Below are 288358 nucleotides of genomic sequence, written 5' to 3'. Positions count from 1 at the left end.
CATCAATGGCGGCTGCACCACCCAGCATGCAGCGCGGTACAGATTGTGCCCTATCTGAATCAGTGGAACACAGCGCGCAGGCGCAGTCTGACTCATTATCGGGCAGTGTGTCCTGAGCATGCGCGGTCAGTGGAGGCTGCGGGAGGAGCGCGTTCGGTGCAGGTGAGAGGATCGGAGCAAGAGGATCAATAAACCCCGGGGCCCGGGTCCGGGCTCAGGCCCAGGCTCAGGCTTCACAAACCCCGAGTGCGGCCCCAGACCCGAATATAAAACAGTGAACATTATCCCCCCTCACTACCCGCCGGTTTCCGGTTTCTCCCGTTTCGCTCCGGACCAACTCTCAACAAAAGGCCGCGGCCCCGCGCATGCGCGGTGTAAACTGGGAATTCTCAGGGAGCGTCTGTAAATGAAGGAGAAATGGTGATCGGTCAGGGAGCGTCTGTAAATGAAGGAGAAATGGTGATCGGTCAGGGAGTATCTGTAAATGAAGGAGAAATGGTGGTGGTCGGTCAGGGAACGTCTGTAAATGGAGGAGAAATGGTAATCGGTCAGGGAACGTCTGTAAATGGAGGCGAAATGGTAATCGGTCAGGGATTGTCTGTAAATGAAAGAGAAATGGAGATCGGTCAGGGAGCTTCTGAAAATGAAGGAGAAATGGTGATCGGTCAGGGAGAGTGTAAATGCAGGAGAAATTGTGACCGGTCAGGGAATGTCTGTGAATGAAGGAGAAATGGTAATCGGTCAGGGAATGTCTGTAAATGGAGGAGAAATAGTAATCGGTCAGGGAACGTCTGTAAATGAAGGAGAAATGATGATCGGTCAGTGATCGTCCGTAAATGAAGGAGCAATGGTGATCTCTATATCTTCATTCATCTCGGGAGCTCTAGCTTCGGATGCCGTTCCTTTCCTCCTCATTGGAATCTGTCTACTCTGTACCCAATCCAACTCCTCCTTGGAGGCTTCCCACTGTTCAATTACTGTTCTGCTCGCCAATTTTTGATTCCAATCCACGCGGACAAGATCCCTTTTTAACTCACTGAAATTAGCCCTCCTCCAGTTAAGAATTTTCACATTTGACTGTCCCTTGTCCTTTTCCATAACTATTCTCAACCTAATGAGATTATGATCACTGCTGCCCCACTGAAACATTTTCCACACCGAGCCCAATGCTGTACTCACATTCACTCTCTCACCCTTTCACTCATGGTTTAGGGCCACTGAAAGATGATGCGATGAGTTTGGATTTCAGCACAGGGAGGAGGGAGAGTGTGTGGGACGGGGATTTACAGCTTTGAGGCACAAGAGAGGAAAGAATGTTCCGTAGAAACTAGAATTGTCTGTTCTCAATTTCTATCCTGTACTTACAGTGATGACTTTTATAAACTTCTTTTACAGGGTATTTGAAGGGGAGGATTTTCAGAGGGAAACTCAAACCAAGCAGCACGTCAAGATCTGACAGAGTCACGCGATTCGTCAGGACCTGAATATCATCGGCCTTTGAATGTGGAAGGAGAAATGTTTGTCTGTTCTGTCTGAGAGAAGATTTCAAACATCAGTGTGAGTGGAAAAGCACCGAGACACACACACCCGAGTGAGAGTGTTCCAGTGCACTGACTGTGGAAAGAGCTTCAACCAGTTACACAGCCTGAAAAAACATCACACAATTCACAGCGGGGAGAAATCATACACGTGTTCTGTGTGTGGACGAGGCTTCAACTGATCGTCCAACCTGGAGAGAGACAAGGACACCCGGACCACGGAGAAACCGTGGAAATGTGGGGACTGTGGGAAGGGATTCAATTACCCGTCAGAGCTGGAAACTCATCGACGCAGTCACACTGGGGAGAGGCCGTTCTCCTGCTCCGTGTGTAAGAAGAGATTCACTCGATCATCGCACCTGCTGAGACACCAGCGAGTTCACACTGGGGAGAGGCCGTTCTCCTGCTCTGTGTGTGGGAAGACATTCACTCATTCATCCACCCTGCTGATACACCAGCGAGTTCACTCCGATGAGAGACCTTTTAAATGCTCTGACTGTGGGAAGAGTTTTAAAAGCAGAAATGAACTTCTGAGACATCAACGCAGTGGCACTGGGGAGAGGCCGTTCATCTGCTCCGTGTGTAAGAAGAGATTTACTCGGTCATCCCACCTGCTGGCACACCAGCGAGTTCACACTGGGGAGAGGCAGTTCTCCTGCTACGTGTGTAAGAAGAGATTCGCCCAGTCATCGCACCTGCTGGCACACCAGCGAATTCACGCTGAGGAGAGGCCGTTCTCCTGCTCCGTGTGTAAGAAGAGATTCACTCAGTCATCCAACCTGCTGACACACCAGCGAGTTCACACTGGGGAGAGGCCGTTCTCCTGCTCTGCGTGTGGGAAGAGATTCACTCAGTCATCCAACCTGCTGATACACCAGCGAGTTCACTCCGATGAGAGACCTTTTAAATGCTCTGACTGTGGGAAGAGCTTTAAAAGCAGAAACCAACTGCTGAGACATCAACGCAGTGACACTGGGGAGAGGCCGTTCATCTGCTCTGTGAGCGGGAAGAGATTCACACTGTCATCACAACTTTTGTCACACCAGCGAGTTCACACTGGGGAAAGGCCGTTCACCTGCTCCGTGTGTAAGAAGAGATTCACTCAGTCATCCACCCTGCTGAGACACCAGCGAGTTCACACTGATGAGAGACCTTTTAAATGTTCTGACTGTGAGAGAAGCTTTAAAAGCAAAATTAATCTGCTGAGACATCAAAGTGATCACACTGGGGAGAGGCCGTTCATCTGCTCCGTGTGTAAGAAGAGATTTACTTGGGCATCCCACCTGCTGGCACACCAGCGAATTCACACTGGAGAGAGGCCATTCTCCTGCTCTGTGTGTGGGAAGGGATTCACCCAGTCCTTCACACTGCTGATACACCAGCGAGTTCACACTGGGGAGAGGCCGTTCTCCTGCTCCGTGTGTGGGAAGAGATTTACTCAGTCATCCACTCTGCTGACACACCAGCGAGTTCACTCTGATAAGAGACCTTTTAAATGTTCTGACTGTGAGAAGAGATTTAAAAGCAAAATTAATCTGCTGACACACCAACGCACTCACACTGGAGAGAGGCCGTTCTCCTGCTCTGTGTGTAAGAAGAGATTTACTCAGTCATCCCACCTGCTGATACACCAGCGAATTCACAATGGGGAGAGGCCATTCTCCTGCTCCATGTGTAAGAAGAGATTTACTCGGTCATCCAACCTGCTGATGCACCAGCGAGTTCACACTGGGGAGAGGCCGTTCTCCTGCTCCGTGTGTGGGAAGAAATTCACTCAATCTTCCACCCTGCTAATACACCAGCGAGTTCACTCCGATGAGAGACCTTTTAAATGTTCTGACTGTGAGAAGAGATTTAAAAGCAAAATTAATCTGCTGACTCACCAACACACTCACACTGGGGAGAGGCCGTTCACCTGCTCAGTGTGAGGGAAGGGATTCACTATTTCATCCAAACTGCTGACACACCAACTTGTTCACTCTGATGAGAGACCATTTAAATGTTCTGACTGCGTGAAGAGCTCTAAATACAGATATAAATTGTGAAGACATCGACGCACTCACACTGGGGAGAGACTGTTCACCTGCTCAGTGTGTGGGAAGGGATTCACTCAGTCATCACATGTGCTGAGACACCAGCGAGTTCACATATTACTGCAGGGGTTGGATTCTGCAGTTAATCACATCCAGGACTGAACTATGGTGTTTCGAGTCAGGAAGAATAACGTGTAAGGATTATCCCATTAACAGATATAATTCAGTCCAATTATAATCAATAGTGGAAGTAGAATGAAATGTACTATGAATCTATGTATGTATAAATGTAAACTGTACTGTGTATTAATATAGTATGAACCATGTCACGTGTATTCAATAAGAAAGTGCTGGTGGGCCGAGAAGGATGCATGATGGTTATTATAGTCAAGTTTGCAGTTAAAACTAAAAGGATGCTGACAACAGTAAAGTGGGAAGTAACAGACCTTGGGGAAATCACAGGCACTAAGGGAGGAATGTGCTGGAATAGCACAATGTCTAAAAGACATGTAGATAACTGGGACTGGAGGTTAATTAAATCAAGGAGTCACGCAGGCTTCGGTCTCTCTATCTCGAGCCTCCGCAAGCTAGTGAATAGAAGTCTGTTTATAGAAACGGTTCTGTGAAGGCTGGCAATGTAAACTCTAAGATAAGGTTCTGTTCAGTCTGTAACAACAAGGCACGGATGGTACCAGGAGTTATGCTTGGAATGTAACTTCCGAAGCTTGAGAGACATGAATAATGGTAAGGCTGAGAGATGTGGATGTGATAGTGAACTGCTCATAAACTGAAAAAGGGGATTCGAATAGACCTCAAAAGCTGAGGAAGGCGCGCAAGATTCTGGCAAGGAAGAAGAGAACTCTTCAGTCAACAGATCACAGCGAGAGAGAGAGAGAGAGAGACCGCGCCATAGTCACTTGGAGAGATACTTCCGAGGTTTCAAGGAACACTCACCATTTTTCTATGTTAAGAATCACCTTTTTGTACTAATTGTGATGTGCTTATTCAATCTCTTTTGCCTTTAACTATAATACCAGTACCAGTGGTGATCTTGTTGTTGTCAGGAACCAGTCCTTAGATTGGATCAGATTATAATCCTGAAAATAGTGGTTTAAATCCTACAATTGGCGACCATGAAGGGACTATTCCTGACAACAACCAAAACCTGGTATTAATGGATATAAGGTAACCACAGGAAAGATACAGCACAGAAGGAGGCCATTCGGCCCATCATTTCCGTGCCGTCTCGAAGAACAACCAGGTGCTCATTCTAATCCGACCTTCCAGTACCCGGTCTGTAGCAGCTCCAGGAACTTTTTTAAAGAGTTGAGGGTCCCTGCCTCTACCACCAATTCGAGTAGCGAGTTCCATACACCCACCACCCTCTGGGTAAAAAAGATTTTCCTCGTGTCCCCTCTAATCCTTCCGCCAATCAACTTAAATCTCTGTCCTTTGGTTCTTGAACTCTCCGATCGGGGAACAGGGACTTCCTGTCTACTCGATCTCAGCCCCTCATAATTTTGTACACCTCAATCAAGTCTCCCCTCAGCCTCCTCTGCTCCAAGGAAAACAACTCCAGGCTATCCAATCTCTCCTCGTAGCTGCAATTTTCAAGCCCTGGCAACATTCTTGTAAATCTTCTCTGCACTCTCTCCAGAGCAATTACGTCCTTCCTGTAATGTGGTGACCAGAACTGCGCACAATACTCCAGCTGTGGCCTTACCAGCGTTTTATACAGTTCCATCATTACATCCCTGCTTTTGTATTCCATACCTCAGCTAATAACGGAGAGCATTCCATATGCCTTCTTCACAACCTTATCTACCTGTACTGCCACCTTCAGGGACCAGTGCACATGCACTCCAGGGTCTATCACTTCCTCCACCCCTCTCAATATATTCCTGTTTACTGCGTATTCCCTTTTACTGTTTGCCCTCCCGAAGTGCATTGCCTCACACTTCTCCGGGTTGAACTTCATTTGCCATTTTTCCGCTCATTCCACTAACCCATTGATATCTTCTTGGAGTCTGCAGCTATCCTCTTCACTATCAACTACACAGCCAATTTCTGCAATTTGCCAATCATGCACTCCTACATTCAAGTCCAAATCATTAATATATACCACAAACAGCAAGGGACCCAACACTGAGCCCTATGGCACACCACTGGAAGTGGATTTACATTCACAAAGTTATCCATCGACTTTTACCCTTTGTTTCATGTTACTGAGCCAATTTTGGATCCAATGCACCACATTTCCCTGTATCCCATGGGCTTTTACCTTTCTGACCAGTCTGCCATGTGGGACCTTGTCAAATGCCTTACTACAATCCATGTAGACAACATCCACTGCACTATCCTCATCAATCCTCCTTGTCACTTTATCAAAGAATTTAATCAGAATTGTAAGGCATGACCTTCCTTGAACAAATCCATGCTGACTATCGCTGATAAAACCATGCCTTTCCAAGTGACAGTTTATCCTATCTCTCAGTATTGATTCTAATAGTTTGCCCACCACCGAGGTAAGACTGACCGGCCTATAATTGTTCGACCTTTCCCTCGTACCCTTTTTAAACAATGGTCTTACGTTTGCAGTCTTCCAATTCTCCGGTACCTCCCCTGTATCTAATGAGGATTTGAAAATGAACATCCGCTATTTCCTCCCTGGCTTCCTTCAATAGTCTAGGAAACAATCCATCCGGCCATGATGACATATCAACTTTCATGGATTGCAGTCCCTCTAGTACTTCCCCTCTCGTTATGTTTACCTTGTCTAATATTTCACACCTCTCCTCTTCAACCACTACCTCTGGATCATCCCTTTCCTTTGTGAATACGGAGACTAAATATTCATTTAAAACCCTACCCACATCCTCTGCTTCTACACACAAGTTACCCTTATCATCTGTGATAGGTCCCACCTTTTCCTTAGGTAGCCTCTTGTTCTTAATGTACTGATAAAACATCTTTGGGTTTTCTTTAATCTTACCAGCTAATATTTTTCATGCCCTCCCTTTGCTTTCCTTATTTCCTTTTTTACATCATCCCTGTACTTTCTATACTCCCCTAGGCTTTCTGCAGTATTTAGTTTTCTGTGACAGTCATAAGCTTTCTTTTTCTGCTTTATCTTGCCCCGAATACTTCAAGACAACCAGGGGGCTCTAAATTTGGCAGTGTCACCCTTTTTCTTTGAGGGGACGTGTCTGCATTGTACCCGTAAAATTCCACTTTTTAGAGCCTCCCACTGGCTTGCAACTGATTTCTCCTCAAGCAGTTGTGTCCAGCCCACTTCTGCCAAATCACCTCTTAGTGCTGTAAAATTTGCCTTACCCCAATTTAAAACGTTTACTCCTGATTTAACTCTGTCCTTTTCCATAATAATGCTAAAACTAACTGAATTGTGGTCACTATCCCCAATACAGTCACCCACTGTCACTTCACCCACTTGCCCATCTTCATTTCCAAGGACTAAATCTAGAATTGCATCCCCTTTTGTTGGGCTTGTCACGTACTGGCTAATAAGTTCTCCTGGACACCGATCAAGAATTTTGCGCCCTCTGTGCCCCTCACACTGTTTGTATCCCAGTTGATGTTAGGGTAGTTGAAGTCCCCGACTATTATTGCCCTCTTATTTTTGCACTCAGAAATTTGCCGACATATTTGTTCTTCTATCTCTCTTTCACTATTCGGGGGTCTATAGTACACTCCTAGTAGTGTGACAGCCCCTTTTTTATTTCTTAGCTCAACCCATATGGCCTCGATTGATGATCCATTTAGCATATCATCCCTCCTCACAACTGTAATTGATTCTTTAACCAATAATGCTACCACCATCCATTTTATCACCCACTCTATCCTGCCTGAAAACTCTATATCCAGGGATACAGAGCTGCCAATTATCCCCCTCTTTAACCCAGGTTTCCATTATAGCAATGATATCATGCTGCCATGTGTCTATCTATGCCCTCAGCACATAGAACCATAGAAACATAGAAAAAATACAGCACAGAAGGGGGTCATTCGGCCCATTGTGTCCGCGCCGGCTCGAAGAACAACGAGGTGCCCATTCTAATCCCACCTTCCAGCACCCAGTCCGTAGCCCTGCAGCTTACAGCACTTTAGGTGCAGGTCCAGTTACTTTTTAAATGAGTTGAGGGTCCCTGCCTCCACCACCAATTCAAGCAGCGAATTCCATACACCCACCATCCTCTGGGTAAAAAAGGTTTTCCTCATGTTCCCTCTAATCCTTCCGCCAATCAGCTTAAATCGATGTCCTCCAGTTCTTGATCTCTCCGCTAGGGGAAACAGGTATTTCCTGTCTACTCTATCTCGGCCTCTCATAATTTTGTACACTATTTATATCACCCCATCTGCTTTGTCTGTAATACTCCTTGCATTGACGTATATACCCATTAACCCCATCAAATTCCTGTGCTGAACACTATTTAATCTTTGCTTCTTTTGCCTTTCTGAGTCGCTAACTACGTCACTAACTGCTTTTCTACTTCCCGTTTCCTGGTCTGAATTTGTTCTATCTGTACCTGCCCTCTGGTTCCCATCTCTCTGCGATACTAGTTTAAACCCTCCCCAACAGAACTAGCAAATGCCCCCGCGAGGATATTGGTCCCGGTTCTGCTTGCGTGCAACCCGTCTCAGAAGGTGGGATGAAATAGTGAATCCCTTCCCACAGGGAGCAGGTGAACAGTCTCTCCCCAGCGTGAGTGCGTTGGTGTTTCAGCAGATCATTTGTGCTTTTAAAGCCCTCTCACAGTCAAAACATTTAAAGGTCTCTCCCCAGTGTGAACTCGCTGGTGTGACAAAAGGTGGGATGACCGAGTAAATCTCTTCTGACACATGGAGTAGGTGAACGGCCTCTCCCCAGTGTGAGTGCGTTGGTGTCTCAGCAGTTCGTTTCTGCTTTTAAACCTCTTCTCACAGTCAGAACATTTAAAAGGTCTCTCATCAGAGTGAACTCGCTGGTGTGACAGAAGGTGGGATGATCGAGTGAATCTTTTCTTACACACGGAGCAGGTGAACGGCCTCTCCCCAGTGTGAGTGGGTTAGTGTGTCAGCAGATTCCTTTTACGTTTAAACCTCTTCCCAAAGTCGGAACATTTAAGAGGTCTCATCAGAGTGAACTCGCTGGTGTGTCAGCAGGTGGGATGACCGAGTGAATCCCTTAATACACACGGAGCAGATGAACGGCCTCTCCCCTGTGTGAGTGCGTTGATGTTCCAACAATTCGTTTGTGCTTTTAAATCTCTTCTCAGAGTCAGAATATTTAAAAGGTCTCTGACCAGAGTGAACTCTCTGGTGCGTCAGAAGGTGGGATGAACAAGTGAATCCCTTCCAATACACGGAGCAGGTAAATGGCCTCTCCCCAGTGTGAGTGCGTTGGTGTGTCAGCAGTTTGTTTGTGCTTTTAAAGCTGTTTCCACAGTCAGAGCATTTGAAAGGTCTCTCATCAGAGTAAACTCGCTGGTTTGTCAACAGGGTGGATGACTGAGTGAATCTCTTCCCACACACGGCGTAGATGAACGGCCTCTCCCCGGTGTGGGTGCGTTGGTGTTCTAGCAAATTACATTTGCTTTTAAACCTCTTCTCACAGTCAGAACATTTGAAAGGTCCATTATCAGAATGAACTCGCTGGTGTCTCAGCAGGTTGGATGACCAAATGAATAACTTCTCACACACAGAGCAGGAGAATGGTCTCTCCCCAGTGAGAGTGCGCTGGTGTATCAGGAAGTCGTATGACTGAGTGAATCCCTTCCCACACACGGAGCAGGTGAACGGCCTCCCCCCGGTGTGAATGCGTCGATGAATTTCCAGCTCTGAAGGGTAATTGAATCCCTTCCCACAGTCCCCACATTTCCACGGTTTCTCCATGGTCCGGGTGTCCTGAGTCTAACCTGGAGAGACACATCAGTTGAAGCCTCGTCCACACACAGAACACGTGTACGGTTTCTCCCCGCTGTGAATGGTGTGATGTTTTTTCAGGCTGTGTAACTGGTTAAAGCTCTTTCCACAGTCAGTGCACTGCAACACTCTCACTCGGGTGTGTGTGTCTCGGCGCTTTTCCACTCACACTGATGTTTGAAATCTTCTCCCAGAGACAGAACAGACGAACATTTCTCCTTCCACATTCAAAGGCCGATGATATTCAAGTCCTGATGAATCAAATGACTCTGTCAGATCTTGACGTGATCTTTGGTTTGAATTTCCCTCTGCAAATCCTCCCCTTCTAATACCCTGTAAAAGGAGTTTATAAAAGTTATCACTGTAAATACAGGATAGAAATTCAGAACAGACAATTCTAGATGCTATGGAACATTCTTTCCTCTCTTGTTCCCCAAAGCTGTAAATCCCCGCCCCACACACTCTCCCTCCTCCCTGTGCTGAAATCCAAACACATCGCATCATCTTTCAGTGGTCCTAAACCATGAGTGAATGAGAGAGTGAATGTGAGAAAATGATTGTGAGAGATTGAATGTGAGTGAATGAAAGTGAGAGAGTGTGAAACTGAGAGAGTGTGAAACTGAGAAAGTGAATGTGAGAGATTGTGAATGTGAGAGATTGTGAATGTGAGAGATTGTGAATGTGAGAGATTGTGAATGTGAGAGAGTGTGAATGTGAGAGATTGTGAATGTGAGATAGTGTGAATGTGAGAGTGCATGAGAGAGTGAATGTGAGGGAATAATTGTGAGAGAGAGTAAATGTGAGAGTGCGTGAGAGAGTGAATGTGAGAGAATGAATGTGAGAGAGTGAATGTGAGAGAATGATTGTGAGAGATTGAAAGTGAGAGTGAAAGTGAGAGAGTGAATGTGAGAGAGTGAATGTGAGAGAGTGAATGTGAGAGATTGAAAGTGAGAGATTGAAAGTGAGAGAGTGAATGTGAGAGAGTGAATGTGAGAGAGTGAATGTGAGAGAGTGAATGTGAGAGAGTGAATGTGAGAGAGTGAATGTGAGAGAGTGAATGTGAGAGAATGATTGTGAGAGATTGAAAGTGAGAGTGAATGAGAGAGTGAATGTGAGAGATTGAAAGAGAGAGTGAATGTGAGAGAGTGAATGTGAGAGAGTGAATGTGAGAGAGTGAATGTGAGAGAGGGAATGTGAGTGAGTGAATGTGAGAGAATGATTGTGAGAGAGTGATTGTGAGAGAGTGAATGTGAGAGTGAATGTGAGAGAGAGTGAATGTGAGAGAGAGTGAATGTGAGAGAGAGTGAATGTGAGAGAGAGTGAATGTGAGAGAGAGTGAATGTGAGAGAGTGAATGTGAGAGAATGATTGTGAGAGAGAATGTGAGAGAGTGAATGTGAGAGAGTGAATGTGAGAGGGTGAATGTGAGAGGGTGAATGTGAGAGAGTGAATGTGAGAGGGTGAATGTGAGAGAGTGAATGTGAGAGGGCGAATGTGAGAGAGTGAATGTGAGAGGGTGAATGTGAGAGGGTGAATGTGAGAGAGCGAATGTGAGAGAGTGAATGTGAGAGAGTGAATGTGAGAGGGTCAATGTGAGAGAGCGAATGTGAGAGAGCGAATGTGAGAGGGCGAATGTGAGAGAGTGAATGTGAGAGAGCGAATGTGAGAGAGTGAATGTGAGAGAGTGAATGTGAGAGAGTGAATGTGAGAGAGTGAATGTGAGAGGGTGAATGTGAGAGGGTGAATGTGAGAGAGTGAATGTGAGAAGATAAATGTGAGAGAGTGAATGTGAGAGGGTGAATGTGAGAGAGTGAATGTGAGAGGGTGAATGTGAGAGGGCGAATGTGAGAGAGTGAATGTGAGAGAGTGAATGTGAGAGGGTGAATGTGAGAGGGTGAATGAGAGAGAATGAATGTGAGAGAGGGAATGTGAGAGAGTGAATGTGAGAGGGTGAATGAGAGAGAATGAATGTGAGAGAGCGAATGTGAGAGGGTGAATGTGAGAGGGTGAATGTGAGAGAGTGAATGTGAGAGGGTGAATGTGAGAGAGTGAATGTGAGAGGGTGAATGTGAGAGGGTGAATGTGAGAGGGTGAATGTGAGAGAGTGAATGTGAGAGAGTGAATGTGAGAGGGTGAATGTGAGAGGGTGAATGTGAGAGGGTGAATGTGAGAGAGTGAATGTGAGAGAGTGAATGTGAGAGGGTGAATGTGAGAGAGTGAATGTGAGAGAGTGAATGTGAGAGAGCGAATGTGAGAAAGTGAATGTGAGAGGGTGAATGTGAGAGAGAGTGAATGTGAGAGAGAGTGAATGTGAGAGAGAGTGAATGTGAGAGGGTGAATGTGAGAGAGCGAATGTGAGAGAGTGAATGTGAGAGAGTGAATGTGAGAGGGTCAATGTGAGAGAGCGAATGTGAGAGAGCGAATGTGAGAGGGTCAATGTGAGAGAGCGAATGTGAGAGAGTGAATGTGAGAGAGTGAATGTGAGAGGGTGAATGTGAGAGGGCGAATGTGAGAGGGCGAATGTGAGAGGGCGAATGTGAGAGGGTGAATGTGAGAGAGTGAATGTGAGAGGGTGAATGTGAGAGGGTGAATGTGAGAGAGCGAATGTGAGAGAGCGAATGTGAGAGGGTGAATGTGAGAGAGTGAATGTGAGAGGGTGAATGTGAGAGGGTGAATGTGAGAGAGCGAATGTGAGAGAGCGAATGTGAGAGGGTGAATGTGAGAGAGTGAATGTGAGAGAGCGAATGTGAGAGGGTGAATGTGAGAGGGTGAATGTGAGAGAGCGAATGTGAGAGAGTGAATGTGAGAGGGTGAATGTGAGAGAGTGAATGTGAGAGGGTGAATGTGAGAGAGCGAATGTGAGAGAGCGAATGTGAGAGAGTGAATGTGAGAGGGTGAATGTGAGAGAGTGAATGTGAGAGGGTGAATGTGAGAGAGCGAATGTGAGAGGGTCAATGTGAGAGAGCGAATGTGAGAGAGCGAATGTGAGAGGGTCAATGTGAGAGAGCGAATGTGAGAGAGCGAATGTGAGAGGGTCAATGTGAGAGAGCGAATGTGAGAGAGTGAATGTGAGAGGGTGAATGTGAGAGGGTGAATGTGAGAGAGAGTGAATGTGAGAGAGAGTGAATGTGAGAGAGAGTGAATGTGAGAGAGAGTGAATGTGAGAGAGAGTGAATGTGAGAGAGTGAATGTGAGAGAATGAATGTGAGAGGGTGAATGTGAGAGTGAATGTGAGAGAGTGAATGTGAGAGAGTGAATGTGAGAGAATGATTGTGAGAGAGAATGTGAGAGAGTGAATGTGAGAGGGTGAATGTGAGAGAGTGAATGTGAGAGAGAGTGAATGTGAGAGAGTGAATGTGAGAGAATGATTGTGAGAGAGAATGTGAGAGAGTGAATGTGAGAGGGTGAATGTGAGAGAGTGAATGTGAGAGGGCGAATGTGAGAGAGTGAATGTGAGAGGGTGAATGTGAGAGGGTGAATGTGAGAGAGCGAATGTGAGAGAGTGAATGTGAGAGAGTGAATGTGAGAGGGTCAATGTGAGAGAGCGAATGTGAGAGAGCGAATGTGAGAGGGTCAATGTGAGAGAGCGAATGTGAGAGGGCGAATGTGAGAGAGTGAATGTGAGAGAGTGAATGTGAGAGAGTGAATGTGAGAGGGTGAATGTGAGAGGGTGAATGTGAGAGAGTGAATGTGAGAAGATAAATGTGAGAGAGTGAATGTGAGAGGGTGAATGTGAGAGAGTGAATGTGAGAGGGCGAATGTGAGAGGGCGAATGTGAGAGAGTGAATGTGAGAGGGTGAATGTGAGAGGGCGAATGTGAGAGAGTGAATGTGAGAGAGTGAATGTGAGAGGGCGAATGTGAGAGAGTGAATGTGAGAGGGTGAATGTGAGAGAGCGAATGTGAGAGGGTGAATGTGAGAGGGTGAATGTGAGAGGGTGAATGTGAGAGAGCGAATGTGAGAGGGTGAATGTGAGAGGGTGAATGTGAGAGAGTGAATGTGAGAGAGTGAATGTGAGAGGGTGAATGTGAGAGGGTGAATGTGAGAGGGTGAATGTGAGAGAGTGAATGTGAGAGAGTGAATGTGAGAGGGTGAATGTGAGAGAGTGAATGTGAGAGAGTGAATGTGAGAGAGCGAATGTGAGAGGGTGAATGTGAGAGAGAGTGAATGTGAGAGAGAGTGAATGTGAGAGAGAGTGAATGTGAGAGGGTGAATGTGAGAGAGCGAATGTGAGAGAGTGAATGTGAGAGAGTGAATGTGAGAGGGTCAATGTGAGAGAGCGAATGTGAGAGAGCGAATGTGAGAGGGTCAATGTGAGAGAGCGAATGTGAGAGAGTGAATGTGAGAGAGTGAATGTGAGAGGGTGAATGTGAGAGGGCGAATGTGAGAGGGCGAATGTGAGAGGGTGAATGTGAGAGAGTGAATGTGAGAGGGTGAATGTGAGAGAGCGAATGTGAGAGGGTGAATGTGAGAGAGTGAATGTGAGAGAGCGAATGTGAGAGGGTGAATGTGAGAGGGTGAATGTGAGAGAGCGAATGTGAGAGAGTGAATGTGAGAGGGTGAATGTGAGAGAGTGAATGTGAGAGGGTGAATGTGAGAGAGCGAATGTGAGAGAGCGAATGTGAGAGGGTGAATGTGAGAGGGTGAATGTGAGAGAGTGAATGTGAGAGGGTGAATGTGAGAGAGCGAATGTGAGAGAGCGAATGTGAGAGGGTGAATGTGAGAGAGTGAATGTGAGAGAGTGAATGTGAGTACAGCAGTGGGCTCGGTGTGGAGAATGAAGTGGGGCAGGTGGAGCATGTTTCAGTGGGGCAGCAGTGATCATAATCTAATTAGGTCTAGAATAGTTATGGAAAAGGACAAGGAACAAACAAATGTGAAAATGGGCTAATTCCAGTGAGTTAAAAAGGGATCTTGTCCAGGTGGATTGGAATCAAAAATTGGCAACAAAACAGTAATTGAACAATGGGAGGCCTTGAAGGAGGAGTTGGTTCAGGTACAGAGTAGACAGATCCCTACGGGGGAGAAAGGAAGGGCATCCAAAGCTGGAGCTCCTTGGATGGCTCAAGAGATAGAGATTAAAATGAAACAGAAAAAGGAGGCTTGTGATGAATGTCAGGTTCATAATACAGTAGTGAACCAGGGTGAACAAAGAAAGTACACAGGAGATCTAAAAAAGGGAATAAGAGGTGCAAAGAGAGAGTATGAGAATAGATTGGTGGTTAACATAAAAGGGAATCCAAAAGTCTTTTATAAACATACAAATAGTAAAAGGGGAGTCAGAGGAAGGGTGGGGTCGATTAGGGACAAAAAAGGAGATCTTCTTGTGGAGGCAGAGGGCATGGCTGAGGCTCTAAATGAGTACTTTACATCCGTCTTCACCAGAGAAGAGGATTCTGCCATTGTAGCAGTAAAGGAGGAGGTAGTCGTGATATTGGAGATGATTAAAAATAGATAAAGAGGAGGTACTTAAAAGATTGGCAGTGCTCAAAGTAAAAACGTCTTTCGATCCAGATGGGATGCCTCCTGGATTACTGAGGGAAGTAAGGGTGTAGATAGAGGAGGCTCTGACCACAATCTTCCAATCCTCCTTGGATATGGGAGTGGTGTCTGAGGACTGGAGGATTGCAAGTGTTACACCCCTGTTCAAAAATGTGGGAGAGGGATAAACCCAGCAATTACAGGCCAGTCAGCCTAACGTCGGTGGTGGGAAACTTCCAGAGACCAGAATCCGGGACAAAATTAATTCTCACTTGGAAAAACGTGGGTTAATAAATGAGAGTCAATATAGATTTGTTAAAAGTAAAATCATGTCTGACGAATTTGACTGAGTTCTTCAATGAAATAACGGAGAGGGTTGATGAGGGTAGTGACTCAATGTTGTGTACACGGACATTTAAAAGGCGTTTGGTAAAGTACCACCGAATGGACCTGTTGGTAAAATTGAAGCCGATGGCAGCATGGATACAAAATTTGCAGAATGTAGAGATCAGTGGTGAACCATTGTTTCACAGACTGGAAGGTAGTGTACAGTGATGATCCGCAGGGGTTGGCATTAGGACCATGACTCTTTTTGAGATATATTAATGACTTAGACGTGTAACCAGTGGGGTGCCACAAGGATGTATCCAAGTTTGCTGACGATACAAAGCTAGGTGGGAAAATAAGCTGTGAGGAGAACACAAAGAGTCAGCAAAGGCATATAGACAGGTTAAGTGAGTGGGCAAGAAGGTTGTAGATAGAGTATTATGTGGGGAAATGTGAGGTTATTCACTTTGGTAGGAAAAACAGAATACTTTTTAAATGGTGAGAAAGTATGAAATGTTGGCGTTGAGAGAGATTTGGTTGTCCTCGTACAAGAAACACTGAAAGTTAAATTGCAGGTCCAGCGAGCAATCAGGAAGGCAAATGGAATGTTGGAATTTATTGCAAGGGGGTTGGAGTAGCTCCCTGACCGATCACCATTTGCCCTTTATTTACAGACGATCCCTGACTGATCACCATTTGTGCTTCATTTACAGACTCTCCCTGACCCATCACTGAAAAATAAGAAGGGAGAGATCACTTTGATAGGATTGTACTACAGACCCCCAAATAGTCAACGGGAAATTGAGGAGCAAATATGTAAGGAGATTACAGACAGCTGCAAGAAAAATAGGGTGGTAATAGTAGGGGACTTTAACTTTCCCAACATTGACTGGGACAGCCATAGCATTAGGGGCTTGGATGGAGAGAAATTTGTTGAGTGTATTCAGGAGGAATTTCTCATTCAGTATGTGGATGGCCCGACTAGAGAGGGGGCAAAACTTGACCTCCTCTTGGGAAATAAGGAAGGGCAGGTGACAGAAGTGTTAGTGAGGGATCACTTTGGGACCAGTGATCATAATTCCATTAGTTTTAAGATAGCTATGGAGAAGGATAGGTCTGGCCCAAAAGTTAAAATTCTAAATTGGGGAAAGGCCAATTTTGATGGTATTAGACAGGAACTTTCAGAAGTTGATTGGGAGAGTCTGTTGGCAGGCAAAGGGACGTCTGGTAAGTGGGAGGCTTTCAAAAGTGTGTTAACCAGGGTTCAGGGTAAGCACATTCCTTATAAAGTGAAGGGCAAGGCTGGTAGAAGTAGGGAACCTTGGATGACTCGGGAGATTGAGGCACTAGTCAAAAAGAAGAAGGAGGCATATGACATGCATCGGCAGCTGGGATCAAGTGGATCCCTTGAAGATTATAGAGATTGCCGGAGTAGAGTTAAAAGAGAAATCAGGAGGGCAAAAAGGGGACATGAGATTGCTTTGGCAGATCAGGCAAAGGTGAATCCAAAGAGCTTCTACAAATACATAAAGGGCAAAAGAGTAACTAGGGAGAGAGTAGGGCCTCTTAAGGATCAACAAGGTCATCTATGTGCGGAACCACAAGAAATGGGTGAGATCCTAAATGAATATTTCACATCGGTATTTACGGTTGAGAAAGGCATGGATGTTAGGGAGCTTTGGGAAATAAATAGTGATGTCTTGAGGAGTGTACATATTACAGAGAGGGAGGTGCTAGAAGTCTTAACGCGCATCAAGGTAGATAAATCTCCGTGACCTGATGAAATTTATCCCAGGACGTTATGGGAGGTTAGGGAGGAAATTGCGGGTCCCCTAGCAGAGATATTTGAATCATCGACAGCTACAAGTGAGGTGCCTGAAGATTGGAGGTTAGCAAATGTTGTGCCTTTGTTTAAGAAGGGCGGCAGGGAAAAGCCTGGGAACTACAGACCAGTGAGCCTGACATCTGTAGTGGGTAAGTTGTTAGAGGGTATTCTGAGAGACAGGATCTACAGGCATTTGGAGAGGCAGGAACTGATTAGGAACAGTCAGCATGGTTTTGTGAGAGGAAAATCACGTCTCATGAATTTGATTGAGTTTTTTGAAGGGGTAACCAAGAAGATAGATGAGGGCTGTGCAGTAGTACCCAATTGGATACAAAATTGGATTGACGACAGAAGACAGAGGGTGGTTGGAGAGGGTTGTTTTTCAAACTGGAGGCCTGTCACCAGCAGTGTGCCTCAGGGATCGGTGCTGGGTCCGCTGTTATTTGTCATTTATATTAATGATTTGGATGAGAATTTAGGAGGCATGGTTAGTAAGTTTGCAGATGACACCAAGATTGGTGGCATTGTGGACAGTGAAGAAGGATTGCAACGGGATCTTGATAAATTGGGCCAGTGGGCCGATGAATGGCAGATGGAGTTTAATTTAGATAAATGTGAGGTGATGCATTTTGGTAGATCGAATCGGGCCAGGACCTACTCCGTTAATGGTAGGGCGTTGGGGAGAGTTATCGAACAAAGAGATCTAGGAGTACAGGTTCATAGCTCCTTGAAAGTCGAGTCACAGGTGGATAGGGTGGTGAAGAAGGCATTCAGCATGCTTGGTTTCATTGGTCAGAACATTGAATACAGGAGATGGGATGTCTTGTTGAAGTTGTACAAGACATTAGTAAGGCCACACTTGGAATACTGTGTATAGTTCTGGTCACCCTATTATAGAAAGGATATTATTAAACTAGAAAGAGTGCAGAAAAGATTTACTAGGATGCTACCGGGACTTGATGGTTTGACTTTTCGGGAGAGGTTGGATAGACTGAGACTTTTTTCCCTGGAGAGTAGGAGGTTTCGGGGTGATCTTATAGAAGTCTATAAAATAATGAGGGGCATAGATAAGATAGATAGTCAAAATCTTTTCCCAAAGGTAGGGGAGTCTATAACGAGGGGGCATAGATTTAAGGTGAGAGGGGAGAGATACAAAAGGGTCCAGAGGGGCAATTTTTTTCACTCAAAGGGTGGTGAGTGTCTGGAACGAGCTGCCAGAGGCAATAGTAGAGGCGGGTACAATTTTGTCTTTTAAAAAGCATTTGGACAGTTACATGGGTAAGATGGGTATAGAGGGATATGGGCCAAGTGCAGGCAATTGGGACTAGCTTAGTGGTATAAACTGGGCGACATGGACATGTTGGGCCGAAGGGCCTGTTTCCATGTTGTAAACTTCTATGATTCTATGATTCTATGACCATTTATCCTTCATTTACAGATGCTCCCAGACGGATCACAATTTTTCCTTCATTCAAATATGCTCCCGGACTGATCACATTTCTCATTCATTTACACACACTCCATGACTGATCACCAGTTCTCCTTCATTTACACACACTCCCTGACCGATCACCATTTCTCCTTCATCTGCAGACGCTCCCTGACCGATCACCATTTCCCCTTCATTTACAGACGCTCCCTGACCGATCACCATTTCCCCTTCATTAACAGACGCTCCCTGATTGATCACCATTTCTCCTTCATTTACACACGCTCCCTGACCGATCACCATTTCTCCTTCATTTACACACGCTCCCTGACCGATCACCATTTCTCCTTCATTTACACACGCTCCCTGACCGATCACCATTTCCCCTTCATTTACAGACGCTCCCTGACAGATCACCATTTCTCCTTCATTTACACACACTCCCTGACCGATCACCATTTCTCCTTCATCTGCAGACGCTCCCTGACCGATCACCATTTCTCCTTCATTTACACACACTCCCTGACCGATCACCATTTCTCCTTCATTTACACACACTCCCTGACCGATCACCATTTCTCCTTCATCTGCAGACGCTCCCTGACCGATCACCATTTCCCCTTCATTTACAGACGCTCCCTGACCGATCACCACTTCTCCTTCATTTACACACGCTCCCTGACCGATCACCATTTCTCCTTCATTTACACACACTCCCTGACCGATCACCATTTCTCCTTCATTTACACACACTCCCTGACTGATCACCATTTCCCCTTCATTTACAGACACTCCCTGACCGATCACCATTTCTCCTTCATTTACACACACTCCCTGACCGATCACCATTTCTCCTTCATTTACACACACTCCCTGACTGATCACCATTTCCCCTTCATTTACAGACACTCCCTGACCGTTCACCATTTCTCCTTCATTTATAGACGCTCCCTGACCGATCACCATTTCTCCTTCATTTACAGACGCTCCCTGACCGATCACCATTTCTCCTTCATTTACAGACGCTCCCTGACCGATCACCATTTCTCCTTCATTTACAGACGCTCCCTGACCGATCACCATTTCTCCTTCATTTACAGACGCTCCCTGATTCGATGAGTCACGAGGTTTGACGCTGACTCTGCGCATGCTCGGAGGCCGCGGGCCGTGTGTTGAGTTTCGGGTCTGATCTAAACCGGAGCCCCCGGAGTGTAGAGAGAGAGAGGAGAATGTTCACTGTTTGATATTCGGGCCCGGGGCCGCACTCGGGGTTTGTGAAGCCCCCGCCCCCTCCCCCGGGGTTTATTAACCCGCTCCCCCCGCCCATCTCTCACCTGTTGCGGACACGATCTCGGCCTCACTCCCCGCCCGCCGCGCATGCTCAGCTCACACTGCCCGGGTGATTGACGGGAGCTCCGGACCAATAGGAAGAGCGGAGAGGGACTGGAGGACCGAGCGGGCGGTTGGTCCTCCAACCAATGGGAGTGTGTGAGGGGCGGGACTTGCGGCACCGAGTGGGCGGGGCTGAGCCCGGATCTCCCTCATTGGCTGAAACTCTGCCTCATTTTGAAAGCTGATTGGTGTGAAACTCTTGGGGAAAACTGGCCCTTTGTGTTGTGGAGAAAAACCGATGGAACCGAGTGGGTGGAGCAAAGATTTCAACATTGGGAATGAAATGGATTAATTCAGGACAGACAGCAGGGATTATTGGAGGGAATAACACAGTGTGGGGATAAAATGCAATGGAGGTTGTGAAGATGGATTGTTAAAAAGTGTTTGAGAAGATGCCGGACAGGAGGCTTGTTGATCAGATTAAAGCTCACGGTATTAAAGGGAGTGGGTCAGTGTGGATGGGAAGTTGGAGAAAGGGCCGAGTGGTGGTTAATGGATGTTTTTCAGACTGTGGGGATGTAAACAGTGGTGTCCCCCAGGGGCAGTGTTGGGACCATTGCTCTTCTCAATACAGAGAAATGACCTGGGCTTGGGTACAAGGGCATAAGATCAACATTTCCTGACAACACCAAGATAGGGAGCATTAAGAACTGTGAAGAGGAATGTTAGCAACTTCAATGTGACATAGGAACATTAGGAACAGGAGTAGGCCATTCAGCCCCTCGAGCCTGTTCCACCATTCAGTGAGATGGGTGTCAGTGAGTCTCGGGTTGGTTTATGTCAGATAGGAGGAGATTGGTATCAGTGACTGTGGAGTTAGTTGATATCAGACAGGAGGAAATTGGTGTCAGTGCCTGTGGTGTTTTTTTCAATCAGACTGGAGGTGATTGGTGTCAATGACTGGGTTCAGGAACTGGAATTAGCCATTCAGCCCCTGAAGCCGACTCCGCCGTTCAATCGGATCAGGACTAATCTGTGTCACAATTCCATTTCCTCGCCTTTGCTCCATATCCCTTGCAGCCCTCACACAACACAAATCTATTGAGCTCAATATTGAAAATTTCAATCGAGCCCCAGCATCCACAGCCTTTCGGGGAAGTGAGTTTGTAATTTCCACTACTGTTTGTGAATTCGGAAATGTAAGACAGTTCGGGGAGTCAGGAATCATTCACCGCTAGATCCACACTGACAGGTAAAATCTCAGACGGTTCCTTAGTAAGGATTCCTCGACATATATTTGTCAGGATACTGAAACCCAGCTTTCTAACAATCCACTCCTGGAGGCCCCACTCCCTGAGCCTACAACCTTCATCAGGGTCAGTGGTGGAGTTCCGCAGTGGAAGTGATCCCAGAGTAACTGTCGGGATCGCCCCCGCCCTGTGGATGGTCAGGGTTGTGTATTTTTAGTGATCCTGGTGTCTAACATGCACACATCAATAAAACCATGAATTCTGGAAACACACTGCAGGTCCTTCTTTATCTGGAGATCAAATGACTGTTGTATAATTGTACCAGCAGTTAACAGGCTCCTGTGAACTCCTCCCTCTGCTACTTTAATTCTGACTTTAACCCATTTATTTTTAACAGGTTTATTTTAAATGAGTTAACGCCTGCCTTAAATGGTAGACTCAGGACTGTCACTCAAACACTCAATCTTCATCGAATAATTACCAGTCATTTTTAGACTGGACGCCGCACGGTGACTTTGCTGTCAGTGAAGAGAGATGAGAAAGACCAAAGTGCCGTTTGCCCCTCTCAGTGTGGCCCTGAAGGACGGTGTCCAGGCTGAGGTTCTGTTCCCACCGGACGATCCTCCCCCCAGATTGTCCTTTCTGAGCTCCAGTCAGGTGATGCTAAACACTCAGGTGGGAAAGACCAAAATCTACAACAAGGGTTTAAAACAAAGCTGATTTATTTTACAGATATCCAGAATATTAAACTCCAGCCCAGTTATAGGGGTTATTGACATCAGCAGAAACAAACCCCGACTGTCAGAATGAACATGGTTCAGTCCTGGATGGGATTAACAGCAGAATCCAACCCCTGCAGTCAAATGTGAACTCGCTGGTGTCTCAGCACGTGTGATGACTGAGTGAATCCCTTCCCACACACGGAGCAGGTGAACAGTCTCTCAACCAATGGGCGTGAGTTGATGTGTCAGCAGTTCATTTCTGCTTTCAAAGCTCTTCTCACAGTCAGTGAATTAAAAGGTCACTCAATAGTGTGAACAAGTTGATGTCTCAGAAGGTGGGATGAATTAGTGAATCCCTTCCCACACACGGAGCAGGAGAACAGTCTCTCCCCAGTGTGAGTGTGTTGGTGTTTCAGCAGATCATTTGTGCTTTTAAAGCCCTTCACACAGTCACAACATTTAAAGGTCTCTCCCCAGGGTGAGTACGTTGTTGTGTCAGCAGATTGCTTTTGCTTTTAAACCTCTTCCCACAGTCAGAACATTTAAAAGGTCTCTCTTCAGTGTGAACTCGCTGGTGTGACAGAAGGTGGGATGACCGAGTGAATCTCTTCTTACACACAGAGCAGGTGAACGGCCTCTCCCCAGTGTGAGTGCGTTGGTGTGTCAGCAGATTAATTTTGCTGTTAAAACTCTTCTCACAGTCAGAACATTTAAAATGTCTCTCCCCAGTGTGAACTCGCTGGTGTGTCAGCAGTTCCTTTCTGCTTTTAAATCTCTTCTCAGAGTCAGAGCATTTAAAAGGTCTCTCAACAGAGTGAACTCGCTGGTGTCTCAGCAGGTGGGATGACCGACTGAATCCCTTCCCACACAGAGAGCAGGTAAACGGCTTCTCCCCAGTGTGTGTGCGTTGGTGTATCAGCAGATTACTTTTGGTTTTAAACCTCTTCTCACAGTCAGAACATTTAAAAGGTCTCTCATCAAAGTGAACTCGCTGGTGTATCAGGAGGCCGTCTGACTGAGTGAATCCCTTCCCACACACAGAGCAGGTGAACGGCCTCTCCCCAGTGTGATTGCGTTGATGAATTTCCAGCTTTGACGGGTAATTGAATCCCTTCCCACAGTCCCCACATTTCCACGGTTTCTCCGTGGTCCGGGTGTCCTTGTGTCTCTCCAGGTTGGATGATCAGTCGAGTCCTCGTCCACACACTGAGCACGTGTACAGTGTCTCCCCGCTGTGAATGGTGCGGTGTTTTTTCAGGCTGTGTAACTGGTTAAATCTCTTTCCACAGTCAGTGCACTGGAACACTCTCACTCGGGTGTTTGAAATCTTCTCCCACACACAGAATAAACAAACATTTCTTCTTCTATATTCAAAGGCCGATGATATTCAAGTCCTGATGATTCGAGTGACTCTGTCAGATCTTAACATGATCTTTGGTTTGAGTTTCCTGTCTGCAAATCCTCCCCTTCTCATACCCTGCAAAAAGAGTTTACAAAAGTCATCACTGTAAATACACGATCAAAATTCAGAACAAACAATTCTAGTTTCTAAGGAACATTCTTTCCTCTCTTGTTCCCCAAAGCTGTAAATCCCCACCCCACACACTCTCCCTCCTCCCTGTGCTGAAATCCAAACCCATCCCATCATCTTTCAGTGGCCCTAAACCATGAGTGAACGTGAGAGAGTGAACGTGAGAGAGTGAACGTGAGAGAGTGAACGTGAGAGAGTGAACGTGAGAGAGTGAACATGAGAGAGTGAATGTGAGTACAGCAGTGGGCTCGGTGTGGAGAATGAAGTGGGGCAGGTGGAGCATGTTTCAGTGGGGCAGCAGTGATCATAATCTCATCAGGTTTAGAATAGTTATGGAAAAGGACAGGGAACAAACAAATGTGAAAATACTTAACTGGAGGAGGGCTAATTTGAGTGAGTTAAAAAGGAATCTTGTCCAGGGTTTTAAAGGAAGTAGGTGAGCACATTGCAGATGCCCTAACTATAATCTTTCAAAGTTCTCTCGATTCAGGAACTGTCCCTCTAGATTGGAAAATTGTACATGTCACTCCGCTTTTTAAGAAAGGAGAGAGAGGGAAACCGGGGAATTATAGACCAGTTAGCCTAACATCTGTTGTGGGGAAAATGCTGCAGTCCATAATTAAGGATAGGGTGACTGAACACCTCGAGAATTTTCAGTTAATCAGAGAGTGCCAGCAAGGATATGTGAAAGGTCGGTCGGCCTGACAAACCTGATTGAATTTTTTGAAGAGGTGACTAAAGTAGTGGACAGGGGAATGTCGATGGATGTTATTTATTTGGACTTCCAGAAGGCATTTGATAAGGTCCCACATAAGAGACTGTTAGCTAAGATAGAAGCCCATGGAATCGAGGGAAAAGTACGGACTTGGTGAGGAAGTTGGATGAGCGAAAGGCGACAGAGAGTAGGGATAATGGGAAGTACTCACATTGGCAGGATGTGACTAATGGAGTCCCGCAGGGATCTGTCTTAGAGCCTCAATAATTCACAATATTTATTAACAACTTAGATGAAGGCATAGAAAGTCTCATATCGAAGTTTGCCGATGACACAAAGATTGGTGGCATTGTAAGCAGTGTAGATGAAAACATAAAATTACAAAGCGATATTGATAGATTAGGTGAATGGGCAAAACTGTGGCAAATGGAATTCAATGTAGACAAATGTGAGGTCATCCACTTTGGATCAAAAAAGGATAGAACAGGGTACTTTCTAAATGGTAAAAAGTAAAAAACAGTGGATGTCCAAAGGGACTTCGGGGTTCAGGTACATCGATCATTGAAGTGACATGAACAGGTGCAGAAAATAATCAAGAAGGCTAATGGAATGCTGGCCTTTATATCTAGAGGACTGGAGTACAAGGGGGCAGACGTTATGCTGCAGCGACACAAAACCCTGGTTAGACCGCACCTGGAGTGCTGTGAGCAGTTCTGGGCACCGCACCTTCGGAAGGACATATTGGCCTTGGAGGGAGTGCAGCGTAGGTTTACTAGAATGATACCCGGACATCAAGGGTTAAGTTACGAGGAGAGATTACACAAATTGGGGTTGTGTTCTCTGGAGTTTCGAAGGTTAAGGGGTGATCCGATCGACGTTTGTAAGATATTAAGGGGAACAGATAGGGTGGATAGACAGAAATTATTTCTGCTCGTTGGGGATTTTAGGAGTCGGGGGCAGAGTCTAAAAATTAGAGCCAGACCTTTCAGGAGTGAGATTAGAAAACATTTCGACACACAAAGGGTTGTAGAAGTTTGGAACTCTCTTCCGCAAACGGCAATTGATACTAGCTCAATTGCTAAATTTAAATCTGAGATAGATAGCTTTTTGGCAACCAAAGGTATTGAGGGATATGGGCCAAAGGCAGGTATATGGAGTTAGATCACAGATCAGCCATGATCTTATCAAATCGCGGAGCAGGCATGAGGGGCTGAACGGCCTACTCCTGTTCCTATGTTCCGATGTTCCTCGGTGGATTGGAATCAAAAATCCAGGCTGAACAGTAATTGAACAATGGGAGGCCTTGAAGGAGGAGTTGGTTCAGGTACAGAGCAGACAGATCCCTACGGGGGAGAAAGGAAATGCATCCAAAGCTAGAGCTCCCTGGATGACTAAAGAGATAGAGATTAAAATGAAACAGAAAAAGGAAGCTTATGATGAATGTAAGGTTCATAATACAGTCGTGAACCAGGCTGAACAAATAAAGTACAGAGGAGATCTAAAAAAGGGAATAAGAGGTGCAAAGAGAGAGTATGAGAATAGATTGGCAGTTAACATAAAAGGGAATCTAAAAGTCTTTTATAAACATACAAACAGTAAAAGGGGAGTCAAAGGAAGGGTGGGGTCGATTAGGGACAAAAAAGGAGATCTTCTTGTGGAGGCAGAGGGCATGGCTGAGGCACTAAATGAGTACTTTACATCCGTCTTCACCAGAGAAGAGGATTCTGCCATTGTAGCAGGAAAGGAGGAGGTCGTAGTGATATTGGAGACGATAAAAATAGATAAAGAGGAGGTACTTAAAAGATTGGCTCAAAGTAAAAAAAGTCTTTCGGTCCAGATGGGATGCCTCCTAGATTACTGAGGGAAGTAAGGGTGTAGATAGCGGAGGCTCTGACCACAATCTTCCAATCCTCCTTGGTACGGGAGTGGTGTCTGAGGACTGGAGGATTGCAAGTGTTACACCCCTGTTCAAAAATGTGGGAGAGGAATAAACCCGGCAATTACAGGCCAGTCAGCCTAACGTCGGTGGTGGGAAACTTCTGGAGACCAGAATCCGGAACAAAATTAATTCTCACTTGGAAGAACGGGAGTTAATAAATGACAGCCAATATAGATTTGTTGAAAGTAAAATCATGTCTGACTAATTTGATTGAGTTCTTCAATGAAATAACGGAGAGGGTTGATGAGGGTAGTGCACTCGATGTTGTGTAAACGGACATTTAAAAGGCGTTTGGTAAATTATCACTGAATGGACCTGTTGGTAAAATTGAAGCCCATTGCAGCATGGGTACAAAATTGGCTGAGAGACAGAATACAGAGAGCAGTGGTGAACCACTGTTTTACAGACTGGAAGGAAGTATACAGTGATGTTCCACAGGGGTTGGTATTAGGACCATGAGTCTTTTTGAGATATATTAATGACCGAGAAATGTAACCAGTGGGCTGCCGCAAGGATCAGTGCTTGGGCCTCAGCTATTTACAATATATATCAATGACTTCGATGATGGAACTGAGTGTAATGTATCCAAGTTTGCTGATGATATCAAGCCAGGTGGGAAAGTAAACTGTAAGGAGGACACAAAGAGTCTGCAAAGGGATATCGACAGGTTAAGTGAATGGGCAAGTAGGTGGCAGATCGAATATTAAGTGGGGAAATGTGAGGTTATTCACTTTGGAAGGAAGAATCGAAAAGCGGAATACTTATTAAATGGAGAGAACATATTAAATGTTAGTGTTCAGAGAAATTTGGGTGCCCTCGTACAAAAAACACTGAAAGTTAACTTGCTTGTACAGCAAGCAACCAGGAAGGCAAATGGAATGTTGGAACTTATTGCAAAGGTGTTGGAGGAGCTCCCTGCCCGATCACCATTTCTCCTTCATTTACAGATGCTCCCTGACCAATCACCGTTTCACCTTCATTTACAGACGCTCCCTGACCGATCACCATTTCTCCTTCATTTACAGACGCTCCCTGACTCATCACAATTTCTCCTTCATTTACAGACGCTCCCTGACCATCATTATTTCTCCTTCATTTACAGACGCTCCCTGACCGACCACTGTTTCTCCTTCATTTACAGACGCTCCCTGACCGACCACTGTTTCTCCTTCATTTACAGACGCTCCCTGACCGACCACTGTTTCTCCTTCATTTACAGACGCTCCCTGACCGATCACCATTTCTCCTTCATTTACAGACGCTCCCTGATTCGATGAGTCACGAGGTTTGACGCTGACTCTGCGCATGCTCGGAGGCCGCGGGCCGTTTGTTGAGTTTACGGTCTGATCTAAACCGGAGCCCCCGGAGTGTAGAGAGAGAGAGGAGAATGTTCACTGTTTGATATTCGGGCCCGGGGCCGCACTCGGGGTTTGTGAAGCCCCCGCCCCCTCCCCCGGGGTTTATTAACCCGCTCCCCCCGCCCATCTCTCACCTGTTGCGGACACGATCTCGGCCTCACTCCCCGCCCGCCGCGCATGCTCAGCTCACACTGCCCGGGTGATTGACGGGAGCTCCGGACCAATAGGAAGAGCGGAGAGGGACTGGAGGACCGAGCGGGCGGTTGGTCCTCCAACCAATGGGAGTGTGTGAGGGGCGGGACTTGCGGCACCGAGTGGGCGGGGCTGAGCCCGGGTCTCCCTCATTGGCTGAAAGTCTGCCTCATTTTGAAAGCTGATTGGTGTGAAACTCTTGGGGAAAACTGGCCCTTTGTGTTGTGGAGAAAAACCGATGGAACCGAGTGGGTGGAGCAAAGATTTCAACATTGGGAATGAAATGGATTAATTCAGGACAGACAGCAGGGATTATTGGAGGGAATAACACAGTGTGGGGATAAAATGCAATGGAGGTTGTGAAGATGGATTGTTAAAAAGTGTTTGAGAAGATGCCGGACAGGAGGCTTGTTGATCAGATTCAAGCTCCAGATCCCTTTCAACCCTCACACAACACAAACCCATCAATCTCAATATTGAACATTTCAATCGAGCCCCAGCATCCACAGCCTTTCGGGGAAGTGAGTTTATGATTTCCACCACCATTTGTGTGAAAAATTACTATCTTATTTTGCTCATAAATGACCTAACTCTAATGTTAAGATCATCAAGAAGTTGTCAGATGGAGTATCATGTGGGGAAATGTGGAAATTATTCACTTTGGTGGGAAGAATAGAAAAGCAGAATATTTTTTTAAAAGGTGAGAGACTAAGAAATGCTGTTGTTCAGAGGGTTTTGGGTGTCCTTGTACACGGATCACATGAAATTAATATGCAGGTACAGCAAACAATTCGGAAAGCAAATGGTATGTTGGCCTTTATTGCAAGGGGGTTGGAGTATAAGAGTCAGGAAGTCTTGCTGCAATTATATGGGGCTTTGGTGAGACCACACCTGGAGTACTGTGTACAGTTTTGGTCTCCTTACCGGAGGAAGGATATACTTGCCTTCGAGGGGGTGCCACAAAGGTTCACTGGATTGATTCCTGGGATGAGATGGTTGTTGTGTGAGGAGAGATTGAACAGAATGGCCCTATAATCTCTGGAGTTTCGAAGAATGAGAGGTGATCTAATTGACACGTCTAAAATTCTTAGAGGGCTTGACAGGGTAGATGCTGAGAGGCTGTTTCCCCTGGCTGGAGAGTCTAGAACTTGGAGGCATAGTCTCAGGATAAGGGATCTGCCATTTAGGACAGAGATAAGGAAAAATTTCTTCACTCAGAAGGTGGTGAATTTTTGGAATTCTCTACCGCAGAGGGCTGTGGACGCTCAGACGTTGAATATATACAAGAATGAGATTGAGAGATTTTTGGACACAGAAGGACTCAAGGAATCAGGCAGGAAAGTGGAGTTAAGGTAGAAGATCAGCCATGTACTTACTGAATGGCAGAGCAGGCTCGAGGGGCCCACTCATGCTCCTATTTCTTATGCCCTCTTGTTCTGGATTCCCCCTCCAGATTAAATCATTTCTCTGTATCTACCTTATTGAATCCCTTTATTATTTTAATCATCTCGATGAGATCACATCTCAATGTTTTAAACTCATTGGAATAAAAACCAAGTTTATGCAACCCGTCCTCATAATTTAATCCTTTTAACCCCGGCATCATTCTGGTGAATCTGCACTGTATCTTTCCCAAGGCCGATTTATCTCTCCTTAGGTTCGGTGCCCTGTTCTCCAGATGGGGTCTGACCAAGGTTCTTTACAACTGAAGCATCACTTCTGTATTCCAACCCCACTCAAGATAAAGATCAACATTAAATTAGACTTGTTGATTATTGTCAAGATTTGAAAGGTATTTGCAAAGGATTCGAGGGGATCTTAGAGTTGGGATTTTTCTTTATTCTGTCCACTCAAGGAGTTTGATAACAGACTTACTCCTTTGAATTTAGTGCTGGATTATTGGGCCGTGATGTGTTTACTTGTTTGTATTTTGTTAAATACATTTGCAGAGTGTATTTTAATTTAAGCCGAGATTCCCAGACCTGATGCTCTATTCACACATCGAAGGTGAGAGAGATGCTGTGGGACACACGATAAGTCCAGTAGCTGAAAGTGATTCACAGACTGGGTTTTGTGTTTAGTGATCCCGGGTACATTACTGATACCTTCCCTGGATCCCAAGGCTGGGAGAGGCACTCGGGAAGGACCGGGGAGCTGGGACTTGGCCATGAGAGTAATTGAAGATATGAGAACTGAAATAATCTAGAGTGAGAAAGGAGAAAAGGCATAATAATCGGTAATTAGGACATCAATTAGTCTCTTATCTTGAATTCATCAAGTAATTGACCCATTCTGTTTTAAACAAAGTTGATTTATTTGACATAGATCCAGAATATTGAATTTCAGCCCAGTTATAGCGGTTATTAACATCATCAGAAACAAATCCCAACTGCCAGAATGAAGTTCTGCTGCTGAAACCCTCATCCGTGCCTTTGTTTCCCTCTAGACTCGACTATTCCAATGCTCTCCAGGCCCGGCCTTCCACTTTACATCCTGCGTAAACTTGAACCCACAATCTCCAGATCAATAATCAGTCGCATTATTCATTGTGTCACTGGCCCAGGCTGTGGAGAACACGGAGCAGCTCACACTCCCACAGCGCTGTGGTATGAGCAGGTACTGAGTGAGCCTCAGTCATGAGCACTGGAATCCACGAGTCCGGGTGTGTCAAAGGTGCACGGTGAACAATCACCAAAGTGAAACATTTTTGCCGCTTCCCTTCGATTCCTCAGCTGGTCGAGCGACAAGACTGTCGTGGAAAATAAGATACAGTCATCCTGACGTCATTTGTTCAATTCCTGCTCGAAGGAGTGCGTGTGCTTTTGCAATAAGCAGCAATTAGTTCAAGGTCGCTCTCTTAACTTTACAGGCACCTTACAGATTAACATGTTGCCATGAAGGCACAGGACGCCTATTTTCTTTTCTCAAACTTTAAAACTTTCTGTATCTGCCCAAACAAGGCTGTTTTGCCTCTGCTCACCAGCAGGGAGTGCTTTTGAGCAGCAATACTTCAAAACACTCAGCTCTCGCTTTCAGGCAAAAGAAGTCTTCGATCAGCACCGGACTCCACGAGTCTGAACATGTCAACAGGCGCACGGTGAACAATCACCAAAGACAATCTTTTATATCACTTCCCTTCGATAGCTCAGCTGGTAGAGCGGAGGACTGTAGTGAATTAAACAATTGAAGTAATCCTTAGGTCGCTGGTTCAATTCCGGCTCGAAGGAGTGAGTGTGCTTTTGGAATAAGCAGCAATTACCTCAAGGTCGCTCTCTGAACTTTAACGGCAGTTTACAGATTAACATGTTGCCACTGAGTCACAGGACACCACTTCTCCTTTCTCAAACCTGAAAGCTTTCTGTCTCTGCCCGAGCACGGCTGTTTCACTCGAGCATTTCCCTCTGCTCACCAGCAGGGAGTGCCTTTGAGCAGCAACACTTCAAATCGCCCTCAATTTCAGGCAAAAAGATCTTCGATCAGTCAGTCAGTCAGGGCTCACGCTGCTCCCTCAAGCTCCAGCGGCTGTTGCTTTCCGGTGACCTCGTCTTCCTTCCGCAGGCTCAGGCTCTTCTCAGCATCATTCATGATTACTGTGGCTTCCCGTTCTGCTGTTCCTCACTTGCTGATGCTCGATACCGCCGATTGGAGCAAAGTATTTCATATATTCAGGGAGCGGCAACCCAAGGCAAGATTTCTCTGCTGGTTGTGGAGCAGCTTTTAGGCGAGTGCGAGGCGGGAACTGTGAAGGACGATTTACAAACAGCAAACGAGGAATTAGATCAACTGGCAGAGCGGTCACTTGGCCCGTGAGAAGTAGTGGGATCGTTGATTATATTCTCCACTCACCGATTGTCTTGGTGCAATTATACAGAAACAAGAGTGTTGTCAGCGAATCCATAGCCCATGAACTTCCTAAACTTCACTGTGTGTTTGGGTACTGAGAGGTCAAGGGGCAGCAAATCTTTTGATGGGCTGCAGTCAGCAAAAGCTCTTGATTTTCCGATGCAGAAAAAATGGAAAGATGAGGTGAGAGATGGAAAATAAGCTTCGTAATCCCTGATGCCTTCTCTGAAGATTGAATTCAGGACCTGCAGATTATGACACTGATGCACTGCTTGCTGGTACTGAAAAGGCACTTACCAGGTATGGAGCCAGGCAGTACCACCAAGTCGGACAGCTTGCAAGGTATTGACAGCCATAAAATAATGCACAGTTTGCAAAAAAAAAATCCATTCCAAGTGAGGAGTTGAACTTACAGTCTTCTGATCTATAATCAGACGTGTTATGCATTGCACCACCAGCCCCAGTTATAGTGAGGAAGTAGCAGTGGGAGGCAGTGAGCATGGCTGAGGTACTAAATAAATACTTTGCATCTGTCTTCACCAAGGAAGAAGATGCTGCCAGAATGTCAGTAAAGGAAGATGTAGTTGAGATACTGGATTGGCTAAAAATTCATAAAGAGGAGGTACTTGAAAGGTTGGCTGTACTTAAAGTAGAAACGTCACCTGGTCCGGATGAGATGCATCCTCGGTTGCTGAGGGAAGTAACGGTGGAAATTGCAGAGGTACTGGCAAAAAACCTCCAAACATCCTTAGATATGGGGGTGATGCCAGAGGACTGGAGAATTGCAAATGTAACACCATTGTTCAAGAAAGGGTGAAAGATAAAACCCAGCATCTACAGACCAGTCAGTTTAACCTCGGTAGTGGGGAAAGTTCCAGCAACGATAATCCGGGATAGAATTAGCAGTCACTTGGACAAGGATGAGGGAAAGCCAGCACGGATTTGTTAAAGGCAAATCGTGTTTAACTAACTTGATACAGTTTTTTGATAAGGTAACAAAGAGGGTCGATGAAGGCAATGCAGTTGATGTGGTGTGTATGGACTTCCAAAAGGCGTTAGATAAAGTGCTGCATAATGGGCTTGTCATCAAGATTGAAGCCCATGGAATAAAGGGGGCAGTAGCAGCATTGATACAAAATTCGCTAAATAACAGGAAACAGAGGGTAGTGGTGAACGGTTGTTTTTTGGACTGGAGGGAGGTGTACAGTGGTGTTCCCCAGGGGTCGGTGCTGGGACCACTGCTTTTCTTGATATACATTAATGACTTGGATTTGGGTATACAGGGCACAATTTCCAAATTCTTGCCACCAAAATGCTCCACTCCACTGTCATCTGCATTAAACACCCATTTTGCAAGTTTATTAATGTATTTTGTATTTGGTCGCAATCTTCATTAATATTATCTAAACTCCACCCCACCCGCCAATCTGGTGTGATCTGTAAATTTTGAAATTGTACTTCCGATTCCCGAGTCCAAATCATTTATGTGAATTGTGAACAGTGGTCCCAGAACCAATTCTTGTGGAACATCACTTTTCACCTTATACAGTGTGAGTCGCTACAATTAACCCCTGCTATCTGTTTTAGAGCAGTTGTCAAGAGAAACTTCTTTACATAGGGAGTTGTCAGTCTGTGGAATTCACTTCCACGGTTAGTGTTTGGGGCACACAGTTCTGTAATGACAAGTGGTCCTCATGTTTTTATCCAAGACAGGCCTCAGCCCCGTCATTTACTCTAAATGTTGGTGCAATAGTTCAAGCTAAGAGGCGCCAGGTATCGGGAGCAGCAGTAGCAGAAAACAACATCTTAATGTATGGAAGTAACAATAGAGTTCATCTTCATCTATTTCCAGTTTAATAACTTTTGCTGAATGTGGTCCAGGCCAAGTGTCATGATATCGGATCAGGTTCACCAAAGGAAATGAGTTTGACACCCCTGAGATAGACAATGTGAACCGGATTACCCTCATCCACTGACCCAGCAACTTCTTCAAAAAACTCAAGCAAGTTTGTGAGACACGACCTTCTTTCCCAGAAGCCGTGTTGAGTATCTCTAATGGCCCCTTCTCTTTCCCCGTGATGATAAACAGCATCTCTTAGGATCCCTTCAAGCATCTTCCCTCTGATCGAGGTCACACTGATGGGCCTGTCATACCCCGGCTCTGATTTGTCCCCTTTAATGAAAATGGGAACGACGTGAGCTACCTTCCAATCTCAGGGGACAATCCCTGACTCTATTGAGCTGTTGAAGATACAGGCAAGGGGCTCACAGAGCACCCGTCCCATCTCTTTAAACACCCAGGGGTGGATATCATCTGGACCTGGAGCACAAAGTATTTTGAGAGTTCACATTTTATCCAAAGTGACATCCCTTTCTATTTTAATATTTATGATGTTATTGTTGACAGCACATCCCACAGTTGGAATCTGAGCCTCATCCACAGGAGTGTAGGCTGATGAGAAATAGTCATTTAACAGCTCTGCCATAGCCCGGGAATCTGTCCTGAACTGTCTTTGAGTGGACCTAAACCATCTTTAATGGTCTTCTGACTCCTGACGTAGCTGGAAAGACATTTGCTATTATTCCCACAATTGTGCACCATCTTCTTTTCCAAAGATCTCTGAGATTCTCTAATTGGCTGCTTTTGTCTCCCTCGATTGTGGGTGATATTTGTCCCAATTTTCCTGTAAACTGAATTCATCCTGATCTGATCTGGGTTAAATGTAAGACTGTTCGGGGAGTCAGGAATCATTCACCCCGAGACCCACACTGACAGGTAAAATCCCAGACGGTTCCTTAGTAAGGATTCCTCTGGTTCCTCAGCATATATTTGTCAGCTATCTTACAGTCCACTCCTGGAGGCCCCACTCCCTGAGCCTGCAACCTTCAGCAGGGTCAGTGGTGGAGTTCCGCAGTGGGAGTGATCCCAGAGTAACTGTCGGGATCGCCCCCACCCTGTGGATGGTCCGGGTCGTGTATTTTTAGTGATCCTGGTGTCTAACACGCACACATCAATAAAACCATGAATTCTGGAAACACACTGCAGGTCCTTCTTTATCTGGAGATCGAATGACTGTTGAATAATTGTACCAGCAGTTAACAGGCTCCTGTGAACTCCTCCCTCTGCTATTTTAATGCAGACTTTAACTCATTTATTTTTAACGGGTTTATTTTAAATGAGTTAACGCCTGCCTTAAATGGTAGACTCAGGACTGTCACTCAAACAGGTGAAATCTTCATAGAATAATTACCACTGTCATTTTTAGACTGGATGCCTCACGGCCACTTTGCTCTCAGTGAAGAGAGATGAGAAAGACCAAAGTGCCGTTTGCCCCTCTCAGTGTGGCCCTGAAGGACTGTGTCCAGGCTGAAGTTCTGTTCCCACCGGACGATCCTCCCCCCAGATTGTCCTTTCTGAGCTCCAGTCAGGTGATGCTAAACACTCAGGTGGGAAAGACTAAAATCTACAACAAGGTGTTTAAAACAAATCTGATTTATTTAACAGATATCCAGATTATTAAACTCCAGCCCAGTTATAGGGGTTATTGACATCAGCAGAAACAAACCCCAACTGTCAGAATGAACATGGTTCAGTCCTGGATGGGATTAACAGCAGAATCCGACCCCTGCAGTCATATGTGAACTCGCTGGTGTCTCAGCACGTGTGATGACTGAGTGAATCCCTTCCCACACACGGAGCAGGTGAACAGTCTCTCCCCCATGAGCATGTGTTGATGTGTCAGCAGTTCATTTCTGCTTTTAAAGCTCTTCTCACAGTCAGTGAATTAACAGGTCACTCAATAGTGTGAACAAGTTGATGTTTCAGAAGGTGGGATGAATTAGTGAATCCCTTCCCACACACGGAGCAGGTGAACAGTCTCTCCCCAGTGTGAGTGCGTCGATGTCTCAGCAGTTCGTTTCTGATTTTAAATCTCTTCCCAAAGTCAGAACATTTAAAGGTCTCTCACCAGAGTGAACTCGCTGGTGTCTCAGCAGGGTGGATGACCGGGTAAATCTCTTCTCACAGAAGGAACAGGTGAACGGCCTCTCCCCAGTGTGAGTGCGCTGGTGTGTCAGCAGATCAATTTTGCTTTTAAATCTCTTCTCACAGTCAGAACATTTAAAAGGTCTCTCATCGGAGTGAACTCGCTGGTGTGACAGAAGGTTGGATGACCGAGTGAATCTCTTCTGACACACGGAGCAGGTGAACGGCCTCTCCCCAGTGTGGGTGCGTTGGTGCATCAACAGGGTGGATGACCGAGTGAATCCCTTCCCACATGCAGTGCAGGTGAACGGCCACTCCCCAGTGTGACTGCGTTGGTGTGACAGCAGATCAATTTTGCTGTTGAATCTCTTCTCACAGTCAGAACATTTAAAAGGTCTCTCCCCAGTGTGAACTCGCTGGTGTGACAGAAGGTTGGATGACCGAGTAAATCTCTTCTCACACAAGGAGCAGGTGAACGGCCTCTCCCCAGTGTGAGTGCGTTGGTGTCTCAATAGTTCAATTCTGATTTTAAATCTCTTCCCACAGTCAGAACATTTAAAAGGTCTCTCATCAGAGTGAACTTGCTGGTGTTGCAGAAGGTGGGATGACCGAGTGAATCTCTTCTTACACACGGAGCAGTTGAAAGGCCTCTCCCCAGTGTGAACTCGCTGGTGTGTCAGCAGGGTGGATGACCGAGTGAATCCCTTCCCACACACGGAGCAGGTGAACGGCCTCTCCCCAGTGTGAGTGCATTGGTGTGTCAGCAGATTCCTTTTGCTTTTAAACCTCTTCTCACAGTCAGAACATTTAAAAGGTCTCTCATCAGAGTGAACTCGCTGGTGTGACAGAAGGTGGGATGACTGAGTGAATCTCTTCTTACACACGGAGCAGGTGAACGGGCTCTCCCTAGTGTGAACTCGCTGGTGTGTTAGCAGGGTGGATGAACCAGTGAATCCCTTCACACACACGGAGCAGGAGAACGGCCTCTCCTCAGTGTGAACTCGCTGGTGTGACAGAAGCTGAGATGACCGAGTGAATCCCTTCCCACACACGGTGCAGGTGAACGGCCTCTCCCCGGTGTGAATGCGTTGGTGTGTCAGCAGGTTACTTTTGCTTTTAAACCTCTTTTCACAATTCGAACACTTAAAAGGTCGATTATCAGAGTGAAATCGCTGGTGCATCAGGAGGCTGTATGACTGAGTGAATCCCTTCCCACATACGGAGCAGGTGAACGGCCTCTCCCCGGTGTGATTGCGTCGATGAGTTTCCAGCAGTGACGGGTAATTGAATTCCTTCCCACAGTCCCCACATTTCCACGGTTTCTCCGTGGTCCGGGTGTCCTTGTGTCTCTCCAGGTTGGACGATCAGTTGAAGCCTCGTCCACACACAGAACACGTGTACGGTTTCTCCCCGCTGTGAATGGTGTGATGTTTTTTCAGGCTATGTAACTGGTTAAAGCTCTTTCCACAGTCAGTGCACTGGAACACTCTCACTCGGGTGTGTGTGTCTTGGTGCTTTTCCACTCACACTGATGTTTGAAATCTTCTCCCAGAGACAGAACAGAGAAACATTTCTCCTTCCACATTCAAAGGCCGATGATCTTCAAGTCCTGATGAATCAAATGACTCTGTCAGATCTTGACGTGATCTTTGGTTTGAGTTTCCTGTCTGCAAATCCTCCTCTTCTAATAACCTGTGAAAGGAGTTTATAAAAGTTATCACTGTAAATACAGGATAAAAATTCAGATCAGATAACTTGACGTTCTATGGAACATTCTTTCCTTTCTTATTCCTCAAAGCTGTAAATCCCCGTCCCACACACTCTCCCTCCTCCCTGTGCTGAAATCCAAACACATCGCATCATCTTTGAGTGGCCGTAAACCATGAGTGAAAGGGTGAATGTGAGAGAGTGAGTGTGAGAGAGTGAATGTGATTACAGCAGTGGGCTCGGTGTGGAGAATGAAGTGGGGCAGGTGGAGCATGTTTCAATGGGGCAGCAGTGATCATAATCTCATTAGGTTTAGAACAGTTATGGAAAAGGACAGGGGACAGTCAAATGTGAAAATTCTTAACTGGAGGAGGGCTAATTTCATGAGTTAAAATGGGATCTTGTCCAGGTGAATTGGTATCAAAAATTGGCAACAAAACAGTAATTGAACAATGGGAGGCCTTCGAGGAGGAGTGGGTTTGGAAGAGAGTAGACTGATTCCCACGAGGAGGAAAGGAATAGCATCCAAAGCTGGAGCTCCCTGGATGACTGAAGAAAAAGAGATCACCATTTCTCCTTCATTTACAGACTCTCGCTGACTGATCACCATTTCTCCTTCATTTACAGACTCCCCCTGACCGATCACAATTTCCCCCTCATTTGCATATGTTCCCTTATCGATCACGATTTCTCCTTCATTTACAGACGCTCCCTGACCGATCACCATTTCTCCTTTTGTTGAGAGTTGGTCCGGAGCGAAACGGGAGAAACCGGAAACCGGCGGGTAGTGAGGGGGGATAATGTTCACTGTTTTATATTCGGGTCTGGGGCCGCACTCGGGGTTTGTGAAGCCTGAGCCTGGGCCTGAGCCCGGACCCGGGCCCCGGGGTTTATTGATCCTCTTGCTCCGATCCTCTCACCTGCACCGAACGCGCTCCTCCCGCAGCCTCGACTGACCGCGCATGCTCAGGACACACAGCCCGATAATGAGTCACTACTGCGCCTGCGCGCTGTGCACCACTGATTCAGATAGGGCACAATCTGCAACGCGCTGCATGCTGGGTGTTGCAGCCGCCATTGCTGGTCTTAACATCTTGCTGAGAAGCAAATACATTGGAAGAAGCGAGAGCGCGTTTGGACCAAGGAAAATAAAATTAACTGAAACCCCAGCTCTTCGTGCCATTTAAACTGGCACAAACATACAGCGCAGACGCTCCACCACTTTGGTAAACTCCAGAAAATATTTTTTACGGTAATTTTTATTAATTTCGTTTTATTAAATGTTGCAACTGACGGGTTCAATTAAGGTTTATTTTCGAACTGCACCTCAGGATGTCAGTGTCAACACTAATCCCACCATGGTGATGAAGGAGAGTTCCGTATCAATAGGAGGAGCGGAAATTGACTGGAGGGGTGAGCGGGTGAGTTGTTCCTCCAGTCAATCGGAGTGTGTGCGGGGCGAGAGTTGCGGCACAGAATGGGCGGGTCTCAGCCCAGATGCCCGTCATTGTCTTAAACATAATTTTTAAAATCTAATTTATCTTAAACTCCAGAAGACGACTTGATCTTTCTGTTGCGTTTTGAAACAGATCAAAGCAGATGAGGTGGAGCAAGCATTTCAACATTTGTTAGAAAAACACATTAATTAAGAACAGCCAACATGGATCATTTGAGAGAACTCAAGTCTACTGATAAAGGGAATGTAGTGGATATTGTGTACATTGATTGTGAAAGGGTGTTTGGTAAGATGCCGGACAGGAGGCTTGTTGATAAAATTAATACTGCCCTTATTATCGGGAATGAGGCAGTGTGGATAGGAAGTTGTGTAAAGGGCAGAAAACAGAGAGTAGTGGTTAATGGATGTTCTTCAGACTGGAGGGATATTAATAGTGGTGTGCCCCAGGGTCAGTGTTACCATGGCTCTTCTCAATATAGAGAATGATCTGAGCTTGGATATGTGGGACACAAGGTGAAGATTTCTAGATGACGCCAAAATTGGCACCTTGGGCAATTGTGACGTCCACGGGTTAGTAAATGGGCCAGGTGAAATTTAATGCAGAGAAATGTGACGGGATGCATTTTGAGAGGAAGAAAAATGAGATGAAATGTAAACTAAATGGTCAAAGTCTTAAAGTCGAGCAGCAAAGAGACTTAGGTGTGGAAGGTTCTAACTGATGCATTGTCTTATTAATTAACAAGTCTGAGAGTCAGCAACTTTAATACCTCATTAAGAAATATATGAGCAAATTCTCTTGCCTCTACCGTTCCAGAGTAAACATGCAAATCCCCCGTGTAGACGAGATCAGTCCTCTGGATGGAACGACGGACGCCCTGAGCTTGATCTCCGGTGTCTCCAGTCCCAACTGCCCCTTACATCAGTATCCCCTCATTTTTATACCCTGTTGTGATCCATCTGTCACTGGAGCTGCAACTTCCCTAATCTGTGGTTTACAAGGACACATTGCTTGGTTCCCAGCAGTTACTTTTCTTCAGTAGTGTTCTCCTGATCCCTGAACTACCCTGCTTACTGTTAATTAGAATCATAGAATCATAGAAAATTTACGGCACAGAAGGAGGCCATTCGTCCCATCCAGCCTAATCCCACTTTCCAGCACTTGGTCCATAGCCTTTTAGGTCACAGCACTTCAGGTGCATATCCGGGTACCTTTTAAATGAGTTCAGGGTTTCTGCCTCGACCACCCTTTCAGGCAGTGAGTTCCAGACACCTATCACCCTCTGGGTGAAAAATGTTTTCCTCAGCTCCTCAATAATCGTACTACCAATCACTTTAAATCTATGCCCTGCCCTTTGTTTATTGACTTCTCTGCTAAGGGAAATCGGTCCTTGCTATCACGGCCACACATAATTTTGTACACCTCAATGAAATTACTCCTCAGCCTCCTCTGTTTCAAAGAGAACAATCCCAGCCTATCCAATCTTTCCTCGTGCATAAAATTATCCAGTCCTGGCAACATCCTCGTAAATCTCCCCTGTACCCAATCAAGTGAAATTACACCCTTCCTGTATTGTGGTGACCAGAACTGTACACAGTACTCAAGTTGTGGCCTAACCAGTGTTATATACAGTTCCAGCAAAACCTCCCTGGTCTATGCCGTGGCTAGTAAAGGAAAGAATTCCATATGCCTTGTTAACCACCTTATCTACCTATCCTGCTACCTTCAGGGATCTGTGGACATGCATTCCAAGGTCCCTCACTTCTTCTACACCGTTCAGTATCCTCCCATTTATTGTGCATTCCCTTGCCTTATTTGCTGGCCCCAAATTCATTACCTCACACTTCTCCGGATTGAATTCCATTTACCACTTTTATGCCCACCTGACCAGTCCATTGATATCTTCCTGCACTCTACAGCTTCTTCCTCACTATCAACCATGCGGCCAATTTTGTATCACCTGCAAACTTCTTGATCAAGCCCCCTACATTTAAGTCCAAATCATTCATATACATCACAAAAAGCAAGGGACCGAGTACTGAGCTCTGCGGAACCCCACTGGAAACAGCCTTCCAGTCAAAAAAACACCCGTCGATCATCACCCTTTTCTTCCTGCCACTGAGCCAATTTTGGATCCAACTTGCAACTCTCCCTTGGATCCCATGGGATTATACCTTTTTGACCAGTCTGCCATGTGCAATCTTGTCAAAACTCTTGCCAAAATCCATGTAGACTATATCAAATGCATTACCCTCATCGACTCTCCTTGTTACCTCCTCAAAAAATTCAATCAAGTTAATCAGACACGACCTTCCCATAACAAATCCACGCTGACTGTCCTTGATTACTCCGTGCCTTTCTAAGTGATGGTTTATCATGTCCCTCAGAATTGATTCTTAAACTTGCCCACCACCAAAGTTAGACTAACTGGCCTGTAATTACTCGGTCTGTCCCTCGCTCCCTTTTTAAACAATAGTACAACATTAGCAGTCCTCCAATCCTCCAGCACCACGCCTGTATCCACTGAGAATTGGAAAATGATGGTTAGGGCCTCCGTTATTTCCTCCCTTGCATCTTGTAACACCCTGTGATACATTTCATCCGGCCCTGGTGATTTATCTACTTTCAAAGATGCTAAACCCCTTAATGCTGCTTCTCTCACTAAGTTTATCGCACCCAATATTTCACACACCTTCTCCTTAACTACAATGTCTGCACCATCCCTCTCTTTTGTGAAGACGGAAGCAAAGTATTCATTAAGAACCAGACCTACATCTTCTGCCTCGACACATAGGTTCATTTTTTGGTCTCTAAAAGGCCCTACCCTTTCCTTCATTTTCCTCTTGCTCTTAATGTATTCATAAAACATCTTTGGATTTTCCTTGATTTTATTTGCCAATATTTTTTGATGCTCTCTCTTTGGTTTCCTAATTTCCTTTTTAATTTCACCCCTGCACTTTTTATACTCCTCTCGGCTTTCTGTATTATTGAGCTCTCGGTGTCTGACATAAGCTTTCCTTTTCTGCCTTATCTTACCCTGTATGCTACTTAACATCAGGAGATAACATTTCATATTCATTAAATAAGCATCACACATTACAATCTAATCTACTATATTGCTCACTCTGGTTCAGGTTTATATTATGGTTAATAACAGACGAATTCCTGTTCCTTCCCCTTATCGGATTAGAGATTCCAACCAGCCGACTCTGTGGAATGGAATGGCTGATTAGTGTTGCCATGACGACCTGCCTGCAGTCAAGCGCCTGTTTGAGTTTCTAACTCAGATTAAACTTCTCTTTCCCATAATACACATTATATCAGATATTTAATGTCAATGTATTGTAGCCATGTTATGTTAATATCTCTAAACCTGCAAAGTGTTCAGATACACAAACCTTTAAAAGTGGGAGGTCAAGTTGATAAAGTGGTTGAAAAATACATGTGATCCTCGGTTTTACAAATAGGGGTATAGAGTACAAAAGGACAGAGGCCATGTAAACCTGTACAAGTTATTGGTTAGGCTGCGGTTAGAATATTGTGTCAAGTTTTGGGGATCTTACACTCGGAAGGATGTCAATGCCATGGAGAGAGTGCAGAAATGATTCACTGAAATGTGAAATATCAGTGACGAGAGACTTTAGATATGAGGAGAGATTAGAGAAACTGGGACTCTTTTCATAGGACAAAGAACGGTAAGGGGAGATCTGAGGGAGGTGTTCAAAAATTGATTATGGGCATTGTCTAAATATGTTAGGTACACTCAATGTCTCCCAAGGTCTGTGTACAGGGGAGGAGCAGATGGGTTTATCTTATCATCTTCGGGTTAAATGTTGTTCTCATCGAGGTGAGCACCCAGTGTCAACACTCTCCAGTCAGGTACAGCACGGGTTAGATACAGACTAAAGACCCTCTGCACTGCACCATCAAACACGCCCAGGGCAGGTACAGCACGCGTTACATATAGAGTAAAGCTCCCTCTTCACTGTACCACCAAACCCTCCTCGGGTATGTACAGCACGGGTTAGATACAAAGTAAAGTACCTTCTAAATTGTCCCATCAAACACTCCTGGGGTATGTACAGTACGGGTTAGATACAGAGTAAAGCTCCCTCAGGACTGGGCTATCAATCACACCCAGGATACCGACAGCACAGGTTAGACACAGAGTAATGCTCCCTCTACACTGTTCCATCAAATTCTCCCAAGGCAGGGACAGTACGGGTTAGATAGAGAGTAAAGCTCCCTCTACACTGCCCCGTCAAACACTCTCAGGGCAGGGACAGCCCGGGTTAGATGCAGAGTAAAGCTCCCTCCACACCCTCTATGCTGTCCCATCAAACACACACAGACCATAGTGAGCAGGGTTTCTAGGCACTGCAGTGAAGTCAAAAAGAAATGCCATTCAGCACATCTGGCCCTGTCCTTGTCCCTTTAAAGGTGGAGAGCTGGGACATCCTGTCTCAAAACAAATCCCACTTGTTCAAAGTGAGAATCCCAGGGGAAGGGTCAAGATCCAGAGTGTGAAATTTTCTTGCCATTTCTGTCATGACTTGGAAAATATCTGCTGCCTGACACTTTAAATGTTGCTAATCTTTAACTGTAGCTCACAGTGTTCGAACAGTCACTGTTATCATTGGCCTTTTATGTATCTTCTTGCACTCCGTTTCCTGAACAACACCAGCTGATCACAGCTTCGTTTTCTTCAAGTTGAATCCCAGTGTGAAAAAATGCACAATTTCAAAGCTAAGCAACGTGGAAGAAGAGTGCGAGTGGAGATAATTGGCTTGGATCAGTGATCTCTTGAGCATTCAGACATTCATTATCTGAAAGAAGCACGGAGATTATATTTTTGTCTCGATTTATCAGTGTAGAAAAGAAGCAGGGAGTTGAGATCCTTTTGTCCATTCATCCTGCAACATACAAAATCCTTCGCCTCTCAATGCCCAGCATCTTTCTTTCCAACTCCTTGCTCTGCAGGGAAGTCTTGGTTTCATTAATTCTCCGTGTTTGCAACAAACATCTAATTCACCTGGCAGATCTCCTTATCTGCGGATCGATGCACTTGTCTTCGGGTGGGTGCAACAAAGGTTCACTAGATTGATTCCTGGGATAAGAGGGTTGTCCTGTGAGGAGAGATTGAGTAGAATGGGCCTATATTCTCTGCAGTTTACAATAATGAGGTGATCTCATTGAAACATATAAAATTCTTAGAGGGCTTGACAGGGTACATACTGGGATGTTGTTTCCTCACGCTGGAGAGTCTAGAACTAATGGTTATAATCTCAAGATAAGGGGCCGGCCATTTTGTAGAGAGATTTCTTCACTGAGAGGGTTGTGAATCATTGGAATTCTCCACCCCAGAGGCCTGTGGATGCTGAGCCATTGAATAGATTCAAAACTGAGGTAGATAGATTTTTGGACACAAAAGAACTCAAGGGATATGGGGATAGGTCGGGAAAGTGGAGTTGAGGTCGAAAATCAGCGATGACCTTATCAAATGGCGAAGCAGGCTCGAGGGACTGGATGGCCAACTCTTGCTCCTTTCGCTGATATTGGTCCGCTGGAAAAGCAGATCTTGCCAGCTGTTTTAAAACTTTTAGCCTGAACAGGGACGTGAACCCTGGACCCTCAGATCACTACCTGTTTTAAAAGTCTGATGCTCTACCGACTGAGCTATTCAGGCTCGCTGTCAAATTGGTTTCCATCATACAGATTCATGGTGGGACTCTGAATTATCCTTGTCGCTGTCGAATTCGGGAGAGTATCCCTTTTATCCAATTTTCAGCAACGTGTTGAGGAGAATCCTTATTTCTGTTGAACATGATGTAAGAAACATGGACAGTGAACTCGTGATTTTGCAATTCTTCTTGTTTGTACAAAATGTCTTGTCATTCCTCAGCAGCAATAAAAATAAAACACTTTACCCAATGGCTCAAAAGCTAAACTTGTCCCACACGGGAGCTGGAAAAGGCCTCTCGACCTTTCAGCCGATCAACAATTGAAAGCTGAATAATTTCACCCGTTGCACCGTGACACCAGGCAGCAGATTTGCCTCCCGAATTTTCCCTCCACGACACTTCAAACCGATGAATACCTGCTTCACGGAAAGAAGAATTGTGTTTTGGTTCTTCAGATTTAAACATCTCGTGCCTGCCGCTTTACCATTTCAGCTGTCGCCAATTGCCCTCTCTCCTCTTATGAACAAATAAACTCTCACCTGCTATTGCAAGACGGGAGGCCAGAGGAGTCTCAGTGCCCACATGGGGACATGAAGAAGTCGATGCGTTATGGAACCAGTTGTACCTTGAACTCCAATCAAGAATGTTTAGAAGGTTCAACAACTTTAGATGGAGCTGAAATTCACAACTCCAGCATTTCTCGAGCGTATAATTATTATAGAAATAACGCGCTCTGACCGATTGCGCCACTGGAGCCGCGCACGGTCTGTGTCCCCAGTGCTCCCATCAAACAGCTTCATCCTCGGTCTCTCAATTATCGCTTCGTGATCTTTCCCACACAGAAGCCTCCAACCAAGAGGCGAATCGTTAAACATCCGCAGTGACATTTCAAAGCCGTGGCATCTGAAACAAAACCCCAGACGATAAGAACTTTTAATTATATTATTATTATTCACTTAAGGACAATTATTTTCATGCTACTTTGAGGATTTGGGGAAAGTGGGAGCTGAAACTAAGAAACTCTCTCTGGGCTGTCGGTGACTGAAGAGATGGGCGTTATTTCATTTGAAAACCGAGACTCGGAACTTCCTGATGGAGAAGAGTGACAGAAGATTGTGGTTAGTGGCAGTTACCGGGGAGATCCAGAGGAGAGGGAGAAAAGTCAAAGTCACAGCTGTGACAGCTCAAGTACTCTGCTTACCTGTAATATTTAATAAGTAATGTACAGTACAGGATAAACAAGTTTGGTATAGGTTATAAAAATGCTAAAAGTCCCGGGTTCAAAGGGGGGAATTTTAGTATTTTTAGTAAAGAGGGAACAGATTTAACCGCCAGACCGTAATCATTCCACATGGATCTGAAGCGTCTTGCGAAAACGGCAGTGCGAACTGTTATGTTCGTGTCATGACTTGAAAGACCCTCCAATTACCGACAGTATCTTTGAACGAGTTGTGCAGCAAAACCGTGATAGAAACCGCTTTGAATTCGTCAAACGTGTAGGTGACGATATTGGGGTTGAAAAGGGTCGATTTCAATTATTTGAAATCTCACCATGTGACCCGAAGATTGACCGCAGAATCGAGTATTTCCTGTAAGTCCTGAATTGAAGGGAAATGCGCAACAAGCAGGTCGGAGAAATGAAGAGCAGAAAATGTGGACGAAACTTGCACGAATGAAAATCCCTGTTTGTTGAAAGTCTCAGTCCCCAGTGGTGCAGAGGATTGGTATTTCAAGCTGTCTCACAGCTCGCACACACACCATTGGTTCATTTAATCACCTTCAACAACTCGAATACATCATCACTTAATCTTCTGTACACAAGGAAATACAAAACTTTTCTTTGCAACTTGTCCGCATAATTTAAACATTTTAGCTCCGGTATAATTCTGATGAATCCGCGCTGCACCCCCTCCAAGGCCAATATATCCTCCCTGAGGTGTGGTGCCTGGAACTGAATGCAGGACTCGAAATGTGGCCTCAGCAGGGCTTATATAACTGTAACATAACTTACACCCCTTTGAATTCCAGCTCCTTTTAGATAAAGGCCAAAGTTCCATGAGCCTTTTCAATTATTTTTTGTAACTGTCCACTGATTTTTCATGTTTTCTGCACTTGGACCCGTAAACATCTTTCCTCCTTCACAATTCCTAGTTTCTCACCAGTTAGAAAATATTCTCATCTATCTTGCTTAGGTCCAAAGTGGATGACGTCACACTTCCCCGTATTGAAAGATTGAACAGTCTTCGGCTCTTTTCCATAGAAAATAGAACGCTGAGGGTGACCTGAAATAGGACTTTAAGATTATGCAGATAAGGTGTTTGCAATTTTGTGGGGAGGAGTCCAAAATTGGGGCCATAAGTATAAGATAGTCACAAATTAATCCAATATGACATTCAAGAGAACCATATTTACAAAGATGCTCGCCAGAATGTGCAACTCGCTCCGACAGGGAGTAGTTAAGGCGAAAAGCATGGATGCATTTACGGGGAAGCGAGATAAACACATGGAGGAGAAAGGAATATTAGGGTTTGCTCATAGGGTTAGATGAAGAGGGGTTGGAGGAGGCTCGTCTGCAGCATAAACACCGGCATAGTCTAGTTGGGCACAATTGTCTGTTTCTGTGATGTACATTCTATGTAATTCTATGTAAGCTCCATCTGCAACAGTTTTACGAACTCACTTAATCTATCAATTTCGCTTTGTAACTTTATGCTCCCATCTACATTACTCACTGTGCCACCTAACTTGGTGTCGTCGACAAACTTGGATATATGGCTCTCCATTTCTTCATTTGCCTCATTTATACATATAGTAAAAAGTTGATGCCCCGGTACAGATCCCTGGGGGACACCATTAATCACATCCTGTCAATTTGAGCACAGATTTATTATCCCTACTCTCTGTCTCCTACCTCCCAACCAACTCTCTACCCATGTCAATAGGTTGCTTTAATTTCCATGTGTTCTCATTTTTGTTGACAGTCTCTTACGTGGTACCTTATCGAATGCCTCTGGAAGTCGATATAACATCCATAGACACTGCATTATCTACCACGTTAGTTACATCTTCAAGAAGTTCAGCTTGTTTCGTTAGACTTGACTTACCCTTTACAAATCCATGCTGGCTTCTCTGATCAATTCATATTTATCCAAGTGCTCAGTCATTCTTTCCCTCATAACAGATACGGGTAACTTCCCCACAACATACATCAGACTAAAAGTCTATAATGTCCTATTTTATCTCTGCTCCCATTCCTAAATAATGGAATGACATTGGCAATTTTTCAATCCATGGAACAAATCCTGAATCATGAGAGTATGAAAGATCATGACCAAAGCTTGTACAATCTCCTCACTTACTCCTTTTAATCCCCTGGGGTGGTAACCATCAGATCCTGGAGATTTTTCCATCTTTAGTCTCATTATTTTCTTCATTACCATTATTTTACTTACACTGAATCCCCTTGATTTATTTTTAGTTTTCCTCGTGTTTCTGGTCGATTATCCTCATGCTTTTCTGTGAGTATCAGCTGGTCTGCCATTTCCTGATTTTCAATTAAAATATCACCTCCATCTGTCTTTAAGGGGCCCACATTACTCTTAGTCACCCTTCTTTCTCTTAATGTACGTGTAAAAACCTTGATTGTTGTCTTAATTTCCCTCACAAGTTTTTCTCGTTTTCCCTTTTTGCACCTCTTACGATTTTTTTAGTTTCAGCTCCACAATAAACAATACTTCGCTGTGAAATTTGCTCAATTAGTTCTTCAGTGTCAGAGCGAGAATTGTCTGATCCCCTAATTTATTTAATGTAACAAACAAACACAAGCACAAATATTCATCTGTGTATCAGCACACTGATGGACACACAAAGATGAACACAGTCTGAAACGCAGTCAGTATCGGGATTCACAGGGAAACGGGCAAGCGAAATGGACAAAGATAAAACAGTCTGATCCCGCAAAAGAATGTGAGGTAGATATTAATGAGAGGAGGTTGGACACGCGGCCGTGAATGGGCTCAGAAGTGGCTAAGTTGGTTAACGTGCCTGTCTCGTTAAACAGGAAGATCCTGCGTTCAACTTCCAACGGTACTTATGTGTAATTCGTGATATTTATTGAATTTGAGTAGCAAAAACGCACAGTTTGGTGTTTGTATTTTGTTCAGGAGCAACACGGAGTTGATCAGAATCTCTCTTCAAAAATCCTCTTTCATTATACAGACAGACCTCTCATAGAATGTGTCGCGAACACATTAATGTCAAGAAACGTTCTTGTTTCTGGGCTCGTTGAGGGCGGGGTACAATTTTTGATTCGAGTTTCATAACCCGGAGAAACCCAGATTTGGCCCGAGACTTTTGATCTTGACGTGCCGTTCAAACATTTGCAAAGAGGGAAAGGAAGACCCCAAATCACTCCACCTGAATCTCAAGCGCTTTCGGAAGAAGTTCACTTCAAACAATCAGGACTTTAAAAGCACCTCAATGACCTGCACTTTCATTGAAACAGCTTTCTTTGCAATTGCCTTCCAACTTGAAATCGCTCTGGGCTTTCATCTCACTGAAGCAGAGTGCGGCCGCTTTGTATCTGTGAGCATGTCGGTGACAAGGTTCGCTCTGATATGGATCGTTTTCAATTTTGAAGATCTCGCCAAACTCAGGGAAAAGAAACCGAGAATCGAATTGTCCCTGTAAGTGATGAATTGAAGGGATTGGTGCTCCAAGCAGATCTGGAAAATGCACAGTGCGGTCGCTCAGGAGTTCCAAATCCACCCGCTCGCCACTCGGCGATCATATTAACTGAGCTTTACTCTGGCCCAGTGTCACCGCGCTTAAATCGAATATTTCCCCGGCACGTTTCTCTTAACTTCACAGTTGCTGGTTTAAGAGTGAAGACCGGCTCGTTGGATTTTCAATCCTGCAAGCTTCAACCATTCATTTCGGAAAAGTAACCTGACAGGAGACAGCTGTTATATTGGTCACTGCAACCTCAAGGTTGAGCTCAGTGAATTACTGGTTTAGCAGGTGACCTCTTCACCTTTCTCGTTGGTGCTATTGGTTAGATTGATTCGAGCCCTTATTTTATTTTTCCTGAGGATTCATCGCCTCAAAGTTCCAGGGTTTCATTGTGTGTTTTGTCTGCAAGAAAATGTACCGTGATCATTGCCGGCTGAGCAGGGCTGTTAGTCCAACATTTACCCTGTGGACTAAAAAAAACCTTGTGATCGGAGAGCAGGCATATGAAACATATAAAGGAATGGAACATTGGCTTCACGTAAATCACAATTCATCTTGACAGACAAGGTCCTGAAAGGTGAATTCGCTGTGACGTGGAGATTTCTGTAGTGAGCGAGACCAGACTGTTTCTATGTTCAGAGAATAAATGTCACACCCTTCATGTTGGAAAAGCAAAACGGTGGGGATTGTTGTCACAGCCCGATGCCTTTCGTGTTGTATCAGATGCTTCTCGTTGCGTTACTTTCATCTTGACCGCATATCCGGTTCGGGCGTTCTTGTGATAAACGGCGACAATTGCTTGCTTTGATAAATTTAACAACGGCTGCACCCGATTCTTGGTGTCAGAAGCACTGAACTTTGAATCCCACTCTTAAGATACAGTCTGTAAAATGATGACATTTCATCACATGCAAAGCACAAAAAGCAAAGATTTCAACCACTCGCTGTGTGAAGAAGTTTTTACTCATGTCACCTTTGGTTCTTTTGCCAATCGCCTTAAATCTATGCCTTTTGGTTCATGTCCCTTCCGTCAATGGGGACAGTTTCACTCGATCTACTCTGTCTAGGCCTTTCATAATTTTGAATATCTCTATCAAATCTCCTCTCAGCCTTCTCAGTTCCAAGGAGAACAATCCCAATTTCTTCAGTCTATCCATGTAATTTAAGTCCCTCATCCCTGGAATCATTGTAGTAAATCTCCTCTGCACCCTCTCAAGGCCTTCACATCCTTCCAAAAGTGCACTGCCCAGAACTGGACCCAATATTCCATTTGTGGCCGAAATCGTGTTTTATAAAGGTTCATCATGACTTCCTTGTTTTTGTACTCTATGCCCCTCTTTATAAAGCCCAGGACCCCGTCTGCTTTTTAAACCACTTTCTCAACCTGCCCTGCCACGTTCAACGATTTGTGCACATATACCCCCAGATCGCTCTGTTCCTCTAACCCTTTTAGAATTGTGCCCTCTAGTTTATATTGCCTCTCCTCGTTTTTCCCACCGAAATGCATCACCTCGCATTGTTCAGTGTTAAACTTCATCTGCCACGTGTCCGTTCATGCCAACAGCGTGTCCATATCCTCTTTAAGTCGATCCACCTCACTGTTCTCTACCCTTCCAAGATTTATGTCATCTGCAAATTTTGATATTGTACCCTTTACTCCCAAGTCCAAGTCATTACTATCTATCAAGAAAAGTAGTGGTCCCAGCACCGACCCCTATGGAACACCATTGCGCACCTCCCTCTAGTCCGAAAAACAACCATTCACCACAACTCTCTGTTTCCTGTCATTTCGCCAGTGCTGCATCCATGTTGCTATTGCCCCCTTTATTCCATGGGCTGCAATCTTGATAGCAAGCCTACCACGTGGCACTTTATCAAACGCTTTTTGAAAGTCCATATACACCACGTCAACTGCATTGACCTCATCTACCCTCTCTGTTACCTCATCAAACAACTCTATCAAGTTGGTTAAACACGATTTGCCTTTAACAAATCCGTGCTGGCATTCCCTAATCAATCCACAGTCGTCCAAGTGACTGTTAATTCTGTCCCAGATTATCATTTCCAAAACTTTCCCCATCACCGAGGTTAAACTGACTGGTCTATACTTGCTGGGTTTAAATTACACCATTTTTTGAACAAGGTTGTAAACTTTGCAATTCTCCAGTCTTCTGTCACCATCCCCATATCTCAGGATGTCTGGAAGATTATTGCGAGCACCTCTGCAATTTCCCCCTTTACTTCCCTCAGCATCCTCGGCTGCATCCCATCCAGACTAGTTGACTTATCTATTTTAAATACAGCAAGCCGTTCTAGTACCTCTTCTTTCTCATTTTTAGCCCATCCAGTATCTTAACTATATCTTCCTTTATCGAGAATCTGGCAGCATCTTCTTCCTTGGTAAAGACCAATGCGAAGTACTCATTTAGTTCCTCTGCCATGCCCACTGCCTCCATGAGTAGATCTCCTTTATGGTCCCTAATCGTCCCCGCCCCTCCTCTTACGACCCGTTTACAGTTAACATGTATGTAGAAGGCTTTTTGATTCCCTTTTATGTTTTCCGCTATTCTTATGCTCTCTCTTTGTCCCTCTTATTTCCTTTTTCACTTCCCCTCTGAACTTTCTATATTCTCTCTGGTTGGCACTTGTGTTATCAATCTGACACCTGTCATACGCCACTTTTTCCCCCTTCATCTTACTCTCTATCTCTCTTATTATCCAGGGAGCTCTGGCTTTAGTTGCCCGACCTTTCTACCTCGTTGGAATGTACCTTCTCCATACCCGAATCATCATTTTAAAAGCCGCCCACTGTCCAATTATAGTTTTGCCTGACAATCTTTAATTCCAATCTACTGGGCCAAATCTATTCTCATCCCACTGAAATTGACCCTCCTCCAATTGAGTATTTTTACTTTAGAGTGGACAGAGTCCATTTCCATAGCTATTCTAATCCTTATGATACTGATCGCTGCTCCCTAAATGCTCCCCCACTGATACTTGCTCCACTTGGCCCGCGTCATTCCCTTGAACCAAGTCCAGCAATGCCTCCTTCCTCAGTGGGCCAGAAACGTACTGGTCGAGAAAGTTATCCTGAACACATTTCAAAAATTCTTCCCCTTCTTTGCGCCTTATTTTCTCGTTATCCCAATCTATATTAGGATAGTTGAAATCCCCTGTTATCACTACTCTATGGTTTTTGCACCTCTGTGTCATTTCCCTGCAAATTTGCTCCTCTATATCCGCCCCACGAGCTGGTGGCCTATAGAATACACCAAGTAGTGTATTAAGCAGAAGTTAGCAGCAAAAAGTGTTCGTGGTGGGACTGAGAAATGCTTAAACAGTCGGCACCCTGTAAAACAGAGCTCCAAGTGTCGGTTCAAATAAAGTCCTGAACTGACAGAGCGGCGGGCAGATGAGGATTGAATTAAATCCCAATTCACTGATTCTAAACACGGTTTAAATAAGTGAATCTGTCATGAGTTTGTGTGTGAGCTGAAACTGGATCGGTCCCGTTCTGTTAAGATTGACAGGCGGCTCCCAGACAGGGCTCAGGCCGGGACTGGCAGCTCTCCGCTGGGAACGGCTGGATGAGAGAGCGGGGCTCCTGCGCTGTTGCTGCTGCTGCTTCCGCTTCTTCGAGTCCCTGTGGCGGTCCGTGCCGATCTCCCTCCAATGGATCCGGCTCTAACTAGCGCCTGTGGGTCTCGTGGCGCAACGGTAGCGCGTCTGACTCCAGATCAGTAGGATGCGTGTTCGAATCACGTCGGGGTCATCTCATTTTCGCAACCTTTCAGCGTCACTCTGTTTTATCGCGGGGCAGTCTTTTCGGGATGGTCTGTTCACTGTGGGTAAAATAATATTTATCACAGAATGAACACACCACAGAAGGAGGCCATTCGACCCATCAATTCCTTACCTGCCTTTTGTAAGAACAATCCCATTGGTCCCATTCCCCGGCCCTTTCCCCGTGACCCTGCATTTTCCCCTTCAAGTATTTATCAAATTCCTTTTTGAAAGCCACGATTGAATCTGCTTCCACCACCCTTTCAGGCAGCGCATTCCAGATCATAACCATTCGCTGCGTAAAAAAGATTTTGCTCATGTCGCCTTTCGTTCTTTTGCAATCACCTCAAATCTGTGTCCTCTGGTTCTCGACACTTCCGCCAATGGGAACAGGTTCTCTTTATTAACTTTAAACCTTTCATGACTTTGAACACTTCGATCAAATCACGTCTGAACCTTCTCTGCTCGAAGGAGAACAACCCCAGCACGGGGTAAATTAGCTCCAATCTATTTATTTCGGCATTAAACAAAACGTGAAAGACTGGTAAGGCGTTGTGCAACCGGAACTCACTGCTTTTAAGGCAATAAATCCAATCGCTGCGTGGGGGCTGGGTTCAAATCATTCTACTGATAGAATTTCTGGCAATGTTTATTTTGACCTGTTCGCAGAAAACCCGCTTGTCGTGCGATGGAGCACAGGGTGTGAAAGAAGCTGAAAGTGAAAGTGCAGATATTAGTTTCATCACGGGGACAGGACACGTTTCCACAGGGAAGGACCTCTCACCTTAATATTCTTTCCAGCAGAGTGGGACAGGTGATCAGAGTGACCGGGCTCCAGCGGCGCAATCGGTCAGTGCGCGGTCCTTATATGACAGGACAGGCTCGGGAAATGCCGAGGTTGTTAATTCGAGTCTCAGCTAGCTCAAACAATCCTTTTGCTTGTGAACGTTTCGACCGGAGTTGAAGGCACAATTGGTGTGTTCCAAAATGCATCTACTCATTTTAATTGCAATGTGGTTCCTCCGAACTACGCTGTTACAACAGCAGATGAGATGTTTAGTATTACTTGTTTACAGGAGGGAGGATGCCGTTTTCGAAACACAAACTATTATTTTGATCCATCTTCAAATCGAGGGATTTAACTGGAGCTTTAAACCAGCGCCTTTGACCGCTCAGTCAGGATACTTTCCATCCTACACTTCAGGAGCCAGTTTTACAGGAAAAGAATTACTGCAAACAACAATTCTACCCCTCAAGCACCAATGCTCACACGGCAGCAGGATGCATGTCGCCAGTTAGAAACCTGTCTGAAGGAACGTGCAGTCTGACAGAGCCGGAAGTCGAGCAAATTGAATTTCGGTCTGAGCCGATGTTGAGTCTCCATCTTGAGAGAGTTTCGCCAATCCAGCTCAGAGTGGTTTAAGTATCATGAATTCTGGTGTGACTGGAGCCACTTGTGTAAGATGAAGTGTCGGGGACAATTTCACCTCCTTGACGGACATTAATGATCCTGTTGCGGTTTTGCTGCAAAATTTCACTTCCCAGCTCCCGATCCCTGAACTAAAATCCAACTCTGGTGGGACTCGAACCCACAACCTTTGAATATCTTCTCCAACCACTAAGTAGAAGTCCAACACGCTATCCATTGCGCCACATAGTCAGTGATGCAAAGTGAAGGAGAGCAGGGATACTGTGCTGTTGTTGAGGCCGTCTGACTGCTGCTGCTTCCGCCTCTCACATTCCGAGAGCCGCGGCGGCAGTCTGCACCGATCGCCCTCCAATGGACCCTGCTCCAGCCGCTTGCTTGCGGGCCTGGTCCAAGAACAGTCGTGTCTGACTCCACGTCAGAAGGCTGTGTGTTTTGAACCAGGTTGAAATCACAGCATTTTCACCGTGGCTCAGGGTCCTGCCGACTGATTTTAGATCGGGACAGTGTTTTCGGGATGGAATGTTCAGTGTTTGTGCAACAATATCAAAATTAAATTTGATGCATTAATGAGCTTTTTTTTCTGTTACTTTCTATTCACACCCTCTCCAGTTTTATGTAGAAACAGTTAACAATGTTTCAAGGATGTGGTGTGCAGTGTTTGTGGAATCAGTGTAATTAAATTTGATACTTTCATCTGTTCCTTCTCCAACCCAGACCCTTATCATTAGATTTGTAGCTTCACCCTGTGTAAAATAGGTTACTCAGTGATAGAAATAAATCAGTAACAACCCCGAAACCTCAGCGGGTATATTTGATCCAATGCTTTGTGATGGTCTCGATTTCCATTCAAATTTTCAATCGGCAAATCCCAAAGGGTGTTCAGGGTTTGATAAACTAATTTAACTACTTGATTGGTTCCTGGAAATGATCCAATGGGGATTTCCTTACCCGTACAGATATAGAAATAAATACATTCCATCATTTCACAAATGACAGTTGCGTAAATAAATATATCGCGATATCCAACATGGAAAGTCAGCTCTTCATGCTCTTAAACAAATTTCTTCATTTTATTTTATTAATCCAATTCCGTTTCAATGTAGAACATATATTCAGAGCATCTCGCTAAACTTACAGAATGGTAGAACAATTGCAGATTTTACAAACACATAACTCGCTATCGTATAAGTAAGATTAAGGCCTACTTTGTGAAAATTTTTATTCTAATTGTCTTTATGATGGTACGAAAAATATTTCTAGATGTACGTCCCCAACTTAACGGAGAAACTAAGATGAAAATCGAAAGGATTTTACAAAAACTATTTGGAGCGATTTGATCGGTTCCACTTCTCCTTTCTTTAATTGTTACCTTTTGCTAATTGTTCATCTTGATCCGTTTGCTTCGTTTTTTCTCAGTCATTTGTGGTGAATTTTCTATCCGTTAACGTTCTTAAATATTTGATTTGTTTGTTCCCTTCCTCTTGACTTGTGATTTGTTGATCTTCAGGTAAACGTCTGAAGCAGAAATGTGTTTATATTCAGGAGTGACTCTGAAGTGTGAGACCGAGAGGTGATGCCGGATGTGTGACCGAGAGAACAACTGCAGGAGACAGGACTGTCCGTAAACTAACATACCCCGTGTGGCATTGCACATGGTAAGTCGGATGACAATGTTTAAGATTGACTGAACGGCTATGTATATAACACACAACGGATTTTACTGCTGCTTTAACTACACAAAGTATAATCACCATAAATGCCCAAAGTCTCAGATCAGTTAGAAATGAATTACTGTTGGTGAGGGGAGTTTGTACATTGGAAGGAGTTTATACATTTACAGCTCCAGGTAAACCTGCAAACCTCTCTCGCCTGTAGTTTACGTCACCATGAGGTGTCCACCTTCCTTTTTGCTTCTGGACTTCTGAGGTGTGATTGAACCTTCCCAAAAGTTTCCTATAATTAGTGAGGAAGGAAGGGATCAGTGTAAATGTGAGATATAAACGTGGATGTTTCACTGGGTACCAGGGGAACCAGATACACTGCTCATTCCAGTTATTTGTCCAGCAGGAAACAGAAATCATTCTCTTCAACTGTACTCGCCCGAAGGAAAAGAAAAGAAACAAAACTGTTCAGTTCTTTGTTTTAGCTTCTTCTGCTGGTTTACGTTCACTCACCGAGAAAGTGACAGATAAAGAGACTGAGAGATTGGATTGGCTTTTTCACTTTGTAATCGATTATACTTCGTACTTATTGTAAGAGACGGTTCCATCCCAATTGTCATGCACCTGACATTCTCATTAATACTAAGATGTGTTCAAAATGAGTTTCTGCTAATTTTACAAAAGCTGAACAGCGAAATCTGCTCTGAAACGAGTTTCGCTTCGTAACTTTTAATGGAGATCGGTTGCTGGTTGCAACTAAAGTAGTTTGTAAAATCAGCCCTCTGGAACAGTATCCTCGAAACGTGTTTCGCAGACATTGTATGAGAGGTCCGTCTGTACAATGAAGGAGCACTTCCGCACTGCAGTTCTGGAATCCTTTCCTTGTTGACTCCGACACTAATATAAATATTATTTTGTTAAATGTTATTTTGTTGCTCAACTCACAAATTGGGTAAATATCACAGAGGAGGCTTGAGACAATAAAGGACCCGACGAAACAGGCACTTTGAACAGCGAAGCCACGGAGCCAAATCAAGCTGCAAATTCACCATCTGCTCTCACTGATACCTGTCAGACACTCGCCACTGTGTGTTGGAGTTTGAGGCCGTTTGGTTCATTTCTTTTCCTCTTGTACATTTCGCTGTGTTTATCTGTGTCAACCTGTCGGTTGATGCTGAATGAAAAATTAAATAAAATACACTAACTATCATCACATGGGCCAGTGGCGCAATGGATAACGCGTCTGACTACGGATCAGAAGATTGTAGGTTCGACTCCTACCTGGCTCGGGTTCATGCAATTTTATCTCTGACACTGGGGAACGAAGAATCAAATTTCGTGATCAGATATTGTTTATGGTGAAGCAGGAAAGAAAACATTCCATCTTGAAAGATTTATGTTCAGTTAAAAAAGAAACTGTGACCACAACGTTTTCCAACAAGCCGCCTTTGAGTTTGATGTCAGACACACGAACATTGCAGCACGAGGTGGAGACACCGCGCTGATGATCTTCATTTGTTTCCGGGCCTTTCAGAAACTTCGTGCGCCACAAGAGCTTTCCGACCCCCGCTAGCTCCTGGACGCGGAGGCGTCTGTTGAAATCAGCATTCACCGGCAGGACCGCTATTCTGCTCTCTTTGCCGGTCTTCAGGAAATTCGATGCTGAAAAACACAAATCAGGACGGACAGTCCTGGGAAAACAGTTAAACTTTCAGTGTTCAGACTTTGATGAGAACTCTCAACAAGGCTTTGGGTATATATAAAGTGGGTGTGGTTTAGCAGTGCGCTGTTCTTTTATAAACAGTGGGAGTGTAGATATGAGTCTGATGTTATATATGAACTATGGGTGTGTTTATATGAGTGTGATATTTATATCTGAACTATGGATGTGCATATCTGAGTGCGATATTTATATCTGAACTGTGGGAGTGTAGATATGAGTGCGATGTTTATATATGAACTGTGGGTGTGTCTATATGAGTGCGATGTTTATACATGAAGTGCGGAATGACTGGGAGAGGCAATTCCTCCCGGGGTTACATGTTCTTCCAACATAAGGACACAAAGTTCAATTAAAAGTGGGAAGGAAATCGCTCAGTTGGGAGGGTATTAGACTAAAGGTCTTCTGATCTCGTGTTTGGGCTGTTTGAGTTATTTAGTTTCTGCTTCTTTTAATCCTAGAATCATAGAATGGTTTCAGCACGGAAGGAGACCATCCGGCACGTCAGGTCCGTGCTGGCCCTCTGCAAGAGCATTCCAGCTCGTCACACTCCCCCGCAGTTTACCCGTAGCCCAGCACCTTTTCCCTTCAAGTACTTATCCAGTTCCATTTTGAAAGCCACGATTGAATCTGCCTCCAGCACTCACTCAGGCAGTGAATTCCAGATCTTAACCACTCGCTGTGTAAAACCGTTTACCTCATGTCGACTTTCATTCTTTTGCAATCACCATAAATCTTTGTCCTCTGGTTCTTGACTCTTCCGACCATGGGAGCAGTTTCTCTCTATCTACTCTGTCTGAACTCTTCATGATTTTAAATACATCGACGAAATCTCCTCTCAACATTCTCTGTTCTAAGGAGAACAACCCCAGCTTCTCCAGTCTACCAACGGAACTGAAGTCCTTCATCCCTACAACCATTCTATTAAATCTCTTCTGCACCCTCTCTAAGGCCTTCACAGCCTTCCTAAAGTGCGGTGCCCAGAACTGGACACAATACTGCAGTTGTGGCCGAAGCAGTGTTTTATAAAGGCTCATTGTAACTTCCTTGTTTTTGCACTCTATGCCTCTATTTGTAAAGCAAATGATCCCGTGTGCTTTTTTAATCGCTTTCTCAATTTGCCCTGCCACCTTTAAAGATTTGTTCACACATACCCCCAGATTTCTCGGTTCTTGCAACTCCTTTCGAATTGTGCCCTTTAGTTTATTCCGCCTCTCCTCGTTCTTCCTGCCAAAATGTATCGCTTCGCACTTCTCTGTATTAAATTTAATCTGCCATGTGTCCGCCCATTCCACCAGCCTGTCTTTGTCCTATCACTATCCTCCTCGCTGTTCACTACACTTCCAAGCTTTGTGTCATATGCAAATTTTGAAATTGTGCCCTGTACTCCCAAGTCCAAGTCATTCATACATATCAAGAAAAGCAGTGGTCCCAGTACCGACCCGTGGCGAATACGACTGTACACCTCCCTCCAGTCTGATAAACAACCGTTCACCATTGCTCTCTGTTTACTGTCACTTAGCCAATTTCGTACGGCCACTGCCCCTTTTATTCCATGGGCTTCAACTTTGATGACAAGCCTATTGCGCAACACTTTATGAAACGCCTATTGGTAGTCCATATATATCATGTCAACCACATCGTCCTCATCGACTCTCTCTCTTACTTCAACAAAAAACTCAATCAAGTTAATTAAACACGATTTCCCTTCAACAAATCCGTGCTGCTTTCCTTAATTAACCCACACTTGTCCAAGTGACGATTAACTTTGTCTCGGATCATCGTTTCTAAAAGTTTCCCCTTCACCGAGGTTAAACTGACTGGCCTGTAGTTCCTCGGTTTATCCATACACGCCTTTTTAAACAAGGGTGTAATATTTGCAATTCTCCAGTCCTCTGGCACCACCCCCGTATCTAAGGATGATTGGAAGATTATGGCCAGTAACTCCACAATTTCCACCCCTAATTCCCTCAGCAAACTAGGATGCATCCCATCCGGACCAGGTGACTGATCTACTTTAAATACGCTGGCCTTTCTAATACCTCTTCTTTATCAATTTATAGCCCGCCTCGTATCTCAACTACTTCGTTTACTGTAACTTGGCAGCATCTTCTTCCTTGGTAAAGACAAATGCAACCCAGTCATTTAGTACCACAGCCATGCCCTTTGCCTCCATGCATAGGTCTCCTTTTTAACCCCTAATCGGTCCCACCCCTCCTCTTCCTACCCGTTTACTGTTCATGTGCCAAAATAAGACTTTTGGATTCCCTTTTATGTTAGCCACCAGTCTATACTCATACTCTCTCCATGCCCCTTTTTTTCCATTTTCACTTCCCCTCTGACCTCTCCACATTCAGCCCGGTTCTCACTTGTATTATCAACCTGACATCTGTCCTACGCCTCTTTTTTCTGTTTCACCTTACTCTCTATATCATTCGTCATCCAGAGAGCTCTGGCTTTATTTACCCTACTTTTCCCCCTCTTGGGAATGTACCTAGGCTGTACCAGAACCATCACTTCTTTAAAGGCCGCCCATTGTTCAATTACAGTTTTCCCTGTCAAGCTTTGATTCCAATTTACCTTGGCCAGATGCGTTCTCAACCCACTGAAATTGGCCCTCCTGCAATTAACTAATTTTACTCTAGATTGTTCCTTGTCCTTTTCCAAAACGATTCTAAACCTTGTGATACTATGATCGCTGTTCCCTAAATGTTCCCCCACTGACATTTGCTTCACTTAGCCCCCCTCATTCCCCAGAACCGGATTTGGGTCCATTCTCGCATTTATTTACACCGAAATTTTACATCCGCCACTGAAGGATTGGGGGTGGAATAGAAACGAATCAAGTTTGGGAAAAATTTCGATCGTATTCCTTTAGCTTTTATTTCTCTGTTCCCCTCTGTCTTTTTTCTCTTGGCTTTTTCTCCCCCGGTGCCAGGTGACCATTTGATTTGATGCATTTGTCGTAAACTGATGCCTTTTCCAGATCTCGGGGTGGTCAGACCCGCTCTGTCTGTCTGTTACTACTTCTGACCATTAATGGGAACAGGCCGCGAGTTAAACGTTTATCTGCAAACCAGAGGAAGACAAGTAAAAATAAAGATCTGTTTCTCCGCCACAGGGCAAAGATTCAATCGATGTTAACCAGAAAAATTCCCCTTCACTCTGAGTGTGGATTTTCTTGTAAATGTTGGATTTTAAAGTTGCAAAAAACCGAAAAAAATACATTGAGCTTCTGATGGCCCGTACGGGGATCAAACCCGCGATTATGACTAACCAAGTGAACTAACGAGCCTTTCTAATACTCCGTTATTGATTTGAATTATGTTTTGTACCTGTACGCCCGTTGGCAGTGGTTTATGTACATGGACCCCTAAATCTGTCTCCTCCACAATTCCTAGCTTCTCGCCATTTAAAATATACTCTGATCTATCTTCCTTCGGACCAAAGTGGATGACCTCGCACTTTCCCACATTGAACTCTATTTGCCGCAGTTTTGCCCTCTCAGTTAATCTAAGAACGTCACTTTTCAACTTCCTGTTTCCATCTCCATTAATTATTGCGTCACAGGAAGGCTGCGTGTTCAAATCACGCCGGGTAATAGTTGTTTATGGAACTGATCGGATTCTGGATGTTCCAGAATGAATGTTTTATTTACCCCATTCTAAATATACAGAACCTTGCTCTAAAGTCTGTCTCCCGAGTTCCCCAGTTTCAGGGAGGTGTCTCATTCTGCGCTCGACTTTTACATCGAGTCTGCAGCACCGAAACAGGCCATTCGGCCCAACTTGTCAATGCTGGCGTTTATGCACCACACGAGCCTCCTCTCACCCTTCCACATCCATCCCGATCAGCATATCCTTCTATTCCTTTCTCCTTCGTGTGCTTAACTAGATTCCCTTTAAATGTATCTATGCTATTTGCCTCAACAACTCTTTGTGCTGGCATGCTCCACTTTCCACCACACCCTGGGTAAAGAAATTTATCCTGAATTCCCCATTGGATTTATTAATGACTATATTATACTTATGACCACTAGTTTTGGACACCCCCACAAGGCAAGTGGAAAGAATTTCTCTTTGTCTACCCTATCAAACCCTTTCATTATCTTCATTACTTCTATCAGGTCACACCTCGGACTTCTCTTTTCTAGAGAAAAGAGCCTTAGCCTGTTCAGCCTTTCCTGATAAGTATATCCTCCCAGTTCTGGTATCATCCTTGTGAATCTTATTGCACCTTCCCCAATGTCCCTATATCCTTCTTATCATATGGAAACCAGAACTGTGCCCAGTACTCCAAATGTTATCTAACCTAGGTTCTCTACAAGTTTAATATAACGTCTCTGCTTTTCAATTCCATCCCTCTAGAAATGAACCCCAGTGCTTAGTTTGCTTTCTCATAGCCTTATTAACCTGTGTCGTGACTTTTAATGATTTGTGTCCTTGTGCCCCTCGATCCCTTTGCTCCTCTCCTCCATTTAGACTCTTATTATCCACGCAGTATGTGGCCTACTTATTCTTCCTACCAAAATGCACCCCCTCACGCTTACATATATAGAAATTAATCTGCCATTTATACGCCCATACTGCAAGTTTCCTATGTCTTCCTGTATTGTTCGCATTTCCTTTGTATTAACTACAGCTCCCAATTAGGTGTCGTCCGCAACTTTTGAAATTGTCCTTCCGATGTCGAACAACAGTGGCACCAGCACCGATAAACTGTGAACAACAATGATCGCATCACCGATAAATTGTGAACAACAGTGGTTCCAGCACCGATAAATTGTGAACAACAGTGCTCCCAGGGCTTTTGTCCTTGAACTGCAGTTGAAACTTTTGAATAAAATGAAAAGAATTCCCCAAATCGCCCCACGTGAATCTCAAACGCTTTGGGAAGAAGTTCAGTGCAAACAATCAGAACTTTAAAGGCACCTCAGTGACCTGCACTTGCTTTGAATGAGTTTTGTTCGCCATTACATTCGATCGTGAAATTGCTCTCGGCTTTCATCTCACTGAAGCAGAGAATGGCCGCTTTGTATCTGTCAGCGTGTAAGTGACGAGGTTGGGCTAAGCACGGGTCTTATCCAATTTTTGAAATATCATCTCATCAAGCGCCGGGGAAAAGAAACTTAGAGTCGAACTGTCCCTGTTAGTGATGAGTTGAAGGGAATATCGATCCAAGCAGATCTGGACAGCGCGCAGTGCAGTCTCACAAGAGTTCCAAATCCACCGTCCAGCCACTCGGCAATCAAAAATTTTGACTGAACTTTACTCTGGGCCGGAGTCACTCGCTGAAATCCAGTCCTTCTCGGGCACATTTTTTTCTTAACATCATAACCACTGGTTTAAAAGAGAAAACTGCCGTCCGTTTCACTGTAAGTGCAAGAGACAACTTTGTAGACACCGTGTCGTGTCACAGACCGGCGCGTTGGACCTGCTCATTTCAACTCATCTCATTTTCAGCAAACCAGAACGTTACTGAAATAGAGGATGGTGAATCACAGCTCGAAAAATCAATGCTGTCTATCACTGGGTGACTGAGTCTTCCAAGATACAAGCATTTAGGGGCAAGGGGAGTTTGAAGTTCAGAAATAATACAGTACAGATTTTCACTCGTGCAAACTGCACACCCTTTATTTTGGAAAAGTGAACTGATGGTAAGACAGCTGATACATTGATGGCTGCAAGCTGAAGCTTTCGCTCGGTGAATTAATGGTTCAGTGCGCAAGGCATCGTGTCTCTGTAGCGCAATTGGCTACTGTTAATTTATAATGGTCGGTGGTTCAATTCCACTCACAGAGAGAAGGGGGCAACTGTTACCTTAACATTCATTGTCTCACATTGCCGGGTTTCTAAAGTGCTGCCACCAGCTGGGCACGGCTGATATTCCAACATTTAGCCTGCGGTCGGAGAGCAGGCACACGAACAATAAATTAAAAAACCGAGATTGGCTTAAAGGTAATCAGAATTCTTCTTGACACACCAGGTCCGAAGTGAAGACTCATTGTTTGCCGGAGGGCTGTCTCGCTGTGACGTGGATATTTCTGCAGTGAGCAAGACGCAGACTGTTTCCCATTTTTCCGCAATGAATGTCACTCCCCTTACTTTGGAAAAGTAAAATGGTATTCACATTCCGACAGGTTTCAGTTGATTTGTGAGGGATCATTAAAGGATCCTGCAGCGCTGCCTCCGTTGACAAAAGCAGTTCTAAGCCGCATTTCAGATGCAGCAACAATCCCATCAGTTTTTCGCTGTTCCCCAGCTCCCGGAGTGCGTGAGACCGTGACAGCAGCGCCATTCAGGCCGCCTGTCCGGCCCTGCTCTCTCCAATCACCGGCTGCCAACAGAAAGCAGCGAATACAGTCTCAGACCGAGCATTACTGCCCTTCCCTGGGAAACTGGATACCACGGCCCGACCAAGCCTTCACATACACCGAGCACAGGCAGAGGAAGCTCCGGGGAGTTTATATACTGATCACTTGGCCTTCCAGCAGGATTTACCGAGAACCAAAGTGAGTGAAACTGTCATTAGGCCTCATTGAGAAAATCAGGGTCAGTAAATTACAGCTGCTGGAGTCAGGATGAGCCAGCGGTCTGAGGCGCTGTATTCAGATCGTAATTTCCCCTCGTGGTGTGGTTTCGAATTCTCACATTCAGTCCTTTCCATGTCGGATTTTTTTTTTGTTCCTTCTGCTGGAGGTGATTTTTCCGCACACTTGATTTGATGCTTCCAGAAAACCAACCCGACATCCGTCCACGGCAGGTTTGTTTTTATTGGTTGTAAGAATGTGTAGTGTTTGGGGTCAGCAGAACACGGCCCGTGGAATCAGTCCATTGTGGCATTGACCAGTTGTTCCAATACCTCAGCCACTCGCCTCATCTGGCGAAATGGGAATCCAGATGTGGATAATTGCAATTGCGATTATTAAATAAGAATGAGTAACGGATACAGTCTTTGGACCTGTGTTCTCAATACTCATATTCGCATGACGTATGCATGTGGACTTTCAATTTTTTGTGTGCTTTTGATAAAATGGTGAAAAGCAGAGTGTAGTGGTGTTTTGATCGTTGTGAGTGCTTTACTTCCTTGGTTACTGAATGGTGGGAGATGTTTGCTATGAAATATACACATGTGAAGTACTGTATATTGTTTGTGTGTAAGATGTTTTCTACTAAAATTCGTTCATGCGCCTAAAACGATGTCACCATAGCCACGCCTGCGGCTCGTCAGCAATTTCTCCTGGACAACACTGCATGGAGGCATAGAGCATGGCCGAGTGGATTGAGCCCGGACATTGATATTCCAGGATTGTCCGGGTGGGTTTCGATTTTCGTCGCTCACAAACGTTCCATTGACACGGAGTGATTGGCGGCTGCTGTTGCATAATATCACAGTCAAGCAAACGCACACACACTTTGTATGTACACATTTGTGGTTGTGCAATAGTGGGGGGCAATAGTTCATGTACTTTAATTGAGGCGGCACGAGTTGGGGTTGTACGATAAAGTGGAGCATTCGTCGCCCTTCTGTGTAATTGAGGTGAGGAATTTAACTGCACCAGATTCCTTGAATCATAAACATGGAACATTTTTAACCAAGTCCGAAAGTCACGACTGTAAAATGGGAACGGATGACAATTCAACTCAGGCAAAACACAAAAAAACTTATTAAAGTTTATACTGTCACTTGGTCACCAAGGTGGAAAACCGACAACGTTGATAATTGCTCAGGTATGTCCTCTACAGAAAAAGCAGGAAAAATCCAATCCAGTCAATTACCGCTCCATCAGTCTCCTCTCAATCATCAGCAAAGTGATGCAAGGAGTCGTCGGCAGTGCTATCAAGCAACACGTACTCACCAAGAACCTGCTCACCGAAGCTCAGTTTGGGTTCCGCCAGGACCACTGGGCTCCAGACCTCATTACAGCCTTGGTCCAAACATGGACAAAAGAGCTGAATTCCAGAGGTGAGGTGAGAGTGACTGCCCTGTACATCAAGACAGCATTGACCGAGTGTAGCATCATGGAGCCTTAGGAAAGTTGAAGTCAATGGGAATCAGGGGGAAACTCTCCAGTGACTGGAGTCATACCCAGCACAAAGGAAGATGGTATGGTTGTTGGAGGCCAATCATCTCAGTCCCAGGACATTGCTGCAAGAGATCCCCAGGACACTGTCCTAGTCTCAACCATCTTCAGCTGCTTCATCAATGACCTTCTCTCCATCCAAAGGTCAGGAGTGAGGACGTTTACTGATGATTACACAGTTTTCAGTTCCAATCGCAACCCCTCAGATAATGAAGCAGTCCGTGCCTGCATGCAGCAAGACCTGGGCAACATTCAGACTTGGGCTCATAAGTGGCAAGTAATATTCAACAGCCAGGCAATGATCATATCCAAAAACCACCTCCCCTTAATATTTAACGGCAACACAATCGCCGAATCCCCCATCATCAACATCCTGGGGGGCAGGATTGACCATAGACTTAACTAGCTTTGCACGGTAATATAGTGGTTATGTTACTAAATTAATAATACAAGCAGCCTGCACTAATTTATCCAAAAATATGCGTTCAAATCTCGCTACGGCAAGTGGGAAATTTAAATTCAATTCAATAAAATCGGAAATTTAAAAAACTGTAATCAGTAAAGACGACCATGAAACTTCTGGATTGTCGCAAAAACCCATCTGGTTCAGTAATGCCCTTTTGGGAAGGAAACCTGCCGTCCTTACCCGGTTTGGCCGATATGTGACTCCAGACCCACAGCAATGTGTTTGATTCTCAATTGCCCTCTGAAATGGCCCAGGAAGCCACTCAGTTGCACAATCTCACCAAAAAAAAAATCATAATAAGAATAAAACCGGAAGGAACACTCGGCACTGGAGACGACAAAGGCAAACCAAGCCCTTGTTCATCCTCCAAAGGCCTCCTCACTGACATCTGGGGACATGCGCAAAAATTGGGAGAGCTGTCCCACAGACGAGTCAAGCAACAGTCTGACATAGACATACTCACAGAATCGGACCTTTCAGCCAAGGTCCCAAACTCTTCCATCATACATCTCTGGGTATGCTCTGTCCCATCGGCAGGGCAGATCGACCGGAGGTGGCGGTACAGTGATCAACAGTTAGGAGGGCGCCCTCAACATTGACGCCGAACCGCATGAAATCTCATGACATCAGGTAAAACATGGGCAGGGAAACCTCCTGCTGATTACCACCTAACGTCCTCCCTTAGCTGATGAATCAGTCCTCTTCCATGTTGGGAAGCACTGAGGGTGGAAAGGGCACAGAATGTACTATGGTGGGGGACTTCAATGTCTATCACCAAGAGAGGCTCGGTAGCACCACGACTGAACGAGCTGGCTGAGTCCTGAAGGCCATAGCTGTCAGACTCGGCATGCGGCAGGTGGTGAGTGAACCAAGAGGTGGGAAAAACCTGCTTGACCTCGTCTCTCACCAATCTTCTTGTCGCAGATGTATCTGTCGATGACAGCATTGGTAGGAGTGACCACCGCACAGCCCTCGTGGACACGAATTCCCGTCTTCACAATGACGACACCATCCAACGTGTTTTGTTTCACTACCACCGTGCTAAATGGGAAAGGTTCAGAACAGATCTGGCAGCTCAAAACTAGGCATCCATGAGGTGCGGTGGGCCATCAGCAGCTGCAGAATTGTATTCCAGCACAATCTGTAAACTCATGGCCCGGCATATTCCCCACTCTAACATTACCAACAAGCCAGGGGATCAACCCTGGTTCAATGAGGAGTGTAGAAGAGCATGACAGGAACAGCACCAGGCGTACATAAAAATGAGGTGCCATCCTGGTGAAGCAACAGGACTACATGCATGCTAAACAGCAGAAGCAACATGCTATCGACAGAGCTAAGCGATTCCACAACCAACGGATCAGATCAAAGCTCTGCAGTCCTGCCACATCCAGTCGTGAATGGTGGTGGACAATTAAACAACTAACGGGAGGAGGAGGCTCTGCAAACATCCCCATCCTCAATGATGGCGGAGTCCAGCACGTGAGTGCAAAAGACAAGCCTGAAGCTTTTGCAACCATCTTCAGCCAGAAGTGCTGAGTGGATGATTCATCTCGGCCTCCTCCCAATATCCCCACCATCACGGAAGCAGGTCTTCAGCCAATTCGATTCACTCCACGTGATCTGAAGAAACGGCTGAATGCACTGGATACAGCAAAGGCTATGGGCGCCGTCAACATCTCGGCTGTCGTGCTGAAGATTTGTGCTCCAGAACTAGCCGCGCCTCTAGCCAAGCTGTTCCAGTGCAGCTACAATACTGGCATGTATCCAACAATGTGGAAAATTGCCCAGGTATGTCCTGTCCACAATAAGCAGGACAAATCCAATCAGGCCAAATACGCTCCATCAGTCGACTCTCAATCACCAGCAAAGCGATGGAAGGTGTCGACGACAGTGCTATCAAGAGGCACTTACTTATCAATAACCTGCTCACCGATGCTCAGTTTGGGTTCCGCCAGGACAACTCGGCTCCAGACCTCATTTCAGCCTTGGTTCAAACATGGACAAAAGAGCTGAATTCCAGAGGTGAGGTGAGAGTGACTGCCTTTAATATCAAGGCAGCATTTCACCGAGTGTGGCACCAAGGAGCCCGACTAAATTGAAGTCAATGGGAATCAGGGGAAATCTATCCACTGGCTAGAGTCATACCTAGCAAAAAGGAAGATGGTAGTGGTTGTTGGAGGCCAATCATCTCAGCCGCAGGGCATTGCTGCAGGAGTTCCTCAAGGCACTGTCCTCGGTTCAACCAACTTCAGCTGCTTCATCAATGACCTTCTTCCATCATAAGGTCAGAAATGGGGATGTTCGCTGATGATTGCACAGTGTTCAGTTCCATTCGCAACCCTCAAATAATGAGGCAGCCCGAGCCCGCATGCAGCCAGACCTGGACAATAACCAGGCTTGGGCTGATAAGTAGCAAGCAGCATTCCCACCAGGCAAGTTCGAGACAATGACCATCTCCAACAAGAGAGAGTCTAATCACCTCCCCTTGACATTCAACGGCATTACCATGGCTGAATCCCCCACCATCAAAGTCCTGAGGGTCACCATTGAACAGAAACTTAACTGCACCAGCCGCATAAATATTGTGGCACCAAGAGCAGGTCAGAGGCTGTGAATTCTGCGGCGAGTGACTCACCAAAGAATTTCCACCATCTCCAAGGCGCAAGTCAGGAGTGTGATGGAATACTGTCCACTTGCCTGGATGAGTATAGCTCCAACAACACTCAAGAAGCTCGACACCATCCAGGACAAAGCAGCCCGCTTGAATGGCACTCCATTCACTACCTTAAACATTCACTCCCTCCACGACCAGCGCACCGTGGCTGCAGTGTGTACCATCTATAAGATGCAATGTAGCAGTGCTATTCGATAAGGCTTCTTCGACAGCACCACCCAAACCCGCGACCTCGACCACGTAGAAGGACAAGAGCAGCAGGCACATGGGAACAACACAACCTGAACATTCCCCTCCAACTCACACATCATCCTCACTTGGAAATATATCGCCGTTCCTTCATCATCACTTGGTCGCAATCCTGGAACTCCCTATCAAACAGCACTGTTGAAGAAGCTTCAGCACACGGACTTCAGCGGTTCAGGAAGGTGGCTCACCACCACCTTCTCAAGGGCAATTAAGGATGGGCAATAAATGCTGGCATTGTCAGCGACACCTCCATCCGATGAAATCATAGATTTCGGAGAAAGGTTGCAGCAAGGAAGGAGACCCTTCGGCTCAATGCAACAGCAATCCAGCTGGTCCCACTTTCCCATCCGATCGCCGTCGCCCGGAAATTCTTTTCCTTTGAAGTAATTATCCAGTTCCCTTTTGAAGCCCGAGATTGAACCTGCCCCCACCACCCCCTCGGGCAGTGCCTTCCAGGTTCTAACCATTCGCTGTTTGAAAAAGTTTTTTCCTCATGTCACCTTTGGCTCTTTTGCCAATCACCTGAAATCGAGATCCTCTGGTTCTTGACACTTCAGCCAATGGGAAAAGTTTCTCCCCATCTATTCTGTCCAGACCCATCATGATTTTGAATACCTCTATAAATTCTCCTCGCAACCTTCTCTGTTCCAAGGAGAACAATCCCAGCTTCTCCATTCTATCTACGTAACTAAAGTAGGTCATCCCTTTAATCATTTTTGTAAATCTCTTCTGCACCCTCTCTAAGGCCTTCACATCTTCACTAAAGTGCGGTGCCCAGAACTGGACACAATACTCCCGTTGTGGCCGAACCAGTGTTTTATTAAGTTTCATAATGTCTTCCATACTTTTGTACTCTATGCCTCTATTTATAAAGCCCAGGATCCCGGATGCTTTTCAATGGCTTTCTCAACCTGCTCTGCCACCTTCAACCAGCTGTGCACATAAACCCCCATATCTATCTGTTCCTGTACCTCTTTTAGAGTTATGCCCTCTAGTTTATATTGCCTCTACTCGTTCTTCCAACACAAAATGGATCAGTACGCATTTTTCTGCGTTAAATTTAATCTGCCACTTGTCCGCTATGCCACCAGCCTGTCTATAACCTCTTGCAGATTATTACTCTCCTCCACACTGTTTATTACCCTTCCAAATTTTGTGTCATCTGCAAATTTTGAAGTTGTGCCCTGTACACCCAAGTCCAAATCATTGATATATATCAAGAAAAGCAGTGGTCCCAGCATTGACCCCTGGGGAACACCACTGTACAACTCCCTCCATTCCACAAAACATCCGCTCTCCACTACTGTCTGTTTCCTGTCCCTGAGCTAATTCTGTATCCATGTTTCTTCTGCCCCCTTTAATCCATGGGCCACAAACTTACTGATAAGTCAAAAGTGCGGCACTTTATCAAACGTCTTTTGAAAGTCCATATACACTGCATCAACTGCATTGCTTTCATCTACCCTCTATGTTAACTCATCAAAATATTCCATCAGGTCAGTTAAACACGATTGGCCTTTAACAAAGACGTGCTGGCTTTTCCTAATCAATCCACACTCGTCCAAGTGACTGTTAATTCTGTCCCGGATTATAGTTTCTGAACGTTTCCCCACCACTGAGATTACCTGACTGGCCTCTTGTTGCTGGGTTCACCCTTCCACTCTTTTTTGAAGAAGGGTGTAACATTTGCAATTCTCCAGTCCTCTGCACCACCCCGGTATCTTTGGATGTTTGGAAGATTATGGCCAGTACCTCCACAATTTCCCCTCTTACTTCCCTCAGCAACCGAGGATGCATCCCATCCAGATCGGGTGACTGATCGACTTCAAGTGCAGCTGGCCTTTCAAGCACCCGTTCTTTATCAATGTTTAACCCATTCAGTATCTCAACTATATCTTCCTACACTGAGACTCTGGCAGCAACTTCACGCTTGGTAAAGACAGATGCAAAGTATTCTCTTTGCCCATCGTATTTCCCCTTTCAGTTCTCCTCTCAACTTTCTGTATTCTGCCTGGTGAATGAATTTTTAAAAAGTTAGGATTTCCGTCAGCATGAAACAGAAAGTTATTACTTGATTAATGGCGATTTGAACAACTATTCGTCTTTTTGCAGAGTTTAATCAGTATTGCGAAATTAATACAGTAAACTATTTTGTAGAAGTTAATTCCCTGAACGGGAAAGGGACCCGTCTCCCACACCGAGAGCATTTGCAGACGGCAGCTATCTTCTGAGGGTTTCCAAAAACAACGTATGCGACAGAGTTTCTGTAGTGTAGTGGTTATCACGTTCACCGAACACGCGAAAAGTCCCCCGTTTAAAACCAAGCAGCAACATTTTTGGGCCACCCCCTCTGCCTCCATGAGTCGATCTCATTTGTGCTCCCGAATCAGAGTCCTGTTCTTACTACCCGTTCACATAAGAACATAAGAAATAGGAGCAGGAGTAGGCCAATCGGCCCTTCGAGCCTGCTCTGCCATTTAATAAGATCACGGCTGATCTTATCCTAACCTCAAATCTGAATTCATGTCCAATTTCCTGGCCGCTCCCCGTAACCCCTAATTCCCTTTACTTCTAGGAAACTGTCTATTTCTGCTTTGAATTTATTCAATGATGTCGCTTCCAAAGCTTCGTGGGGCAGCAAATTCCACAGACCTACTACCCTCTGAGTGAAGAAGTTTCCCCTCATCTCAGTTTTGAAGGAGCAGCCCCTTATTCTAAGATTATGCACCCTCGTTCTAGTTTCACCCATCCTTGGGAACATCCTTACCGCATCCACCCGATCAAGCCCCTTCGCAATCTTATATGTTTCAATAAGATCGCCTCTCATTCTTCTGAACTCCAATGAGTAGAGTCCCAATCTACTCAACCTCTCCTCATATGTCCACCCCCTCATCCCAGGGATTAACCGAGTGAACCTTCTTTGTACTGCCTCGAGAGCAAGTATGTCATTTCTTAAGTATGGAGACCAAAACTGTATGCAGTATTCCAGGTGCGGTCTCACCAATACCTTATATAACTGCAGCAATACCTCCCTGTTTTTATATTCTATCCCTCTCGCAACAAACGCCAACATTCCGTTGGCCTTCTTGATCACCTGCTGCACCTGCATACCAACTTTTTGATTTTCTTGCTCTCGGACCCCCAGATCCCTTTGTACTGCAGTACTGTCCAGTCTCTTGCCATCAAGATAATAACTTGCTCTCTGGTTTTTCCTGCCAAAGTGTATAACCTCACATTTTCCAATATTGTATTGCATCTGCCAAATCTTTGCCTCCTCGCCCAGCCTATCTGTATCCCCTTGTAGGTTTTTATGTCCTCCTCACTCCCGACTTTCCCTCCCATCTTTGTATCATCTGCAGACTTTGATATGTTACAATCGGTCCCCTCCTCCAAATCGTTAATATAGATTGTAAAGAGTTGGGACCCAGCACCGAACACTGCGAAACACGACTGGCCACTGGTTGTTCGTCCGAGAATGAACCATTTATCCCAACTCTCTGCTTCCTGTTAGATAACCAATCCTCCACCCATGCCAGAATATTAGCCCCAATCCAGTGATTCTTTATCTTGAGCAATAATCTTTTATGTGGCACCTTGTCGTATGCCTTCTGGAAGTCCAAATACACCGCGTCCACTGGTTCCCCTTGATCCACCCTGTACCTTATGTCCTCAAAGAACTCAAGCAAATTTGTCAGACATGACTTCCCCTTCGTAAAGCCATGCTGACTTTGTCCTATTAAATTATGTTGATCCAAATGTTCTGCTACTGTCTCCTTAATAATAGATTCAAAAATTTTACCAACCACAGACGTTTAATGTTTACATGCCCGTTGAAGGCTTTGGGATTGCATTTTATGTTGGCCGCCAGTCTATTCTCATACCCTGTCTTTGCCCCTCTTATTTCCCCTTTCAGTTCCCCTCTACAATTTCTTTGTTCTGCCTGGTGAATGAAGAAAAAAAAAGTTAGGATTTCCGTCAGCCTGAAACAGAAAGTGATTAGATGATTAATGGCGATTTGAAGAACTATTCATCTTTTTTCAGAGTTTAATGAGTATTGCGAAATTAATACAGTTAACTATTTTGTAGAAGTTAATTCCCTGAACGGGAAAGGGATCCGTCTCCCACACTGAGAGCATTTGCAGACGCCAGCTATCTTCTGAGGGTTTCCTAAAACCAACGATGCAGCAGAGTTTATGTCGTGTAGTGGTTATCACGTTTGCTTCACACGCGAAAAGTTCCTGGTTCAAAACCGGAACGAAACATTTTTGGGCCACCCCCTCTGCCTCCATGAATCGATTTCCTTTATGATCGCGAATCAGCGTCTGGTTCTTATTGCTCGTTTAATGTTTACATGCATGTGGAAGTCTTTTGGATTGCCTTTTATGTTGGCCACCAGTCTATTCACATACCCTCTCTTTGCCCCTCTTATTTCCGCTTTCAGTTCCCCTCCCAACTTTCTATATTCTGCTGGTGAATGAATAAAAAAAAGTTAGGTTTTCCGTCAGCCTGAAACAAAAAGTTATTAGTTGATTGATGGCGATTCGAGCAACTATTCGTCTGTTTTCAGAGTTTAATGAGTATTGCGAAATTAGTGCAGTAAACTATTTTGTAGAAGTTAATTCCCAAAATGGTAAAGGGACCCGTCTCCCACATTGAGAGCATTTGCAGACGGCAGCGATCTTCTGAGGGTTTCCTATAAATACGAGAACAGCAGAGTTTCTGTAGTGCAGTGTTTACCGCGTTAGCTTAACACACGAAAAGTCCCCGGTTTAAAACCGGGCAGGCACATTTTTGGGCTGCCTCCATGAGTCGATTTCCTTCATGATCCCGAATTCGAGTCGGGTTTTTCCGACCCGTTTAATGTTTACTTGCCTGTGGAAGACTTTTGGATTCCCTTTTATGTTGGCCGCCAGTCTATTCTCATACCCTCTATTTGCCCCTCTTATTTCCCCTTTCAGTTTCCCTCTCAACTTTCTGTATTCTGCCTGGTGAATGAATGAAAAAAAAGCTAGGGTTTCCGTCAGCGCTGCAGAGTTTCTGTCGTAAACAATTTCACAACACCAAGTTATAGTCCAGCAATTTTATTTTAATTTCACAAGCTTTCGGAGGCTCCCTTCTTCCTCAGGTGAATTTTGTGGAAAATTCCATAAAATTCACCTGAGGAAGGAGGAAGCCTCCGAAAGCTTGTGAAATTAAAATAAAATTGCTGGACTTTGACTTGGTGTTGTGAAATTGTTTACAATTGTCAACCGCAGTCCATCACCGGAATCTCTACCTCAGAGTTTCTGTCGTGTTGTGGTTACCGCGGTCATCTAATACTTGATAGAGTCCTTAGATCAAAACAAACAGGAACAATTTTGGGCTGCCTCCATGAGTCGATCTCCTTTGTGGTCCCGAATCAGAGTTGGGTTCTTCCGACCCGTTTAATGTCAACATGCATGTGGTAGACTTTTGGATTCCCTTTTATGTTGGCGGCCAGTCTATTCTCATACGCTCTCTTTGCCCCTCTTATTTCCCCTTTCAGTTCCCCTCTCAACTTTCTGTATTCTGCCTGGTGAATGAATGAAAAAAAAGTTAGGATTTCCGTCAGCCTGAAACAGAAAGTTATTCGTTGATTAATGGCGATTTGAACAACTATTCGTCTTTTTTCAGAGTTTAATGAGTATTGCGAAATTAAAACAGTGAACTATTTTGTCGAAGTTAATTCCCTGAACGGGAAAGGGACCCGTCTCCCACACTGAGAGCATTTGCAGACGGCAGCGATCTTCTGAGGGTTTCCGAGAACAACCCGTGCAGCAGCGTTTCCGGAGTGTAGTGGTTATCACGTGTGCCTAACACGCGAAAAGTCACCGGTTCGAAACCGCGCAGAAACATTTTTGGGCCGCCCCCTCTGCCTCCATGAGTCGATCTCCTTCATGGGCCCGAATCAGAGTCGGGTTCTTATTGCTCGTTTAATGTTTACATGCCTGTGGCAGACTTTTGAATTCCCTTTAATGTTGGCCGCCAGTCTATTCTCAAACCCTCTCTTTGCCCCTCTTATTTCCCCTTTCAGTTCCCCTCTCAACTTTCGATATTCTGCTGGTGAATGAATAAAAAAAAGTTAGGATTTCCGTCAGCTTGAAACAGAAAGTTATTAGTTGACTTTATTGCGAAATTAATACAGTAAACTATTTTGTAGAAGTTAATTCCCTGAACGGGAAAGGGACCCATCTCCCACATGAGAGCATTTGCAGTCGGCAGCTATCTTCTGAGGGTTTCCTAGAGCAACGTGTACAGCAGAGTTTCTGTAGTGTAGTGGTTATCACGTTCGCCGAACACGCGAAAAGTCTCCGGTTCGAAACCGGGCAGAAACATTTTGAAAAAGTTACCCACTAAAAATCAATACGTCTGAAAAAAGCAAGAATTCGGTCTGTGGTTAAATGTGAATAAAATACCACACCGAACTGAACCGATATATTTTCCATTCTCTGTATAGTTCAATACACATTCAAACACTACACATATACAGACAGTGTCTCGCCCTCATTCACGTTTCATGCCCCGACTGTCCAGGAAGCCCCTCTCAAAGCTGCACATTGCGATTGTATTCAGTTGATTTGTGAGAGGTCATTAAAGGATCCTGCAGCGCTGCCTCGGTTTATAAATACAGCTATAAAAAGCATCGCAGCCGCGGCAACAAACAGATCAGTTTTTCGATGTTCGATGTTCCCCAGCTCCCGCATTGAGTGAGGCCACGAGAGCAACAGCATTCAGGCCGCCTGAGAGGCCCCGCTCTCTCCAATCACACGTTGCTGGCGGGAAGCTGCAATTGCCGCTTCAGGCAGCGCATTACTGCCCATCCCTGGGAAACAAGATAACACCGAAGCTTTGACAACACATCGCAGGCATCGTCTGTCCCGTAGTTGTTGCTCCGCTGCGAAGACAGAACTTGCCAGCTGTTTCAAAATTGACAACAAGAACACTGGATCCTCAGATCACTATCCGTTTTAAAAGTTTGTTGCTCTACCTACTGACCTATGCAGGTTCGCAATTTGTTAAGTTCCTATCGTACTTATTCATTGTAGGACTCTGAATTATCCATCGTAGATGTCGAAATTGGGTGAGGGTCCCTGTTATAAAATTGTTAGCAACGTGTTGAGGAGAATCCTTGTTTCTTTTGAACATGATGTAAGAAACATGGACAGTGAACTCGTGAGTTCACAATTATTCGTGTTTGTGCCAAATAAGAACATAAGAACATAAGAAATAGGAGCAGGAGCAGGCCAATCGGCCCCTCGAGCCTGCTCCGCCATTCAATAAATCATGGCTGATCTTATCCTAACCTCAAATCTAAATTCATGTCCAATTTCCTGCCCGCTCCCCGTAACCCCGAATTCCCTTTACTTCTCGGAAACTATCTATTTCTGTTATAAATTTATTTCATGATGTAGCTATTATTTAACAATGTCTTGTCATTCGTTAGCAGCAATTAAAATAACACTTTACATAGTGGCTCAAAAGCTAAACTTGTCCCACACGGGAGCTGGAAAAGGCCTCTCGACCTTTCAGCGTATTAACATCTGTAAGCTGAATAATTTCACCCGTTACACAGTGACACCAGGGAGAATATTTCCCTTCCAGATTTTCCCCACACGAAACTTCCAACTGATGAATATCCGCTGAACGAAAAGAAGAATTGTATGTTTAGTTCTTTGGATTGAAAGTTCTCGTACCGGCACCTTTGCCATATCAGCTGCCGCTCATCGCTCCCTCTCCCCCAAAAACAAGTAAATTCACACCTACTATTGCAAGACGCTAGGCCAGAGGAACCCAAGTGCTCACATGGGAACATTAAGAAGTAGATGCGTTATGGGACATACCAGTTGGACCTTGAACTCAAAATGTTCGATTGTTCCAGATGAGGCTCAAACTCACAATCTGGGCATTTCTGGAGTTCATAAAAGTACCGCACGCTGAGCGCTTGCGCCACAAGAGCAGCGCACAATCGGTTCGATCAGTGCTCCCGTCAAACAGCTTCATTTTCCGTCTCTGAATTATCGCTTTGTGATCTTTCTCCGAATTCTCCAAGAAGCCCCAATCAAGATGCGCTTCGATAAATATCCGCAGTGAACTTTAAAAGCCCTGGAATCTGAAACCAAACCCCAGAAGATAAGAACTTTTATTGATCTTATTATTAACTAAAGGACAACTTTTGATGGTGCTTTAAGGAGGATTTGGATAAAGTGTGAAATGAAACTGAGAAACTCTCTCTGAGCTGTCGTTGATTGAAGAGATGGGCGTTATTTCAGTTGAAAACCGAGGCTCGGAACTTTCTGATGGAGAAGTGTGACAGAAGATTGTGGTTAGTGGCAGTTACCGGGGAGATCGAGAGCAGAGGGAGAAAAGTCAAAGTCACAGCTGTGACAGCTCAAGTGCTCTGCTTATCTGTAATATTTAAAAAGTAATGTAAAATACAGGACAAACCGATTTGGTATCGGTTATCAAAAATACTAAAGGATACGGGTTCAAAGGCGGATTTGTGAAAAGGGAACAGATTTAAACGCCAGACCGAAATCATTCCACATGAATCTGAAGCGTCTTGAGGAAAATGGCAGCGCGAACTGTGATGTTCGTGTCATGACTTCAAAGACCCTCCAATTACCGACAGTATCTTTGAACGAGTTGTGCAGCAAAACCGTGAGTGAAGCCGCTTTGCATTTGTCAAACGTGTAGGTGACGATATTGGCGTTAATAAGGGTCGATTTCAATTATTTGAAATCTCACCATACCTCTTGACCCGAAAATCGACGATAAAATCGGGTTTTTCCTGTCGGTCGTGAATTGAACGGAAAGCCGCATCAAACAAATCAGAGAAATGAAGAGCAGAAAAGTTGGATGAAATTTGTACGAGTGAAAATCCCTGTTTTTCGGAAGACTCTGTCCCCAATGGTGGAGAGGATTGATATTTCGAGCTGTTATTCACCAGCCTTAACTTCAGTAATTTCCTGTTTGCTGACAATGAGATGAGACGAAATGAACAGGTCTAACGAGCCGGTCTGTAACACAGGACAATGATTCAGTGCAGCTCGTTACCCAGTCACTGGGCTCCGTTACAGCCGCTCCTGTCAGTCACACACAAAGATAAATTTTAAATCTGAAACAGAAAGCGTTAATGTAAAACACTTAATATCAACCACCAGTTTTTCCCTCTTTCCGGCTTTTAAAACGATCTGTTTCACAGTTTGTCAAACCCAAAACAGCCTCTGGGATTTGCTGATCGAGAATTTCAGTGGAAATTGGGACCGTCACTTAGTATCGGAACAAATATACCCGCTGAGGTTTCGGGGTTGTTACTGGTTTATTTATATCAGTGAGTGACTGGTTTTAAACTAGGTGAGGATCTAAGCCTGAGGTAAGAGCCTGGGATGGACAAGAGATTCTACAATATATCAAGTTAAATTACATTGATTCCACCAACACTGTACATCACATCCCTTAAATATTGTTACCTTTTGCTATGTAAAACTGGTGTGGGTGGAAATGGGAAATAACTGAAAAAACCTTCATTGTATCAAACTTATTATTATAATACAAACAATGTACAGCCTATCCCATAAAAAAGACTCAATGTAAAACCAGTCGCCAGTTCCAGAGCTGCTGTGCCGGTTATGTGATTTGCATCCAATTCTGACTGACTTAGTATCAGACGCGCTCCCCTCCACAGTAAACGGATGGGGCCGGATCCATAAGAGAAAAATGAGGACCGACCTCCGCATAACCTGTCCTCATAATTTAACCATTTTAGCCCCGGTATCATTCTGGTGAATCTGCGCTGCAGCCCCTCCAAGGCCAATATTTCCTTCCTGATGTTTGGTGCCCAGAGCTGAATGCAGTACTTTAAATGGGGTCTCAGCAGATATTTCTATCTGTAACATTCTCCCCCTTTGAATACCAGCTTCTTTGAGATAAAGGCCAACATCCCATGAGACATTTAAATAAATTTTTCGACCATTCCACTGGCTTTTAGCGATTTCTGTACTTGGACCCCTAAATCTCTCTGCTCCTCCACAGTTCCTAGCTTCTCACCTTTCAGAAAATACTGTGATCTATCTTGCTTCAGTCCAAAGTAGATGAACTCACACTTCACCATATTGAAAGTTTGAACAGACTGGAACTCTTCTGTATAGAAAAGAGAAGGCTGAGGGGTGACCTGATATAGGACTTTAAGATTATGCAAGGGTTTGATAGGTGAGACGTAGATAAGGTGTTTGCATTTGTGGAGGTGGGGATTCCAAATCATTGAGGCAATGAATATAAGGTATTCACAATGTAATTCAATATGGCATTCAAGAGGAACACATTCATCCAGAGAGTGGTTAGAATGTTCAATTCGCTCCCACAAGGAGTAGTTTAGGCGAATAGCATGGATTCGTTTCCGGCGAAGCTGGAAAAACAAATGGAGGAGAAATGAATATAAGGGTTTGCTCATAGGGTTAGATTAAATGGGGATGGCGGAGGCTTGTTTGCAGCATAAACACCGGCATTGTCCAGTTGGGCCGAATTGCCTGTTTCCGTGATGTACATTCTTTGCAATTCTATGTTACTCCATCTGCCACCGTTTTGCCAACTCACTTATTTTATCAATTTCCCTTGGCAACTTTATGCTTCCATCTACATGACTCACTGTGAAACCTATCTTGGTGTCAGCGACACACGTGGATTTACGGCTCTCTATTCCTTGGTCTACGTCATTTATATGCCAGGTCTCTGTCTCCCACCTTCTAACCAACTCCCTACCCATTTCATTAGGTTGCCTCAAATTCTACGCACTGTCATTGTCGTTCACAGTCTCTTATATGGTACCTTATCGAATACCTCTGGAAGTCAATATCATATAACAACCATGGACACTCCATTATCTACCACGTCAGTTACATCTTCATAAAGTTCAACTCGTTTTGTTAGACTTGACTTACCCTTTACAAATCCATGCTGGCTCTCTCTGATCAATTCATGTTTATCCAAGTGCTCAATCTTTCTTTCCCTAATAACGGATACTGGCAACTTCCCCACAACGGATGTCAGACTAATGGGTCTATAATTTCGAACATCATCTCTGCTGCCCATCCCAAATAATGGAGTGACATTAAAATTGTTTCCATCAAAGGAACAATTCCTGAATCAAGAGAGTTTGAACGATCATGACTAAAGCATGTACAATTTCCTCACCTAGTCCTCTCAGTCCCCTGGGATGATAACCATCAGGTCCTGGAGATTTGTCTATCCTTAATCTAATTATTTTCTCCATTGCCATTATTTTACTTACACTGAAACCCGTTGATTTATTTACAGTTTTCCTCATATCTCTGATATGTTAGCCTCATTTATTTCTGTGACGAACGAAGCAAAGTAAATATTTAGCAACTCTACATTTCATGATTTTCAATTACAATATCACCTCCATCTGTCTTTAAGCGGCCCACATTACTCTCAGCCTCCCTTCTTTCACTTAATATACTGGTAAAAATCTTGACTGTTGTCCTCATTTTCCCTAACAGGTTTATCTCCTTTTCCCTGTTTGGACCTCTTCCGGTTTTTTATTTTCAGCACCAAAATAAACAAAGTAAAGTGCGTCTCAATAGTTCTTCACTTTAAGAGCGAGAATTGTCTAAACCGGTAATTTATTTAATGTAACAAACATAAGTAAACATACTCATCCGTATATCAACGCATTGATGGAGACACAAAGATAAACAAAACGAGATATGTCAGCAGCGTCGGGATGCACAGGTGAACGGACAAACCAAACAGACCAAGATGAAACGGTCTGAACCCCAAACAGACAGTGACGTATCGCTGATAGATATTAGTGAGAGGAGGTGGGGCTGAGCTATCATGAATGGGCGCTGTGGCTTAGTTGGTTCAAGCGTCTGTCTTGTAAACAGGAGATCCTGGGTTCAACTCCCAGCAGTGCCTTGCATAACTAATTATTTTTACCTAATTTGTGGAATTAAGCGACAAAATGGCAATTTTGAATTGGTATTTGTTCAGGTTTGAGGAGGAAACGGATATCAGATTGACTCTTCTCAAACGCCCTTTCATTGTACAGTCAGACCTCTCATAGAATGTGTCAGCAACGGGTTAACCTAAAGACACGTTCTCGTTTTTGGGCTCGTTGAGGTCAGGGTATAATTCACGATTTGAGGTTCAAACCCGGAAGTAGTCCTAATTTGGACCAAGACTTGTGATCTTGACCTGCGGTGAAAATCTTTGCAAAGAGGAAAATGAAGTCCGCAGATCACTCCACCTGAATCTCCAGACCCCGATGAAATATATCCCAGGCTGTTAACAGAAGCACGGAAGGAAATAACGGAGTCTCTGGTCATCATTTTCCAATCCTCCCTGGTTGCAGGTGATATGCCGAAGGATTGGAGGACTGCTAAAGTTGTACTGTTGTATAAAAAGGGAGAAAAGGATAGATCAAGTAATTAGAGGCCGGTCAGGCTGAAGGTATTCTATTAAATCTACTCTGCACTTCCTCCACGGCCAATACACGGAGGAGAGGACTCTTGACTGACAAGTCTCAGCTCTATCAGGAGAGGGAGACTGACCCACGCTCTCTCTTGCTTCTGGGATGTGCCACTTTTGAAAAAAGGTGAATTTCTCTGCATCATTAAACGCTCTGTCTCACTGCACATGATTGAAAGTGTATTGTGGGACGCTGAGTGTCTCTGTACCTGTAAACTCTCTGACTCACTGCACGGATGTTTAATGTGTACTGTAGGACAGTATGTAAGTATCTCTGTATCTTTAAACTCTCTGTTTCACTGCACAGGTATTGAAAGTATATTGTAGGACGGCGTGTGTGTCTTTATGCCCTTAAACTCTCTGTTTCACGGCACAACATTGACAGTGTAATGTAGGATGGTGTGAATGGGATGAGGCTCTGTGGGGCGAAGTGTAGCCGATTGGGAGCAGCGCCCGTTTGCGGGCTGAGTATTGCACGCTTGTTTTTCTCTCTCCCTTCTATCTATCTTTCTCTCTTTCTTTCTTTCACCTCCCTCTCTCCCATTCTTTCTTTCACTCTCTTTTCATTCCTCTTATTTCTTTCTTTGTCTTTCTGCCTCCAGCACCTTTGTCTTTATCCTGTTTTTGTTCTCTCATGTGTCTCTTTTGGATGATCCACAATTCAGACCTGCCGCTTCTTCCAGCTTTTCCTTCCTTCTACGATCATGGTCTATTTCATTGAGACTTTACTGCGGCCTTGCCTACTCTAACATTCACTTCCACATTCTTACGCCTTTAAGTTTGCTCTTCATCGACCGCTGTTTCTCGGGGACACATGTCCCGTTCGCATCAATGTTCATTTGTGCCTTGAAACCAGTCGATACATTTCGATCTGCTCCAGAGACAAGCTCCAAGAAAGCAGGGCTGGCATTCGGAAGGACAGCGCATAATTTTCCGTGAAATTTCCATGGGGTATCTAGTGACACGGGGGATGTTAACTGAAGAACTGGGTTTTGTTTCCATGGTCGTTGGCGCTTTTCCCCGAGCAGTTGATGTGCGGGAGAGACGGGCGGCGCGACATAGCTGCGAATGACGGCTTAAAGGTGCACTTTTGGCAATCTGGGCGGTGCAGGAAGGTCGGAAATGTTCCGCTTGATCGTAATAGGTCTGTGGAAATGTCCGATTGAAAAGGAATGAGGAGAAATGCAAAGAGCGGCAATGGTGAAAAGGTGTCGATTACAGGAGATTGGCCGTGAGCGAAAGGTCCTTTGAAAGCTCGGCGCGGAAGGGATTTTGTTCGGAAACGGCAGACTTTATGCGCGTGGGGAAAGTGAAGTGCGAGCTGCGTCCTTGGGTCAAATTGGGTGTTTTCAGGAAAGCTGTCATTGTGAAATCACAAAAATGAAAATACTGAAAACGCTGAGCAGGTCAGGTAGCACCTGTGGCGAAAGAACCCGACGAAACGTTTCAGCTCCATGACCTTTATCATCAGATCTGAATGGCTTATCCTATGCGTGAGTAACTGCGCTGTCTCAGATGCTGGCTTCCATCTCTGAATTGTGTGGGTTCCACTCTCACTGCTGCCAGAATTTGTGCACCCTTCCATTTTGGCCGCCTCACCAAAAACCCTTCTTTGATAAGAAGTGTTTTTCCGCATTGCTGGTTTACACCTGTTTGCACAATTCAGCAAAGTCTGGATTGCCACCCAACTGTTTCTTAGACGGAGGTGCTGGGACTGTAAGGTGTGATCTCGGTGAAGTATCAATCAATGTGCACAATGGCGCCCTGGTGAACCGAGTACCTCTTATAGTCAGTATAATATAAAAGATATGCACCATAATTATGAATTTCTTCTTTGCATCACACTCGGATTTATTATCAGGGAATGGACATGAGCAGGTTGATTTACGTCACGCTCCGATCGCTTCGCATCGCCTCCGACAAATAGAATAGAATCATAGAAAGGTCACAGCACGAAAAGAGGCCATTCGGCACATCGAGTCCGTGCCGGCTCTCTGCAAGTTCAATCCAGACAGACCCACTCCCCCACCCGATCCCTGTAGACCTGTATTTTCTTTCGTTTCAAATACTTATCCAGTTACTTATTGAAGACCATGATTGAATCTGCCTCCATCACCCCCTCGGGCGGTGTATTCCAGTTCCTGAACACTCGCTGTGAAGAAAAGTTTTTCCTCATGTCACCTTTGGTTCTTTTGCCAAACACCTTAAATCGATGTTCTCTGGTCCTTGAACCTTCCACCAATTGGAACAGTTTCTCTCTATCAACTCTGTCTCGATCCTTCATGATTTTGAATACCTCCATCAAATCTCCTCGGAACCGTCTCTGTTCCAAGCAGAACAACCCCAGCTTCTCCAATCTATCCACGAAACTTATGCCCCTCATCCCTGGAATCATTATTATAAATCTCTTCTGTGGGGATTCGTTATTAACATCGCCGAATCCGCCACCATCAACATACTGGTGGTCACCATTAACCAGAAATTTAACTGGACCAGCTACATCAATATTGTGGCGACAAGTGCAGGTCAGAGGCTGGATATTCTGCGCCAAGTGACTCACCTTCTAACTCCCGAAAGCCGTTCAACCATCCACAAGGCGCAAGTTGAGTGAGTTGGAATACTCATGTGATGGACATCGACCTGAAACGTTAACTCTGTTTCGATGTCTGAAGATTCTGCCTGACCTGCTGAGGATATGCACATTAGCAGTTTCAGGTTGGCAACATAGCCAGTATTTTCATTTTGAATAAAGGTGATTGCGCGTATTTCTGTATGGGACGAGGTGGCCGAGAGGTTAAGGCGATGGACTGCTAATCCATTGTGCTGTGCACGCACGGGTTCGAATCCCATCCTCGTCGCTGTGATGTTTAAGTTTTGTTTCTCTCATTCAGTCCACCCAGAAGGTCTGGTCAAAGTCCCATCCTTCTCGAAACGGCAGACGGTGGGTTTTGCATTGTTTGCTGAAATCAGCCACAGTTCCTTCCAGGAAGGTGTTGAGATTGTGAGATCGCGAAATATCAGAGTGCACATTGGTGTCATTGTAAAAAGAGTAAATCTTATGGTCAACGTAAGAGAAACGTATGCACCATAATTATGATTTATGTCCGGATCATTTCGTGTCTGTGTCTGTTTAAAAGGGGTGTGTTGTAAGTCCCGGATCATTCTCTGTGCGTTTTATCCGATTTTCTTGATACCTTTTTCATTCTGAACTGCAATGACGATCCTCTCTCGAGAAGGTTCACCACCTGCTTCGGGCAACTGGTAGGAAAAATAATAAAAACTGATGAGACCAAGTTCATTCTGCTGGGCTTCCATTCCAACCTCCGCACTCTATCCCCCGTTCAGTCCTTCCCCCGCCTGGACATGAAAGCTGCGATATTCATAAGGGAATGGAAATGCCGAATATCACGGTTATAATTCTCTTGGTTGCTCAAAACTGAATAGCTTCAATTGCAATGATTCAGAAGGTAATCATAGAATCTTACAGCACAGAAGGAGGCCATTCGGCCGTCGTGCCAGTGTCGGCTTTTTCGAAGTCCTGTCCAAATTAGACCCACACCCCAGATTTTTCCCCATAACCCTGCAAGTTAGTCCTCTTCAATTATGTCCAATTGCCTTTTAAATGATCCTATGGAATCTGCTTCCACCACCCTTTCAGGGAGTGCGTTCCTGATCTTAACAAACCTCTGTGTGAAAAAAATTCTTCTCCATTCCCCTCTTGTTCTTTTCCCGATTATTTTAAATCTGTGATCTCTGGCTACCGAACCACTTGCCAGAGGAAACAGTTTCTCTCTACTTGCTCTTTCAAAACCCCTCATTATTTTGGATACATCTATGAGGTCTCCCGTTAATCATCTCTGCTGTAAGGAGAATAATCCCAGCTTCTCCAATCTCTCCATATAACTGAAGTCCCTCATCACTGGTATCATCCAGGTCAACCTGCTCTGAATCCTCTTCAATGCCTTTTCATCCTAAAGTGTGGTGCCCAGATCTGTACAATATACTTCAGCTGAGGCCTAACCACTGATTTGTAAGGATTAGTATAATTTCCTTTTTTCAATATTCAATGCCCCTATTTACAACGCCAAGTATCCCATACGCTTTCTTAACCACCTTATCAACTTGCCCTGTTTTCTGAATATGAACCCCCAAATCCCTCTGCTCTTGGAACCCCCCATAAATTGTTCCATTTAGATTATACTGCCTCTCCATGTTCTTCTTCCAAAAGTGCATCACTTCACACTGATCTGCGTTAAATCTGTCACGTGACTGCCCATTTCCCCAGTCTGTCTTTGTCCTCCTGAAGTCTGCGACTACCTTCCTCACTATTTACTACGTTGCCACGTTTTGTATCATCCGCAAACTTCGAAATTTTACCCCCTATTCCCACATCCAAATCATTTAGACAATAACAAGAAAAGCAATAGTCCGAATACCGATTCCACTGCATATTTCTCCCCAGTCAGAAAAACATCCGTTCACCACGAATCTCTGCCTCCTATCCCTTAGCCAATTACGTGCCCAGGTTATCACCTTCCCTTTAATCCCACGTGCTTCTAGATTTCGAATAAGTCTATTATGTGTTAATTTCTAAAATGTGTCCTCAAAATAAATGTAACCCCCTAATTTTATTGTTATACAATGAGAATACAGATATCAAGATCGAGTGCTTGGTCGGGTTCATTCCCATTACCCGAAGGTGACGGGACCCGAGGAGGGGAAATCCCATCTGGGTTTATATTTTCCGAAAACGGAGACGGAAAAATAGCAAAGCTCAACCGGTCGAAATCCAACAATTGGACGAAGAACCGACAGCCTTTTCCCATCCCGGGTTTCCAGACCTGGCCGTTGAAGGAAGCCTGATGAATCCATTAGGGATCAACAGCGAAAGTGAAGAAACGCAGACAGAGATAGAGAGATACATGCAAAGAAAAATAGTATAAATCTCCAATTCTGTGATTGAGCAGAATTTAAGCTGCAGCTTAAAGGAAATTCGTTGCATGTCGTGAAATCTTAGACGTGTAAATAGGGCTGGATTATAACTTTATTTCTGAGGGAAATATACACTGCCTGGTAACTACAGTTCTTATTTATTTGAGCATTTCACAGTGGCGGTGTGAAGTGATTTCGAACCCCCAGTGAATTTCAAGACCATGCTTGATCCACTCTTTTGGTCACCCACAGGTAGCACGCGGCTGTGGAGCAGACTGCGCAGGCTTATCACAGAAACTCTACCAGACTGCATGTTCGAGACTTTTATTCAACGCTACACTTGCAGCCTACAGCCGTGTGTGCATTGGTGGTTCAGTGCAGAACCCTCGCCTTCCGACGGGAAAACAGGGGTTTGGTTCCAATGCAGCTTCCTTTACCTTTTGTATTCTGGACCCATGTGATCGCCTGAATTGGGATAAATTCATGTGCCGGCTTCAATCTGTACAACTTCTTGAAAGATTATCTTCATTTCGTCTACGTGTCTTTCGTGAACAAACCCTCTGCATTCTGTCCTCTGGTGCTCAAACAAGCTCTGCTGGAGATTAGTCAAACCTGCCTTTTACATCGCTGAAAAGGTGTGAGAAGCCAATTGGTGATTTTTGACCAAAAACGGGGACACAACAGGGGTCATCCGGGATTTGAGCCAGTAAAACTCCCTGAGCGAGAATCAGATCCAAAGATCAACTGGCAAAAGAGCCGTGCAGCCACTGTAAAATTTCGCTGCCTCGCAGCCGATCCGCCATCTTTTCAGCACACTATGGCCATTCAAACTCACTTTCTTGTACGATATACCATGCAGAGCAATATCAGGTTCGAAATTAATTATTATATATCAACAATATTACTCTCTTTTTATCAAATTTGTTTTGAATGTACGACTTGTAATATCAAGTAACACTTTACAGAATGAATTACTCTGAAACGACATTGTCATCTGTCTCGGCATCGTCATAGTTTACACTCCACCATAAGTACACTTTACTCAAATTGCTGCTTTCATTCACTATGAGAGCGAAGATCCATGAATGTGGAAACATTAGCTACGAATTTATCAGCTGGGTTGCACCTTTCCTTTTCCTGCTGTCTCAGTCTTTTTTTTCTTTACCCTTCTCTGCTATTGTTGCAGGTTCGATGAGCCATCGCCGTTCAAGGAAGCCTGAGAAGTCCATTGGGGACAACACAGGGAGATAAGGGACAGAGACATGGAGAGATAGAGAGATGCATGCAAAGAAAATAAAGAGTATAAATGTCAGGTTTTGCAAACTAGCAGAATTTAAGTTACAGATTGGGAAAGATTCCTTCTCGGGTCTTGAAATCTTGCAAGAGAAGATCTGACACTAATTAAAAGCACCGGCCACGCTGTAGAATCTCTCATTCTGGGGGAGAGATAAATGCGGTCAATTAACTCCAATTAATCTATTCCAGCACTGAAGTGATCTTTAAACAGTTGCTCTGCGAGCAGAATTCAAATCTGGGCAGGAAAACCTCAATTGAAGTTTAAGTCCAACGCTTTAAACACTCGGCCACCGCAGTTGTAAACGGCATGTTCGTTCAGATAGGATTCCAAATAGACACATGCTGCTGTTACAAACGCGCGTATTGATGGTGCGAGGAGTCGAATTCTTACCTGTTACGCTGGAGACCTTGGTTCGATTCCCGATACAATGCAGGATCATTTTCACGAATAAGGAGCTGAGGAGCAAAAGTATACCATTTCGCCCCTCGAGCCTGTTGCGCAATTCAGTTCGATCCTGGTTGATATGTAACCTAACTGCATATTATCGCCTTAGCCCCATGTCCCTTAATGCCTTTGGTTAACAAAAATCTATCAATTTCAGTTTTAAAATTAACAATTGAGCTCGCATCAACTGCCGTTTGTGGAAGAGAGTTCCAAACTTCTACCTCCCTTTGCTTGCAGAGGTGTTTCCCAACTTCACGCCTGAAAGTCCTGACCATAATGTTTATGCTCTGTTCCCGAGTCCTAGACACGCTAACGGGCGGAAATCTTTTTTTTCTGTTTACCCCATCAGTTCCCCTTAATATTTTGAAATGTTCGATCAAATCAGCACTTATTCTACTGAATTCGAGGCAAACCCGAGTTTATGTAATCTCTCCGCCTAATTTCAACTTTGGAGTCCAGGTAACATTCTAGTAAATCGTCGCTGCACTCACTCTACAGCCAATATATCCTTCCGAAGGTGCGTTGCCCAGAACTGAATACAGTACTTCAGGTGTGGTCTAACCAGAGCGATGTGTAGCTGTAGCATCATGCCTATCACCTTGTATTCTCGTCGTCTGGATAAAAAGACCAACATTCCAATAACCTTTTTGATTATTTTTATACCTGTCCATGACATTTTAATGATGTATGTTCATGGACCCCTAAGTCTTTTTGGACCTCCACTGTTTCGAGCTTTTCACCTATTAGAAAGTACTCTGATTTATCCTCTTAGGTCCAAAGTGGATGACCTCACACTTGACGAAATTCATATCGATTTGCCACAATTTTGCCCATTCATTTATTATATTAATACCTCTCTGTAATTTTATGCTTTCATCTGCACTGCTTACAATGCTGCCCATCTTGGTGTCATCGGCAAACTTGGATATGTGGCTTTCTATCCCGTCATCTAATATCCGCCTGAATTGGGAAAAATCCAAATTCAGTTTCAATCTCCTCATCATCTTGAGACATTTTATTTGCTTCATGTTTATTGCGCCGACGAAACTTCGGCATTCAGTCCACTGGAGCTCAAACATCCTCTGGATATAATTCAGTTCTCCCAACAACAAAACTGAAAAGATGTGAGAAGCCAATTGGTGACTTTTCACTAAAAGGAACAACACATGAGAGCTCGTCTGGGATTTGAACCCGGGACCTCTCGCATATCACTCACTGAAACTCCCTAAGCGAGAATCATGCCCCTAGACCAACGAGCCGCTGTTAACTTAGCTGTGCAGCCAGTGTAAAAGTTCGTTGCGTCTCACAGCCGATCGACCATCCTTTCAGACCACTTCTGTCCATCCAATCCAGTTTTCAATTCGGATGCACAGCAATATCAAGTTGTGCACCAACTATCTCCATTCACCAATATTAGTCTCCCTTTACCAAATTGCTTTCGAGTACACGACTTGAGTTATCAAGTAAGACGTTTCAGAATTAGCTGCTCTTAAATTGCATTGCTTGGGAGGATACTGAGAGTCGTGTCGATTTGTGGCACGCTCTGTTCCCTTTGCATTGCATCCGAAACATAGAATTGAATCATAGAAATGTTACAGCACGGAAAGAGGCCATTCGCTCCATCGAGTCCATGCTAGCTCTCTGAAAGAGCAATCCAGCTAGAACCTTTCCCTGAAGCCCTGCATTTTTTTTCCTTTCAAGTACTTATCCAGTTCCCCTTTGAAGGCCATGATTGAATCTGCCTCCATCGTACCCTCCGGCAGTGCATTCCAGATCCGAACTTCTCGCTGTGTAAAAAGGTATTTCCTCATGTCACCTTTGGTTATTTTGACAATCACCTGAAATCTCTGTCCTCTGGTTCTTGATCCTTCCGCCAATAGGAACAGTTTCGCTCCATCTCCTCTGTCCAGACACTTCATGATTTTGAATACCTCTATCAAATCTCTACAAAACCGTCTCTGTTTCAAGGAGAACAACCCCAGATTCTCTTGTCTATCCACGTAACTAAAGTCCCTCATCCATGGAATTATGCCAGTATTTTTATCTGCACCCCCTCTAAGGCCTTCACATCTTTCATGAAGTGTGGTGTCCAGGACCGGAAACAATAATTCAGTTGTGTTCAAACCAGTGTGTTATAAAGTTTAATCCTGACAGCTATACTTTTGTACTCTATACATCTATTTATAAAGCTCAGGATCCCGTATGCTTTTTAACCGCTTTCTCAACCTGCCCTGCCACATTCAACGATTTGTACACATAAACACCTCTTTGTTCCTGTACCGCTTTTACATTTGTGCCCTGGAGTTTATATTGCCTCTCCTCGTTCTTCCAACCGAAATGTATCACTTCTCATTTTTCTGCGTTAAATTTCATCTGCCACGTCTCCGCCCATGCCACCAGCCTATCTACATCCTTTGAAGTCTATCACTATTCTTATCACTGTTTACAACCACTGCAAGGTTTATTTCATCTGCAAATTTTAAATTGTGCTCTGTGCACTCAAGTCCAAGTCATTAATATATATCAAGAAAAGCAGTGGTCCCAGTACTGATCCCTGGGGAACACCACTGTACAACTCTCTCCAGTTCGAAAAACAACCCTTCACCAGTAATCTCTGTTTCCTGCTCTTAGTCAATTCTGCATTTATGTTGTTACTGCCCCCTTTATTCCATGGGCCGCAATCTTGATGATAAGCCCACCATGCGGCACTTTATCAAAAACCTTTTGAAAGTCCATATACACGACATTAACTGAATTGCCCTCATCTATCCTCTCTGCTACCTCATCAAAAAACTCTTACAGGTTAGTTAACCACGATTTGCCTTTAACAAATCCGTGCTGGCTTTCCCTAATCAATCCACCCTCGTCCAGGTGACTGTTAATTCTGTACCGGGTTATCGTTTCGAAACGTTTCCCCACCACTGAGGTTAAACTGACTGGACTATAGTTGCTGGGTTTAATTGTACACACTTTTTTGGGCAAGGGTGTAACTTTGCAATTCTCCAGTCCTCTGGCACCACCCACATATCGAAGGATGTTGGTAGATTATGGCCAGTACCTCCGCAATTTCCACCCTTACTTCCCTCAGCAACCCAGCATGCATCCCATCCGGACCTGGTGGTTCATCCACTTTATGTACAGCCAGCCGTTCAAGTGCCTCTTCTTTATCAATTTTTAGACCATCCAGTATCTCAACGATAACTTCCTTTGCTGAGACTCTGTCTTCTTGGTAAAGACAGATACAAAGTACTCATTTGGTCCCTTGGCCATCCCCTCTGCCTCCAGGAGTAGATCTCCTTTATCGTGCCGAATCGGCCTCACCCCTCCCCTTAATACCCGTTAACTGTTTGCATACCTGTCGAAGTCTTTTGGATTCCCTTTTATGTTGGCCGTCAGTCTATAGTCATATTTCTCTTTGCCTCTCATTTCCTTTTTGACTTCACCTCTGAACTCCCTAAATTCGGCCTGGTGAATGAGCGCATAAAAAAAGTTACCATTTCTTTCAGCCGGAAACAGAAAGTTACTTGTTGATCAATGGCGATTTGAACAAGTATTCGTCTTTTTTACAGAGTTGAATGAGTTTTGTGAAATTAATACAGTGAACGAATACAGTAAAGTTGAATTCCTGATCGGGAACCGCCTCAGACAGCGCATTACTGCCCATCCCTGGGAAACAAGATACGACCGAAACGTTGACAACACATCGCAGGTCCCGCGACAAAGACACAGCTTGCCAGCTGTTCCGAAATTTGGAGCCTGGACAGGGAGTTAAACGCTGGACCTTCAGCTCACTACTCACTTTAAAAGTCTGATACTCTACCGACTGAGCTACCCAGGCTCGATACGAGATAAGCTCCCATCGTACATATTCATGGGAGGTCTCTGAATTATCCCTACAGCCGGCGAGCAAGGGTGAGGTCCGTTTGATAAAATTCTCAGTGACGTGTTGAGGAGAATCCTTGTTTCTGTTGAACATGATGTAAGAAACATGGACAGTGAACTCGTGAGTTTACAATTCTTCTTGTTTGTGCCAAATGTCTTGTCATTCGTTAGCACCAATTGAAATAACACTTTGCCCAGCGGCTCAAAAGCTGAACTTCTCCCACACGGGAGTTGGAAAAGGCCTCTCGACTTTTCAACGTATTAACATCTGTAAGCTGAATAATTTCTCCCGTTACACAGTGACACCAGGCAGAATATTTCCCTTCCAAATTTACCCCACACGAAACTTCCAACCGATGAATATCGGCTTAACGAAAAGAAGAATTGTTTGTTTGGTTCTTTAGATTTAATGATCTCGTGCCGGCCCCTTTGCCTTATGAGCTGCCGCGAAAAGCCCCCTCTCTCCCTTTGAACAAGTAAACTGGCACCTGCTATTGCAAGACGGTAGGCCAGAGGAACTCAAGAGCCCACATGGGGACACGAAGAAGTAGATGCTTTATGGAACATACCAGTTGTACCTTGAACTCCAGTCAAAATGTTCGGAGTAAAAGTTTTGATTGTTTTCGAAGGCGCTCGAACTCACAACCTGGCCATTTCTGGATCCCATACTGCTATAAATATATAACGCACGCTTAACAATTGTACAACACGAGAGCAGCGAACAACCGACAGCATCAGCGCTCCTGACAAACAGCTTCATTTTCCATCTCTCAATTATCACTTGGAGATGTTTCTCAAACAGAAGCTTCCAATCAAGATGCACTTCGTTAAATAATAATTCCTAAATCAAGAGATGATGTGGAGATGCCGGTGATGGACTGGGGTTGACAATTGTAAACAATTTTACAACACCAAGTTATCGTCCAGCAATTTTATTTTAAATTCACAAGCTTTCGGAGGCTTCCTCCTTCGTCAGGTGAACGAGGTGAATGATTTTCACATCGTTCACCTGACGAAGGAGGAAGCCTCCGAAAGCTTGTGAATTTAAAATAAAATTGCTGGACTATAACTTGGTGTTGTAAAATTGTTTACAATAAATCAAGAGAGTTTTGGTCGATCATGACTAAATTTCCTTACCTGTTCCTTTTAATCTCATGGGATGGTGTCCATCAGGTCCTTGAGATTTGTGTATCTTTAGCCTAATTATTTTCTCCATCGCCATCATTTTACTTATACTGAATCCCCTTGATTTATTAACAGTTTTCCGCGTGTCTCTGGTATGTTAGCCTCATCCATTACTGTGACGACCGATGCAAATTAAAAATTGAGCAACTCTGCCATTTCCTGATTTTCAATTACAATATCACCTCCATCTGTCTTTAAGCGGCGCACATTACACTAAACCTCCCTTCTTTCTCTTAATATACTTGTAAAAACCTTGAGAGTTGTCCTCATTTTCCCTCACAAGTTTTTCTCCTTTTCCCTTTTTGCTTCTCTTACGATCTTTTCGTTTCAGCACCACAACAACCAAGACTTCGCTGCAAAGTTCGGCTCAATAGTTCTCCAATGTCAGAGCGAGAATTGTCTGAAGCCCTAATTTATTTAATGTAACAAATACAATCACACATAATCATCCGTGTATCAACGCACTGATGGATACACAAAGATAAACACAGCGAGAAATCCAGTCAGTGTCGGAATGCACAGGGAAACGGACAAGCGAAATGGACAGAGATAAAACGGCCTGAACCCCCAACAGTGAAGTGTCGCTGATATATATTAATGAGAGGAGGTGGAGACAAAATGTCATCAATTGGCGCTGTAGCTTAGTTGGTTAAAGCGTCTGTTCAGTAAACAGAAGATCCTGGGTTCAACTCCCAGCAGTGCCTTGTGTAGTTTGTTATTTTACCTAATTTGTGGAATTGAGCGACAAAATAACACTGTGGTATTTGTTCAGGAGGAAACGGATACCAGAATGACTGTTCAAAAACGCCCTTTCGTTGCACAGACAGACCTCTCATAGAATGTGTCTGTAACACGTTAATTTAAAGACACGTTCTTGTTTCTGGGCTCGTTGGGGTCGTGGTATCATTCACGATTTGAAGTTCAAACCCGGAAGTAGTCCTAATTTGGACCTGGACTTGTGATCTTGACCTGCGTTGGAAACTTTTGCAAAGAGGGAAAGGAAGTCCCCAAATCACTCCACCTGAATCGCCAGGCCCGGATGAAATATATCCCAGGCTGTTAACAGAAGTAAGGAAGGAAATAGCGGAGGCTCTGCCCATCATTTTCCAATCCTCCCTGGCTACAGGTGTGATGCCGGAGGATTGGAGGAATGCTGAAGTTGTACCGTTGTTTAAAAAGGGAGAAAGGGATAGATCGAATTATTGCAGGCCAGTCAGCCTAACCTCGATATTGAGCACAACTCTGGGGGAAACTATTAATCTTCTTATAGAAAGGCACGGATTAATGAAGGACAGTCAGCATGGATTTGTTCAGGGATGGTCGTTTGAATTGAATTTTTTGAGGAGGTATCAAGGAAGGTCGATGAGGGTAGTGCGTTTTTTGTTGTCGACACAGATTTTCGCGAGGCTTTTGACAAAGTCCTATGTGGCAGATTGGTCAAAAATATAAAAGCCCATTGGACCCAAGGGAAATTGACAAGTTGATCCAAAATTGACTGAGTGGCAGGAAGCAAAGGGTATTGGTCGTCGGGTGTTTTTGTGACTGCAAGGCTGTCTCGAGTGGGGTTCCACAGGGCTCCATACTAGGTCGCTGCTTTTCGTAGCACAGTTCATTGATTTGGATATAAATATACGGGGTATTATTAACAAATTTGCAGAAGATACAAAAATTGGTCGTGTGGTTGATGGTGAGGAGGGAAGCTGTGGACTGCAGTAAGAGATCAGTGGACTGGACAGGTGGATAGAATAGTGGCAAATGTAATTCAATCTGGAGAATGAGGTAATGCATTTAGGGAGGGCAAACAACGCAAGGGAATACACAATAAATATTGAAACTAATTTGCATTTACACGCCCATTTTGCGTGATGTCTTCCTGTATTTTTCACATTTTTCCTTTGTGTTAACTACAGCTCCCAATTATATGCTGTCTGTCAATTTTGAAATTGCATTTCCGATTCCTGTGACCAAATCATTAATGTAAATTGTGAACAACAGTGGTCCCATTACCGATAAATTGTGAACAACAGTTGTCCCAACACAGATAAATTGTCAACAACAATCGTCCCGGCACAGATAAATTAGAGTCATAGAGTCATAGAATTTTACAACATGGAAAAAGGCCCTTCGGCCCAACATGTCCATGTCGCCCAGTTTATACCACTAAGCTAGTCCCAGTTGCCTGCATTTGGCCCATATCCCTCTATACCCATCTTACCCATGTAACTGTCCAAATGCTTTTTAAAAGACAAAATTGTACCCGCCTCGAGCAGCTCGTTCCAAACACTCACCACCCTTTGATTGAAAAAATTGCCCCTCTGGACCCTTTTGTATCTCTCCCCTCTCACCTTCAATCAATGCCCCCTCGTTTGGGACTCCCCTACCTTTGGGAAATAATGGATGACATAAGGCACTGCGGGGAGTTGAATCCAGGACCTCCTATTGACGAGATAGATGCTTTAACCAACTTAGCCACAGCGCCCGTTGCTAAACTATCAACAACAATCGTCCCAGCACCGGTAAATTGTGAACAACAGTGGTACCAGCACCGATAAATTGTGAACAACAATGGTCCCAGCACCGACAAATTGTGAACAACAGTGGTGCCAGCACAGATAAATTGTGAACAGCAGTGGCCCCAGCACCGATAAATTGTGAACAACAGTGGCCCCAGCACCGATAAATTGTGAACAACAGTGGCCCCAGCACCAATAAATTGTGAACAACAGTGGTCCCAGCATCGATAAATAGTGATCAACACTGGTCCCAGCACCGATAAATTGCGAACAACAGTGGTCCCAGGACTTCAGACCTTGAACTTCATTTGAAACTTTTGCATAAAAGGAAATGAAATCCCCAAATCGCCCCACGTGGCTCTCAAACGCATTGGGAAGAAGTTCAATGCAAACAATCAGGACTTTAAAAGCAACTCAACGACCTGCACTTTCTTTGAATAAGTTTTGTTAGCGATTATATTTGACCGTGAAATCGCTCCCGGCTTTCATCTTGCTGAAGCAGAATGTGGCCGCTTTGTATCTGTGAGCATGTCGGTGACGTGGTTAGCTTTGACACTGATCGCTTCCAATTTGTAAAATTTCACCAAGCGTCAGCCAAAAGAAACCGAGAATCGAATTGTCCGTGGAAGTGATGAATTGAAGGGATTGGTGCTCCAAGCAGATCTGGAAAATGCACAGTGCGGTCGATCAGGAGTTCTAAATCCACCCTCCAGCCACTCGCCAATCATATTAACTGAGCTTTACTCTGGCCCAGTGTCACCGCACTGAAAGCGAGTATTTCTCCGGCATGTTTTTCTTCATAGTTGCTACTTTAAGAGTGAAGACCGGCTTGTTGGATTTTCACTCCTACAAGCTTCAACCATTCATTTTGGACTGACTGTGGACAGTTGTTATATTGGTCGCTGCAAACTCAAAGTTTAGCCCAATTAATTATTGGTTTATCAGGTGACCTCTTCGCCTGTCTCGTAGGTGCTGTCGGTTACCACGAAAGTTTGATGTTTAGGTTCGAGCTCTTATTTGATTTTTCCTCAGGATTCTTCGCCTCAAAGTTCCAGGGTTTCAATGTATTTTTTGGAAGCAAGAACATCACAATTCTCCTTGGCAGACAAGCCCCCGAAAGGCCAGAAGGGAGGCCGCACCAGCTGCAGGAGAGCTGGTTCGCTGTGACATGGAGATTTCTGCAGTGAGCAAGACCAGACTGTTTCTATGTTCAGAGAATAAATGTCACACCCTTTATGTTGGAAAAGCAAAGCGGTGGGGATTTTTGTCATAGCCCGAGGCCTTTCGTCTTGTATCAGATGTTCCTCGTTGTGTTGCTTTCACCTTGACGTAGAACCGGTTCGGGCGTTCCTGTGATAAACGGCGACAATTGCCTATTCATTTTAAATTTAACAACAGCTGCACTGAGCTTTTAATCATACCCTTAAGATACAATCTGTAAAATGATGCAATTTGATCACCTGCAAAGCATAAAAATCTTATTAAAGTTTTGACTGTTTCTCGGTAACCACGTCAACATCTTCTTCAGTCTGAAATAGAAAGTTATCGTTTGATTAATGGTGAATAAAACAGTCATTCATCGACCAATAGGGTTTAATTAGTTTCATGTAATTAATTTAATAATTTAATAATTCTTGCTTAAGTTAATTCCCTGACTTGGAATCGAACTCATGCGGCGGTGGGAGCATTGAATTCTAACCATGAGTCCATCGGGGAGCTCCCAGGATTGCGCACGGAACACAGCGGAACTGGTAAGATTTACTTTTCTTTCACTCTTTCGTGATTCATTCAGCTCTGTGTTTATTCTCAGGCCTCTTATCTCTCCCTTCTTTTCAGCTTCTGACTGCGGATATTCTTATGGTTAAATATGAATAATATAGAATATCTCACAGCCCCAGTATTTGTGCACCTTCTCTGTACAGTTCTGTACAAAATCAAACTGTACGCTTGTACCCACGGTGTCTCTCCTTCACCCCCGACAGAAGCAGGAGGAGATGCCACTTTAAACTGCCAGTTGCTTCAAATGATTCATGATGAACCGGCGTGGCCTTGCAGTTTTCCCAGGAGCTGCATTCAGGTTCGTGAATTTTGGAAATGGAAACATGTCCATCAGCAGCTTGTGGTAGTATTTTACCTCACTTTCCATTTCATGTACATGCCTAGTTGCACTTGGTGCTGTCATTGCCTGAACATCACCTTCTGTCGCGATAGTAGTTTGAACAGAAAATGCCATTTTTTTGCGAGCAGCTTGTCTCGCACGATAATGACCTGAATTACAAAGAGGCAAGTGGGAAAGGCCGCGTTGGCCTGCTTGTTCGCATCAAATAATTTTCAGCGTTTCTTTGTGGTCTAGTGTTTAGATTCGATCATCACCATGGCAACGGTTCGATTGGTGTCTGTCTCAACACTCGCATTTAAACACTCTACCATAAGTGCACTGTATTCAAATTGCTGATTTTTTTCACTGTGAGGTCGAAGAGACATAAATGTGTGGACAATAGCTCCGAATACATCAACTGGGTTGCACCTTTGCTTCTCCCCCCGTCTCATTCTTTCCATCTTTACCCTTCTCTGCTGGTGTTGCAGGTTCGATCATCCTTGGCCGTTCAAGAAAACCTGAGAAGTCCATCAGGGGAAAATTCAGAGAGTCAAGAGACAGGGACAGGGAGAGATTAAAGTATAGAAACAAATCGGATAAATATCAAGCTTTGCGAACGAGCAGAATTTAAGATGGAGCTTGGTGGAGATTCTTTCACGTGCCGTGCAACTCTGCAAGAGACCATTGGCTCCGAATTAAAAGCATTTGCCACGCTGGATCATCTCTCTGAGGGAGGGAACACGGTCCGTCAACTCCAGTCCTGATTTGTTTGATCATTGAACAAATTTATAAGAAATAGCGCTACGAGCAGGATTCGAACCTGCGCAGGAAAACCCCATTAGATTTCGAGTCCAACGCCTTAACCACTCGGCCATCGCAGCTATGCAAAAACAGAACAGCTACTGCTACCAAAAGGGTGCAACCAGTGCAGAATTCGGTGCAACCCATCGCCGATCGGCCATCCTGCGATCCATCCAATCACTTTTTCTATTCCGATGCACAGCAATGTGAAGTTGTACACTAACTATTTCATATCAACAATATTAGCCTCTCTTTACCACATTCGTTTTGAATGTGCGACTTGTCATGCCAAGTGAGACTTTTCAGAATTAATTTCTCGAAAGTTACATTGTTGTCTCCCTCGGCATCCGCAGATTATCCACTCGACCACAAGTATAACATTGACTACACTTCAAAAATACCTCATTGGCTGTATCGCGCTTTGGGAGGTCTTGAGGTCTTGAAAAGCGCTTTATAAAGACAAGACTTTCTTTCTTTTTATACTGGAATAAAATTACTGATGTTTTCACTATGAGGACGAAGAGACATTAATGTGTAGATATTATCTGCGAGTTCATCATCTGGGTTGGATTTTTAGTTTTCCTCCCGTCTCAGTCTTTCGATCTTTACCGTTCTCTGCTGGTGTCGCAGGTTCGATCAGCTTTGGCCGTTCAAGGCTGCCTGAGAAGTCCATCAGGGGGAAACACAGAGAGACAGAGACAGAGAGAGATAGAGAGATAAAAGTATCGAAAAAACCTAACGTCAAGTTAGCAGCATTTACGATGGAGATTGGGAGATATAGAATCATAGAATCGTCACTGCACAGAAGGAGGCCATTCGGCCCATCGAGCCTGTGCCAGCTCTCTTTAAGTGCAATCCAGATCGTCCCATTACCCGTTCTTTCCACGTATACCTGCAAATATTTTCCCTTCAAATACTTATCCAATTCCTCTTAGAAACAAGGATTAAATCTGCTTCCACCACCCTTTCAGCCGATGCATTCCAGATTATATCCACTCGCGAGTTTAAGAAGTTTTTCCTTTTCTCGCCTTTGGTTCTTTTGTCAACCACCGTAAATCTGCGTCCTCTGGTTCTCGACCCTTCCGCCAACGGGAGCAGTTTTTTTTTATTTACTTTATCTAAACCCGTCATGATTTGAACACTTCTATCAAATCTCCACTCAACTTTCTCTGCTCGAAGGGAACAACTCCAGCTTCTCCAGTCTACCCACGTAACTGAAGACCTCATCCCCGGAACCATTCCAGTAAATATTTCTGCACCCTGTCTGACGCCTTCACATCCTTTATAAAGTGCGGTGCCCAGTTTTGGACAGTTGTGGAATATTGTGAAGTTCCCTTCACGTATCTTGATATTTTGCAAGTGACCACTGGGCTCCCAGTTAAAATGATCTGCCGCGGTGGAGTATCTCTCTGAGGGAAGGAATTGCAGCCCGTTATCTCCAGTTCATATTTATTTGAGCATTGAACAAAACTTTACACAATAGCGCCGATAGCACGATTCCAACTTCTGCCGGAATACCCCATTGGGTTTCAGATCTAACGTCTGAACCACGCGACTACCGCAGCTGCGAGCGCCTTTGATGCACGGCTGTAAATCAGAATGAACAGGGTACTCACAGGAGATTTGTGAGACTATATGTTCTTTCAGACAGGTTTCCAACTGGACACATGCAGCCGCGACCGTCCGGACGTTGCTGTTTCACTGGTAGAATTCTCACCTGCCACCCTAGGAGACGGGGATTGATTCCCGGCCGATGAAGGAGCATTTTCTTTCTGCACCCCTGAAAAGAGATAGATTCACATTCAGCTTCAATCTGCACACCACGTTGAGACATTTTCCTTTCCCTATGTGGTGTTGCGTCGACAAATCCTCTGCATTCGAGCCACGAAACGTCAAACATGCTCTGGAATTAAGTCAATCCTGTATTCTGCAACGCTGAAAAGATGTGAAAAATAAATGAATGAATTTCCACTGAAAATAGTGACACAGGAGTGCTCGTCCAGGAATTTGAACCCCGGACCTCTCACATATCAATTAGTGAAACGCCCAAAGTGAAAACCATAATCCGAGACCAACGAGCCGTCAGTAACACAGCCGTGCAACCAGTCGAAAGTTTCCCTGCTCCCCACAACCGATCGCCTATCCTATTAGACCGCTCTGTCCATCCAATCATCGAATCATAGAATGGTTACAGCACAGAAGGAAGTCAATTCGGCCCATCCAGACCGTGCCATCTCTTTGTAAGAGGAATCCAGTTAGCCTCATTCCCCCGCTCTTTCCACGTGGCCCTGCAAATTTTTCCCTTCAAGTAGTTATCCAATTCCTTTTTGAAAGCCACGATTGAATCTGCTTCCACCGTTTCAGGCAGCACGTTCCAGATCATAACCACTCGCTGCGTAAAAAAGTTTTACTCATTTCGCCTTTGTTTTTTTTTGCCAATCACCTTAAATCTGTGTCCTCTGGTTCTCAACCCTTCAGCCAATGGGAACAGCTTCTCTTTATTTACTTTTTCTAAACCCTTCATGATTTTGATCACTTCTATCAAATCTCCTCTCAACCGACTCTGCTCTAAGAACAATCCCAACTTCTCCAGTCTGTCCACATAACTGAAGTCCCTCATCCCTGGAACCATTCGAGTAAATCTTTTCTGCATGCTCTCCACGGCCTTCACATCCTTCCAAAAATGCGGGGCCCAGAATTGGACACAATACTCTGGTTGTAGCCGAACGAGTGTTTTATAAATGTTCAACATAACTTTTTTGATTTTGTACTCTATGCCTCTATTTATAAAGCCCAGGACCACGTTCTCAGCCTGTACTGCCACCTTCAAAGATATGGTCACATATGCCCCCAGGACTCTCTATTCCCGCACTTCATTTAGAATTTTATTATTTAGTTTATATTGCCTCTCCTCATTCTTCCTGCCAAAATATATCACTTTGCAATTCTCTGCGTTAAATTTCATCTGCCATGTGTCCGCCCATTCCACCAGATTATCTGTGTCCTCTTGAAGACTATTATTATCCTCTTCACTGTTTACTAGTTTTGTGTTATCTGCAATTTTTGAAATTGTTCCTGTGCACACAAGTCCAAGTTATTAATATATATCAAAAAGCAGTGGTCCCAGTCCAGTCCCATGGAAAACAACACTGTCTACCTTCCTCCAGTCCGAAAAAAAATACGTTCACCACGACTCTCTGTTTCCTGTCATTTATCCAATTTGGTATCCATGTTTTTCTTCCATGGACTTCAATTTTGCTGACAAGCCTATTTTGTGGCACTTTACTTCATCGAAAAACTCAATCAAGTTAGTTAAACACGATTTGCCTTCAACACATTCGTGCTGGCTTTCCTTTATTAATCTACACTTGTAGAACTGGCTGTTATTTTTATCCCGTATTTATCGTTTCTAAAAGCTTCCCTACCACTGAGGTTAAACTGACTGGCCTGTAGTTGCTGGGTTTATCCTTGCACACGTTTTTAAAAAGGGAGTAACATTTGAGATTTTCTCGTCGTCTGGCACCACCCCCATATCTCAGGACGATTGGAGATTATGGCCAGCAACTCTGAAATGTTCACCCTGACTTCCCTCAGCAACCAAGGATGCATCCCATCCGGACCGTGTGACTTACACACTTTAAGTACAGCCAGCCTTTCTCGTACCTTTTCTTTATTAATTTTTATCCAATCCAGTATCTCCACGACCTCCTCTTTTACTGACTCTGGCAGCTTCTTCTTCCTTGGTGAAGACAGATACAAAGTACTCATTTAATACTTCAGCCTTGTCCTCTGCCTCCGTGCATCATCTGCTTTTCTGGCCCCGAATCTCAATTTGGATTCCGATGTGGTGCAATGTCAAGTTGCACACTAACTATTTCAAGTCAACAATATTAGTCACTTTTCATCAAATTCATTTATGGTGCATTTTCTTACAGTGAAAACACGCATTGAAATCCGGGATATTGTATCGTCCCTTGGGGTCATCGAACCACCAAATTTTGGGTTAAGAGCCGAACGCGCTGAATGATTGTAACAGAGAAAAACATCACATTGCATGGTTAACAACATTAATATTTCATCGAGCTCAAGCTTGTGGTTGTAGTGACCAATGAACGTTATTAAATTAATTAATGAAACTAATGAAATTCTGTGAAAGGTGAATAATTGTTGTAACCGATAACTTTATGCTGCTGACTCACGGAAATACTAACATGGATAGTGAAACTTTAAATATGTTTTTGTGCTTTGTGCCTGATGCACTTTCACCATTTTCCACTTTCCAGACTGCATTTTAAGGGTCTGGTTTCAAATGTTGATAGTTGATGACACTTGGAATTTGGTACAGCCGTTGTTAAAGTTAACAGGAAGGAACAAGAATTGTCCCTTCTCTCAGCACAAGTTGACGCCTGGAGGTTTATCCGAAGCAAGTTCCTCAAAACTAGAGCTTTTTCACGTAAAAGGCGAACATGATAAGCACGACACTACGGAAACCTCAGCACACGATTTTCGCAGTACCTCAGGGCCCTGCCCACTGGTTCAACAGCGGGACAGTGTTTTCGGGGTGGGCCCTTCACTGTTCAGAACATAATTATTACCAGAATTAAATTTGTCGCATTAAAGTGCTCCTTATCTGTTAATTTCGATTTATACCCTTGCCAGTTTTATGCAGAAACAAGTAACAATGTTTAAGGGATGTGGTGTGTTCAATGTTCCTGCAATAACCGTATTACGCAGTGTGAGAAGTAAAACACAGAAAATCCAACGCCTGCCCCAAACTGATGGCCATAAGAAAAATAAAAGGCCGGTTAGCTCAGTTGGTTAAAGCGTGATGCTAATAACACTAAGGTCGCGGGTTCGTTCCCCATACGAGTTATCAGTAATGCATTACGTTATTTTAGCAACTTTGAATATCCAGACTTTGCAAACAAGGAAATTCACGCAAAAAGTCAGAGGGAATAGTTTTTAGAATAGCATTCATTACAATGTTTGATATATCTTTACCCCTGGGGCGGAGAAACGCATCTTTCTGTTCATTCTTCATTTATCCTTCTTTTCTCACTCACCTTTCTGTGTCTCCATCTCTTTCTATCTGCCTCTTTTCCTATCTCTCTATTTCTTTCCATTTCCGGAACCATTTTTCCAGGTATGCTTACTGACAAACATTACAACCTGTGTCACTCAGTATCCCGGTATATTTACTGACACACATTACAATCCGTGTCACGCAGTATCTGGGTATGTTCACTGAAAAACATGACAACCTGTGTCACTCAGCATCTGGGTCGGTTTGCTGAAAAACATTACATTCCGTGTCATTCAGTATCCGGGTATGTTTACTGACACACATTACAATCTGTGTCATTCAGTATCCGGGTATGTTTACTGACACACATTACAATCCGTGTCATTCAGTATCCGGGTATGTTTACTGACACACATTACAATCTGTGTCATTCAGTATCCGGGTATGTTTACTGACACACATTACAATCCGTGTCATTCAGTATCCGGGTATGTTTACTGACACACATTACAATCTGTGTCATTCAGTATCCGGGTATGTTTACTGACACACATTACAATCTGTGTCATTCAGTATCCGGGTATGTTGACTGACACACATTACAATCTGTGTCACTCAGTATCCGGGTATGTTGACTGACACACATTACAATCTGTGTCACTCAGTATCCGGGTATGTTTACTGACACACATTGCAATCTGAGTCACTGAGTATCTAACAATATGAAGCAATGAGTTATATTCCCGCTGTAATATCGCTTTGTCGGTTTGCTGATAAACGTTTAACTCGGGGCTTGTGCCCTTTAATGGTCACAAGCAGTATCAAACAGACAGAGCGTGTCTGGCCGCCCGGAGATGAGGAAAAGGCATCAGTTTAGGAATCAAATGCTTCAAATCAAATGTTCGCCGGCGCTGAGAGAGGCAAAAAACAGAGAAAAATGCAGAAAGAAATAAAGCTAAGTAAAGATGCTATCAATATTTCTCTTCCTTGATGCTTCTCGACTCCTTCCCCAAGCCTCCAGCGCCGGTTAAAATTTCAGGGTAAATTAATGCGAGATTCGACCCAAAGAACGAGAGGAAAACAACCAAATTCTGCTGAAATTCGGAATTGAACCAGGGACTTTCAAATTTTCGCATTCTCAACTGAGCTATTTCGGCTCCATCCCAAGTTGGACTGTGTGGCGTTGCTTTGGAAAAAAAAACATAAACCGGGTGGAATTGCCTCTCCCGCTCATTCCTTACTTCGGGGGAATGGGACCGACCAGATCTCGGAGCTCAGGTTATGTTAATGTTCTGCTGATGGTATCTAAATATTATCTTGTGTTTGGCCACTTTTAACCAGGTTCATGGACACATTCTTCCATCATCCCGTCTCCCACATCGCGCCTCTCTCTCATTCATTCTTTCCTCCATTCAATCCATCAGGGAGCGGGAATCAGAGTTCACCCTCAAACCCACTACACACAAACACCCGGTCAATAATGTACACTCTTTATAAACACAAAATACAAATACACCAGGGGAGACCTCACAGTGTTGGACACGGAACGAAATACACTTGTGTTTATAAATACAGAAAGCGGACACACCAGGGGAGAACTCAAAATTTTGGATGCGGAGTGAAAAATACTGAAGTGTTTATGAAAAGTTACAGAACACATGATGTGTGTAAAATTCTCCGTCTTTTTCTCGGCACTGATGGGCTGTGAACGGAGAGACGGGCCCAAAGCCTCTCTGATGGGCTGTGAAGGGAGAGACGGGCCCAAAGCCTCTCTGATGGGTGTGAAGGGAGAGACCGGCCCAAAGCCCCTCAAATCCGCACTGACCCCGAGCTGCGGGTGAAATGAAATAAAGTTCAATCTGCAGCAGCGAGCGGTTGGAGAGAGATGAAGGTCCAGAATCAAGGAGGACATTTTTGATACTGCCCTTGAATCTAGTTTATACAAAATACTCCTTGAACTCTCTGCCATGGGAATTTCGAACTGGGGATCGCTTGTGAAATCAGCCTAAAAATTAAAGCACAAACCACCCAAAGTGGGGCTCGAACCAACAACCCTGAGAACAGCGAACTCCGCACAGGCCTGGGACTGAGCCTGGGCGTTTCCTGCTTTGTGGGGCTCAGTACCATTCTGGGTGAGATCAGGTAACAGACCCCAGACCGGAAACTGTGCTTTTCCTGTTATGTGTGGAGCAGGTGAACGGCCTCTCCCCGGTGTGACTGTGTCGATGAGTTTCAAGCTCAGACAGATAATTGAATCCCTTCCGACAGTCCCCACATTTCCACGGTTTCTCCGTGGTGCGGGTGTCTTTGTGTCTCTCCGGGTTGGATGATCAGTTGAAACCTCGTCCATACACAGAACACATGTACGGTTTCTCCTCGCTGTGAATGGTGTGGTGTTTTTTCTGGCTGTGTAACTGGTTAAAGCTCTTTCCACAGTCAGTGCACTGGAACACTCTCACTCGGGTGTGTGTGTCTCGGCGCTTTTCCACTCACACTGATGTTTGCAAATCCTCCCCTTCTCATACCCTGTAAAAGGAGTTTACAAAAGTCATCACTGCAAATACAGGATCGAAATTCAGAACAGACAATTCTAGTTTCTATGGAACATTCTTTCCTCTCTTGTTTCCCAAAGCTGTAAATCCCCTGTCCCACACACTCTCCCTCCTCCATGTGCTGAAATCCAAACCCATCCCACCATCTCCAATATTTCTTCCCTCCACTCCCAGTTTTCTCCCTCCCTCTCCTCTGGTTGGGTTCAGTTCTAAACCCGCTGTGGGCAGAGTGAGAATAAAATAAATGAGGCACTGGGACCCTGAAGCCCCGCCCACTCTTTGTTCCCGATCACTGGGACCCTGAAGCCCCGCCCACTCTTTGTTCCTGGTCACTGGGACTCTGAAGCCCCGCCCACTCTTTGTTCCTGGTCACTGGGACCCTGAAGCCCCGCCCACTCTTTGTTCCCGGTCACTGGGACCCTGAAGCCCCGCCCACTCTTTGTTCCCGGTCACTGGGACCCTGAAGCCCCGCCCACTCTTTGTTCCCGATCACTGGGACCCTGAAGCCCCGCCCACTCTTTGTTCCCGGTCACTGGGACCCTGAAGCCCCGCCCACTCTTTGTTCCCGGTCACTGGGACCCTGAAGCCCCGCCCACTCTTTTTTCCCGGTCACTGGGACCCTGAAGCCCCGCCCACTCTTTGTTCCCTGTCACTGGGACTCTGAAGCCCCGCCCACTCTTTGTTCCCGATCACTGGGACCCTGATGCCCCGCCCACTCTTTGTTCCCTGTCACTGGGACTCTGAAGCCCCACCCACTCTTTGTTCCCGATCACTGGGACCCTGAAGCCCCGCCCACTCTTTGTTCCCGGTCACTGGGACCCTGAAGCCCCGCCCACTCTTTGTTCCCGGTCACTGGGACCCTGATGCCCCGCCCACTCTTTGTTCCCGATCACTGGGACCCTGAAGCCCCGCCCACCCCTTGTTCCCGATCACTGGGACCCTGAAGCCCCGCCCACTCTTTGTTCCCGATCACTGGGACCCTGAAACCCCGCCCACTCTTTGTTCCCGATCACTGGGACCCTGATGCCCCGCCCACTCTTTGTTCCCGATCACTGGGACCCTGAAGCCCCGCCCACCCCTTGTTCCCGATCACTGGGACCCTGAAGCCCCGCCCACTCTTTGTTCCCGATCACTGGGACCCTGAAACCCCGCCCACTCTTTGTTCCCGGTCACTGGGACCCTGATGCCCCGCCCACTCTTTGTTCCCGATCACTGGGACCCTGATGCCCCGCCCACTCTTTGTTCCCGATCACTGGGACCCTGAAGCCCCGCCCACTCTTTGTTCCCGGTCACTGCGACACTGAAGCCCCGCCCACTGTTTGCTCCTTACCAAGATGGCCGCGCATGCGCCATAATTCCACCATGACTTCCTCTCCAAAGATGGCGGCTGGGCGGCCGCCTGACGGGCCTGTCACCAAGGTGCAAACACGGGGCCTTTTTACTCTTTTTTGTTGCCTCAAGCCGCCCCCGGGTGTTTGTGAAACTTCCCCGCCCACCCACAGATCCAATTCCTCCCCGGCCTCCGACTCGCCTGTTTCCACTCAGTGAATCTCCACCACTCGCACTGCGCATGCTCATATCGCAGTCCAGTCCTGCCCCTGCGCACTGGTCTCCTGTCGTCATTGATAGGGCACATTCTGAACCGCGGGGGATTCTGGGGAAATGCTCCGCCATTGAAAGCCGGAATTGGTGAACAGAAAATTAATTATTGACATCCCACCGAAGTTGGCGCCAGTGAGTCAACAAACAAAATAAATAAATAAATTGTACAGAAACCCGAGTGCTCGGGCCCTCCCCCGTGGTGCTAAGTTAACTTGCCGCCACTTTTCAGTTGCTAATTCGCACCTCAGGCCCGCCCCGCCCAGTCTGGTTTAATTGCTAAATGTTCTCTAACTATTCAGACCTGTCATTCTCAGGGAAACTTAAAAGCTCACATTTTTTCTGTGTACTACCCGAGAGCCAGTTAATGGCATTAATAAGCTGGTAACAAATTGTATAAAGGTGGAAAGAGGAGAAAAATGCCACGAGCAATACCTCAAAACACAAGGGACCACTTACACTGTGACACCAAATCCAGGGACCACTTACACTGGGACACCAAATCCGGGGACCAATTACACTGGGACACCAAATCCAGGGACCACTTGCACTGGGACACCAAATCCGGGGAACAATTACACTGGGACACCAAATCCGGGCAACAATTACACTGAGACACCAAATCCAGGGACGACTTACACTGAGACATCAAATCCAGGGACCACTTCCATTGGGACACCAAATCCAGGGAAAACGAAGATGGTGACATCCATTTGAATCCTTTTTTTGCACCTTCTCCAGTGCCTCTATATCCTTTTTATAATATGAAGACCAAAACTTTTCACAGTACACCACGTGCAGTCTAATCAAGGTTCCATACAAGTTGAAGATAACTTCTCTGCTTTTCAATACTATGCTCCAGAAATGAACCCCAGTGCTTGGTTTGCTTTTTTGTGGCCTTTTCAACCTGCGTCACTACTTTTAGTGATTTGTGTATCTGTGCCCCGAGAACCCTTTGCTCTTCTAACCCCTTTTAGACTTATTATCCAAGCATTATGCGGCCTCCTTGATCTTGCTACCAAAATGCTCGACTTCTCACTCATCTTTTCAAAATTCCTTTGCCAATTACATCCACATTCTGCAAGTTTATTAATGTCTTCATCAGTATTAATTATACCCACCCCGCCAATCTGGTGTCATCTGTAAATGTTTAAATTGTACATTCATTCCCGAGTCCAAATCGTTTATATAAATTGTGAACAGTGGTCCCAGCACCGATCATTGTGCAACACCACTTTCCACTTTTTACCAGTCTGAGTAGCTGTCAAGAGAAACTTCTTTACAGAGGGAGTTGTGAGATGGTGGAATTCACTTCCAAAGTTCTGTAGTGACAAGTGGTTCTCATGTTTTTTATCCAAAGCAGGCCTCAGCCCAGTCATTGACTCCAAATGTTGATGCAATGGTTCAAGCTAAGAGGTGCCAGGTATCGGGAGCAGCAGTAGCAGTAACTAAAATCTAAATGTAAGTAAGTACCAATAGAGTTCATCTTCATCTATTTCTAGTTTAATAACTTTTGCTGAATGTGGCCCAGGCTAAGTGCCAGGATATCGGATCAGGCTTACCATAGAAAATGAGTTTGACACTCCTGAGATAGACAATGTGAACCAATTACACTCATCCACTAACCCAGCAACTTCTTCAAAAAACTCAAGCAAGTTTGAAAGACACAAACTTCTTTTCCAGAAGCCGCGTTGAGTATCTCTAATGGTCCCTTCTCTTTCCCCGTGATCATAAACAGCATCTCTTAGGATCCATTCAAGCATCTTCCCTCTGATCGAGGTCACACCGATGGGCCTGTCATTCCCCGGCTCTGACTTATCCCCTTTCTTGAAAATGGGAACTGCGTGAGCTACCTTACAATCTCAGGGGACAATCCCTGACTCCATTGAGCAGTTGAAGATACAGGCAAGGGGCTCACAGAGCACCCGTCCCATCTCTTTCAACACCCGTGGGTGGATATCATCTGGATCTGGAACACAAAGTATTTTGAGATTTCATATTTTATCCAAGATGAAATCACTTTCTATTTTAATATTTATGATGTTATTGTCGACAGCACATCCCACAGCTGTAATCCGAGCCTCATCCACAGGAGTGTAGGCTGATGCAAAATAGTCATTTAACAACTCTGCCATAGCCTGGGAATCTGTCCTGAACTGCCTTTCAGTGGCCCTAAAACCATCTTTAATGGTCTTCTGACTCCTGACGTAGCTGGAAAGGCGTTTGCTATTATTCCCACAATTGTGCACCATCTTCTTTTCCAAAGATCTCTGAGCTTCTCTAAGGGCTGCATGTGTCTCCCTCGATTGTGGGTGATATTTGTCCCAATTCTCCTGTAAACTGAATTCATCCTGATCCGATCTGGGTTAAATGTAAGACAGTTCTGGGAGTAAGGAATCATTTACCCCGAGACCCTCACTGACATGTAAAACCCCAGACGGTTCCTTAGTAAGGATTCCTCTGGTTCCTCGGCATATATTTGTCAGGATACTGAAACGCTGCTTTCTTACAGTCCACTCCTGGAGGCCCCACTCCCTGAGCCTGCAACCTTCAGCAGGGTCAGAGGTGGAGTTCCGCAGTGGGAGTGATCCCAGAGTAACTGTCGGGATCGCCCCCACCCTGTGGATGGTCCGGGTTGTGTATTTTTAGTGATCCTGGTGTCGAACACGCACACATCAATAAAACCATGAATTCTGGAAACACACTGCAGGTCCTTCTTTATCTGGAGATCGAATGACTGTTGGATAATTGTACCAGCAGTTAACAGGCTCCTGTGAACTCCTCCCTCTGCTATTTTAATGCAGACTTTAAATCATTTATTTTTAACGGGTATATTTTAAATGAGTTAACGCCTGCCTTAAATGGTAGACTCAGGACTGTCACTCAAACAGTTTAAATCTCCATAGAATAATTACCACAGTCATTTTTAGACTGGATGCCGCACGGTGACTTTGCTATCAGAGAAGAGAGACGAGAAAGACCAAAGTGCCGTTTGCCCTTCTCAGTGTGGCCCTGAAGGACTGTGTCCAGGCTGAAGTTCTGTTCCCACTGGACGAACCTCCCCCTAGATTGTCCTTTCTGAGCTCCAGTCAGGTGAGGCTAAACACTCAGGTGGGAAAGACCAAAATCTACAACAAGGGTTTAAAATAAAGTGGATTTAATAAACAGATATCCAGAATATTAAACTCCAGCCCAGTTATAGGGGTTATTGACATCAGCAGAAACAAATCCCAACTGTCAGAATGAACATGGTTCAGTCCTGGATGGGATTAACAGCAGAATCCAACCCCTGCAGTCATATGTGAACTCGCTGGTGTCTCAGCATGTGTGATGACTGAGTGAATCCCTTCCAGCACATGGAGCAGGTGAACAGTCTCTCCCCAATGGGTGCGAGTTGATGTGTCAGCAGTTCATTTCTGCTTTTAAAGCTCTTCTCACAGTCAGTGAATTAAAAGGTCACTCAATAGTGTGAACAAGTTGATGTCTCAGAAGGTGGGATGAATGAGTGAATCCCTTCCCACACACGGAGCAGGTGAACAGTCTCTCCCAAGTGTGAGTGTGTTGGTGTTTCAGCAGATCATTTGTGCTTTTAAAACACTTCTCACAGTCAGAACATTTAAAGGTCTCTCCCCAGGGTGAGTACGTTGGTGTGTCAGAAGGTGGGATGACCGATTGAATCTCTTCTTACACACGGAGCAGGTGAACGGCCTCTCCCCGGTGTGAGTGCGTTGGTGTCTCAGCAGTTCGTTTCTGCTTTTAAACCTCTTCTCACAGTCAGAACATTTAAAAGGTCTCTCATCAGAGTGAACTCGCTGGTGTGTCAGAAGGTGGGATGACCGAGTGAATCTCTTCCCACACACGGAGCAGATGAACGGCCTCTCCCCAGTGTGAGTGCGTTGGTGTCTCAGCAGTTCGTTTCTGCTTTTAAACCTCTTCTCACAGTCAGAACATTTAAAAGGTCTCTCATCAGAGTGAACTCGTTGGTGTGACAGAAGATGGGATGATCGAGTGAATCTCTTCTTACACACGGAGCAGCAGAATGGTCTCTCCCCAGTGTGAGTGCGTCGATGTCTCAGCAGTTCGTTTCTGCTTTTAAAGCTTTTCTCACAGTCAGAACATTTAAAAGGTCTCTCATCAGAGTGAACTCGCTGGTGTGTCAGCAGGGTGGATGACCGAGTGAATCTCTTCCCAAACACGGAGCAGGTGAACGGCCTCTCCCCAGTGTGAGTGCGTTGGTGTGTCAGCAGATTAACTTTGCTTTTAAACCTCTTCTCACAGTCAGAACATTTAAAAGGTCTCTCCCCTGTGTGAACCCGCTGATGTCTCAGTCGGTGGGATGACCGAGTGAATCCCTTCCCACACACGGAGCAGGTGAACGGCCTCTCCCCAGTGTGAGCCCGCTGGTGTGACAGAAGGTGGGATGACCGAGTGAATCTCTTCTTACACACGGAGCAGGTGAACGGTCTCTCCCCAGTGTGAGTGCGTCGATGTCTCAGCAGTTCGTTTCTGCTTTTAAAGCTTTTCTTACAGTCACAACATTTAAAAGGTCTCTCTTCAGAGTGAACTCGCTGGTGTGTCAGCAGGGTGGATGACTGAGTGAATCTCTTCTTACACTGAGAGCGGGTGAACGGCCTCTCCCCAGTGTGAGTGCGTCGATGTGTCAGCAATTCGTTTCTGATTTTAAATCTCTTCCCACAGTCAGAACATTTAAAAGGCCTCTCCCCAGTGTGAAATCGCTGGTGCGACAGCAGTTCAGATGAAATAGTGAATCCCTTCCCGCACACAGAGCAGGTGAACGGCCTCTCCCCAGTGTGAGCGCGTTGGTGTGTCAGCAGATTCCTTTTGCTTTTAAACCTCTTCCCACAGTCAGAACATTTAAAAGGTCTCTCATCAGTATGAACTCGCTGGTGTGACAGAAGGTGGGATGACTGAGTGAATCTCTTCTGACACACGGAGCAGGAGAACGGCCTCCCCCCAGTGTGAACTCGCTGGTGTATCAGCAGGTGGGATGACTGAGTGAATCTCTTCTTACACACGGAGCAGGAGAACGGCCTCCCCCCAGTGTGAACTCGCTGGTGTATCAGCAGGTGGGATGACTGAGTGAATCTCTTCTTACACACGGAGCAGGAGAACGGCCTCTCCCCAGTGTGAACTCGCTGGTGTGTCACCAGTTCAATTCTGCGTTTAAATCTCTTCTCACAGTCAGAGCATTTAAAAGGTCTCTCAACGGAGTGAACTCGCTGGTGTGACAGAAGGTTGCATAACTGAGTGAATCCCTTCTTACATACGGAGCAGGTGAACGGCCTCTCCCCTGTGTGAACTCGCTGGTGTATCAGGAGGCTGTATGACCGAGCGAATCTCTTCCCACACACGGAGCAGGTGAACGGCCTCTCCCCGGTGTGTTTGCGTCGATGAATTTCCAGCTCTGACGGGTAATTGAATCCCTTCCCACAGTCCCCACATTTCCACGGTTTCTCCGTGGTCCGGGTGTCCTTGTGTCTCTCCAGGTTGGACGATCAGTTGAAGCCTCGTCCACACACAGAACACGTGTACGGTTTCTCCCCGCTGTGAATGGTGTGATGTTTTTTCAGGCTGTTTCACTGGTTAAAGCTCTTTCCACAGTCAGTGCATTGGAACACTCTCACTCGGGTGTTTGAAATCTTCTCCCAGAGACAGAACAGACGAACATTTCTCCTTCCACATACAAAGGCCGATGATATTCAGGTCCTGATGATGCGAATGACTCTGTCAGATCTTGACATGAAGAGGTTTAAAAGTCATCACTGTAAATACAGGATCGAAATTCAGAACAGGCTATGTTAGTGTCCACAGAACATGCTTTCCTCTCTTGTTCCCTCAAAGCTGCAAATCCCCCATCCCGCGCAGTCTCCTTCCTCACTGTGCTGAAATCCAAACCCATCGCATCATCTTTCAGTGGTCCTAAACCATGAGTGAAAGGGTGAGAGAGTGAATGTGAGAGGGTGAATGTGAGAGGGTGAATGTGAGAGGGTGAATGTGAGAGGGCGAATGTGAGAGGGCGAATGTGAGAGGGCGAATGTGAGAGGGCGAATGTGAGAGGGCGAATGTGAGAGAGCGAATGTGAGAGAGCGAATGTGAGAGGGCGAATGTGAGAGGGCGAATGTGAGAGGGCGAATGTGAGAGAGCGAATGTGAGAGATGGAATGTGAGAGAGTGAATGTGAGAGGGTGAATGTGAGAGGGTGAATGTGAGAGCGTGAATGTGAGAGCGTGAATGTGAGAGGGTGAATGGGAGAGGGTGAATGTGAGAGGGTGAATGTGAGAGGGTGAATGGGAGAGGGTGAATGTGAGAGGGTGAATGTGAGAGGGTGAATGTGAGAGGGTGAATGTGAGAGGGTGAATGGGAGAGGGTGAATGCGAGAGGGTGAATGTGAGAGAGCGAATGCGAGAGAGCGAATACGAGAGAGGGAATGCGAGAGAGGGAATGCGAGAGGGTGAATGCGAGAGAGTGAATGCGAGAGAGTGAATGCGAGAGAGGGAATGAGAGAGGGTGAATGTGAGAGGGCGAATGCGAGAGAGCGAATGCGAGAGGGTGAATGCGAGAGAGTGAATGCGAGAGGGTGAATGCGAGAGGGTGAATGTGAGGGAGCGAATGTGAGAGAGCGAATGTGAGAGAGCGAATGTGAGAGGGCGAATGCGAGAGAGCGAATGCGAGAGGGCGAATGCGAGAGGGCGAATGCGAGAGGGCGAATGCGAGAGAGGGAATGCGAGAGAGGGAATGTGAGAGGGCGAATGTGAGAGGGCGAATGTGAGAGGGCGAATGTGAGAGGGGGAATGTGAGAGGGTGAATGTGAGAGGGTGAATGCGAGAGGGTGAATGCGAGAGAGTGAATGCGAGAGAGTGAATGCGAGAGAGGGAATGTGAGAGAGCGAAAGTGAGAGAGCGAAAGTGAGAGAGCGAAAGTGAGAGAGCGAAAGTGGGAGAGCGAAAGTGAGAGAGAGAATGTGAGAGAACGAAAGTGAGAGAGCGAAAGTGAGAGAGCGAATGTGAGAGGGTGAATGTGAGAGAGTGAATGTGAGAGAGTGAATGTGAGAGGGTGAATGTGCGAGAGGGTGAAAATGCAAGAGGGTGAATGTGAGAGAGTGAATGTGAGAGAGGGAATGTGAGAGAGCGAAAGTGAGAGAGCGAATGTGAGAGGGCGAATGTGAGAGAGCGAAAGTGAGAGAGCGAAAGTGAGAGAGCGAATGTGAGAGAGCGAATGTGAGAGGGCGAATGCGGGAGAGCGAATGTGAGAGGGCGAATGTGAGAGAGTGAATGTGAGAGAGTGAATGTGAGAGAGTGAATGTGAGAGGGCGAATGGGAGAGGGCGAATGTGAGAGGGTGAATGTGAGAGGGTGAATGTGAGAGGGTGAATGCGAGAGAGTGAATGCGAGAGGGCGAATGCGAGAGGGCGAATGCGAGAGAGCGAATGTGAGAGGGTGAATGTGAGAGGGTGAATGCGAGAGAGCGAATGTGAGAGAGCGAATGTGAGAGAGCGAAAGTGGGAAGGCGAATGTGAGAGGGCGAATGTGAGAGGGCGAATGTGAGAGGGCGAATGTGAGAGGGCGAATGTGAGAGGGTGAAAATGCGAGAGAGTGAATGTGAGAGGGCGAATGTGAGAGGGTGAATGTGAGAGGGCGAATGTGAGAGAGCGAATGTGAGAGGGTGAAAATGCGAGAGAGTGAATGTGAGAGGGCAAATGGGAGAGGGTGAATGGGAGAGGGTGAATGGGAGAGGGTGAATGTGAGAGGGCGAATGTGAGAGAGCGAATGTGAGAGGGTGAAAATGCGAGAGAGTGAATGTGAGAGGGCGAATGTGAGAGGGCGAATGTGAGAGGGTGAATGTGAGAGGGCGAATGCGAGAGGGCGAATGCGAGAGGGCGAATGCGAGAGGGCGAATGCGAGAGGGCGAATGTGAGAGGGCGAATGTGAGAGGGTGAATGTGAGAGAGTGAATGTGAGAGGGCGAATGTGAGAGGGCGAATGTGAGAGGGCGAATGTGAGAGGGCGAATGTGAGAGGGCGAATGTGAGAGGGCGAATGTGAGAGGGTGAATGTGAGAGGGCGAATGTGAGAGGGCGAATGGGAGAGGGTGAATGTGAGAGGGCGAATGTGAGAGAGCGAATGTGAGAGGGTGAAAATGCGAGAGAGTGAATGTGAGAGGGCGAATGGGAGAGGGCGAATGGGAGAGGGTGAATGTGAGAGGGCGAATGTGAGAGAGCGAATGTGAGAGGGTGAAAATGCGAGAGAGTGAATGTGAGAGGGCGAATGTGAGAGGGCGAATGCGAGAGGGCGAATGCGAGAGAGCGAATGCGAGAGGGCGAATGCGAGAGGGCGAATGCGAGAGGGCGAATGCGAGAGGGCGAATGTGAGAGGGCGAATGCGAGAGGGCGAATGTGAGAGGGTGAAAATGCGAGAGGGTGAATGTGAGAGAGTGAATGTGAGAGGGTGAATGTGAGAGGGTGAATGTGAGAGAGTGAATGTGAGAGGGTGAAAATGCGAGAGGGTGAATGTGAGAGAGCGAATGTGAGAGGGTGAATGTGAGAGAGGGAATGTGAGAGGGTGAAAATGCGAGAGGGTGAATGTGAGAGAGTGAATGTGAGAGAGCGAATGTGAGAGGGCGAATGTGAGAGGGCGAATGTGAGAGCGTGAATGTGAGAGGGTGAATGTCAGAGGGCGAATGTGAGAGGGTGAATGTGAGAGGGCGAATGTGAGAGGGTGAATGTGAGAGAGGGAATGTCAGAGGGCGAATGTGAGAGAGCGAATGTGAGAGAGCGAATGTGAGAGAGCGAAAGTGGGAGGGCGAATGTGAGACGGCGAATGTGAGAGGGCGAATGTGAGAGGGTGAAAATGCGAGAGAGTGAATGTGAGAGGGCGAATGTGAGAGGGTGAATGTGAGAGGGCGAATGTGAGAGGGCGAATGTGAGAGAGCGAATGTGAGAGGGTGAAAATGCGAGAGAGTGAATGTGAGAGGGTGAATGTGAGAGGGTGAATGTGAGAGGGTGAATGTGAGAGGGCGAATGCGAGAGGGCGAATGCGAGAGGGCGAATGCGAGAGGGCGAATGCGAGAGAGCGAATGCGAGAGGGCGAATGCGAGAGGGCGAATGCGAGAGGGCGAATGCGAGAGGGCGAATGCGAGAGAGTGAATGTGAGAGGGTGAATGTGAGAGAGTGAATGTGAGAGAGTGAATGTGAGAGGGCGAATGTGAGAGAGCGAATGTGAGAGGGTGAAAATGCGAGAGAGTGAATGTGAGAGGGCGAATGTGAGAGGGTGAAAATGCGAGAGGGTGAATGTGAGAGAGCGAATGTGAGAGGGTGAATGTGAGAGAGGGAATGTGAGAGGGTGAAAATGCGAGAGGGTGAATGTGAGAGAGCGAATGTGAGAGGGCGAATGTGAAAGGGCGAATGTGAGAGGGTGAATGTGAGAGAGGGAATGTGAGAGGGCGAATGTGAGAGCGTGAATGTGAGAGGGTGAATGTGAGAGGGCGAATGTGAGAGGGTGAATGTCAGAGGGCGAATGTGAGAGGGTGAATGTCAGAGGGCGAATGTGAGAGGGCGAATGTGAGAGGGTGAATGTGAGAGAGGGAATGTCAGAGGGCGAATGTGAGAGGGTGAATGTGAGAGGGCGAATGTGAGAGGGTGAATGTGAGAGGGTGAATGTGAGAGGGTGAATGTGAGAGAGGGAATGAGAGAGTGAATGTGAGAGGGTGAATGTGAGAGAGTGAATGTGAGAGAGTGAATGTGAGAGGGTGAATGTGAGAGGGCGAATGTGAGAGGGCGAATGTGAGAGGGCGAATGTGAGAGGGCGAATGTGAGAGAGCGAATGTGAGAGAGCGAATGTGAGAGGGTGAATGTGGGAGGGTGAATGTGAGAGAGTGAATGTCAGAGGGTGAATGCGAGAGGGGGAATGCGAGAGGGCGAATGCGAGAGGGCGAATGCGAGAGGGCGAATGTGAGAGGGCGAATGCGAGAGAGCGAATGCGAGAGGGCGATTGCGAGGGAGCGAATGCGAGAGGGCGAATGCGAGAGAGCGAATGCGAGAGGGTGAATGTGAGAGGGCGAATGTGAGCGGGCGAATGTGAGAGGGCGAATGTGAGAGAGCGAATGTGAGAGAGTGAATGTGAGAGAGTGAATGGGAGAGAGTGAATGTGAGAGAGTGAATGGGAGAGAGTGAATGTCAGAGGGTGAATGTCAGAGGGTGAATACGAGAGGGGGAATGCGAGAGAGTGAATGCGAGAGAGGGAATGAGAGAGTGAATGTGAGAGAGTGAAAGTGAGAGAGTGAATGTGAGAGAGTGAATGGGAGAGAGTGAATGTCAGAGGGTGAATGTCAGAGGGTGAATACGAGAGGGGGAATGCGAGAGAGTGAATGCGAGAGGGCGAATGTGAGAGGGCGAATGTGAGAGGGCGAATGTGAGAGGGCGAATGCGAGAGAGCGAATGCGAGAGGGCGAATGTGAGAGGGCGAATGCGAGAGGGCGAATGCGAGAGAGGGAATGCGAGAGAGGGAGTGAGAGAGTGAATGCGAGAGAGTGAATGCGAGAGAGTGAATGCGAGAGAGGGAATGCGAGAGAGGGAATGCGAGAGAGGGAATGCGAGAGAGGGAATGCGAGAGAGCGAATGCGAGAGGGCGAATGCGAGAGGGCGAATGCGAGAGAGCGAATGCGAGAGAGGGAATGCGAGAGAGGGAATGCGAGAGAGGGAATGCGACAGAGTGAATGCGACAGAGTGAATGCGACAGAGTGAATGCGACAGAGTGAATGCGAGAGGGTGAATGCGAGAGGGTGAATGCGAGAGGGTGAATGCGAGAGGGCGAATGCGAGAGAGGGAATGTGAGAGAGTCAATGTGAGAGGGTGAATGCGAGAGGGTGAATGCGAGAGGGTGAATGCGAGAGGGTGAATGTGAGAGAGCGAATGTGAGAGGGCGAATGTGAGAGAGGGAATGTGAGAGAGTCAATGTGAGAGGGCGAATGTGAGAGGGCGAATGTGAGAGGGCGAATGTGAGAGGGCGAATGTGAGAGAGGGAATGTGAGAGAGCGAATGCTGAGAATCCCAACGTGGTCAGTTTTCGGTAAAATATTAAGATGCCTACGTGGCAAAGAAGCAGAATGTAAAATGGTTAGAAAGGGTTAATTAGTTAGTAACTGAGATTGGTACAGGTGGCCTGGCCTCCTGCTGGGCCATATGTTTGCGTAGTCAGCAGGTTTGCATGGTCTTAGCAATGTCGAGTGTTTGATGTGATTCAAGGACTGGTCTGAATGTCTCCATGTTTATGGCAGATCAATATAGGTAACGAGCTTAGCCAAAGTTGAAAGACATTCCAGGTTGGGAGATAAGGAACAGAAGGAACAGGGAAGAACATTCCAAGTTGGAAGGTGAGGAAGTCTCCCCTTTGATGTCTAACAGCAACATGGTCAGCACATGGACGATTTATGATTGGCCGGAAATAATGGAACCTCGCATGGCAACCTGTGCCCGGCTTATGATTGGTGTTGACCCTCGTTAAGTATGTTCCAACCCCTATTGATTGTATAAAAACGTGTGGATTTCTGTATGTTTTTGTTCTTGCTCTGCCAGCATAGAGGGACTCTATCAGGAGTCCAAATCAATGCTGCAGACTAAGAACCCTGCTATTAAAGTTGTGCTGAACTTTAAAATGTATTCGACTTCAGTTTCCTGAACCAGACTGAGGGGAAAGAATCCGGATCGTCAATGCGAGAGGGCGAATGTGAGAGGGTGAATGTGAGAGGGCGAATGTGAGAGGGCGAATGTGAGAGGGCGAATGTGAGAGAGCGAATGCGATTGGGTGAATGTGAGAGAGTGAATGTGAGAGAGCGAATGTGAGAGGGCGAATGTGAGAGAGCGAATGTGAGAGGGCGAATGTGAGAGGGCGAATGTGAGAGGGCGAATGTGAGAGGGCGAATGTGAGAGGGCGAATGTGAGAGGGCGAATGTGAGAGGGCGAATGTGAGAGAGCGAATGCGATTGGGTGAATGTGAGAGAGTGAATGTGAGAGAGCGAATGTGAGAGGGCGAATGTGAGAGGGCGAATGTGAGAGGGCGAATGTGAGAGGGCGAATGTGAGAGGGCGAATGTGAGAGGGCGAAAGTGAGAGGGAAAGTGAGAGGGTGAATGTGAGAGGGCGAATGTGAGAGGGCGAATGTGAGAGGGCGATTGTGAGAGGGCGAATGTGAGAGGGCGAATGTGAGAGGGCGAATGTGAGAGGGCGAATGTGAGAGGGCGAATGTGAGAGAGGGAATGTGAGCGTGAATGTGAGAGGGCGAATGTGAGAGGGCGAATGTGAGAGGGCGAATGTGAGAGGGCGAATGTGAGAGGGCGAATGTGAGAGTGGGAATGTGAGAGTGAATGTGAGAGAGCGAATGTGAGAGGGCGAATGTGAGAGGGCGAATGTGAGAGGGCGAATGTGAGAGGGCGAATGTGAGAGGGCGAATGCGAGAGGGCGAATGCGAGAGGGCGAATGCGAGAGAGGGAATGCGAGAGAGGGAATGCGAGAGGGTGAATGCGAGAGAGTGAATGCGAGAGCGTGAATGCGAGAGCGTGAATGCGAGAGGGTGAATGCGAGAGGGTGAATGCGAGAGAGGGAATGCGAGAGGGTGACTCTGAGAGGGTGAATGTGAGAGGGTGAATGTGAGAGAGTGAATGTGAGAGAGTCAATGTGAGAGAGTGAATGTGAGAGAGTGAATGTGAGAGGGTGAATGTGAGAGGGGGAATGTGAGAGAGTGAATGTGAGAGAGTGAATGTGAGAGAGTGAATGTGAGAGAGTGAATGTGAGAGGGCGAATCTGAGAGGGCGAATGCGCGAGAGGGAATGCGAGAGGGTGACTGTGAGAGGGTGAATGTGAGAGGGTGAATGTGAGAGGGTGAATGTGAGAGGGTGAATGTGAGAGGGTGAATGTGAGAGGGTGAATGTGAGAGAGTGAATGAGAGAGAGTGAATGTGAGAGGGTGAATGTGAGAGGGTGAATGTGAGAGGGTGAATGTGAGAGGGTGAATGTGAGAGGGTGAATGTGAGAGGGTGAATGTGAGAGAGTGAATGAGAGAGAGTGAATGTGAGAGGGTGAATGTGAGAGGGTGAATGTGAGAGGGTGAATGTGAGAGAGTGAATGAGAGAGAGTGAATGTGAGAGGGTGAATGTGAGAGGGTGAATGTGAGAGGGTGACTGTGAGAGAGTGACTGAGAGAGAGTGACTGTGAGAGAGCGAATGTGAGAGGGTGAATGTGAGAGAGTGAATGTGAGAGGGTGAATGTGAGAGGGTGAATGCGAGAGAGCGAATGCGAGAGGGTGAATGTGAGAGGGTGAATGTGAGAGAGTGAATGTGAGAGAGCGAATGTGAGAGGGTGAATCTGAGAGGGCGAATGTGAGAGAGTGAATGTGAGAGAGCGAATGTGAGAGGGCGAATGTGAGAGGGTGAATGTGAGAGAGTGAATGTGAGAGAGTGAATGTGAGAGGGTGAATGTGAGAGGGTGAATGTGAGAGAGTGAATGTGAGAGAGTGAATCTGAGAGGGCGAATGCGAGAGAGGGAATGCGAGAGAGCGAATGCGAGAGAGCGAATGCGAGAGAGCGAATGCGAGAGGGTGACTCTGAGAGGGTGAATGTGAGAGAGTGAATGTGAGAGAGTGAATGTGAGAGAGTGAATGTGAGCGAGTGAGTGTGAGAGAGTGAGTGTGAGAGGGTGAATGTGAGAGAGTGAATGTGAGAGGGCGAATGTGAGAGGGCGAATGTGAGAGAGTGAATGTGAGAGAGTGAATGTGAGAGGGCGAATGTGAGAGGGTGAATGTGAGAGGGTGAATGTGAGAGGGTGAATGTGAGAGAGTGAATGAGAGAGAGTGAATGTGAGAGAGTGAATGTGAGAGTGAATCTGAGAGGGCGAATGCGAGAGAGCGAATGCGAGAGGGTGACTCTGAGAGGGTGAATGTGAGAGAGCGAATGCGAGAGGGTGAATGTGAGAGAGTGAATGTGAGAGGGTGAATGTGAGAGAGTGAATGTGAGAGGGTGAATGTGAGAGGGTGAATGTGAGAGAGTGAATGTGAGAGAGCGAATGTGAGAGGGTGAATCTGAGAGGGCGAATGTGAGAGAGTGAATGTGAGAGAGCGAATGTGAGAGGGCGAATGTGAGAGGGTGAATGTGAGAGAGTGAATGTGAGAGAGTGAATGTGAGAGAGTGAATGTGAGAGGGTGAATGTGAGAGAGTGAATGTGAGAGAGCGAATGTGAGAGGGTGAATCTGAGAGGGCGAATGTGAGAGAGTGAATGTGAGAGAGCGAATGTGAGAGGGCGAATGTGAGAGGGTGAATGTGAGAGAGTGAATGTGAGAGAGTGAATGTGAGAGGGTGAATGTGAGAGGGTGAATGTGAGAGAGTGAATGTGAGAGAGTGAATGTGAGAGGGTGAATGTGAGAGGGTGAATGTGAGAGAGTGAATGTGAGAGAGTGAATCTGAGAGGGCGAATGCGAGAGAGGGAATGCGAGAGAGGGAATGCGAGAGAGGGAATGCGAGAGAGCGAATGCGAGAGAGCGAATGCGAGAGGGTGACTCTGAGAGAGTGAATGTGAGAGAGTGAATGTGAGAGAGTGAATGTGAGCGAGTGAGTGTGAGAGAGTGAGTGTGAGAGGGTGAATGTGAGAGAGTGAATGTGAGAGGGCGAATGTGAGAGGGCGAATGTGAGAGAGTGAATGTGAGAGAGTGAATGTGAGAGGGCGAATGTGAGAGGGCGAATGTGAGAGGGCGAATGCGAGAGGGCGAATGCGAGAGAGCGAATGCGAGAGGGCGAATGTGAGAGAGGGAATGCGAGAGGGCGAATGCGAGAGGGCGAATGCGAGAGAGCGAATGCGAGTGAGCGAATGCGAGAGGGCGAATGCGAGAGGGCAAATGCGAGAGAGGGAATGCGAGAGAGGGAATGCGAGAGAGGGTGAATGTGAGAGAGTGAATGTGAGAGAGTGAAGGTGAGAGAGTGAAGGTGAGAGAGTGAAGGTGAGAGAGTGAAGGTGAGAGAGTGAAGGTGAGAGAGAGAATGTGAGAGAGAGAATGAGAGAGGACGAATGAGAGAGTGAATGTGAGAGGGCGAATGCGAGAGGGCGAATGCGAGAGGGCGAATGTGAGAGAGAGAATGTGAGAGAGAGAATGTGAGAGAGAGAATGAGAGAGGACGAATGAGAGAGTGAATGTGAGAGGGTGAATGTGAGAGGGTGAATGTGAGAGGGCGAATGTGAGAGGGCGAATGTGAGAGGGCGAATGTGAGAGAGTGAATGTGAGAGGGCGAATGTGAGAGAGCGAATGTGAGAGAGCGAATGTGAGAGCGTGAATGTGAGAGAGTGAATGTGAGAGCGTGAATGTGAGAGCGTGAATGTGAGAGGGCGAATGTGAGAGGGCGAATGTGAGAGGGCGAATGTGAGAGGGCGAATGTGAGAGGGCGAATGTGAGAGGGCGAATGTGAGAGAGGGCGAATGTGAGAGGGTGAATGTGAGAGGGCGAATGTGAGAGCGTGAATGTGAGAGGGCGAATGTGAGAGGGCGAATGTGAGAGGGTGAATGTGAGAGAGTGAATGTGAGAGGGCGAATGTGAGAGGGTGAATGTGAGAGGACGAATGAGAGAGTGAATGTGAGAGGGTGAATGTGAGAGGGTGAATGTGAGAGGGTGAATGTGAGAGGACGAATGAGAGGGTGAATGTGAGAGGGTGAATGTGAGAGGACGAATGAGAGAGGGCGAATGTGAGAGGGCGAATGTGAGAGGGAGAATGGGAGAGGGCGAATGTGAGAGGGTGAATGTGAGAGGGCGAATGTGAGAGGGCGAATGGGAGAGGGTGAATGGGAGAGGGCGAATGTGAGAGGGCGAATGTGAGAGGGCGAATGTGAGAGGGTGAATGGGAGAGGGCGAATGTGAGAGGGTGAATGTGAGAGGGCGAATGCGAGAGGGTGAATGTGAGAGAGTGAAGGTGAGAGAGAGAATGTGAGAGAGAGAATGAGAGAGGACGAATGTGAGAGAGTGAATGTGAGAGGGCGAATGTGAGAGGGCGAATGTGAGAGGGCGAATGTGAGAGGGCGAATGTGAGAGGGCGAATGTGAGAGGGCGAATGTGAGAGGGCGAATGTGAGAGGGCGAATGTGAGAGGGCGAATGTGAGAGGGCGAATGTGAGAGGGCGAATGTGAGAGGGCGAATGTGAGAGGGCGAACGTGAGAGAGGGAACGTGAGAGGGCGAACGTGAGAGGGCGAATGTGAGAGGGCGAATGTGAGAGGGCGAATGTGAGAGCGTGAATGTGAGAGGGCGAATGTGAGAGGGCGAATGTGAGAGGGCGAATGTGAGAGAGCGAATGTGAGAGGGTGAATGTGAGAGGGTGAATGTGAGAGGGCGAATGTGAGAGGGCGAATGTGAGAGGGCGAATGTGAGAGGGCGAATGTGAGAGGGCGAATGTGAGAGGGTGAATGTGAGAGTGAATGTGAGAGGGCGAATGTGAGAGAGCGAATGTGAGAGGGTGAATGTGAGAGAGTGAATGTGAGAGGGTGAATGTGAGAGGGCGAATGTGAGAGGGCGAATGTGAGAGCGTGAATGTGAGAGGGTGAATGTGAGAGGGTGAATGTGAGAGGGTGAATGTGAGAGGGTGAATGTGAGAGAGTGAATGTGAGAGGGCGAATGTGAGAGGGCGAATGTGAGAGGGCGAATGTGAGAGGGCGAATGTGAGAGGGCGAATGTGAGAGGGCGAATGTGAGAGGGCGAATGTGAGAGGGTGAATGTGAGAGCGTGAATGTGAGCGCGTGAATGTGAGAGGGCGAATGAGAGAGTGAATGTGAGAGGGTGAATGTGAGAGGGCGAATGTGAGAGGGCGAATGTGAGAGGGCGAATGTGAGAGGGCGAATGTGAGAGGGCGAATGTGAGAGGGCGAATGTGAGAGGGCGAATGTGAGAGGGCGAATGTGAGAGGGCGAATGTGAGAGCGTGAATGTGAGAGCGTGAATGTGAGAGGGTGAATGTGAGAGAGTGAATGTGAGAGGACGAATGAGAGAGTGAATGTGAGAGGGTGAATGTGAGAGGGTGAATGTGAGAGGGCGAATGTGAGAGGGTGAATGTGAGAGGACGAATGAGAGAGGGCGAATGGGAGAGGGCGAATGGGAGAGGGCGAATGGGAGAGGGCGAATGCGAGAGAGGGAATGCGAGAGAGGGAATGCGAGAGAGGGAATGCGAGAGAGGGAATGCGAGAGGGCGAATGCGAGAGGGCGAATGCGAGAGAGGGAATGCGAGAGGGCGAATGCGAGAGGGCGAATGCGAGAGAGCCAATGCGAGAGAGGGAATGCGAGAGAGGGAATGCGAGAGAGGGAATGCGAGAGGGCGAATGCGAGAGGGCGAATGCGAGAGAGGGCGAATGCGAGAGGGCGAATGCGAGAGAGCCAATGCGAGAGGGCGAATGCGAGAGAGCGAATGCGAGAGAGCGAATGCGAGAGGGTGAATGCGAGAGATTGAATGGGAGAGGGCGAATGGGAGAGGGTGAATGTGAGAGAGGGAATGTGAGAGAGGGAATGTGAGAGAGGGTGAATGTGAGAGAGGGAAGGTGAGAGAGGGAATGCGAGAGAGTGAATGCGAGAGAGTGAATGCGAGAGAGTGAATGCGAGAGGGTGAATGCGAGAGAGGGAATGCGAGAGAGGGTGAATGTGAGAGAGTGAAGGTGAGAGAGTGAAGGTGAGAGAGTGAATGCGAGAGGGTGAATGCGAGAGGGCGAATGCGAGAGAGGGAATGCGAGAGAGGGTGAATGTGAGAGTGAAGGTGAGAGAGTGAAGGTGAGAGAGTGAATGCGAGAGAATGAATGCGAGAGAGTGAATGCGAGAGAGTGAATGCGAGAGGGTGAATGCGAGAGGGTGAATGAGAGAGAGTGAATGCGAGAGAGTGAATGCGAGAGAGTGAATGCGAGAGAGTGAATGCGAGAGAGTGAATGCGAGAGAGTGAATGCGAGAGGGTGAATGCGAGAGGTTGAATGCGAGAGAGTGAATGCGAGAGGGTGAATGCGAGAGGGTGAATGCGAGAGAGTGAATGCGAGAGAGTGAATGCGAGAGGTTGAATGTGAGAGAGTGAATGCGAGAGAGTGAATGCGAGAGGGTGAATGCGAGAGAGTGAATGCGAGAGGGTGAATGCGAGAGGGTGAATGCGAGAGGGTGAATGCGAGAGAGTGAATGCGAGAGGGTGAATGCGAGAGGGTGAATGCGAGAGAGTGAATGCGAGAGAGTGAATGCGAGAGGTTGAATGTGAGAGAGTGAATGCGAGGGAGTGAATGCGAGAGAGTGAATGCGAGAGGTTGAATGCGAGAGGGTGAATGCGAGAGGGTGAATGCGAGAGGGTGAATGCGAGAGGGTGAATGCGAGAGGGTGAATGCGAGAGAGTGAATGTGAGAGGGCGAATGCGAGAGGGTGAATGTGAGAGGGTGAATGCGAGAGGGTGAATGCGAGAGAGCGAATGCGAGAGAGTGAATGTGAGAGAGAGAATGTGAGAGAGTGAATGTGAGAGATTGAATGAGAGAGGGTGAATTGGAGAGGGTGAATAGGAGAGGGTGAATAGGAGAGGGTGAATAGGAGAGGGTGAATGCGAGAGGGTGAATGCGAGAGGGTGAACGCGAGAGAGTGAACGCGAGAGAGTGAACGCGAGAGAGTGAACGCGAGAGAGCGAACGCGAGAGCGAATGTGAGAGGGTGAATGTGAGAGTGGGAATGTGAGAGAGGGAATGTGAGTCCAGCAGTGGGCTCGGTGTGGAGAATGAAGTGGGGCAGGTGGAGCATGTTTCAGTGGGGCAGCAGTGATCATAATCTCATTGGGTTTAGAATAGTTACGGAAAAGGACAAGGAACAAACAAATGTGAAAATACTGAACCGATTGGAGGGCAAATTCCAATGAGTTAAAAAGGGATCTTGTCCAGGTGGATTGGAATCAAAAATTGGCAACAATATTAATTGAACAATGGGAGGCCTTGAAGGAGGAGTTGGTTCAGGTCCAGAGTGGACAGATCCCTACGGGAGAGAAAGGAAGGGCATCCAAAGCTCGAGCTCCCTGGATGACTCAAGAAAGGAATCTTACAACACCAGGTTATAGTCCAACAAATTTATTTTAAAATCACAAGCTTTCGGAGATTATCTCCTTCGTCAGATGAATCTCCACATCATGATGACTAAAGAGATAGAGATTAAAATGAAACAGAAAAAGGAGGCTTATGACGAATGTAAGGTTCATAATACAGTAGTGAACCAGGCTGAACAAAGAAAGTACAGAGGAGATCTAAAAAAGGGAATAAGAGGTGCAAAGAGAGAGTATGAGAATAGATTGGTGGTTAACATGAAAGGGAATCCAAAAGTCTTTTATAAACATACAAACAGTAAAAGGGGAGTCAAAGGAAGGGTGGGGTCGATTAGGGACAAAAAAGGAGATCTTCTTGTGGAGGCAGAGGGCATGGCTGAGGCACTAAATGAGTACTTTACATCCGTCTTCACCAGAGAAGAGGATTCTGCCATTGTACAGTAAAGGAGGAGGTAGTAGTGATATTGGAGACGATAAAAATAGATAAAGAGGAGGTACTTAAAAGACTGGCAGTGCTCAAAGTAAAAAAGTCTTTCGGTCCAGATGGGATGCCTCCGAGATTACTGAGGGAAGTAAGGGTGTAGATAGCGGAGGCTCTGACCACAATCTTCCAATCCTCCTTGGATATGGGAGTGGTGTCTGAGGAATGGAGGATTGCAAGTGTCACACCCCTGTTCAAGAATATGGGAGAGGGATAAACCCAGCAATTACAGGCCAGTCAGCCTAACGTCGGTGGTGGGAAACTTCTCGAGGCCAGAATCCGGGACAAAATTAATTCTCACTTGGAAGAACGTGGGTTAATAAATGACAGTCAATATAGATTTGTTAAAAGTAGATTTGTTAAAAGTAAAATCATTTAATTTGATTGAGTTCTTCAATGAAATAACGGAGAGGGTTGATGAGGGTAGTGCACTCGATGTTGTGTATACGGACATTTAAAAGGCGTTTGGTAAAGTACCACCGAATGGACCTGTTGGTAAAATTGAAGCCAATAGCAGCATGGGTGCAAAATTGGCTGAGAGACAGAATGCAGAGAGCAGTGGTGAACCGTTGTTTCACAGACTGGAAGGAAGTATACAGTGGTGTTCCGCAGGGGTTGGTGTTAGGACCATGACTCTTTTTGATATATATTGATGGCCTGGACGTGTAAGTAGTGGGGTGCTGCAAGGATCAGTGCTTGGGCCTCAGCTATTTACAATATATATCAATGACTTCGATGATGGGACCAAGTGTGATGTATCCAAGTTTGCTGACGACATGAAGCTAGGTGGGAAAGTAAACTGTGAGGTGGACACAAAGAGTCTGCAAAGGGATATAGACAGGTTAAGTGAGTGGGCAAGAAGGTGGAAGATAGAGTATAATGTGGGGAAATGTGAGGTTATTCACTTTGGTAGGGAGAATAGAAAAACAGAATTTTTAAAATGGTGAGAAACTATTAAATGTTGGTGTCCAGAGAGATTTGGGTGTCCTCGTACAAGAAACACCGAAAGATAACATGCAGGTACAGCGAGCAATTCGGAAGGTAAATAGAATGTTGGAATTTATTGCAAGGGGGTTGGAGTAGAAGAATAAGGAAGTCTTGTTGCAATTGTACAGGGCTTTGGTGAGACCACACCTGGAATACTGTGGACAGTTGTGCTCTCCTTATCTGAGGAAGGGCATATGCAGCGAAGGTTCACAGGATTGATTCCTGGGATGAGACAGTTGTCCAATGAGGAGAAATTGAACAGAATGGGCCTATACTCTCTGGAGTTCAGAAGAATGTTAGATATTTTATCAGTACATTAAGAACAAGAGGATAGCTCAGGAAAAGGTGGGACCTATCAGGGATGATAAGGGTAACTTGTGTGTCGAAGCAGAACATGTGGGTAGGGTTTGAAATGAATATTTTTTCTCCGTATTGACAAAGGAACAGGATGATCCGGACATAGTAGTTAAAAGAGGACAGGTGTGAAATATTGGATAAGGTAAACATGACGAGAGAGGAAGTACCAGAGGGACTGGAATCCTTGAAAGTTGATAAGTCACCAGGGCCGGATGGATTGTTTCCTAGGCTATTAGAGGAAGCCAGGGAGGAAATAGCGGATGCTCTGAGGATCATTTTCCAATCCTCACTAGATACAGGGGAGGTACCAGAAGACTGGAAGACTGCAAACGTAAGACCATTGTTTAAAAAGGTTACAAGGGAAAGACCGAACAATTATAGGCCGGTCAGTCTTACCTCGGTGGTGGGCAAACTATTACAATCAATACTGAGAGATAGGATAAACTGTCACTTGGAAAGGCATGGTTTAATTAGGGATAGTCAGCAAGGATTTGTTCAGGGAAGGTCATGCCTTCCAAATCTGATTAAATTATTTGAGGAAGTGACAAGGAGGATTGATGAGGGTCGTGCTGTTGGATGTTGTCTACATGGATTGTAGCAAGGCATTTGACAAGGTCCCACGTGGCAGACTGGTCAGAAAGGTAAAAGCCCATGGGATACAGGGAAATGTGGTGAATTAGATCCAAAATTGGCTCAGTAACAGGAAACAAAGGGTAAAAGTTGATGGATATCTTTGCGAATGGAAATCTGTTTCCAGTGGTGTGCCATCGGGCTCAGTGTTGGGTCCCTGCTGTTTGTGGTATATCTTAATGATTTGGACTTGAATGTCGGGAGCATGATAGGCAAATGTGCAGATAATACAAAAACTTTTTTACCCAGAGGGTGGTGGGTGCATGGAATTCACTGCCCGAATTGGTGGCAGAGGTAGGGACCCTCAACTCTTTTAAAAAGTACCTGGACCTGCACCTAAAGTGCTGTAAGCTGCAGGGCTACGGACCGGGTGCTGGAAGGTGGGATTAGAATGGGCACCTGGTTGTTCTTCGAGCCGGCGCGGACACAATGGGCCGAATGGCCCCTTTCTGTGCTGTATCTTTTCTATGGTTCTAGGAATGAGAGGTGATCTCATTGAAACTTGTAAGATTCTGAGAGGGCTTGAGAGGGTACATACTGAGAGGATGCTTCCCCTGGCTGGAGAGTGTCGAAGTACTAGCACTGTCTCAGGATAAGGGGTCGGCCATTTAAGACTGAGATGAGAAGGAATTTCATCACTGAGAGGGTTGTAAATCTTTGGAATTCTCTCCCTCAGAGGGCTGTGGATGCACAGTCGTTGAGTATATGCAAGGCTGAGATTGATAGATTTTTGGACTCGAAGGGAATCAAGGGATATGTGGATTGCTCCCTGACCGATCACCATTTCTCCTTCATCTTCAGACGCTCCCTGACCTTCACCATTTCTCCTGCATACACAGACGCTCCTTGCCCGATCACCATTTCTCAATTCATCGACAGAATCCCCCGACCTTCACCATTTCTTTTTCATTTACAGACGCTCCCCGATCTGTCATCATTTATCGTCTATTTGCAGATGCTCCCTGACCGATCACCACTTATCCTTCATTTACAGACTCTCCCTGACTGATCACCATTTCTCCTTCATTTACAGATACTCCCTGACCGATCACCATTTCTCCTTCATTTACAGATACTCCCTGACCGATCATCATTTCTCCTTCATTGACAGACACTTCCTGACCGATCACCATTTCTTCATCATTTACAGACGCTCCCTGACCCGTCACCATTTCTCCTTCATTTACAGATTCTTCCTGCCTTATCACCATTTCTCCTTCATTTACAGACGCTCCCTGACCGATCACCATTTCTCCTTCATTTACAGACGCTCCCTGACCGATCACCATTTCTCCTTCATTTACAGACGCTCCCTGACCGATCACCATTTCTCCTTCATTTACAGACGCTCCCTGACCGATCACCATTTCTCCTTCATTTACAGACGCTCCCTGACCGATCACCATTTCTCCTTCATTTACAGACGCTCCCTGACCGATCACCATTTCTCCTTCATTTACAGACGCTCCCTGATTCGATGAGTCACGAGGTTTGACGCTGACTCTGCGCATGCTCGGAGGCCGCGGGCCGTGTGTCGAGTTTCGGGTCTGATCTAAACCGGAGCCCCCGGAGTGTAGAGAGAGAGAGGAGAATGTTCACTGTTTGATATTCGGGCCCGGGGCCGCACTCGGGGTTTGTGAAGCCCCCGCCCCCTCCCCCGGGGTTTATTAACCCGCTCCCCCCGCCCATCTCTCACCTGTTGCGGACACGATCTCGGCCTCACTCCCCGCCCGCCGCGCATGCTCAGCTCACACTGCCCGGGTGATTGACGGGAGCTCCGGACCAATAGGAAGAGCGGAGAGGGACTGGAGGACCGAGCGGGCGGTTGGTCCTCCAACCAATGGGAGTGTGTGAGGGGCGGGACTTGCGGCACCGAGTGGGCGGGGCTGAGCCCGGATCTCCCTCATTGGCTGAAACTCTGCCTCATTTTGAAAGCTGATTGGTGTGAAACTCTTGGGGAAAACTGGCCCTTTGTGTTGTGGAGAAAAACCGATGGAACCGAGTGGGTGGAGCAAAGATTTCAACATTGGGAATGAAATGGATTAATTCAGGACAGACAGCAGGGATTATTGGAGGGAATAACACAGTGTGGGGATAAAATGCAATGGAGGTTGTGAAGATGGATTGTTAAAAAGTGTTTGAGAAGATGCCGGACAGGAGGCTTGTTGATCAGATTCAAGCTCACGGTATTAAAGGGAGTGGGTCAGTGTGGATGGGAAGTTGGAGAAAGGGCAGAGTGGTGGTTAATGGATGTTTTTCAGACTGTGGGGATGTAAACAGTGGTGTCCCCCAGGGGCAGTTACAGCGATTATTAACATCATCAGAAACAAATCCCAACTGCCAGAATGAAGTTCTGCTGCTGAAACCCTCATCCGTGCCTTTGTTTATCTCTAGACTCGACTATTCCAATGCTCTCCAGGCCCGGCCTTCCACTTGACACCCTCCGTAAACTTGAACCCACAATCTCCAGATCAATAATCAGTCACATTATTCATTGTGTCACTGGCCCAGGCTGTGGAGAACATGGAGCAGCTCACACTCCCACAGCACTGCGGTACGAGCAGGTACCGAGTCAGCCTCAGTCATGAGCACTGGAATCCATTTTTGCCTCTTTCCTTCGATAACTCAGCTGGTCGAGCGACAAGACTGTTGTGGAAAATAAGACAAAGTCATCCTTACATCATTTGTTCAATTCCGGCTCAAAAGAGTACGCGTACTTTTGCAATAAGCAGCAATTAGTTCAAGGTCGCTCTCTTAACTTTACAGGCAACTTACAGATTAACATGTTGCCATGAACGCACAGGACGCCTCTTTTGCTTTCTCAAACCTTGAAGCTTTCTGTGTCTGCCCGAGCATCGCTGTTTCACTCGAGCATTTCCCTCTGCTCACCAGCAGGGAGTGCCTTTGAGCAGCAACATTTCAAATCGCCCTCAATTTCATGTGAAAAGGTCTTCGATCAGTCAGTCAGTCAGGGCTCACGCTGCTCCCTCGAGCTCCGGCGGCTGTTGCTTTCCGGTGACCTCGTCTTCCTTCCGCAGGCTCGGGCTCTTCTCAGCATCATTCATGATTACTGTGGCTTCCCGTTCTGCTGTTCCTCACTTGCTGATGCTCGATACCACCGATTTTAGCAAATTTTTAATATATTCAAGGAGCGGCAACCCAAGGCAAGATTTCTCTGCTGGTCGTGGAGCAGCTTGGAGGCGAGTGTGAGGCGGGAACTGTGAAGGGCGATTTACAAACAGCAAACGAGGAATTAGCTCAACTGGTAGAGCGCTCACTTAGCATGTGAGAAGTAGTGGGATCGTTGATTATATTCTCCACTCACCGATTGTCTTGCTGCAATTATACAGAAACAAGAGCGTTGTCAGCAAGTCCATAGCCCATGAACTTCCTAAACTTCACTGTGTGTTTGGGTACAGAGAGGTCAAGGGGCAGCACATCTTTTGATGTGCTGCAGTCAGCAAAAGTTCTTGATTTTGCTCTGCAGCAAAGATGGATAGATGAGGTGAGAGATGGAAAAAAAGCTTCGTAATCCCTGATGCCTTCTCTGAAGTTTGAATTCAGGACCCTCAGATTATGACACTGATGCACTGCTTGCTGCACTGAGATGGCACTTACCAGGTATGGAGCCAGGCAGCACCACCAAGTAGGACAGCTTGCAAGGTATTGAAGGCCATGAAATAATGCACAAGTTAAAAAAAATTCAGAGCCAGGTAGGAGTCAAACCTACAGTCTTCTAATCCGTAGTCAGATGTGTTATCCATTGCGTCACTGGCCCGTGTTATACTGAGGAAACAGCAGCAGGAGGCAGTGGGCATGGCGGAGGTACTAAATAAATACTTTGCATCTGTCTTTACCAAGAAGATGCTGCCAGAGTGTCAGTAAAGGAAGATGTAGTTGAGATACTGGATTGGCTAAAAATTCATAAAGAGGAGGTACTTGAAAGGCTGGCTGTACTTAAAGTAGATACGTAACCTGGTCCGGATGGGATGCATCCTCGGTTTCTGAGGGAAGTAACAGTGGAAATTGCAGAGGTACTGGCCATAATCTTCCAAACATCCTTAGATATGGGGGTGATGCCAGAGGACTGGAGAATTGCAAATGTTACACCCCTGTTCAAGAAAGGGTGAAAGATAAAACCCAGCAGCTACTGACCAGTCAGTTTAACCTCGGTAGTGGGGAAAGTTCTAGCAACGATAATCCGGGATAGAATTAGCAGCCACTTGGACAAGGATTAGGGAAAGCCAGCACGGATTTGTTAAAGGCAAATTGTGTTTTACTAACTTGATACAGTTTTTTGATAAGGTAACAGAGAGGGTCGATGAGGGAAATGCAGTTGATGTGGTGTGTATGGACTTCCAAAAGGCGTTAGATAAAGTGCCACGTAATGGGCTTGTCATTAAGATTGAAGCCCATGGAATAAAGGGGGCAGTAGCAGCATTGATAAAGAATTGGCTAAATAACAGCAAACAGAGTGTAGTGATGAATGGTTGTTTTTCAGAGAGGAGGGAGGTATACTGTGGTGTTCCCCAGGGGTCGGTGCTGGGACCACTGCTTTTCTTGATATACATTAATGACTTGGACTTGGATATACAGGGCACAATTTCCAAATTCTTGCGACCAAAATGCTCCATTTCACTGTCATCTGCATTAAAATTCATTGGCCAATTATACACCCATTTTGCAAGTTTATTAATGTATTTTGTATTTGGTCGCAAACTTCATTAATATTATGTAAACTCCACCCCACCCCGCCAATCTGGTGTCATCTGTTAATTTTGAAATTGTACTTCCGATTCCCGAGTCCAAATCGTTTATGTGAATTGTGAACAGTGGTCCCTGAACCAATCCTTGTGGAACATCACTTTCCACCTTATACAGTGTGAGTCGCTACAATTAACCCCACTCTCTGTTTTAGAGCAGTAGTCAAGAGAAATTTCTTTACATAGGGAGTAGGCAGTCTGTGGAATTCACTTCCACGGTTAGTGTTTGGGGCACACAGTTCTGTAATGACAAGTGGTCCTCATGTTTTTATCCAAGACAGGCCTCAGCCCAGTCATTTACTCCAAATGTTGGTGCAATAGTTCAAGCGAAGAGGCTTGAAGGGATCCTAAGAGATTCTGTTTATGATCACGAGGAAACAGAAGGGACCATTTGAGATACTCAACACGGCTTCCGGGAAAGAAGATCAGCTGTCAGGAGCAGCAGTAGCAGTAAACAACATCGAAATGTACGTAAGTAACAATATAGTTTATCTTCATCTGTTTCCAGTTTAATAACTTTTGCTGAATGTGGTCCAGGCCAAGTGTCATGATATCGGGTCAGGTTCACCATAGGAAATGAGTTTGACACCCCTGAGATAGACAATGTGAACCGGATTACCCTCATCCACTGACCCAGCAACTTCTTCAAAAAACTCAAGCAAGTTTGTAAGACAGCATTTTCTTTCCCAGAAGCCGTGTTGAGTATCTCTAATGGCTCCTTCTCTTTCCCCGTGATCATAAACAGCATCTCTTAGGATCCCTTCAAGCATCTTCCCTCAGATCGAGGTCACACTGATGGGCCTGTCATACCCCGGCTCTGATTTGTCCCCTTTAATGAAAATGGGAACTACGTGAGCTACCTTCCAATCTCAGGGGACTATCGCTGACTCGATTGAGCTGTTGAAGATACAGGCAAGAGGCTCACAGAGCACCCGTCCCATCTCTTTAAACACCCGTGGGTGAATATCATCTGGACCTGGAGCACAATGCATTTTGAGAGTTCATATTTTATCCAAAGTGACATCCCATTCTATTTTAATATTTATGATGTCATTGTTGACAGCACATCCCACAGCTGGAATCTGAGCATCATCCACAGGAGTGTAGACTGATGTGAAATAGTCATTTAACAGCTCTGCCATAGCCCGGGAATCTGTCCTGAACTGTCTTTCGGTGGCCCTAAAGCATCTTTAATGGTCTTCTGACTCCTGACGTAGCTGAAAAAACATTTGCTGTTATCCTCAGAATTGTGCACCATTTTCTTTTCCAAAGATCTCTTAGATTCTCTAATGGCTGCTTTTGTCTCCCTCGATTGTGGGTGATATTTGTCCCAATTCTCCTGTAAACTGAATTCATCCTGATCCGATCTGGGTTAAATGGAAGACAGTTCAGGGAGTCAGGAATCATTCACCCAGAGACCCACACTGACAGGTAAAGCCCCAGACGGTTCCTTAGTAAGGATTCCTCTGGTACCTCAGCATATATTTGTCAGCTATCTTACATTCCTCTCCTGGAGGCCCCACTCCCTGAGCCTGCAACGTTCAGCAGGGTCAGTGGTGGAGTTCTGCAGTGGGAGTGATCCCAGAGTAACTGTCGGGATCGCCCCCACCCTGTGGATGGTCCGGGTCGTGTATTTTTAGTGATCCTGGTGTCTAACACGCACACAGCAATAAAACAGGGAATTCTGGAAACACACTGCAGGTCCTTCTTTATCTGGAGATCGAATGACTGTTGTATAATTGTACCAGCAGTTAACAGGCTCCTGTGAACTCCTCCCTCTGCTACTTCAATTCAGACTTCAACTCATTTATTTTTAACGGGTTTATTTTAAATGAGTTAACGCTTGCCTTAAATGGTAGACTCAGGACTGTCACTCAAACAGGTGAAATCTTCATAGAATAATTACCACAGTCATTTTTCGACTGGATGTCATACAGTGACTTTGCTGTCAGTGAAGGGAGACGAGAAAGGCCAAAGTGCCGTTTGCCCCTCTCAGTGTGGCCCTGAAGGACTGTGTCCAGGCTGAAGTTCTGCTCCCATCAGATTGTCCTTTCTGAGCTCCAGTCAGGTGATGCTAAACACTCAGGTGGGAAAAACCAAAATCGACAACAAGGTGTTTAAAACAAATCTGATTTATTTAACAGATATTCTGAATATTAAACTCCAGCCCAGTTATAGGGGTTATTGACATCAGAAGAAACAAACCCCAACTGTCAGAATGAACATGGTTCAGTCCTGGATGGGATTAACAGCAGAATCCAACCCCTGCAGTCATATGTGAACTCGCTGGTGTCTCAGCACGTGTGATGACTGAGTGAATCCCTTCCCACACATGGAACAGGTGAACAGTCTCTCCTCAATGGGCGTGAGTTGATGCGTCAGCAGTTAATTTCTGCTTTTAAAGCTCTTCTTACAGTCACTGAGTTAAAAGGTCACTCAATAGTGTGAACAAGTTGATGTTTCAGAAGGTGGGATGAATTAGTGAATCCCTTCCCACACACAGAGCAGGTGAACAGTCTCTCCCCAGTGTGAGTGCGTCGATGTCTCAGCAGCTCATTTCTGATTTTAAATCTTTTCTCACAGTCAGAACATTTAACGGCCTCTCCCCAGTGTGAACTCGCTGGTGTTTCAGCAGGTGGGATGACTGAGTGAATCCCTTCCCACACACGGAGCAGGTGAATGGCCTCTCCCCAGTATGGGTACGTTGGTGTTTCATCAGATCAATTTTGCTTTTAAACCTCTTCTCACAGTTAGAACATTTAAAAGGTCTCTCATCAGAGTGAACTCGCTGGTGTGACAGAAGGTGTGATGATCGAGTGAATCTCTTCTTACACACTGAGCAGGAGAACGGTCTCTCCCCAGTGTGAACTCGCTGGTGTTTCAGCAGGGTGGATGACTGAGTGAATCCTTTCCCACACACGGAGCAGGTGAACGGCCTCTCCCCAGTGTGGCTATGTTGGTGTCTCATCAGATCAATTTTGCTTTTAAAGCTCTTCTCACAGTCAGAACATTTAAAAGGTCTCTCATCAGAGTGAACTCGCTGGTGTGTCAGCAGGTGGGATGACCGAGTGAATCTCTTCTCACACACGGTGCAGGTGAACGGCCTCTCCCCAGTGTGAGTGCGTTGGTGTGTCAGCAGATTCCTTTTGCTTTTAAAGCTCTTCTCACAGTCAGAACATTTAAAAGGTCTCTCATCAGAGTGAGTTCGCTGGTGTCTCAGCAGGGTGGATGACCGAGTGAATCCCTTCCCACACACGGAGCAGAAGAACGGCCTCTCCCCAGTGTGATTGTGTCCATGCATTTCCAGCTGTGACGGGTAATTGAATCCCTTCCCACAGTCCCCACATTTCCACGGTTTCTCCGTGGTCCGGGTGACCTTGTGTCTCTCCAGGTTGGACGATCAGTTGAAGCCTCGTCCACACACACAACACGTGTACGGTTTCTCCCCGCTGTGAATGGTCTAATGTTTTTTCTGTCTGTGTAGCTGGTTAAAGCTCTTTCCACAGTCAGTGCACTGTAACACTCTCACTCGGGTGTGTGTGTCTCGGTGATTTTCCACTCACACTGATGTTTGAAATCTTCTCCCACGGATAGAACAGACAAACATTTCTCCTTCCACATTCAAAGGCCGATGATATTCAGGTCCTGATGAATCGAGTGACTCTGTCAGATCTTGACGTGATCTTTGGTGTGAGTTTCCCTCTGCAAATCCTCCCCTGTAAAAGGAGTTTATAAAAGTTATCAATGTAAGTACAGGATAGAAATTCAGATAAGATAACTCTACTTTCTATGGAACATTATTTCCTCTCTCATTCCTCAAAGCTGTAAATCCCTGTCCCACACACTCTCCCTCCTCCCTGTGCTGAAATCCAAACCCATCGCATCATCTTTCAGTGGCCCTAAACCATGAGTGAAAGGGTGAGAGAGGAATGTGAGAGTGAATGTGAGAGAGTGAGTGTGAGAGAGTGAGTGTGAGAGAGTGAGTGTGAGTACAGCAGTGGGCTCGGTGTGGAGAATGAAGTGGGGCAGGTGGAGCATGTTTCAGTGGGGCAGCAGTGATCATAATCTCATTAGGTTTAGAATAGTTATGGAAAAGGACAGGGGACAGTCAAATGTGAAAATACTTAACTGGAGGAGGCCTAATTTCAGTGAGTTAAAAAGGGATCTTGTCCAGGTGGATTGGAATCAAAAATTGGCAACAAAACAGTAATTGAACAATGGGAGGCCTTGAAGGAGGAGTTGGTTCAGGTACAGAGCAGACAGATCCCCACGGGGGAGAAAGGAAGGGCATCCAAAGCTAGAGCTCCCTGGATGACTAAAGAGATAGAGATTAAAATGAAACAGAAAAAGGAGGCTTATGACGAATTTAAGGTTCATAATACAGTCGTGAACCAGGCTGAACAAAGAAAGTACAGAGGAGATCTAAAAAACGGAATAAGAGGTGCAAAGTGAGAGTATGAGAATAGATTGGTGGTTAACATAAAATGGAATCCAAAAGTCTTTTATGAACATACAAAAGGGGAGTCAAAGGAAGGGTGGGGTCGATTAGGGACAAAAAAGGAGATCTTCTTGTGGAGGCAGAGGGCATGGCTGAGGCACTAAATGAATACTTTACATCCGTCTTCACCAGAGAAGAGGATTCTGCCATTGTACAGTAAAGGAGGAGGTAGTAGTGATATTGAAGACGATCAAAATAGATAAAGAGGAGGTACTTAAAAGACTGGCAGTGCTCAAAGTAAAAAAGTCTTTCGGTCCAGATGGGATGCCTCCTAGATTACTGAGTGAAGTAAAGCTGTAGATAGCGGAGGCTCTGACCACAATCTTCCAATCCTCCTTGGATATGGGAGTGGTGTCTGAGGACTGGAGGATTGCAAGTGTCACACCCCTGTTCAAAAATGTGGGAGAGGGATAAACCCGGCAATTACAGGCCAGTCAGCCTAACGTCGGTGGTGGGAAACTTCTAGAGACCAGAATCCGGGACAAAATTAATTCTCACTTGGAAGAATGTGAGTTAATAAATGACAGTCAATATCGATTTGTTAAAAGTAAAATCATGTCTGACTAATTTGATTGAGTTCTTCAATGAAATAACGGAGAGGGTTGATGAGGGTAGTGACTCGATGTTGTGTAAACGGACATTTCAAAGGCGTTCGGTAAAGTGCCACCGAATGGACCTGTTAATAAAATTGAAGCCAATAGCAGCATGGATACAAAATTGGCGGAGAGACAGAATGTGGAGATCAGTGGTGAACCGTTGTTTTACAGACTGGAAGGAAGTATACAATGATATTCCATAGGGGTGGGTATTAGGACCATGAATCTTTTTGATATATTTTGATGGCCTGGGCGTGTAACTAGTGGGGTGCCGCAAGGATCAGTACTTGGGTCTCAGCTATTTACAATATATATCAATGACTTAGCGGATGGGACCGAGTGTAAAGTATCCAAGTTTGCTGACGACATGAAGCTAGGTGGGAAAGTAAGCTGTGAGGAGGACACAAAGAGTCTGCAAAGGGATATAGACAGGTTAAGTGAGTGGCCAAGAAGGTGGCAGATAGAGTATTATTTGGGGAAATGTGAGGTTATTCACTTTGGTAGGAAGATTAGAAAAACAGAATTTTTAAAATGGTGAGAAACTATTAAATGTTGGTGTTCAGAGAGATTTGTATGTCCTCGTACAAGAAACACCGAAAGTTAACATGCAGGTACAGCAAGCAATTCGAAGGCAACTGGAATGTTGGAATTTATTGCAAGGGGGTTGGAGTCGAAGAATAAGGAAGTCTTGTTGCAATTGTACAGGGCTTTGGTGAGACCGCACCTGGAGTACTGTGTACAGTTGTGCTCTCCTTATCTAAGGAAGGGCATATGCAGCGAAGGTTCACTCGATTGATTCCTGGGATGAGACGGTTGTCCTATGAGGAGAGATTGAATAGAATGGGCCTATGCTCTCTGGAGTTTAGAAGAATGTTAGATATTTTATCAGTACATTAAGAACAAGAGGATAGCTAAGGAAAAGGTGGGATCTATCAGGGATGATAAGGGTAACTTGTGTGTCGAAGCAGAACATGTGGGTGGGGTTTTAAATGAATATTTTTTCTCCGTATTCACAAAGGAAGGGGATGATCCGGACGTAGTAGTTAAAGAGGACAGGTGTGAAATATTGGATCAGGTAAACATGACGAGAGAGGAAGTACTAGAGGGACTGGAATCCTTGAAAGTCGATAAGTCACCAGGGCCGGATGGATTGTTTCCTGGGCTATTGGAGGAAGCCAGGAAGGAAATAGCGGATGCTCTGAGGATCATTTTCCAATCCTCATTAGATACAGGGGAGGTACCGGAAGACTGGAAACGTAAGACCATTGTTTAAAAAGGGTTCAAGGGAAAGACCGAACAAATATAGGCCGGTCAGTCTTACCTCGGTGGTGGGCAAACTATTAGAATCAATACTGAGAGATAGGATAAACTGTCGCTTGGAAAGGGATAGTTTAATCAGGGATAGTCAGCATGGATTTGTTCAGGGAAGGTCATGCCTTACAAATCTGATTGAATTATTTGAGGAAGTGACGAGGAGGATTGATGAGGGTCGTGCTGTTGGATGTTGTCTACATGGATTGTAGTGAGGCATTTGACAAGGTGCCACATGGCAGACTGGTCAGAAAGGTAAAAGCCCATGGGATACAGGGAAATGTGGTGAATTAGATCCAAAATTGGCTCAGGAACAGGAAACAAAGGGTAAAAGTCGATGGATATCTTTGCGAATGGAAATCTGTTTCCAATGCCGTGCCACAGGGCTCAGTGTTGGGTCCCTGCTGTTTGTGGTATATCTTAATGATTTGGACTTGAATGTCTGGAGCATGATTGGCTGTGTAATTAATAGTGAAGAGGGTAGCTGTAGACTCCAGGAAGATATCAATGGGTTGGTGGAGTGGGCGGAAAAGTGGCAAATGGAGTTCAACCCGGAGAAGTGTGAGGTAATGCACTTCGGGAGGGCAAACAGTGAAAGGGAATACGCAGTAAACGGGAATATATTGAGAGGGGAGAGGAAGTGAGAGACCATGGAGTGCATGTGCACAGGTCCCTGAAGGTGGCAGTACAGGTAGATAAGGTTGTGAAGAAGGCAGACGGAATGCTCTCCGTTATTAGCCGAGGTATAGAATACAAAAGCATGGATGTAATGACTGTATAAACTGTATAAAACGCTGGTAAGGCCACAGCTGGAGTATTGTGTGCAGTTCTGGTCACCACATTACAGGAAGGACGTAATTGCTCTGGAGAGAGTGCAGAGAAGATTTACAAGAATGTTGCCAGGGCTTGAAAATTGCAGCTCCGAGGAGAGATTGGATAGGTTGGGGTTGTTTTCCTTGGAGCAGAGGAAGCTGAGTGGTGACTTGATTGACGTGTACAAAATGATGAGGGGCCCAGATAGAGTAGACAGGAAGTATCTGTTTCCCCAAGCAGAGAGTTCAAGAACTAGAGGAAATAGATTTAAGCTGATTGGCGGAAGGATTAGAGGGGACACGAGGAAAAATTGTTTTACCCAGAGGGTGGTGGGTGTATGGAATCCGCTGCCCGAATTGGTGGTAGAGGCAGGGACCCTCAACTCTTTTTAAAAAGTACCTGGACATGCATCTAAAGTGCTGTAAGCTGCAGGGCTACGGACCGGGTGCTGGAAGGTGGGATTAGAATGGGCACCTGGTTGTTCTTCGAGCCAGCGTGGACACAATGGGCCGAATGGCCCCCTTCTGTGCTGTATCTTTTCTATGGTTCTAAGAATGAGAGGTGATCTCATTGAAACTTGTAAGATTCTGAGAGGGCTTGAGAGGGTAGATACTGAGAGGATGTTTCCCCTGGCTGGAGAGTGTAGAAGTAGGAGCATTGTCTCAGGATAAGGGGTCGGCCATTTAAGACTGAGATGAGGAGGAATTTCACCACTGAGAGGGTTGTAAATCTTTGGAATTCTCTACCTCAGAGGGCTGTGGATGCACAGTCGTTGAGTATATGCAAGGCTGAGATTGATAGATTTTTGGACTCTAAGGGAATCAAGGGATATGGGGATTGGGCAGGAAAGTGGAGTTGAGGTCAAAGATCAGCCTTGATCTTATTGAATGTCAGAGCAGGCTCAATGGGGCGTACGGCCTACTCCTGCTCCTATTTCTTATGTTTTTATGAGCCGTCACATTTTCTTCGTCATTGACAGACTCGCCCTGAAATTCACCATTTCTCCTTCATTTACAGACGCTCCCTGACCGATCACCATTTCCCCTTCATTTACAGACGCTCCCTGACCGATCACCATTTCTCCTTCATTTACAGACGCTCCCTGACCGATCACCACTTATCCTTCATTTACAGACGCTCCCTGACCGATCACCATTTCTCCTTCATTTACAGACGCTCCCTGACCGATCACCACTTATCCTTCATTTACAGACGCTCCCTGACCGATCACCATTTCTCCTTCATTTACAGACGCTCCCTGATTCGATGAGTCACGAGGTTTGACGCTGACTCTGCGCATGCTCGGAGGCCGCGGGCCGTGTGTTGAGTTTCGGGTCTGATCTAAACCGGAGCCCCCGGAGTGTAGAGAGAGAGAGGAGAATGTTCACTGTTTGATATTCGGGCCCGGGGCCGCACTCGGGGTTTGTGAAGCCCCCGCCCCCTCCCCCGGGGTTTATTAACCCGCTCCCCCCGCCCATCTCTCACCTGTTGCGGACACGATCTCGGCCTCACTCCCCGCCCGCCGCGCATGCTCAGCTCACACTGCCCGGGTGATTGACGGGAGCTCCGGACCAATAGGAAGAGCGGAGAGGGACTGGAGGACCGAGCGGGCGGTTGGTCCTCCAACCAATGGGAGTGTGTGAGGGGCGGGACTTGCGGCACCGAGTGGGCGGGGCTGAGCCCGGATCTCCCTCATTGGCTGAAACTCTGCCTCATTTTGAAAGCTGATTGGTGTGAAACTCTTGGGGAAAACTGGCCCTTTGTGTTGTGGAGAAAAACCGATGGAACCGAGTGGGTGGAGCAAAGATTTCAACATTGGGAATGAAATGGATTAATTCAGGACAGACAGCAGGGATTATTGGAGGGAATAACACAGTGTGGGGATAAAATGCAATGGAGGTTGTGAAGATGGATTGTTAAAAAGTGTTTGAGAAGATGCCGGACAGGAGGCTTGTTGATCAGATTCAAGCTCACGGTATTAAAGGGAGTGGGTCAGTGTGGATGGGAAGTTGGAGAAAGGGCAGAGTGGTGGTTAATGGATGTTTTTCAGACTGTGGGGATGTAAACAGTGGTGTCCCCCAGGGGCAGTTACAGCGGTTATTAACATCATCAGAAACAAATCCCAACTGCCAGAATGAAGTTCTGCTGCTGAAACCCTCATTCCAGCTTTTGTTTACCTCTAGACTCGACTATTCCAATGCTCTCCAGGCCCGGCCTTCCACTTTACACCCTCCGTAAACTTGAACCCACAATCTCCAGATCAATAATCAGTCACATTATTCATTGTGTCACTGGCCCAGGCTGTGGAGAACACGGAGCAGCTCACACTCCCACATCACTGCGGTATGAGCAGGTACCGAGTCAGCCTCAGTCATGAGCACTGGAATCCACGAGTCCGGGTGTGTCAAAGGTGCACTGTGAACAATCACCAAAGTGAAACATTTTTGCCTCTTTCCTTCGATAACTCAGCTGGTCGAGCGACAAGACTGTTGTGGAAAATAAGACAAAGTCATCCTTACGTCATTTGTTCAATTCCGGCTCAAAAGAGTACGCGTACTTTTGCAATAAGCATCAATTAGTTCAAGGTCGCTCTCTTAACTTTACAGGCAACTTACAGATTAACATGTTGCCATGAACGCACAGGACGCCTCTTTTGCTTTCTCAAACCTTGAAGCTTTCTGTGTCTGCCCAAACAAGGCTGTTTCACTCGAGCATTTCCCTCTGCTCACCAGCAGGGAGTGCCTTTGAGCAGCAACATTTCAAATCGCCCTCAATTTCATGTAAAAAGGTCTTCGATCAGTCAGTCAGTCAGGGCTCACGCTGCTCCCTCGAGCTCCGGCGGCTGTTGCTTTCCGGTGACCTCGTCTTCCTTCCGCAGGCTCGGGCTCTTCTCAGCATCATTCATGATTACTGTGGCTTCCCGTTCTGCTGTTCCTCACTTGCTGATGCTCGATACCACCGATTTTAGCAAATTTTTAATATATTCAAGGAGCGGCAACCCAAGGCAAGATTTCTCTGCTGGTCGTGGAGCAGCTTGGAGGCGAGTGTGAGGCGGGAACTGTGAAGGGCGATTTACAAACAGCAAACGAGGAATTAGCTCAACTGGTAGAGCGCTCACTTAGCATGTGAGAAGTAGTGGGATCGTTGATTATATTCTCCACTCACCGATTGTCTTGCTGCAATTATACAGAAACAAGAGCGTTGTCAGCAAGTCCATAGCCCATGAACTTCCTAAACTTCACTGTGTGTTTGGGTACAGAGAGGTCAAGGGGCAGCACATCTTTTGATGTGCTGCAGTCAGCAAAAGTTCTTGATTTTGCTCTGCAGCAAAGATGGATAGATGAGGTGAGAGATGGAAAAAAAGCTTCGTAATCCCTGATGCCTTCTCTGAAGTTTGAATTCAGGACCCTCAGATTATGACACTGATGCACTGCTTGCTGCACTGAGATGGCACTTACCAGGTATGGAGCCAGGCAGCACCACCAAGTAGGACAGCTTGCAAGGTATTGAAGGCCATGAAATAATGCACAAGTTAAAAAAAATTCAGAGCCAGGTAGGAGTCAAACCTACAGTCTTCTAATCCGTAGTCAGATGTGTTATCCATTGCGTCACTGGCCCGTGTTATACTGAGGAAACAGCAGCAGGAGGCAGTGGGCATGGCGGAGGTACTAAATAAATACTTTGCATCTGTCTTTACCAAGAAGATGCTGCCAGAGTGTCAGTAAAGGAAGATGTAGTTGAGATACTGGATTGGCTAAAAATTCATAAAGAGGAGGTACTTGAAAGGCTGGCTGTACTTAAAGTAGATACGTAACCTGGTCCGGATGGGATGCATCCTCGGTTTCTGAGGGAAGTAACAGTGGAAATTGCAGAGGTACTGGCCATAATCTTCCAAACATCCTTAGATATGGGGGTGATGCCAGAGGACTGGAGAATTGCAAATGTTACACCCCTGTTCAAGAAAGGGTGAAAGATAAAACCCAGCAGCTACTGACCAGTCAGTTTAACCTCGGTAGTGGGGAAAGTTCTAGCAACGATAATCCGGGATAGAATTAGCAGCCACTTGGACAAGGATTAGGGAAAGCCAGCACGGATTTGTTAAAGGCAAATTGTGTTTTACTAACTTGATACAGTTTTTTGATAAGGTAACAGAGAGGGTCGATGAGGGAAATGCAGTTGATGTGGTGTGTATGGACTTCCAAAAGGCGTTAGATAAAGTGCCACGTAATGGGCTTGTCATTAAGATTGAAGCCCATGGAATAAAGGGGGCAGTAGCAGCATTGATAAAGAATTGGCTAAATAACAGCAAACAGAGTGTAGTGATGAATGGTTGTTTTTCAGAGAGGAGGGAGGTATACTGTGGTGTTCCCCAGGGGTCGGTGCTGGGACCACTGCTTTTCTTGATATACATTAATGACTTGGACTTGGATATACAGGGCACAATTTCCAAATTCTTGCGACCAAAATGCTCCATTTCACTGTCATCTGCATTAAAATTCATTGGCCAATTATACACCCATTTTGCAAGTTTATTAATGTATTTTGTATTTGGTCGCAAACTTCATTAATATTATGTAAACTCCACCCCACCCCGCCAATCTGGTGTCATCTGTTAATTTTGAAATTGTACTTCCGATTCCCGAGTCCAAATCGTTTATGTGAATTGTGAACAGTGGTCCCTGAACCAATCCTTGTGGAACATCACTTTCCACCTTATACAGTGTGAGTCGCTACAATTAACCCCTGCTATCTGTTTTAGAGCAGTAGTCAAGAGAAATTTCTTTACATAGGGAGTAGGCAGTCTGTGGAATTCACTTCCACGGTTAGTGTTTGGGGCACACAGTTCTGTAATGACAAGTGGTCCTCATGTTTTTATCCAAGACAGGCCTCAGCCCAGTCATTTACTCCAAATGTTGGTGCAATAGTTCAAGCGAAGAGGCTTGAAGGGATCCTAAGAGATTCTGTTTATGATCACGAGGAAACAGAAGGGACCATTTGAGATACTCAACACGGCTTCCGGGAAAGAAGATCAGCTATCAGGAGCAGCAGTAGCAGTAAACAACATCGAAATGTACGTAAGTAACAATATAGTTTATCTTCATCTGTTTCCAGTTTAATAACTTTTGCTGAATGTGGTCCAGGCCAAGTGTCATGATATCGGGTCAGGTTCACCATAGGAAATGAGTTTGACACCCCTGAGATAGACAATGTGAACCGGATTACCCTCATCCACTGACCCAGCAACTTCTTCAAAAAACTCAAGCAAGTTTGTAAGACAGCATTTTCTTTCCCAGAAGCCGTGTTGAGTATCTCTAATGGCTCCTTCTCTTTCCCCGTGATCATAAACAGCATCTCTTAGGATCCCTTCAAGCATCTTCCCTCAGATCGAGGTCACACTGATGGGCCTGTCATACCCCGGCTCTGATTTGTCCCCTTTAATGAAAATGGGAACTACGTGAGCTACCTTCCAATCTCAGGGGACTATCGCTGACTCGATTGAGCTGTTGAAGATACAGGCAAGAGGCTCACAGAGCACCCGTCCCATCTCTTTAAACACCCGTGGGTGAATATCATCTGGACCTGGAGCACAATGCATTTTGAGAGTTCATATTTTATCCAAAGTGACATCCCATTCTATTTTAATATTTATGATGTCATTGTTGACAGCACATCCCACAGCTGGAATCTGAGCATCATCCACAGGAGTGTAGACTGATGTGAAATAGTCATTTAACAGCTCTGCCATAGCCCGGGAATCTGTCCTGAACTGTCTTTCGGTGGCCCTAAAGCATCTTTAATGGTCTTCTGACTCCTGACGTAGCTGAAAAAACATTTGCTGTTATCCTCAGAATTGTGCACCATTTTCTTTTCCAAAGATCTCTTAGATTCTCTAATGGCTGCTTTTGTCTCCCTCGATTGTGGGTGATATTTGTCCCAATTCTCCTGTAAACTGAATTCATCCTGATCCGATCTGGGTTAAATGGAAGACAGTTCAGGGAGTCAGGAATCATTCACCCAGAGACCCACACTGACAGGTAAAGCCCCAGACGGTTCCTTAGTAAGGATTCCTCTGGTACCTCAGCATATATTTGTCAGCTATCTTACATTCCTCTCCTGGAGGCCCCACTCCCTGAGCCTGCAACGTTCAGCAGGGTCAGTGGTGGAGTTCTGCAGTGGGAGTGATCCCAGAGTAACTGTCGGGATCGCCCCCACCCTGTGGATGGTCCGGGTCGTGTATTTTTAGTGATCCTGGTGTCTAACACGCACACAGCAATAAAACAGGGAATTCTGGAAACACACTGCAGGTCCTTCTTTATCTGGAGATCGAATGACTGTTGTATAATTGTACCAGCAGTTAACAGGCTCCTGTGAACTCCTCCCTCTGCTACTTCAATTCAGACTTCAACTCATTTATTTTTAACGGGTTTATTTTAAATGAGTTAACGCTTGCCTTAAATGGTAGACTCAGGACTGTCACTCAAACAGGTGAAATCTTCATAGAATAATTACCACAGTCATTTTTCGACTGGATGTCATACAGTGACTTTGCTGTCAGTGAAGGGAGACGAGAAAGGCCAAAGTGCCGTTTGCCCCTCTCAGTGTGGCCCTGAAGGACTGTGTCCAGGCTGAAGTTCTGCTCCCATCAGATTGTCCTTTCTGAGCTCCAGTCAGGTGATGCTAAACACTCAGGTGGGAAAAACCAAAATCGACAACAAGGTGTTTAAAACAAATCTGATTTATTTAACAGATATTCTGAATATTAAACTCCAGCCCAGTTATAGGGGTTATTAACATCAGAAGAAACAAACCCCAACTGTCAGAATGAACATGGTTCAGTCCTGGATGGGATTAACAGCAGAATCCAACCCCTGCAGTCATATGTGAACTCGCTGGTGTCTCAGCACGTGTGATGACTGAGTGAATCCCTTCCCACACATGGAACAGGTGAACAGTCTCTCCTCAATGGGCGTGAGTTGATGCGTCAGCAGTTCATTTCTGCTTTTAAAGCTCTTCTTACAGTCACTGAGTTAAAAGGTCACTCAATAGTGTGAACAAGTTGATGTTTCAGAAGGTGGGATGAATTAGTGAATCCCTTCCCACACACAGAGCAGGTGAACAGTCTCTCCCCAGTGTGAGTGCGTCGATGTCTCAGCAGCTCATTTCTGATTTTAAATCTTTTCTCACAGTCAGAACATTTAACGGCCTCTCCCCAGTGTGAACTCGCTGGTGTTTCAGCAGGTGGGATGACTGAGTGAATCCCTTCCCACACACGGAGCAGGTGAATGGCCTCTCCCCAGTATGGGTACGTTGGTGTTTCATCAGATCAATTTTGCTTTTAAACCTCTTCTCACAGTTAGAACATTTAAAAGGTCTCTCATCAGAGTGAACTCGCTGGTGTGACAGAAGGTGTGATGATCGAGTGAATCTCTTCTTACACACTGAGCAGGAGAACGGTCTCTCCCCAGTGTGAACTCGCTGGTGTTTCAGCAGGGTGGATGACTGAGTGAATCCTTTCCCACACACGGAGCAGGTGAACAGCCTCTCCCCAGTGTGGCTATGTTGGTGTCTCATCAGATCAATTTTGCTTTTAAAGCTCTTCTCACAGTCAGAACATTTAAAAGGTCTCTCATCAGAGTGAACTCGCTGGTGTGTCAGCAGGTGGGATGACCGAGTGAATCTCTTCTCACACACGGTGCAGGTGAACGGCCTCTCCCCAGTGTGAGTGCGTTGGTGTGTCAGCAGAATACTTTTGCTTTTAAAGCTCTTCTCACAGTCAGAACATTTAAAAGGTCTCTCATCAGAGTGAGTTCGCTGGTGTCTCAGCAGGGTGGATGACCGAGTGAATCCCTTCCCACACACGGAGCAGAAGAACGGCCTCTCCCCAGTGTGATTGTGTCCATGCATTTCCAGCTGTGACGGGTAATTGAATCCCTTCCCACAGTCCCCACATTTCCACGGTTTCTCCGTGGTCCGGGTGACCTTGTGTCTCTCCAGGTTGGACGATCAGTTGAAGCCTCGTCCACACACACAACACGTGTACGGTTTCTCCCCGCTGTGAATGGTCTAATGTTTTTTCTGTCTGTGTAGCTGGTTAAAGCTCTTTCCACAGTCAGTGCACTGTAACACTCTCACTCGGGTGTGTGTGTCTCGGTGATTTTCCACTCACACTGATGTTTGAAATCTTCTCCCACGGATAGAACAGACAAACATTTCTCCTTCCACATTCAAAGGCCGATGATATTCAGGTCCTGATGAATCGAGTGACTCTGTCAGATCTTGACGTGATCTTTGGTGTGAGTTTCCCTCTGCAAATCCTCCCCTGTAAAAGGAGTTTATAAAAGTTATCAATGTAAGTACAGGATAGAAATTCAGATAAGATAACTCTACTTTCTATGGAACATTATTTCCTCTCTCATTCCTCAAAGCTGTAAATCCCTGTCCCACACACTCTCCCTCCTCCCTGTGCTGAAATCCAAACCCATCGCATCATCTTTCAGTGGCCCTAAACCATGAGTGAAAGGGTGAGAGAGGAATGTGAGAGTGAATGTGAGAGAGTGAGTGTGAGAGAGTGAGTGTGAGAGAGTGAGTGTGAGTACAGCAGTGGGCTCGGTGTGGAGAATGAAGTGGGGCAGGTGGAGCATGTTTCAGTGGGGCAGCAGTGATCATAATCTCATTAGGTTTAGAATAGTTATGGAAAAGGACAGGGGACAGTCAAATGTGAAAATACTTAACTGGAGGAGGGCGAATTCCAGTGAGTTAAAAAGGGATCTTGTCCAGGTGGATTGGAATCAAAAATTGGCAACAAAACAGTCATTGAACAATGGGAGGCCTTGAAGGAGGAGTTGGTTCAGGTACAGAGCAGACAGATCCCCACGGGGGAGAAAGGAAGGGCATTCAAAGCTAGAGCTCCCTGGATGACTAAAGAGATAGAGATTAAAATGAAACAGAAAAAGGAGGCTTATGACGAATTTAAGGTTCATAATACAGTCGTGAACCAGGCTGAACAAAGAAAGTACAGAGGAGATCTAAAAAACGGAATAAGAGGTGCAAAGAGAGAGTATGAGAATAGATTGGTGGTTAACATAAAATGGAATCCAAAAGTCTTTTATGAACATACAAAAGGGGAGTCAAAGGAAGGGCGGGGTCGATTAGGGACAAAAAAGGAGATCTTCTTGTGGAGGCAGAGGGCATGGCTGAGGCACTAAATGAATACTTTACATCCGTCTTCACCAGAGAAGAGGATTCTGCCATTGTACAGTAAAGGAGGAGGTATTACTGATATTGAAGACGATCAAAATAGATAAAGAGGTGGTACTTAAAAGACTGGCAGTGCTCAAAGTAAAAAAGTCTTTCGATCCAGATGGGATTCCTCCTAGATTACTGAGGGAAGTAAGGGTGTAGATAGCGGAGGCTCTGACCACAATCTTCCAATCCTCCTTGGATATGGGAGTGGTGTCTGAGGACTGGAGGATTGCAAGTGTTACACCCCTGTTCAAAAATGTGGGTGAGGGATAAACCCGGCAATTACAGGCCAGTCAGCCTAACGTCGGTGGTGGGAAACTTCTAGAGGCCAGAATCCGGGACAAAATTAATTCTCACTTGGAAGAACGTGGGTTAATAAATGAGAGTCAATATAGATTTGTTAAAAGTAAAATCATGTCTGACTAATTTGATTGAGTTCTTCAATGAAATAACGGAGAGGGTTGATGAGGGTAGTGCACTCGATGTTGTGTCCATGGACATTTAAAAGGCGTTCGGTAAAGTGCCACCAAATGGACCTGTTAATAAAATTGAAGCCAACAGCAGCATGGATACAAAATTGGCGGAGAGACAGAATGTGGAGATCAGTGGTGAACCGTTGTTTTACAGACTGGAAGGAAGTATACAGTGATATTCCATAGGGGTGGGTATTAGGACCATGAATCTTTTTGATATATTTTGATGGCCTGGACGTGTAACTAGTGGGGTGCCGCAAGGATCAGTGCTTGGGCCTCAGCTATTTACAATATATATCAATGACTTAGCAGATGGGACCGAGTGTAAAGTATCCAAGTTTGCTGACGACATGAAGCGAGGTGGGAAAGTAAGCTTTGAGGAGGACACAAAGAGTCTGCAAAGGGATATAGACAGGTTGAGTGAGTGGCCAAGAAGGTGGCAGATAGAGTATTATTTGGGGAAATGTGAGGTTATTCACTTTGGTAGCAAGACTAGAAAAACAGAATTTTTAAAATGGTGAGAAACTATTAAATGTTGGTGTTCAGAGAGATTTGTATGTCCTCGTACAAGAAACACCGAAAGTTAACATGCAGGTACAGCAAGCAATTCGAAGGCAACTGGAATGTTGGAATTTATTGCAAGGGGGTTGGAGTCGAAGAATAAGGAAGTCTTGTTGCAGTTGTACAGGGCTTTGGTGAGACCACACCTGGAATACTGTGTACAGTTGTGCTCTCCTTATCTAAGGAAGGGCATATGCAGCGAAGGTTCACTCGATTGATTCCTGGGATGAGACGGTTGTCCTATGAGGAGAGATTGAATAGAATGGGCCTATGCTCTCTGGAGTTTAGAAGAATGTTAGATATTTTATCAGTACATTAAGAACAAGAGGATAGCTAAGGAAAAGGTGGGACCTATCAGGGATGATAAGGGTAACTTGTGTGTAGAAGCAGAACATGTGGGTGGGGTTTTAAATGAATATTTTTTCTCCGTATTCACAAAGGAAGGGGATGATCCGGACGTAGTAGTTAAAGAGGACAGTTGTGAAATATTGGATCAGGTAAACATGACGAGAGAGGAAGTACAAGAGGGACTGGAATCCTTGCAAGTCGATAAGTCACCAGGGCCGGATGGATTGTTTCCTGGGCTATTGGAGGAAGCCAGGAAGGAAATAGCGGATGCTCTGAGGATCATTTTCCAATCCTCAATAGATACAGGGGAGGTACCAGAAGACTGCAAACGTAAGACCATTGTTTAAAAAGGGTTCAAGGGAAAGACCGAACAATTATAGGCCGGTCAGTCTTACCTCGGTGGTGGGCAAACTATTAGAATCAATACTGAGAGATAGGATAAACTGTCGCTTGGAAAGGGATAGTTTAATCAGGGATAGTCAGCATGGATTTGTTCAGGGAAGGTCATGCCTTGCAAATCTGATTAAATTATTTGAGGAAGTGACAAGGAGGATTGATGAGGGTCGTGCTGTTGGATGTTGTCTACATGGATTGTAGTAAGGCATTTGACAAGGTCCCACATGGCAGACTGGTCAGAAAGGTAAAAGCCCATGGGATACAGGGAAATGTGGTGAATTAGATCCAAAATTGGCTCAGTAACAGGAAAGAAAGGGTAAAAGTCGATGGATATCTTTGCGAATGGAAATCTGTTTCCAATGCCGTGCCACAGGGCTCAGTGTTGGGTCCCTGCTGTTCGTGGTATATCTTAATGATTTGGACTTGAATGTCTGGAGCATGATTGGCAAATGTGCAGATGACACAAAAATTGGCTGTGTAATTAATAGTGAAGAGGGTAGCTGTCGACACCAGGAAGATATCAATGGGTTGGTGGAGTGGGCGGAAAAGTGGCAAATGGAGTTCAACCCGGAGAAGTGTGAGGTAATGCACTTCGGGAGGGCAAACAGTGAAAGGGAATACGCAGTAAACGGGAATATATTGAGAGGGGAGAGGAAGTGAGAGACCATGGAGTGCATGTGCACAGGTCCCTGAAGGTGGCAGTACAGGTAGATAAGGTTGTGAAGAAGGCATACGGAATGCTCTCCGTTATTAGCCGAGGTATAGGATACAAAAGCACGGATGTAATGACTGTATAAACTGTATAAAACGCTGGTAAGGCCACAGCTGGAGTATTGTGTGCAGTTCTGGTCACCACATTACAGGAAGGACGTTATTGCTCTGGAGAGAGTGCAGAGAAGATTTACAAGAATGTTGCCAGGGCTTGAAAATTGCAGCTACGAGGAGAGATTGGATAGGTTGGTGTTGTTTTCCTTGGAGCAGATGAAGCTGAGTGGTGACTTGATTGACGTGTACAAAATGATGAGGGGCCCAGATAGAGTAGACAGGAAGTATCTGTTTCCCCTAGCAGAGAGTTCAAGAACTAGAGGAAATAGATTTAAGCTGATTGGCGGAAGGATTAGAGGGGACACGAGGAAAAATTGTTTTACCCAGAGGGTGGTGGGTGTATGGAATCCGCTGCCCGAATTGGTGGTAGAGGCAGGGACCCTCAACTCTTTTTAAAAAGTACCTGGACCTGCATCTAAAGTGCTGTAAGCTGCAGGGCTACGGACCGGGTGCTGGAAGGTGGGATTAGAATGGGCACCTGGTTGTTCTTCGAGCCAGCGTGGACACAATGGGCCGAATGACCCCCTTCTGTGCTGTATCTTTTCTATGGTTCTAAGAATGAGAGGTGATCTCATTGAAACTTGTAAGATTCTGAGAGGGCTTGAGAGGGTAGATACTGAGAGGATGTTTCCCCTGGCTGGAGAGTGTAGAAGTAGGAGCATTGTCTCAGGATAAGGGGTCGGCCATTTAAGACTGAGATGAGGAGGAATTTCACCACTGAGAGGGTTGTAAATCTTTGGAATTCTCTACCTCAGAGGGCTGTGGATGCACAGTCGTTGAGTATATGCAAGGCTGAGATTGATAGATTTTTGGACTCTAAGGGAATCAAGGGATATGGGGATTGGGCAGGAAAGTGGAGTTGAGGTCAAAGATCAGCCTTGATCTTATTGAATGTCAGAGCAGGCTCAAGGGGGCGTATGGCCTACTCCTGCTCCTATTTCTTATGTTTTTATGAGCCGTCACATTTTCTTCGTCATTTACAGACTTGCCCTGAAATTCACCATTTCTCCTTCATTTACAGATGCTCCCTGACCCATCACCACTTCTCATTCATCGACAGACTCCCCCGACCTTCACCATTTCGCTTTCATTTACAGACGTTCCCTGATCTGTCATCATTTATCATCTATTTGCAGATGCTCCCTGACCGATCACCACTTATCCTTCATTTGCTGATGCTCCCTGACCGATCACCATTTCTCCTTCATTTACAGACTCTTTTGGAGCCAATCACCATTTCTTCATCATTTACAGACGCTCCCTGCCTTATCACCACTTCTGCTTCATTTACAGACTCTCCCTGACCGATCACCACTTCTGCTTCATTTGCAGACTCTCCCTGACCGATCACCATTTCTCCTTCATTTACACACACTCCCTGACCGATTACCATTTCTCCTTCATTTACAGACGCTCCCTGACCGATCACCATTTCCCCTTCATTTATAGACGCTCCCCGACCGATCACCATTTCTCCTTCATTTATAGACGCTCCCGACCGATCACCATTTCTCCTTCATTTACAGACTCTCCCTGACCGATCACCACTTCTGCTTCATTTGCAGACTCTCCCTGACCGATCACCATTTCTCCTTCATTTACACACACTCCCTGACCGATCACCATTTCTCCTTCATTAACAGACGCTCCCGACCGATCACCATTTCTCCTTCATTTACAGACTCTCCCTGACCGATCACCACTTCTGCTTCATTTGCAGACTCTCCCTGACCCATCACCATTTCTCCTTCATTTACACACACTCCCTGACCGATCACCATTTCTCCTTCATTAACAGACGCTCCCCGACCGATCACCATTTCTCCTTCATTTACAGACGCTCCCTGACCGATTACCATTTCTCCTTCATTTACAGACGCTCCCTGACCGATCACCATTTCTCCTTCATTTACAGACGCTCCCTGACCGATCTCCATTTCTCCTTCATTTACAGACGCTCCCTGATTCGATGAGTCACGAGGTTTGACGCTGACTCTGCGCATGCTCGGAGGCCGCGGGCCGTGTGTTGAGTTTCGGGTCTGATCTAAACCGGAGCCCCCGGAGTGTAGAGAGAGAGAGGAGAATGTTCACTGTTTGATATTCGGGCCCGGGGCCGCACTCGGGGTTTGTGAAGCCCCCGCCCCCTCCCCCGGGGTTTATTAACCCGCTCCCCCCGCCCATCTCTTACCTGTTGCGGACACGATCTCGGCCTCACTCCCCGCCCGCCGCGCATGCTCAGCTCACACTGCCCGGGTGATTGACGGGAGCTCCGGACCAATAGGAAGAGCGGAGAGGGACTGGAGGACCGAGCGGGCGGTTGGTCCTCCAACCAATGGGAGTGGGTGAGGGGCGGGACTTGCGGCACCGAGTGGGCGGGGCTGAGCCCGGATCTCCCTCATTGGCTGAAACTCTGCCTCATTTTGAAAGCTGATTGGTGTGAAACTCTTGGGGAAAACTGGCCCTTTGTGTTGTGGAGAAAAACCGATGGAACCGAGTGGGTGGAGCAAAGATTTCAACATTGGGAATGAAATGGATTAATTCAGGACAGACAGCAGGGATTATTGGAGGGAATAACACAGTGTGGGGATAAAATGCAATGGAGGTTGTGAAGATGGATTGTTAAAAAGTGTTTGAGAAGATGCCGGACAGGAGGCTTGTTGATCAGATTCAAGCTCACGGTATTAAAGGGAGTGGGTCAGTGTGGATGGGAAGTTGGAGAAAGGGCAGAGTGGTGGTTAATGGATGTTTTTCAGACTGTGGGGATGTAAACAGTGGTGTCCCCCAGGGGCAGTGTTGGGACCATTGCTCTTCTCAATACAGAGAAATGACCTGGGCTTGGGTACAAGGGCAGAAGATCAACATTTCCAGACAACACCAGGATAGGGAGCATTATGAACTGTGAAGAGGAATGTTAGCAACTTCAGTGTGGCATCGGAACATTAGGAACAGGAGTAGGCCATTCAGCCCCTCGAGCCTGTTCCACCATTCAGTGAGATTGGTGTCAGTGACTGTGGGGTTGGATTATATCAGAGTGGGGTGAATTGATGACAGTGATGGTGGGACTGGTTTATATCAGGCAAGAGGAGATTGGTATCAGTGACTGTCGGTTTGGTTTATATTAGACAGGAGGAGATTGGTGTCAGTGACTGTGCGGTTGGATTATATCAGACAGGAGGATGTTGGCATCAGTGACTGTGGGGTTGATTTATATCAGACAGGAGGAGATTGGTGTCAGTGACTGTGGAATTGGTTTATATCAGACAGGAGGAGATTGGTATCAGTGACTGTGCAGTTGGTTTATATCAGACAGGAGGAGATTGGTATCAGTGACTGTGGGGTTGGTTTATATCAGAGAGGGGGAGATTGGTGTCAGTGACTGTGGGATTGGTATATATCAGACAGGAGGAGATTGGTGTCAGTGACTGTGCAGTTGGTTTATATCAGACAGGAGGAGATTGGTGTCAGTGACTGAGCGGTTGGTTTATATCAGACAGGAGGAGATTGGTGTCAGTGACTGTGGAATTGGTTTATATCAGACAGGAGGAGATTGGTGTCAGTGACTGTGCAGTTGGTTTATATCAGACAGGAGGAGATTGGTGTCAGTGACTGAGCGGTTGGTTTATATCAGACAGGAGGAGATTGGTATCAGTGACTGTGGAATTGGTTTACATCAGACAGGAGGAGATTGGTGTCAGTGACTGTGGAATTGGTTTGTATCAGTGTGGGGGAGATTGGTATCAGTGACTGTGGGATTGGTATACATCAGACAGGAGGAAATTGATGTCTGTGACTGTGTTTTTTTTATCAGACTGGAGGTGATTGGTGTCATTGACTGGGTTCAGGAACTGGAATTAGCCATTCAGCCCCTGAAGCCTACTCCGCCGTTCAATTGGATCAGGACTAATCTGTACCACAACTCCATTTACTTGTCTTTGCTCCATATCCCTTGCAACCCTCACACAACACAAATCTATCAATCTCAATATTGAAAATTTCAATCGAGCCCCAGCATCCACAGCCTTTCGGGGAAGTGAGTTTGTCATTTCCACTCCCCTTTGTTTGAAAAATTGTCACCTGATTTTGCTCTCAAATGACCGAGCTCTAATTTTAAGATTATCAAGAAGGTGTCAGATGGAGTACAATGTGGGGAAATGTGGAAATTATTCACTTTGGTAGGAAGAATAGAAAAGCAGAATATTTTTTAAAAGTGAGAGTCTAAGAAATGTTGGTGTTCAGAGGGATTTGAGTGTCCTTGTACACAGATCACAGAAAGTTAATATGCAGGTGCAGCAAACAATTAGGAAAACAAATAATATGTTGGCCTTTATTTTAAGTGCTTTGGAGAATAAGAGTAAGGAAGTCTTGCTGCAATTATATCGGGCTTTGGTGAGACCACACCTGGAATACTGTGTACAGTTTTGGTCTCCTTACCCGAGCAAGGATAGACTTGCCTTAGAGGGGGTGCAACAAAGGTTCACTGGATTGATTCCTGGGATGAGAGGGTTGTTGTATGAGGAGAGATTGAGTAGAATGGCCCTATATTCTCTGGAGTTTAGAAGAATGCGAGATGATCTCATTGAAACATCTAACATTCTTGGAGGGCTTGACAGGGTCGATGCTGAGAGGCTGTTTCCCCTGGCTGTAGAGTCTAGAACTAGGGGGCATAGTCTCAGGATAAGGGATCGGCCATTTAGGACTGAGATGAGGAAAAATTTCTTTAATCAGAGGGTGGTGAATCTTTGGAATTCTCTACCGCAGAGGGCTGTGAATGCTCAGTCGTTGAATATATTCAAGAATGAGATCGAGAGATTTTTGTGCACCGAGCAATCAAGGAATCGGGCAGGAAAGTGTAGTTAAGATAGAAGATCAGCCATGTACTTACTGAATGGCAGAGCAGGCTCGAGGGGCCGTATGGCCCACTCCTGCTCCTATTTCTGATGCCCTTTTGTTGTGGATTCCCCCTCCAGAAGAAATCATTTCTCTGTATCTACCTTATTAAATCCCTTTATTATTTTAAACATCTCGGTGAGATCACATCTCAATGTTTTAAAATCAATGGAATAAAAACTAAGTTTATGCAAACTGTCCTCATAATTTAATCCTTTTAACCCCGGCATCATTCTGGTGAATCTGCACTGTATCTTTCCCAAGGCCGATTGATCTCTCTCTTGGTTCGGTGCCCAGTTCTCCAGGTGGGGTCTGACCAAGGTTCATTACAACTGAAGCAGCACTTCTGTATTCCAACCCCACTCAAGATAAAGGTCAACATTAAATTAGACTTGTTGATTATTGTCAAGATTTGTAAGGAATTTGCAAAGGATTTGAGGGGATCTTAGAGTTGGGATTTTTCTTTATTCTGTCCACTCAAGGAGTTTGATAACAGACTTACTCCTTTGAATTTACTGCTGGATTATTGGGCCGTGATGTGTTTACTTGTTTGTATTTTGTTAAATACATTTGCAGAGTGTATTTAAATTTAAGCCGAGATTCCCAGGCCTGATGCTCTATTCACACATCGAAGGTGAGAGAGAAGCTGTGGGACACACGATAAGTCCAGTCGCTGAAAGTGATTCACAGACTGGGTTTTGTGTTTAGTGATCCCGGGTACATTACCGATACCTTCCCTGGATCCCAAGGCTGGGAGAGGCAGTCGGGAAGGACTGGGGAGCTGGGATTTGGCCATGAGAGTAATTGAAGGTATGAGAACTGAAATAATCTACATTGAAAAATGAGAAAAGGCATAATAATCGATAATTAGGTCATTAATTAGTCTCTTATCTTGAATTCGTCAAGTAATTGACCCATTCTGTTTGATGTGGAGATGCCGGTGATGGACTGGGGTTGACAATTGTAAACAATTTTACAACACCAAGTTATAGTCCAGCAATTTTATTTTAAATTCACAAGCTTTCGGAGGCTTCCTCCTTCCTCATTTACCTGAGGAAGGAGGAAGCCTCCGAAAGCTTGTGAATTTAAAATAAAATTGCTGGACTATAACTTGGTGTTGTAAAATTGTTTACATTCTGTTTGAAACAAAGTTGATTTATTTCACATATATCCAGAATATTGAATTTCAGCCCAGTTATAGCGGTTATTAACATCATCAGAAACAAATCCCAACTTCCAGAATGATGTTCTGCTGCTGAAACCCTCATCCGTGCCTTTGTTTACTTCGAGACTCGACTATTCCAATGCTCTCCAGGCCCGGCCTTCCACTTTACACCCTCCGTAAACTTGAACCCACAATCTCCAGATCAATAATCAGTCGCATTATTCATTGTGTCACTGGCCCAGGCTGTGGAGAATACGGAGCAGCTCACACTCCCACAGCACTGCGGTATGAGCAGGTACCGAGTCAGCCTCAGTCATGAGCACTGGAATTCATGAGTCCGGGTGTGTCAAAGTTGCACGGTGAACAATCACCAAAGTGAAACATTTTTGCCGCTTCCCTTCGATATCTCAGCTGGCAGAGCGACAAGACTGTCGTGGAAAATAAGACAAAGTCATCCTTATGTCATTTATTGAATTCCGGCTTGATGGAGTACGTGTGATTTTGCAATAAGCAGCAATTAGTTCAAGGTCACTCTCTTAACTTAACACACAACTTACAGATTAACATGTCGCCATGAAAGCACATGACGTCTCTTTTCCTTTCACAAACTTCAGAACTTTCTGTGTCTGCCCAAACAAGGCTGTTTTGCCTCTGCTCACCAGCAGGGAGTGCTTTTGAGCAGCATTAGTTCAAAACACTCAGCTCTCGCTCTCAGGCAAAAGAAGTCTTCGATCAGCACCGGACTCCATGAGTCTGAACATGTCAACAGGCGCACGGTGAATAATCACCAAAGACAATCTTTTCTCTCGCTTCCCTTCGATAGCTCAGCTGGTAGAGCGGAGGACTGTAGTGCATTAACCAAAGTAAAGTCATCCTTAGGTCGCTGGTTCAATTCCGGCTCGAAGGAGTGAGTGTGCTTTTGGAATAAGCAGCAATTACCTCAAGGTCGCTCTCTGAACTTGACAGGCAGCTTTCAGATTAACATGTTGCCACTGAGTCACAGGACACCTCTTTTCCTTTCTCGAACCGAAAAGCTTTCTGTGTGTGCCCGAGCACGGCTGTTTCACTCGAGCATTTCCCTCTGCTCACCAACAGGGAGTGCCTTTGATCAGCAACACTTCAAATCGCCCTCAATTTCAGGCAAAAAGGTTTTCGATCAGTCAGTCAGTCAGGGCTCACGCTGCTCCCTCAAGCTCGGGCGGCTGTTGCTTTCCGGTGACCTCGTCTTCCTTCCGCAGGCTCGGGCTCTTCTCAGCATCATTCATGATTACTGTGGCTTCCCATTCTGCTGTTCCTCACTTGCTGATGCTCGATACTGCAGATTGGAGCAAAGTATTTAATATATTTAGGGAGCGGCAACCCAAGGCAAGATTTCTCTGCTGGTCGTGGAGCAGCTTGGAGGCGAGTGCGAGGCGGGAACTGTGAAGGGCGATTTACAAACAGCAAACGAGGAATTAGCTCAACTGGTGGAGCGCTCACTTGGCATGTGAGAAGTAGTGGGATCGTTGATTATATTCTCCACTCACCGTTTGTCTTGGTGCAATTATACAGAAAGAAGAGTGTTGTCAGCGAGTCCATAGCCCATGTACTTCCTAAACTTTACTGTGTGTTTGAGTACAGAGAGGTCAAGGGGCAGAACATCTTTTGATGAGCTGCAGTCAGCAAAAGTTCTTGATTTTGCTCTGCAGCAAAGATGGAAAGATGAGGTGAGAGATGGAAAAAAAGCTTCATAATCCCTGATGCCTTCTCTGAAGATTGAATTCAGGACCTTCAGATTATGACACTGATGCACTGCTTGCTGCACTAAGAAGGCACTTACCAGGTCTGGAGCCAGGCAGCACCACCAAGTTGGACAGTTTGCAAGGTATTGAAAGCAATAAAATAATGTACAGTTTGCAAAAAAATTCCCAAACCAAGTAGGAATCGAACCTCTTGCTTTCTAATCCATAATCATATGCGTTATCCATTGCACCACTAGTCACAATTATAGTGAGGAAGTAGCATTGTGAGGCAGTGAGCATGGCAGAGGTACTAAATAAATACTTTCCATGGAAGAAGATGCTGCCAGAATGTCAGTAAAGGAAGATGTAGTTGAGATACTGGATTGGCTAAAAATTCATAAAGAGGAGGTACTTGAAAGGCTGGCTGTACTGAAAGTAGAAACGTCACCTGGTCCGGATGGGATGCATCCTCGGTTAGTGAGGGAAGTAACGGTGGAAATTGTAGAGGTACTGGCCGTAATCTTCCAAACATCCTTAGATATGGGGGTGATGCCAGATGACTGGAGAATTGCAAATGTTACACCCTTGTTCAAGAAAGAGTGAAAGATAAAACCCAGCGTCGACAGACCAGTTAGTTTAACCTCGGTAGTGGGGAAAGTTCCAGCAATGATAATCCGGGATAGAATTAGCAGTCACTTGGACAAGGATGAGGGAAAGCCAGCACGTATTTGTTAAAGACAAATCGTGTTTAACGAACTTGATACAGTTTTTTGAGAAGGTAACAAAGAGGGTCGATGAGGGCAATGCAGTTGATGTGGTGTGCATGGACTTCCAAAAGGCGTTTGATAAAGTGCCGCATAATGGGCTTGTCATCAAGAATGAAGCCCATGGAATAAAAGGGGCAGCAGCAGCATGGATACAGAATTGGCTAAATAACAGGAAACAGAGGGTAGTGGTGAAAGGTTGTTTTTCGGAATGGAGGGAGGTGTACAGTGGTGTTCCCCAGGGGAGGTGCTGGGACCACTGCTTTTCTTGATATACATTAATGACTTGGACTTGGGTATACAGGGCACAATTTCCAAATTCTTGCGACCAAAATGCTCCACTTCACTAACATCTGCATTAAAATTCATCGGCCAATTATACACCCATTTTACAAGTTTATCAATTTATTTTGTATTTGGTCGCAATCTTCATTAATATTATCTAAACTCCACCCCACCCCGCCAATCTGGTGTCATCTGTAAATTTTGAAATTGTACTTCCGATTCCCGAGACCAAATTGTTTATGTGAATTGTGAACAGTGGTCCCAGAACCAATCCTTGTGGAGCATCACTTTCCACCTTATACAGTGTGAGTCGCTACAATTAACCTCTGCTATCTGTTTTAGAGCAGTAGTCAAGAGAAATTTCTTTACATTGGGAGTAGGCAGTCTGTGGAATTCACTTCCACGGTTAGTGTTTGGGTCACACAGTTCTGCAATGACAAGTGGTCCTCATGTTTTTATCCAAGACAGGCCTCAGGCCAGTCATTTACTCCAAATGTTGGTGCAATAGTTCAAGCTAAGAGGCACCAGGTATCGGGAGCAGCAGTAGCAGTAAACAACATCTAAATGTACGTAAGTAACAATAGAGTTCATTTTCATCTATTTCCAGTTTAATAACTTGTGCTGAATGTGGTCCAGGCCAAGTGTCATGATATCGGGTCAGGTTCACCATAGGAAATGAGTTTGACACCCCTGAGATAGACAATGTGAACCGGATTACCCTCATCCACTAACCCAGCAACTTCTTCAAAAAACTCAAGCAAGTTTGTAAGACACGACCTTCTTTCCCAGAAGCCGTGTTGAGTATCTCTAATGGCTCCTTCTCTTTCCCCGTGATCATAAACAGCATCTCTTAGGATCCCTTCAAGCATCTTCCCTCAGATCGATGTCACACTGATGGGCCTGTCATTCCCCTGGCTCTGATTTGTCCCCTTTAATGAAAATGGGAACTACGTGAGCTACCTTCCAATCTCAGGGGACAATCCCTGACTCTATTGAGCTGTTGAAGATACAGGCAAGGGGCTCACAGAGCACCCGTCCCATCTCTTTAAACACCCGTGGGTGGATATCATCTGGACCTGGAGCACAAAGTATTTTGAGATTTCATATTTTATCCAAGATGACATCCCTTTCTATTTTAATATTTATGATGTTATTGTTGACAGCACATCCCACAGCTTGAATCTGAGCATCATCCACAGGAATGTAGGCTGATGAGAAATAGTCATTTAACAGCTCTGCCATAACCCGGGAATCTGTCCTGAACTGTCTTTCAGTGGCCCTAACCATCTTTAATGGTCTTCTGACTCCTGACGTAGCTGGAAAGACGTTTGCTATTATTCCCACAATTGGGCACCATCTTCTTTTCCAAAGATCTCTGAGCTTCTCAAAAGGCTGCTTTTGTCTCCCTCGATTGTGGGTGATATTTGTCCCAATTTTCCTGTAAACTGAATTCATCCTGATCCGATCTGGGTTAAATGTAAGACAGTTCGGGGAGTCAGGAATCATTCACCCCGAGACCCACACTGACAGGTAAAACCGCAGACGGTTCCTTAGTAAGGATTCCTCTGGTACCTCAGCATATATTTGTCAGCTATCTTACAGTCCACTCCTGGAGGCCCCACTCCCTGAGCCTGCAACCTTCAGCAGGGTCAGTGGTGGAGTTCCGCAGTGGGAGTGATCCCAGAGTAACTGTCGGGATCGGCCCCACCCTGTGGATGGTCCGGGTCGTGTATTTTAAGTGATCCTGGTGTCTAACACGCACACAGCAATAAAACCGTGAATTCTGGAAACACACTGCAGGTCCTTCTTTATCAGGAGATCGAATGACTGTTGTATAATTGTACCAGCAGTTAACAGGCTCCTGTGAACTCCTCCCTCTGCTATTTTAATGCAGACTTTAACTCATTTATTTTTAACGGGTTTATTTTAAATGAGTTAACGCCTGCCTTAAATGGTAGACTCAGGACTGTCACTCAAACAGGTGAAATCTCCATAGAATAATTACCACAGTCATTTTTAGACTGGACTCCGCACGGTGACTTTGCTGTCAGTGAAGAGAGACGAGAAAGACCAAAGTGCCGTTTGCCCCTCTCAGTGTGGCCCTGAAGGACTGTGTCCAGGCTGAAGTTCTGCTCCCCCCAGATTGTCCTTTCTGAGCTCCAGTCAGGTGATGCTAAACACTCAGGTGGGAAAGACTAAAATCTACAACAAGGTGTTTAAAACAAATCTGATTTATTTTACAGATATCCAGAATATTAAACTCCAGCCCAGTTATAGGGGTTATTGACATCAGCAGAAACAAACCCCAACTGTCAGAATGAACATGGTTCAGTCCTGGATGGGATTAACAGCAGAATCCAACCCCTGCAGTCATATGTGAACTCGCTGGTGTCTCAGCATGTGTGATGACTGAGTGAATCCCTTCCCACACACGGAGCAGGTGAACAATCTCTCCCCCATGAGCATGTATTGATGTGTCAGCAGTTCATTTCTGCTTTTAAAGCTCTTCTCACAGTCAGTGAATTAACAGGTCACTCAATAGTGTGAACAAGTTAATGTTTCAGAAGGTGGGATGAATTAGTGAATCCCTTCCCACACACGGAGCAGGTGAACAGTCTCTCCCCAGTGTGAGTGCGTCGATGTCTCAGCAGTTCGTTTCTGATTTTAAATCTCTTCCCAAAGTCAGAACATTTAAAGGTCTCTCCCCAGTGTGAACTCGCTGGTGTCTGAGCAGGGTGGATGACCGAGTGAATCTCTTCTCACAGAAGGAACAGGTGAACGGCCTCTCCCCAGTGTGAGTGCGCTGGTGAGTCAGCAGATCAATTTTGCTTTTAAATCTCTTCTCACAGTCAGAACATTTAAATGGTCTCTCATCAGTGTGAACTCGCTGGTGTGACAGAAGGTGGGATGACCGAGTAAATCTCTTCTCACACACAGAGCAGGTGAACGGCCTCTCCCCAGTGTGAGTGCGTTGGTGTCTCACCATTTCGTTTCTGATTTTAAATCTCTTCCCACAGTCAGGACACTTAAAAGGTCTCTCATCAGTGTGAACTCGCTGGTGTGACAGAAGGTGTGATGATTGAGTGAATCTCTTCTTACACACGGAGCAGGTGAACGGTCTCTCCCCAGTGTGAGCTCGCTGGTGTGTCAGCAGAGTGGATGACCGAGTGAATCCCTTCCCACACACAGAGCAGGTGAACGGCCTCTCCCCAGTGTGGGTGCGTTGGTGCATCAACAAGGTGGATGACCGAGTGAATCCCTTCCCACACACAGAGCAGGTGAACGGCCACTCCCCAGTGTGACTGCGTTGGTGTGACAGCAGATCAATTTTGCTGTTGAATCTCTTCTCACAGTCAGAACATTTAAAAGGTCTCTCATCAGTGTGAACTCGCTGGTGTGACAGAAGGTTGGATGACCGAGTAAATCTCTTCTTACACACGGAGCAGGTGAACGGCCTCTCCCCAGTGTGAGTGCGTTGGTGTCTCAATAGTTCAATTCTGATTTTAAATCTCTTCCCACAGTCAGAACATTTAAAAGGTCTCTCATCAGAGTGAACTTGCTGGTGTTGCAGAAGGTGGGATGACTGAGTGAATCTCTTCTTACACACGGAGCAGGTGAAAGGCCTCTCCCCAGTGTGAACTCGCTGGTGTGTCAGCACGATGGATGACCGAGTGAATCCCTTCCCACACACGGAGCAGGTGAACGGCCTCTCCCCAGTGTGAGTGCGTTGGTGTGTCAGCAGATTCCTTTTGCTTTTAAACCTCTTCTCACAGTCAGAACATTTAAAAGGTCTCTCATCAGAGTGAACTCGCTGGTGTGACAAAAGGTGGGATGACTGAGTGAATCTCTTCTTACACACGGAGCAGGTGAACGGGCTCTCCCTAGTGTGAACTCGCTGGTGTGTCAGCAGGGTGGATGAACCAGTGAATCCCTTCCCACACACGGAGCAGGAGAACGGCCTCTCCTCAGTGTGAACTCGCTGGTGTGACAGAAGCTGAGATGACCGAGTGAATCCCTTCCCACACACGGTGCAGGTGAACGGCCTCTCCCCGGTGTGAATGCGTTGGTGTGTCAGCAGGTTACTTTTGCTTTTAAACCTCTTTTCACAATTCGAACACTTAAAAGGTCGCTTATCAGAGTGAAATCGCTGGTGCATCAGGAGGCTGTATGACTGAGTGAATCCCTTCCCACACACGGAGCAGGTGAACGGTCTCTCCCCGGTGTGATTGCGTCGATGAGTTTCCAGCAGTGACGGGTAATTGAATCCCTTCCCACAGTCCCCACATTTCCACGGTTTCTCCGTGGTCCGGGTGTCCTTGTGTCTCTCCAGGTTGGATGATCAGTTGAAGCCTCGTCCACACACAGAACACGTGTACAGTTTCTCCCCGCTGTGAATGGTGTGATGTTTTTTCAGGCTGTGTAACTGGTTAAAGCTCTTTCCACAGTCAGTGCACTGGAACACTCTCACTCGGGTGTGTGTGTCTTGGTGCTTTTCCACTCACACTGATGTTTGAAATCTTCTCCCAGAGATAGAACAGACAAACATTTCTCCTTCCACATTCAAAGGCCGATGATCTTCAAGTCCTGATGAATCAAATGAATCTGTCAGATCGTGACGTGATCTTTGGTTTGAGTTTCCTGTCTGCAAATCCTCCCCTTCTAATACCCTGTAAAAGGAGTTTATAAAAGTTATCACTGTAAGTACAGGATAAAAATTCAGATCAGATAACTCGACGTTCTATGGAACATTCTTTCCTCTCTTATTCCTCAAAGCTGTAAATCCCCGTCCCACACACTCTCCCTCCTCCCTGTGCTGAAATCCAAACACATTGCATCATCTTTGAGTGGCCCTAAACCATGAGTGAAAGGGTGAGAGAGTGAATGTGAGAGAGTGAGTGTGAGTGAGTGTGAGAGAGTGAGTGTGAGAGAGTGAGTGTGAGAGAGTGAGTGTGAGAGAGTGAATGTGAGAGAGTGAATGTGATTACAGCAGTGGGCTCGGTGTGGAGAATGAAGTGGGGCAGGTGGAGCATGTTTCAGTGGGGCAGCAGTGATCATAATCTCATTAGGTTTAGAACAGTTATGGAAAAGGACAAGGGACAGTCAAATGTGAAAATTCTTAACTGGAGGAGGGCTAATTTCATGAGTTAAAATGGGATCTTGTCCAGGTGAATTGGTATCAAAAATTGGCAACAAAACAGTAATTGAACAATGGGAGGCCTTCAAGGAGTGGGTTTGGTAGAGAGTAGACTGATTCCCACGAGGAGCAAAGGAATAGCATCCAAAGCTAGAGCTCCCTGGATGACTGAAGAAAAAGAGATCACCATCTCTTCTTCATTTACCGATGCTCCCTGAATGATCACCATTTCTCCTTCATTTACAAACGCTCGTTGACCGATAACAATTTCCCCCTCATTTGCATATGTTCCCTTATCGATCACGATTTCTCCTTCATTTACAGATGCTCCCTGACCGAATACCATTTCTCCTTTATTTATAGACACTCCCTGACCGATCACGATTTCTCCTTCATTTACAGACGCTCCCTGATGGATCACCATTTCTCCTTCATTTACAGACGCTCCCTGACCGATCACCACTTCTCCTTCATTTACAGACGCTCCCTGACCGATCACCATTTCTCCTTCATTTACAGACGCTCCCTGACCGATCACCATTTCTCCTTCATTTACAGACGCTCCCTGACCGATCACCATTTCTCCTTCATTTACAGACACTCCCTGACCGATCACCATTTCTCCTTCATTTATAGACACTCCCTGACCGATCACCATTTCTCCTTCATTTACAGACGCTCCCTGACCGATCACCATTTCTCCTTCATTTACAGACGCTCCCTGACCGATCTCCATTTCTCCTTCATTTACAGACGCTCCCTGAGAGATTCCCAGTTTACACCGCGCATGCGCGGGCCCGCGGCCTTTTGTTCAGAGTTGGTCCGGAGCGAAACGGGAGAAACCGGAAACCGGCGGGTAGTGAGGGGGGATAATGTTCACTGTTTTATATTCGGGTCTGGGGCCGCACTCGGGGTTTGTGAAGCCTGAGCCTGGGCCTGAGCCCGGACCCGGGCCCCGGGGTTTATTGATCCTCTTGCTCCGATCCTCTCACCTGCACCGAACGCGCTCCTCCCGCAGCCTCGACTGACCGCGCATGCTCAGGACACACTGACCAATAATGAGTCAGACTGCGCCTGCGCGCTGTGCTCCACTGATTCAGATAGGTCACAATCTGTACCGTGCTGCATGCTGGGTGTTGCAGCCGCCATTGCTGGTCTTAACATCTTGCTGAGAAGCAAACACATTGGAAGAAGCGAGAGCGCGTTTGGACCAAGGAAAATAAAATTAACTGAAACCCCAGCTCTTCGTGCCATTTAAACTGGCACAAACATACAGCGCAGACGCTCCACCACTTTGGTAAACTCCAGAAAATATTTTTTACGGTAACTTTTATTAATTTCGTTTTATTAAATGTTGCAACTGACGGGTTCAATTAAGGTTTATTTTCGAACTGCACCTCAGGATGTCAGTGTCAACACTAATCCCACCATGGTGATGAAGGAGAGTTCCGTATCAATAGGAGGAGCGGAAATTGACTGGAGGGGTGAGCGGGTGAGTTGGTCCTCCAATCAATCGGAGTGTGTGAGGGGCGAGAGTTGCGACACAGAATGGGCGGGTCTAAGCCCAGATGCCCGTCATTGTCTTAAACATAATTTTTAAAATCTAATTTATCTTAAACTCCAGAAGACGACTTGATCTTTCTGTTGCGTTTTGAAACAGATCAAAGCAGATGAGGTGGAGCAAGCATTTCAAAATTTGTTAGAAAAACACATTAATTAAGTACAGCCAACATGGATCATTTGAGAGAACTCAAGTCTACTGATAAAGGGAATGTAGTGGATATTGTGTACATTGATTGTGAAAGGGTGTTTGGTAAGATGCCGGACAGGAGGCTTGTTGATAAAATTAATACTGCCCGTATTATCGGGAATGAGGCAGTGTGGATAGGAAGTTGTGCAAAGGGCAGAAAACAGAGAGTAGTGGTTAATGGATGTTCTTCAGACTGGAGGGATATTAACAGTGGTGTGCCTCAATACAGAGAATGATCTGAGCTTGGGAATGTGGGACACAAGGTGAAGATTTCTAGATGACGCCAAAATTGGCACCTTGGGCAATTGTGACGTCCACGGGTTAGTAAATGGGGCAGGTGAAATTTAATGCAGAGAAATGTGACGGGATGCATTTTGAGAGGAAGAAAAATGAGATGAAATGTAAACTAAATGGTCAAAGTCTTAAAGTCGAGCAGCAAAGAGACTTAGGTGTGGAAGGTTCTAACTGATGCATTGTCTTATTAATTAACAAGTCTGAGAGTCAGCAACTTTAATACCTCATTAAGAAATATATGAGCAAATTCTCTTGCCTCTACCGTTCCAGAGTAAACATGAAAATCCCCCGTGTAGACGAGATCAGTCCTCTGGATGGAACGACGGATGCCCTGAGCTTGATCTCCGGTGTCTCCAGTCCCAACTGCCCCTTACATCAGTATCCCCTCATTTTTATACCCTGTTGTGATCCATCTCTGTCACTGGAGCTGCAACTTCCCTAATCTGTGGTTTACAAGGACACATTGCTTGGTTCCCAGCAGTTACTTTTCTTCAGTAGTGTTCTCCTGATCCCTGAACTACCCTGCTTACTGTTAATTAGAATCATAGAATCATAGAAAATTTACTGCACAGAAGGAGGCCATTCGTCCCATCCAGCCTAATCCCACTTTCCAGCACTTGGTCCATAGCCTTGTAGGTCACAGCACTTCAGATGCATATCCGGGTACCTTTTAAATGAGTTCAGGGTTTCTGCCTCTACCACCCTGTCAGGCAGTGAGTTCCAGACACCTCTCACCCTCTGGGTGAAAAATGTTTTCCTCAGCTCCTCAATAATCACTTTAAATTTATGCCCTGCCCTTTGTTTATTGACTTCTCTGCTAAGGGAAATCGGTCCTTGCTACCCAGCCTATCACGGCCACACATAATTTTGTACACCTCAATGAAATTACTCCTCAGCCTCCTCTGTTTCAAAGAGAACAATCCCAGCCTATCCAATCTTTCCTCGTGCATAAAATTATCCAGTCCTGGCAACATCCTCGTAAATCTCCCCTGTACCCAATCAAGTGAAATTACACCCTTCCTGTATTGTGGTGACCAGAACTGTACACAGTACTCAAGTTGTGGCCTAACCAGTGTTATATACAGTTCCAGCATAACCTCCCTGGTCTATGCCGTGGCCAGTAAAGGAAAGAATTCCATATGCCTTGTTAACCACCTTATCTACCTATCCTGCTACCTTCAGGGATCTGTGGACATGCATTCCAAGGTCCCTGACTTCTTCTACACCGTTCAGTATCCTCCCATTTATTGTGTATTCCCTTGCCTTATTTGCTGGCCCCAAATTCATTACCTCACACTTCTCCGGATTGAATTCCATTTACCACTTTTATGCCCACCTGACCAGTCCATTGATATCTTCCTGCACTCTACAGCTTCCTCCTCACTATCAACCATGCGGCCAATTTTGTATCATCTGCAAACTTCTTGATCAAGCCCCCTACATTTAAGTCCAAATCATTAATATACATCACAAAAAGGAAGGGACCGAGTACTGAGCTCTGCGGAATCCCACTGGAAACAGCCTTCCAGTCATAAAAACACCCGTCGATCATCACCCTTTTCTTCCTGCCACTGAGCCAATTTTGGATCCAACTTGCAACTCTCCCTTGGATCCCATGAGATTGTACCTTTTTGACCAGTCTGACATGTGCAATCTTGTCAAAACTCTTGCTAAAATCCATGTAGACTACATCAAATGCATTACCCTCATGGACTCTCCTTGTTACCTCCTCAAAAAATTCAATCAAGTTCGTCAGACACGACCTGCCCACAACAAATCCACGCTGACTGTTCTTGATTACTCCGTGCCTTTCTAAGTGATGGTTTATCATGTCCTTCAGAATTGATTCCCAACTTGCCCACCACCGAAGTTAGACTAACTGGCCTGTAATTACTCGGTCTGTCCCTCGCTCACTTTTTAAACAATAGTACAACATTAGCAGTCCTCCAATCCTCCAGCACCACACCTGTATCCACTGAGAATTGGAAAATTTTGGTTAGAGCCTCCGTTATTTCCTCCCTTGCTTCTTCTAACTCCCTGCGATACATTTCATCCGGCCCTGGTGATTTATCTACTTTCAAAGATGCTAAATCCCTTAATGCTGCTTCTCTCACTAAGTTTATCGCATCCAATATTTCACACTCCTTCTCCTTAACTACAACGTCTGCACCATCCCTCTCTTTTGTGAAGACGGGAGCAAAGTATTCATTAAGAACCATACCGACATCTTCTGCCTCCACACATAGGTACCTTTTTTGGTCTCTAAAAGGCCCTACTCTTTCCTTGGTTATCCTCTTGCTCTTAATGTATTTATAAAACATCTTTGGATTTTCCTTGATTTTATTTGCCAATATTTTTTGATGCTCTCTCTTTGGTTTCCTAATTTCTTTATAATTTCACCCCTGCACTTTTTATACTCCTCTAGGCTTTCTGTATTATTGAGCTCTCGGTGTCTTACATAAGCTTTCCTTTTCTGCCTTATCTTACCCTGTATGCTTCTTGACATCAGGAGATAAAATTTCACATTCATTAAATAAGCATCACACAATTCAATCTAATCTACTATATTGCTCACTCTGGTTTAGGTTTAAATTATGGTTAATAAAAAAATAATTCCTGTTCCTTCCCCTTATCGGATTATCATAGAATCATAGAGGTTACAACATGGAAACAGGCCCTTCGGCCCAACATGTCCTTGTCGCCCAGTTTATACCACTAAGCTAGTCCCAATTGCCTGCAGTTGGCCCATATCCCTCTACACCCATCTTGCCCATGTAACTGTCCAAATGCTTTTTAAAAGACAAAATTGTACCCGCCTCTACTACTGCCTCTGGCAGCTCGTTCCAGACACTCACCACCCTTTGAGTGAAAAAATTGCCCCTCTGGACCCTTTTGTATCTCTCCCCTCTCACCTTAAATCGATGTCCCCTCGTTATAGACTCCCCTACCTTTGGGAAAAGATTTTGACTATCTACCTTATCTATGCCCCTCATTATTTTAAAGACTTCGATAAGATCACCCCTTAACCTCCTACTCTCCAGGGGAAAAAGTCCCAGTCTATCTAACCTCTCCCTATAAGTCAAACCATCAAGTCCCGGTAGCATCTTAGTAAATCTTTTCTGCACTCTTTCTAGTTTAATAATATCCTTTCTATAATAGGGTGACCAGAACTGTACACAGTATTCCAAGTGTGGCCTTACTAATGTCCTGTACAACTTCAACAAGACATCCCAACTCCTGTATTCAATGTTCTGACCAATGAAACCAAGCATGCCGAATGCCTTCTTCACCACCCTATCCACCTGTGACTCCACTTTCAAGGAGCTATGAATCTGTACTCCTAGATCTCTTTGTTCTATAACTCTCCCCAACGCCCTACCATTAACGGAGTAGGTCCTGGCCCGATTCGATCTACCAAAATGCATCACCTCACATTTATCTAAATTAAACTCCATCTGCCATTCATCGGCCCACTGGCCCAATTGATCAAGGTCCCGTTGCAATCCTAGATAACCTTCTTCACTGTCCACAATGCCACCAATTTTGGTGTCATCTGCAAACTTACTAACCATGCCTCCTAAATTCTCATCCAAATCATTAATATAAAGAACAAATAACAACGGACCCAGCACCGATCCCTGAGGCACACCGCTGGACACAGGCCTCCAGTTTGTAAAACAACCCTCTACAACCACCCTCTGTATTCTGTCGTCAAGCCAATTTTGTATCCAATTGGCTACCTCACCTTGGATCCCATGAGATTTAACCTTATGTAACAACCTACCATGCGGTACCTTGTCACTGAAATGATACCAGTTGGATTCGAGATTCCAACTAGCCGATTCTGTGGAATGGAATGGCTGATTAGTGTTGCCATGGCGACCTGTCTGCAGTCAAGCGCCTGTTTGAGTTTCTAACTCAGATTAAACTTCTCTTTCCCATAATACACATTGCATCAGACATTTAATGTCAATGTATTGTAGCCATATTATGTTAATATCTCTAAAGCCTGCAACGTGTTCAGATACACAAACCTTTAAAAGTGGGAGGTTAAGTTGATAAAGTGGTTCAAAAAATACATGTGATCCTCGGTTTTACAAATAGGGTATAGAGTACAAAAGGACGGAGGTCATGTAAACCTGTACAAGTTATTGGTTAGGCTGCGGTTAGAATATTTTCTCAAGTTTTGGGGATCTTACACTCGGGAAGATGTCAAGGCCATGGGGAGGGTGCAGAAGAGATTCACTGAAATGATACCAGTGACGAGAGACTTTAGTTATGAGGAGAGAGTAGAGAAACTGGGACTCTTTTCATCGAACAAAGAACGGTAAGGGGAGATCTGAGGGAGGTGATCAAATTTTGATTATGCGCATTGTCTCAATGTGTTAGGGACACTCAATGTCTCCTAAGGTCTGTGTACAGGGGAGGAGCAGATGGGTTTATCTTCTCATCTTCTGGTTAAGTGTTGTTCTCATCGAGGTGAGCACCCAGTGTCAAAATTCTCCAGTCAGGTACAGATACAGACAAAAGACCCTCTACACTGTACCATCAAACACTCCCAGGGCAGGTACAGCACGGGTTAGATACAAAATAAAGTTCCCTCTACTTTGTCCCATCAAACACTCCTGGGGCAGGTACAGCACGGGTTAGATACAGAGTAAAGCTCCCTCAGCACTGCCCTATCAAACACACCCAGGATAACGACAGCGCAGGTTGGACACAGAGTAATGCTCCCTCTACACTGTCGCATCAAACCCTCTCAAGGCAGTGACAGCACGGGTTAGATACAGAGTAAAGCTCCCTCGCCTTGTCCCATCAAACACTCTAATGGCAGGGACAGCACAGAGTAAAGCTCCCTCCACACCCTCTACGCTGTCCAATCAAACACTCACCGACCATACTGAGCAGGATTATTCGGCACTGCAGTGATGTCATAAAGCAGTGCCATTCAGCCCATCTGGTCCTGTCCTTGTCCCTTTAAAGGTGGAGAGCTGGGACATCCTTTCTCAAAACAAAACCCACCTGTTCATAGTGAGAATCCCAGGGGAAGGGTCAAGGTCCAGAGTGTGGAATGCCGGTATAAAATGCCGGCTTTTTTAAAGTCATGACGCTGATCAATGTCTGCGTGAAGATTTCTTGCCATTTGTGTCAAGATTTGGAAAAGACCTGCTGCCTGACACTTTAAATATTGCCCAGCTTTAACTGTAGCTCACGCTGTCCGAAGAGGCAGTGATATCATTAGGTTTTTATGTATCTCCTTGTGCTCCATCTCCTTAACAACACTTGCTGATCACAGCAATGTTTTCATCAAATGGAATCCCAGTGTGAAAAATTGCACAATTTCACAGCGAAGCAACATAGGCAAGATTGGTGGGAGATGCGACTGGAGATAATGGGCCTGGGGCAGTGGGCACATCTCTTTAGCATTAAGATATTCAGTATCCGAAGAAGCTGGGAGATGAGGTCGTTGTGCCTATTTATCCAGGTATCTGCAAAATCCATCGTCTCTCAATGCCCAGCATCATTCTTCCCCTCTCCTGCTTTCCAGTTAAGGTTTTTTTTCGTTAAGTCCCAGTATTTGCTTTGAACATCTATTTCACCGGCATCTGGAGGAGCAGAGGAAGCTGGAGATAAAGTAGTGTAACTGCCTACCCGCATTTGGGGCTGTCGTTGTCTGAACAAATCGTTCATGTTCGAACAGTAAATTCCATTTTGTGCGAGCAACTTGTCTGGGGCGAAAGTGACGTGAGTTTCAAAGGGACAAGTCGGAAAGGCAGCGTTGGTCTGCTTGCTTGAATGAAAACTGCCTGAACAGCCAGCAGCCCATCATTCTTCAATTTTACAACCCATAAGAGCGATACACAATGCACTTTCTTGCCTTCTGTAAAATGCCTCCTGTTCGAAAGTCGTGCCGCTCCTCAAAGTCTGCATGTAGTTTTCTTGCCATTTCTGTCATGATTTGGAAAAGATCTGCTGCCTGACACTTTAAATGTTGCCAATCTTTAACTGTCGCTGACAGTGTCTGAACAGTCACTGTTATCATTAGCCTTTTATGTATCTTCTTGTAATCCATTTCATGAACAGTACGAGCTGATCACAGCATCGTTTTCTTCAAATTGAATCCCAATGTGAAAAAGTGCACAATTTCAAAGCTCAGCAACGTGTGCAAGATTGGAAGGAGAGTGCGAGTGGAGATAATTGGCTTGGATCAGTGATCTCTTGAGCATTCAGACGTTCATTATCTGAAAGAAGCACGGAGATGAGATTTTTGTCGATATTTATCAGTATAGAAAAGAAGCAGGGAGTTGAGATCCTTTTGTCTATTCATCCTGCTATTGACAAAATCCTTCGCCTCTCAATGCCCAGCATCTTTCTTTCCAACTCCTTGCTCTGCAGGGAAGTCTTGGTTTCATTAATTCTCCTTGTTTGCAGCAAACATCTAATTCACCTGGCAGATCTGGCCTTTTCTTCTAGTCATAAGTCATCCCATCTTGCTAACATCATGTTAGCAACTCAAGATAAGCTGTTTTATGTTGATGGAATGCATTCGAGCCAGTTTTCTAGATCAATATGTCGAGGAACTAACAAGGGAACAGGCTATTTTACATCGAGTATTGTGTAATGAGACAGGATTAATTAGTAATCTTATCGTAAATGATCCTCTGGGGAAGAATGATCATAATATGATAGAATTTCATATTGAGTTTGAGAGTGATGTCGTTAAGTCCGAAGCTAGAGTCATAAATTTAAAAAAAACAGTGATGTAGTTATGAGGGGTGAGTTGGCTAAGGTAGTTTGGGAAATTAGATTTAAAATATGATGGTAGATAAGCAATGGCGAACATTTAAAGAAATAATTCATTATTCCTCAACAAAATTACATTCCCTTGAGGATTAAAAACTCCACTGGAAAAGTGGCCCAACCTTGGTTAACTGGAGAAATTAATGATAGAATTAGATTAAAAGAGGCCAATGTTGCCAAAAAGAGTAGTAAGCCTGAGGATTCGGAGGGTTTTGGAAATCAGCAAAGGATGACCAAGAAATTGCTAAAATGGGAGAAAATAGAATGAGGGTAAACCAGCAAGAATTATAAGAATGGATTGTAAGAGCTTCGACAAGTATGTATAAAGGAAGAGATTAGCGAAAGTAAACATGGGTCCCTTGGAGACAGAGACAGGAGAATTTATAATGGAGAATAAGGAAATGGCAGAGACGTTAAACAAATATTTTGTATCTGTCTTCAGAGTAGAAGACACAAGAACATATCGGAAGTCGTGGGGTACAAAGTGTCTAATGAGAGTGAGGAACCTAAAGCAATTAAGATTAGTAAAGAAAAAGTACTGGAGAAATTAATGGGACTAAAAGCTGACAAATTCATTGGACCTGGTGGCCTACATCCTATGGTTTTAAAAGAAGTGGCTGCAGAGATAGTGGATGCATTGGTTTTATCATCCAGAGTTCCCATGATTCTAGAAAGGTCCCCATGGATTGGAAGGTACCAAATGTAACCCCGCTATTCAGGAAAGGAGGGAGAGAGATAGCAGGGAACTACAGGGAATTTAGCCTGACAATAGTAGTCGGGTAATTGCGAGAATCTATTACTAGGGACGTGGTAACAGGGCACTTGGAAAATCATAAGATGATTAGGCACATGCAACACGGTTTTATGAAAGGGAAATCATTTTTGACAACTCTATTAGAGGTTTTGAGGGTGTAGATAGCAGGGTAGATAAGGGAGAACCAGTGAATATCGAATATTTGGATTTTCAAAAAGCATTCGATAAGGTGCGACACAAAAGGTTGTTACACAAGATTAGAGCTCATGGGATTGTGGGTAATATATTAACATGGATTGGGGATTTGTTGACGTACAGAAAACAGAAAGTCGGAATAAAGAGGTCATTTTGGGGTTGGCAGGTTGTAACTAGTGGGGTGCCGTGAATATCAGTGCTTGGGCCTCAGATATTTACAATCTATATTAACGACTTAGATGAGGGGACAGAGTATAATGTATCCAAGTTTGCTGACGATACCAAACTAGGTGGGAAAGTAAGCTGTGAGGAGGACGCAAAGAGGATGCAAAGTGATACAGACAGGTTAAGCGAGTGGGCTACAATTTGGCAAATGAAGTGTAAAGTGGGGAAATGTGAGGTTATTCACTTTGGTAGGAAGAATAGATAAACAGAATATCTTTTAAAAGGTGAGAGACTACGAAATGTTGGTATTCAGAGGGATTTGTGTGTCCTTGTGCACGGATCACAGAAAGTTCACATGCAGGTGCAGCAAGCAATTAGAAAAGCAAATGGTATGTTGGTCTTTATTGCGAGATGGTTGGAATACAAAGATAAGGAAGCCTTGCTGTAATTATATCAGGCTTTGGTGAGACCGCATCTCGAGGACTGTGTACAGTTTTGATCTCCTTCCCTGTGGAACGATACACTTGCCTTAGAGTGGGTGTAACAAAGGTTCACTAGATTGATTCTTGGGATAAGAGGGTTGTCCTGTGAGGAGAGATTGAGTAGAATGGGCCGATATTCTCTGCAGTTTACAATAATGAGGTGATTTAATTGAAACATATAAAATTCTTAGAGGGCTTGACAGGGTAGATGCTGGGATGCTGTTTCCCCTTGCTGGAGAGTCTGGAACTAAGGGTCATAATCTCAAGATAAGGGGCCAGTCATTTAGTACAGAGATGAGGAATAATTTCTTCACTGAGAGGCTTGTGAACCATTCGAATTCTCTACCCTAGAAGGCTGTGGATGCTGAGTCATTGAATAGATTCAAAACTGAGATCGAGAGATTTTTGGACACTAAGGAACTCAAGGGATATGGTGATAGGTCGGGAAAGTGGAGTTGAGGTCGAAGATCAGCGATGACGTTATCAAATGGCGAAACAGGCTCGAGGGACTGGATGGCCAACTCATGCTCCTTTCGCTGATGTTGTTCCGCTGGTAAAGCAGAACTTGCCAGCTGTTTTAAAACTTTTAGCCTGAATAGTCCAGGGTAACTGGACCCTCAGATCACTACCTATTTTAAAAGTCTGATGCTCTACCGACTGAGCTATCCAGGCACGTTGTTCGATTTGTTTCCATCATACAGATTCATGGTGGGACTCCGAATTATCACTGTCGATGTCGAATTCGGGGGAGGATCCCTTTTGTACAATTTTCAGCAACGTGTTGAGGAGAATCCTTGTTTCTGTTGAACATGATGTAAGAAACATGGACAGCGAACTCGTGATTTTGCAATTCTTCTTGGTTGTACAAAATATCTTGTCATTCGTTAGTAGCAATTAAAAAAAACACTTTACCCAATGGTTCAAAACCTAAACTATTTCCACACGGGAGCTGGAAAAGGCCTCTCGACATTTCAGCCGATCAAGAATTGAAAGCTGAATAATTTCACCCGTTGCACAGTGACACCAGGCAGCAGATTTGCCTCCCGAATTTTCCCTACACGACACTTCAAACCGATGAAAAACTGACTCACGGAAAGAAGAATTGTGTTTTTGGTTCTTTGGATTTAAAGATCTCGAGTCGGCCCCTTTACCATTTCAGCTGTCGCCAATCGCCCCCTGTCCCTCAATAAACAAGCAAACTCGCAGCTGCTATTGCAACACGGTTGGCCAGAGGAGCCTCAGTGCCCACATGGGAAGAAGTCGATACGTTATGGTCTCCGGTCAAAATGTTCAGAAGGTTCAACTACTTTCGGTGAAGCTGAAACTCACAATCTCGGCATTTCTCGAGGGTATAATTATTGTAGAAATAACGCGCACTGACCGATTGCGCCACTGGAGCCGCGCACGGTCTGTGTCCCCAGTGCTCCCATCAAACAGCTTCATCCTCGGTCTCTCAATTATCGCTTGGTGATCTTTCCCACACAAAAGCCTTCAACCAAGAGGCGCTTCGTTAAACATCAGCAGTGAACTATAAAAGCCGTGGAATCTGAAACAAAACCCCAAAAGACAAGACTTTTAATTATGTTAGTAATGATTTAAGGCCAGTATTTTCATGGTACTTGAAGGAGGATTTGGGGAAATTGGGAGCTGAAACTAAGAAACTCTCCCTGGGCTGTCGTTGATTGAAGAGATGGGCGTTATTTCATTTGAAAACCGAGACTCGGAACTTTCTGATGGAGAAGTGTGACAGAAGATTGTGGTTAGTGACAGTTGCCGGGGAGATCTGGAGAGGGAGAAAAGTCAAAGTCACAGCTGTGACAGCTCAAGTGTTCTGCTTATCTGTAATATTCAAATAGTAATGTACAGTACAGGACAAACCGATTTAGTATCGATCATCAAAAATGCTAAAAGACACGGGGTCAAAGGCGGATTTGTGACGAGGGAACGGATTGAACCGCCAGACCGAAATCATTCCACATGAATCTGAAGCGTCTTGCGGAAAACGGCAGTGCGAACTGTTATGTTCGTGTCATGACTTGAAACACTCTCCAATTACCGACAGTATCTTTGAACGAGTTGTGCAGCCAAACCGCGATAGAAGCCGCTTTGCATTCGTCAAACGTGTAGGTGACGATATTGGGGTTGATCAGGGTCGATTTGAATTATTTGAAATCTCACCATGTGACCCGAAGATTGACCGCAGAATCGAGTTTTTCCTGTAAGTCCTGAATTGAAGGGAAAGACGCAACAAGCAGGTCGGAGAAATGAAGAGCAGAAAATGTGGATGAAACTTGCACGAGTGAAAATCCCTGTCTGTTGGAAGTCTCAGTCCCCAGTGGTGGAGAGGATTGGGATTTCAAGCTGTTTCACAGCTCACACACACACCATTGGCTCATTTAATTAACTTCTACAATCGATTACATCATCACTTAATCTTCTATACACAAGGAAATCCAAACCTTGTCCACGTAACCTGTTCGCATAATTTAAATATTTTAGCCCAGGTATCATTCTGGTCAATTCTGGTGAATCTGCACTGCACCCCCGACAAAGCCAATATATCCTCCCTCAGGCGTGGTGTCCAGAACTGAATGCAGTACTCGAAATGTGGTCTCAGCAGAGTTTATGCAACTGTAACATTTTTTTTATTCGTTCATGGGATGTGGTCGTCGCTGGCAAGGCCGGCATTTATTGCCCATCCCTAATTGCCCTTGAGAAGGTGGTGGTGAGCCGCCTTCATGAACCGCTGCAGTCCGTGTGGTGAAGGTTCTCCCACAGTACTGTTAGGCAGGTAGTTCAAGGATTTTGACCTGGAGACGATGAAGGGACGGCGATATATTTCCAAGTCGGGATGGTGTGTGACTTGGAGGGGGACGTGCAGGTGGTGTTGTTCCCATGTGCCTGCTGCCTTTGTCCTTTTAGGTGGTAGAGGTCGCGGGTTTGGGAGGTGCTGTCGAAGAAGCCTTGGCGAGTTGCTGCAGTGCATCCTGTCGATGGTACACACTGCAGCCACTGTGCGTCGGTGGTGAAGGGAGTGAATGTTTAGGGTGGTGGATGGGGTTCCAATCAAGTGGGCTGCATTGTCCTGGATGGTGTCGAGCTTCTTGAGTGTCATTGGAGCTGCACTCATCCAGGCAAGTGGAGAGTATTTCCTCACACTTCTGACTTGTGCCTTGTAGATGGTTTTGGTGAGTGAGGAGGTCATTCACTCGCCGCAGAATACCCAGCCTCTGACCTGCTCTTGCAGCCACCGTATTTATGTGGCTGGTCCAGTTACGTTTCTGGTCAATGGTGACCCCCAGAATGTTGATTGTGTTGGATTCGGCAATGGTAATGCCGTCGAATGTCAAGGGGAGGTCGTTAGACTCTCTCTTGTTGGAGATGGTCATTGCCTGGCACTTGTCTGGCGCGAATGTTACTTGCCATTATCAGCCCAAGCCTGCATGTTGTCCAGGTCTTGCTGCATGCAGGCACGGACTGCTTCATTATCTGAGGGGTTGCGAATGGAACTGAACACTGTGCAACGATCAGCGAACATCCCCATTTCTGACCTTATGATTGAGGGAAGGTGATTGATGAAGCAGCTGAAGATGGTTGGGCCCAGGACACTGCCCTGAGGAACTCCTGCAGCAATGTACTTGGGCTTAGATTATTGGCCTCCAACAACCGCCACCATCTTCCTTTGTGCTAGGTATGACACCAGCCACTGGAGAGTTTTCCCTCTAATTCCCATTGATTTCAATTTTACTTGGGCTCCTTGATGCCACACTCGGTCAAATGCTAGCTTGATGTCAAAGACAGTCATCTCACCTCACCTCTGTAATTCAGCTCTTTTGTCCATGTTTGGACCAAGGCTGTAATGAGGTCTGGAGCCGAGTGGTCCTGGCGGAACCCAAACTGAGCATCGGTGAGCAGGTTATTGGTGAGTAAGTGCCACTTGATATCGCTGTCGACGACATCTTCCATCACTTTGCTGATGATTGAGAGTAGACTGATGGGGCGGTAATTGGCCGGTTTGGATTTGTCCTGCTTTTTTGGACAGGACATCCCTGGGCAATTTTCCAATTTGTCGGGTAGATGCAAGTGTTGTAGCTGTACTGGAACAGTTGGGCTAGAGGCGGGGCTAGTTCTGGAGCACAAGTCTTCAGCACTACAGCCGGGATGTTGTCGGGGCCCATAGCCTTTGCTGTATCCAGTGCACTCAGCCGTTTCTTAATATCACGTGGAGTGAATCGAATTGGCTGAAAACTGGCTTCTGTGATGGTGGGGATATCGGGAGGAGGCCGAGATGGATCATCCACTCGATACTTCTGGCAGAGGATGGTTGCAAACGCTTCAGCCTTGACTTTTGCACTCCCGTGCTGGACTCCACCATCAGTGAGGATGGGGTTGTTTACAGAGCCTCCTCCTCCCGTTAGTTGTTTAATTGTCCACCACCATTCACGACTGGATGTGGCAGGACTGCACAGCTTGGATCTGTTCCATTGTTTGTGGAATCGTTTAGCTCTGTCTATATCTTGTTGCTTCTGCTGTTCAGCATGCATATAACTTCCACCCTTTGTATTCCAGCTCCCTTGAGATAAAGGCCCACATTCTATTAGCCTTTTAAATTACTTTTGTACCTGTCCACCGATATTTAGTGATTGCTGTACTTGGACCCCGAAATATCTCTGCTTCCCCACAGTTGCTTGCTTCTCTCCATTTAGAAAATGCTCGTAATGATCTTGCTTAGGTCCAAAGTGAATGATCTCACACTTTCCCATATTGAAAGTTTGAACACGCTGGGGGTCTTATCTATAGAAACGAGAAGGTTGAGGGTGACCTGATATAGTACTTTAAGATTATGCAAGGTTTTGATAGGTCAGATGTAGATAAGGTGTTTTTACTTTGGGGGTAGGGACTCCAAAACCTGGGGCCAATAATATAAGATAGTGATTAATAAATCCAATATAACATTCAAGAGAACCATATTTACGCAGAGAGTCATTAGAATGTGCAACTCGCTACCACGAATAGCATGGATGCATTTATGGGGAAATGAAATAAATACATGGAGGAGAAGGGAATACTCGGGTTTGCTCATTGGGTTAGATGAAGAGGGGTTGGAGGAGGTTCGTCTGCAGCATAAACACCAGCATAGTCTAGTTGGGCCGAATTGCCTGTTTCTGTGATGTACATTCTATGTAATTCTATGTAAGCTCCATCTGCCACAGTTTTACCAACTCACTTCATCTATCATTTTCCTTTTGCAACTTTATGCTCCCATCTGCATTACTCACTGTGTCACCAAACTTGGTGTCGTCGACAAACTTGGATATATGGCTCTCTATTTCTTCAATAGCCTCATTTATGCATATAGTAAAAAGCTGATGCCCCGGTACAGATCGCTGGGGAACTCCACAAATCACATCCTGTCAATTTGAGCGCAGATTCATTATCCCTACTCTCTGTCTCCTACCTCCTAACCAACTCCCTACCCATGTCAATAGGTTGCTTTAAATTCCATGCGCTCTCATTGTTGTTAACACTCTCTTATGTGGTACCTTATCGAATGCCTCTTGAAGTCAATGTACATATAACACCCATAGACACTGCATTATCTACCACGTTATTTACATCTTCAAAATGTTCAGCTTGTTTCGTTAGACTTGACTTACCCATGCTGGCTCTCTCTGATTCATTCATATTTATCCAAGTGCTCAGTCATTCTTTCCCTAATAACAGATACTGGTAACTTCCCCACAACAGGCATCAGACTAATAGGTTTATAATTTCCTACTTTATTTCTCCTCCCCTTCCTAAATAGTGGAATGACATTGGCATTTTTTCAATCCATGGAACAATTCCTGAATCATGAGAGTATTAAAGATCATGACCAAAGCTTGTAAAATTTCCTCACTTACTCCTTTTAATCCCCTGGGATAGACACCATCAGATCCTAGAGATATGACTATCTTTAGTCTCATTATTTTCTTCATTACCATTATTTTACTTACACTGAATCGCCTTGATTTATTTTCAGTTTTCCTCGTGTCTATGATATATTATCCTCATCCTTTTCTGCGAGTATTTAGCTGGTCTGCCATTTCCTGATTTTCAATTACAATATCACCGCCATTTGTCTTTAAGGGGCCCACATTACTCTTAGTCACCCTTTCTTCTCTTCATACACGTGCAAAAACCTTGAGACTTGTCCTTAATTTCCCTCACAAGTTTTTCTCGTTTTCCCTTTTTTCACCTCTTATGATTTTTTTAGTTTCAGCATCACAATAAACAACACTTCGCTGTGAAATTTGCTTAATTAGTTCTTCAGTGTCAGAGCGAGAATTGTCTGATCCTTTAGTTTATTTAATGTAACAAATAAACACAAGCACAAATATTCATCCGTGCATCAACGCACTGATGGACACACAAAGATAAACACAGCCTGAAACGCAGTCAGTATCTGGATTCACAAGTAAACGGGCAAGCGAAATAGACAAAGATAAAACAGCCTGAACCCCCAACAGAATGTGACGTATAGGTGAAAAGGATCTCAACTCCCTGCTTCTTTTCTGTACTGATAAATATGGACAAAAATCTCATCTCCGTGCTTTTTTCAGATAATGAATGTCTTAATGCTGAAGAGATCACTGATCCAAGCGAATTATCCCCAGTCGCACTCTCCTTCCAATCTTGCACGTGTTTGAAATTGTGCATTTTTTCACACTGGGATTCAATTTGAAGGAAACGATGCTGTGATCAGCAAGTGTTGTTAAGGAGATGGAGGCCAATGATTACAGTGACTGTTCGGACACTGTGAGCTACAGTTAAAGGTCAGCAACATTTAAAGTGTTAGGTAGCAGAACTTTTCCAAATCTTGACACAAGTGGCAAGAAAACTTAACGCAGACTTTGATCAATGTCACAACTTTCAAATAGCAGACATTTTATACAAAGCAAGAAATATTTACAAGGATGTTGCCTGGACTGTCGAATTTTAGCTAAGAGGAAAGATTGAATAGGCTGGAATTGTTTTCTTTGGAACTGAGGAGGCGAAAGGCAGATTTAATTAACGTGTACAAAATTATGAGGGGCCTGATCAGAGAGGTTAATAAACAGTGGTATAGATTTAAAGTGATTGGTAGAAGGATTAGTGGGGAGCTGAGGAGAAATTCTTTCACCCAAGGGTTGTGGTGTCTGGAACACACTGCCTGAAAGGGTGGTGGAGGCGGACACCCTCATCGCATTTAAAGAGTACGTGGGTATATATTCAAATTGCCATAACATACAAGGTGACAGACCAAGAGCTGGAAAGTGGGATGAAGCTGGATAGCTCTTTTTCGGCAGGAACAGACACGACGGGCCGAATGGCCTCTTTCTGTGCCGTAATTTTTTTTTTATTCGTTCACGGGATGTGGGCGTCGCTGATTCTAATTAACAGTAAACATGGTAGTTTAGGGGTCATGAGAACGTTACTAAGAAAAGTAACTGCTGGGAACCAAGCAATGTGTCCTTGTAAACCACAGATTAGGGAAGTTCCAGCTCCAGTGCCAGAGATGGATCACTGCAGGGTATAACAGTGAAAGGATACTGATGTAAGGGGCAGTCGGGAGTGGAGACACCGGAGATCAAGCTCAGGATGCCTGAGGTTCTCTCCAGCGGGATCATCTCGTGTACACGGGGGACTTGCATCTTTACTCTGGTGCGGTAGAGGAAAGAGAATTTGCTCATATATTTCTTAATAAGGAATTAAAGTTGCTGACTCTCAGAATTGTCAATTAATAAGACAATGCATCAGTTAGAATCTTTCACCCCTCAGTCTCTCTGCTCCTCTACTTTAAACTTTGACCATTTAGTTTACATTTCATCTCATTTTTCTTCCTCTCAAAATGTATGACGTCACATTTCTCTCCATTAAACTTCACCTGCCTGTTTCCGAACCTGTGAACGTCACAATGAAGTCACTGACTCCTCTTCACAGTTCCCCACGCTGCCAATTTTGCGTCATCTAGAGATTTTCACCTTGTGTCCCACATACCCAAGCTCAGATCATTCTCAATATTGAGAAGAGCAATGGTCCCAACACTGACCCTGGGGGACACCACTGTTTACCTCTGTCCTGTCTGAAGAACATCCATTAACAACTACTCTCTGTTTTCTGCCCTTTACACAACTTCCTATCCACACTGCCGCATTCATTTTAATACCGTGAGTATTAATTTTATCAACAAGCCTCCTGTCCGGCATCTTATCAAATACCTTTGCACAATCCATCTGCACAACATCCACTACATTCCCTTCATCAGAAGACTCGAGTTATCTCAAATAATCCATGTTGGCTATTCTTAATTAATGTGTTTATCCAACAAATGTTGAAATGTTTGCTCCACCTCATCTGGTTTCATCTGTTTCAAGCCACAACAGAAAGGTCGAGTTTGCTCCTGGAGCTTAAGATAAATTATTTTTTTACGATGATGCTTCAGACAATGGGGACATCTGGGCTTAGACCCGCCCATTCAGTGCCGCAACTCACGCCCCTCACACACTCCGATTGGTTGGAGGACCAACTGTTCTCTCATCCCTCCAGTCAATTTACCATAAGACCATAAGATCATAAGAGATAGGAGCAGGAGTAGGCCATTCGGCCCCTCGAGCCTGCTCCGCCATTTAATGAGATCATGGCTGATCTGATGTTTACTTCAACTCCACTTACCCGCCCTTTCCCCATATCCTTTGACTCCCTTGCGAATCAAAAATTTGTCGAACTCAGCCTTGAATGTATTCAATGACTCAGCCTCCACAGCTTTTAGGGGTAAAGAATTGCAAAGATTCACAACCCTCTGGGAGAAGAAATTCCTCCTCATTTCCGTCTAAAACGGGCGACCACTTATTCTGAGACTATGCCTCCTAGTTTTAGATTCCCCCATGAGGGGTAACAACCTCTCAGTATCTACCCTGTCGAGTCCCCTCAGAATCTTGTATGTTTCAATAAGATCTCCTCTCATTCTTCTCAACTCCAATGATTATAGACCCAACCTGATCAATCTTTCCTCACAAGACAGCCCTTCCATACCCGGAATCAACCGAGTGAACCTTCTCTGAACTGCCTCCAATGCAAGTATGCCCTTCCTTAAATAAGGTCACCAGAACTGTACGCAGTACTCCAGATGTGGTCTCACCAGCACCCTGTACAGTTGTAGCATGACTTCCCTGCTTTAACACTCCAACCCCCTCGAAATAAAGGCCAATATTCCGTTTGCCTTCCGGATTACCTGCTGCACTTGTATGTTGACTTTTTATGTTTCATGTACGAGGACACCCAGATTCCTCTGTACCGCAGCATTTTGTAGTATTTCTCCATTCAAATAATATTTTGCTTTTTTATTTTTCCTCCCAAAGTGCATGACTTCATATTTTCCCACGTTATATTCCATCTACCAAATTTTTGCCCATCCGCTTAACCTGTCAATATCTCTTTACAGTCACTTTGTGTCCTTATCGCAACTTGCTTTTCCACATATCTTTGTATCATCAACAAATTTGGCCACAAGACACTCTGTTTCTTCATCCAAGCCATTATTATATACTGTAAAAAGTTGAGGCCCCAGCACTGATCGCTGTGGCACCCCACTCGTTACAGGAAATTGCAATAAATTCCTGCTGCTCCTTTTGTTCCGGATATCTCGTTAATCACCATGGCGGGATTAATGGAGAAACTGACGGTTCTGAGGTGCAGTTGGAAAATAAACATTAATTGAACCCGTCAGTTGCAACAATTAATAAAACGAAATTAATACAAGTAACCGAATAAAATATTTTCTGGAGTTCACCAAAGTGTGTGTGTGGGGGGGGGGGGGCTTCTATGCCGTGTGTTTGTGCCGGTTTAAATGGCACGAAGGGCTGAGCTTTCAGTTTATTTCATTATCCTTGATCCAAACCCGCTCTCCCTGCTTCAAATGTTTTTGCTTATCGTACAGAAATTACGATAAGCGATGGCGGCTGTAGCACCCAGCATGCAGCGCGGTAGAGATTGTGCCCTATCTGAATCAGTGGAGCACAGCGCGCAGCCGCAGTCTGACTCATGATCAGGCAGCGTGTCCTGAGCATGCGCGGTCAGTCGAGGCTGCGGGAGGAGCGCGTTCGGTGCAGGTGAGAGGATCGGAGCAAGAGGATCAATAAACCCCGGGGCCCGGGTCCGGGCTCAGGCCCAGGCTCAGGCTTCACAAACCCCGAGTGCGGCCCCAGACCCGAATATAAAACAGTGAACATTATCCCCCCTCACTACCCGCCGGTTTCCGGTTTCTCCCGTTTCGCTCCGGACCAACTCTGAACTAAAGGCCGCGGACCCGCGCCTGCGCGGTGTAAACTGGGAATTCTCAGGGAGCGTCTGTAAATGAAGGAGAAATGGTGATCGGTCAGGGAGCGTCTGTAAATGAAGTAGAAATGCTGATCCGTCAGGGAGCGTCTGTAAATGAAGGAGAAATAATGGTGGGTCAGGGAGCGTCTGTAAATGAAGGAGAAATAGTGATCGGTCAGGGAGCGTCTAAAAATGAAGGAGAAATAACGATCTCCACACCTTTTGTCATCCAGAGATCTCCAGCTTTGGAGGCCGTTCCTTTCCTCCTCGTGGGAATCTGTCTACTCGGTGCTCAAACCAACTCCTCCTTGAAGGCCTCCCATTGTTCAATTACTGTTTTGTTGCCAATTTTTGATTCCAATCCACCTGGACAAGATCCCTTTTTAACTCATGAAATTAGCCCTCCTCCAGTTAGGAATTTTCACATTTGACTGTCCCTTGTCCTTTTCCATAACTGTTCTAAACCTAATGAGATTATGATCACTGCTGCCCCACTGAAACATGCTCCACCTGTCCCACTTCATTCTCCACACCGAGCCCACTGCTGCACTCACATTCACTCTCTCACATTCACTCTGTCACAGTCACTCTCTCACGCTCACTCTCACATTCACTCTTTCACACTCTCTCACATTCACTCTTTCACACTCTCTCACATTCACTCTCTCACATTCACTCTTTCACACTCTCTCACATTCACTCTCTCACATTCACTCTCTCACATTCACTCTCTCACGCTCTCACCCTTTCACTCATGGTTCAGCACCACTGAAAGATGATGCGATGAGTTTGGATTTCAGCACAGGGAGGAGGGAGAGTGTGTGGGACGGGGATTTACAGCTTTGAGGAACAAGAGAGGAAAGAATGTTCCATAGAAACTAGAATTGTCTGTTCTAAATTTCTATCCTGTACTTACAGTGATAACTTTTATAAACTCCTTTTACAGGGTATTTGAAGGGGTGGATTTGCAGACAGGAAACTCAAACCAAAGACCACGTCAAGATCTGACAGAGTCACTCGATTCATCAGGACTTGAATATCATCGGCCTTTGAATGTGGAAGGAGAAATGTTTGTCTGTTCTGTCTTTGGGAAAAGATTTGAAACATCAGTGTGAGTGGAAAAGCACCGAGACACACACACCCGAGTGAGAGTGTTCCAGTGCACTGACAGTGGAAAGAGCTTTAACCAGTTCCAAAGCCTGAATAGACATCACACCATTCACATCGGGGAGAAACTGTACACGTGTTCTGTGTGTGGACGAGGCTTCGACTGATCGTCCAACCTGGAGAGACACAAGGACACCCGGACCACGGAGAAACCGTGGAAATGTGGGGACTGTGGGAAGGGATTCAATTACCCGTCACAGCTGGAAATTCATCGACGCAGACACACCGGGGAGAGGCCGTTCATCTGCTCCGTGTGTAAGAAGAGATTCACTGAGTCATCCCACCTGCTGACACACCAACGAGTTCACCCCGATGAGAGATCTTTTACATGCTCTGACTGTGGGAAGAGCTTTAAAAGCAGAAACAAACTTCTGAGACATCAGCACGGTGACACTGGGGAGAGGCCGTTCGTCTGCTCTGTGTGTCAGAAGAGATTTACTCGTTCGTCCACCCTGCTGAGACACCAGCGAATTCACACTGGGGAGAGGCCATTCTCCTGTTCCGTGTGTAAGAAGAGATTCACTCAGTCATCCAACCTGCTGAAACACCAGCGAGTTCACACTGGGGAGAGGCCATTCTCCTGCTCCGTGTGTAAGAAGAGATTCACTCAGTCATCCACCCTGCTGATACACCAGCGAGTTCACACTGGGGAGAGGCCATTCTCCTGCTCTGTGTGTGGGAAGAGATTCACTGAGTCATCCAACCTGCTGAGACACCAGCGAGTTCACACTGATGAGAAACCTTTTAAATGTTCTGACTGTGGGAAGAGATATAAAATCAAAAGGAATCTGCTGACACACCAACGTACTCACACTGGGGAGAGACTTTTTCAATGTTCTGAATGTGAGAAGGGCTTTAAAAGCACAAATGATCTCCTGAAACACCAACACACTCACACTGGGGAGAGACTGTTCACCTGCTCCGTGTGTGGGAAGGGATTCACTCATTCATCCCACCTTCTGAGACATCAACTTGTTCACACTATTGAGTGACCTTTAAACTCAGTGACTGTGAGAAGAGCTTCAAAAGCAGAAATGAACTGCTGACACATCAACTCACACCTATTGGGGAGAGACTGTTCACCTGCTCCGTGTGTGGGAAGGGATTCACTCAGTCATCACACGTGCTGAGACACCAGCGAGTTCACATATGACTGCAGGGGTTGGATTCTGCTGTTAATCCCATCCAGGACTGAACCATGTTCATTCTGACAGTTGGGGTTTGTTTCTGCTGATGTTAATAACCCCTATAACTGGGCTGCAGTTTAATATTCTGAATATCTGTAAAATAAATCAGCTTTATTTTAAACACTTTATTGTTGATTTTGGTCTTTCCCACCTGAGTGTTTAGCATCACCTGACTGGAGCTCAGAAAGGACAATCTGGGGGGAGGATCGTCCGGTGGGAACAGAACTTCAGCCTGGACACAGTCCTTCAGGGCCACACTGAGAGGGGCAAACGGCACTTTGGTCTTTCTCGTCTCTCTTCACTGACAGTAAAGTCGCCGTGCGGGTTTATCTTGCGTGTAAGAAATGTGTCCCAGCCGCTCTCTTTCATGGTTCCGATCTCCTCGGCACGGAACAGAAGGGTCCATTCCAATGGAGTCAAGAAGGACAATGGTGAATGCTGGAAAAGTGCTGTCAAATCAGAGATTGGTGTAAAACTGTGATCGATTCCTGACTGGAAGTGAAACGGCAGGTTTAAGTCTCCAGTCTAAAAATAACTGGTAATTATTCTATGAAGATTTAAATTGTTTGTGTGACAGTCCTGAGTCCACCAATTAAGGAAGGCGAAAATAAACCCATTTAAAATCAGTGGGTTAAAGCGTGCAATAAAATAGCAGAAGAGTTAATTCATAGGAGCCTGTTAACTGCTGGTACAATTATACAACAGTCATTTGATCTGTAGGTAAAGAAGGACCTGCAGTGTGTTTCCAGAACTCCCTGTTTTATTGATGTCTTTGTGTTAGACAACAGGATAATGAAAGATACACGACCCTGACCATCCACAGGGTGGGGGCGATCTCGACAGTTACTCTGGGATCACCCCCGCTGCGGGACTCCACCACTGACCCTGCTGAAGGTTGCAGGCTCAGGGAGTGGGGCCTCCAGGAGTGGACTGTGAGAAAGCTGGGTTTCGGTATCCTGACAAATATATGCCGAGGAACCAGAGGAATCCTTACAAAGGAACCGTCTGGGGTTTTACCTCTCAGTGTGGGTCTAGCGGTGAATGATTCCTGAGTCCCCGAACTGTCTTACATTTAACCCAGATCGGATCAGGATCAATTCAGTTTCCAGGAGAATTGGGACAGATATCACCCACAATCGAGGGAGACAAAAGCAGCCATTAGAGAAACTCAGAGATCTTTGGAAAAGAAGATGGTGCACAATTGTGGTAATAAGAGTAAAAGATTTTCCAGCTACGTCAGGAGTCAGAAGACCATTAAAGATGGTTTAGGTCCACTGAAAGACAGTTCAGGACAGATCCTTGGGCTATGGTACAGCTGTTAAATGAGTATTTCTCATCAGTCTGCACTCCTGTGGATGATGCTCAGATTCCAGCTGTGGGATGTGCTGTCAACAATAACATCATAAATATTAAAATAGAAAGGGATGTGATCTTGGATAAAATATGAAATCTCAAAATGGATTGTGCTCCAGGTCCAGATGATATCCACCCCCGGGTGTTCAAAGAGATGGGACGGGTGCTCTGTGAGCCCATTGCCTGTATCTTCAACAGCTCAATAGAGTCAGCGATAGTCCCCTGAGATTAGAAGGTAGCTCACATAGTTCCAATTTTCATTAACGGGGACAAAATTGAACAGCAAAATTGAAGTCAATGGGAATCGGGGAATACTCTCCAGTGGCTGGAGTAATACCTAGCACAAAGGAAGATGGTAGTGGTTGTTGTAGGCTAATCATCTCAGCTCCAGGACATTGCTGCAGGAGTTCCTCAGGGCAGTGTCCTAGGCCCAACCATCTTCAGCTGCATCATTAATGACCCTCCCTCCATGATAAGTTCAGAAATGCAGATGTTCGCTGATGATTGCACAGTGTTCAGTTCCATTCGCAACCCCTCAGATAATGAAGCAGTCTGTCCCTGCATGCAGCAAGACGTGGACAACATCCAGGCTTGGCCAGATAAGTGGCAAGCAACATTCGCGCCAGACAAGTGCCAGGCAATGACCATCTCCAATAAGAGAGAGTCTAACCATCTCCCCTTGACATTCAATGGCATTACCATCACCGAATCCCCCACCATCAACATCCTCGGGGTCACCATTGACCAGAAACTTAACTGGACCAGCCATATAAATACTGTGGCTACAAGAGCAGGTCAGAGGCTGGGTATTCTGCGCCAAGTGACTCACCTCCTGACTCCCCAAAGCCTTTCCACCATCTACAAGGCACAAGTCAGGATTATGATGGAATACTCTCCACTTGCCTGGATGAGTGCAGCTCCAACAACACTCAAGAAGCTCGACACCATCCAGGACAAAGCAGCCTGGTTGATTGGCATCCCATCCACCGAGCACCAATCACACATCCCACCACAAGATCTTTAATATCCCGTCTCATCCCCGGCCACCATCCAATTTATCCTAATTTGTCCTCCATATCTTCCCATTTAGGGTGTCCGCCTGCGTTAGAGCCACGGATCCGCTGCATTTCCGAATCGAATTGGGAATCTCTTGAAGTAAATCACTCTCCTCCTCACAGTTTATTATCCTCACTGTTCACTGCACTTTCAAGTTTTGTGTCATCTGCAAATTTGGAAATTGTGCCCTGTATACCCAGGTCCAAGTCATTAATATATATCAAGAAAAGCAGTGGTCCCAGCACCGACCCCTGGGGAACACCACTGCCCACCTCCCTCCAGTCCGAAAAACAACTGTTCACCACTACTCTCTGTTTCCTGCTATTTAGCCAATTCTATATCCATGCTGCTACTGCCCATTTTATTCCATGGGCTTCAATCTTGATGACAAGCCCATTATGCGACACTTTATCAAACGCCTTTTGAAAGTCCATACACACCACATCAACTGCATTGCCTTCATTGACCCTCTCTGTTATCTTATCAAAAAAACGCTATCAAGTTAGTTAAACAAGATTTGCCTTTAACAAATCCGTGCTGGCTTTCCCTAATCCTTGTCCAAATGACTGCTAATTCTATCCCGGATTATCGTTGCTAGAACTTTCCCCACTACCGAGGTTAAATTGACTGGTCTGCAGTTGCTGGGTTTTATCTTTCACCCTTTCTTGAACAATGGTGTAACATTTGCAATTCTCCAGTCCTCTGGCATCACCCCCATACCTAGGGATGTTTGGAAGATTATGGCCAGCACCTCTGCAATTTCTACCATTACTTCCCTCAGCAACGTAGGATGCATCTCATCCGGACCAGGTGACGTTTCTACTTCAAGTACAGCCAGCCATTCAAGTACCTCCTTTTTATGAATTTTTAGCCAATCCAGTATCTCAACTACATCTTCCTTTACTGACACTTTGGCAGCATTTTCTTCCTTGGTAAAGACAGATACAAAGTATTTATTTAGTACCTCCGCCATGCCCACTGTCTCCCACTGCTACTTACTCACTATAACTGGGATGTGGAGATGCCGGTGATGGACTGGGGTTGACAATTGTAAACAATTTTACAACACCAAGTTATAGTCCAGCAATTTTATTTTAAATTCACAAGCTTTCGGAGATTTTCTCCTTCCTCAGGCAAATGTAACTGGGGCCAGTGGTGCAATGGATAAGGCATTTGACTAAAAATCACAAGATTATAAGTTCGACTCCTATCGGGCTTGGAATTTTTTTTTTGCAAACTCTGCATTATTTTATCACATTCAATACCTTGCAAGCTGTCCTACTTGGTGGTGCTGCCTGGCTGCATACCTGGTAAGTGCCTTCTTAGTGCAGCAAGCAATGGTTCAGTGTCATAATCTGAAAGTCATGAATTCAATCTTCAGAGAAGGCATCAGGGATTACGAAGATTTTTTTCCATCTCTCACCTCATCTTTCCATCTTTCTGCACAGCAAAATCAAGAGCTTTTGCTGACTGCAGCACATCAAAAGATTTGCTGCCCCTTGACCTCTCTGTACCCAAACACACAGTGAAGTTTAGGAAGTACATGGGCTATGGACTCAGTGACAACACTCTTGTTTCTGTATAATTGCACCAAGACAATCGGTGAGTGGAGAATATAATCAACGATCCCACTACTTCTCACATGCCAAGTGAGCGCTCTACCAGTTGAGCTAATTCCTCGTTTGCTGTTTGTAAATCGCCCTTCACAGTTCCCGCCTCGCACTCGCCTCCAAGCTGCTCCACGACCAGCAGAGAAATCTGACCTTGGGTTGCCATTTCCTGAATATATTAAATACTTTGCTCCAATCGGCGGTGTCGAGCATCAGCAAAGTGAGGAACAGCAGAACGGGAAGCCACAGTAATCATGAATGATGCTGAGAAGAGCCCGAGCCTGCGGAAGGAAGACGAGGTCACCGGAAAGAAACAGCCGCCCGAGCTTGAGGGAGCAGCGTGAGCCCTGACTGACTGACTGATCGAAGACCTTTTTTGCCTGAAATTGAGGGCGATTTGAAGTGTTGCTGCTCAAAGGCACTCCCTGCTGGTGAGCAGAGGGAAATGCTCGAGTGAAACAGCCGTGCTCGGGCAGACACAGAAAGCTTTCAGGTTGGAGAAAGGAAAAGTGGTGTCCTGTGACTCAGTGGCAACATGTTAATCTGGAAGGTGCCTGTAAAGTTCAGAGAGCGACCTTGAGGTAATTGCTGCTTATTCCAAAAGCACACTCACTCCTTCGAGCCGGAATTGAATCAACGACCTAAGGATGACTTTACTTTGGTTTAATTCACTACAGTCCTCCGCTCTACCAGCTGAGCTATCGAAGGGAAGCGATAGAAAGGATTGTCTTTGGTGATTGTTCACCGTGCGCCTGTTGACATGTTCAGACTCGTGGAGTCCGGTGCTGATCGAAGACTTCTTTTGTCTGAAAGCGAGAGCTGAGTGTTTTGAAGTATTGTTGCTCAAAAGCACTCCCTGCTGGTGAGCAGAGGCAAAACAGCCTTGTTTGGGAGACACAGAAAGTTTTTAGGTTTGAGAAAGGAAAAGAGACGTCCTGTGCCTTCATGGCAACATGTTAATCTGTCAGTTGAGTGTAAAGTTAAGAGAGTGACCTTGAACTAATTGCTGCTTATTGCAAAAGAACGCGTACTCCTTCGAGCAGGAATTGAACAAATGACGTAAGGATAAGTTTTTTTTCCCACGACAGTCCTGTCGCGCTACCAGCTGAGATATCGATGAGAAGTGGCAAAAATGTTTCACTTTGGTGATTGTTCAACGTGCACCTTTGACACACCCGGACTCGTGGATTCCAGTGCTCATGACTGAGGCTGACTCGGTACCTGCTCATACCACAGTGCTGTGGGAGTGTGAGCTGTTCCGTGTTCTCCACAGCCTGGGCCAGTGACGCAATGAATAATGCGACTGATTATTGATCTGGAGATTGTGGGTTCAAGTTTACGGAGGGTGTAAAGTGGAAGGCCGTGACTGGAGAGCATTGGAATAGTCGAGTCTAGAAGCAAACAAAGGCACGGATGAGGGTTTCAGCAGCAGAACTTCATTCTGGCAGTTGGGATTTGTTTCTGCTGATGTTAATAACCGCTATAACTGGGCTGAAATTCAATATTCTGGTTATATGTCAAATAAATCAACATTGTTTCAAACAGAATGGTTCAGTTACTTGCTGAATTCAAGATAAGAGACTAATTGATGTCCTAATTACCGATTATTATGCTTTTTTCTCCTTTCTCACTGTAAATTACTTCAGTTCTCATACCTTCAATTACTCTCATGGCCAAGTCCCAGTTCCCCGGTCCTTCCTGATTGCCTTATCCAGCCTTCAGATCCATGGAAGGTATCGGTAATGTACCCGGGATCACTAAACACAAAATCCAGTCTGTGAATCACTTTCAGCTACTGGACTTATCGTGTGTCCCACAGCATCTCTCTCACCTTCAATGCGTGAATAGAGCATCAGGCCTGGAAATCTCGTCTTCAATTTAAATACACTCAGCAAATGTATTTAAAAAATATAAAACAAGTAAACACATCACGGACCAATAATCCAGCACTAAATTCAAAGGAGTAAGTCTGTTATCAAACTCCTTGAGTGGACAGAATAAAGAAAAATCCCAACTCTAAGATTCCCTCGAATCCTTTGCAAATACCTTACAAATCTTGACAATAATCAACAAGTCTAATTTAATGTTGACCTTTATCTTGAGTGGGGTTGGAATACAGAAGTGATGCTTCAGTTGCAAAGAACCTTGGTCAGACCCCATCTGGAGAACTGGGCACTGAACCTAAGGAGAGATCAATCGGCCTTGGGAAAGATACAGTGCAGATTCACCAGAATGATGCCGGGGTTAAAAGGATTAAATTATGAAGATAGGTGGCATGAACTTGGTTTTTATTCCCATGAGTTTGTAACATTGAGATGTGATCTCACTGAGGTGTTTAAAATAATAAAGTTATACAATAAGGTAGATACAGAGAAATGATTTCTTCTGGAGTGGGAATCCAGAACAAGTCAGTAATATATATCAAGAAAAGCAGTGGCCCCAGCATCGACCCCTGGGGAACACGACTGTATACCTCCCTCCATTCCGAAAATCAGTCATTCACCACTACTCTCTGCTTCATGTTATTCAGCCAATTCTGTATCAATGCTGCTACTGCCCCTTTTATTCCATGGGCTTCAATCTTGATGACAAGCCCATTATGCGGCACTGTATCAAACGCCTTTTGAAAGTCCATACACACCACATCAACCGAATGGTCCTCATCGACCCTCTCTGTTACCTTGTCAAAAAACTGTATCAAGTTAGTTAAACACGATTTGCCTTTAACAAATCCGTGCTGGCTTTCCCTAATCCTTGTCCAAGTGACTGCTAATTCTATCCCGGATTATCGTTGCTAGATGTTTCCCCACTACCGACGTTAAACTGACTGGTCTGTAGATGCTGGGTTTTATCATTCACCCTTTCTTGAACAAGAATGTAACATTTGCAATTCTCCAGTCCTCTGGCATCACCCCCATACCAAGGGATGTTTGGAAGATTATGGCCAGCACCTCTGCAATTTCCACCGTTACTTCCCCCAGCAAAGTAGGATGCATCCCATCCGGACCAGGTGACGTTTCTACTTTAAGTACAGACAGCCTTTCAAGTACCTCCTCTTTATGAATTTTTCGCCAATCCAGTATCTCAACGACATCTTCCTTGACTGACACTTTGGCAGCATTTTCTTCCTTGGTAAAGACAGATGCAAAGTATTTATTTAGTGCCTCCGCCATGCCCACTGCCTCCTACTGCTACTTGCTCACTCTATCCTGGGCCAGTGGTGCAATGGATAACGCATTTGACTAAAAATCACAAGATTATAAGTTCGACTCCAATCAGGCTTGGATTTTTTTTTTGCAAACTGTGCATATTTTATGGCCTTCAATACCTTGTAAGCTATCCTACTTGCTGGTGCTGCCTGGCTGCATACCTGGTAAGTGCCTTCTTAGTGCAGCAAGCAGTGCATCAGTGTCATAATTTGAAAGTCCTGAATTCAATCTTCACAGAAGACATCAAGGATTACGAAGCTTTTTTTTCCATCTCTCACCTCATCTTTCCATCTTTGCTGCAGAGCAAAATCAAGAACTTTTGCTTGCTGCAGCACATCAAAAGATTTGCTGCACCTTGACCTCTCTGTACTCAAACACACAGCGAAGTTTAGGAAATACATGAGCTATGGAATCACTGACAACACTCTTGTTTCTGTAGAATTGCACCAAGACAAACGGTGAGTGGAGAATATAATCAATGATCCCACTACTTCTCACATGCTAAGTGACAGCTTTACCAGTTGAGCTAATTCCTCGTTTGCTGTTTGTAAATCGCCCTTCACAGTTCCCGCCTCGCACTCGCCTCCAAGCTGCTCCACGACCAGCAGAGAAATCTTGCCTTGGGTTGCCGCTCCCTGAATATATGAAATACTTTGCTCCAATCAGCGGTATCGAGCATCAGCAAGTGAGGAACAGCAGAACGGGAAGCCACAGTAATCATGAATGATGCTGAGAAGAGCCCGAGCCTGCGGAAGGAAGATGAGGTCACTGGAAAGCAACAGCCGCCCGAGCTTGAGGGAGCAGCGTGAGCCCTGACTGACTGACTGATCGAAGACCTTTTTGCCTGAAATTGAGGGCGATTTGAAGTGTTGCTGCTCAAAGGCACTCCCTGCTGGTGAGCAGAGGCAAATGCTCGAGTGAAACAGCCGTGCTTGGGCAGAAACAGAAAGCTTTCAGGTTTGAGAAAGGAAAAGTGGTGTCCTGTGACTCAGTGGCAACATGTTAATCTGGGAGGTGCCTGTAAAGTTCAAAGAGCGACCTTGAGGTAATTGCTGCTTATTCCAAAAGCACACTCACTCCTTCGAGCCGGAATTGAACCAGCGACCTAAGGATTACTTCAATTGTTTAATTCACTACAATCCTCCGCTCTACCAGCTGAGCTATCGAAGGGAAGTGATAAAAATTGATGTCTGTGGTGATTATTCACCGTGCGCCTGTTGACATGTTCAGACTCATGGACTCCAGTGCTGATCGAAGCCTTCTTTCACCTGAAAGCGAGAGCTGAGTGTTTTGAAGTATTGCTGCTCAAAAGCACTCCCTGCTGGTGAGCAGAGGCAAAACAGCCTTGTTTGGGCAGACACAAAAAGTTTTGCGGCTTGAGAAAGGAAAAGAGGCGTCCTGTGCCTTCATGGCAACATGTTAATCTGTAAGGTGCCTGTAAAGTTAAGAGAGCGACCTTGAACTAACTGCTGCTTATTGCAAAATCACGCATACTCCTTCGAGCAGGAATTGAACAAATGACGTAAGGATGACTTTATCTTATTTTCCACCACAGTCTTGTCGCGCTACCAGCTGAGATATCGAAGGGAAGCGGCAAAAATGTTTCACTTTGGTGATTGTTCACCGTGCACCTTTGACACACCCGGACTCGTGGATTCCAGTGCTCATGACTGAGGCTGACTCGGTACCTGCTCATACCGCAGCGCTGTGGCAGTGTGAGCTGCTCTGTGTTCTCCACAGCCTGGGCCAGTGACACAATGAATAATGTGACTGATTATTGATCTGGAGATTGTGGGTTTCAGTTGACGGAGGGTGTCAAGTGGAAGGCCGGGCCTGGAGAGCATTGGAATAGTCGAGTCTAGAAGCAAACAAAGGCACGGATGAGGGTTTCAGCAGCAGAACTTCATTCTGGCAGTTGGGATTTGTTTCTGCTGATGTTAATAACCGCTATAACTGGGCTGAAATTCAATATTCTGGATCTATGTCAAATAAATCAACTTTGTTTCAAACGGAATGGTTCAATTACTTGCTGAATTCAAGATAAGAGACTAATTGATGTCCTAATTACCGATTATTATGCCTATTCTCCTTTCTCACTGCAGATTATTTCAGCTCGCATACCTTCAATTACTCTCATGGCCAAGTCCCAGTTCCCCGGTCCTTCCTGATTGCCTTATCCAGCCTTCAGATCCATGGAAAGTATCGGTAATGTACCCGGGATCACTAAACACAAAACCCAGTCTGTGAATCACTTTCAGCTACTGGACTTATCGTGTGTCCCACAGCATCTCTCTCACCTTCAATGCGTGAATAGAGCATCAGGCCTGGAAATCTCGTCTTCAATTTAAATACACTCATCAAATGTATTTAGCAAAATACAAACAAGTAAACACATCACGGACCAATAATCCAGCACTAAATTCAAAGGAGTAAGTCTGTTATCAAACTCCTTGAGTGGACAGAATAAAGAAAAATCCCAACTCTAAGATTCCCTCGAATCCTTTGCAAATACCTTACAAATCTTGACAATAATCAACAAGTCTAATTTAATGTTGACCTTTATCTTGAGTGGGGTTGGAATACAGAAGTGATGCTTCAGTTGCAAAGAACCTTGGTCAGACCCCATCTGGAGAACTGGGCACTGAACCGAGAGAGAGATCAATCGGCCTTGGGAAAGATACAGTGTAGATTCACCAGAATGATGCCGGGGTTAAAAGGATTAAATTATGAGGATAGGTGGCATGAACTTGGTTTTTATTCCCATGAGTTTGGAACATTGAGATGTGATCTCACCGAGGTGTTTAAAATAATAAAGGTATACAATAAGGTAGATACAGAGAAATGATTTCTTCTGGAGGGGGAATCCAGAACAAGTCAGTAATATATATCAAGAAAAGCAGTGGTACCAGAATCGACCCCTGGGGAACACCACTGTATACCTCCCTCCATTCCGAAAATCAGTCATTCAGCACTACACTCTGCTTCATGTTATTCACCCAATTCTGTATCAATGCTGCTACTGCCCCTTTTATTCCATGGGCTTCAATCTTGATGACAAGCCTATTATGCGGCACTGTATCAAACGCCTTTTGAAAGTCCATACACACCACATCAACCGAATGGTCCTCATCGACCCTCTCTGTTACCTTGTCAAAAAACTGTATCAAGTTAGTTAAACACGATTTGCCTTTAACAAATCCGTGCTGGCTTTCCCTAATCCTTGTCCAAGTGACTGCTAATTCTATCCCGGATTATCGTTGCTAGAACTTTCCCCACTACCGAGGTTAAACTGACTGGTGTGTAGATACTGGGTTTTATCATTCACCCTTTCTTGAACAAGAATGTAACATTTGCAATTCTCCAGTCCTCTGGCATCACCCCCATACCAAGGGATGTTTGGAAGATTATGGCCAGTACCTCTGCAATTTCCACCGTTACTTCCCCCAGCAAAGTAGGATGCATCCCATCCGGACCAGGTGACGTTTCTACTTTAAGTACAGACAGCCTTTCAAGTACCTCCTCTTTATGAATTTTTCGCCAATCCAGTATCTCAACGACATCTTCCCTTACTGACACTTTGGCAGCATTTTCTTCCTTGGTAAAGACAGATGCAAAGTATTTATTTAGTGCCTCCGCCATGCCCACTGCCTCCTATTGCTACTTGCTCACTCTATCCTGGGCCAGTGGTGGAATGGATAACGCATTTGACTAAAAATCACAAGATTATAAGTTCGACTCCAATTATGCTTGGATTTTTTTTTTGCAAACTGTGCATTATTTTATGGCCTTCAATACCTTGTAAGCTGTCCTACTTGCTGGTGCTGCCGGGCTGCATACCTGGTAAGTGCCTTCTTAGTGCAGCAAGCAGTGCATCAGTGTCATAATTTGAAAGTCCTGATTTCAATCTTCACAGAAGACATCAAGGAATACGAAGCTTTTTTTTCCCTTCTCTCACCTCATCTTTCCATCTTTGCTGCAGAGCAAAATCAAGAACTTTTGCCTGCTGCAGCACATCAAAAGATTTGCTGCCCCTTGACCTCTCTGTACTCAAACACACAGCGAAGTTTAGGAAATACATGGGCTATGGAATCACTGACAACACTCTTGTTTCTGTAGAATTGCACCAAGACAAACGGTGAGTGGAGAATATAATCAATGATCCCACTACTTCTCACATGCTAAGTGACAGCTTTACCAGTTGAGCTAATTCCTCGTTTGCTGTTTGTAAATCGCCCTTCACAGTTCCCGCCTCGCACTCGCCTCCAAGCTGCTCCACGACCAGCAGAGAAATCTTGCCTTGGGTTGCCGCTCCCTGAATATATGAAATACTTTGCTCCAATCAACGGTATCGAGCATCAGCAAGTGAGGAACAGCAGAACGGGCAGCCACAGTAATCATGAATGATGCTGAGAAGAGCCCGAGCCTGCGGAAGGAAGATGAGGTCACTGGAAAGCAACAGCCGCCCGAGCTTGAGGGAGCAGCGTGAGCCCTGACTGACTGACTGATCGAAGACCTTTTTGCCTGAAATTGAGGGCGATTTGAAGTGTTGCTGCTCAAAGGCACTCCCTGCTGGTGAGCAGAGGCAAATGCTCGAGTGAAACAGCCGTGCTTGGGCAGAAACAGAAAGCTTTCAGGTTTGAGAAAGGAAAAGTGGTGTCCTGTGACTCAGTGGCAACATGTCAATCTGGGAGGTGCCTGTAAAGTTCAAAGAGCGACCTTGAGGTAATTGCTGCTTATTCCAAAAGCACACTCACTCCTTCGAGCCGGAATTGAACCAGCGACCTAAGGATTACTTCAATTGTTTAATTCACTACAGTCCTCCGCTCTACCAGCTGAGCTATCGAAGGGAAGTGATACAAAAGATTGTCTTTGGTGATTGTTCACCGTGCGCCTGTTGACATGTTCAGACTCGTGGACTCCAGTGCTGATCGAAGACTTCTTTCACCTGAAAGCGAGAGCTGAGTGTTTTGAAGTATTGCTGCTCAAAAGCACTCCCTGCTGGTGAGCAGAGGCAAAACAGCCTTGTTTGGGCAGACACAAAAAGTTTTGCGGCTTGAGAAAGGAAAAGAGGCGTCCTGTGCCTTCATGGCAACATGTTAATCTGTAAGGTGCCTGTAAAGTTAAGAGAGCGACCTTGAACTAACTGCTGCTTATTGCAAAATCACGCATACTCCTTCGAGCAGGAATTGAACAAATGACGTAAGGATGACTTTATCTTATTTTCCACGACAGTCTTGTCGCGCTACCAGCTGAGATATCGAAGGGAAGCGGCAAAAATGTTTCACTTTGGTGATTGTTCACCGTGCACCTTTGACACACCCGGACTCGTGGATTCCAGTGCTCATGACTGAGGCTGACTCGGTACCTGCTCATACCGCAGCGCTGTGGGAGTGTGAGCTGCACTGTGTTCTCCACAGCCTGGGCCAGTGACACAATGAATAATGTGACTGATTATTGATCTGGAGATTGTGGGTTTAAGTTTACGGAGGGTGTCAAGTGGAAGGCCGGGCCTGGAGAGCATTGGAATAGTCGAGTCTAGAAGCAAACAAAGGCACGGATGAGGGTTTCAGCAGCAGAACTTCATTCTGGCAGTTGGGATTTGTTTCTGCTGATGTTAATAACCGCTATAACTGGGCTGAAATTCAATATTCTGGATCTATGTCAAATAAATCAACTTTGTTTCAAACGGAATGGTTCAATTACTTGCTGAATTCAAGATAAGAGACTAATTGATGTCCTAATTACCGATTATTATGCCTATTCTCCTTTCCGACTGCAGATTATTTCAGATCGCATACCTTCAATTACTCTCATGGCCAAGTCCCAGTTCCCCGGTCCTTCCTGATTGCCTTATCCAGCCTTCAGATCCATGGAATGTATCGGTAATGTACCCGGGATCACTAAACACAAAACCCAGTCTGTGAATCACTTTCAGCAACTGGACTTATCGTGTGTCCCACAGCATCTCTCTCACCTTCAATGCGTGAATAGAGCATCAGGCCTGGAAATCTCGTCTTCAATTTAAATACACTCATCAAATGTATTTAACAAAATACAAACAAGTAAACACATCACGGACCAATAATCCAGCACTAAATTCAAAGGAGTAAGTCTGTTATCAAACTCCTTGAGTGGACAGAATAAAGAAAAATCCCAACTCTAAGATTCCCTCGAATCCTTTGCAAATACCTGACAAATCTTGACAATAATCAACAAGTCTAATTTAATGTTGACCTTTATCTTGAGTGGGGTTGGAATACAGAAGTGATGCTTCAGTTGCAAAGAACCTTGGTCAGACCCCATCTGGAGAACTGGGCACTGAACCTAAGGAGAGATAAATCGGCCTTGGGAAAGATACAGTGCAGAATCACCAGAATGATGCCGGGGTTAAAAGGATTAAATTATGAGGATAGGTGGCATGAACTTGGTTTTTATTCCCATGAGTTTGGAACATTGAGATGTGATCTCACCGAGGTGTTTAAAATAATAAAGGTATACAATAAGGTAGATACAGAGAAATGATTTCTTCTGGAGGGGGAATCCAGAACAAGTCAGTAATATATATCAAGAATAGCAGTGGTCCCAGAATCGACCCCTGGGGAACACCACTCTATACCAGCCTCCATTCCGAAAATCAGTCATTCACCACTACACTCTGCTTCATGTTATTCAGCCAATTCTGTATCAATGCTGCTACTGCCCCTTTTATTCCATGGGCTTCAATCTTGATGACAAGCCTATTATGCGGCACTGTATCAAACGCCTTTTGAAAGTCCATACACACCACATCAACCGAATGGTCCTCATCGACCCTCTCTGTTACCTTGTCAAAAAACTGTATCAAGTTAGTTAAACACGATTTGCCTTTAACAAATCCGTGCTGGCTTTCCCTAATCCTTGTCCAAGTGACTGCTAATTCTATCCCGGATTATCGTTGCTAGAACTTTCCCCACTACCGAGGTTAAACTGACTGGTCTGTAGATGCTGGGTTTTATCATTCACCCTTTCTTGAACAAGAATGTAACATTTGCAATTCTCCAGTCCTCTGGCATCACCCCCATACCAAGGGATGTTTGGAAGATTATGGCCAGTACCTCTGCAATTTCCACCGTTACTTCCCCCAGCAAAGTAGGATGCATCCCATCCGGACCAGGTGACGTTTCTACTTTAAGTACAGACAGCCTTTCAAGTACCTCCTCTTTATGAATTTTTTGCCAATCCAGTATCTCAACGACATCTTCCCTTACTGACACTTTGGCAGCATTTTCTTCCTTGGTAAAGACAGATGCAAAGTATTTATTTAGTGCCTCCGCCATGCCCACTGCCTCCTATTGCTACTTGCTCACTCTATCCTGGGCCAGTGGTGCAATGGATAACGCATTTGACTAAAAATCACAAGATTATAAGTTCGACTCCAATTAGGCTTGGATTTTTTTTTGCAAACTGTGCATTATTTTATGGCCTTCAATACCTTGTAAGCTGTCCTACTTGCTGGTGCTGCCGGGCTGCATACCTGGTAAGTGCCTTCTTAGTGCAGCAAGCAGTGCATCAGTGTCATAATTTGAAAGTCCTGATTTCAATCTTCACAGAAGACATCAAGGAATACGAAGCTTTTTTTTTCCCTTCTCTCACCTCATCTTTCCATCTTTGCTGCAGAGCAAAATCAAGAACTTTTGCTTGCTGCAGCACATCAAAAGATTTGCTGCCCCTTGACCTCTCTGTACTCAATCACACAGCGAAGTTTAGGAAATACATGGGCTATGGAATCACTGACAACACTCTTGTTTCTGTAGAATTGCACCAAGACAAACGGTGAGTGGAGAATATAATCAATGATCCCACTACTTCTCACATGCTAAGTGACAGCTTTACCAGTTGAGCTAATTCCTCGTTTGCTGTTTGTAAATCGCCCTTCACAGTTCCCGCCTCGCACTCGCCTCCAAGCTGCTCCACGACCAGCAGAGAAATCTTGCCTTGGGTTGCCGCTCCCTGAATATATGAAATACTTTGCTCCAATCAGCGGTATCGAGCATCAGCAAGTGAGGAACAGCAGAACGGGAAGCCACAGTAATCATGAATGATGCTGAGAAGAGCCCGAGCCTGCGGAAGGAAGATGAGGTCACTGGAAAGCAACAGCCGCCCGAGCTTGAGGGAGCAGCGTGAGCCCTGACTGACTGACTGATCGAAGACCTTTTTGCCTGAAATTGAGGGCGATTTGAAGTGTTGCTGCTCAAAGGCACTCCCTGCTGGTGAGCAGAGGCAAATGCTCGAGTGAAACAGCCGTGCTTGGGCAGAAACAGAAAGCTTTCAGGTTTGAGAAAGGAAAAGTGGTGTCCTGTGACTCAGTGGCAACATGTTAATCTGGGAGGTGCCTGTAAAGTTCAAAGAGCGACCTTGAGGTAATTGCTGCTTATTCCAAAAGCACACTCACTCCTTCGAGCCGGAATTGAACCAGCGACCTAAGGATTACTTCAATTGTTTAATTCACTACAGTGCTCCGCTCTACCAGCTGAGCTATCGAAGGGAAGTGATAAAAATTGATGTCTGTGGCGATTATTCACCGTGCGCCTGTTGACATGTTCAGACTCATGGACTCCAGTGCTGATCGAAGACTTCTTTCACCTGAAAGCGAGAGCTGAGTGTTTTGAAGTATTGCTGCTCAAAAGCACTCCCTGCTGGTGAGCAGAGGCAAAACAGCCTTGTTTGGGCAGACACAAAAAGTTTTGCGGCTTGAGAAAGGAAAAGAGGCGTCCTGTGCCTTCATGGCAACATGTTAATCTGTAAGGTGCCTGTAAAGTTAAGAGAGCGACCTTGAACTAACTGCTGCTTATTGCAAAATCACGCATACTCCTTCGAGCAGGAATTGAACAAATGACGTAAGGATGACTTTATCTTATTTTCCACGACAGTCTTGTGGCGCTACCAGCTGAGATATCGAAGGGAAGCGGCAAAAATGTTTCACTTTGGTGATTGTTCACCGTGCACCTTTGACACACCCGGACTCGTGGATTCCAGTGCTCATGACTGAGGCTGACTCGGTACCTGCTCATACCGCAGCGCTGTGGGAGTGTGAGCTGCTCTGTGTTCTCCACAGCCTGGGCCAGTGACACAATGAATAATGTGACTGATTATTGATCTGGAGATTGTGGGTTTAAGTTTACGGAGGGTGTCAAGTGGAAGGCCGGGCCTGGAGAGCATTGGAATAGTCGAGTCCAGAAGCAAACAAAGGCACGGATGAGGGTTTCAGCAGCAGAACTTCATTCTGGCAGTTGGGATTTGTTTCTGCTGATGTTAATAACCGCTATAACTGGGCTGAAATTCAATATTCTGGATCTATGTCAAATAAATCAACTTTGTTTCAAACGGAATGGTTCAATTACTTGCTGAATTCAAGATAAGAGACTAATTGATGTCCTAATTACCGATTATTATGCCTATTCTCCTTTCTCACTGCAGATTATTTCAGCTCGCATACCTTCAATTACTCTCATGGCCAAGTCCCAGTTCCCCGGTCCTTCCTGATTGCCTTATCCAGCCTTCAGATCCATGGAAGGTATCGGTAATGTACCCGGGATCACTAAACACAAAACCCAGTCTGTGAATCACTTTCAGCTACTGGACTTATCGTGTGTCCCACAGCATCTCTCTCACCTTCAATGCGTGAATAGAGCATCAGGCCTGGAAATCTCGTCTTCAATTTAAATACACTCATCAAATGCATTGAACAAAATACAAACAAGTAAACACATCACGGACCAATAATCCAGCACTAAATTCAAAGGAGTAAGTCTGTTATCAAACTCCTTGAGTGGACAGAATAAAGAAAAATCCCAACTCTAAGATTCCCTCGAATCCTTTGCAAATACCTTACAAATCTTGACAATAATCAACAAGTCTAATTTAATGTTGACCTTTATCTTGAGTGGGGTTGGAATACAGAAGTGATGCTTCAGTTGCAAAGAATCTTGGTCAGACCCCATCTGGAGAACTGGGCACTGAACCTAAGGAGAGATAAATCGGCTTTGGGAAAGATACAGTGCAGATTCACCAGAATGATGCCGGGGTTAAAAGGATTAAATTATGAGGATAGGTGGCATGAACTTGGTTTTTATTCCCATGAGTTTGGAACATTGAGATGTGATCTCACCGAGGTGTTTAAAATAATAAAGGTATACAATAAGGTAGATACAGAGAAATTATTTCTTCTGGAGGGGGAATCCAGAACAAGTCAGTAATATATATCAAGAAAAGCAGTGGTCCCAGAATCGACCCCTGGGGAACACCACTGTATACCTCCCTCCATTCCGAAAATCAGTCATTCAGCACTACACTCTGCTTCATGTTATTCAGCCAATTCTGTATCAATGCTGCTACTGCCCCTTTTATTCCATGGGCTTCAATCTTGATGACAAGCCTATTATGCGGCACTGTATCAAACGCCTTTTGAAAGTCCATACACACCACATCAACCGAATGGTCCTCATCGACCCTCTCTGTTACCTTGTCAAAAAACTGTATCAAGTTAGTTAAACACGATTTGCCTTTAACAAATCCGTGCTGGCTTTCCCTAATCCTTGTCCAAGTGACTGCTAATTCTATCCCGGATTATCGTTGCTAGAACTTTCCCCACTACCGAGGTTAAACTGACTGGTCTGTAGATGCTGGGTTTTATCATTCACCCTTTCTTGAACAAGAATGTAACATTTGCAATTCTCCAGTCCTCTGGCATCACCCCCATACCAAGGGATATTGGGAAGATTATGGCCAGTACCTCTGCAATTTCCACCGTTACTTCCCCCAGCAAAGTAGGATGCATCCCATCCGGACCAGGTGACGTTTCTACTTTAAGTACAGACAGCCTTTCAAGTACCTCCTCTTTATGAATTTTTCGCCAATCCAGTATCTCAACGACATCTTCCTTTACTGACACTTTGGCAGCATTTTCTTCCTTGGTAAAGACAGATGCAAAGTATTTATTTAGTGCCTCCGCCATGCCCACTGCCTCCTATTGCTACTTGCTCACTCTATCCTGGGCCAGTGGTGCAATGGATAACGCATTTGACTAAAAATCACAAGATTATAAGTTCGACTCCAATTATGCTTGGATTTTTTTTTTGCAAACTGTGCATTATTTTATGGCCTTCAATACCTTGTAAGCTGTCCTACTTGCTGGTGCTGCCGGGCTGCATACCTGGTAAGTGCCTTCTTAGTGCAGCAAGCAGTGCATCAGTGTCATAATTTGAAAGTCCTGAATTCAATCTTCACAGAAGACATCAAGGAATACGAAGCTTTTTTTTTTTCCATCTCTCACCTCATCTTTCCATCTTTGCTGCAGAGCAAAATCAAGAACTTTTGCTTGCTGCAGCACATCAAAAGATTTGCTGCCCCTTGACCTCTCTGTACTCAAACACACAGCGAAGTTTAGGAAATACATGGGCTATGGAATCACTGACAACACTCCTGTTTCTGTAGAATTGCACCAAGACAAACGGTGAGTGGAGAATATAATCAATGATCCCACTACTTCTCACATGCTAAGTGACAGCTTTACCAGTTGAGCTAATTCCTCGTTTGCTGTTTGTAAATCGTCCTTCACAGTTCCCGCCTCGCACTCGCCTCCAAGCTGCTCCACGACCAGCAGAGAAATCTTGCCTTGGGTTGCCGCTCCCTGAATATATGAAATACTTTGCTCCAATCGGCGGTATCGAGCATCAGCAAGTGAGGAACAGCAGAACGGGAAGCCACAGTAATCATGAATGATGCTGAGAAGAGCCCGAGCCTGCGGAAGGAAGATGAGGTCACTGGAAAGCAACAGCCGCCCGAGCTTGAGGGAGCAGCGTGAGCCCTGACTGACTGACTGATCGAAGAACTTTTTGCCTGAAATTGAGGGCGATTATAGCAGATAGTGTTTTTTTTTTTTTTTTTTAGTGAACCTAGGTCCCTAGTATAGTTAACATTTTCTAATTTCAACGTAATTTAAAAGGGGTAACTCAGCTAAGGCAAGTCATGGCAGCAGACCTCGCACCCGTGATATGCTCCTCCTGCAAGATGTGGGAAGTCATGGACACGACCAGTGTCCCTGCCGACCATGTGTGCGGGAAGTGTGTCCACCTGCAGCTACTGACCGATCGTATCTCGGAGCTGGAGCTGCGGGTGGACTCACTGTGGAGCATCCGCGATGCAGAGAAACTCGTGGATAGCACGTTTAGCGAGTTGGTCACACCGCAGGTAAAGGGTATACAGGCAGGAAGTGAATGGGTGACCACCAGGAAGAGTAAGAGATGCAGGCAGGTAGTGCAGGGGTCCCCTGTGTCCATCCCCCTCTCAAACAGATATGCCACTTTGGATGCTGTTGGGGGGGATGACTTATCAGGGGAAGGCAGCAGCAGCCAACTTCCTGGCACCACGGGTAGCTCTGCTGCACAGGCTGGGAGGAAAAAGAGTGGCAGAGCTATAGTGATAGGGGACTCAATTGTAAGGGGAATAGACAGGCGTTTCTGCGGCCGCAACCGAGACTCCAGGATGGTGTGTTGCCTCCCTGGTGCAAGGATCAAGGATATCTCGGAGCGGCTACAGAACATTTTGGAGGGGGAGGGCGAAAGCCAGCTGTCGTGGTGCACATAGGCACCAACGATATAGGTAAAAAAGGGGATGAGGTCCTAAAAGCAGAATATAGGGAGTTAGGAGGTAAATTAAAAAATAGGACCTCAAAGGTAGTAATCTCAGGATTGCTGCCAGTGCCACGTGCTAGTCAGAGTAGAAATAGGAGGATATTTCAAATGAATACGTGGCTAGAGGAATGGTGCAAGGGGGAGGGATTCAAATTCCTGGGACACTGGAAACGGTTCTGGGGGAGGTGGGACCAGTACAAACCGGACGGTCTGCACCTGGGCAGGGCCGGGACCGCTGTCCTAGGAGGAGTGTTTGCTAGTGCTGTTGGGGAGGGTTTAAACTAAAGTGGCAGGGGGTTGGGAACCTGAGCAGGGAGAGAGAGGAAAGCGTAACAGGAAGGGACAGAAGGTATGGAGTAATAGGTAAAGTGTTATAAAAGGAAAAAGCAGGAACTAAGCGTCACAAAACAGATTTGAAAGTTCTTTATCTGAATGCACGTAGCATTCGTAATAAAATGGACGAGTTAACGGCACAAATAACTACGTATGGGTATGATCTTGTGGCCATTACAGAAACATGGCTGCAGGGTGACAACGACTGGGAATTAAATATGCCAGGGTATTTAACAATCAGGAAGGACAGGCAGGAAGGAAGGGGAGGTGGGGTGGCTATGTTAATAAAGGAAGGAATCACTGTAATACAGAGAAATGATATTGGGACAAAGCATCAAGATAATGAAACAGTTTGGGTGGAGATAAGGAATAATAAGGGAAAAAAAACATTAGTGGGCGTAGTATATAGGCCTCCTAATAGTTGCAACTCTGCTGGAAGAAGTATTAATCAGGAGATAGTCGGGGCATGTAATAAGGGAACAGCCATAATTATGGGGGATTTTAATTATCATATTAACTGGACAAATCAAATTGGGCAGAGCAGCCTTGAGGACGAGTTCATTGAGTGCATCAGGGATGGATTTCTTGAGCAGTATGTAACTGATCCTACAAGGGGGCAGGCAACCTTGGACCTGGTCCTGTGTAATGAGTCAGGATTAATTAATAATGTCCTAGTTAAGGATCCCCTTGGAACGAGCGACCACAACATGGTTGAATTCCATATCCAATTAGAGGGTGAGAAGGTTGATTCTCAAACAAGCGTACTGAGCTTGAATAAAGGAGACTATGATGGTATGAGAGCGGAATTGATTAAAGTGGACTGGGAAAATAGATTAAAGGGTAAGACGGTACATGAGCAGTGGTGTTCATTTAGGGAGTTATTTTACAACTTTCAAAATAAATATATTCCACTGAGGAAAAAAGGGTGTAAAAGGAATGACAGCCACCCGTGGCTAAGTAAAGAAATCAAGGATAGTATCCGACTAAAAACAAGGACATATAAGGTAGCCAAACTTAGTGGGAGGATAGAAGATTGGGAATTCTTCAAAATACAGCAAAAAGTAACTAAAGGATTGATTAAGAAAGGGAAGTTAGATTATGAAAAGAAATTAGCAAAAAATATAAAAACAGATAGCAAGAGTTTCTATAGTTATATAAAAAGAAAAAGGGTGGCTAAGGCAAACATAGGTCCCTTAGAGGATGAGACCGGGAAATTAATGGTGGGAAACATGGAGATGGCAAAAATGCTGAACAAATATTTTGTTTCAGTCTTTACAGTAGAGGACACTAAGAATATCCCAACACTGGACAAACAGGGGACTCTCGGGGGGGAGGAGCTAAATACGATTAAAATCACTCAAGAGATGGTACTCAGTAAAATAATGGGACTCAAGGCGGATAAATCCCCTGGACCTGATGGCTTCCATCCTAGGATCTTGAGGGAAGTGGCAGTAGGGATTGTGGATGCTTTGGTGATAGTTTTCCAAAATTCCCTGGACTCAGGAGAGGTCCCGGCAGATTGGAAAACTGCTAATGTAACACCGTTATTTAAAAAGTGTAGTAGGCAGAAGGCTGGAAATTATAGGCCAGTTAGCTTAACATCTGTGGTGGGTAAAATTTTGGAGTCTATTATTAAGGAGACAGTAACGGAACATTTAGATAAGCATAATTTAATAGGACAAAGTCAGCATGGCTTTATGAAGGGGAAGTCATGTCTGACAAATTTGCTTGAGTTCTTCGAGGATATAACGTATAGGGTGGATAAAGGGGAACCAGTGGACGTAGTGTATTTAGACTTCCAGAAGGCATTCGACAAGGTGCCACATAAAAGATTATTACTTAAGATAAAAAATCACGGGATTGGGGGTAATATTCTGGCATGGGTGGAGGATTGGTTATCGAACAGGAAGCAGAGAGTTGGGATAAATGGTTCATTTTCGGACTGGCAACCAGTAACCAGTGGTGTTCCACAGGGGTCGGTGCTGGGTCCCCAACTCTTTACAATCTATATTAACGATTTGGAGGAGGGGACCGAGTGCAACATATCAAAATTTGCAGATGATACAAAGATGGGAGGGAAAGTAGAGAGTGAGGAGGACATAAAAAACCTGCAAGGGGATATAGACAGGCTGGGTGAGTGGGCGGAGATTTGGCAGATGCAATATAATATTGGAAAATGTGAGGTTATGCACTTTGGCAGGAAAAATCACAGAGCAAGTTATTTTCTTAATGGCGAGAGACTGGAAAGTACTGCAGTACAAAGGGATCTGGGGGTCCTAGTGCAAGAAAATCAAAAAGTTGGTATGCAGGTGCAGCAGGTGATCAAGAAAGCCAACGGAATGTTGGCTTTTATTGCTAGGGGGATAGAATATAAAAACAGGGAGGTATTGCTGCAGTTATATAAGGTATTGGTGAGACCGCACCTGGAATACTGCATACAGTTTTGGTCTCCATACTTAAGAAAAGACATACTTGCTCTCGAGGCAGTACAAAGAAGGTTCACTCGGTTAATCCCGGGGATGAGGGGGCGGACATATGAGGAGAGGTTGAGTAGATTGGGACTCTACTCATTGGAGTTCAGAAGAATGAGAGGCGATCTTATTGAAACATATAAGATTGTGAAGGGTCTTGATCGGGTGGATGCAGTAAGGATGTTCCCAAAGATGGGTGAAACTAGAACTAGGGGGCATGATCTTAGAATAAGGGGCTGCTCTTTCAAAACTGAGATGAGGAGAAACTTCTTCACTCAGAGGGTGGTAGGTCTGTGGAATTTGCTGCCCCAGGAAGCTGTGGAAGCTACATCATTAGATAAATTTAAAACAGAAATAGACAGTTTCCTAGAAGTAAAGGGAATTAGGGGTTATGGGGAGCGGGCAGGAAATTGGACATGAAGCTGAGTTCGGATCGGTCAATGCCCTGTGGGTGGCGGAGAGGGCCCAGGGGCTATGTGGCCGGGTCCTGCTCCGACTTCTTGTGTTCTTTAGATTTGTGGTTGGGATCAGATCAGCCATGATCTTATTGAATGGCGGAGCAGGCTCGAGGGGCCGATTGGCCTACTCCTGCTCCAATTTCTTATGTTCTTATGCGGCAGCTATACAAAGCCCTGGTTAGACCACACCTGAAGTAATGTATTCAGTTCTGGGTAACGCAACAAAGGAAGGATATATTGGCTGTGGAGTGAGTGCAGCGTCGATTTACTAGAATGTTACCTGGACCCCAAGGGTTAAATTACGCGGAGAGATTACACAAACTAGGGTTTACCTCGAATTTAGTCGATTAAGGGCTGATTTGATCGAACTTTTCAAAATATTAAGGGGAACTGATGGAGTAGATCGAGAAAAACTATTACCGCCGGTTGGGATGTCTGGGACTCGGGGACATCGCCTGAACATTAGGGTCAGGACTTTCAGGAGTGAAGTTGGGAAACACCTCTGCAAGCAAAGGGAGGTAGAAGTTTGGAACTCTCTTCCGCAAACGGCAGTTGATGCGAACTGAATTGTTAATTTTAAACCTGAGATTGATCGATTTTTGTTAACTGAAATTATTAAGCGATACGGAGCGAAGGCGATTATATGGAGTTCGGTCACATATCAGCCATGATCTGTTTGAATTGCGGAACAGGCTCGAGGTGTGAAATGGCATACTTATATTCCTCAGCTCCTCATTGGTGAGAATGATTCTGCATTGGCCGGAAATCGAACCAAAGTCTCCCGCATAAGGGGTGAGAATTCGACGCCTGCACAACCAATGCGCGCGTTCTTAACAGCAGCATGTTTCCATTTGGAATCCGATCTGAATGAACATGCCGTTTACAGCTGCGGTGGCCGAGTGTTTAAAGCGTTGGACTCAAAATTCAATTGAGGTTTTCCTGCGCAGGTTTGAATTCTGCTCGCGGAGCAACTGTTTCAAGATCACTTCAGTGCTGAAATAGATTAATTGGAGTTAATTGACCGCATTTATCTCTCTCCCTGAATGAGAGATTCGACAGCGTGGCCGGTGCTTTTAATTAGTGTCAGATCTTCTCTTGCAAGATTTCAAGACCCGAGAAGGAATCACTCCCAATCTGTAACTTAAATTCTGCTAGTTTGCAAAACATGACATTTCTACTCTTCATTTTCTTTGCCTGCATCTCTCTATCTCTCCCTGTCTCTGTCTCTTGTCTCTCTGTGTTGTCCCCGATGGACTTCTCAGGCTTCGTTGAACGGCGAGAGCTGATCGAACCGGCAATAATATCTGAGAATGTGAAAGAAAAAAAAGACGGAGACAGTAGGAAAAGTAAAGGTGCAACCCAGCTGATAAATTCGTAGCTAATGTATCCACATTCATGGATCTTCACTCTCATAGTGAATGAAAGCAGCAATTTGAGTAAAGTGTACTTATGGTGGAGTGTGAACTATGACGATGCCGAGACAGACCACAATGTCGTTTCAGAGTAATTCATTCTGTAAAGTGTTACTTGATAATACAAGTCGTACATTCAAAACTAATTTGATATTGTTGAAATGATATAATTGGTGCAGAACCTGACATTGTTCTACATCGTATATCGTACAAGAAAGCGGAATTGTATGGACATGGTGTTCTGAAAGGATGGCGGATCGGCTGCGTCGCAGCGAAATTTTACAGTGGCTGCACGGCTCTGTTGCCAGTTGGTCTTTGGGTCTGATTCTCGCTCAAGGAGTTTCACTGGTTAAAATCCCGAATGAGCCCCGTTGTGTCCCCATTTTTAGTCAAAGATCACCAATTGGCTTCTCATTTCCTTTCAGCGGTGCATAAGGCAGATTTGACTTATCTCCAGCAGAGCATGTTTGAGCACCAGAGGACATAATGCAGACGGTTTGTCCACGAAAGACTCGTGGATGAAATGAAGATAATCTTTCAAGAAGTTGTACAGATTGAAGCCGTCACCTGAATTTATCCCAATTCAGGCGATCTCATGGGTACAGATACAAAAGGTAAAGGATGCTGCATTGGACTGGAACCAAACCACTGGTTTCCCACCGGCAGGCGAGGGTTCTAAACTGAACCACCAATGCACACACGGCTGCAGGCTGCACGTGTAGCGTTGGATAAAACTCTGGAACATGCAGTCTGGCAGAGTTCCTGTGATGAGCCTGCGCAGTCTACAGCCGCGTACTACCTGTGGGTGACCAAACGAGTGGGTCAAGCATGGTCTTGAAATTCACTGAGATTCGAAATCACTTCACACCGCCACTGTAAAATGGTTAAATAAATAACAGCTGTAGTTTCCAAGCAATGTTTACTTCTCTCAGAAATAAAGTTATAATCCAGCCCTATGTGCATCTCACGACATGAGACGAATTTCCTTTAAGCTGCAGCGTAAATTCTGCTCAATCACAGAATTGGAAATTTAGACTATTTTTCTTTGCATGTATCTCTCTATCTCTGTCTGCGTTTCTTCACTTTCGGTGTTGCTCCCTAATGGACTTATCAGGCTTCCTTCAACGGCCAGGTCTGGAAACCCGGGATGGGAAAAGGCTGTCGGTTCTTCGTCCAATTGTTGGATTTCGATGGGATGAGTTTTGCTATTTTCAGTCTCCGTTTTCGGGAAATATAAAACCAGATGGGTTTTCACCTCCTCGGGTCCCGACACCTTCGGGTAATGGGAATGAACCCGATCTATCGTTCGGTCTTAATATCTGTATTCTCATTGTTTAACAATAAAATTACGGGGTTACAGTTATTTTCAGGACACATTTTAGAAATTAACACATAACAGGCTTATTCGAAAACTAGAAGCACGTGGGATTAAAGGGCCGGTGTTAACGTGGGCAAGTAATTGTCTAAGGGATAGGAGGCAGAGATTAGTGGTGAACGGATGTTTTTTCTGACTGGGGAGAAAAATGCAGTGGAATCCCCCAGGGGTCGGTATTAGGATTATTGCTTTTCTTGTCATGTATAAATGACTTGGATGTGCGAAAGGGGAGTACAATTTCGAAGTTTCCGGATGATACAAAACTTGGCAACGTAGTAAATCGTGAGCAAGATAATAGCAGAATTCAGGATGAGATGGACAGACTGGTGAAATGGGCAGTCACGTGACAGATTTAACGCCGATCAGTGTGAAGTGATGCACTTTTGGAAGAAGAACATGGAGAGGCAGTATAATCTAAATGGAACAATTTATGGGGGGTTGCAAGATCAGAGGGGCCTGCGGGTTCATATTCATAAAACAAGGCAAGCTGATAAGGTGGTTAAGAAAGCATATGGGATACTTGGCTTTGTAAAGAGGGGCATTGAATACAAAAAAAAGGAAATCATACTAATCCTTACAAATCAGTGGTGAGGCCTCAGCTGAAGTCTATTGAACAGATCTGGGCACCACACTTTAGGATGAAAAGGCATTGAAGAGGATTCAGAGCAGGTTGACCTGGATGACACCAGTGATGAGGGACTTCAGTTTTGTGGAGAGATTGGAGAAGCTGGGATTATTCTCCTTACAACAGAGCTGGTTAACGGGAGACCTAATAGAGATATTCAAAATAATGAGGAGTTTTGAAAGAGCAAGTAGGGAGAAACTGTTTCCTCTGGCAAGTGGGTCGGTAACCAGAGATCACAGATTTAAAATAATTGGCAAAAGAACTAGAGGGGAATTGAGGAGAATTATTTTCACACAAGAGGTTTGTTAAGATCAGGAACGCACTTCCTGAAAGGATGGTGGAAGCAGATTCCATAGGATCATTTAAAAGGCAATTGGACATAATTGAAGAGGACTAATTTGCAGTGTTATGGGGAAAAATCTGGGGTGTGGGTCCAATTTGGACAGGTCTTCGAAAAAGCTGACACTGGCACGACGGCCGAATGGGCTCCTTCTGTGCTGTTAGATTCTATGATTCTATGATTACCTTCTGAATCATTGCAATTGATGCTATTCAGTGTTGAGCAACCAGGGAAATTATAACCGTGATATTCGGCTTCTCCATTCCCTTATGAATATCGCAGATTATAATGTCCAGGCGGGGGTGGGACTGAATGGGGGATAGAGTGCGGAGATTGTAATGGAAGCCTAGCAGAATGAACTTGGTCTCATCAGTTTTTGTTATTTTTCCTACCAGTTGCCCGAAGCAGGCGGTGAACCTTTTTCTCGAGAGAGGATCGTCATTTCAGTTCAGAAGGAAAAAGGTATCAAGAAAATCGGGTAAAACGCACACAGAATGATCCGGGACTTACAGCACACCCCTTTTAAACAGACACAGATATGGAATAATCCGGGACTAACAGTACGTCCCTTTTTAACGGAAACAGACACGGAATGATCCGGTCATAAATCTTCATTATGGTCCATAAGTTTCTCTTACGTTGACGATAAGATTTACTCTTTTTACAATGACACCAATGTACAATCTGATACTTCGCGACCATACAATCTCAACACCTTCCTGGAAGGAACTGTTGCTGATTTCAGCAAACAATGCAATACCCACGGTCTGCCGTTTCGAGAAGGATGGGACTTTGACCAGACCTTCTGTGTGGACTGAATGAGAGTAAACAAAACTTGAACAAAATAACGACGAGGATGGGATTCGAACCCACGCGTGCATAGCACAATGGATTAGCAGTCCATCGCCTTAACCTCTCGGCCACCTCGTCGCATGCGGAAATAAACGAAAGCTCCTTTATTCAAAATGAAAATACTGGCTATGTTGCCAATCTGAAATAAAAACTGTCAATGTGTTTATCCTCAGCAGGTCAGGCAGAATCTTTAGACATGGAAACAGAGTTAACGTTTCAGGTCGATGACCATCACATGAGTATTCCAACTCACTCAACTTGCGCCTTGTCGATGGTTGAACGGCTTCAGGGAATGAGAAGGTGAGTGACTTGGCTCAGAATATCCAGCCTCTGACCTGCTCTTGTAACCACAGTGCGTATGTGGCTGGTCCAGTTATGTTTCTGGTTAATGATAACCACTAGTATGTTGATGGTGGGGGTTCGGCGATGTTAATACCAAATCCCAACAGAAGAGATGTAATGTAAAGATTCCAGGGATGAGGGGTATACGTTTCATGGATAGATTGGAGAAGCTGGGGTTGTTCTGCTTGGAACAGAGACGGTTACGAGGAGATTTGATAGAGGTATTCAAAATCATGAAGGATCTGGACAGAGTGGATAGAGAGAAACTGTTCCTATTGGCGGAAGGTTCAAGGAGCAGAGAACATAGATTTAAGGTGTTTGGCAAAAGAACCAAAGGTGACATGAGGAAAAACTTTTCTACACAGCGAGTGTTTAGGATCTGGAATACACCGCCCGAGGGGGTGGTGGAGGCAGATTCAATCATGGTCTTCAATAAGGAACTGGATAAGTATTTGAAACGAAAGAAAATACAGGGCGACAGGGATAGGGTGGGGGAGTTGGTCTATCTGGGTTGAACTTGCAGAGAGCCGGCACGGATTCGATGTGCCGAATGGCCTCTTTTCGTGCTGTGACCTTTCTCTGATTCTATTCTATTTGTGGGAGGCGATGCAAAGCGACCGGAGCGTGACGTAAATCGACCTGCTCATGTACATTCCCTGATAATAAATCCTAGTGTGATGCAAAGAAGAAATTCCTAATTATGGTCCATATCTTTTATATTATACTGACTATAAGAGGTACTCGGTTCACCAGGGCGCCATTGTGCACATTGATTGATACTTCGCCGAGATCACACCTTACAGTCCCAACACCTCCGTCTAAGAAACAGTTGGGTGGCAATCCAGACTTTGCTGAATTGTGCAAACAGGTGTAAACCAGCAATGCGGAAATGCACTTCTTATCAAAGAAGGGTTTATGGTGAGGCGGCCAAAATGAAAAACTCTACAAATTCTGGCAGCAGTAAGATTCAAGCCCACATAATTCAGAGATGGAAGCCAGCATCTTCGACAGCGAAGTTACTCACGCACATGGCAAACCCTTCAGTTCTGATGATTCAGGTCATAGAGCTGAAACGTTCCCTCTGGTTCTTTCTCCACAGGTGCTGCCTGACCTGCTCAGCGTTTTCAGCATTTTCTGTTTTCATTTTTGTGATTTCACAATGGCTGTTTACCTGAAAACACCCAATTTGACCCAAGGACGCAGCTCGCACTTCACTTTCCCCACGCGCTTAAAGTCTGTCGTTTCCGAACAAAATCCCCTCCGCGCCGAACTTTCAAAGGACCTTTCGCTCACGGCCAATCTCCTGTAATCGACACTTTTTCACCATTGTCGCTCTTCTCATTTCTCCTCATTCCTTTTCAATCGGACATTTCCACAGACCTTTCAAGATCAAGCGGAACATTTCCGACTTTCCTGCACCGCCCAGATTGCCAAAAATGCACCTTTCAGTCGTCATTCGCAGCTATGTAGCGCCGCCCGTCTCCCCCGCACATCTACTGCTCGGGGAAAAGCGCCAACGACCATGAAAACAAAACCCAGCTCTTCAGTTAACATCCCCCGTGTCACAAGATACCCCATGGAAATTTCACGAATGCCAGTCCTGCTTTCTAAGTGCTTGTCCCTGGAACAGACACGCAGATGGAAATGTATCGACTGGCTTCAAGTCACAAATGAACATTGATGCGAACGGGACATGTGTCCACCAGGAACAGGGGTCGATGTAGAGCAAACTAAACGGCATCACAAAGTGAAAGTGAGTATTAGAGTAGCAAGGCCCCAGTAAAGTCTCAATGAAATGGACCATGATTGTGGAAGGAAGACAAAGCTGGAAGAAGCGGCGGGTCTGAATTTTGGATCATCCAGCAGAGAGACATGAAAGAACAAAAACAGGATACAGACAAAGGTGCTGGAGGCAGAAAGATAAAGAACGAATTAAGAGGAATGAAAAGAGAGTGACTTACTTGAGAGCGAAGAGACATTAATGTGTAGACATTGGCTGCAGCAACTGGATTGCCCCTTTACTTTTTCTACTGTCTCAGTCTTTCTTTCACCTTCTCTGCTGGTGTTGCAGGTTCGACCAGCCGTCGCCGTTCAAGGAAGCCTGAGAAGTCCATCAGGGGACAACACAAAAGACCGAGACAGGGAGAGATAGAGAAATGCATGCAAAGAAAATAAAGAGAATAAATAGAATCATACAATCATAAAATGGTTACAGCACAGAAGGAGGCTATTCGGTCCATCGAGCCCGTGCCGGCTCATTGTAAGAGCGATCCAATTCGTCCCACTCCCCCGCCTCTTCCCGTTAGACCTGCATTTTTTTCCCTTCAACTACTTATCAAATTTCTTTTTGAAAGCCACGATTGAATCTACTTCCACCGCCCTTTCAGGCAGCACATTCCAGATTATCACTACTCGATGGGTAAAAAAAGTGTTTCCTCATGTCGCCTTTGGTTCTTTTGCCAATCACCTTAAATCTGTGTCCTCTGGTTCTCGACTCTTCCGCCAATGGGAACAGTTTCTATTTATTGACTTTATCGAAACCCTTCATGGTTTTGAACACTTCTATCAAATCTCCTTTTAACGTTCTCTGCTCTGAGGAGAAGAACCACAGCACGGGGTAAATGCGATCAATTAGCTTCAATTCATTTACTTGAGCATTAAGCAGCTCTTTAAACGTTCCTGTGACATTATGGTCGCGCGACCTCGCGGTCCAGGGTGTTTAATCAACTTTCTATGGAGGAGTGGGTTTCAATCCCACTGCTGTTAGAATTTCTGCCAATGTTTATTTTGACCTGTTCGCAGAAAACCCGAATGTCGTGCGATGGAGCAGAGGCTGTGAGATAAGCTGAAAGTCAAAGTGCAGATATTATTTTCATCACGGGGGCAGGACACGTTTCCAAAGGTAAGGGCCTCTCACCTTAAGATTCTTTCCAGCAGAGTGGGACAGGTGATCAAAGTAACCGGGCTCCAGCGGCGCAATCGGTCAGTGCGCGGTCCTTATGTGATATTACAGGGTCGGGAATGTTAGTCGAGTCTCACCGAGATCAACCAATCCTTTTCCTTGTGAACATTTCGACTGGAGTTGAAGGTACAATTGTTGTGTTCCAAAATGCATCTACTTATTTTAATTGCCATGTGGTTCCTCCGGACTACGCTGTTGCAATAACAGATGAGATATTTACTGTTATGAGTTTGCAGGAGGGAGGCTGCGGAATTGGAGCCACAAACTATGATTTCGGTCCATTTAAAATTATGGGATTTAGCTTGAGCTTTAAATCAGCGCGTTAGACCGCTCAGGCACGATACTTTCCATCTTGCGATCTTCAGGAGCTACTTTTACAGGAATAGAATTACTGCAAACAAGAATTCTACCCCTCAAGCACCAACGCTCACACGGCAGCAGGATGCATGTGTCCAGTTAGACGATCAGCCTCCTTCTTGAGAGTGTTTCGCCAATCCAGCTCAGAGTGGATTAAGCATTATAAATTCGGGTGGGACTGGAGCCACTTGCATAAGAGGAAGTGGAGGGGGTTGTTTCCCTTCCTTGACGAACGTTATTGATCCTGTTGCTGTTTTGCTGCAAAATTTTACTTCCCAGCGCCGAAGTCGCTCGTTTTAACAGCGGGTCAACATCAAAAGGCGTGGAGAAAATGAGGGCTCGTCCGGGATCTCTCGCATATTTCAATCAGCAAACCCGAATCAAGAATCATTCCCCTGGACCAACGAGCCTGCTGAAAAAATAGCACCAAGTAGCGATATGCGAGGGTGACTTTCTGAGTATCAGCGCCCACTTTCCCCAAATCTCCTTTAAAGTACACGAAATAAAAATATGCCCGTACATGAGTGAAAAGTTATAAAGCTAATTTCTTCTATGTTGGGTTTTGTTTCGGGTTCCCGATGCTGTTCTAGGTGACTGGGGACGGTTCATGAGTTAACGGGTGTAAGTTTGCGATACTCCGGTGTAAGCGTGCAGATACTCCGGTGTAAGGGTGCAGATACTCCGGTGTAAGCGTGCAGATACTCCGGTGTAAGGGTGCAGATACTCGGATTTAAGGGTGCAGATACTCGGATTTAAGGGTGCAGATACTCGGATTTAAGGGTGCAGATCTTCGGATGTAAGGATTTGTTGCCGCGACTGAAATGCGGCTTAGAACTGTTGTTATTGTCCGAGGCAGCGCTGCAGGATCCTTTAATGATCTCTCACAAATGAACTGAAACCTTTCGGAATGTGAAGACAATTTTGCGTTCAAAAATAAAGGTATTGACATTCATTGTGGAAACAGTCTGGTGTCACTCACTGCAGAAATATCCATGTCAGAGTGAAGCGGCTCTCCTGCAACCTTCGGACCTTGTCTGTCAAGAAGAATTCTGATTTCCGTGAAGCCAATCACAGGTTAAATGGCGGAAGATCGGCCGTTCTCAGCTGGCCATCGAAACCGAGCATTTATTTTGCAACCAAAGCACACATTGGAAACCAGTAAATGCGAGACCATGAACCTTAAGGTAAAAGTTACCCTTGCGTCCCTTGGTGGGCTCGAATTACTAACTTTTCTATTAATAGCCGAACGCGCAAACCGATTGTGCGACAGAGAAGCGATACGTTCGCTATTGGACCACTAATTCAACGAGCTAAAAATTCAGGTTGCAGCGATCAATATAACATCTCTCTATTATCAGTTTACTTTTCCAAAATAAAGTGTGTGAAGTTTGCACGAGTCAAAATCTGTGCTGTATTATTTCTGAACATTAAACTCACCTTGCCATTAAACACCTGTATGTTGGAAGACTCAGTCCCCTCGTGGCAGATAGGGTTGATCTTTCAAGCTGTGATTCGCCATTCTTCATTCTCTCCCAATAATATACAGGTTTGCTGAAATTGTGATGAGTTGAAATGAGCAGGTCCAACGAGCAGGTCTCTGACACTACACGGTGTACACAAAGTTGTCTCTTGCACTTACATTCAGGCGGGCGGCAGTTTTCACTCTTAAACCAGTAACTATGGTGTTAAGAAGAAAAAGGCCGAAAAATACTCGATTTCAGCGCGGTGACACTGGGCCAGAGTAAAGTTCAGTTAATGTGATTGCCGAGTGGTGAGAGGGTGGATTTGGAACTCCTGTGCGGCTGCGCTGCGCATTGTCCAAATCTGCTTGGAGCGATATTCTCTTCAATTCATCACTTGCAGGGACATTTGATTCCATATTTCTTTTCTCTGGTGCTTGGTGAGATTTCAGAACTTGAAAACGACCCGTGTTTACCCCAACCTCGTCAATTACGCACTGACAGATACAAAGCGGTCACACTCTGGTTCATTGAGATGAAAACTGGGAGCGATTTTACCGTCGAATGCAAAGGCGAACAAAACTCATTCAAAGAAAGTGCAGGTCATTGAGGTGCCTTTAAATTGCTAAGTGTTTGCACTGAACTTCTTCCCAAAGCGTTTGTGATTCACATGGTGTGATTTGGGGATTTCTCCCTCTTTGCAAAAGTTCCATCCGCAGTTCAAGATCAAAAGTCGAGGGCAAAATGAGGCGCCTTCCTGAAATTTGGGAACTAGGGAAGCAGACCTTAGAGCAAGGTTCTGTTTATTGAGAAAAAGCAGATACAATATTCATCCCGGTAACGATCCAGAATCCGATCAGCTCGAAAAGTAACGGTTACCCCGGCGGGATTTGAACACGCGGCCTTCTGGTGGAGCAGTGAGTGATGTGGATCGAAGGAGGAAGTTGAAAAGTGGGAAATTATAGATTCAGTGAGTGGGCAAAACTGTGGCAAACAGAGTTCAATGTGAGTGAGAGCGAGGTCATCCACTTTAAATCTAAGAAATATGAATCAGAGTATTTTCCAAATGCTGATAAGCTCGGAACTGTGGAGGAGCAGAGAAATGTAGGGGTCCTTCCACAGAAATCACTTCAAACTAGAAAAGGTACAAAAAAGGTTTGAATTTTTCAATGAGATGTTAGTAACGGCTGGTCAGCTTGCCAGATTAATACATGCCATAAGTTCGTGATCGCGGGTTTGATTCCTGTCTGGGCTAATAAGGGGCTTTGTTTTGGGTTTTCGTAATTTTAAAATCCAAGCTTTACAAACAGATCCACAGACAAATTCACGGGACAATTTTATTGAATAACATCCATTGTAACTTTACCCCTGGGCCGGAGAAACACGTCTTTCTTTTTTCTTTTTCTTTCTCCGGTTTGCAGATGAACGTTTAACTCGCGGCCTGTTCCCGTTAATGATCATCAGCAACATCAGAGAGACAGAGCGGGTCTGACCGCCCCGAGATGTGGAAAACGGATCAGTTCAGAACAAATGCATCAAATCAAATAGTCACCCGGCGCCGAGAGAGACAAAACCAAGAGAAAAAGGCAGAAGGTAACAGAGAAATAAAAAACAAAAAAAGACGATAGAAATATTTCCCATCCTTCATGTCTCTCTATTCAATCCCCAATCCTTCAGTGGCGGGAATAAAATGTCACTGTAAATAAATGTCAGAATCGACCCAAAGATGAAGAAACTAAACAACCAAAAACTGCCAAACACGGGTTTGAACCAAAGACCTTTAAATTTTCAGTCCAATGCAATCCCGACTGAGCTATTGGGACACCAAAGCAAATACAACTTTTCTTCATTGACTTGCAAGAAAATATAAACCCGCGAGGCCATGCCCCTCCTGTTCATTACCGCACTTCATAGATAAATATCGCTCTCATGTATACACACAAGCAGTTCATGTATAAACATCACACGCATATATACACACCCACAGTTCATATATAAACATCGCACTTATATATACACACAGAGAGTTCATGGATAAATATCACACTTATATCTACACACCCACAGATCATATACAAAGAAAACACATATATGCACACCCACAGTTCATATATAAACATCACACTCAGATGTACACACCCTCAGATCATCCATAAACATTGCACTCATATAGATACACCCACAGTTCATATATAAACATCGCACTCATATAGATACACCCACAGTTCATATATAAACATCGCACTCATATAGATACACCCACAGTTCATATATAAACATCACACTCATATATACACACCCACAGTTCATATATAAACATCGCACTCATATATACACACACAGTTCATATATAAATATCGCACTTATAAATACACACCCACAGTACATATATAAGCATCACATTCAAATATACACACACAGAGTTCATATATAAACAACACACTCATATATACATACCCACAGCTCATATATAAACATCGCGCTTATAAATACACACCCACAGTTCATATATAAGCATCACACTCATATATACACACCCACAGTTCATATATAAACATCGCACTCATATATACACACCCACAGTTCATAAGTAAACATCGCATTCGTATATAAATAGCCACAGTTCATATATAAACATCGGACAAAGAAATACGCACCCACATTTCATATGTAAACATCACATTCATATATACACACCCACAGTTCATATCTAAAAGGCACATTCATATATACATACACACAGCTCAGATATAAACATTGCACTCATATATACACACTCACAGTTCATATATAAACATCGCACTCATATATACGCACCAGCAGTTCATATTTAAACATCACACTCGTATATACTTACCCACAATGCATATTTAAACATCACAAATATATATACACAACCACAGTTCATATATAAACATCGCACTCATATAGACACTCCCACAGTTTATGAAACAGCAGCGCACTAAAACTTACACATTGAGTTTATAGGAGGGAGATCGGTTCCCACCGCCGCTAGAGCTCTCGGAGTGGCAGAGGCGGAAGCACCAGGAGCCGAACAAACTCTGAATCTCATCGTCAACACAGGCAGGTAGATCCACCTGTGAAATTGCATCGCACTTGTGTATGAGGGAGGGTAATGGCTTCTGAGAAGGAACAAAGGGGGTCTAATTGCTTCTTAGTGGAGATCCGGTGGGGCAAGGGGAACCCAGAGAGGGGAAGGGACTATCAGAGGGTATTAGAGGGTGTAAGTGGGTCACAGAGTGGGCAAATGAGTGTCAGAGGGTATCAGCGAGTATAAGAAGGCTCAGGGTGTATGGGTGGATAAGGGGCATTTAGCGGGCATCAGAGAACATAAAGGGTGCTGAAAAGGTTCAAGGAGGATAATGGATTCTCTGAGGATATCGGAGAAGATAAGGAGCTCAGGGAGAATCGAAGAGGGCAAGGGGGTGGGGGTTGTGTTCAGTAGGTATCAGGGAGGCGAATTGATCCAGAGCTGTCATCTTCTAAATATTACATTTTCTAAACATCAACGCATTTAATAACAGCAAAAAATGAAGCCGATTGAACCGATAATCTGCCGTGCCCCATGTGGAGGGAATGGGAAGGTAGATTCGGGAGGGAGTGGATATTTGGCAACACTCACGGTTTCCTTTCACACAGCTCAGTGTTGTGTGTTTGTATAACTGGATATCATGAACTAGAGATAAGAGGTTGCATTTTGAACCTTTTATCACCCAGTTTGAGAAATAAACTCAATCCCCAATCCTTCAGTGGCTGGGATAAAATTTCACTGCAAATAAATGCGAGAATCGCCGCAAAGAAGAAGAAATTAAATAACCAAAAACTGGATTGAACCAAAGACCTTTAAATTTTCAGTTTAATGCAACACCGACTGAGCCATATGGACACAAAAGCAAATGCAACTTTTCGCCATTGTCTTGCAAGAAAATAGAACCCCAAAGACGCCTTGCTGTTCATTACCGCACTTCATATATAAACATCACACTCATATATAACCAACCACAGTCCATAGATAAACACCACACTCATATATACACATCCACAGTTCAAGATATAAACAACGCACTCACAGACACACACCCACAGTTCATATATATAAACATCGAACTTATATATGCACACCCACAGTTCATATGTCAATACTGCACTCATATATATATACATCCATAGTTCATATATAAACATCACAATCATATATACACACCCAGAGTTCATATACAAACATCGCACTCCTACATACACACCCACAGTTGATATATAAACATCGCACCCACATATACAAATCGACAGTCCATATATAAACATCTCACTCATATATACACACCCACAGTTCATATATAAACATCGCACTCAGAGATACTCACCCACAGTTCATATATAAACATCGCACCCACATATACAAATCGATAGTCCATATATAAACATCGCACTCATATATGCATACCCACAGTTCATATATAAACATCGCACCCATATATAAGCACCCAGAGTTCATATATAAATATCGCATTCATTAATACTCACCCACAGCTTAGATATAAACATCGCAATTTTTTATTCGTGCATGGGATGTGGGCGTCACTGGCGAGGCCAGCATTTATTGCCCATCCCTAATTGCGCTTGAGAAGGAGGTGGTGAGCCGCCTTCCAGAACTGCTGCAGTCCGTGCGGTGAAGCTTCTCCCACAGTGCTGCGAGGAAGGGAGTTCCAGGATTTTGACACAGCGACGATGAAGGAATGATGATATATTTCCAAGACGGGATGGTGTGTGGCTTGGAGGGGAACGTGTAGGTGGTGTTGTTCACATGTGCCTGCTGCTCTTGTCCTTCTAGGTTGTAGAGGTCGCGGGTTTGGGAGGTGCTGTCGAAGAAGCCTTGGCGAGTTGCTGCAGTGCATCCTATGGATGGTACACACTGCAGCCACTGTGCGCCGGTGGTGAAGGGAGTGAATGTTTAGGGTGGTGGATGGGGTGCCAATGAAGCGGGCTGCTTTGTCCTGGATGGTGTCGAGCTTCTTAAGTGTTGTTGGAGCTGCACTCATCCAGGCGAGTGGAAAGTATTTCATCACACTCCTGACTTGTGACTTGTAGATAGGTGAAAGGCTTTGGGGGGTCAGGAGGTGAGTCACTCGCCGCAGAATACCCAGCCTCTGACCTGGTCTTGCAGCCACAATATTTATATGGCTGGTCCAGTTAAGTTTCTGGTCAATGGTGACCCCCAGGATGTTGATGGTGGGGGATTCGGTGATGGTAATACCGTTGAATGTCAAGGGGAGGTGGTTGGACTGTTTCTTGTTGGAGATGGTCATTGCCTGGCACTGGTGCGAATGTTACTTGCCACTTATGAGCACAAGCCTGGATGTTGTCCAGGTCTTGCTGCATAAGGGCTGGGATTGCTTCATTATTTGAGGGGTTGCGAATGGAACTGAACACTTTGCAATCATCAGCGAGCAACCCCATTTCTGAACTTATGATGGAGGGACGGTTATTGATGAAGCAGCTGAAGATGGTTGGGCCTAGGACACTGCCATGAGGAACTCCTGGAGCAATGTCCTGGGGCTGAGATGTTTGGCCTCCAACAACCACGACCATCTTCCTTTGTGCGAAGTATGAATCCAGCCACTGGAGAGTTTTCCCCCTGATTCCCATTGACTTCAATTTTACTAGAGCTCCTTGGTGCCACGTTCGGTCAAATGCTGCCTTGATGTCAAGGGCAGTCACTCTCACATCACCTCTGGAATTCAGCTCTTTTGTCCATGTTTGGACCAACGCTGTAATGAGGTCTGGAGCCGAGTGGTCCTGGCTGAACACAAATAGAGCATCGGTGAGCAGGTTATTGGTGAGTAAGTGCCGCTTGACAGCACTGTCGACGACACCTTCCATCACTTTGCTGATGATTGAGAGTATACTGATGGGGCGATAATTGGCCGGATTGGATTTGTCCTGCTTTTTGTCAGCAATTTTCCTCGTTGTCGGGTGGATGCCAGTGTTGTAGCTGTACTGGAAGAGTTTGGCTAGACGCGCAGCTCATTCTGGAGCACAAGCCTTCAGCACGACAGCCGGGATGTTGTCGGGGCCCATCGCCTTTGCTGTATCCAGTGCACTCAGCCGTTTCTTGATATCACGTGGAGTGATTCGAATTGGCTGAAGACTGGCTTATGTGATGGTGGGGATATCGGGAGGAGGCCGAGATGGATCATCCACTCTGCACTTCTTCCTGATGATGGTTGCAAACGCTTCAGCCTTGTCTTTTGCACTCACGTGCTGGATTCCGCCATCATTGAGGATGGGGATGTTGACAGAGCCTCCTCCTCCCGTTAGTTGTTCAATTTTCCACCACCATTCACGACTGGATGTGGCAGGACTGCAGAGCTTTGATCCGATCCGTTGGTTCTGGATTCGCTTAGCTCTGTCCATAGCATGTTGCTTCCGCTGTTTAACATGCATGTAGTCCTGAGTTGTAGCTTCACCAGGTTGGCACCAAATTTTTCGGTGCGCCTGGCGCTGTACCTGGCATGCTCTTATGCACTCCACATTGAACCAGGGTTGATCCCCTGGCTTGTTTATGAATGGAAGAGTGAGGAATATGAAGTGTCAAGATATTAAAGATTATGCTGGAATACAATTCTGCTGATACTGATGGCCCACAGCACCTCACGGATGCCCAGTTTTGAGCTGCTAGACCTGTTCTGAATCTATCCCATTTAGCACGGTGGTAGTGCCACACAACACGTTGGATGGTATCCTCAGTGCGAAGACGGGACTTCGTCTCCACGAGGACTGTGCGGTGGTCACTCCTACCAATACTGTCATGGACAGATGCATTTGCGACAGGTAGATTGGTGACGACGAGGTCAAGTAACTTTTTCCCTCGTGTTGGTTCTCTCACCATCTGCCGCAGTTCCAGTCTGACATTTATATCCTTCAGGACTCGGCCAGTTCAGTCAGCAGTGATCCTACCGAGACACTCTTGGTGATGGACATTGAAGTCCTCCACCCAGAGTACATTCTGTGCCCTTGCTACCCTCAGTGCTTCCCCCAAGTGGTGTTCAACATGGAGGAGGATTGATACATCAGCTGAGGGAGGGCGGTAGGTGGTAATCAGCAGGAGCTTTCCTTGCCCATGTTTCACCTGATGCCATGAGATTTCATGGGGTCCAGATTGAATGTTGAGGACTCCCAGGGCCACTCCCTCCTGACTGTATATCACTGCACCGCCACCTCTGGTCGGTCTGTCCTGCCGGTGGGACAGGACATGCACAGGGATGGTGATGGAAGAGTCTGGGACGTTGGCTGAAAGGTATGATTCTGTGAGTATGGCTATGTCAGGCTGTTGCTTGACTGGTCTCTGGGACAGCTCTCCCAATTTTGGCACATGGCCCCAGATGTTAGTGAGGAGGACTTTGCAGGGTCGACTGGGCTTGGTTTGCCTTTGTCGTGTCCGTTGCCTAGTGGTCCGATGCCGGGTGGTCCGTCGGGTTTTATTCTTATTATGACTTTTATTAGCGAGATTTTACAACTGAATGGCTTGCTGGGCCTTTTCAGAGGGCAATTAAGAATCAACCACATTGCCGTGGGTCATATATACTCACCCACAGTTCACATATAAACATCGCATTCATATATACTCACCCACAGTTCATATATAAATATCGCACTGATATATAACCTCACACTGTTAATAAATCAACAGTGCGCTGATACACGCACACCCAGTTTATAGGAGCAGATCGGTACCGATCGCCGATAGAGCTCTCAGATTCGGAGAGGCGGAAGTAGCAGCGACCGAACAAACTCTGGATCTCATCCTTAAGACAGACCGGTCGATCCACCTGTGAAATTACATCGCACTTGGGTATCAGGGAGGGTAATGGGTTCTGAGAAGGTATCAGGGAGCCTAATGGCTTCTTAGTGGCGATCCATCGGGGCAAGGGGATCTCAGAGAGGGGAAGGGACTGTCAGAGGGTATCAGAGAGTGCAAGGGGATCTCAGAGCGGGGAAGGGACAGTCAGAGGGTATCAGAGAGTGTTCGGGGATCTCAGGGAGGGGAAGGGACTGTCAGAGGGCATCGGAGAGTATATTAAGAACTGAGAGAGGGGAAGGACTGCCGAGTCTGAGAGAGTGTAAGGGGGCTCAGGGCGGATCTGTGTAAGCGGCATTCAGTGGGTATCAGAGAAGTTAAAGAGCGCTGACAAAGTTCAAAGAGGATCATGGACTCTCTGAGGTAAGAATCAGAGCGCATCAGAGAAGATAAGGAGCTCAGGGAGAATCAAAGAGGGTAAGGGGGACTGAGGAGGTATCAGAGAGGCGAATGGATCCAGAGATGTCATCTTCTAAATGTTACAATTTCTAACCTTCAACATTTTTTATAACAGCAATAAATGAAGCCGATTGAACCGATAATCTGCCGTGTCCCATCTGGAGGGAATGAGAAGGTAGAATCGGGAGGGACTGGATATTTGGCAACGCTCAAGGTTTCATTTCACACAGCTCAGTGTTGTGTCTGTTTTTTAACTGGATTTCATGAACTCGAGAAAAGAGGTTGCAATTTGAAAATTTTATTACCCGTTGTGAAAAGTAGAACACAAATGCGCCCAAAGTGGGGCTCGAACCCACGACCCTGAAATTAAGAGTCTCATGCTCTACCGACTGAGCTAGCCGGGCTGGTTGCTAAAATTTTTCCCATTCTATTATTGTAGAGAGACAGCTGTTGGCTTTGCTGCAGGGGTTCAGTTCGTTCTGCAATCTCAGGGTTTCTCCTTCTGTGCACCTGATTTTCATTCTGGAGTCAGTCTGATGCCTTTTGCACGTCATTCAGCACCACGCTGAGCTGAAAAGGAACATCGGAACAGGAGAGGGCCATTCAGCCCCTCTTCCTGCTGTGCCATTCAATTCGATCATGACGTGATCTGCAACTCAACTCTCCTTCCCCGCCTTGAACACAAATCCCTTGGAACCCAAACCGAGAAATGATCGACCAATATCAGTCTTGAAAATTTGAATTGAGCCACAATCCACATCCTTTTGGCCGAGAGAGTTCCAGCTTTCGGCCGTATTTTGTTTGCTAAAGTAATTCCTGATTTCTTGCCTGATTGGTCTGTCTCCAATTTCAAGATTAAAACACCTCATTATGGATTCCGCCAACATAGAGAGAGATGACACAAAGATAGACAGAATTATAAGCAGTGTGGATGGAAGAATGAGATTACAGAGAGATATTACTAGATTAAGTGAATGGGCAAAACTGCGGCAAATGGATTTCAACGTAAGCAAGTTTGAGGCCGTCCACTTTGGACCTCAAAAAGATAGATCAGAAAACATATTAATGGATGTTACTCTAAAAAATTGACCTCATGACATTTTGTGTGGATTCGCTTGTTTCTCAAGTCTGCCAAACTTTTAAAAGTTACCAAAATATTGCAATTGGAACCTTATGGCCCGTACGGGTATCGAACCCGCGACCTTGGCGTTATTAGCACCACGCTCTAACCAACTGAGCTAACCGGCCATGTAGACATCTTAGCTTTATGGGCTTACCCGCGTGTTGTGTAGTTTGTGTTTATTTTTACACCAGCTGACAGGGTTTTACAACGAATATTGAAGAAACCACATCCCTTAAACATTGTTACTTGTTTCTGTATATACTGTCGAGGATGTAGATCAAAATTAACAAACAAAGAGCACTTTAATGTAACAAATTAAATTCCGATCAATATTATTTTACTAACAATCAACAGCCCATCCATAAAACACTGCCCCGCAAGAAAACCTGTGGGCAGGACCCTGAGCTGCTGTGAAAATGATATCACCGCAACGTGATTCGATCACGCTGCGTTTTGACGTTGAGTCAGATGTCTGTCTGTCTATCTGTCTGTCTGTTTATCCGTCTGATTGGGTCTCGGCCTTATTCTCAGGCCAGGCTTTTTGTTTGCTGGCTGCAGGCCTCGCTCCCCGACTGACTGAACAACTACCGGGCCGTGTGTCAGAATCAATGACTGTGACTGACTGTCTGCCCATTTATGGCCACATTTCTGAGTTCCTGCCTTCGCTCTGTGTCGCAGGCCTGTCTCTGTCCCTTAGGATCACAACACACCCACAAGCTTCACGACTGAACGCAGGTTTGGACAGTCTGTCCTCGCAGGTCCTTCGGAAGCTAATGATTTTGAACTGAATTATTTTTCCTGAGTGACTTGTGAAGTTTGGTTCAGTGATATGTTTGCGAAAGAGAACGGAGGAAAGAGTTAGTGTGCAACTCGACATTTTTCTTCATCGGAATAGAAAACGTGATTGGATGGATATAAGAGGTCTGAAAGGATGGCCGATCGGCTGTGGGTGGCACCGAATTCTGCAGTAACAATGTTTAAGGGATGTGGTTTATTCAATATTCGTTGGAAAACCCTGTCAGCTTGTGTGAAAATAAACACAAACTACCCAACACGCGGCTAAGATGTATACATGGCCGGTTAGCTCAGATGGTTAGAGCGTGCTGCTAATAACGCCAAGGTCGCGGGTTCGATCCCCGTACGGGCCATGAGGTTCCTATTGAAATATTTTGGGAACTTTTGGAAGTTTGGCAGACTTGAGAAACAAGCGAATCCACACAAAATGTCATGAGGTCAATTTTTTGGAGCAACATCCATTCATATGTTTTCTGATCTATCTTTTTGAGGTCCAAAGTGGACGGCCTCAAACTTGCTTACGTTGAAATCCATTTGCCGCAGTTTTGCCCATTCACTTAATCTGGTAATATCTCTCTGTAATCTCATTCTTCCATCCAAACTGCTATGAATTCTGTCTATCTTTGTGTCATCGGCAAACTTGGATATGTGGTTCTCGATCCCGTCATCTAATATCAATGAGACCGCCTAAATTGGGGTAAATTCACATTCAGCTTCAATCTCCACATCATCTTGAGACATTTTATTTACTCCTGATGTGTTGCGCCTTGGAAACTTCTGCACTTTGTCCTCTGGAGCGCAAATATCATTCAATTCGAACAACTGCAAAGATGTCAGAATCCAATTGGTGACTTTTCACGAAAAAGCAGTGAGATAACAGGGCTCGTCCGGGATTTGAACCCGGGACCTCTCGCATATTCCATTAGAAAAACGCCAAAACGAGAATCATAACCCTCGACCAACGAGCCGCTTGCTAGAAAGCTCTGCAGCCGGTCTAAAATTTCACCACAGTCTTCAGCCGATCGGCTATCCTTTCCAACCGCTTCTGTCCACCCAATCTCGTTTTCTATTCCTATTTGCAGCAATATCAAGTTGTACACTACCTATTTCCAGTCATCAATATTAGCCTCTCTTTACTAAATTCGTTTACAATGTACGACTTGTTTCTTCAAATAATACTTTTCAGAATTAGTTAATCTGAAGCTACATTGGCATCTGTCTCGGCATCGTCAGAGTATACAAGCTACCATAAGTATATTTCACTCACATTGCTGTTTCCTTTCACTGTGAGGGCGAAGAGACAAAAATGTGGAGACATTAGCTACGACTTTATCAGCTGGGTTGCACCTTTACTTTTCCGACCGTCTCAATCTTTTTTCCTTTACCTTTCCCTGCTGGTGTTGCAGGTTCGATCAGCCTTTACCGTTCCAGGAAGCCTGAGAAGTCCATCAGGGGACAACACAGAGACAAGAGACAAGGAGAGATAGAGAGATTCATGTGAATAAAGTCGCTTTTAAATGGGTGATTCTGCAAAGTAGCAGAATTTCAGTTGCAGATTGGGCAAGATTCTTTCTTGTGGATTTGAATTTTGCAAGAGTACATTGGGCACCCAATTAAAAGCGCCGGCCACGCTCGAGTATCTCTCATGCACTGAGAGAGATAAATGAAGTGAATTAGATCCAGTTCATTCATTTGAGCATTGAACGGATCTTTAAACAATAATTCAGCGAGCAGAAATCAAACCTGTGAAGGAAAACTCCATTTCATCTTGAATTTAACGCTTTAACCACTCGGCGATCGCAGCGGCACATGGCAGTACTTGCATGGCTGCAGATGCCACTTTAAACTGCCAGTTGCTTCAAACGATGCCCGATAGACCGGCGTTGTCTTGCAGCTTTCCCACGAGCTTCATTTAATTCGGTGGGTCAAGTTTGGGAAATTGAATGATTTTCACCGGCATCTTGTGGTAGTATATTACCTCATTTTCATTACCGGTAATGAACCACTGCAGCCACTGCAGAATTCGGTGCCACCCACAGCCGATCGGCCATCCTTTCAGACCTCTTCTATCCATCCAATCACGTTTTCTATTCCGATGTCGAGAAATGTCGAATTGAACACTAACTATTTCCTCCGTTCTCTTTCGCAAACATATCACTGAACAAAACTTCACAAGTCACTCGGGAAAAATAATTCAGTTCAAAATCATTAGCTTCCGACGGACCTGCGAGGACAGACTGACCAAACCTGCGTTCAGTCGTGAAGCTTGTGGGTGTGTTGTGATCCTAAGGGACAGAGACAGGCTTGCGACACAGAGCGAAGGCAGGAACTCAGAAATGTGGCCATAAATGGGCAGACAGTCAGTCACAGTCATTGATTCTGACACACAGCCCGGGAGTTGTTCAGTCAGTCGGGGAGCGAGGCCTGCAGCCAGCAAACAAAAAGCCTGGCCTGAGAATAAGGCAGAGACCCAATCAGACGGATAAACAGACAGGCAGATAGACAGACAGACATCTGACTCAACGTCAAATTGCAGCGTGATCGAATCACGTTGCGGTGATATCATTTTTCACAGCTTCTCAGGGTCCTGCCCACAGGTTTCAGAGCGGGGCAGTGTTTTATGGATGGGCTGTTCATTGTTGGTAAAATAATATTGATCGGAATTTAATTTGTTACATTAAAGTGCTCTTTGTTTGTTAATTTTGATCTACATCCTCGACAGTATATACAGAAACAAGTAACAATGTTTAAGTGATGTGGTTTATTCAATATTCGTTGTAAAACCCTGTCAGCTGGTGTAAAAATAAACACAAACTACCCAACACGCGGGTAAGCCCATAAAGCTAAGATGTACACATGTTTGGTTAGCTCAGTTGGTTATAGCGTGGTGCTAATAACGCCAAGGTCGCGGGTTCGATCCCCGTACGGGCCATAAGGTTTCTATTGCAATATTTTGTTAACTTTTAAAAGTTTGGCAGACTTTCGAAACAAGCGAATCGACACAAAATGTCATAAGGTTAATTTTGTCGAGTGACATCCATTGATATATTTTCTGATCTATCTTTTTGAGGTCCAAAGTGGACGGCCTCACACTTGCTTACGTTGAAATCCATTTGCCGCAGTTTTGCCCATTCACTTAATCTAGTAATATCTCTCTGTAATCTCATTCTTCCATCCACACTGCTTATAATTCTGTCTATCTTTGTGTCATCGGCAAACTTGAATATGTGGTTCTCGATCCCGTCATCTAATATCAATGAGACCGCCGAAATTGGGGTAAATTCACATTCAGCTTCAATCTCCACATCATCTTGAGACATTTTATTTCCTCCATGTGTGTTGGGCCTTGGAAACTTCTGCACTTTGTCCTCTGGAGCTGAAATATAATTCAATTCGAACAACTGCAGAGATGTCAGAATCCAATTGGTGACTTTTCACGAAAAAGCAGTGCGCTAACAGGGCTCGTCCGGGATTTGAACCCAGGACCTCTCGCATATTTCATTAGAAAAACGCCGAAAGCGAAAAATCATACCCCGACGCCCAAAGCGAGAATCATACCCCAAGATCAACGAGCCGCTTGCTCGAAAGGCCTGCAGCCGGTCTAAAATTTCAACATCGTCTTCCGCCGATCGGCTGTCCTTTCCAACCGCTTCTGTCCACCCAATCTCGTTTTCTATTCCTATATGCAGCAATATCAAGTTGTACACTTCCTATTTCCATTCACCAATATTAGCCTCTCTTTACTAAATTCGTTTACAATGTACGACTTGTTTTTTCAAACAATACTTTTCAGAATTAGTTAATCTGAAGCTACATTGGCATCTGTCTCGGCATCGTCAGAGGATACAAGCTGCCTGAGTATATTTTACTCACATTGCTGTTTTCTTTCACTGTGAGGGCGAAGAGACAAAAATGTGGAGACATTAGCTACGAATTTATCAGCTGGGTTGCACCTTTCCTTTTCCGACCGTCTCAGTCTTTATTTTCTTTCCCTTTCCCTGCTGGTGTTGCAGGTTCGATCAGCCTTCACCGTTCCAGGAAGCCTGAGAATTCCATCAGGGGACAACATAGAGACAAGGAGAGATAGAGAGATTCATGTAAATAAAGTCGAGTATAAATGGGTGGTTCTGCAAAGTAGCAGAATTTTAGTTGCAGATTGGGCAAGATTCTTTCTTGTGTATTTGAATTTTGCAAGATTACATTGGGCACCCAATTAAAAGCGCCGGCCACGTTCGAGTATCTCTCATGCTCTGAGAGAGATAAATGAAGTGAGTTAGATCCAGTTCATTCATTTGAGCATTGAACGGATCTTTAAACAATAATTCAGCGAGCCGAAATCAAACCTGCGAAGGAAAACTCAATTTGATCTTGAATGTAACGCTTCAACCACTCGTCGATCGCAGCGGCACATGGCAGTACTTGCATGGCTGTAGATGCCACTTTAAACTGCCAGTTGCTTCAAACGATGCCCGATAGACCGGCGTTGTCTTATCGCTTTCCCACGAGTTTCATTTGATTCGGTGGGTCAAGTTTGGGAAATTGAATGATTTTCAGCGGCAGCTTGTGGTCGTATATTACCTCATTTTCATTACCGGTAATGAACCACTGCAGCCACTGCAGAATTCGGTGCCACCCACAGCCGATCGGCCATCCTTTCAGACCTCTTCTATCCATCCAATCACATTTTCTATTCCGATGTAGAGAAATGGCGAGTTGCACACTAACTGTTTCCTCCGTTCTCTTTCGCAAACATATCACTGAACAAAACTTCACAAGGCACTCAGGAAAAATAATTCAGTTCAAAATCATTAGCTTCCGAAGGACCTGCGAGGACAGACTGACCAAACCTGCGTTCAGTCGTGAAGCTTGTGGGTGTGTTGTCATCCTAAGGGACAGAGACAGGCCTGCGACACAGAGCGAAGGCAGGAACTCAGAAATGTGGCCATAAATGGGCAGACAGTCAGTCACAGTCATTGATTCTGACAGTCAGTCAGTCGGGGAGCGAGGCCTGCAGCCAGCAAACAAAAAGCCTGGCCTGAGAATAAGGCAGAGACCCAATCAGACGGATAAACAGACAGACAGATAGACAGACAGATATCTGACTCAACGTCAAAACGCAGCATGATCGAATCACGTTGCGGTGATATCATTTTCACAGTAGCTCAGGGTCCTGCCCACAGGTTTTATAGCGGGGCAGTGTTTTATGGATGGGCTGTTCATTGTTAGTAAAATAATATTGATCGGAATTTAATTTGTTACATTAAAGTGCTCTTTGTTTGTTAATTTCGATCTGCATCCTCGACAATGTATACAGAAACAAGTAACAATGTTTAAGGGATGTGGTTTGTTCAACATTCGTTCAAAAACCCTGTCAGCCGGTTTAAAAATAAACACAAACTACCCAACACGTGGGTAAGCCCATAAAGCTAAACTGTATACATGGCCGGTTAGCTCAGTTGGCTAGAGCATGGTACTCATAACGACATGGTCGCGGGTTCGATCCCCGTACGGGCCATGAGATTTTGGTAACTTTTAAAAGTTTGGCAGACTTTTGAAACAAGCGAATTCGCAGAAAATGTCATGAGGTTAATTTTTTGGAGTAACATCCATTAATATGTTTTCTTATCTATCTTTTTGAGGTCCAAAGTGGACGGCCTCACACTTGCTTACGTTAAAATCCATTGGCCGCAGTTTTGCCCATTCACTTAATCTAGTAATATCTCTCTGTGATCTCATTCTTCCATCTGCACTGCTTATAATTCTGTCTATCTTTGTGTCATCTCTCTCTATGTTGGCGGAATCCATAATGAGGGGTTTTAATCTTGAAATTGGAGACAGACCAATCAGGCAAGAAATCAGGAATTACTTTAGCAAACAAAATATGGCCGAAAGCTGGAACTCTCTCGGCCAAAAGGATGTGGATTGTGGCTCAATTCAAATTTTCAAGACTGATATTGATAGATCATTTCTCGGTTTGGGTTCCAAGGGATTTGTGTTCAAGGCGGGGAAGGAGAGTTGAGTTGCAGATCACGTCATGATCGAATTGAATGGCACAGCAGGAAGAGGGGCTGAATGGCCCTCTCCTGTTCCGATGTTCCTTTTCAGCTCAGCGTGGTGCTGAATGACGTGCAAAAGGCATCAGACTGACTCCAGAATGAAAATCAGGTGCACAGAAGGAGAAACCCTGAGATTGCAGAACGAACTGAACCCCTGCAGCAAAGCCAACAGCTGTCTCTCTACAATAATAGAATGGGAAGAATTTTAGCAACCAGCCCGGCTAGCTCAGTCGGTAGTGCATGAGACTCTTAATCTCAGGGTAGTGGGTTCGAGCCCCACGTTGGGCGATTTGTGTTCTATTTTTCACAATGGGTCATAAAATTTTCAAATTGCAACCTCTTTTCTCGAGTTCATGAAATCCAGTTAAAAAACAGACACAACACTGAGCTGTGTGAAATGAAACCTTGAGCGTTGCCAAATATCCAGTCCCTCCAGATTCTACCTTCTCATTCCCTCCAGATGGGACACGGCAGATTATCGGTTCAATCGGCTTCATTTATTGCTGTTATCAAAAATGTTGAATGTTCGAAATTGTAATATTTGGAAGATGACATCTCTGGATCCATTCGCCTCTCTGATACATCCTGAGCCCCCCTTACCCTCTTTGATTCTCGCTGAGATCCTTAACTTCTCTGATACACTCTGTCTCTGAGCTCAGAGAGTCCATGATCATCTTTGAACCTTGTCAGCGTTCTTTACCTTCTCTCATACCCACTGAGTGCCCCTGACACAGATCTGCCCTGAGCCCCCTTACACTCTCTCAGACTCGGCAGTCCTTCCCCTCTCTCAGTTCTTAATGTACTCTCCGATGCCCTCTGACAGTCCCTTCCCTTCTCTGAGCCCCCTGACACTTTCTGATGACATCTGACTATCCCTTCCCCGCTCTGAGATCCCCGTACACTCTCTGATACCCTCTGACAGTCCCTTCCCCTCTCTGAGATCCCCTTGCCCCGATGGATCGCCACTAAGAAGCCATTAGGCTCCCTGATACATTCTCAGAAACCATTACCCTCCCTGATATCCAAGTGCGATGTAATTTTACAGGTGGATCGACCGGTCTGTGTTCAGGATGAGATCCAGAATTTGTTCGGTCGCTGCTACTTCGGACTCTCGGAATCTGAGAGCTCTATCGGCGATCGGTACCGATCTGCTACTATAAACTGGGTGTGGGTTTGTGAGCGCGCTGTTGCTTTATAAACCGAATGAGTTTATATATGAGAGCGATGTTTATATGTGAACTGTGGGTGTGAAAATATGAGTGCGATGTTTATATATGAACTGTGGGTGAGTATATATGAATGCGATGTTTATATGTGAACTGTGAGTGAGTATAAATGAGCCACAGCAATGTGGTTGATTCTTAATTGCCCTCTGAAAAGGCCTAGCAAGCCACTCAGTTGTAAAATCTCGCTAATAAAAGTCATAATAAGAATAAAACCGGACGGACCACCCGGCATCGGACCACGAGGCACCGGACACGACAAAGGCAAACCAAGCCCAGTCGACCCTGCAAAGTCCTCCTCACTAACATCTGGGGACTTGTGCCAAAATTGGGAGAGCTGTCCCACTGACTAGTCAAGCAAAAGCCTGACATAGCGATACTTACAGAATCATACCTTTCAGCCAACGTCCAAGATTCTTCCATCACCATCCCTGTGCATGTCCTGTCCCACCGGCAGGACAGACCGACCAGAGGTGGCGGTGCAGTGATATACAGTCAGGAGGGAGTGGCCCTGGGAGTCCTCAACATTGACTCTGGACCCCATGAAATCTCATGGCATCAGGTCAAACAAGTGCAAGAAAAGCTCCTGCAGATTACCACCAACCGCCCTCCCTCAGCTGATGTATCAATCCTCCTCCATGTTGAACACCACTTGGGGGAAGCACTGAGGGTAGCAAGGGCACAGGATGTACTCTAGATGGAGGACTTCAATGTCCATCACCAAGAGTGGCTCGGTCGTATCACTGCTGACTGAGCTGGCCGAGGCCCGAAGGAAATAGCTGCCAGACTGGAACTGCGGCAGATGGTGAGAGAACCAACACGAGGGAAAAAGTTACTTGACCTCGTCGTCACCAATCTACCTGTCGCAAATGCATCTGTCCATGACAGTATTGGTAGGAGTGACCACCGCACCATCCTCGTGGAGACGAAGTCCCGTCTTCGCACTGAGGACACCATCCACCGTGTTGTGTGGCACTACCACCGTGCTAAATAGGATAGATTCAGAACAGGTCTTGCAGCTCAAAACTGGGCATCCATGAGGTGTTGCGGGCCATCAACAGTAGCAGAATCGTATTCCAGCATAATCTGTAATATCTTGGCCCGGCATATTCCTCACTCTACCATTAATAAACAAGCCAGGGGATCAACCCTGGTTCAATGTGGAGTGCATAAGAGCATGCCAGGAACAGCACCAGGCGTACCTAAAAATTAGGTTCCAACCTAGTGAAGCTACAATTCAGGACTACATGCATGCTAAACATCGGAAGCAACATGCCATAGACAGAGCTAAGCGAATCCACAACCAACGGATCACATTAAAGCTCTGCAGTCCTGCCACATCCAGTCGTGAATGGTGGTGGACAATTAAACAACTAACGGGAGGAGGAGGCTGTGTAAACATCCCCATCCTCAATGATGGCAGAATCCAGCACGTAAGTGCAAAAGACAAGGCTGAAGCGTTTGCAACCATCTTCAGGAAGAAGTGCCGAGTGGATGATCCATCTCAGCCTTCTCCCGATATCTCCACCATCACAGAAGCCAGTCTTCAGCCAATTCGAATCATTCCACGTGATAGCAAGAAACGGCTGAATGCACTGGATGCAGCAAAGGCTATGGTCCCCGACAACATCCCGGCTGCAGTGTTGAAGACTTCTGCTCCAGAACGAGCTGCGCCTCGAGCCAAACTGTTCCAGAACAGCTACAACACTGACATCTACCCGACAACGAGGAAAATTGCCCAGGTATGTGCTGTCCACAAAAAGCAGGACAAATCGAATCCGGCCAATTACCGCCCCATCAGTCTACTATCATCATCAGCAAAGTGATGGAAGGTGTCGTCGACAGTGCTATCAAGCGGCACTTACTCACCAATAACCTGCTCACCGATGCTCTGTTTGGGTTCCGCCAGCACCACTCGGCTGCAGACCTCATTGCATCCTTGGTCCAAACATGGACAAAAGAGCTGAATTCCAGAGGTGAGGTGAGAGTGACTGCCCTTCATTTCAAGGCAGCATTTGACCGAGTGTGGCACCAAGGGGCTCCAGTAAAATTGAAGTGAATGGGAATCAGGGGGTAAACTCTCCAGTGGCTGGTGTCATACTTAGCAAAAAGGAAGATTGTGATGGTTGTTGGAGGCCAAACATCTCAGCCCCAGGACATTGCTGCAGGAGTTCCTCAGGGCAGTGTCCTCGGCCCAACCATCTTCAGCTGCTTCATCAATGACCTCCCCTCCATCATAAGGTCAGAAATGGGGATGTTCGCTGATGATTGTAAAGTGTTCAGTTCCATTCGTAACCCCTCAAATAACGAAGCAGTCCGAGCCGGCATGCAGCAAGACCTGGACAACATCCAGGCTTGGGCTCATCAGTGGCAAGTAACATTGGCGCCAGACAAGGGCCAGGCAATGACCATCTCCTACAAGCGACAGTCCAACCACCTGCCCTTGACATTCAACGGCATTACCATCGCCGAATCCCCCACCATCAACATCCTGGGGCTCACCATTGACCAGAAACTTAACTGGACCAGCCATATAAACACTGTGGCTGCAAGAGCAGGTCAGAGGCTAGATATTCTGCGGCGAGTGACTCACCTCCTGACCCCCCGAAGCCTTTCTACCATCTGCAAGTCACAAGTCAGGAGTGTGATGGAATACTCTCCACTCGCCTGGATGAGTGCAGCTCAACAACACATAAGAAGCTCGACACCATCCAGGACAAAGCAGCCCGCTTGATTGGCACCCCATCCACCACCCTAAACATTCACTCCCTTCACCACCGGCGCACAGTGGTTGCAGTGTGTACCATCCATAGGATGCAGTGCAGCAACTCGCCAAGGCTTCTTCGACAGCACCTCCCAAACCCGCGACCTCTAACACCTAGAAGGACAAGGGCAGCAGACACATGGGAACAAGACCACCTGCACGTTCCCCGCCAAGTCACACACCATCCCGACTTGGAAATATATGGCCGTTCCTTCATCGTCGCTGGGTCAAAATCCTGGAACTCCCTTCCTAACAGCACTGTGGGAGAAGCTTCTCCGCACGGACTGCAGCAGTTCTGGAAGGCCAATTAGAGATGGGCAATAAATGCTGGCCTCGCCAGCGACGCCCACATCGCATGCACGAATAAAAAAAATGCGATTTTAATATATAAGCTGTGGGTGACTATCAATGAATGCGCTATTTATATATGAGCTGTGGGTGAGTGTATATGAATGCAATGTTTATATATGAACTGTGGGTGTTTATATATGCGTGCGATGTTTATATATGAAATGTGGGTATGTATATATGAGTGCGATGTTGATGTGTGGACTGTGGATTTGTATATGTGGGTGCGATGTTTATATATGAACTGTCGTTGCATATATAGGTGTGCGATGTTTAAATATGAACTGTGGGTGAGTGTCTTTGAGTGAGATGTTTATATACGAACAGTGGATGTGCATATATGAGTGCAGTATTGACATATGAACTGTGGGTGTGCATATATGAGTGCGATGTTTATATATGAACTGTGGGTGTGCATATATGAGTGCGATGTTTATATATGAACTGTGGGTGTGTCTATGTGAGTGCGATGTTTGTATTTGAACTGTGGGTGTGCATATATGAGTGCGATGTTTATATATGAACTGTGGGTGTGTCTATGTGAGTGCGATGTTTGTATATGAACTGTGGGTGTGTCTATGTGAGTGCGATGTTTGTATATGAAATGTGGGTATGTATATATGCGTGCGATGTTTATATATGAACTGTGGATGTATATATATGAGTGCAGTATTGACATATGAACTGTGGGTGTGTATATATGAGTGCGATGTTTATATATGAACTGTGGGTGTGTTTTTATGAGTGTGATGTTTACATATGAACTGTGGGTGTGTATATATAAGTTCGATGTTTATATATGAACTGTTGTTGTGTGTATGTGAGTGCGGTGTTTATATCTTGAACAGTGGATGTGTATATATGAGTGTGGTGTTTATCTATGGACTGTGGTTGGGGATATATGAGTGTGATGTTTTATATGAAGTGCAGTAATGAACAGTAAGGCGTCGCTGGGGTGATATTTTCTTGCAAGACAATGGCGAAAAGTTGCATTTGCTTTGGTGTCCCAATAGCTCAGTCGCGGTTGCATTGGACTGAAAACTTAAAGGTCTTTGGTGTCATCCAGTGTTTGGCTGTTTTTGGTTATTTAGTTTCTTCTTCTTTGGGTCGATTCTCGCATTTATTTGGAGTGAAATTTTATCCCCGCCACTGAAGGATTGGGGATGGAACAGAGAGACATCAACGATGGGAAATATTTATATCGTCTGCATTTGGTTTTTATTTCTCTGTTACCTTCTGCCTTTTCCTCTTGTATTTTCCTCTCTCGGTGCCGGGTGACCATTTGATTTGATGCATTTGTTCTAAACTGATCCTTTTTCCACATCTCGGGCGGTCTTTCTGTTGTTGCTGATGATCATTAATGGGAACAGGCCGCGAGTTAAACGTTTCTCTGCAAACCGGAGAAAGAAAAAGAAAAAGAAAGACTTGTTTCTCCGGCCCAGGGGTAAAGTTACAATGGATGTTATTCAATAAAATTGTCCCGTGAATTTGTCTGTGGATCTGATTGTAAAGCTTGGATTTTAAAATTACGAATACCCAAAACAAAGCCCCTTATCAACCCATACAGGAATCAAACCGGCGATCACGACATTGTGGCATGTTTTACTCCAGCAAGCTGTACAACCAGTCTCCTAAAATGCAGTCTGAAAAGCGTTTCACATACAAAACAAATCATTATTAAACTTGTGACTGTCACTCGGTAACCACGTTGGCGTCTCTTTCAGTCTGCAACAGAATGTTATAGGTTGGTTAATGGTGTTTACAGAAATATTCCTCTTTTCGTCGAGTTTATTTGGTTTCATGTAATTAATTATTTTGGTGTGAACGCCGAATAATAACCACGAGCCCACCAGGCACCTGTACGGACAGTTCACCCAATCCGGTTACTTTGATGATCTGCCCTACTCTGCTAGAAAAACAATAGGATGAACAGCCCTTGTCTGTGAAAAGGTTTCCTCTCCCCTTGATCAAACTAATGTGTGCAATTGATGAACTGGAGTGAATTGCGCTCGAAGCAGATCTGGAAAATGCGCAATGCAGCCGCACAGGAATTCCAAATCCACTCTGCGTGGAGGAAAAGGAGTGACAGAAACAGAAGGAGATGCCACGTGAAAGATTTGGACCCGGACCTGCTGCATGAGACTTTAAATGTTGTCAGCCTTTAACTGTAGCTCACAGTGTGAGAACAGTCATTGTTATAATTTGCCTTTTATGTATCTTCTTGTACTGCATCTCTTCAATATCCCCGGGTTGTTACAGCACTGTTTTCTTCAAATTAAATCCCATTGTGAAAACATACACGATTTCAAACCAAAGCGAGGTGTGTGAGATTGGAAGGAGAGTGTGAGTGGGGATCATGGGCCCGTGCGTGCGTGCATTTTGGAAATGGAAACAGAGACATCCGCTGCTTGTTGGAGTATTTCACCTCACTTTTCCATTTCACGCGCAGACCTACCCGCACTCGGTACTGTCATGGCCTGAACAAGTCTTTCGTGTTCTCACAGAAAATGCCACTTTGTGCGAGCAGTTTGTCCGGCCTGGGCTGCAATGAGGTAGGACACTGGGAGTATTCAATTAATGAAATCAGTACTTCAAACAGAAAACATTCTTCACTCACTCATCCTGAGACATTTTGGTCTCTATACTTGAATTATTGTTCCATTCATTGGAACTTGGGAACATGAGTAGGCCATTCAGCCCCTCGAGCATCCTTCCTGAGGTGGGTGCCCGGAACTGAATGCAATCCTCCAGATGGGGTCTCACCAGAGCTCTGTGCAGCTGTAACATAACATCCACCCCTTTGTTTTCCAGCCCTCTTGAGATAAACGGGGAGAGTCAGAGCTTAAGAGAGAAAGCGAGAGTGAGCAAATGGGAGAGAGAGAGAGAGGACTATGCATTGCACAAACCGTCGATGTGTCGCTTTCTCAGGAGCGCTATGAATCCCCACTGAGCTTTTGAACCACTTACTGCACCGCAGCAAAAGTTCCAAAACAGCATTTGGGTAACGTGAAATAACCTAATCGATAGCCGATTTGTGGTGCCATGGATAGCACGTGGAACTTCTTCGAATCACTGCAAAGGTTGTGTGTCCGAATCTCACCATCGTTGAATTTTAGTTCAGGGTTCGGTGATTTCGGCGCTGGGAAGTGAAATTTTGCAGCAAAACCGCAACAGGATCATTAATGCTCGTCAAGGAAGGGAAATAACCCCCTACACTTCATCTGATACAAGTGGCTCCAGTCCCACCCGAATTTATAATGCTTAATCCACTCTGAGCTGGATTGGCGAAACACTCTCAAGAAGGAGGCACATCATCTGCTCACCACAAAAGTCAATCTGCTGGACTTCCGGCTCTGTCAGACTGCATGTTCCTTCAGTCAGGTTTCCAACTGGACACATGCATCCTGCTGCCGTGCGAGCATTGGTGCTTGAGGGGTAGATTTCTTGCTTGCAGTAATTCTATTCCTGTGAAAGTAGCTCCTGAAGATCGCAAGATGGAAAGTATCGTGACTGAGCGGTCGAACGCGCAGGGTTAAAGCTCAAGCTAAATCCCATAATTTGTGGATGGATCAAAATCATAGCTTGCGGCTCCAATACCGCAGCCTCCCTCCTGTAAACTGATAACACTAAATATCTCATCTGATATTGCAACAAGAGGAACCACGTGGCGATACAAATAATTGATGCATTTTGGAACACTCAATTATACGTTCAGCTCCGTTCGAAATGTTCACAAGGAAAAGGATTCGTTGCTCTCGGTGAGACTCGACGAACAACCTCGCCATTTCCCGACCTTGTCCGGTCATATAAGGACCGCGCACTGACTTATTGCGCTGCTAGAGCCCGGTCACTTTGATCACCTCTCCTACTCTGCTGGAAAGAATCTTAAGGTGAGAGGCCCTTATCTGTGGAAAGGTGTCCTGTCCCCGTGATGAAAATAATATCTGCACTTTCACTTTCAGCTTCTTTCACATCCTCTGCTCCATCGCACTACAATCGGGTTTTCTGTGAACAGATCAAAATAAATTTTGGCAGAAATTCTAACCGCAGTGGGATTCAAACCCACGCCTCTATAGAAATTAAATTTAACACTTTAGACCGCGAGGCCGCGCTACCATAATGTCACAGTAATGTTTAAAGAGCTGTTTAATGCTCAAATAAATGAATTGAAGCTAACTGACCGCATTTACCCCGTGCTCGGGTTGTTCTTAGATCAGAGAACATTAAGAGGTGATTTGATCGAAGTGTTCAAAATCATGAAGGGTTGGAATAAATAAATAAAGAGAAACTGTTCCCTTTGGCGGAAGGGTCGAGAACCAGAGGACACAGATTTAAGGTGATTGGCAAAAGAACCAAAGGCGACATAAGGAAACACTTCTTTACCCAGCGAGTATTTATAATCTGGAATGCGCTGATTGAAAGGTGGCTTTCAAAAAGGAATTGGATAAATACTTGAAGGGAAATAAATTCAGGGCTAACGGGAAGGGGCGGGGGAATGGGACTATCTTGATTGCTTTAACAACGAGCCGGTACGAGCTCGATGGGACGAATGGCCTCCTTCTCTGCTGTCACCATTTTATGATTCTATGATTCTGTTTATACTCTTTATTTTCTTTGCATGCATTTCTCTATCTCTCCCTGTCTCTGTCTCTTGTGTTGTCCTCTGATGGACTTCTCAGGCTTCCTTGAACGGCGTTGGCTGATCGATCCTGCAACACCAGCAGAGAAGGTTAAAGAAAGGTTGAGACGGTAGGAAAAGTAAAGGTGCAACCCAGCTGCTGCAGTCAATGTCTAAACATTAAGATCTCTTCGCTCTCACAGTAAAACAAAGCACCAATTTGATTGAAGTATACTTATGGGAGAGTGTATATTATCACCATGCCGAGACAGACGGCAATTATATCATAGAATCATAGATTCATTAAAATTTACGTTAGCGGAGGCCATTCGGCCCATCATGTTTGTACCGGTCAGAAAAGAGATATCCAGCATCACCCGACTTACCAGCGTTTAGTCCGTAGTCTTGTCGGTTACGGCTCTTCAAGTGCATATCGATGTGCTTTTTAAACCCGATGAGGGTTTCTGCTTCTCTCACCCTCTCAGGCAGTGAGTTCCAGACCCCCACCACCCGCTGGGTGGAACAAAATTCCCCTCTGCTCCACTCTAATCCTTCTACCAATTACCTTAAATCTATGACCCTTTTTATTGAACTCTCTGCTACGTGAATCAGGTCCTTCCTATCCACTCTATCGAGGCCTGTGATAACTTTATACACCTCAATTAAATCTCGCCTCAGCCTCGTCGGTTCCAGAGAAAACAACCTCAGCCTATCCAATCTATCCTCATAGCCAAAATTCTCCACTCTTCGCAACATCGTCGTAAATCTCTGTACCATTTCGAGTGCAGTCCCATCTTTCCTGTAATGTGGTGACCAAAACTGTACGCAATACTCCAGCTGTAGCCGAACTAGTGTTTTATTCAGTTCCAGAATAACCTCCCTGCTCTTACATTCTATGCCTCGGCTAATAAAGCAAAGTATCCTTTATAGCTTTTTAACCACCTTAACCACCTCTCCTCTTCCCTTCAGGGATCTGTGGACATGCACTCCAAGGTCTCTCTTTTTAACGACACCTCTCAGTATCCTCCAAAGCAATGTAGTTTCCGAGCAACTAATTCTGAAACGTCTTGCTTGATAATATAAGTCGTAGAGACGAAACCAATTTAGTAAAGGGAAACTAATATTGGTGACTGGAAATAGTTAGTGTACAACTTGATATTGCTGTATACCGGAATAGAAAACGAGATTGGATGGACAGAAGAGGTCTGAAAGGGTAGCCGATCGGCTATGGGAGACAGCGAAACTTTACACTGGCTGCATGATGTAAGTAACAGCGCCTGGTTGGTCTAGATGTATGATTCTTGTTTCGGGGGCTTTGGTTGATTAATATCCGAGAAGTCCCGGGGTAAAATCCCCAATAAGCTCTTGCTGTTCAGCTACGTTGAGTGTAAAATTCACCAATTGTCTTCTGACATCTTTTCAGTGTTCCTGTTGGTAGGATTAAAGTGCATGTTTGAGCTCCAGAGGACAGAGTGCTGAAGTTTCCAAAGTGCAACACATGTGAAGTGAATAAAATGTCTCAAGATGATGCAGAGATTGATGCTGAATGTGAATCTCCCCCTATTCAGGTGGTCTCATTGATATTGGATGACGGGACAGGGAACGACATATGGAAGTTTGCCGATGACACCAAAATGGGCAGCGTTATAAGCAGTGCAGATTATATAGGAAGAGGAACACAGGAACAGGAGTAGACCATTCAGCCCCTCGTGCCTGCTCCGCCATTTGATAAGATCATGGCTGATCTGTGATCTAACTCCATATACCTGCCTTTGGCCCATATCCCTTAATGCCTTTGGTTGCCAAAAAGCTATCTATCTCAGATTTAAATTTATAAATTGAGCTAGTATCAATTGCCATTTGCGGAAGAGAGTTCCAAACTTGTACAACCTTTTGTGTGTAGAAATGTTTTCTAATCTCGCTCCTGAAAGGTCTGGCTCTAATTTTTAGACAGTGCCCCCTACTTCCAAAACCCCCAACCAGCGGAAATAGTTTCTCTCTATCCACCCTATCTGTTCCCCTTAATATCTTATAAACTTCGATCAGATCACCCCTTAACCTTCGAAACTCTGGAGAATGCAACCCCAATTTGCGTAATCTCTCTTCGTAACTTAACCCTTGAAGTCCGGGTATCATTCTGGTAAATTCCAGAGAGACATTAATATAATGAATGAATGGGCAAAACTGTGGCAAATGGATTTCAATTTAGGCAAGTGTGAGGTCATCCACTTTGGACCTCAAAAGGATAGATCAGAATACTTTATAAAAGGTGAAAAATTCGAAACTGTGGAGTTCCAAAGGAACTTCGGTGTCCATGTACATAGATCAATAACATGTCATGGACAGGAACAGAATATAATCAAAAAGGCTAATGGAATGGTGGCCTATATTTTTAGAGGATGAGAATAGACATTATGCTACAGCTACACAAAGCTCTGGTTGGACCACACTTGGAGTACTGTGTTCAGTTTTGGGCACCGCACCTTAGGAAGGATATATTGGCCTTGGAGGGAGTGCAGTGTGATTTACGAGAAAGATAACTGGACTCTAAGCGATAAATTACGAGGAGAGATGACACAAACTATCGTTGTATTCCCTTCAATTTAGTAGATTAAGGGTTGATGTGATCGAAATGTTCAAGATATTAAGAGGAACTGATGTGGTAGATGGATAGAAACTATTTCCGCTCGTTGGGGTGTCTAGGACTTGGGGACATCGGCTAAACATTAGAGTCAGACTTTCAGGAGTGAAGTTGGGAAACACTTCTACAAGCAAAGTGTTGGAGAAGTTTGGAACTCTCTTCCATAAACAGCAGTTGATGCGAGCTCAATTGTTAATTTCAAACCCGTGATTTATCGATTTTTGTTAACCAAAGATATTGAGAGATATGGGACGAAGGCGGGTGCAGTGATTTCGGTCACAACTCAGTCATGATCGTATTGAGTTGCGGAACAGACTCGACGGACCAAACACCACAATCCTGTTCCGAAGTTCCTCATTGGTGCAGAATGCAAAACGATCTTGCATTGGCCGGGAATCGAACCCGGGTCTCCCGCGTGGCAGGCGAGAATTCTACCCCTGAACCACCAATGCTTGCTGTTGTAGAAGTTACATGCTCCTATATGGAATGCTGTCTAAACGAACATGCCGTTTGCAGCTGCGATGGCCGAGTGGTTCAAGCGTTGGTCTCAAAACCCCATTTGGGTTTTCCTGCCTCGGTTTGAATTCTGCTCGCAACCCCCAACTGTTTCAAGATCTCTTCAATGCTCAAATAGATTAATTGGAGTTAATTGACCGCATTTACCTCTCTCCCAGCATCAGAGATACTTCAACGTGGCCGGTGCTTTTAATTGGGCGTCCAATCTTCTCTTGCAAGATTTCAAGACCCGAGAAGGAATCTCTCCCAATCTGTAACTTAAATTCTGGTCGTTTGCAAAACCTGACATTTATACTCTTTATTTTCTTTGCATGCATCTCTCTATCTTTCCCTGTCTCTTGTCTCTTCTCACTCTATTGTGCCCGAAGGGCTTCTCAGGCTTCCTTGAACGGCGAAGGCTGATCTCACCTGCAACACCAGCAGAGAAAGGTAAAAAAAAGGCACTGAGACGGTTGGAAAAGTAAAGGTGCAACCCAGCTGCTGCAGCTAATGTCTACACACTTATGTCTCTTCACTCTCACAGTGAAACAAAGCATCAATTTGATTAAAGTATACTTCTGGTCGAGTGTATATTATCGCGATGCCGAGACAGACGGCAATTATATCATAGAATCCGAGAAAGTTATGCCAAAGAAGGAAGCCATTCTGCACATCGTGCCTTTGCCGGCCGAAAAATCGGTACCGAGCCTCATCTCACTTTCCAGCGTTTAGTCCCTAATCTTGTCGGTTACGGATCTTCACGTGAATATTGAAGTTTTTATTTTTCAATGCGATGAGGGTTTCCGCCTCTCCCACCCTTTCTGGCAGTGATTTTCCGACCCCCACACCCACCACCCTCTGGATGGAAAAAAAAAATCACTCCCCTCTAATCATTCTACCGATTACCTAAGATTGATGTATCCTGATTATTGACCTCTCTACGAAGGGAAATAGGTTCTTACTATACACTCGATCGAGGCCCGTCATAATGTTATACACCTCAATTAAATCTCCCAACAGCCTCCTCAGTTCCAAAGCAAACAACCCCAGCTTATCCAATCTAATCTCATAGCTAAAATGCTCCAGTTCTGGCAGCATTGTCTTAAAACTCCTCTGTCCCCTTTCTCGTGCAATCACACCTTTCCTGTAATGTGGTGACCACAACTGTATGCAGTATTCTTGCTGTTGCCTAACTATTGTTTTATAAATTTCTACCAGAACCTCCCCTGCTCTTATATTCTATGCCTCGGCTAATAAAGGAGAATATTCTTTATGGCTTCTTAACCACCTTATCTAGCTGTTCTGCTGCCTTCTGGGATCTGTGGACATACACTCCAAGGTTTTGCTGTTTCTCTGCATCTCTCAGTCTCCTCCCAAGCAATGTCGTTTCAGAGCAACTAATTCTGAAACGTCTTACTTCATAATTCAAGTCGTACAGTCGAAACCAATTTGTTAAAGGGAGACTAATATTGGTGACTGGAAGTAGTTAATGTACAACTTGATATTGCTGTGCACCGGAACAGAAAACGAGATTGGATGGACAGAAGAGGTCTGAAAGGATAGCCGATCGGCTGTGGGAGGCAGCGCACCTTTCAACTGACTCCACGACTTCAGCATCAGTGGTTTGTTGGTCTAGGGGTATGATTTTCGCTTAGAGGGTTGTGTTATGTGATACGCGCGCGATCTCAGCTTCAAATCCCGCATGACCCCTCCTGTTTCTGTGCTTTTAGTGAAAAGTCGCCAATGTGCTTCCGATATCTTTTCAGTGTTGCTGTTGGTCGAATTGAATTCTGTCCAGAGAATGTTTGAGCTCCAGAGGACAGAGTGCGGAAATTTCCAAGGCACAACACAGGTGGGAAAAAAAATGTCTCAATATGATGAGGAGATTGAAGCTGAATGTGAATTTACCCCAGTGCAGTCGGTCTCATTGATATAAGATGACGGGATAGAGAGCGACATGTGCAGATGACGCCAAGATGGGCAGCACTGCAAGCAAAGTCGATGGAAGCAGAACATTACAGAGAGTATTTAATATAATAAATGAATGGGCAAAACTGTGGCAAATGGATTTCAATTTAGGTAAGTGTGAGGTCATCGAACTTGGACCTACAGAGCATTGATCAGAATACGTTCTAACTGGTGAAATGCTCGAAACCCTGGAGTTCCAAATGGACTTAGCGGTCCATATACATAGATCATTAAAATGTCATGGACAGGTACAGAAAATAATCAAAAAGGCTAATGGAAAACTAGCGTTTATATCTAAAGGACCAGAATACAAGGTGATAGACATTATGCTGCAGCTGCACAAAGCTCTGGTTAGGCCACACCTGGAGCACTGTGTTCAATTCTGGGCACCACACCTTAGGAAGGATATTTTGGCCGTGGAGGGAGTGCAGTGTAATTTTGCTAGATTGATACCTGGAATCCAAGGGTTAAATTACGAGGGGAGATTACACAAATTAGGGTTGTATTCCCTGGAATTCAGTAGAATAAGGGCTGATTTGATTGAAGTTTTCAAGATATTACGGGGAACTGTTGGTGTTGATGGAGAGAAACTCTTCCCGCTCGTTCGAATGTCTAGGACTCGGGAACCTGGCCTAAAAATTAGGCCAGGTTCCCGCTGCGACAGCATCAATACTCAACACCAACAACAGCCAATCTCCGGAAGCCATCCTACAACTCATCCGCTTCATCCTGGATCACAATGTCTTCACCTTCGATAACCAGTTCTTTACCCAAACACACGGAACAGCCATGGGGACAAAATTCGCACCCCAATACGCCAACATTTTCATGCACAAGATCGAGCAGGACTTCTTCACTGCACAAGACCTCCAACCAACACTATACACCAGATACATCGACGACATTTTCTTTCTATGGACCCACGGCAAGGAATCACTAAAGAGACTACACGATAACATCAACAAGTTCCATCCCACCATCAAGCTCACCATGGACTACTCCTCAGAATCAGTTTCTTTCTTGGACACACGAATCTCCATCAAAGACGGGCACCTCAGCACCTCACTCTACCGCAAGCCCACGGACAACCTCACGATGCTCCACTTTTCCAGCTTCCACCCTAACCACGTCAAAGAGGCCATCCCCTATGGACAGGCCCTGCGAATACACAGGGTCTGCTCAGACGAGGAGGAACGCGATGGACACCTACAGACGCTGAAAGACGCCCTAGTAAGAACGGGATATGACGCTCGACTCATCGATCGACAGTTCCGACGGGCCACAGCAAAAAATCGCATAGACCTCCTCAGGAGACTAACACGGGACGCAACCAACAGAGCACCCTTTGTCGTCCAGTACTTCCCCGGAGCGGAGAAACTACGCCATGTTCTCCGCAGCCTTCAACATGTCATCAATGAGGACAAACACCTCGCTATGGCCATCCCCACACCTCCACTACTCGCCTTTAAACAGCCACCCAACCTCAAACAGACCATCGTTCGCAGCAAACTACCTAGCTTTCAAGAGAACAGCGTCCACGACGCCACACAACCCTGCCACGGTAACCTCTGCAAGACATGCCAGATCATCGACACAGATACCACCATCACACGAGATGACACCACCCACCAGGTGCATGGTTCATACTCCTGTGACTCAGCCAACGTTGTCTACCTCATACGTTGCAGGAAAGGATGCCCCAGAGCATGGTACATTGGCGAGACCATGCAGACGCTGCGACAACGGATGAACGGACACCGCGCAACAATCGCCAAACAGGAGGGTTCCCTCCCAGTCGGGGAACACTTCAGCAGTCATGGACATTCATCCACCGACCTTCGGGTAAGCGTACTCCAAGGCGGCCTTCGAGACACACGACAACGCAAAATCGTCGAGCAGAAATTGATAGCCAAGTTCCGCACCCATGAGGACGGCCTCAACCGGGATCTTGGGTTCATGTCACGCTACACGTTACCCCACCAGCGAACAAATGTTATCTGTTTTTAATATAATGGGTCATTTGCTGGCTCTCTCTGCCTTCCGGATGTTTCTGCCTCTCTCTGTGTTTTTTTTTTCTCTGTTTTTTTTCCCTGTTTGTTTTTTTGTTGAATGTGTATTCGGAGGTTCTGCAGGTAACACCTCTCTGTCTGAACACGGTGATTGCCTTGGCAACGGGCAGTTGCAGGGGCAGTCTGTAAACACCATGTATTATTGTTCAATATGTATAAATGCGTAGGCTTCAAGGAGATCTTGAAACATTTGCCTGAGGAAGGAGAAAATCTCCGAAAGCTTGTGAATTTAAAATAAAATTGCTGGACTATAACTTGGTGTTGTAAAATTGTTTACAACTAAAAATTAGAGTCAGGAATGAAATTAGTTAACACTTCAACAAGCAAAGGGGGGTAGAAGTTTGGAACTCTCTTCTGCAAGCGACAGTGTTAGCTTAATTGTTAATTTGAAACCTGAGACTGATAGATTTTTTCGTTAACCAGTGGTATTAAGGGATACGGAGCGAAGGCGGTTACATGGAATTAGGTCACAGATCAGCCATGATCTCACTGAATTGCGGAACCGGCTCGAGGGGCTAAATGGCTTACTCATCTTCCTAATTGGTGCAAAAGACGAAACGTTCATGCATTGTCCGCGAATCGAATCCGTGTCAGAGGCCAGAATTCTATCCCAGAGCCACCAATACTCGTACGTACACGCACTGCATATGTCCATTTATGTTACTCTCATAGTGATTGAAAGCTGCAATTTGAGTAAACTATACTTATGGTAGAATGTAAACTATGCCGATGTCGAGACAGACGATTATGTCGTTTCAGAGCAATTCATTTTGCATAGTGTTACTTGATTATTCAAGTCTTACATTCAAAGCAAATTTGATAAAGAGCGAGAAATATTGTTGATATGAAATGATCAGTGTGGAACCTGATATTGCTCTACATCGTGCATCGTAGAAGAAAGCGGGATTGTATGGACAGAGCCTTCTGAAAGGATGGCGGAAGGGCTGCATGGCAGCGAAATTTTACAGCGGCTGCACGGCTCTGTTGCTTGTTGGTCTTTGGGTCTGAATGTCGCTCAGGAAGTTCGAATCGTTCAAAATTCCGAATGAGCCCTGTTATGTCCCCATTTTTAGCCAAAAATCACCAATTGGCTTCTTACATCTTTTCAGCAGTGTGGAAGGCAGGTTTGACTTATCTCCAGCAGAGCATGTTTGAGCACCAGAGGACAGAATGCAGAGGGTATGTCCACGCAACACAAGTAGACGAAATGAAGATAATCTTTCAAGAAGTTGTAGATTGAAGCCGGCACATGAATTTATCCCAATTCAGACAATCTCATGGCTACAGAACAAAAAAGGTAAAGGATGCTGCATTGGCCTGGAACCAAACCTTTGGTTTCCCGCCGGCAGGCGAGGGTTCCACCATTGAACCACCAATGGACACACGGCTGCAGGCAGCACATGTAGCTTTGGATACATGTCTAGAACATGCAATCTGGCAGAGTTCCTGTGATTACCCTACGCAATCGACTCTACAGTTGCCCGCTGCCCTTTGTGTTAAATTATGGATCAAGCATGGTCGTAAAATTCACTGGGGGCTCAAAACCAACTTCCACCACGATTGTGAAACAGTCAAATAAATAAGAGCTCTAATTACCAGGCAGTGTTTACTTCTCTCAGAGGTTAAGGGATAATCCAGCCCAATGTTCACCTATGAGATTTCAAGACTTGAGACAGAATTTCAAAAAAGCTGTACCATAAATTCTGCTCAATCACGGAATTTGGAGATTTATGCTATTTTATTTCTTTGCATGCATCTCTCTATCGCTGTCTGCATTTCTTCTCTCTCGGTGTTTAACCCTGATGGACTGATCAGGCTTCCTTGAACGGCCAGGTCTGGAAACCGGGGATGGAAAAGACTGTCGGATCTTCAGTCCAATTGTTGGATTTCGGCGGGATGAGCTTTGCTATTTTCCGTCTCCGTTTTCGGAAAATATAAACCCAGATGGGATTTCACCTCCTCAGTCCCGTCACCTCCGGGTAATGGGAATGAACCCGATCTATCACTCGGTCGGAACATCCGTATTCTTATTGCTTAAGTATAAAATTACGGGGTTACAGCTATTTTCAGGACGCATTTTAGAAATTAACACGTAACAGACTTATGCGAAAACTAGAAGCACGTGGAATTAAAGGACCAGTGGTAACATGGGCACCGAATTGGCTCAGGAATGGGAGGCAGAGAGTCGTGGTGAACGGATACCCTTATACATTAGGGTCTCTATATTTGAATTATTGTTTCATTTATTGGAGCATAGGAACAGGAAGAGGCCATTCAGCCCCTCGAGCCTCCAGGTTAACACACCCTTCCTGAGGTGGGGTGCCCAGAACTGAATGATGTCCTCCAGATGGGGTCTCACCAGAGCTCTGTTCAGCTGTAACATAACTTCCACTCCTTTGTATTCCAGCCTTCTTGAAATAAACGGGGAGAGTGAGAGTTCAAGAGAGAAAGCGAGAGCGAGCAAGATGAATAGAGAGAGACAGACAGACAGACAGACAGATCACTAGGCATTAGAGAAACCGTCGCTGTGTAGATTTCTCAGGAGCTGCTGTGAATCCCCACTGAGCTTTCGAACCACTTGCTCCACCGCAGCAAAAAATCATAAGCAGCAAATGGGTAATGTGAAATCACATAATCGACAGCCGATTTGTGGCGCAATGGGCAGCAAGTTGGACTTCTAATTAGCAGTTCTAAAGTTGTGGATTCCAATTTCACTACCGTTGAAGTTCAGGGCTCAATTTTGGTGGTGGGAATTAAAACTTTGCAGCAAAACCACAACAGGATCACGAATGTTCATCAAAGAAGGGAAACAACCCTCTTGTAGCTCCTGAAAATCGCAAGAATTCAAGTATCGTGACTGAGCGGTCTCACCCGCTGGTTTAAAGCTCCAGTTAAATTCCATATTTTGTAGATGGATCAAAATCACGGTTTGTGGCTCCAATTCCGCAGCCTCCTTCCTGTAAACTAATAAAACTAAACATCTCATCTGTTTTTGCAACAGCGTAGGCCGGAGGAACCACATGGCTGAACAAATAACTAGATGCATTTTGTAACACACCAATTGCACATTCTACTCCGTTCGAAATGTTCACAAAGAAAAGGATTGGTTGATCTCGATGAGAGTCAACTAACAACCTCGCCATTTCCCGACCCTGGACTGTCAGAAAAGGACCGCCCACTGACTGATCGCGCCGCAAGAGCCCGGTCACTTTGATCACCCGTCCCACTCTGCTGGAAGGAATATTAAGGTGAGCGGCCCTCACCTGTGGGAACGTGTCCTGTCCCCGTGATGAAAATAATATCTGCACTTTCACTTTCAGCTTCTTTCACATCCTCTGCTCCATCGCACTGCATTCGGGTTTTCTGTGAACAGGTCAAAATAAACATTGGCAGAAATTCTAAGAGAATTGGGATTCAAACCGACGCCTCCATAGAAATTAAATGTAACACATTAGACCGCGTGGCCGCGCTACCATAATGTCACAGTAATGTTTAAAGAGCTGTTTAATGCACAAATATATGAATTGAAGCTAATTGACCGCATTTACCCCGTGCTGGGGCTGTTCTCCTTCGAGCAGAGAACGTTAAGAGGAGATTTGATAGAAGTGTTCAAAATCATGAAGGGTTTAGATAAAGTAAATAAAGAGAAACTGTTCCCATTGGCTGAAGGATCGAGAACCAGAGGACACAGATTTAAGGTGATTGGCAAAAGAACCAAAGGCGACATGAGGAAACACTTTTTTTACCCAGTGAGTATTTATAATCTGGAATGCGCTGCCTGAAAGGTTGGTGGAAGCAGATTCAATCGTGACTTTCAAAAAGGAATTGGATAAATACTTGAAGGGAAATAAATGCAGGGCTATCGGGAAGTGACGGGGGAATGGGACTAACTGGATCGGTCTTACAATGAGCCAGCGCGGGCTCGATGGACCGAATAGCCTCCTATGCTGTAACCATTTTATGATTGTATGATTCTATTGATAATCCTTATTTTCTTTGCATGTATTTCTCTATCTCTCCCTGTCTCTGTCTCTTGTGTTGTTCCCTGATGGACTTCTCAGGCTTCCTTGAACGGCGTTGGCTGATCGATCCTGCAACACCAGCAGAGAAGGTTAAAGAAAGATTGAGACAGGAGGAAAAGTAAAGGGGCAACCCAGCTGCTGCAGCCAATGTCGACACATTAATGTCTCTTCGCTCTCAATTAAGTCACTTTCTTTTCATTCCTCTTATTTCGTTCTTTTTCTTTCTGCCTCCAGCACCTTTATCTGTATCCTGTTTTTATTCCCTCATGTGTCTCTGCTGGATGATCTAAAATTCAGACCCGCCGCTTATTCCAGCTTTTTCTTCCTTCCACAATAATGGTCCATTTCATTGAGACTTTACTGCGGCCTTGCTACTCTAACATTCACCTTCACATTCTTACGCCTTTATGTTTGCTCTATATCGACCGCTGTTCCTCGGGGGCACATGTCCCGTTCATTTGTGCCTTGAAACATTTCCACCTGCGTGACTGTTCCAGAGACAAGCACAAAGAAAGCAGGTCTGGCATTCCGAAGGACAGCGGCATAGTTTTCCGTGGAATTTCCATGGGGTATCTTGTGACACGGGGGATGTTAACTGAAGAACTGGGATTTGTTTTCATGGTCGTTGGAGCTTTTCCCCGAGCAGTTGATGTGCGGGAGAGACGGGCGGCGCTACATAGCTGTGAATGACGGCTGAAAGGTGCACTTTTGACAATCTGGGCGGTGCAGTCAGGTCGGAAATGTACCGCTTGATCTTAATAGGTCTGTGGAAATATCTGATTCAAAAGGAATGAGGAGAAATGAAAAGAGCGGCAATGGTGAAAAGGTGTCGATTACAGGAGATTGGCCGTGAGCGAAAGGTCCTTTGAAAGCTCGGCGAAGAGGGGAATTTTGTTCGGAAACGGCAGACTTTAAGCGCGTGGGGAAAGTGAAGTGTGAGCTGCGTTCTTGGGTCAAATTGGGTGTTTTCAGGCAAACAGCCATTGTGAAAGCATAAAAATGAAAACAGAAAATGCTGAAAACGCTGAACAGGTCAGGCAGCACCTGTGGTGAAAGAACCAGAGGGAACGTTCCAGCTGCATGACCTTTGTTATCAGAACTAAAAGGTTTGTCATGTGTTTGAGCAACTTTCCTGTCGAAGATGCGAGCTTCCATCTCTGAATTATTTGGGTTCGAATCTTACTGCTGCCAGAATTTGTCGAGTTTTTCATTTTGGCCGCCACACCAAAAACCCTTCTTTAATAAGAAGTGCTTTTCCGCATTGCTGGTTTAAACCTGTTTGTAAAATTCAGCAAAGTCTGGATTGCCACCCAACTGTTTCTTAGACGGAGGTGTTGGGACTGTGAGGTGTGATCTCGGTGAAGTATCAATCAATGTGCACAATGGCGCCCTGGTGAACCGAGTACCTCTTATAGTCAGTATAATATAAAAGATATGTAACTTAATTATGAATTTCTTCTTTACATCACACTAGGATTTATTATCAGGGAATGGACATGAGCAGGTCGATTTACGTCACGCTCCGGTCGCTTTGCATCGCCCCCGACACATAGAATAGAATCAAAGAAAGGTCACAGCTCGAAAAGAGGCCATTCGGCACATCGAATCCGTGCCGACAATCTGCCAGTGCAATCCAGACAGACCCACTACCCCACCCTATCCCTGTAGCCCTGTATTTTATTTCGTTTCAAATACTTATCCAGTTCCTTATTGAAGACCATGATTGAATCTGCCTCCACCACCCCCTCGGGCGGTGTATTCCAGATCCTAAACACTCGCTGTGCAGAAAAGTTTTTCCTCATGTCACCTTTGGTTCTTTTGCCAAACACCTTCAATCTATGTTCTTTGGTTTTTGATAGGAACAGTTTCTCTCTATCGACTCTGTCTCGATCCTTCATGATTTTGAATACATCTATTAAATCTCCTCGTAACCGTCTCTGTTCCAAGCAGAACAACCCCAGCTTCTCCAATCTATCCATGAAACTTATGCCCCTCATCCCTGGAATCTTTACAGTAAATCTCTTCTGTGGGGATTCGGTATTAACATCGCCGAATCCCCCACCATCAACATACTGGTGGTCACCATTAACCAGAAACATAACTGGACCAGCCACAGAGGCTGGATATTCTGCGCCAAGTGACTCACCTTCGAATTCCCTAAAGCCGTTCAACCATCGACAAGGCGCAAGTTGAGTGAGTTCGAATAGTCATGTGATGGTCATCGACCTGAAACGTTAATTCTGTTTCTATGTCTAAAGATTCTGACTGACCTGCTGAGGATACGCACATTTACAGTTTCTGTTTCAGGTTGGCAACAGAGTCAGTATTTTCATTTTGAATAAAGGGGCTTTCACGCATTTCTCCATGCGATGAGGTGGTTGAGAGGTTAAGGCGATGACCTGCTAATCTGTTGTGCTCTGCAAGCGTGGGTTCAAATCCCATCTTCGTCGTTATTGTGTTTAAGTTTTGTTCCTCTCATTCGTGAAAGAATGTCTGGTTCAAGTCCCATCCTTCTCGAAACGGCAGACGGAGGGTTGTGCATTGTTTGCTGAAATCAGCTACAGTTCCTTCCAGGAAGGTGTTGAGATTGTATGGTCGCGAAGTATCAGATTGAAGATTGGTGTCATTGTAAAAAGAGTAAATCTTATGGTCATCGTAAGAGAAACGTATGTACCATAATTATGATTTATGTCCGGATCATTGCGTGTCTGTGTCTGTTAAAAATGGATGTGCTGTAAGTCCCGGATCATTCTCTGTGCGTTTTACCCGATTTTCTTGATACCTTTTTCCTTCTGAACTGAAATGACGATCCTCTCTCGAGAAAACGGTTCACCGCCTGCTTCAGGCAACTGGTAGGAAAAATAACAAAAACTGATGAGACCAAGTTCATTCTGCTCGGATTAAATTCCAATCTCCGCACTCTATCCCCCATTCAGACCCACCCCCGCCTGGACATTATAATCTGCGATATTCATAAGGGAATGGAGAAGCAGAATATCACGGTTATAATTTTCTTCGTTGCTCAACACTGAATAGCTTCAATTGCAATGATTCAGAAGGTAATCATAGAATCATAGAATCTTACAGCACAGAAGGAGGCCATTCGGCCGTCGTGCCAGTGCCTGCTTTTTCGAAGACCTGTCCAAATTAAACTCACACACCAGATTTTTCCCAATAATCCTGCAAATTCGTCCTCTTCAATTATGTCCAATTGCCTTTTGAATGATCATATGGAATCTGCTTCCACCATCCTTTCAGGAAGTGCGTTCCTGATCTTAACAAACCCTCTGTGTGAAAATAATTCTCCTCAATTCCCCTCTAGTTCTTTTGACAATTATTTTAAATCTGTGACCTCTGTTTACCGACCCACTTGCCAGAGGAAACAATTTCTCCCTACTTGCTCTTACAAAACCCCTCATTATTTTGAATATCTCTGTTAGGTCTCCCGTTAATCATCTCTGCTGTAAGGAGAATAATCCCAGCTTCTCCAATCTCTCCATATAACTGAAGTCCCTCATCCCTGGTAACATCCAGGTCAACCTGCTCTGAATCCTCTTCAATGCCTTTTTATCCTAAAGTGTGGTGCCCAGATCTGTACAATATACTCCAGCTGAGGCCTAACCACTGATTGTAAGGATTAGGAAAATTTCCTTTTTTTTTGTATTCAATGCCCCTGTTTACAAAGCCAAGTATCCCATGCGCTTTCTTAACCACCATATCAACTTGCCTTGTTTTCTGAATATGAACCCCCAGGTCCCTCTGCTCTTGGAACCCCCCATAATTTGTTCCATTTAGATTATACTGCCTCTCCATGTTCTTCTTCCAAAAGTGCATCACTTCACACTGATCGGCGTTAAAACTGTCACGTGACCGCCCATTTCACCAGTCCATCCATCTCATCCTGAAGTCTGCTATTATCTTGCTCACGATTTACTACGTTGCCAAGTTATGTATCATCCGCAAACTTCGAAATTGTACTCCCTATTCCCACATCCCAGTCATTTATATATAACAAGAAAAGCAATAGCCCTAATACCGACCCCTGGGGGATTCCACTGCATATTTCTCCCCAGTCAGAAAAACATCCGTTCACCACTAATCTCTGCCTCCTATCCCTCAGCCAATTACTTGCCCACGTGACCACCGGTCCTTTAATCCCACGTGCTTCTAGTTTTAGAATAAGTCTGTTATGTGTTAATTTCTAAAATGTGTCCTGAAAATAACTGTAAGCCCGTAATTTTATTGTTAAACAATGAGAATACAGATATTAAGACCGAACGATAGATCGGGTTCATTCCCATTACCCGAAGGTGTCGGGACCCGAGGAGGTGAAAACCCATCTGGGTTTATATTTCCCGAAAACGGAGACTGAAAATAGCAAAACTCATCCCATCGAAATCCAACAATTGGACGAAGAACCGACAGTCTTTTCCCATCCCGGGTTTGCAGACCTGGCCGTTGAAGGAAGCGGGATAAGTCCATTAGGGAGCAACAGCGAAAGTGAAGAAACGCAGACAGAGATAGAGAGATACATGCAAAGAAAAATAGTCTAAATTTCCAAATCTGTGATTGAGCAGAATTTAAGCTGCAGCATAAAGGAAATTCGTCTCATGTCGTGAGATGCACATCGGGCTGGATTATAACTTTATTTCTGAGAGAAGTAAACATTGCTTGGAAACTACAGCTGTTATTTATTTGACCATTTTACAGTGGCGGTGTGAAGTGATTTCGAATCTCAGTCAATTTCAAGACCATGCTTGACCCACTCGTTTGGTCACCCACAGGTAGCACGCGGCTGTAGAGCAGACTGCGCAGGCTCATCACAGGAACTCTACCAGACTGCATGTTCCAGACTTTTATCCAACGCTACATGTGCAAGCTGCAGCCATGCGTGCATTGGTGGTTCAGTTTAGAACCCTCGCCTGCCGGTGGGAAAGCAAGGGTTTGGTTACAGTCCAATGCAGCATCCTTTACCTTTTGTATCTGTACCCATGAGATCGCCTGAATTGGGATAAATTCAGGTGACGGCTTCAATCTGTAAAACTTCTTGAAATATTATCTTCATTTCATCCACGTGTCTTTCGTGGACAAACCCTCTGCATTCTGTCCTCTGGTGCTCAAACATGCTCTGCTGGAGATAAGTCAAATCTGCCTTCTGCACCGCTGAAAGGAAATGAGAAGCCATTTGGTGATCTTTGACTAAAAATGGGGACACAACGGGGCTCATTCGGGATTTGAACCAGTGAAACGCCTTGAGCGAGAATCAGACCCAAAGACCAACTCGCAACAGAGACGTGCAGCCTCTGTAAAATTTCGCTGCGACGCAGCCGATCCGCCATCCTTTCAGAACACCATGTCCATACAATTCCGCTTTCTTGTACGATACAGAACAATGTCAGGTTCTGCACTCATTATATCATTTCAACAATATCAAATTTGTTTTGAATGTACGACTTGTATTATCAAGTAACACTTTACAGAATGAATTACTCTGAAACGTCATTGTCGTCTGTCTCGGCATCGTCATAGTTTACACTCCACCATAAGTACACTTTACTCAAATTGCTGCTTTCATTCACTATGAGAGCGAAGATCCATGAATGTGGAGACATTAGCTACGAATTTATCAGCTGGGTTGCACCTTTACTTTTCCTACTGTCTCCGTCTTTTTTTTCTTTCACATTCTCTGATATTATAGCCGGTTAGATCAGCTCTCGCCGTTCAACGAAGCCTGAGAAGTCCATCGGGGACAACACAGAGAGACAAGAGACAGAGACAGGGCGAGATAGAGAGATGCAGGCAATGAAAATGAAGAGTAGAAATGTCAGGTTTTGCAAACTAGCAGAATTTAAGTTCCTGATTGGGGGAGATTCCTTCTCGGGTCTTGAAATCTTGCAAGAGAAGATCTGACACTAATTAAAAGCACCGGCCACGCTGTCGAATCTCTCATTCTGGGAGAGAGATAAATGCGGTCAATTAACTCCAATTAATCTATTTCAGCACTGAAGTGATCTTTTAACAGTTGCTCTGCGAGCAGAATTCAAACCTGCGCAGGAAAACCTCAATTGAATTTTGAGTCCAACGCTTTAAACACTCGGCCACCGCAGCTGTAAACGGCATGTTCGTTCAGATCGGATTCCAAATGGACACTTGCCGCTATTAAGAACGCGCGCATTGGAGGTTCAGGGGTCGAATTCTCACCTCTTATGCGGGAGACATTGGTTCGATTTCCGGCCAAAGCAGAATCATTCTCACCAATGAGGAGCTGAGGAATATAAGTATGCCATTTCTCCCCTCGAGCCTGTTCCGCAATTCAAACACATCATAGCTGATATGTGACCGAACTCCAGATAATCGCTTTAGCCCCGTATCGCTTAATAACTTCAGTTAACAAAAATCGATCAATCTCAGTTATAAAATTAACAATTCAGTTCGCATCAACTGCCGTTTGCGGAAGAGAGTTCCAAACTTCTACCTCCCTTTGCTTGCAGAGGTGTTTCCCAACTTCACTCCTGAAAGTCCTGACCCTAATGTTCAGGCGATGTCCCCAAGTCCTCGACTTCCCAACCGACGGAAATAGTTTTTCTCTATCTACTCCATCAGTTCCCCTTAATATTTCGAAAGTTTCGATCAAATCAGCTCTTAATCTACTAAATTCGAGGTAAACCCTAGTTTCTGTAATCTCCCCGCGTAATTTAACCCTTGGGGTCCAGGTAACATTCTAGTAAACCGAAGCTGCACTCGCTCCACAGCCAATATATCCTTCCGAAGGTGCGTTGCCCAGAACTGAATACAATACTTCAGGTGTGGTCCAAGCAGGGCTTTGTATAGCTGTATCATAATCCCTATCCCCTTGTATTCTCGTCCTCTAGATATAAAGACCAACATTCCATTAAAATTTTTGATTATTTTTTGTACCTGTCAATGACATTTTAATGATGTATGCAGATGGACACATCAGTATTTTTGGACCTCCACTGTTTCGAGCTTTTCACCATTTACAAAGTATTCTGATCTATCCGTTTTGGTCCAAAGTGGATGACCTCACACTTGACTAAATTGATATCGATTTGCCACAATTTTACCCATTCATTTATTATATTAATACCTCTCTGTAATTTTATGTTTCCATCTGCACTGCTGAAAATGCTGCCCATCTTGGTGTCATCGGCAAACTTGGATATGTGACTTTCTATCCCGTCATCTAATATCCGCCAGAATTGGAAAAAAATCCAAATTTAGATTCAAACTCCTCATCATCTTGAGACATTTTATTTCCTTCACGTGTGTTGCGCCGACGATACTCCGGCATTGAGTCCACTGGAGCTCAAACATCCTCTGGAAAGAATTCAGTTCCACCAACAGCAACACTGAAAACATGTCAGAAGCTAATTGGTGACTTTTCACTAAAAGGAGGGCTCGTCCGGGATTTGAACCCGGGACCTCTCGCATATCACTCAATGAAATGCCCTAAGCGAGAATCATACCCCTAGACCAACGAGCCGCTGTTTCTTCAGCTTTGCAGCCAGTGTAAAAGTTCGTTGCCTCCCACAGCCGATCGGCCATCCTTTCAGACCAGGTCTGTGCATCCAATCTCGTTTTCTGCTCCGGTGTCCAGCAATATCAAGTTGCACACCAAATATTTCCAATCACCAATATTAGTCTCCCTTTACCAAATTGGTTTCGAGTGTACGACTTGAGTTATCAAGGAAGACGTTTCAGAATTATTTGCTCTTAAACTACATTGCTTGGGAGGATACTGAGAGGTGTGTCGATTTGCGGCACGCTCTGTTCCCTTGGCATCGCCTCATGCACATTGAGTTGAATCATAGAAAGGTTGCAGCACGGAAAGAGGCCATTCGGCCCATCGAGTCCGTGCTCGCGCTCTGCAAGAGCAATCCAGCTAGAAACACTCCCCCGCCTTTCCCCGAAGCCCTGCATTTTTTTTTCCTTTCAAGTACTTATCCAGTTCCCTTTTGAAGGCCATGATTGAATCTGCCTCCATCACACCCTCGGGCAGCGCATTCCAGATCCGAGCCTCTAGCTGTGTGAAGAAGTTTTTCCTCATGTCACCTTTGGTTATTTTGCCAATCACCTGAAACCGATGTCCTTTGGTTCTTGACCCTTCCGCCAATGGGAACAGTTTCTCTCCATCTTCTATGTCGAGATCCTTCATGATTTTGAATACCTCTATCAAATCTCCACAAAAACGTTTCTGTTCCGAGGAGAACAACCTCAGATTCTCCAGTCTATCCACGTAACTGAAGTCCCTCATCCCTGCAATTATGCTGGTAATTTTTTTCTGCACCCCCTCCAAGGCCTTCACATCTTTCCTGAAGTGCGGTGTCCCGAACCGGACACAATACTTCAGATGTGTTCGAACCAGTGTGTTATAATGTTTCATCCTGACTTCTATACTTTTGCACTCTATGCATCTATTTGTAAAGCCCAGGACCCCGAATGCTTTTTAACCGCTTTCTCAACCTGCCCTGCCACATTCAACTATTTGTACACATGAAACTCTCTTTGTTCCTGGATCGCTTTCACATTTGTGCCCTGGAGTTTATATTGCCTCTCCTCGTTCTTCCAACCGAAATGTATCACTTCGCATTTTTCTGCGTTAAATTTCATCTGCCACGTCTCCGCCCATGCCACCAACCTGTCTATGTCCTTTGAAGTCTATCACTGTCCTTAACACTGTTTACTACCCTTCCAAGATTTGTTTCATCTGCACATTTTGAAATTGTGCCCTGTGCACTCTGGTCCAAGTCATTAACATATATCAAGAAAAGCAGTGGTCCCAGCACTGATCCCTGGGGAACACCACTGTACAACGCTCTCCAGTTCGAAAAACAACCGTTCACCAGTAATCTCTGTTTCGTGCTCTCAGTCCATTATGCATTCATGTTGTTACTGCCCCCTTTATTCCATGTGCCGCAATCTTGATGATAAGCCTACCATGCGGCACGTTATCAAACACCTTTTGAAAGTCCATATACACCACATCAACTGAATTGCCCTCATCTATCCGCTCTGTTACCTCATTAAAAAACTCTTACAGGTTAGTGAACCACGATTTGCCTTGATCAAATCCGTGCTGGCTTTCCCTAATCAGTCCACCCTCGTCCAAGTGACTGTTAATTCTGTCCCGGATTATCGTTTCTAAAAGTTTCCCCACCACTGAGGTGAAACTGTCTGGCCTATAATTGCTGGGTTTATCCGTACAGTTTTTTGAACAAGGGTGTAACCTCTGCAATTCTCCAGTCCTCTGGCACCACCCACATATCTAAGTATGTTGGTTGATTATGGCCAGTACCTCCGCAATTTCCACCCTTACTTCCCTCAGCAAACCAGCATGCATCCCATCCGGATCTGGTGGTTTATCTACTTTAAGTCCAGCCAGCCGTTCAAGTGCCTCTTCTTTTTCAATTTTTAGACCATCCAGTATCTCAACTATAACTTCCTTTGCTGAGACTCTGGCAGCATCTTCTTCCTTGGTAAAGATAGATGCAAAGTAATCATTTGGTACCTAGGCCATCCCCTCTGCCTAAATGAGTAGATCTCCTTAATCGGCCTCACCACTCCCCTGACTACCCGTTTACTGTTCACATGCCTGTCGAAGACATTTGGATTCACTTTTATGTTGGCCGTCAGTCTATAGTAATATTTCTCTTTGCCTCTCATTTCCTTTTTCACTTCCCCTCTGAACTCCCTAAATTCGCCCTGGTGAATGAGTGCATAAAAAAAGTTATAATTTCTTTCAGCCGGAAACAGAAAGTTAATGGTTGATCAATGACGATTTAAACAAGTATTCCTCTTTTTTAGGGTTTAATGAGTTTTGCGAAATTAATACAGTGAACTAATACAGTAAAGTTGAATTCCTGATCGGGAACCGCCTCAGACAGCGCATTACTGCCCATCCCTGGGAAACAAGATACTACCGAAACTTTGACAACACATCGCAGGTCCCCCTGAAAAGACACAGCTTGCCAGCTGTTTCGTAATTTGGAGCCTGGACAGAGAGTTAAACGCTGGATCTTCAGCTCACTACCCACTTTAAAAGTCTGATACTCTACCGACTGAGCTACCCAGGCTCGATACTACATTAGCTCCCATCGTACATATTCATGGGAGATCTCTGAATTATCCCTGCAGCCGTCGAACAAGGGTGAGGTCCGTTTGATAAAATTCTCAGGAACGTGTTGAGGAGAATCCTTGTTCCTGTTGAACATGATGTAAGAAACATGGACAGTGAACTCGTGAGTTTACAATTCTTCTTGTTTGTGCCAATTGTCTTGTCATTCGTTAGCAGCAATTAAAATCACACTTTACCCAGCGGCTCAAAAGCTGAACTTGTCCCACACGGGAGCTGGAAAAGGCCTCACGAACTTTCAGCGTATTAACATCTGTGAGCTGAATAATTTCACCCCTTACACAGTGACACCAGGCAGCATATTTCCCTTCCAAATTTTCCCCACAAGAAACTTCCAACCGATGAATATCGGCTTGACGAAAATAAGAATTGTTTGTTTGGTTCTTTAGATTTAATGATCTCGTACCGGCCCCTTTGCCATATGAGCTGCCGCTAAAAGCCCCCTCTCCCCCGATGAACAAGTAAACTGGCACTTGCTATTGAAAGACGGTAGGCCAGAGGAACACAAGTGCCCACATGGGAACACTATGAAGTAGATGCATTATGGAACATACCAGTTGTACTTTGAACTCCGGTCAAAATGTTCGGAGTAAAAGGATTGATTGTTTTAAAAGACGCTCGAACTCACAACCTGGTCATTTCTGGAGCCCATACTGCTATAAATAAGTAACGCACGATTAACAATTGTGCAACACGAGAGCAGCGAACAACCGACAGCATCAGCGCTCCTGTCAAACAGCTACATTTTCGGTCTCTCAATTATCACTTCGAGATCTTACTGAAACAGAAGCCTCCAATCAAGATGCGCTTCGTTAAATAAAAATTCCTAACTCAGGAAAGTTTTGATCGATCATGACTGAAGCATGTACAATTTCCTCACCTGTTCCTTTTAATCCCCTGGGATGGAAACCATCAGGTCCTGGAGATTTGTCTATCTTTAGTCTAATTGTTTTCTCCATTGCCATCATTTTACTTGTACGAAACCCCTTGATTTATTAACAGTTTTCCTCGTGTCTCTGCTATGTTAGCCTCATCCTTTTCTGTGACGACCGATGCAAAGTAAAAATTTAGCAACTCTACCATTTCCTGATTTTCACTTACAATTTCACCTCCATCTGTCTTTAAGTGGCCCACACGACTCTAAGCCACCCTTCTCTCTCTTAATATACTTGTAAAAACCTTGAGAGTTGTCCTCATTTTCCCTCACACGTTTTTCTCCTTTTCCCTTTTTGCTCCTCTGACGATTTTTTAGTTTCAGCACCACGATAAACAACACTTCGCTGTAAAGTTCGGCTCAATAGTTCTCCAATGTCAGAGCGAGAATTGTCTGAAGCCCTAATTTATTTAATGTAACAAATACAATCACACATAATCATCCGTGTATCACCGCACTGATGGATACACAAAGATAAACAAAGCGAGAAATGCAGGCAACATCGAAATGCACAGGTGAACGGACAAGCGAAACAGACAAAGATCAAACGGCCTGAACCCCCAAACGTGAAGTGTCGCTGATAGATATTAATGTGAGGAGGTGGACCCGTAAGATCATCACTTGGCGCTGTGGCTTAGCTGGTTAAAGCATCTGTCTCGTCAACAGGAGATCCTGGGTTCAACTCTCAGCAGTGCCTTGTGCAGCTTGTTATTTTACCTTATTTGTGCAATGAAGCGACAAAATAACACTGTGGTATTGGTATTTGTTCAGGAGGAAACGGACACCAGAAAGACTGTTCAAAATCGCCCTTTCATTGTCCAGACAGACCTCTCATGGAATGTTTTTGAAACACGTTAATTTAAAGACACGTTCTTGTTTCTGGGCTCGTTGGGGTCGTGGTATAATTCACGATTTGAGGTTCAAACCCGGAAGTAGTCCTAATTTGGACCTGGACTTGTGATCTTGACCTGCGTTGGAAACTTTTGCAAAGAGGGAAAGGAAGTCCCCAAATCACTCCACCTGAATCGCCAGGCCCCGATGAAATACATCCCAGGCTGTTAACAGAAGCAAGGAAGGAAATATCGGAGGCTCTGTCCATCATTTTCCAATCCTCCCTGGTTACAGGTGCGATGCCGGAGGATTGGAGGACTGCTGAAGTTGTACCGTTGTTTAAAAAGGGAGAAAGGGACAGATCGACTTATTGCAGGCCAGTCAGCCTCACCTCGATATTGAGCACAATTCTGGGGGAAAGTATTAATCTTCATTTAGAAAGGCACGGATTAATGAAGGACAGTCAGCATGGATTTGTTCAGGAAAGGTCGTTTGAATTGAATTTTTTGAGGAGGTATCAAGGAAGGTGGTTAAGGGTCGTGCGTTTTTTGTCGTCGACATAGATTTTCGCGAGGCTTTTGACAAAGTCCTACATGGCAGATTGGTCAAAAATGTAAAAGCCCATTGGATCCAAGGGAAATTGACAAGTTGATCCAATATTGACTGAGTGGCAGGAAGCAAAGGGTAATGGTCGACCGGTGTTATTGTGACTGCAAGGCTGTCTCGAGTGGGGTTCCGCAGGGCTCCGTACTAGGTCGCTGCTTTTCGTAGTACAGATCATTGATTTGGATTTAAATGTACGGGGTATTATTAACAAGTTTGCAGAAGATACAAAAATTGGTCGTGTGGTTGATGGTGAGGAGGGAAGCTGTAGACTGCAGCAAGATATCAGTGGACTGGACAGGTGGATAGAATAGTGGCAAATGCAATTCAATCTGGGGAATGAGGAAATGTATTTAGGGAGGGCAAACAAGGCAAGGGAATACAAAATAAATATTGAAACTAATTTGCCATTTACAACCAATTTTGCAAGTTTACTGATGTCTTCCTGTATTTTTCGCATTTTTCCTTTGTATTAACTACAGCTCCCAATTATGTGCTGTCTGTCAATTTCGAATTTGCATTGCCGATTCCTGTGACCAAATCATTAATGTAAATTGTCAACAACAGGGGTCCCATCACCGATAAATTGTGAACAACAGTGGTCCCAGCACCGATAAATTGAGAACAACAATGATCCCAGCATCTTTCAATTGTGAACAACAATGGTCCCAGCACCGATAAATTGAGAACAACAGTGGTCCCAGCACCGATAAATTGTGAACAACAGTGGTCCCAGCACCGATAAATTGTGAACAACAGTGATCCCATCACCGATAAATTGTGAACAACAGTGGCCCCAGCACCGATAAATTTTGAACAACAGTGGTCCCAGCATCAATAAATTGAGAACAACAATGGTCCCAGCACCGATAAATTGTGAACAACAGTGATCCAATCACCGATAAATTGTGAACAACAGTGGTCCCAGCACCGATAAATTGTGAACAACAGTGGCCTCAGCACCGATAATTTGTGAACAACAGTTCCTCCAGCACCGATAAATTGTGAACAACAATGGTCCCAGCACCGATAAATTTTGAACAACAGTGGTCCCAGCACCAATAAATTGTGATGAACAGTGGTCCCAGCACCGATAAATTGTGAACAACAGTGGTCCCAGCACCGATAAATTGTGAACAACAGTGGTCCCAGCACCGATAAATTGTGAACAACAGTGGTCCCAGCACCGATAAATTGTGAATAACAGTGGTCCCAGCACCGATAAATTGTGAACAACAGTGGTCCCAGCCCCGCTAAATTGTGAACAACAGTGGTCCCAGCACCGATAAATTGTGAACAACAGTGCTCCCAGGACTTTTGACTTGAACTGCATTTGAAACTTTTGCATAAAAGGAAATTAAGTACCCGAATCGCCCCACGTGGCTCTCAAACGCATTGGGAAGAAGTTCAATGTAAACAATCAGGACTTTAAAGGCAACTCAACGACCTGCACTTTCTTTGAATAAGTTTTGTTCGCCATTATATTTGACGGTGAAATCGCTCTCGGCTTTCATCGAGCTGAAGCAGAGTGTGTCCGCTTTATATCTGCGAGCATGTCGGTGTCGTGTTTAGCTTGGACACTGATCGCTTCCAATTTGTAAAATTTCACCAAGCGTCAGTCAAAAGAAACCGAGAATCGAATTGTCCGTGGAAGTGATGAATTGAAGGGATTGGTGCTCCAAGCAGATCTGGAAAATGCACAGTGCAATCGGTCAGGAGTTCGAAATCCACCCTCCAGCCACTCGCCAATCATATTAACTGAGTTTTACTCTGGTCCAGTGTCACCGCGCTGAAATCGAGTATTTCTCCGGCATGTTTTTCTTCACAGTTGCTGCTTTAAGAGTGAAGACCGGCTGTTTGGATTTTCACTCCTACAAGCTTCAACCATTCATTTTGGACTGACTGCAGACAGTTGTTATATTGGTCGCTGCAAACTCAAAGTTTAGCCCAATTAATTATTGGTTCAGCAGGTGACCTCTTCACCTGTCTAGTTGGTGCTGTCGGTTAGCGCAAAAGTTTGATGGTTCGAGCTCTTATTTGATTTTTCTCAGGATTCATCGCCTCAAAGTTCCAGGGTTTCAATGTATGTTTTGGAAGCAAGAAAATCACAATTCTCCTTGGCAGACAAGCCCCCGAAAGGCCAGAAGGGAGGCCGCACTAGCTGCAGGAGAGCTGGTTCGCTGTGACATGGAGATTTCTGTAGTGAGCGAGACCAGACTGTTCCTATGTTCAGAGAATAAATGGCGCACCCTTTATGTTGGAAAAGCAAAACGGTGGTGATTTTTGTATCAGATGTTGCTCGTTGCGTTACTTTCATCTTGATCGTAGAACCGGTTTGGGTGTTCCTGTAATAAAAGGCGACAATTGCCTATTCATTTTAAATTTAACAACAGCTGCACTGAGCTTTTCATCATACCCTTAAGATACAGTCTGTAAAATGATGAAATTTGATCATCTGCAAAGCATAAAAATCTGATTAAAGTTTTGACTCTCTCTCGGTAACCACGTCAACATCTCCTTCAGTATGAAATAGAAAGTTATCGTTTGATTAATGGTGAATAAAACAGTCATTCATCTACCAACAGGGTTTAATTAGTTTCATGTCATTAATTTAATAATTTCATAACTCTTGCTTAAGTTAATTCCTTGACTTGGAATCGAACTCATGAGTTGGTTGGGAACACTGAATTCAAACCATCAGTCCATCGGGAAGCTCCCAAGGGCGCGCACCCACCGTGATTCATTCAACTGTGTGTTTATTCTCAGGCCTCTTATCTCTCTCTTCTTTTCAGCTTCTGACTGTGGATATTCTTGTGGTTAAATATGAATAATATAGAATATCTCACAGCCCCAGTATATGTGCTCCTTCTCTGTACAGTTCTGTACAAAATCAAACTGTACGGTTCACCCCCGACAGAAGCAGCAGGAGATGCCACTTTAAAATGGCAGTTGCTTCAATTGATTTATGATGGACCTGCGTGGCCTTGCAGTTTTCCCAGGAGCTGCATTCGGTGCGTGAATTTTGGAAATGGAAACATGTCCATCAACAGCTTGTGGGAGTATTTTACCTCACTTTCCATTTCATGTACATGCCTACTTGCAATTGATGCTGTCATTGCCTGAACATCACCTTCTGTCGCGATAGTGGTTTGAACATAAAATGCCATTTTGTGCGAGCAGCTTGTCTGGCAGGAAAATGACCTGAATTACGAAGGGGCAAGTGGGAAAGGTCGCGTTGGTCTGCCTGTTCGCAGCAAAGAATTTTCAGCGTTTCCTTGTGGCCCAGTGTTTAGATTCGGTCATCACCATGGCAACGGATCGATTGGTGTCTGTCTCGACATCCGCATTTAAACACTCTACCATAAGTACTCAAATTGCTGATGTTTTCACTGTAAGGGCGAAGAGACATAAATGTGTGTATATTAGCTAAAAATTCATCAGCTGGGTTGCACCTTTGCTTCTCCCCCCGTCTCAGTCTTTCCATCTTTACCCTTCTTTGCTGGTGTTGCAGGTTCGATCATCCTTGGCCGTTCAAGAAAGCCTGAGAAGTCCATCAGGGGAAAACTCAGAGAGTCAAGAGACAGAGACAGGGAGAGATTAAAGTACAGAAACAAATAGTACAAATATCAAGCTCTGCGAACGAGCAGAATTTCAGATGGAGATTTGGAGAGATTCTTTCACGTGCCGTGCAACTTTGCAAGTGACCATTGGGCTCCGAAATCGAAGCGTTTGCCGCGCTGGAGCATCTCTCTGAGGGAGGGAACACGGTCCGTCAACTCCAGTTCATATTTATTTGAGCATTGAACAAATCTTCAAGAAACAGCGCTACGAGCAGGATTCGAACCTGCGTAGGAAAACCCCATTGGATTTCGAGTCCAACGCCTTAACCACTCGGCCATCGCAGCTGTGAAACGATTTGACAGCTACTGCTACCAAAAGGGTGCAACCAGTGCAGAATTCGGTGCCACCCACAGCCGATCGGCCATCCGACAATCCATCCGATCACTTTTTCTATTCCGATGTGCAGCAATGTGAAGTTGTACACTAACTATTTCATATCAACAATATTAGCCTCTCCTTACCACATTCGTTTTCAATGTGCGACTTGTAATGCCAAGTGAGACTTTGCAGAATTAATTGCTCTAAAGTTACATTGTTCTCTCCCTCGGCATCCGCAGATTATCCACTCTCCCACAAGTATAACAGTGACTACACTTCAAAAATACTTCATTGGTTGTAAAGCACTTTGGGACGTCTTGAGGTCGTGAAACGCGCTTTATAAATACAAGACTTTCTTTCTTTTTATAGTGGAATAAAATTACTGATGTTTTCACTGTGAGGACGAAGAGACATTAATGTGTAGACATTAGCTGCGAATTCATCATCTGGGTTAGATTTTTACTTTTCGTACCGTCTCAGTCATTCTATCTTCACCCTTCTCTGCTGGTGTCGCAGGTTCGATCAGCTCTGGCCGTTCAAGGCTGCCTGAGAAGTCCATCAGGGGGAAAGACAGAGAGACAAAGACAGAGATAGAGAGAGAAAAGTATCGAAAAAACCTAACATCAAGTTAGCAGAATTTAAGATGGAGATTGGGAATCATAGAAGCGTCACTGCACAGATGGAGGCCATTCGGTCCATCGAGCCTGTGCCGGCTCTCTTTAAGTGCAATCCAGATCGTCCCATTCCCCCGTTCTTTCCACGGACACCTGCAAATATTTTCCCTTCAAATACTTATCCAATTCCTTTTAGAAACCACGATTAATTCTGCTTCCACCACCCTTTCAGCCGATGCATTCCAGATTATATCTACTCGCTAGTTTAAAAAAATTTTCCTCATATCGCCTTTGGTTCTTTTGTCAACCACCGTAAATCTGCGTCCTCTGGTTCTCGACCCTTCCGCCAACGGGAGCAGTTTCTCTTTATTTACTTTATCTAAACCCGTCATGATTTTGAACACTTCTATCAAATCTCCACTCAACCTTCTCTGCTCTAAGGGAACAACTTCAGCTTCTCCAGTCTACCCACGTAACTGAAGACCTCATCCCTGGAACCATTCCAGTTAATGTTTCTGCACCCTGTCTGAGGCCTTCACATCCTTTATAAAGTGCGGTGCCCAGTTTTGGACAGTTGTGGAATATTGTGAAGTTCCCTTCACATATCTTGATATTTGGCAAGAGACCACTGGGCTCCCAATTAAAAGGATCTGCCGCGGTGGAGTATCTCACTGAGGGAAGGAATTGCAGCCCGTTATCTCCAGATCATATTTATTTGAGCATTGAACAAAACTTTACACAATAGCGCCGATAGCACGATTCCAACTTCTGCCGGAATACCCCGTTGGGTTTCAGATCTAACGTCTGAACCACTCGACTACCGCAGCTGCGAGCGCCTTTGATGCACGGCTGTTATTCAGAATGCACAGGGTACTCACAGGAGATTTGTGAGACTACATGTTCTTTCAGACAGGTTTCCAACTGGACACATGCAGCCGCTACCGTCCGGACGTTGCTGTTTCACTGGTAGAATTCTCACCTGCCACCCGAGGAGACGGGGATTGATTCCCGGCCGATTAAGGAGGATTTTCTTTCTGCACCTATGAGATCGCCTGAAAAGGGATAGATTCACATTCAGCTTCAATCTGCACACCACGTTGAGACATTTTCCTTTCCCTATGTGGTGTTGCGTCGACAAACCCTCTGCATTCGAGCCACTGAACGTCAAGCATGCTCTGGAATTAAGTCAATCCTGTATTCTGCAACGCTGAAAAGATGTGGAAAACAAATGAATGCAGCTCCACTGAAAATAGTGACACAGGAGGGCTCGTCCGGGATTTTGATCCGCGGACCTCTCACATATCAATTAGTGAAACGCCCAAAGTGAAAACCATAATCCGAGACCAACGAGCCGTCAGTAACACAGCCGTGCAACCAGTCGAAAGTTTCCCTGCTGCACACAACCGATCGCCTATCCTATTAGACCGCTCTGTCCATCCAATCATCGAATCAGAGAATGGTTACAGCACAGAAGGAAGTCAATTCGGCCCATCCAGAACGTGCCATCTCTTTGTAAGAGGAATCCAGTTAGCCTCATTCCCCCGCTCTTTCCACGTGGCCCTGCAAATTTTTCCCTTCAAGTAGTTATCCAATTCCTTTTTGAAAGCCACGATTGATTCTGCTTCCACCGTTTCAGGCAGCACCTTCCAGATTATAACCACTCGCTGCGTAAAAAAGTTTTACTCATTTCGCCTTTGTTTTTTTTTGCCAATCACCTAAAATCTGTGTCCTCTCGTTCTCAACCCTTCAGCCAATGGGAACAGCTTCTCTTTATTTACTTTTTCGAAACCCTTCATGATTTTGATCACTTGTATCAAATCTCCTCTCAACCGACTCAACCGACCACCTCATGAGTTCGATTCCAAGTCAAGGAATTAACTTTAGCAAGAGTTATGAAATTATTAAATTAATGACATGAAACTAATTAAACCCTATTGGTAGATGAATGACTGTTTTATTCACCATTAATCGAACGATAACTTTCTATTTCATACTGAAGGAGATGTTGACGTGGTTACCGAGAGACAGTCAAAACTTTAATCAGATTTTTATGCTTTGCAGATGATCAAATTTCATCATTTTACAGACTGTATCTTAAGGGTATGATTAAAAGTTCAGTGCAGCTGTTGTTAAATTTAAAATGAATAGGCAATTGTCGCCGTTGATCACAGGAACGCCCAAACCGGTTCTACGATCAAGATGAAAGTAACGCAACGAGCAACATCTGATACAAAAATCCCCACCGTTTTGCTTTTCCAACATAAAGGGTGCGCCATTTATTCTCTGAACATAGGAACAGTCTGGTCTCGCTCACTACAGAAATATCCATGTCACAGCGAACCAGCTCTCCTGCAGCGAGTGCGGCCTCCCTTCTGGCTTTTCCGGGGCTTGTCTGCCAAGGAGAATTGTGATATTCTTGCTTCCAAAACATACATTGAAACCCTGGAACTTTGAGGCGATGAATCCTGAGGAAAAATCAAATCAGAGCTCGAACCATCAAACTTCCGTGCAAACCGACAGCACCAACTAGACAGGCGAAGACGTCACCTGCTAAACCAATAATTAATTGGGCTAAACTTTGAGTTTGCAGCGACCAATATAACAACTGCCTACAGTCAGTCCAAAATGAATGGTTGAAGCTTGTAGGAGTGAAAATCCAAACAGCCGGTCTTCACTCTTAAACCAGCAACTATGAAGAAAAACATGCCGGAGAAATACTCGATTTCAGTGCGGTGACACTCGACCAGAGTAAAGCTCAGTTAATATGATTGGTGAGTGGCTGGAGGGTGGATTTGGAACTCCTGATCGACCGCCCTGTGCATTTTCTAGATCTGCTTGGAGCACCAATCCCTTCAATTCATCACTTACAGGGACAATTCGATTCTCGGTTTCATTTCGCTGACGCTTGGTGAAATTTTACAAATTGGAAGCGATCAGTGTCAAAGCTAAACACGTCACCGACATGCTCGCAGATACAAATCGGCCACACTCTGCTTCAGCTAGATGAAAGTTGAGAACGATTTCACGGTCAAATATAATAGCTAACAAAACTTATTCAAAGAAAGTGCAGGTCGTTGAGATGCCTTTAAATTCCTGATTGTTCGCATTGAACTTCTTCCCATTGCGTTTGAGAGCCACGTGGGGCGATTTGGGGACTTCATTTCATTTTATGCAGAAGTTTCAGATGCAGTTCAAGGTCAAAAGTCCTGGGACCACTGTTGTTCACAATTTACCGGTGCTGGGACCACTGTTGTTCGCAATTTATCGGTTCTGGGATCACTGTTGTTCACAATTTATCGGTTCTGGGATCACTGTTGTTCACAATTTATCGGTACTGGGTTCACGGTTGTTCACAATTTATCAGTGCTGGGACCACTGTTGTTCTCAATTTATCGGTACTGGGTTCACGGTTGTTCACAATTTATCGGTGCTGGGACCACTGTTGTTCTCAATTTGTCGGTGCTGGGTCCACTGTTGTTCACAGTTTATCGGTGCTGGCGCCACTGTTGTTCACAATTTATCGGTGCTGGGACAACTGTTGTTCACAATTTATCGGTAATGGGACCACTGTTGTTCACAATTTTGTCAGTGCTGGGACCACTGTTGTTCACAATTTATCGGTGCTGGGACAACTGTTGTTCACAATTTATCGGTGCTGGGACCACTGTTGTTCACAATTTATCGGTGATGGGAACATTGTTGTTCACAATTTACAAAAATGATTTAGTCATAGGAATCGGAAATACAATTTCAAAATTGACAGACAGCACATAATTGGGAGCTGTAGTTAATGCAAAGGAAAAATGCGAAAAATACAGGAAGACGTCAGTAAACTTGCAAAATGGGCGTGTAAATGGCAAATTAGTTTCAATATTTATTGTGTATTCCCTTGCCTTGTTTGCCCTCCCTAAATGCATTACCTCATTCTCCAGATTGAATTGCATTTGCCACTATTCTATCCACCTGTCCATTCCACTGATATCTTCCTGCAGTCCACAGCTTCCCTCCTCCCCATCAACCACACGACCAATTTTTGCATCTTCTGCAAAATTGTTAATAATACCCCGTACATTTAAATCCAAATCAATGATCTGTGCTACGAAAAGCAGCGACCTACTACGGATCCCTGCGGAACCCCACTCGAGACAGCCTTGCAGTCACAAAAACACCCATCGACCATTGCTTCCTGCCACTCAGTCAATTTTGGGTCAACTTGCCAATTTCCCTTGGATCCAATGGACTTTTACACTATTGACCAATCTGCCATGTAGGACTTTGTCAAAACCTCGCGAAAATCTATGTAGACTACAAAAAACGCACTACCCTCATCCACCTTCCTTGATACCTCCAAAAAAATTCAATTCAAACGACCTTCCCTTAACAAATCCATGCTGACTGCCCTTCATTAATCCGTCCCTTTCTAAATGAAGATTAATACTTTCCCCCAGAATTGTGCTCAATACCGAGGTTAGGCTGACTGGCCTGCAATAATTCGATCTATTCCATTCTCCCTTTTTAAACAACGGTACAACTTCAGCAGTCCTCCAATCCTCCGGCATCACACCTGCAGCCAGGGAGGATTGGGAAATGATGGTCAGAGCCTCCGCTATTTCCTTCCTTGCTTCTGTTAACAGCTTGGGATGTATTTCATCCGGGCCTGGCGATTCAGGTGGAGTGATTTGGGGACTTCCTTTCCCTCTTTGCAAACGTTTGCACCGCAGGTCAAGATCACAAGTCCAGGTCCAAATTAGGACTACTTCCGGGTTTGAACCTGAAATCGTGAATTATACCACGACCCCAACGAGCCCAGAAACAAGAATGTGTCTTTAAATTAACGTGTTGCAGACACATTCTATGAGAGGTCTGTCTGTGCAATGAAAGGGCGTTTTAGAACACTCATTCGGTTATCCGTTTCCTCCTGAACAAACACCACAGTGTTATTTTGTCGCTCAATTCCACAAATTAGGTAAAATAACCAGCTGCACAAGGCACTGCTGGGAGTTGAACCCAGAATCTTCTGTTTACTAGACAGACGCTTTAACCAACTAAGCCACAGCGCCAATTGATGACACTTTGTCTCCACCTCCTCTCATTAATATCTATCAGCGACACTTCACTGTTGGGTGTTCAGGCCGTTTTATCTTTGTCTGTTTCGCTTGTCCGTTCACCTGTGCATTCCGACACTGACTGGATTTCTCGCTGTGTTTATCTTTGTGCATCCATCAGTGCGTTATTACACGGATGATTATGTGTGATTGTATTTGTTACATTAAATAAATTCGGGGATCAGACAATTCTCGCTCTGACATTGGAGAACTATTGAGCCGAACTTTACAGCGAAGTGTTGTTTATTGTGGTGCTGAAACTAAAAAAAAAGCGTAAGAGGAGCAAAAAGGGAAAAGGAGAAAAACTTGTGAGGGAAATTTAGGACAACTCTCAAGGTTTTTCCAAATATATTAAGAGAACGAAGGGAGGCTTGGAGTAATGTGGGCCGCTTGAAGACAGATGGAGGTGATATTGTAATTGAAAATCAGGAAATGGCAGAGTTGCTAAATTTTTACTTTGCATCGGTCGTCACAGAAATGGATGAGGCTAAAAGCAGAGACACTAGGAAAACTGTTAATAAATCAAGGGGTTTCCTTTTAGTAAAATAATGGCAATGGAGAAAATAATTAGGCTAAATATAGACAAATCTCCACGACCTGATGTTTACCATCCCAGGGGATTGAAAGGAACAAGTGAGGAAATTGTACATGCTTTCGTCATGATCGATCAAAACTCTCTTGATTTAAGAATTGTTATTTAATGAAGCGCATCTTGATTGGAGGCTTCTGTTTGAGAAAGATCTCGAAGTGATAATTGAGAGACCGAAAATGAAGCTGTTTGGCGGGAGCGCTGATGCTGTCGGTTGTTCGCTGCTCTCGTGTTGCACAATTGTTAAGCGTGCGTTACTTATTTATAGCAGTATGGGCTCCAGAAATGACCAGGTTGTGAGTTCGAGCGTCTTCTAAAACAATCAAACCTTTTACTCCGAACATTTTGACTGGAGTTCAAGGTACAACTGGTATGTTCCATAACGCGTCTACTTCTTAGTGTTCCCATGGGAGCTCTTGGGTTCCTCCGGCCTGCCGTCTTGCAATAGCAGGTGCCAGTTTACTTGTTCATAGGGGGAGAGGGGACTTTTTGCGGCAGCTCATATGGCAAAGGGGCCGGTACGAGATCTTTAAATCTAAAGAACCAAACAAACAATTCTTCTTTTCGTTAAGCCGATATTCATCGGTTGGAAGTTTCGTGTTGGCAAAATTTGGAAGGGAAATATGCTGCCTGATGTCACTGTGTAACGGGTGAAATTATTCAGCTTACAGATGTTAATAGGCTGAAAGGTCGAGAGGCCTTTTCCAGCTCCCGTGTGGGACAAGTTCAGCTTTTGTGCCGCTGGGTAAAGTGTTATTTTAATTGGTGCTAACGAATGACAAGACATTTGGCACAAACAAGAAGAATTGTAAACTCACGAGTTCACTGTCCATGTTTCTTACATCATGTTCAACAGGAACAAGGATTCTCCTCAACATGTCGCTGAGAATTTTATAAAACGGACCTCACCCTTGCTTGCCGGCTGCAGGGATGATTCAGAGGCCTGCCATGAATATGCACGATGGGAGCGTATGTAGTATCGAGGCTGGGTAGCTCAGTCGGTAGAGTATCAGACTTTTAAAGTGGGCAGTGAGCTGAAGGTCCAGCGTTGAACTCCCTGTCCAGGCTCCAAATTTCGGAATAGCTGGCAAGCTGTCACTTTGCAGCGGGACCTGCTATGTGTTGTCAAAGTTTCGGAAGTATCCTTTTTCCCAGTGTGGGCAGTAATGTGATGTCTGAAGCGGTTCCCCATCAGGAATTCTAGTTCACTGTATTAATTTCGCAACACTCATTAAACTCTGTAAAAAAGACGAATGCTTGTTCGAATCGCCATTAATCAACCAGTAACTTTCTGTTTCCGGCTGAATGAAATGCTAACTTTTTTATGCTCTCATTCACCAGGCCGAAATTAGGGAGTTCAGAGGGGAAGAGAAAAAGGAAATGAGAGGCAAAGAGAAATATGACTATGGACTGACGGCCAACATAAAAGGGAATCCAAAAGTCTTCTGCAGGCATGTAAACAGTAAACGGGTAGTAAGCGGAGGCGAGAGGCGGATTCGGACCGATCAAGGAGATCTACTCATGGAGGCAGAGGGGATGGCCGAGGTACCAAATGAGTACTTTGCATCTGTCTTTACCAAGGAAGCAGATGCTGCCAGAGTCTCAGCAAAGGAACTTATAGTTGAGATACTGGATGGTCTAAAAATTGATAAAGAAGAGGCACTTGAACGGCTGGCTGTACTTAAAGTAGGTAAATCACCTGTTCCGGATGGGATACATGCTAGGTTGCTGAGGGAAGTAACGGTGGAAATTGCAGAGGTACTGGCCATAATCTATCAACATCCTTAGATATGTGGGTGGTGCCAGAGGACTGGAGAATTGCAAAGGTTGCACCCTTGTTCAGAAATGGGTACACGGATAAACCCAGCAAATATAGGCCAGTCAGTTTAACCTCAGTGGTGGGGAAACTTTTAGAAACGATAATCCGGGACAGAATTAACAGTCACTTGGTCGAGGGTGAATTGATTAGGGAAAGCCAGCACGGATTTTTTAAAAACAAATCGTGCTCAACTAACCTGTAAGAGTTTTTGATGAGGTAACAGAGAGGATAGATGAAGGCAATTCAGTTGATGCGGTGTATATCGACTTTCAAAAGGTGTTTGATAAAGTGCTGCATGGTAGGCTTATCATCAAGAAAGGGACAGGAAACAGAGATTACTGGGGAACGGTTCTTTTTCGAACTGGAGAGAGTTGTAGAGTGCTGTTCCCCAGGGATCAGTGCTCGGACCACTGCTTTTCTTGATATATATCAATGACTTGGACTTTCGTGCACAGGGCACAATTTCAAAATTTGCAGATGAAACAAACCTTGGAAGGGTAGTAAACAGTGTTAAGGACAGTGATAGACTTCAAATGACATAGACAGGCTGGTGGCATGGGCGGAGACGTGGCAGATGAAATTTAACGCTGAAAAATGCGAAGTGATACATTTCGGTTGGAAGAACGAGGAGAGGCAATATAAACTCCAGGGCACAAATGTGAAAGCGGTACAGGAACAAAGAGAGTTTCATGTGTACAAATAGTTGAATGTGGCAGGGCAGGTTGAGAAAGCGGTTAAAAAGCATTCGGGGTCCTGGGCTTTATAAATAGATGTACAGAGTGCAAAAGTATAGAAGTCAGGATGAAACATTATAACACACTGGTTCGAACACAACTGAAGTATTGTGTCCGGTTCAGGACACCGCACTTCAGGAAAGATGTGAAGGCCTTGGAGGGGGAGCAGAAAAAAATTACCAGCATAATTGCAGGGATGAGGGACTTTAGTTACGTGGATAGACTGGAGAATCTGAGGTTGTTCTCCTCGGAAAAGAGACGGTTTTGTGGAGATTTGATAGAGGTATTCAAAATCATGAAGGATCTCGACATAGAAGATGGAATGCACTGCGTGAGGGTGTGATGGAGGCAGATTCAATCATGGCCTTCAAAAGGGAACTGGATAAGTACTTGAAAGGAAAAAAAATGCAGGGCTTCGGGGAAAGGCGGGGGAGTGTTTCTAGCTGGATTGCTCTTGCAGAGAGCGAGCACGGACTCGATGGGCCGAATGGCCTCTTTCCGTGCTGTAGCCTTTCCATGATTCAACTCAATGTGCATGAGGCGATGCCAAGGGAACAGAGCGTGCCGCAAATCGACACACCTCTCAGTATCCTCCCAACCAATGTAGTTTAAGAGCAAATAATTCTGAAACGTCTCACTTGACAACTCAAGTCGTACACTCGAAACCAATTTGGTAAAGGGAGACTAATATTGGTGATTGGAAATATTTGGTGTGCAACTTGATATTGCTGGACACCGGAGCAGAAAACGAGATTGGATTCACAGACCTGGTCTGAAAGGATGGCCGATCGGCTGTGGGAGGCAACGAACTTTTACACTTGCCTGAGGAAGGAGAAAATCTCCGAAAGCTTGTGAATTTAAAATAAAATTGCTGGACTATAACTTGGTGTTGTAAAATTGTTGACAACTTTTACACTGGCTGCAAAGCTGAAGTAACAGCGGCTCGTTGGTCTAGGGGTATGATTCTCGCTTAGGGCGTTTCATTGAATGATATGCGAGAGGTCCCGGGTTCAAATCCCGGACGAGCCCTCCTTTTAGTGAAAAGTCACCAATTGGCTTCTGACATGTTTTCAGTGTTGCTGTTGGTGGAACTGAATTCTTTCCAGAGGATGTTTGAGCTCCAGTGGACTCAATGCCGGAGTATCGTCGGCGCAACACACGTGAAGGAAATAAAATGTCTCAAGATGATGAGGAGTTTGAAGCTAAATTTGGATTTTTTTCCAATTCTGGCGGATATTAGATGACGGGATAGAAAGCCACATATCCAAGTTTGCCGATGACACCAAGATGGGCAGCATTTTCAGCAGTGCAGATGGAAACATAAAATTACAGAGAGGTATTAATATAATAAATGAATGGGTAAAATTGTGGCAAATCGATATCAATTTAGTCAAGTGTGAGGTCATCCACTTTGGACCAAAACGGATAGATCAGAATACTTTGTAAATGGTGAAAAGCTCGAAACAGTGGAGGTCCAAAAAGACTGATGTGTCCATCTACATACATCATTAAAATGTCATTGACAGGTACAAAAAGTAATCAAAAATGTTAATGGAATGTTGGTCTTTATATCTAGAGGACGAGAATACAAGGGGATAGGCATTATGATACAGCGATACAAAGCCCTGGTTAGACCACACCTGAAGTATTGTATTCAGTTCTGGGCAACGCACCTTAGGAAGGATATATTGGCTGTGGAGGGAATGCAGCGTCGATTTACTAGAATGTTACCTGGACCCCAAGGGTTAAATTACGCGGAGAGATTACATAAACTCGGGTTTACCTCGAATTTAGTAGATTAAGAGCTGATTTGATCGAACTTTTCGAAATATTAAGGGGAACTGATGGAGTAGATAGAGAAAAACTATTTCCGCCGGTTGGGATGTCTCGGACTCGGGAACATCGCCTAAACATTCGGGTCAGGACTTTCAGGAGTGAAGTTGGGAAACACCTCTCCAAGCAAAGGGAGGGAGAAGTTTGGAACTCTCTTCCGCAAACGGCAGTTGATGCGAGCTCAATTGTTAATTTTAAAACTGAAATTGATCAATTTTTGTTAACTGAAGTTATTAAGCGATACGGGGCTAAAGCGATTATCTGGAGTTCGGTCACATATCAGCCATGATCTGTTTGAATTGCGGAACAGGCTCGAGGGGTGAAATGGCATACTTATATTCCTCAGCTCCTCATTGGTGAGAATGATTCTGTATTGGCCGGAAATCGAACCAAAGTCTCCCGCACAAGAATTGAGAATTCGACCCCTGAACAACCAATGCGCGCGTTCTTAATAGCGGCAAGTGTCCATTTGGAATCCGATCTGAACGAACATGCCGTTTACAGCTGCGGTGGCCGAGTGTTTAAAGCGTTGGACTCAAAATCCAATTGAGGTTTTCCTGCGCAGGGTTGAATTCTGCTCGCAGAGCAACTGTTTAAAGATCACTTCAGTGCTGAAATAGATTAATTGGAGTTAATTGACCGCATTTATCTCTCTCCCAGAATGAGAGATTCTACAGCGTGGCCGGTGCTTTTAATTAGTGTCAGAACTTCTCTTGAAAGACTTCAAGACCCGAGAAGGAATCTCTCCCAACCTGTAACTTAAATTCTGCTAGTTTGCAAAACCTGACATTTATACTCTTTATTTTCTTTGCCTGCATCTCTCTATCTCTCCCTGTCTCTGTCTCTTGTCTCTCTGTGTTGTCCCCGATGGACTTCTCAGGTTTCCTTGAATGGCGAGAGCTGATCTAACCGGCAACAATAGCAGAAAAGGGTAAAGGAAAAAAAGACTGAGAGAGTAGGAAAAGGAAAGGTGCAACCCAGCTGATAAATTGTAGCTAATGTCTCCACATTCATGGCTCTTCGCTCTCATAGTGAATGAAAGCAGCAATTTGAGTAAAGTATATTTATGGTCGCGTGTAAACAACAATGTCGTTTCAGAGCAATTCATTCTGTAAAGTGTGACTTGATAACACAAGTCGTACATTCAAAAGGAATTTGATGTTGTTGATATGATATAATTGGTGTAGAACCTGACATTTTTCGACATCGTATATCGTACAAGAAAGCGGGATTGTATGGACAGAGCGTTCTGAAAGGATGGCGGATCGGCTGCGTTGCAGTAAAATTTTACAGTGGCTGCACGGCTCTGTTGCCAGTTGGTCTTCGGGTCTGATTCTCGGTCAGGGAGTTTCACTGGTTCAAAACCCGTTGAGCCCCGTTGTGTCCCCATTTTCAGTCAAAGATCACCAATTGGCTTCTCATTTCCTTTCAGCGATGCAGAAGGCAGGTTTGACTTATCTCCAGCAGAGCATGTTTGAGCACCAGAGGACAGAATGCAGAAAGTTTGTCCAAGCAACACACGTAGAGGAAATGAAGATAATCTTTCAAGAAGTTGGACCGATTGAAGCCGTCACATGAATTTATCCCA

General features: G+C 45.1%; 6 protein-coding genes, 27 non-coding genes and 2 pseudogenes across 33 annotated transcripts; 15 read left to right on the top strand and 20 right to left on the bottom strand.

Moving 5' to 3' along the window:
• The first annotated feature begins 615 nt into the window (after window positions 1-615).
• On the top strand, window positions 616-3897 carry LOC137335960 (zinc finger protein 271-like). The gene is made up of 2 exons (XM_068001466.1): window positions 616-701; window positions 1723-3897. The coding sequence occupies exons 1-2, from the start codon at window positions 616-618 to the stop codon at window positions 3464-3466; spliced, it is 1830 nt and encodes a 609-aa protein (XP_067857567.1). The 3' UTR covers window positions 3467-3897.
• Window positions 3898-8689: 4792 nt separating this feature from the next.
• Window positions 8690-9460, bottom strand: LOC137335957 (zinc finger protein 664-like). Its single transcript, XM_068001464.1, has 2 exons — window positions 9013-9460; window positions 8690-8787 (listed from the first exon to the last, which is right to left on the bottom strand). Exons 1-2 carry the CDS (start codon window positions 9458-9460, stop codon window positions 8690-8692), a joined length of 546 nt encoding a protein of 181 aa, XP_067857565.1.
• Window positions 9461-21871: 12411 nt separating this feature from the next.
• On the bottom strand, window positions 21872-31879 carry LOC137335956 (zinc finger protein 300-like). Its single transcript, XM_068001463.1, has 2 exons — window positions 31730-31879; window positions 21872-23022 (listed from the first exon to the last, which is right to left on the bottom strand). Exons 1-2 carry the CDS (start codon window positions 31877-31879, stop codon window positions 22297-22299), a joined length of 876 nt encoding a protein of 291 aa, XP_067857564.1. The 3' UTR covers window positions 21872-22296.
• trnay-gua (transfer RNA tyrosine (anticodon GUA)) lies at window positions 30724-30816 on the top strand. Its single transcript has 2 exons — window positions 30724-30760; window positions 30781-30816. It is a non-coding gene; the product is annotated as a tRNA-Tyr (tRNA).
• A 3180-nt stretch (window positions 31880-35059) lies between the features above and the next one.
• On the bottom strand, window positions 35060-36937 carry LOC137336080 (zinc finger protein 84-like; annotated as a pseudogene).
• A 7242-nt stretch (window positions 36938-44179) lies between these two features.
• On the bottom strand, window positions 44180-44264 carry trnak-uuu (transfer RNA lysine (anticodon UUU)). The gene is given in 2 exon segments: window positions 44180-44215; window positions 44228-44264. It is a non-coding gene; the product is annotated as a tRNA-Lys (tRNA).
• An 8426-nt stretch (window positions 44265-52690) lies between these two features.
• On the top strand, window positions 52691-52762 carry trnaw-cca (transfer RNA tryptophan (anticodon CCA)). Its single transcript has one exon. It is a non-coding gene; the product is annotated as a tRNA-Trp (tRNA).
• Window positions 52763-57079: 4317 nt separating this feature from the next.
• Window positions 57080-57152, top strand: trnar-acg (transfer RNA arginine (anticodon ACG)). Its single transcript has one exon. It is a non-coding gene; the product is annotated as a tRNA-Arg (tRNA).
• An 18186-nt stretch (window positions 57153-75338) lies between these two features.
• On the top strand, window positions 75339-75411 carry trnav-aac (transfer RNA valine (anticodon AAC)). The gene has a single exon. It is a non-coding gene; the product is annotated as a tRNA-Val (tRNA).
• A 5528-nt stretch (window positions 75412-80939) lies between these two features.
• trnat-ugu (transfer RNA threonine (anticodon UGU)) lies at window positions 80940-81013 on the top strand. The gene has a single exon. It is a non-coding gene; the product is annotated as a tRNA-Thr (tRNA).
• A 3328-nt stretch (window positions 81014-84341) lies between these two features.
• trnas-gcu (transfer RNA serine (anticodon GCU)) lies at window positions 84342-84423 on the top strand. The gene has a single exon. It is a non-coding gene; the product is annotated as a tRNA-Ser (tRNA).
• A 9512-nt stretch (window positions 84424-93935) lies between these two features.
• Window positions 93936-94009, top strand: trnat-agu (transfer RNA threonine (anticodon AGU)). Its single transcript has one exon. It is a non-coding gene; the product is annotated as a tRNA-Thr (tRNA).
• A 4706-nt stretch (window positions 94010-98715) lies between these two features.
• On the bottom strand, window positions 98716-98797 carry trnas-cga (transfer RNA serine (anticodon CGA)). Its single transcript has one exon. It is a non-coding gene; the product is annotated as a tRNA-Ser (tRNA).
• Window positions 98798-111031: 12234 nt separating this feature from the next.
• LOC137335548 (zinc finger protein 268-like) lies at window positions 111032-130664 on the bottom strand. Its single transcript, XM_068000866.1, has 2 exons — window positions 130538-130664; window positions 111032-113391 (listed from the first exon to the last, which is right to left on the bottom strand). The coding sequence occupies exons 1-2, from the start codon at window positions 130662-130664 to the stop codon at window positions 111461-111463; spliced, it is 2058 nt and encodes a 685-aa protein (XP_067856967.1). The 3' UTR covers window positions 111032-111460.
• A 4435-nt stretch (window positions 130665-135099) lies between these two features.
• Window positions 135100-142933, bottom strand: LOC137335646 (zinc finger protein 774-like). The gene is made up of 2 exons (XM_068000939.1): window positions 142881-142933; window positions 135100-137893 (listed from the first exon to the last, which is right to left on the bottom strand). Exon 2 carries the CDS (start codon window positions 137476-137478, stop codon window positions 136723-136725), a length of 756 nt encoding a protein of 251 aa, XP_067857040.1. The 5' UTR covers window positions 137479-137893; window positions 142881-142933; the 3' UTR covers window positions 135100-136722.
• A 5182-nt stretch (window positions 142934-148115) lies between these two features.
• LOC137335647 (zinc finger protein 774-like) lies at window positions 148116-155482 on the bottom strand. The gene is made up of 2 exons (XM_068000940.1): window positions 155430-155482; window positions 148116-149715 (listed from the first exon to the last, which is right to left on the bottom strand). Exon 2 carries the CDS (start codon window positions 149298-149300, stop codon window positions 148545-148547), a length of 756 nt encoding a protein of 251 aa, XP_067857041.1. The 5' UTR covers window positions 149301-149715; window positions 155430-155482; the 3' UTR covers window positions 148116-148544.
• A 4624-nt stretch (window positions 155483-160106) lies between these two features.
• Window positions 160107-160200, top strand: trnay-gua (transfer RNA tyrosine (anticodon GUA)). The gene is made up of 2 exons: window positions 160107-160143; window positions 160165-160200. It is a non-coding gene; the product is annotated as a tRNA-Tyr (tRNA).
• A 4244-nt stretch (window positions 160201-164444) lies between these two features.
• On the bottom strand, window positions 164445-166341 carry LOC137335644 (zinc finger protein 271-like; annotated as a pseudogene).
• A 28621-nt stretch (window positions 166342-194962) lies between these two features.
• trnay-gua (transfer RNA tyrosine (anticodon GUA)) lies at window positions 194963-195057 on the bottom strand. The gene is made up of 2 exons: window positions 195021-195057; window positions 194963-194998 (listed from the first exon to the last, which is right to left on the bottom strand). It is a non-coding gene; the product is annotated as a tRNA-Tyr (tRNA).
• Window positions 195058-198635: 3578 nt separating this feature from the next.
• trnay-gua (transfer RNA tyrosine (anticodon GUA)) lies at window positions 198636-198728 on the bottom strand. The gene is made up of 2 exons: window positions 198692-198728; window positions 198636-198671 (listed from the first exon to the last, which is right to left on the bottom strand). It is a non-coding gene; the product is annotated as a tRNA-Tyr (tRNA).
• Window positions 198729-202312: 3584 nt separating this feature from the next.
• Window positions 202313-202405, bottom strand: trnay-gua (transfer RNA tyrosine (anticodon GUA)). Its single transcript has 2 exons — window positions 202369-202405; window positions 202313-202348 (listed from the first exon to the last, which is right to left on the bottom strand). It is a non-coding gene; the product is annotated as a tRNA-Tyr (tRNA).
• A 3584-nt stretch (window positions 202406-205989) lies between these two features.
• Window positions 205990-206082, bottom strand: trnay-gua (transfer RNA tyrosine (anticodon GUA)). Its single transcript has 2 exons — window positions 206046-206082; window positions 205990-206025 (listed from the first exon to the last, which is right to left on the bottom strand). It is a non-coding gene; the product is annotated as a tRNA-Tyr (tRNA).
• A 12009-nt stretch (window positions 206083-218091) lies between these two features.
• On the bottom strand, window positions 218092-218173 carry trnas-gcu (transfer RNA serine (anticodon GCU)). Its single transcript has one exon. It is a non-coding gene; the product is annotated as a tRNA-Ser (tRNA).
• A 13652-nt stretch (window positions 218174-231825) lies between these two features.
• trnak-cuu (transfer RNA lysine (anticodon CUU)) lies at window positions 231826-231898 on the bottom strand. Its single transcript has one exon. It is a non-coding gene; the product is annotated as a tRNA-Lys (tRNA).
• A 770-nt stretch (window positions 231899-232668) lies between these two features.
• trnai-aau (transfer RNA isoleucine (anticodon AAU)) lies at window positions 232669-232742 on the bottom strand. The gene has a single exon. It is a non-coding gene; the product is annotated as a tRNA-Ile (tRNA).
• Window positions 232743-233691: 949 nt separating this feature from the next.
• trnai-aau (transfer RNA isoleucine (anticodon AAU)) lies at window positions 233692-233765 on the top strand. The gene has a single exon. It is a non-coding gene; the product is annotated as a tRNA-Ile (tRNA).
• Window positions 233766-236270: 2505 nt separating this feature from the next.
• trnai-aau (transfer RNA isoleucine (anticodon AAU)) lies at window positions 236271-236344 on the top strand. The gene has a single exon. It is a non-coding gene; the product is annotated as a tRNA-Ile (tRNA).
• A 2509-nt stretch (window positions 236345-238853) lies between these two features.
• trnam-cau (transfer RNA methionine (anticodon CAU)) lies at window positions 238854-238927 on the top strand. The gene has a single exon. It is a non-coding gene; the product is annotated as a tRNA-Met (tRNA).
• A 756-nt stretch (window positions 238928-239683) lies between these two features.
• trnak-cuu (transfer RNA lysine (anticodon CUU)) lies at window positions 239684-239756 on the top strand. The gene has a single exon. It is a non-coding gene; the product is annotated as a tRNA-Lys (tRNA).
• Window positions 239757-251443: 11687 nt separating this feature from the next.
• trnag-gcc (transfer RNA glycine (anticodon GCC)) lies at window positions 251444-251514 on the bottom strand. The gene has a single exon. It is a non-coding gene; the product is annotated as a tRNA-Gly (tRNA).
• A 15517-nt stretch (window positions 251515-267031) lies between these two features.
• trnap-agg (transfer RNA proline (anticodon AGG)) lies at window positions 267032-267120 on the bottom strand. Its single transcript is given in 2 exon segments — window positions 267032-267067; window positions 267085-267120. It is a non-coding gene; the product is annotated as a tRNA-Pro (tRNA).
• Window positions 267121-271326: 4206 nt separating this feature from the next.
• trnat-cgu (transfer RNA threonine (anticodon CGU)) lies at window positions 271327-271400 on the top strand. Its single transcript has one exon. It is a non-coding gene; the product is annotated as a tRNA-Thr (tRNA).
• Window positions 271401-275960: 4560 nt separating this feature from the next.
• On the bottom strand, window positions 275961-276042 carry trnas-cga (transfer RNA serine (anticodon CGA)). The gene has a single exon. It is a non-coding gene; the product is annotated as a tRNA-Ser (tRNA).
• Window positions 276043-281676: 5634 nt separating this feature from the next.
• Window positions 281677-281750, bottom strand: trnat-agu (transfer RNA threonine (anticodon AGU)). Its single transcript has one exon. It is a non-coding gene; the product is annotated as a tRNA-Thr (tRNA).
• Window positions 281751-285877: 4127 nt separating this feature from the next.
• Window positions 285878-285966, top strand: trnap-agg (transfer RNA proline (anticodon AGG)). The gene is given in 2 exon segments: window positions 285878-285913; window positions 285931-285966. It is a non-coding gene; the product is annotated as a tRNA-Pro (tRNA).
• The last annotated feature ends 2392 nt before the right edge of the window (window positions 285967-288358 follow it).

Source organism: Heptranchias perlo, chromosome 20 (assembly GCF_035084215.1).
Source record: "Heptranchias perlo isolate sHepPer1 chromosome 20, sHepPer1.hap1, whole genome shotgun sequence".
NCBI lineage: Eukaryota > Metazoa > Chordata > Chondrichthyes > Hexanchiformes > Hexanchidae > Heptranchias > Heptranchias perlo.
This window is presented reverse-complemented; position numbering and strand designations above follow the sequence as displayed.

What these genes read in the sequence shown, in the direction of transcription:
- LOC137335548 (XM_068000866.1), bottom strand. Translation starts at nt 130,664, where the DNA reads ATGGTGATCGGTCAGGGAGCGTCTGTAAATGAAGGAGAAATGGTGATA. An exon ending in TGATGAAGAAATGGTGATCG is followed by an intron (nt 113,392 to 130,537) that starts GTCAGGAAGTGT and finishes CCAACCTGGAGA; the next exon opens with GACACAAGGACACCCGGACC.
- LOC137335956 (XM_068001463.1), bottom strand. Translation starts at nt 31,879, where the DNA reads ATGCATAACACGTCTGATTATAGATCAGAAGACTGTAAGTTCAACTCC. An exon ending in ACTGCCTGGCTCCATACCTG is followed by an intron (nt 23,023 to 31,729) that starts GTAAGTGCCTTT and finishes TCCAACCTGGAG; the next exon opens with AGACACAAGGACACCCGGAC.
- LOC137335646 (XM_068000939.1), bottom strand. Translation starts at nt 137,478, where the DNA reads ATGCATGGACACAATCACACTGGGGAGAGGCCGTTCTTCTGCTCCGTG.
- LOC137335960 (XM_068001466.1), top strand. Translation starts at nt 616, where the DNA reads ATGGAGATCGGTCAGGGAGCTTCTGAAAATGAAGGAGAAATGGTGATC. An exon ending in TGCAGGAGAAATTGTGACCG is followed by an intron (nt 702 to 1,722) that starts GTCAGGGAATGT and finishes CTTCAACTGATC; the next exon opens with GTCCAACCTGGAGAGAGACA.
- LOC137335647 (XM_068000940.1), bottom strand. Translation starts at nt 149,300, where the DNA reads ATGCATGGACACAATCACACTGGGGAGAGGCCGTTCTTCTGCTCCGTG.
- LOC137335957 (XM_068001464.1), bottom strand. Translation starts at nt 9,460, where the DNA reads ATGGAGAAACCGTGGAAATGTGGGGACTGTGGGAAGGGATTCAATTAC. An exon ending in ACCTTTCAAATGCTCTGACT is followed by an intron (nt 8,788 to 9,012) that starts GTGGAAACAGCT and finishes GCACTCACACAG; the next exon opens with GGGAGAGGCCGTTCATCTGC.